We start from the raw sequence: 285,938 nt of genomic DNA on the forward strand, positions 1-285,938 counted from the left end.
TATCTCTTCCTGTTCCAGATTAATGTTATTGATTTCCCCCCTTTTTTGAATTGGCAATGCATCATCGATCGCCGTACATGAACGAAATGAAGAAATCAATCAGTCTTTGGCAACTGCAGTATTGTATCAGCGCAGGCAGGTAATTTACCACTTATTCTTGGCTGCTTTTCCTCCTGAGGAGCAACAATCTAACAGAACACTTGTCCGCTAATGCGGATTTACTCTAACACTTCAGTCTGAAAAGACTTTTTAAGGGTCGGTTTTCCAAGTCTGCATAGCTGATACTTCAAACCGTCTTAATAGGGTCCACAGGGAGGGACCCTGCACCACTGGTCATACCAGTACCACTCTGATGTTCCTTTTTGTTATGTTCCCGCGCTCTTGGTTATCACTGTGGTGGCTAACTCCAGGGAGCCTAAAGAGCTTTCTGCTTTTATTTTATTTAATGGCTGATCTGGAACACGCACTCAGAGGTATGGCTCTTCTTCACTAAGCCTCTCCGAGTAGGGCTGCTGTTACCAGATCAAAAATGCATGTTTGCAGGGCTGTCCATTAGGCCGCACAGACCTCCGAGGAACTTTGGATTTGCCTGTGGGACACGCGAATGAAGTTGGTAATAAAAACAAGTTCATAGGCCGACACAGCCGTCATTAAAGCGGCACTCGGGCCACAACGAAACATCTAATCCTCACAAAATCTTTCGTAAACATGCCAGCTCACCATCTACAGCACCGCTGCAGTACGTCTGTCAAGAGATTTTCCAGCTCAAAGACTAGGAAACCCCCCTTCTGGTGATGCATACTGAAGGTGGGAGGGGCCTCTGAAAAAAAGCTGTGAGATACTGGAGGCTGGATTGCTATCCTGCTATTTAATCAGTGGTGGCTCAGTGGTTAGACTGCTGGATTATTGATCAGAGGGTTCAGAGTTCAGTACCCATATCTGCTAAGCTACCACTGTGTGGACCTTGAGCAAAGCCTTGAGTGAGGCTCTTAACCCTCTCTGGTCCAGGAGTGCTGTAGCGTGGCTGACCCTGCGCTCTGACCCCAGCAGGAAGCCAGATAACTAACATCACTGCTAGGAAGCTGAACATCACATCAGTTTCAGTAGCCTCTACATCCCAATGCTTGTGTAATGTATCAGCATTAGGCAGGCTGGGTCTGGGTCTAGTAGTAAATCATAAATCATAAATATATAAGGCAGAGGCTTCGCTATAAGCAGTTTAATGAAATTATAGGCCAGAATGTCCTGTTTTGAAGTCATTACAATATGAACATTGCTACAGAATATAGCCAAGTAAGCTAATCTGCAACCTTACTGTCATCTGGTGGCTTTGGCCTCGGTATAGCGAGCTACAAAACATCTTCTGAAATCAAGGGTATTAAAAAGAGCTTATCCTGCTTTTGCTGGAGTCTCTACTGTCCAGTGGAAAGACATATTGCTGTGAGGATCTGACTGCATTCAGCAACAAGAATGTTAGTGAGCTCAGGATGTTCAGAATGATCACCACCACTCCTCATCATCCCAAACTCATCCCAAAAGTAGTGGATGGAGCACCAACATCCATCATTCCAGAGAACACAGCTGCTCCACAGCTCAATGCTGGTGGGGGGCTTTATACCCCTCTAGTCCACGCATGGCATTAGGCAGCATGATGCAAATAGGTTCATGCCATTTATCTGCTCCAGAGAGTCCTATTCCACTGGGTAGGACAATTCTAAGGGGCCCAAAAAAATTATTTATTGAGGATTGTGCCAGAAGAGTTGTGGGGTCCAGTGAAATTCTCTCAAAATCCCTGGCAGAGCTCCTGACAATGGATAATAATGGACGGCATCTAGTAGAAAGCCTTCTTCCCTGGACATTAGAGATTTTGCATGTGCATCCATTACTTTGCATGTGTCCCATTACTTTTGTCCATATAGTGTATGGTAACTACAGCACATTAGGAGTCATCTATGCAACGTCTGGAAGCAAAGACATGAAATCCGCCGTCCTTTTTACTGTATTTGTCTGGGGCAGTTCAGGAGCGGGTCTGAAGGCCTCAGCAGGCCTCTACAACAGTGGTGACCGGCTCTGTTCCTGGAGAGCTATCCTGCTGCAGACTTTCACTCCACCCTAATCCACCTCACCTAATCCATCTTATATATCCTTAAGACGTCCCTGATAATGAACTGAATGAGGTGTGTAGTTTGGAGGTCAAAGCTGTAGAAAGGTAGATCTCCAGAGGGAAGGTTGGTGCCCACTGGTCTTAAGGTTCTAGATATGTGACTGAGTGCGAATACGTCAGTGCTGTAACCTAACCAGGTTCCCGTCAGTTAACAGAAATGAAAAATAGCAGCAGCAGCTTTGTGTCAGAACTCATTGGGTTTTCTGAGTAGTGCAGCAAATGACAGGTCATGTTTTGATGATGTTTAGCGTGAAATCCAACCCAAACTACTGTCTGCTTCTGATGAGTCGTATTACATCATAGAAGTCCGTAATTACATATAATAACAACTCAAACCCGGTTGCAAAAAACACAGAATTTCCATGGATATGGATTGCAGAGTCTGAAAAATGCCAACCGTGGGCTGGATTCATAAAAGTGGATTTAAGGAAAACATCTGAAAAAATTATCTTAAGAACTTAAGAACTAAGAACCATCCTAAGATTAAGATTTTCTTAACTTTTCTCTTCTAAAATTTCTAACTATTGGTATTCTTTAAAAATACATATTCCTTAATATTTTATTTATTATATTATATTATATTATATTATATTATGTTTTAATATATTATTATATTTATTATACTTTACCATCACCTTAAGGCCAGAAGGTCAGCTTCTATAATGACCAGTTTAAATGATTAAACAGCTAATTAATGTATAATTTAACACAATTTAACTGGAGATTATTTAGATTTGAAAGATTTTAAGATTCTTCGTAGTTTTTTTGTGACTCTGAACTCTGACACCATACAACTCAATTATTGACAATAGTAATAAATAACAGGGGTGTTTCTACACAGCTTGTTGTTCTGGGGCACACACAGAATTCAGAAGTGCACAGCTTTATCCCTCTGCTTGTCTAATAATATTACTAGCTATTTTTATAGTTCTAACAATAATAATAATAATATTAGTAATAGTTATTATTGTTATTATTAGTAGTACTGGTAACAGTAGTAAAAACAGTAGCAGCAGCAGCAGTAATAATAATAATAATAATAGTAGTAAAGGTTGGCTGATATATCGGGCCGGTATTTGGCATTTTTTAATACATCGGCATCGGCTGATATCCGTGTTTAGTAGTGCTGATTTAGAGCCATGCACGTCTGCAGGCAGCCCTGTGTTATTGGTGAAAGATGGGTAGCGTGAGGAAGACTCAGGGGCTGCAATTGAGTTTAAAGTAAAGCAAATTTCTTCTGTAATGTTTACATCATTTCCTTCACTCAAAAACGAGGGGTTTTCTGCTGTTGATTGCACTGAAGTTTTAGTTACAGTTGGTTACTTGAGGACTTTGTTTTATATAAAATACTAGAATGTTGTGTTTAATTTTCATATATATATATATATATATATATTGTTTCATTGATTTTTATTTATAAAGATGCTTCAAGTCAGTGTGCATGACTGGAACCATCTGCATCGGTTATAGAAAAACGCATATCAGTCTTACTCTAAATAGCAGTAGTAGTAGTAGTAGTAGTAATAATAATAATAATAAAAGTAATAATAATAATAAAAATAATAATAAAAATAAAAATAGCAGTAGTAAAAATAATAGTAATAATAATAATAGTAGTTATAATAATAATAATAATAAAAGTAATAATAATAATAATAATAATAATAATAATAATCATAGTAGTTTTAGTTTCAGGCTTTTTTGTACGGTTATACGGTTATAAAAGACCTTGACCAGCTGTCATGACCACATCTGTTTCATGGCTGACTTTCTATTAAATATCACTAATGTCCCTCACTCTCCAAAACCAGGTAAACTCTGACTGAAAGCATTAGCCGCTCAGGCTACTGGAAAGATGCTAGGGCATTGTGGGAAATGTAGTTCCTACAGTGAAGTTGCTTGGCGTGTCCTGTAGTTCTGCTCAGACTTTTTACTGCCGTGATTTTAGTGTTTAACAGCAACATTTTCCTGGTAAATTGGGCGTAATGACAGCCCTGCTAAATAATGAATGATACGTGAAGATCCTGCAGGCCTGAAACCGCGCCATGTGTGTCGGTACAATGTGTTTCAAACACAAAGCTGGGCGTCTTCAGAGCCACACTGTATAAACAGGCCTTAAACTTCTCACTCAAGAGAGGTCCTCAGAACAAGAGTCCTTGGGGCAAAGAGCCGGCATGAACCTGCATTTATTAAAACTTTCTGGGGCTCATTTGCATACGCAGAAATGGCTTAGTTGGGAATTAATTGAGTTCAGCACAGTGGGAGGTAGAGGGCCTAAGTGCTTCTCTGAATTCTATTCATGCTCAAACTCTCGACTTACGCACTTAATCATAGTCATTTGAACTCGAACGTCTATGTACACACACACACACACACACGTCTCGTTTATGTTCAGGAACAGGAGAGCCCACCTGCGGTCCAGGGGGTCCAGACTGCAGCCTGGTTTTGCCCATTCCGCTGCTCTAACACAGCTGAATTACCTCGTCGGGTAATAACCTTGTTCAGTAGATGTGTTAGAGTCGAGCCCCTTGATTTAAAAGGTTGGCTATAAATATGCTGCAGCCTCTCTTTCTATATTACATCCACGACACGGCCAAATGTTTGTGGACACCTCTTCAAATGAATGCATTCGGCTACTTTAAGTTGAGTTGCACTCATTGCATGTGCAAATTAACACACACACACACACACACACACACGGCTTACTGCTGACCGTAGAATAGGACTCTCTGGAGCAGATAAACATGATCCTATTGGCACAATGCCAGGCCTCATGCCAGGCCTAATGCCAGGCGTGGGCTAGAGGCGTATAAAGACCCCCAGCATTGAGAAGCTGTGGAGCAGTGGGAGAGCTGTGCTCTCTGGAATGATGGATGGTGCTCCATCCAATACCTTTGGGATGAGTCGGGGAGTTGAGGATAATGAGGTGGGGAGGTGATCATCATCCAACATCCTGAGCTCACTAGCGCTCTTGTTGCTGAATCAACAAGAAAACTAGAAAATATAGGCTTAGCTATTCAAGGTCTATGGGCTTTATGTCCCCAATGTCCCGAACTCATCCTACCCGATAGCGTGAAGCTCAGAACTGACTGCATCTGAATGTTCCACTATGCCTCAGTCCATGCATGTGTTTACGAAGGCCAACAAACAAACAGAGATCACTGTGATGCTATATTCGGTGGCGTGAAGGGAGCATAATATTAGCCTAAGGAGATCTCTGCCAAGATATAGTTCGGAGCGCGCAATCTGTGGACGCAGCTTTCCCTCGGATGAACCATATGGCCACTGTGGGACCAACCCCTCACTAGAAAATAGCAGAAAGTGGGTCAGCGAGCAGGAGCACGATGAAGTAACTCAGAGAGCTCAACCAGAATGAATGTACATTTTCACCACTAGCCTGCTGCATAATTCAAAAGCATGCGAGTATAAGGGTGCCTTGCCATTGGCATACTTGCCTTTGCTATAATAATGTGTTGATGCGGGTGTGAACATTGATTCATGTAAACCTGCCAGCTGTCCAGTGGGCAGTACAGTTCAATCTGCCAGAGCTGGAATGTTCGATCTGCACTTCATCATTTTTTCCTTTCAAATAATTCAGCTCATAAAATGAAGAGCAAATATCAACATGACAAAATGATATGTAATATAACATCAAGTTACAAAGGTAAAATAATGTAACATTAGTGTAACAGTTTAATCATGTTACAAAAGTAGTATAATGTAACATCAAGTTAAAAAGATAGGATAATACAACATTAGTGTAACAGTTTAATCATGTTACAATGGTTGGATAATGTAACATTAGTGTAGTAACCACATTGCAAATGTAATATAATGTAACATTGTAGTAGTGTAGTAATCATGTCACAAAGGTAGGATAATGTAACAGCGTGTTACAAAGGTAAGATAATGTAACAACATTAGTGAAACAGTTTAATCATGTTACAAAGGTAGGATAATGTAACATTAGTGTAACCGTTTATTCATGTTACAAATGTAGGATAATGTAACATTATTTTGGCAGTGATAGCTCAGCGGTTAGAGCACTGGGCTATTGATAACGGGGTTGTGGGTTCGATACCCAAGCTGCCACTATTGGGCCCTGGAGCACGACCCTTATGCTTTATGGATATGTTAAAGACGGAGGGCAAATTTCATCTGTGTCCATCACTAATGGTAAATATAGGTGTCTTTGTCAAATGTAGCCTAAAGCAACAGTGTTACAGTTTCGTCTTGTTTCAGATGTAGGAGAGTGTAAATTAGTGTTACACTGGAACTGTGCTGAAGAAGTAGGAGGCGTTTGTATTCAGCAACTCAACCCACCTCTAACTGTTCAACAATGCTTATTGGAACACAGCCTCCACGTTTGATCGCATCCATGGAGCCTCATAATACAGGATGAGTGGGAAGACACACTCAGTGACACAATGACTGATTACAGGGTTGTTAATCATGCTAGTGATGTGCTCTGTATCTTACCCAGGTTAATGGAATCCATATGCTCTCATGCCATTGCAGCCATCAATGTGTGGAGGTGTTTCATGATTCAGTGAGTACAGATTATAAATATCTAGGCTTCACTGAGTGTGAAGCAACAAGGCAGTAATATCAGACGGGTTACAGCACTGCCGGACCACCTGTAGAGCTCGATCCTGACCCTAATCAAGCACTACTTCACCTCATACAGAAAGGACCACTAGTTGGGCCACATTAAAGAACTGCTATTGTTTTATTTGTTTTTTTGTGTGTTAAAGTAAAAAAATAGAATCCATAGATTAAACCACTTGTTGTTTTTTGTTTTGCTGCAGTGCTTTTAAGACTGATTTTGTATGTACATTATATATTATATTATAAATTAACTCTGTATTTGTTTAACTAGATCATAAGATTCATTAAAGATGTTAAGATTTGTTAAATACTTCTTAAGATGTGTTAATTACAGAATATTTCCCAAAAGAACTAAGTTAACGACTAACCCGACCTGTTCGTTATTCACTAAAACTCCAATGACCACATAGTGCTAACTGAGATGGGTTTTTCCTGCAGTTCAGCACCTAAAAGCCAGGGGCCGCCAATTCTTGGGGGAAGGGATCCTAATAGAAATGTAGGAATAATAATAAATTACAATTTTATTATGAAAACAAATATAAAATTAAAAAATATAAAATCATAAAGGAAACTAGATTTATTTTTATTATTTTTTGATTGTTTATTTATATATTTTGTAAATAATATAGATTTTAGTTGATTTGTGTTGATTCCACAACAGCTGAGAACATTCCCTAATCAATCAGATTCAATCAGATTCAATCAGGCCGCTCTTAAGAAGAACATCACTTTATTTAGATGGTCCGTGGTCCATGACATTCAACTAACATTCAACTGAATATGTATTAAATGCAATGCAAGTAGAATGTAAACGACTGTCTATTAAATGTAACCCTAACCCTGATCCTAACCCCAACCCTAATCTCAGATTTAAGGTTTTGGTTAAGGTTTGGGTTACGGTTACGTTTTAGGGTTGATAAGGTCAAGGTTAAGGTCAAGGTTAGGAGAACTGATTGCTAGGTGATTGCTAAGGTTTTGCCAGGTGGTTGCTATGACGCAGCTAAGTGCTTACTAGATGGGTGCTACCGTCTTCCAAAGTGCTGTTTAGTGCTCGCTAAGATGTTAAGGTGGTTGCTAGGCAGTTGCTATGATATCTTAGATGGTTGCTATGGTGTCTCAGGTGGCTGATCAGTAGATGCTGTGATGCCCCATGCAGTTGGTTGGGTGTTACTAGTGTGTTTGCATTGTTGTGACATTAGCCTTTTATTCCTATGTGGAAATGAAGACCACGCCCCAAACCCCTCCTCTCGATCCTCTTTCCCTTTATATACCCCCACTTCCACATCCAGCCATGTGCCGAACGACTTTGCACCCATTTCTTCCTTTCCTTCCCTCATTCACCACACCAACGAGGAGGCTCAGCTTCAGCTACGACTGTGCTGTAGCAAAAATGGGTTTTGACCCCACAACCTGATGAGCAATAACCCAGCGCTCTAACCACTGAGCCACCACTGCCCCTAAAACATCTATACACTTAGTAATACCAATGGGCATTACAATGGAGTCTTCACGCGCTGACCACAGGAGAGCTGATCTGGACTCCAAACCAAAATACTCCTGAGTCCACCTTCCAGTCCTACCTCTGGGCGTGGTCCACACTAGCAAACTGTCATTTATGATTGCAGAATTCAGTCTCTCAGCTTGGAAAGCCAGGGTCAGCTGTGATTCGGTCCCCTAGAGCAGAGAGCATTAAAGGCCCAACAGTGGCAGCTTAGTAGACATGGGTATTGAACCCACAACCTTTACTGCTGCAATTACTGGAGGCAATTAATATCTAATATCTTATATAAACATATAACTGAAATATCTTTATTGTTCATTAAAAAGATTTCAGAGGCTGGGATTTTTAAACAACTTCAGCACTTCAGCTGCAAATATCAGAAAACAATCTTGCATGAGCTATTAATGCCATTGATCCATGTTTACCTGCAGGTGGCGCTGTCTCTATGTGCTAAGCATTGCCTGCCATTGTCTCCCAGACTGGAATACCTGTTGGCTTACCCTGATAAATGATTTAAAACAGAGGGAGCAGCGTCTGTGTGTGTGTGTGTGTGTGTGTTCATGTAAAGCCAGTTGATAAGTCTTGATTTAGCCGATGTGAGTAAGGCCGGTTTCCCCCTAAATGATCCCCTTTTTTTGGGCGGGGGGGGGACTGAAAATGAATATCATGGCCGCTTCATTTAGGCCGCGTTCCCTTCCATTCTGATCGTGTTACAGGCCTCTCTTTTCAGCAGCGCCACTGTGCATGCATGTGTGTGTGTGTGTGTGTGCACAGAATGTAGTGAGTAGGCACTGACACTATTTCAGGCAATCCACTTTTGGTCTATATGAAATCATTTCCTCCGCAGTAAGTGAGATGAGTCATTTAGTAACTCTCTCATTACCGACAAACACGATTCCTGCGCATCCCACAGGCAACAAAAAGGCTTTCACTTTCCTCTCAATTATATCACAGGATTGAGTTTGTTTCCATTGCAAGAATGTAATCAGTGGGGATGAATGGGACACGGCGCTTTGTTTGGAAACTGGATGCTGTGCTGATTTTGGACTTGGTTGCGCGCAATTTACAACTCTAGAGGGTAATGGAATATTCCTTTTGATACTTGATTGGCTTCAAACATTTATCAGAGCTTCACGCAGACAGACGAGTGTGTCAGATCCACTGTCAGAACAGCTGAGGTGTACTGTAAGGCATTATCCACTGAACTGTGTGGGACTCATGTCTGCTTTGTTATACAGGGGGCAGTGGTTCCTGGCTCAGCGGTTAGAGCACCGGGATATCGATAACAGGGTTGTGGGTTCGATTCCCGGGCTCGGCAAGCTGCCACTGTTGGGCCCTGCTCCCCGAGCGCTGGAGTTGGCTGCCCACGTGTGTGTGTGTGTGTGTGTGTGTGTGTGTGTGTGTGTGTGTGTGTGTGTGTGTGTGTGTGTACTCACTGCCCCTAACGCGTGTGTGAGTGTGTGTTCGCTACCAGATGGGTTAAATGCAGAGGACACATTTCGCTGTACAGTGACAAATACGTGCACCTTTACATGCTACTGTATCATCTTTACCAAATGGCAAGCTTCAAACTTGGTCTTTCGACAGTGCTTCCCACCCCTGGTGAACACCCCCTGTCCTGTCCTGTGCATTGCAGTGTTTATCCTGCTCCCAACCCACATGATCCGGCTAATCAGCTAATTATCAAGCTGGAAACCAGTAAAATATGCCTGGGTCTTTCAGGACCAGGGATAGGATCCACTGCCTTAAAGGAATACTCTAGCTTTGGTCAACCCGAACTCTGTTTAACACGTCTGTAACATGTGGTCAGTTATCACAAACAATAACTTTCGTACTGTTAAAAAAGGTGACAAAACCCACTGCCTTAAAAACTCACCTATAATAGAAGTCAATGGGCAGATGCTTTAGGCCGCGAGTCCACAATTTATCCTTTATTTTATTAAGTGCAGGAAACACATCAAAGTTAGAGTCTGTGGCAGTTACTTATATTACAACACATAATTACAGGCTATTTACTTTCAGGTTACTTAATTTCAGGTTATTTACTTACTTACAGGTTAAGTTAGTAAGTAGGCCCAGTGAAATGCAGACGACTCCCAATTCTACCCGATTAAACCTCATGTATTTAAATGCATTTTCACCACAAACGTAAATATTCTGACTGTCCGTTCACTGTGTATTTGTGGCATCTTTAAATGACCAGCCTTTCATAAAGCTATGCTGGAAGAGGGCCACGTAGCAGCTGATGCCCCTGGGCATAGGCCCAGCAGGCCTGGTTGGTACTAGTTGGTAAGTTAAGCACCTTTACTGTCACCGTACTTAGAAAGTACTACTTTTGCTTAGAAGGCAGGAGTCAGAGCGCAGGGTTAGCTAGGGCCCAACAATAGTGTTGAAGCAAAAATGGGTATCGACCCCATAACCTGATGAGCAATAACCCAGTGTTCTAACCACTGAGCCACCACTGCCCCTAAAACATCTATTTATCATGACATTAACACTGACACTCAGACTACATTGGTCACACTCTGTAATACCAATGGACATTACAATGGAGTCTTACTCTAGACCATGTGCCTAAATGTTTGTGGACACCCCTTCTGATGAGTATGAGCTACTTTAAGCTGCACCTATTGCTGACGTGCAGATGTGCAATGCAGATGCAAAGTCAGTGCCATGCCTAATTCATGCCTAATGTGGGCTAGAGGCGTATAAAGCCCCTATTGTTGAGCTGTGGAGCAGTGAAAGAACTGTGCTCCATCCAATACTTTTGGGATAAGTTGATAAGTCCAACATTTAACAACCTCACTAACTCTCACTCTTGTCGCTGAATGCAATTAAATCCTCACAGCTATACTTTTCCAAAATCTAGTAGAAAGCCTTCTCCCCTGGACAGTAGCAACAGTTACTTCAACAAAATCAGGATCAAATCTTTTTTAATATCCTTGATTTCAGAAAGAGCAATGAATGAGCAGGTGTCCCAATACTTTTGTCCAGTGTATCTAAAATCAGAACCCAACAAAAACAGGCTACTTCAGATCAGCCGATACTGAGAAATGATCAACAGACAGGGATCAATAACATTAGAGAATTAAATGGCTCAGAAAATGGCCATCAGGAACACTTGGGTTTACACAAGTCCTAATGAGTCTTCAACAGACCAACAGGTGCGTGATTGAAGAGGCAGAGGTAACAGGGTGGAACTGGTCGGGAATAGGCCAGTGATGCTGATCATTCAGCACTGGAGTATTCTGGAGCAGTTCAGCCTACATACAGTCCTATATCATTTATAAGGTCTCTGGTTCAGCCATACTGCCTGAAGCTTCCCAGATTCAGCAGCTGGGTAAAGTCTGAAGAAACACAGGCGTTCATGTGCATATAAAATCTCCATTAAAAAAGCACTGACCAATCGAACTGGACGCCCTGGAGCAGACACACAAGAGTCTGAGGTTACCAATCCCAATGCCAGGGATCAGCCGGAGGGGTTTAAAGCCCCCAGCATTGGACTTGGAGCAGTGGGACTGTGTTATCTGGAGTGACCAGAGCGGCCTGTTGATGATTTCTCTGGGTACTGGACTGTGCTTTTTGGACTTGGCTTTATGAGAAATGTCTCCTGCACCTGCATCCAGCTTCCTTGGGTATGTATTATAGACTGGGATCACTGTGTTACATATAAGCTTCAGAGTAACTGCATACATACAGGTAAATTCCAGTGATTTTCCAATAATTCCCAATATTAGAGGCGATTCAGAGTGGGTTAGTCAGCTTTCATTTTTTTGCACTGGTGATGATAAGGACCAGTGGTCAATATTTAATATTTTTAAGTATACCTTTTAGGCCAAATCTGTATCTTAAAACTATGGTAACTGTGTGATAACTGTGTCAGGTGCCGTGCAGCAAATTCATAACCACTTGGTCTAGTAGCTTTCTGTGGTGTAGCTTTAAGGCCCTGTCCACATGTTTTTCTCTTACTGAAAATGTAAGTCTTTGAGAACTGTGTTCTTGCTGTGTTTAGGTCTATTTTGGCCATTTAGCTTGATTCCTAAAGAATTTCACATTAGACTTTGGGAGTTGTTAGCACCCTCTGCTGGGCCGGCATGGTCACACAAACATTTTAGCCCACTATTTCTGGTCAGGAGGAGAATAACTTGGAAGAAAGAAACACAGAGAAATAGTATTATGAATTAGATGTTTGGCATATTTTTGCATATGTGGGCCATATTTGAATGGAGCTTAATCCCAGTCCAGTACAGAGTCTTTGTTTTATTTACAAAGTTCAGAGCGCCATCTGGTGGCCTCAAGGCACCATTAACAGACATTATATAAGGTAAATAAAAGAGTTGAGGTTCTGCAGTCTGAAGCTATTTTACAGTGGAACACGAAAACAGACCATAATATCTGACCCTTTATAAAACTCTCACTAAAAAGATCAGTTTTACCAGCGGGAGAACCGGAGAACCGCTCACCTTTCTCACCTTTCTGTTTATAAACTAGCACTGAAGAACCCATTCAGAAGTGAGTGGATGCTAATGCTAATGCTAATAGACACACATACGTTATAGAAACCCCAATCACACACACAGCACAGTTATTACACACCAGTAGACCAGCAACAACCACAGATCTCAGTCCAGAGTGTGTACCACTACACACACACACACACACACACAAACACACACACACCTGACTGCAGTGTTGTAAAGGTGCTGGGAGCTGATTGGTCAGGGAGGAGAGTCAGACTGGATTATAAGATATTAAACACTATAAAACATCATTTTAAGATTTTAAAGTCTCGACTAAACTAAATCAATCAGTCCAGAACGTCTGATTATAGAAACTGATACTGAAAAAAAGGTAATTTACTGATTGGATTAATCAGCAGCTCGTCTGATTGGACTGGTAGCAAAATAACCTGATCATCCCTAGTTTACTCTAATTCTTATCTGGTTCGTCTGTTGAGTCACATTTTTATGGAGTCAGTTAGCACAGAAAATAATTCGGACATGTTTTCCAGCACTTAAACGTAAAAGTCAACCGAAAATCTCATTGACCTAAAGCACACTAGCAGTTGGGGTATATCTTTATTAGGCCCTTTACTTAGATTCAGCACAAACATATATATGGGGCAGTGATGGTTCAGCGGTTAGCGCTCTGGGCTATTGATGACAGGATTGTGGGTTCAATACCTGGGCTCAGCAAGCTGCCACTGTTGAGTCCTTGAGCAAGGCCTGGGCCCTGGAGTTGGCTGCCTACCACTTTGGGGTGTATGTGTGTGTGTGCTCACTGCCTCTAGTTCACTAGTGTGTGTGTGTGTTCACTACCACGGATGGGTCAAATGCAGAGGACAAATTCCACTGTACATAGTACAGTGAGAAATACGTGCACTTTGCCTTTACTGAATCATTTGTTGGCAGACGTTATAACACTCAGTGAGATCGTATATCAGAGGGCAGAGGTTATGGACGCCATTGTTTAGAATGAAAGCCAGTGTACTGGTATAGTCTTCACCGTAAGTGTACATTTGAGAGTGTACTTTTTTGATCGAGGTTATGGACTTCATTGTTCAAGGATCAAACTCAAAGTAAGTCATCATTACATAAATGGACGAGGCACAGCCCCCTGCGTGGGAGTGCACTCAGCAAAGCCCACTCTGACTACAAACCACATGCTGTTTTTACCCTGGGAGCAATTCCAATGATGGACCACGATGAACACGTGTAGCCAGTGGCTTTAAATCAAAGTGCACGGCAAACGGAAGTGCTGTGTGTAGATCAGATTCGCCTCCAGCGCGGTGTGGCAGCGGACCAGCAGCTCTGATCCAGGAACAGCATTCCGGGCCCTTTGAAACGACACGAGCTGTTGGCTGCGTTTCCGCGCGTTCCCTTCGTCTCCCATTATGTGGGGAAGTCGAACACGTTGGTGCAGTCCTTCGCTCTCCTTCTTCATTCTTCTCAGTTCAGCAACAGTCAATAGATTTGTCAGCATTAATAATTTCTAGGGACTCATTTCTTTGACTCATTTGTAACGTCTTCGTAGTGACTGCAGTGAATCAATCACAGTACAGGGCAAAAAATAAAAATCGCAGTTGCCCAGGCAACTCGCATGACATCTGTCAGATTCCAGGCTCTTTTTTTTCCTGGCTGAGAGGCTCATTTGCCATGCTATTCCATCAGACTTCACTCACGCAGACATACAGAGCAGCAGCTAACCATACCAGACATCTGAATGAATTATATATACCAAACCTTATTGCTTAGGAAATAGCATTAAATACATTAGGTCCATAAACGTTCGCCGACTTGACTCTGTTATTCGATGGGAAACTTTGAATCAGTACGTCCTACAATGTTACGCGGTGGTTCTTCGGACTGGCACGTCTCTTGGCGGCTGCTTGGAGTGAAGAACCGAGTAATCAGTAGTCATGTACAGCGCCTGTCAACCAGTTGAGGACATCTAGCGTTTCAAAATGCTGTCAGTTTGCAATAACCTGACATATTAAGGCCTAAGCAGGTTTAACCTGAGGAAAACAAAAGTGCAGGCGGCAATATTTGGAGTAATGTCTATAAATGCAGTCCCACAGACTAAGCCCCAGGCTAGCCAAGGCCTCAAGCTGGCAGAAATTAACCAGATAGCCAGCAAAAGTAAGCTATTTTGCTAAAGTGCTGATGCACATTAACAGATCGTTCACATTAACAGTACGTTAGTAATGTCAAAAATTTGGAGTAACATTTAGCTTCAGTTCCACAGAATTAGCACCAGGCTACAAATTAGCCAAGAATCTAGCAAGCAACCCTAAAGCGTTGTTGCCATAATTTTCATTATTATTACATATTATTAGTTAATATTAGCACAAATACATGGTTTCGGGGGAGGTATGCTGAAGTTACACAACTGTGTTTTTAACTGTGTCTAAGACTTTAAAATCTTTTGTTTGTGTGTGTGTGTGTGTGTGTGTGTGTGTGTGTGTTAGCTACCCAATTAGCTTGCTAACATGAGATACTCTCATTCCTACAGTCTTAGATTTTTTCATTTGAAGCAATGTACACTAGCCAAACATGGTGGCGTAAATAACTGACCATTTCAAACCTTTTGTTTATCAAACATTAATGTGATACATTAATGTTTATTATCTCTAAAACTCTTTAGCTAGCTACAGAGTATACATTCTAAATAGCTATAAAGAAGAGAAAGGTAGCTCACTAGCTAGTTTGCTAATATCCGACCAGCTGAAACAGCTTCTTCAGCTGAAACTAAGGGTTTGTCCAACTGAGGATGGCTTGTTAGTATCTGAAATCGAAATAATTATGGCTGTTTTTGAAAATGTGAAGCTGTACAACACTGTGCAGCATAAAGATCCCCCCAGTGGGATGAAGAAGAAGTGTCTTTTTACTATTTACGATCTGTTGTCTCTTTATTACCGACATGTCAATCAAACATGTCAATGAATGTCTCCTGTTAGTGAAAGTGTTATCTTTGGGAGTTACACAAAGCTTAAGCATTTTATCTCCTTGCACTCCAACCATTAAGTTGTTCGAACCTTTTATTCGGTGCAGTAGTTTGAAAATGATTTAGGAAATGTCTTAATAAAATATAGGCCTAACCCAAAGGATGTGCTTCACAAACAAGTGATAAAATATAATAACAGTCATTTTATAAATTATATACATTTATACCCCTGACAAACACTGAGGCAGTGGTGGCTCAGAGGTTAGAGCACTGGGATATTGATAACAGGGTTGTGGGTTCGATTCCTGGGCTTGGCAAGCTGCCACTGTTGGGCCCTTGAGCAAGGCCCTTTACCCTCTCTGCTCCCTGGGCGCTGGAGTTGGCTGCCCACCACCGCTCTGGCTGTGTTGGCCTAGTTCACTAGTGTGTGTGTGTTCACTACCACAGATGAGTTAAATGCAAAGGACACATTTTGCTGTACAGTGACAAATAGGTGCACCTTTACCTTTGAAGCTCCTGCTACCAGTGAGTGTGTGAGAATGAGACTAGTGGACTCCAGCTGTCTCCACTGACCACAGTCTGGCCTGCCGAAATATCAGTCTGCAAGCATGGCGTGCCATGAGACGGATTGGCATTTGAAACGTTCTGGACAGTTCTGCTCGGCTTCCAGTGGAACTCTTCTCTTGCTTTATTGCCGCAGTCTGTTTTAAGCTATTTGCTGAAGCCTTCACCTTGCCTCACCGAGCCTTGGCAGCGCACTGACCAGTATAACTGCGGACATATAATTACAAGGCCCTTGGAAAATCATCCTACCCTACCAGGGACCTTCCTTTTTTTGGAGAACATTTGGCAGGTACTGACCACTACATAGTGGGAATACCCCTGCCTGATGTTTTGGCGATGTTCTGACCCAGACGTCTAGACATCGCAGTTTCTCAGGTTCTCAGGTTCTCACGTTCTCACGTTTTTAACACCTTTATCACCTTCAAGAACGGACTCTTCCCCTGCTGCCTAATATGTAGATCCCACCCCTTAACCTTTGAGGAGCCTTTGGTACCAGATCAACAGTCAGTGGTTTTAATGATAGAGCTGATCAGTATAAATTAGTGGTCATACAGTGATGTCACATGGTATAGGCTTTTATTTTGGTCTTAATTTTATATTGGGTTGCTAAAATAATAAAGAAATTATAATAGGTAGATTATAATAGAGTTTATACAGTTTATTTTTCTACAGAAGCTGAAATCGAACTCAAAACCACCACAAGAACTTTTCAAAAAGTACTTCCCTACCGAACATCACAGATAAAAAAAAAATCAAGCTAAGTGATCTGCAATTCAAAAAATTGGCTGAAACTGCTCTGAAAATGGCTCCTGTAATTCTTCTTAAATTTCTTCCTCATTTTTCTCTAAGCCATTACCTCCTGAGAGGTGGCACCAATAAGTAACCGTGAGGTTTTTGAAGAGTACCTTAATTTCTTAAAGAGGAGAGCCATTACAGAATCTGGAGTCAATACAGTCGATGGAGCTGCAGCTCGAAGCAGGCGCGCAAACAAAAATTGGAAGAAAGCTTCTCAGCTCCACTTTTTCATCATTATATATTTATTTCTTCAAGGTCTTCTTTCCCCTTCTTTTGCTCCTGCTGATTCATGCTCAGTGTCTCACCTAAAAAGAGCCTGACATTCTCCTGACAGGCTGCAGAGGGACGCCTGCTCTGGTGTCCCGGACGCTTTATCTGCGGCGTGTTCCAGTGAAGAACATCATGCTAAGGTTTTCACACCATAGAGTCTTCCTCACTGATGTGTTCAAAGGTTTCGTAGCTGGGCTGGTTGTGTGGGTGAGAAAGAGAGAGCGAAAGAGAGAGAGAGGGGGGGGGGGTGTATTAAAGCTTTTTGTAAATGGTCAGGGTATGAATGCCAGCTACATATACAGTGCATAGCCATATACATAGTCTTGACTTGGAATTGACCTTGACAATAGCCCTAAAAAACATGTCTAAATATTTGTGGACACTTTAAGTTGCACCCATTGCTGACACATATGTGCAAATACACACACACACACACACATGCAGCTTGTCTAGTACCGCCAATAGAATAGGACTCTCTGGAGCAGATAAACATCATGAACCTATTGGCACCATGCTGCCTAATGTCAGGTGTGGGCCATAGGGGTATAAAGCCCCCCGGCATTGAGCTGTGGAGCAGTGAAAGAACTGTGTTCTCTGGAATGATGGATACTTTTGGGATGGGTCATGGAGTTGGGGATGTTGAGGTGGGGTGGTGATCATCATCCAACATCCTGACCTCACTACTGGGATCAGTGGTCAGTGGTTGTAATCTGAGACACTAAACCAAGGGCTTATTTTTTTTTGTTGGTGGTCGACAGGGTCAGAGCATTGCCAACGTCTTGTGTGATGATCCAGGTATGCAGCTGTTGTGGCGGCATTAAGGGGATCTAGACAATATTAGGCAGGTGGTTTAATCTTATGGCTGATCTAGGGTTACCGTAGAGCTGATGTCACTAGAGCTGGGTAGCAAATGTTAATCTGCTTATTGTACAGAACAAATGACTAACCCCACCAACAATCAGCTGGATTTTTCAGCAGGGGGGTCTATCTATCTATCTATCTATCTATCTATCTATCTATCTATCTATCTGTCTATCTATCTATCTATCTATCTATCTATCTGCCTGCCTGTCTGTCTGTCTGTTCGTCTGTCTGTCTATCTATCCATCTATTTGTCTGTCTATCTATCTATCTATCTATCTATCTATCTATCTATCTATCTATCTTTGTCTGTCTGTCTGTCTGTCTCTCTCTCTCTATATATATATATATATGTGTGTGTGTGTGTGTGTGTGTGTACACACTATAGAACTATAGAACTACAAAAACATGACTACCCTATGCTGATCAAGATCAAAGCTGGCCAACTAGCTTGCCCGGCTTGACCAGCTTGAGCAAAGTTATCATCACACTGTTTTGTAAACGTTTTCTCTATTAGTTTATGAATCATATTTGTTTTCTGTTCGATTTGGACGGTTCTTCAGACTATTCCCCTGAACAGAAACCTCCGACATCATTGAAAAACATTTAGACTGCATCTATTTCAAGAACCTTGTCTCATGATTCATTATGATTCATTAAAACGCACTGCTTGTGAAATCCCGTCAGAGATGCTGATCCTCAGAACCTAGCCACATAAAAGCTTCAGCAAACAGCACAGATCTGTCAGAAAGGCTTGGGTATAAACATGAGTGATAAACAACAACATTTCATTTCTGCACACTGAACTAATTAGACTGGTCAAACTGATTAAGACATGATCTGACTAAATTAGTAATCACTTGGCATAATGAACTTTTTAAGCCTGTTCATCTATGCATGGTGCTGCTCGGAGTAGATAAGGGGCTAACTGCTGTTAGGACAAATTTATATGAAAAAAATACTATACTATTATTTTTATAATGTATCATTATTGCATCAACTCTTGTTTTAGGTCAGAAGATTCATGGCCTGGTGTTAACCTTTTGAACCCTGTGTTTATTATTCTATTAAAAATCCTGCATTTAATGCAGAAACTACTATAAATTCTTTGGTCCCACAGGATTCAATTTTAGGGCCTATAAAACTGATGTTAACTATGAGAGTGATGCAGGCCTACGTTCAGGGTTTAAAGAGTATTCACCTGCATGATTTCATAAGTGGTGTATAAATAAATACAGTGTGGGAGGAGGGGCTTCAGACATGTTCCTGCTCCCAAATTTAGTCAAGACCTGCCTGATGTCGTCTATGCCCAGTCGTCTAGACATCAGAATTAGGTTCTTGTCGCTCGGATTCTTAGGCCTGACCATTTTCCTGCTTTTAACACTTCACCTTCAAGAACTGACGGTTCACTTGCTGCTCCATCATTTTTAAGAGCACACTAAACTAACTGAGTGTAAACGGTCAGTACCTCTCTCCGCCCTTTTTAAGGGTTGGTGAATTTCAGGGAGTCACTGCCCGGCGCTGCAAAATTTAAGCTAATCAAGAGTGAACACACTGGCTGATGGCCCCAGGCTGAAAGGCTTGTTGCCGTAATCCACGAACGATGAAGTTATTGTTAAGATATAGCAGCGAGGCCCGGAAATCTGTACTTAAAAATCAAGGGAGCTTTTTTGGTCACACAGCTGGCGTACCGCAGCTCCTCTTCGGAATTCTATGACGTGCTCTGAGGACACAGCTGCTGTAATGAGCTTCTTTGTCTGGTGGATTTGTTGATGCATTTAACATGAAGTCAGTGTCAAGTGAACAAACAAATACATGCAATTGGGGTCAGTTTTGCAGTTACATAGTAAAGCTGGCATTCAGTGGAGGACCAATCATGTTTAATAGGATAAAACGGATCAATAGGATTGGCCCAAAATGATTAAAGCTTGCTACATTCGAAAGGAACCCAAACAGTGTGTGTGTATCTTCACTGAACTTCAAAACCCTGTAGCTCCAAAATGATCTGCAGCTTTACAGGAGCAGCAGAGAATGTGCTTCATTTTCTACAAGCTCAAGTTCAACAGGTGGCATCGTTTTATTTTCTATAAACTTTTTGCTCCATGTTTCATGAAATTCAGCTGCATTTTTAAGTGATCTGTCTATGTATCTCTCCATCTATCTAGCTGTCTATCTATCTGTCTGTCTGCTCGTCTGTCCATCCGTCCATCTATCTATCTTTTGAGCTGTCTATCTATCTAGCTGTCTATCTATGTATCTGTCTGTCTGTCCAACTGTCTGTCCATCCGTCCATCTGTCTGTCTGTCTGTCTATCTGTCCGTCTGTCTGTCTGTCTGTCTATCTCTCTGACTGTCTGTCTGTCTATCTATCTGTCTGACTGTCTGTCTATCTCTCTGACTGTCTGTCTGTCTATCTATCTGTCTGACTGTCTGTCTGTCTGTCTGTCTGTCTATCTATCTGTCTGCCTGTGTGTCTGTCCGTCCGCCCATCCGTCTGTCCGTCTGTCTATCTATCTATTTATCTATCTGTCTGTCTGTCTGTGTGTCTGTCCGTCTGTCCATCCGTCCATCCGTCTATCTATCTGTCTGTCTCTTTGTCTGTCCGTCCATCCATCCGTCCGTCTGACTGTCTGTCTATCTATCTGTCTGTCTGTCTATCTATCTGTCTGTCTGTGCGTCTGTCCGTCCGTCCGTCCGTTCGTCCATTTATCCGTCCGTCTATCTATCTATCTATCTATCTATCTATCTATCTATCTATCTGTCTATCCCTCTATAATATGCCTGTAACACAGTAGCTTTATTAATGAGTAATATTAATATCAGTAATTGAATAATAATTCAGAGTTATGAGAGGTTAAGATCGTCTTTCCGTCTCTGATCAAGTTACTCTTCTATGGAAATGAGGTTTTCTTACAACAACGACATTTTACTTGAACACTGATTCGACTACTCCACCTCTGGCCACCTGGTCTCAGCTCGAGTCTCCAGCAGACAAAACTATTAGTGTTATCTCACAGCCTCGCTCCAGAGCTGTGGCCTTCATTACTCATCTGCTAGGGAGAATTTTCAGGAACGAGCAGAAATGATTCTCCAGCCCTGCCACTGCTTTCTCTATGATGGATGTACAAGGTCCAGAGAGGAGTGGAGAGACATGCTGACTCTGTTGTTCCTGACTGAAGGTGTGTGATTGGTGGGCACGTCACCAGGGCGTTTCACCAGGGACCCCAACCCCCCACCTCCCTTCCTTTCCCAAACAACCCCCCCCAACCTCCTTTCCTGCTTATTAACAGCAAGTTCTGCCATCTGCACCAATCTCCCCAGTGAAGGCCTGGGCATATGGCGTACAGCGCTGCCACACAAGCGTATTATCACATCAAACTAGCGCGGCCGTCGCTCCGGGGAATTAGCCCCGTCACCCACTGCTTCTTAAACGGACTCCATTACCCCGATCAAACGCCACCGCAGCACCTTGCGCTCCCTCTTGTTCTGCGGAGAGTATGTATGGTTTCATAAATATTTGACAAGCGGCCCTCGTCGCCTCTTTCATCTTGTGTCTCTCTTTGTATGCCATTGAGTGAAATCTTGAACAGCAATGGTGGGTCGAGGAAATTAAAAGGAGAAAGATCTCTTAGTTTAACCACATGATCTTATCAGCTATAATAAGGCCTGCACGTCGTTCCCATATATGCGCTCATTATGTTCAACAGAGATTCTTGTCGGTGATATGGGCTATATTTGGCTTTCCCATATATGCCTATGCATAAGTTAAAAAGAGATGTTTTGCAGCGATTTCAGCTGATCAGCTGATCTGAAATCACTTACAGAGCCAAAATGACCCTGTTTTCAATGAATGTACGGGTCAAACTGTCGGATTTTACAAATAAAGTGGCCAGTTAGTGTACACACAAGATTGGTGTTTATAATAAAGTGGCCAGAGAATGTAAACGCAAGATAAGTGTTTGTAAAGTGGCCAGTGAGTGAAAGCACTGTGTGCTAGGTGTTTCTAATAAAATGGACAGAATATAATCACAAGTTATGTGTTTCTAAAAAAGTGGCCAGAAAGTGAATACCAGGTAGGTGTTTCTAATAAAATGGCCAGAGTGTAAACACAAGGTAGGTATTTCCAAATAAAGTGTTCATAAAATAAAAGCTCAAGGTAGGTGTTTCCAATAAAGTGGCCATAAAAATAGCTGAAGGTAGGTGTTTCCAATAAAGTGTCCAGAGAGTGTAAACAAAAGGTAGGTATTTCCAATAAAGTGGTCATAAAATGGAAGCTGGAGGTAGGTGTTTCCAGTAAAATGGCCAGTGAGTGGAAGCTCAAGGTAGGTGTTTCCAACAGAGTGACCAGTGAATGTAATCGAAAGGTAGGTGGTTCTAATAAAATGGACAGTGGGTATAAGCACATGGTAGGGGGTTCTAATAGGGTGCACTTTCTTCATTATTTTCCTCAGGCTTGTCACAGGCCCTTCTGTTGCTCTGGGAGATCCTGTCTGACAGAATCAGCCACATGTTTTTTTCCACGTGTTTCTGATAGCAGGACATCAGCTGAAGCTCTGTGACCAGGTGCACCCTGGAGGGATCACTCATGAATTTCGTGATAATGGTAACATTTCTCACACGGGAAGCCTTTGCATTTGTACGCCAATCATATCCTCAAAGATCTCTCTCCTGATACAGCCCCCGCTGTCTGTGTTGCATGAAGATGGTGACCATGCATGTGGCGACTATGGTAAGGCTTGGACGGGGTGCGGATTCTGAAGAGAGGACAGTCGATGGCATGTGGTCAGCAGCCCAGGCCATGGCCCACATAAAGCTCCTGGAACTGTGGGCTGTTTTTTTGGCCCCTGGATCACATTTTGTATCTCTGGAGAACAACCCAGCCCTAATCCACATGGACGTAAACCTCATTGTCTGCTACATAAATTGACAGGGCGAGACAGGTTTGTGCTAGCTCCAGATCCTGGTCTGACTCATTCCTCTGTGGAGCGTGGCCCACTTTCTCCTCATCCAGGAACTATTTTTGGGTCAGCTGTGTCAGTGGGCAAGATGTTTCTTTTCATGGGAGTTCCTAAATCACCCAGAGGATCTCTCTGATCGCTCAAAAGTGACATCGATGGGCTAAAGTAGGCCTGGGATGGCTTTAGTAGACTTGCCACCAGGCCACCTGGCATCTTTAATGAACTCAATGAGCTTTGAAAATTATATACTCCAGCCATTAGTATATATTAGAGCCCAAACTTGGTTTAGACATAGATAAACAGATACATAGATAAATGATTACAGCAGTAGTATGCGGCTAGGTTGCTGAGGCTAGGTCAGATAGGTTGCTTAAAGAAGACATCCCCACACATTGCAGTTCCTGAAGGCCACTGGATCCTCTAAAATATTAGGGACATTTTTGTCCACCTCTAAGCAGAGGACACTGGGGACGCACGGGTATCCACTCTAGTTAGGATGTGGTGGCTGGTGGGGTTTTAGGAAGGCCTAGGTTGTAAGACCGTGGCAGTGTGTGTGTCCAAACTTTTGACTGGCACTGTATGTCCAGTCAGATTGTTGTTGATGTTTAATTTAACAGTAGTGTCATATTTAGGATTTAGGAACTAATCTAATTTTAAGATGAACAACCAGTGATCCGGCGGCGGGATACGGGCACCTAAGGCTCATTGAGGTGAACCATGGAGGCCTCACCTCACAACTTACAGGGCTTACAGGATCTGCTGCTTACGTCTTGGTGCCACACACCACAGGACACCTTCAGTTTTTGAAATATATGTTATATAGGGGGACCTAATCATTACTAGTACTAATGGTACTAATGTTATGGCTATACCAAGCACAAGTTTTCTTAGGCGGCATGTTGGTTCACACCCAATTAACTCTAACCCAGCACCCGGCACACCTGTACCAGTATCAGTGCTCTCAACAGGCCTGCTTTGGGCAGTTTGTGAGCTAGGATGAGCAACCACCAAGTATTAAATGGAACTAAAATAGCGTATCTCTCTGCCCTTTTTGGCTTTATTGTTAAGGGTACAAAGCCACCGAAGGCCAAATCCATTCATACACCCCTCATTCACTACCTGAACTGCTCAAGGACTCTCCAATGCGGTCATGCAGGCAGGAAGGCACTGATTTACATGCTTACATTCAAAGCCCAAAATGAGCGTTTGGGAGCTGGGATCCGGTCATTAGTGGGTATTGTCATTCACAGAGCAAATGCTACTGTGCCAAAAATGTGGATAGAGAGAGCTGCTTGGAGACCTGTGCCTCTTCCGCTGCCTTCCACCTTCAGCAGCATGTGTGTTTACGTCCTTAGAGGCTCTCGCCAGCACTCCAGCGCCGCTACAGTGGAACCCTTGCCAAAACAACTCCACCTAAGCATTCGAAAATGAGTTTTTAATCTAGCTCCAAGGCCTCTGGCTCACGTCTGCGAGTGCATTTGAACAAGGGACTGCGTTTTCCTTTGATTTCCGCAAGGTTTTCAGCTTTTGCAAATGTCAGAATATGTATCTCAGATTAGTGCAGTAGCAGGAGGGATAATGTGCTCGCGCTCGCTGGGCTGTGCTGAGATGAATATCAGACAGAACAATAGCCGGACATGTAAATAATGAAATGTCGGCAGTAGCTTAGTGAACTCGCATTTGTTTTTCTTTGGATATGTGAGATAAAAACACTTATCAATGCTGTTGAAACTAATCTTGTAATAGAAACTTTGGGGAAGAAGGAAAAGGCATTGTTTTATTTCACACCATTTAATTCCAAGTAAATCTGGACTTTCTAGGGTCACTTTTTTGTGGTTCCTAATTTTACCTGATTTTCTACCTGGAAGGCCACTACCACTAGCAATGCCCCCCAACACCAAGATAATGAGGACTAGCACTAATGAGTTTCCTTTGACTCATGTGAAGCACCATGCTCAGAGGAAGTGATGTGGGGAGAAAGTGCCATCAGCCCACCACTGAGAGAGCAAGGCCAGTTGTGCTCCCTCTGACTCTGACTGCTGATGGCAAGCAGCATGACCCAGGATGGCAACAACCTAGTCCACATTCTAGGTTTCTAATTTATTTATCATAAATCTAAATTTTCAAACTGAAAAAATGACAAATTAATTTAGATTTACTGTCATGCAAATTTTTTTTTAATTTATTTATAATTTTTTCACTTTTTGACATTAATCCGGCAGTTGTTCTTTATATTGTGTATATACGAATTTTAATGATGAATGGACCAATAGAAGGGCTCCAAAATGATTTGGAATAAAATCTTTGTACATTGACTTCCATTGAAAGCTAAGAATATTTTTAGCTAGGTTGCTAAAGCTAGGTCAGCTAGGTTGCTTAAAGAAAACATCTCCATACATTTCAGTTCCTGAAGGCCACTGGATCCTCTGAATTATTAGGGTCATTTTGTTCGCCACAGGACATGTGGTGACCATATTTTTGTTTTGTAAAAAGAGGACACTGGGGCTTCTAGCAAGAGCCCTTCCAGCTTCAAGTGCGGCTCGGCTCGACCCGCCATCCCTTAAGATCTACGGAAGACGAGCGTCCAGGCTTTTTACTGCCCTGCAACGAAGTTCCATTATAAGCTACAATTTTTTTATTCTACTGTAAAGTTGCTGTATTGCCTGACATCGACAACATGGAGACTTCAGTCTTCAGTCAGCTTCCCTTTACTTCTAATGACATTAACCTTAAAGTGAAGGTATTAAAAAGGTTATTGAGGGGTGATCCCTCAAAGAGAGCGAGGCCAGTTATGCTCCCAGGCCCACAGATGGCAAAATGACTTGATGATTTGGATACTTTTGAATACTATTGAATAACAATCATGTCACTGAGTATTTGAATAGCAGAGTTAAGACTAATGAGTTTGTGGTGCTAAATGTCGTGTATTGTGAACAGCTCATATTGTTCATAGTGGAACACTAAAGCTTAGCTACATGACGAGCAACAACATGCTGACTACAAAATGTGGAGGTTAAAGAAAACATATGGTAGCATCCGGATAGTATGTGGATCTACTTTGACTGGATTTTGTTTACCTCCGGCATCAACATGTGTTTATCATCCGGATAGTATCTGGATCTACTTTGACTGGATTCCGGTTAAACCTGGCATCAACATGTGTTTATCATCCGGATAGTATCTGGATCTACTTTGACTGGATTCTGTTTAAACCCGGCATCAACATGCGTTTAGTATCCGGATAGTATCTGGATCTACTTTGACCAGATTCTGTTTACACCTGGCATCAACATGCATCTTGTATCCGGATAGTATCTGGATCTACTTTGACCAGATTCTGTTTACACCTGCCATCAACATGTGTTTAGTATCCAGATAGTATCTGAATCTACTTTGACCGGATTCTGTTTACACCTGGCATTAACATGCATCTTGTATCCAGATAGTATCTGAATCTACTTTGACCGGATTCTGTTTACACCTGGCATTAACATGCATCTTGTATCCAGACAGTATCTGGATCTACTTTGAACGGATTCTGTTTACACCTGGCATCAACATGCGTTTAGTATCCGGAAAGTAAATCCGGCCAAAAATACTGGACCTATTGTGAACAGGTGCGAGTTATTATTCTGTAGGCCAACTGGTAGTAATTTAAAGGATTAAAGCCTGAAGTACCTCCAGATAATGTAAAGGTCCTATAACTAGGCCTACTACCAGAACTGCAGGTCTTAGCCAAGAATTATCAGGAAGCTTATCTCCTTCTTCTAATGCTAATCAGACAGAGCTGTGAGCTTGTTGGAATCAGATCGGTTTCCACTTGCATTAGCATTCAAATCACTTCCCATAGTTCATATTTTCAATCTGACTTCTCAGCTGTTTGTGTCTGAGAGCTGCTAATTGCATAAATATTGAACATCAAATATCCTCTCGTGACTCTGAAATGCAGCAACAATTAATTACAATAATTTGACGTCTCCCAAATCATGCAAATGCCGGTTCGAGGACTGTGTGTGGTCAGTAAATGTGCTGTTGGTGCCTGCACTTTTAATCTGGACCAGCAGTTCAAAAAGGAGCACCCCAGTCACGCTGTATATTTACATGATACCTTCCCCCATTTTTCACGACTGGTAAACAAATTCACGTAAACTACTTAAAGCATCCTAAGAGTAGCACTGGTTTCACTGTGCACCATTAATACAACACACTACATTCAGAAATGATCTACAGAGAGAGCAACACTGCAACTGCATCCAATTACTGCTGCTAATAATGCTATTTCCCATGAGGCAAAGGCATTACCATTACAGCATATTGTGTGAAACGTGATAAGAGCAGAGGAATTAAAGTGAGTAGTGGCTAGGAAAAGAATTCAGAGTGAGCTACTGAAGCTGTAGAATATGCGTACACACTGGCAGATCCAGGATCAGGACATGTAGTTCACAAACTTGGTTACTGTGTCTTTTCAGGCCTTTGTACACCTGGCATTTAACATTTAGTATCCGGATAGTATCTGGATCTACTTTGACTGGATTCTGTTTACACCTGGCATTAACATTTAGTATCCGGATAGTATCTGGATCTACTTTGACAGGATTCTGTTTACACCTGGCATTAACATTTAGTATCCGGATAGTATCTGGATCTACTTTGACTGGATTCTGTTTACACCTGGCATTAACATGCATCTTGTATCCGGATAGTATCTGGATATATTTTTACCGGATTTTGTTTACACCTGGCATTAACATGTAGTATCCGGATAGTATCTGGATCTACTTTGACTGGATTTTGTGTACACCTGGATTAACATCATATTGTATTCGGATAGTATCTGGATCCACTTTGACTGGATTCTGTTTACACCTGGCATTAACATGCATCTTGTATCCGGATAGTATCTGGATCTACTTTGACTGGGGGGTTAGTAGGCCTAGTATGTGTGTGTGAATGAGGGTGAAATATCTCTTAAACTCAACAAAATGTTAATGTACATTAATACACACATGTATTCATATAGCAACAGACCAATGAATAGCCTTAATAGCCTACATGACCCAATCAGCTTCTTTCAGTCCAACCTACAATTTAGGCCTCTCTGAGCACACATTCAGCCAGGTCCAACTTTTGACTGGTAATGTAGGTTTTTGATGGGGTGTCCTAACTAAATGCAACTTTTCCACCAATGAAGTCGACTGCCCAGCGCAAAAGATTGGTATTCTGTATCAGTTTAACCAGACCCACAAATCTGGACTCCCTCAGGTCCAAAACCTCCTATGAACATTAGTGGCGCTGACTGCTGCAAAAATCTCAGCAGCTGCAAGCCTTCTCGTCCTCCCTGCCTGTAAATCAAAATGCGCTGTTCTCTCTGCAGCTGGTCATGAACTCCAAACATGGAAACTGTGCTCGATTCGAAAGTGCTGCTGTTTGTGATGTCACAAAACTCATTTGCATAAATCCACAGATTTTAATCACAGCAGTTTAACCACATATACTTAAATAAAAAAAAGCAATGGACAAAAGTATTGGGACACCTGAAATTCAGGGAATTAAAAATTTGTCTCTACTGTCCAGGAAAGAAGACTTGGAGGAGAATTGCTGTGAGGATTTAATTATAGTCAATGACAAGAGCGTTAGCGAGGTCAGGATGCTGGGTGTTGATCACCACCCCACCTCATCATCCCCAACCCCTCAACTCATCCAAGAAGTTCTGGATAAAGCACCATACATCATTCCAGAGAACACAGTTCTTCCACTGCTCCACAGCTCAATGCTGGGGGGCTTTATACCCCTCTAGCCCACGCCTGCCTGGCATTAGGCAGCATGGTGCCAATAGGTTTATGGTTATCTGCTCCAGAGGGTCCTAATGTATTGGCAGTACTTCTACTTTCTACAGGGACTAGACAAGTAGTGTTTGTGTGCATTTGCACACCTGTGTCAGCAGCAATATGTGCAACTTAAAGTGGCTGAATGCATTCATTAAAAAGGGGTGTCCACAAACTTTTAGAAATGCGTAAATCCATACAAACATATAAAAAGTGGCTCTTCTATGGCATCAACTTCCTCAAAAAGATTTCTAGGAGTGTATCAACTGCAAATCGGACTCCAGCGCAACTTTCTCCGTTTATACCGGCGGCCAGTTGGACGCTGCGGGCCCTCATTTCACAGTGGTGGGTTCTGCTGTGATTTCGCCTGGCTTGAGAGTGAACCCATAAGAGATATTAATGAGTCCAGTTCATCTCCTGTGGTCACCGTTTCACTTAAACCCACATACTCCACTGTCTGCAGTATCACTGCGTCTAATCAAAATTGTAATTGCCTTCTACTAATGCTCCTTTGAGCGGGCTGAGATATGCCGAGAGCTTAATCATGCCGCCTCTTGTTTGATGGAGCTGATGAGGTGCGGCCCAAAGTGCCACTTTGTTTGAGGAGCTCGGCATTAGAAAAACTTCAACATGAATGCAGCACTCGAATTTCATAGCACGGACTGAAAAGTTGGAGGAAAAACACTCAATTCTCCCACTCATTCCTGCGTCTGGACTGACCGCAGGAAATACAGCCTTTACTGGACTGCTGTGTTCTGCACTTCCGGCAAGCTAAGTATGAAGTACTGTATAGGGGGGTCATAGGTAGAGGCCCATATATTTACCATGCAAAATATTGTGACTGATGATATACAGTGTTAAATACTGCAGTGGTACATATCACATATCACATATTCTATATTTACACTGGATGAAGACTGGATGGATTGAATTCATTGAATTACAATTACGTCTAAATACACCACTCTGATTGGCTGAAATTGTTACATTTGTATTCTGTCTGTTTTCTCAACACACATGTATTATACTGAGCATCATCATCAAACTAATCACAGCAGTTGATTCAATGGTTTAGTAGCTGACTGCTGAATTGCAGCGTTTTTGGTGGAACTACTTTTTTTGGCGGAAGTAATTTCAGTGTCCCAACTAGAAAAAACAGACAAGCCTAATTTTGCCAGACTGGCCACATAAAATCATCAATAGCATTTTAACAAAGGAGAGTTTGGAGCCAAAATATTGCTTTAAAGCTTTTATGGCTTTAAATGACCCCTATTTTTTATGTAGCATTTCATGTGACCCTGCCTGGTAAAGGACTCAAGCCTCGCCCTCAGAGTTAGGCCTAGGACCTCATGAACATGGCTTGTGGCTAACTAAGCGTTATGCGATGCTGGGCAAGGTAGCTAGGTGGTTGCCTCAGTGGCAATGCTAATGCTGCGATAGTGATGCTAACGCCTCAGTAAGGATGTCAGGTCGACATGCTATTGTTACCGACTTTGACACACACTGAATGTCTTTGCACCACTTTGCTTATCGGTAATATTTCAAGCAAGGAGAGCCGACCTCAGCTTACCTAAGAGTACAGCTCCCCTCAGCAGCTCAGATACTTGTTAGCTAGCTTTGCGGCCTTATGTCGTCCTGAGGTCGCCAGCACCAGAAAATGTCTTTTTTTAAAAAGATTAGAGGCCGTTCTTGTGCATGTGCATTTCAACAAGGTCTGTCAGTCAGTCAGTACGTGAAGTTAAATCCTCTAAATTTCAAAACAGCGATTAAAAATTGTTCTGAACCAAATAAGCCTTTTTTCAGGTTTTAATAAAGTGTTAATAAAGTCCATTTAAATGATTTATGTAAAGCATTATGTAATGAAAAACAATCCAGCTTGATTCGTATTAACATTTAAAACATACAATAATGTAAATAATGTCTAACAGTGTTTGCATGCTACATTAAACGCTGTAAGGGGGTGTGGTTTTCTAGGATATGAGCCCTTTAAGTGCCCCTTATAAGCCAATGTACAGAAGACAATGTACAGAAAAGTGGGCATGGTGAAAAGTGTCGAGTAAAAACACAAGACCGTGGTCAATTCTGGGCTTTCAGCCCATGAAAGAATCCCTGGATGACGCTGTTAAGGTGTGGGCCGTGTAGGAGAGGGTGTGTCGACGTCTGAAAGCTAGTTAAATCCAATTAGCATGACACACAAGATCGCTGTAGTTGCTCGCCGCATGCAAACAAGTCATTTTCATCAGTGTTTGCCTCATAAATAATCGAGTTATACATTCTATATATATTTATTTAAGCGAAACATAATTACGCTGCAAATTACTCACACTGTAGTTAAATTTGGTTGACAGCCTAATGTATAAGCCCACACAACCACACACTGTTCCACTGATGAGTAATCAAGGGACCCCTCATGTTTCTGTTCTCTTTAGAATACAATCATGGATTTATGAATCTGTTTGATATATATTAATGTACAGCACTGTGCTAAGGAGCCATAATTATTTTTTTCATTTGTTAATTGATTTCTTTCCTGACTTTTTGCTAAATGTATTAGCAAAAAATGGCAAATACATTAGCAGAACATCGAAATGCATCATAAACTTAAGTGCAAAAATATTGATCATAATTTCAAAATGACTTTGAAAACACTGTAAAAACGTACAAACCTAATTGCACAATTATTGCAAAAATCTCCAAACATACTGGCATAAATATTGCAAATAATTCCAAATGTAATGGCAAATTTATAGCAAATAATTTCTAGCTGAATTGCATATTAGAACGTTATAGAAATAGTTGTAAATGTATTGTATTGTATTGTAAAGTAATAACAAACAGTTATTTCAAATATATTCAAACTTACTAGCATAATTATGGCAAATAATTGAAAGCTAAACTTTAAATTGTATTAGCAAAATATTGCAAGTAATTACAAACTTAATCAAACAATTATTGCAAATACTTCCTAACTTACAAGCATAAATATTGCAAATAATTCCAAAGCTAATAGCAAACAAATAATGCAAATGCAAATAATTACCTAATAGTAAAAAACATTGCAAATAAACCCAAATGTAATACAAATAATTCAAAATACAGCAGAAATATTGTTAATAATTCCATTGTTAATAACTTCCTAAAAATATTACAAATCTTTAGCCAATTAAAGACGGCATACTTTACAATATCTGTCACTTTTTCAAGTTTTATAGGATTTTTACACATTTTCTGCCCCATTTGAATAACCAATTACCCAACACTTACATATTCTCTCCCTATCACATGCAAAACCAGCCCAAGGTCATACTTGAATTACTTGAACATACTTGAACACAGCCACTTAGGGCCCCAACACCACCAGGGGAACCCCATGAGCACCAAGATATCATGATAAAAAAAAATACATATTTAAAAAATAACAGTGAATAATAATATGAAATGGTATTGCACAGGTAAAAGCCATTTTTATATTCATTTATTTTCATAGTTGGCTCATCAATACTAGGTTAATCATCAATTCTGGCTGCTGCCACTGTTGGGCATATGCAGATATGCGCCGCTTGGGTGGTGGATAAAGGCCCACGATACAGAGGCCAGTTAGACTCTCAGGTAGAGCCCTGTTTCTGTCAGGCCCTCGTTATTGCACCCTCCCCCAAAATCCCTCAAAATCCACGGAAGACGAGCGTCCAGACTTTTTACTGTCCTGCCTCGAAGTGGTGGAACGAGCTTCCCCTGGGTGTCCGAACAGCAGAGTCCAACACTCGCTGTCTTCAAACCCAGACTGAAGACCCTCCTCTTCTGAGAGGACTTGGGCGAATAGCAGAGTACTATGGTCACCTTACTGACTTGTGTTTAGTAGAGTCTAAACTCAGAGGATCTTTGAATTATTAGTCTATTCAAACTAGCTGAAGTTTTTCTTGGGTAAATAGCAAAGCACTTTTGAAAGTCGCTCTGGAGAAGAACGTCTGATAAATGCCTTAAATGTAAATGTAAATGCCCCTTATAAGCCAATGTACAGAAGACAATGTACAGAAAAGTGGGCATGGTCAATTTTGGGCTTGAAAGCCCATGAAAGAATCCATGGATGACGCTGTTAAGGTGTGGGCCGTATAGCTTGTTTGCCCCTTTATGTTACCTTGGTTTTTGACAATAAACTAGTTGCTTAGATTCCATCTCTGTGAGTGATCATCCCTCTGTGTCTGGCCTAGCACACCATGACAGTTTCAACAATTTAAAGAGCAAGAAAATACACGTACCACCGGACGACCTGGAAAAGTGGATAATCGTGTTCTATGAGATGTATTTGCGTAATCGCTCACTGTCTTCGCAAAGCAAATTTGAGCTTCAGAACACATAGAAGCAGTCCATCCGCTGAAGCTCAGGAGGACACACTGTCCACAGAACACCGCGTTTGCTTAGGAGTGATGTAATGAAGCAGGAAAAGAGGAAACGCTCTTCAGTTACACAAACTGATGTCATCAATTCTGAGTTTTTATTGATAAGTTCTAATTTCTTCGTTTTGACAGTTATGTTTCAAGCCACCCTGCTGGCTTACAAAGTGCTCATTCGAGCTACAAGGATTTTACAGGCCCGTAAAGTGGTTAAATATATGCAACAAACAGGCCACTAATGCTCCTTGTCCTATGAAAATTTCATTGAAGGCGTCTCAGCTGGCTGTATTGTGCGAGCTGGGAAAGATAAGCTAATGTAGCATTGTGCTAAGAGGCTTTCTCTGCAGCTTCTGGACTGCGCTGTTAGATGACATAACTCAGCTATTACAATCGCAGCCTGGAGGCAGCTGCAGCGAAAGCCACACTGCTGCATCTATTTGACCTTGCCCGCGAGTCAAAAACAAGGCAGAGAAACAAAAAGAAAAAAAAGGGAAAAAAACAAGAGCTGCCCGGTTTCTTTTATTTAGTGCTGGGAGCAGAAATATGACTCTATGAAAGTGGAGGGATCTGGAGAGCTGAGCCTTGCCGAGATGGGCTGAGGCGCTGGGGCCGGCCAGCCTCCGACAGTGACATATTGCGCGAGCCTGAGCCGCTGAAGCCGGGCAGGTGCATGACAAATGGCACAAGCAATCAGGAAACATCTGTTATTCATCATGCCCCCACTGCCCTGGCACTGCCCCCCCAGCTCCACCTGCAGCCGTGGTGTGGCCGGCCGTGCCAGCCGGCCTCAAAGACACCATTAGGGCCCGCAGAGGCGAAGGCCAGCCAGTTTAACAGGGTTGATGTGCCAAAGGAAACACGGGAGTTGCACTGGTGGCGGCTCAGCTATCGGTATACTGGGTTGTACGGTACTGTCACGATCCAGGGTCATCATATTCCTTTTTGGCTGTTTTCTTTGTATGTCTGTGTTGCAGCGTCTGTAATTGACCACCAGGGGGCGTGCTTGGCTATAAAGGAGGCTGAGGAAGCATGACCCAGGAGAGAGGCGTTCAGGGCTGTTCCCCTTTGACATGACCTGGACCAACACCTGTCCAGACAGTGCTAGAACTGCTGAACACAGCAGTCACTAGAGTTCCTCAGACTGGTGTAACAAAGAAAACACATCCAGTGAGCGGCAGTTCTGCAGACAGACACACCTTGTTGATGAGAGAGGTCAACAGAGAACGGCCAGACTGGTTGGAGCAGTCCCATCCTTGAGGAGGATGAGCTAACACAGCAGAAGACCATGTCGGGTTCCACTTCTTTCAGCCAAGCACAGAAAGCTGAGGCTGCAGTGGCCCAGCACAGGCTTACCAACACTGGACAGTTGAAGACAGTTGGTGTGGCGCAACAGATAACCCCACTGCCTGCCAATGAGCTGCCACACCACGTGGGAGACTGGGGTTCGATTCCTGGTCTGGGTGACTATGATGTGCTACACCAATAAGAGTCCTTGGGCAGGACTCCTAACACTACATTGACCCATCTATGTAATATGAGTAACGTTGTAAGTCACTCTGGATAAGAGCGTCAGCTAAATGCCATGAATGTAAACGTAAAGACTGTGGAAGCGTGGTCTGGTGAATACGGATCACTGCTGGTCACTGCAAACATTAAGGCCCTAACCCTAACCAGGAACTGCGGGCTGTGCAGCGAGTGAGTGGAGTTTGCTGCTGGGCTGTAGGAATTGCTGATTTTGGCCTTCGGTCATGTCTGCTTCATGACAGCCGTGCTGTAATTTCACGATAACACACTTCCTCTGTTCTATTGCTTTATTATAACTGATTATTGACATTATGGTTGATTATAGCTGATTTGATGAATTACCAAAAGTAATGCTGGTGCGAACAGCCCAGTGATGAGTTCTGTACGAGAAGTAATCCCACCCAGAACAGGAGACACCTTTCCTTTGATTAGTCTTGAATAAGTGATTTTTTGACTGCCTGACTTATTCTTGTCTACCTCCCAGCAATCAGAACTGGCCTTGATAGACCTCAGACAGACAGTGAAGTGATCTGTGCAGCTTCTGGAGAAACAAGCCTGTTCAGGTTGGTGAGAAAAACATGGCAAGACAAACAAGATATTCAGACTACACCTGTGTCTTTATTTGCTTCAGTGTCTAAACAGATGTCGAGCAGCACTTTGACAGCTTTGACTCTTGTTAGGAAACAGAATTAGGGATTGCACTGGTGCCTCCACATTTGTTTTCACTGGAGACCTCAAAGCACCTGCAGAATTTGGAAAGCCGCTCGGAACTGAGTTCAGTTTCTCACACAGTTTCCTTCCAAACTTTTAACATATGTTGCCTTGCTTGCCTAACAGATTTTAAAGAGCCCATTTCATCAAGAAACCCTTGCTTTTTTAATTATGGAGTGAGACCAGTCGACCAGCCAGAAATATCCAACAGCGAACAGTGTCCTGTGGGCAGCAGCGTCCTGTGAGCACAGATGAACAACTAGAGGATGACCAACACCAACAAACTGTTGGGATAAGGATAAGGTTAGGATAAGGATATGGTTGGAATAAGGACTAGGTAAGGATAAGGATTATTTGGGATAAAGATAAGGTTGGGGTAAGAATGATGTTAGGACAAGGATAAGTTTGGGATTAGGATATGGTTGAGATAAGAATATGTTTGGGATAAGGATAAAGTTGGGATAAGGATAAGGTTGGGATAAAGATAATGTTGGGGTAAGGATATGGTTGGGAAAAAGATAATGTTGGGGTAAGGATATGGTTGGGAAAAAGATAATGTTGGGAGAAGGATAATGTTAGGATAAGGATGAGGTTGGGATAAAGATAATGTTGGAAGAAGGATACGGTAGGAATGAGGATAATGTTGAAATAAGGATAATGTTGGAATCCTTATAAGGTTATGGTTGGGACAAGGATAAGGTTGGGATAATTATAATGTTGGGATAAGAATTAGTTTGGGATAAGGATATGGTTGTAATAAGGATAATGTTGGGATAAGGATAAGGTTGGGACAAAGATAATGTTGGGGTAATGATGAGGTTGGGATAAAGATAATGTTGGGGTAAGGATATGGTTGGGAAAAAGATAATGTTGGGAGAAGGATAATGTTAGGATAAGGATGAGGTTGGGATAAAGATAATGTTGGAAGAAGGATACGGTAGGAATGAGGATAATGTTGGAATAAGGATAATGTTGGAATCCTTATAAGGTTATGGTTGGGACAAGGATATGGTTGGGATAATTATAATGTTGGGATAAGAATTAGTTTGGGATAAGGATATGGTTGTAATAAGGATAATGTTGGGATAAGGATAAGGTTGGGACAAAGATAATATTGGGAGAAGGATATAGTTGGAATAAGGATAAGGTTGGGATAAGGATAAAGTTGGGATAAGGATAAGGTTGGGATAAAGATAATGTTGGGAGAAGGATAAGGTTATGGTTGGGACAAGGATAAAGTTGGGAAAAAGATAATGTTGGGAAAAGAATAAGGTTGGAATAAGGATAATGTTGGAATCCTTATAAGGTTATGATTGGGACAAGGATAAGGTTGGGATAATTATAATGTTGGGATACGAATAAGTTTGGAATAAGGATAATGTTGGGATAAGGATAAGGTTGGAATAAGGATAATGTTGGGATAAGGATAAGGTTGGAATAAGGATAATGTTGGGAGAAGGATAAGATTGGGATAAGGATGATGTTCGGATAAGGTTATGGTTGGGAACTGGTCACATGACTTATGACTCTTTTACACAACATTAGACACACATTTCTAAAGTGGCGCTCAGGGGGAAAGGCAAATGTAGAACATGGGACTTGACATTACAATATGCACCCTGAAGATGTCCTCATATTTACACAGGAAGAGACAGCTAGAAGTGTGAAATTGGACACATCATGAGTGTTTCATCATGTGCAGCTACACATGGTTAGCCACAGTGCAGCCCCTCTGCGTCAGGTGAAGGGTAAAGACCTATCTCGAGTGGGTTCTTTATCTGGAAAATGATATCACTAAGTCAGCAGCTGTCATGGACAGGGCTGAGCACTGCGCCGCTCCAGACTTCCTTAAAAGCGTCGGAGAACAATTGCTCATCATGCATTTCCACCCACATCTCCTCCGAGAGCTCCACTCTCTACTCGTGGATGCACCATAATTAATTGCATCATCATGTCTGATTATCACTAGAATAGTTTGCTCCATAAAGCAGCAAAGCCTCGATTCGAACAAACAACAACCAAGAACCGAGATGAGGAGCAAAACACGTATCTGTAGAAATCCACATGACTCTCCCACATGAATACATGGACAAAAAATTGCCACCTTGTGTGTGTATAAGGTGGTAGTACCTTCAGGGCCATACAATATTAGGCGGGTGGTTTTAATGTTATGGCAGATCAGCGCATATTGCATCCACACAGTGTTATATTTCATGCCACAGTGAACTCAAAGACAACGTTGTGTAGATGCCATGTACACTAAACAGCCATAACATTAAAACACCCTCTATAATACTGTATAGGTCTCCCTCTTACAGCCAAAACAGCCCAGGCATGATTCCACAAGATCTTTAGAGGCCTGCCAGGTTGTAAGGTACGACCTCCATGGAATGCATCAATGAGCCTTGGGCGACCATGACCCAATGATTGCCCCTAATTGGAGCACTTTTGGTAAATACTGACCACTGTATACAGAGAACACCCCCCCAAACCCTCCTCGATGTTTCAAAGATGCATTGACCCTGACCATAATCTGGCCCTTGTCAGAGATCAGACTCCTGATGTAATAAATTACGTCCACTATATCAACCTATGGTCTCCTAGGGCTTCTCTACTTAGAGTGAAATGTCCACAGTGATGCCTTTAGCATGAGGGAAGTAGCCCGCGCTCTTCTACACGGCTAAGATCAGATTCCACTGTTCAGTAATGTCCCGACAGGCCAGACATCCCAGCCATGGTATAGTGTCACTTTGCTCACTTTCGTGCAGAATCCGCCTGCATGTTTCAGGAGCTGGGCTGATGGGTATAGGAGCCGCCTGTCAAACAGGTGACTGGAAACAAGCATGGTTCCGCGTGCCTCAGGCAGCCGTGACTAAGCCAGCCCTAATTGGGGATGTGCATACACCAAATGAGCCATAAGTCGTCCCGGATCGCGCATGAGGAGGCCCACAGCCTGTAACGCACCATCCAGTAGGCCAGTATCCCTAGCATGACTGGGTCCAGCGCTGCCACTTGCAGTGTGAGCTCCAGCGAGAGCAACAGATGTGACAGAGGATTGTGTGTGAGGCCAATTCCGGCAGCGGCATTCAATGTGCAGCAGCATCATCAGTGTATCTGCATCGCTGGGCCTTTCTTACAGTCCTTCATTAGAGGAGACAGCCAGACATCCACTAGGAGCAGAAGATCCAAGCCATATTTCTTTACGTCATTCATCCATGATGCACAAAAAACAGCTAATGGCCACGAATGTCTTAGTGCTCTTGTACACAGAACAAAATGTGCTAAGAGGGAAGTGACAGAGAGGGCACTTTAAAGATAAGTGTGTATATGCATGACCATTTAAATGAACTCCACTGACCCCACTGTCACTATATATATATACTTTACTCCAGACAATATTCCAGGCAAATGGGAGTCAATTAGCATTTTACATTCCTGTAAAATTCTGACATAAATGTTGTAATATTATGAATCATGCAGCAGAACAATCCATCCCAGAAGATTGAGCCAGACTTTGCAGAACCAAAAAAATTAATTGCAACTAGATTGCAAGAGAAGGATGTCTGGGTTAAGTAAAGGCATCTTTAGTACAGCCAATCTATTTAATATATCTAATATTTGCAATATTCACATATACTGGTGGACATACATACACATACACAGATCAGCCATAACATTAATAACACCACCTGCCTAATATTGACTAGGTCCTCCTAGCGCCGCCACAACAAATCTGACCATTTGAGGCATATGCCTGACCAACCTTTTTTTCCTGCTTTTAGCACCTCACCTTCAAAAACTGACCCTTCACTTATATTTTTATTCATTTATTTATTCATAGCATTTTTTTAAACATACTGAATGACGGTCAGCACAACTGCTGGTTTGCAGAAATGTATCAGTTAGTTTGCAAAATGAAACCTACATTAGAGAATATACTGCGGTGTTATGAATGTATTTAGATACATAACAAAAGAATATATCTAAAAATATATTACTACAAAAATATATATTTTTTAGAATTTATATATTTTTACATTTTATATTATACATTTGTTTGGATCAATCTTAAATATTCGCATTCTAATATAAACATTTCTAATATAAAAAAGTTTTCATTTTAATTATACATTATACAAATTTTTCATTTCATAATGAGAAATGTAATATATCACCACTGTCACACAAAAACCTCATATGTCCAAAATGTCAACTTTACAGTGAAAATATGTCTTAACTTTCAATTTAAGAGTCAATGTAAAAAAAATAATATATATATTAAATAAAATAAAATTATATATATATATATATAATATGTCATTTTTGAGCATTTCTATTCGTCCATTCATAATGAAATATGGACATAACATGCAGAACAAGTGTCCGATTTAAACGACGCGAAAGAGTAAACAAAGCAATGAAGAAATGAAATGAAGATCCAATGTTTTTGCATGATGTTTATTGAGCCTAGCTGCTGGAGTTGTCTTTGCTACAGTAGGGAAGCCCTCAAACACAGACAGTATGATGGAATTTCAGTAAATAACACTGACTGGATGACAAACAGACAGGGATAAACAAAAGAAGGGACTCACTCCGTAGCAGATGGCCTCATTATAAAAACATTAAGGACACAGTATGGCTCTTTTGTCCCCAAGTGTCTGACAGCCATGCCAATCAGTCTGGCTGAGTATGATATCTAATATACTGTATTCATTACCATATCTTTATGCTGAAACACAGTATTAACTCAGTACAGGAGGTGATGTACACATGCTGGTGTTGACATGTGTCTAGTGTATTTAGTGGGACTGTTCATAAATCAGCCAGTGTGTTCCAGCTAGCGCTGCTGACATTCAGTCGATTTCGCTACACTAAACACACTAAAGCCTGAGCTCATTTCTGCAGAAGGCCCGGAACATTCTGCAACACTCTGTTCTCGGCCCGGTTCTCCCCGGAATACACTGGGGTTGGCCTCAATTGTTAACTTGTTCACTACATGACACAAACTAGATAAACAGATGTACAGTTTTTTTTTTTGTTTTGAAATCCTCCCTCTTGAACGTTGTTGTTTTCTGGTGTCTCGATGCTGGGTTTTTTTCGTGCCCAGTTGCGAAAGCTGTTTAGGAGGCCGTTACCTGGAGAGCTTTTCCAATTAGGTTCCTCAGGTCAAAGGCAGGTCTGAAGTTCTACCTTTAAATAGGTCAAAACGTCCAAATGTATTCAGGTTCTTCTGCAGCACTGCATAATAAAAGAATACTATTTCCATCCTATTAAGCTCACCGGTCTCAAAAGGTACGGTGTTAGTTTGCTCTTAGCTTGTGAACCCTGAGCAATTCAGCAGGCCTGCTTATTTAAAACCCAGCAAAAAAGAAAATATCTGCTAGTTTTGTTTTCATAGTCTTTGCACATTTCCACTGCTGGGCCGAAAGGTTCTTACCATTCCACGACGGTTCGAACCTGTTAGATCTGTTACGGTAACTTTTTACTATTTGCCGTGGTGCTAAATCAAGACCAGGAGGTGCTCAGACGGCATCTCTCCACAATCATGTGACAGTTTCGCTCTTTAGTCTTGCACCACAACTTCTAGGCTAGCGTTAGCTCACAAAGGCCGCAATTCGTAAATCACACTCGTCTCTGAATAATGCTGGAATCCGCTTAAACAAGCCTGAAAGTCTCGAAACGAACTCAATAAGGGGTTTGATACCAGTGTGTGACACCTTCGCCATGCAGTTAGCCTGCACCAGGCTAACGGATAGCTATGGCTGCCATCCTGGTGTAGAAGATGATGTGCAGTCATAAAATCATGAACATAGTCAGCTTTTAATACAGAAACCCTGCAGATCGCTGTTAAGTGTTTGCCTTTCAAAGGTTTTGCATGGGTCTAGACCAACACTATATGGCCAAAAGTATTGGGACACTTCTTAATCAACTGAATTCAGGTGTTTCATTAACTTTCATTGCTTTAGGTGTATAAAATTAAGAGCCACCGCTGCAACAACAACCACAAGTCAGCTGGTGAAATTTAGACCTTCCCTCCTAGATCTTCCTCCAACAGCTGTGAGTGGTGTTATTATTGAACAGTGGAAGAGTTTAGGAGGAACAGCTCACAGAGAACAGCTCAGCCACCGAGTGTCTGTCAGATCACGTAAAGTTACAGAGCGGGGTCAGGGCCGAGTCTCCAACGCTCCAATGCTGCTGACTCAATAACTGCAGAGCTCCAGACCTGCTACTGCTGTTAGAGCTGAAGGCAAAGGGGGAACAACTCCATATTAATGCCTATGGGTTTAGAATGGGGGTCATAGAAGCTCCTGTAAGTCTATTGTGCAGGTGTCCCAATACTTTTATTCATACATGCATGCATCTTCTCAACATCCCGATACAAAAGCACTACAGAATTGCTCGACTACATATATATTTATTCATATATACACAACAAGAACCAAAAAGAAAGGATCAAAAGTTGCATATTGGTCCTTTAATTGCAGCATATTTCAACCCCAATTGATTGTGTTTTGAGATGTTTTTCATTTGCAGATTTGTAATTTTGGAGGCCCTGTTAGAAATCCTCATTAGCTGCAGCACATATACGATTCAGGGCAGCAGCATCAGTTAAGAACCGAAAGGTTGTTCGTAATTGGACGCAAAAGGCGTGAGGTCAAATGGTGCGTGTACACACACCTCCCAAAAGCTTCCTTTCAAATTAATGAAGGGAAAATGTGTCCTTATAATGATTAAGTATTCCACTGGACAGCCCCAAACAGAGATGGCAGAACATTTCGAGGAGAATATCAAAGGGGAATTAGCGGAAGCTCAGAGCAGACACCAGGAGCCACGGGCTGTGGGCCGGAATACCAACTACTCGATTGTCCTCATTTACGCAGAGTCTCTGATGAGTGCTTGTCACTTGAATTTATTCAGATACAGTCATCACGCTGATGCGGTGACATGCATGGGAGAGACAGTATGGGGCCTTGCTTTTACTTCAACTCCCTTCACAAATAATTTACTCCGGAGAATAGCTCTGACTGCAGGCAGCTTCACTCCGTGATTGACGCTCTCAAAATGGGGTGGAGGGGGTGGAGTTGGGGATGGGGGGGGTTGACATTCCAGATAATGGATATCTTCTGAATGGTAACCAGTGACACTAATTTCATATGATTAAATAAATAACTATCATGAAATCAAGGATGGATAGTGTGACATGTATGGGAAGGAACCGATTGACCGGTACTAAATATAGGAGCAGTCAAAAGTTTGGACACCTGGTTGAATTTTGGCCACCACTTAGGATGTCGTGGACTTAAGTAGGCCTATGTTGTAGGACCGTGTCAGTGTGTGTGTGAGGGTGGAAATACCTCTCAAACCCTGCAGCTACAGGGAATGTTAATGTACACATTGTGTTTTAATGTATTCATGTACAATAAATAGCCTTAATAGCCTAATCCTAATTTCAGACGAAATGGACCAATAGAAATGCACCATGTGATGTTGGTCATGATGCTCAGTCCAAACACATCAGAATTAGCCTTTGAAATATATGGGTTAATCAGCGGAGTGAGCGTTTGCTCACCCACTCAGCTGATTAACACCTGTAACACCTGTCACATCAAACAATTCGTTCATCCTCTTCTCTACTTCTTTCCCGGGTGCAAAGCCTACCCGGAATCAACAGGATACCACGCAGGAATAGCCCTTGAACAGGGAACCAGTTAATCACACACTCACACATAGAGGCAATTTAGCGTAGCCAATTCACTGACCATATGTGGTTTTATTTGGGAGGAAACTGTATGGAAATACCCAGAGGAAAGCCACGTGGGCATGGGAAGAACTCACCAAAATCCTGCACCACTGTGCCAGCCACACCCAGAATCACTGGGCATGTGGGCTGTTGCAAGTCTGAGGCCTTCAGAAAGAAGGCTGTAGATGCATACGACTCTGGGAAAGGGTTTGAACAGATCTCAGAACAATTAGAAATGTAGTTAACAAGTTAACAAGTGGAGAACATCGAAAACAACTGCCAGCAAGGCCAGAATTGGCCGTCCTAGCAGGTTCAGCCCTAGAGCAGACCACAAGATGGGCAAAGAAGTCTCCAACCATCCTAAAATGTCATCACAGGACCTTCAGGTAATTGAAGTACAGCATCTACCATCAGAAAGAGACCAAACGAGTGTGTGAGGAGGAAACCGTTGCCATCAGGGAGCTATTGGTCTTACATTAGGTGTTCTTTGGCAAACCTGAGTCCAGCTAGTTTGGTCTCTTTCTGATGGTAGATGCTGTACGTCTTATGGTCTGCTCGGATGCTAGGCTGGCCTGACCCGATTCATATTAGTCATGGTTCTTGTTCTAATGCTTTGTGGACCTGCCACTAACGCCCCAGCTAATACCCTCACTGGCCACTTTAGAAGCTTGGACAGAGGAACCACCCCTGGACTCTCTGCCCTTAGGCCTGGCTTTCCTCTGACCACTTTCTGCGAGTGCTGTGTTGCGGAAACGGCCAACCACTCAAACAGGGTCTAAAAAAAAACCCCAGCCACAGCTAGAGTGTGTGAAAGTGAGTGGAGCTCGGCTCTGCAGCCCAGTGTGTGTCAGAGAACACAGTGAACTAAGACTCCACTGAGCGCTGCATAAAACACCTGTCACCAATGACAAATCACCCATAATGTCTGGCCGCATTTCCGAAGGGAGGTACGGGCAGAACATTACCTTCATTTCTGGATGTCAGAGAGAGGGGCCGGGGTTTTTATTTTGATGGATCTCGTCAGAGAGATGGCAGGCTAAATGGCAGGCAGGCAGGCGGTTGAAAAACTGACAACATTTTGAACAGAGGAGCCACTTTTTTTCTGGCCTTGAAACTTCAGGTGTTTGTCTTTTAAAAGGAGGTACAAATGCTTTACCTGTGTGCTGTGATAAGTGTTGGCAACCTAGCCAGTTGTGTAAGGACCATCTTATGGGCCCACGACATAAAGTCCTGTTGTAAAGATCACCTTCAGCAACGGACAAAAAGCCCTGCTATTTTCTCCTCTACTTTTTTATCAGGGCCAGTTCTCATGTTTAGGCTCTACTAAACACAAGCTACTATTCGCCCAAGTCCTCTCAGAAGAGGAGGGTCTTCAGTCTGGGTTTGAAGACAGCGAGCATTGGACTCTGCTGTTCGGACACCCAGGGGAAGTTCATTCCACCACTTCGGTGCAGGACAGAAAAAAGTCTGGACACTCGTCTTCCGTGGATCTTAAAGGATGGCGGGTCGAGCCGAGCCGTACTTGAAGCTGGAAGGGCTCTAGGTCTGGATCGGCTTTTGAGCATTGCCATCAAGTACGGAGGGGCTGGCTGGTCCAGTCTTGGCTTTGTAGGCCAGAGTCAGGGGTTTGAATCTGATGACCTGGGCAGCAGCTACAGGAAGCCAGTGAGGAGAGAACACAGCAGTGGAGTGACATGGCTGAATTTAGGAACACTGAAGACGACCTGAGCCACTTCGTTCTGGATAAGTTGCAGGGACCTGATGGTGTGCAGAGGGAGACCAGCCAGAAGAGAGCATTCACTACTTTCACTATGATCATTTAGTCTCATAATTACGCCTCAGCATCAAAACAATAGGTTTTAAATAGAGCCCAGCTTTAAGGGTTTCCACCCTTTAGTAGTGAATGCTGAAAGCTGGCTTTACAGTGCATTTCCTCAACGACAGCAAAGAGCTTTTTTTTCCTTGACAACACAGTTCTGAAGGTTAAGCTTGGTGCGAAGTGTCAGAGTTAATCAGTTCCACTGGCTGCTCCCAGCAAAGGTGACACATCATTATCGTTCTTTAAGATGACACAAATATCCCACAGCACAATACTAATTAGATAAAGGGAACTTTTGCTCTCGCGAGCATCGAGCCAGGCCGAGCAATTAAGCAGCAGGGGGGAGGGAACCCTGTTTTCGCTACTTTGTGAATAAAATTCCTCTGAAAAGCATTACACATAATAATTCATATTCATATTCTTAAGGCTTATATTTGAGAGTTATTTCCTGGGGATTACTTAGTGTGGTTTAAAAACAGGCCGTATTTAGTACACCAGAACAAGGCTGTGTTGTTTTCAAAGACGATTACTTGGAATCAGTAAGCAGCTCCCTTCTTGGCAGACGTTACTGGATGCACACAGTTTACTGATTTTAAAGATTCCATATCATGGGCAACTGAAATGAAGCTTAAAGTTTCAAAGGATTCAGAAAGGGCACGTCATAATCATCATCGTACAATATGTGGGCATGACCTTGATCATTTTCGTTTGACCTCCGTATTGCCCAAATCAATCAAGTGAAATAAACTCACATTTACTGTCACATCACATTACACAGGACACGCTGCATAGTCCCTCACTGTAGTAACACACCACTATATACAAAATACACACACACTATACACACACACACATACACACTATACAGCCACTATTCACCCTCTACACACCCACTATATACACTATACACACACTATACACACACTATATACACATTATACATACACTATACACACACTATAAACACACTATACACACATTATACACTATACACACTATACACCTACTGTACATACACTATACACAAACTATACACACAATAGATACACTGTACAAACACTATTTACACACTATACACACACTATACACACTCTACACACACTATATACACTCTACACACATTATACATACACTATACACACACTATCCACACTATACACACTCTACTCACACACTATACACACTATACAGCTACTATACATACACTATACACACACTATATACACTCTACACACATTATACATACACTATACACACACTATAAACACACTATACACACTATACACACTCTACACATACACTATACACACTATACAGCTACTATACATACACTATACACACACTATACATACGCTATACACACACTATACACACACTATATACACTCTACACACATTATACATACACTATACACACACTATAAACACACTATATACACTCTACACACATTATACATACACTATACACACACTATACACACTCTACACACTCTACACATACACTATACACACTATACAGCTACTATACATACACTATACACACACTATACATACGCTATACACACACTATACACACACTATATACACTCTACACACATTATATATACACTATACACACACTATAAACACACTATCCACACTATAAACACTCTACACACACACTATACAGCTACTATACATACACTAAACACACACTACACATACACTATAAACACACTATCCACACATTACAGATGACACACAGCTCTCAGATGACACACAGCTCTATATATCAGCCAAACCTGACGATAAATTTAGACTACAGAAAATGGAGGACTGTGTAAAGGATATAAAACTCTGGATGTCACATAACTTCCTTCTCCTCAACAGTGACAAAACCGAGGTTCTCCTTTTAGGTCCAAAAGACACTAGAAATAAACTATCAGACTTAATGTTAGACTTGGCTGATTCTTCCATCATTCCTGGTTTAGCAGCTAAATATCTTGGTGTCATATTCGACTCAGATTTATCATTTGAGCTAATATTAGTAGAACAGCCTTTATGCAGCTTAGGAACATCTCCAAACTAAGAAACTCCTTATCTCTACAAGACGTAGAAAAGCTAGTACATGCTTTTATTACCTCAAGGCTGGATTACTGTAATGCACTTTTGTCAGGATGTTTCAGCAGGAACTTCAATAAACTTCAGCTGGTGCAAAATGCTGCAGCCAGGGTCCTTACTAAAACTAGAAAATTTGACCATATCAGTCCAGTTCTATCAGCACTTCATTGGCTCCCAGTTAAATCCCGTATCGAATACAAAATTCTTCTATTAACATATAAGGCCCTACATGGCCTCGCTCCTGAGTACCTGCGGGATCTTATTGTATACTACAAACCATCAAGACTACTTAGATCTCAGGGTGCTGGCCTCTTACTCGTGCCCAAAATTCAGAAAACCTCAGCAGGGGGAAGAGCCCTTTCTTATAAAGCCCCCCAACTCTGGAATAACCTTCCAGATAATGTTCGGGACTCAGACACAGTCTCAATCTTTAAATCTAAGCTGAAAACGCATCTGTTTAGTTTAGCTGTTGGTAATTAATGTTCCTTAGATAAAGGTTGCAGGTCCAGGGGTTTGAGGACACAGGGAATTGTAGTACACTGAGATGCTGGAGCTGTCGTCTCGCTGCTTACACGCGATCACTCAGGTTTGTTGGCGGTGGAGCAGATAGATGCTGGTATTCTCAGGGTGCTCCCGTGTCTGTGTTACCTTCTGGCTCTCTCCTTTTAATTAGGCTGTTATAATCAGACCTGCCGGAGTCATCAGACACACTCTGATGCTGATGCTCAACATTCTCCGCCCTCCATAAAATTCCTCTCAGAACTAACTTTCTCTTTCTCTTTTTACCTTCTCAGAGTAAATGGCCACCCAGCCCGACCTGCTGGAAGATTGCCCGCTGAGGTCCCCTCTACCTGCAACAAACCTGCTGCCACCTACCACCCGCCACCACCCATGGCGGACCGGCGGCTCTCCTGCCTGCCGCTGCTGCCTGTTTGGTGGCCGTGTTGAAACCTAGATGGACTTGTGGCTGTCTGCCACTATTGATATCACCACTATTAACTTTCTGTTGTATCTGGTTTGGTAATTTTTATCATTAATGTTTAAATAGTCTGGCCAGAGGAGGACGGGTCCCCCTTGTGAGTCTTGGATCCTCTCAAGGTTTCTTCCTCCAGCTCTGAGGGAGTTTTTCCTTGCCACTGTCGCTGTTGGCTTGCTCACAGGGGGTCTTTGATCCTTCATGTTATTTCTTTTCTTCTCTGTCTCTGTCCTTTATTAAGTACTAATTATGTAAAGCTGCTTTATGACAACAGTTGTAAAAAGCGCTATACAAATAAATCTGACTTGACTTGACATTATACATAGTATACACACACATAATACACACACTATCCACACTATACACACATTATACACACTCTACACACATTATACATACACTATAAACACACTACACATACACTATAAACACACTATCCACACATTATACATAGTATACACAGACTATATACACACTATCTACACACTGTACACACACATTGTACACACACTATACATACTCTATACCAGACTAAACACACTATACACCTACTATACATACACTATACACATACTACACTATGGAAAGTAAAGACAGTTACTCCAACAAAAGCAGGAGCAGGTGTCCCAATTCTTTTGTCCACATATTTGATATCAAATGATATCAAATGTGCACAGCTTGTGTGATTGAATTGAATAAAGAAAGCTTGGATAATGGTCTGTAAAATGATAACTTACGACTGTTTCTGGCAGATACCCCCCCCCCCTCGAATTTCAAGGAATAAGTGGACTTTAAGGACCAAAATAAATCGCGAGTCAAATTCAGAAGATGAACGTTTTAACACATTGTTCAGCGCAGTTCTGGAGAAATTTAGCTGATTATGTGCAGAAAAGCCAGGCAGCCACAAAAGACCCGAACAATGGGTGAAATTTGGAGCAGTTAGAAATGGTTGTAGGCCTGGTGGGATTGTGTTATTGCGCTAAATTATAGGCCGCAAAACGGCTGTGGTGGAAATTTACAAATCAAGCCTGGCATGTAACACATTTCAAGCATACACTCGAATAAGGTCATGGGGAAGCCTGCTGGCGGTGAGAATCTGGGGTCCGTCCTGGCAGAGACTCGTTTGAGGTGCCAGTGCATGTCACATATACACACTCTATAAACACACACTATCCACACACTCTGCACACACTATGTACTATAAACACTCTACACACACTATAAACACACACTATACACACACTATACATACTCTACACACACTATATACTATAAACACTCTACACACAATATCCACACTCTACACACTCTATAAACACACACTATACACACAATATCCACACTACACACACTACACACTATACACACTCTACACACAATATCCACACTCTACACACTCTATAAACACACACTATACACACACTATCCACACTCTACACACACTATATACTATAAACACTCTACACACAATATCCACACTCTACACACACTACACACTATACACACTCTACACACACTACACACTATACACACTCTACACACAATATCCACACTCTACACACACTATAAACACACACTATACACACACTATCCACACTCTACACACACTATATACTATAAACACTCTACACACAATATCCACACTCTACACACTCTATAAACACACACTACACACACACTATCCACACTCTACACACACTATATACTATAAACACTCTACACACAATATCCACACTCTACACACACTACACACTATACACACTCTACACACAATATCCACACTCTACACACACTACACACTATACACACTCTACACACAATATCCACACTCTACACACTCTATTAACACACACTATACACTAACTACCCACACTCTACACACACTATACACTATACACACTCTACACACACTATAAACACACACTATACACACACTATACACACACTATACACACTCTACACACACTATGCACTATACACACTCTACACACACTATAAACACACACTATACACACTCTACACACACTATACACTATACACACTCTACACACACTATAAACACACACTATACACACACTATACACACTCTACACACACTATACACTATACACACTCTACACACACTATAAACACACACTATACACACACTATACACACTCTACACACACTATATACTATACACACTATACATAGTATACACACAACACACACACTATCCACACTCTACACACACTATGCACACACTACACACTATACACACTCTACACACGCTATCCATACACCATACACACACTATACATACACTATACACACACACTATCCACACTCTACAGTTGTAGGCCTGGTGGGATTGTGTTATTGCACTAAATTATAATCCGCAAAACAGCTGTGGTGGATATTCACAAATCAAGCCTGGCATGTAACACATTTCAAGCGTACATTTGAACGAGGTCATGGGGAAGCCTGCTGGCGGTGAGAATCTGGGGTCCGTCCTGTCAGAGACTCGTTTGAGGTGCCAGTGTATGTCGCCGAAGAGCGCTCAGTCATCCAAAAATCACACGTCACGAAAGAAAAACAGTCCAAAAGCCTCAGACTCTCCAGTACAATTCTAACACGGGCTCTGCTGGCCTTGTGTACTTCTGTAGGCCTGCCCACAGTAACAGAGAATGCTTTATCATTACCAGTGCCTAAGGCAGGCTGAAAGCTCAACCAATGACACACGGTCAAAAGGACAGGTCCAAAAAATAACACCTCCAGCCGCCCAGAAGAGTGCCACAGGGCCGGCTTGAAAATGTATAAAAGATGGTTTCACCGATGCAGGCGCCTCATCAAGCATTTATCTTCCTCAGCATTAGAATGGTACCACCTCAGGCCTGTGCTTTCCAGCCGTTCCAACACTGGGAGAACTTTATCAGTGTCTAACAGCCTTGAACAATCAACCTTATACTACAGCTTACTTTCTCAACTTGTTGAGAAGTTCACCAACTATTTACATTTAACTGTGCTTAATTGTAATCCGATGCCAGACATCACCATCTTTAGAGGTCTTGTGAAGTCCTTGAATGGTCAGATCTGTTATGGCGAAGCGTCTAAGGGGGATCTACTCAAGATTAGGCAGGTGGTGTTAATGGACACTGTGCTACATTGAATGTAAATGCATTAAATACAAGCTCAGGATGGACTGAAATCTCAGCATAGAGTCTAGATAGAGCACATGTATTCATTGCATTGGTGCACACCGATAATAGGTAACAGTCCACAGCAGCTCAGATCACTGTAAGAAAGAGACTAGGCTCTGGCGGTAGTACAAGACATGAAAGTGATGAACAGGGATGAGATAGCCGAGCCTGAATGTGAACGTCAGGGAGATTTGTTCAGCAGTCTGACTGCCTGGGGGAATAAACTGCTCTTGAGCCTGAAGGACCGATTGCTCCACAGCCTGCATCCAGGCAAAAGGGGTGCGAAACAGTTCATGTAAAAGGTGAGGGAGGTTCTTCTGAGAGATCCTTCCAGATGCTGCATGCTTTTCCTTAGTAAATATCCTTAATGGCAGAAAGAGTTAGAAAAAGTAGTCTTCTCCACCAAGTACAGTGTTTTCCATATCTGACAGTGATGCTGGAGGCCAGGATGCTCTCCATCTTGCTTCTGTAGAAGCTGTGTAGGCTGAGCATTGGCGTGTGGAGGCCTATCCTTTTCAGTCTCTGGAAGAAGCAGAGCTGCTGATGAGGACCTTCTTCACTAAGAAGGAGGCCTTCAGGGACAAGGAGAGGTTGTCAGTGATGTGCACTTCCAGGAACTTGAAGCTAGCTGAGCACTGCTCCACTGTCATCCTGCTGATGTGCAGAGGAGTGTGAGGTTCTTGCATCCTTCTGAAGCCCACAGTCATCTTCTTTGTGTTGCTGCCATTCAGAGAGAGATTGTTGTTCTTGGACTAGAACTCAAGCTGCCTCACCTCCTCCAGTCTGTAGGCTGTCTCAGTGCTGTTGGAGATGAGCGCCACAACTGTCGTGTCCCCAGCAAACTTGATGAAGTGGTTGCTGTGATGCCTGGGGACGCAGCCGTGGGTGAGCAGGGCGTACAGCAGAGGGCTCCCGTCCAGTGTTTAGATTGATGAAGAGGGATGTCCTGCTGTGAATCCTGACTGTCTGAGGCTTGTTACTCAGAAAGTCTAGTAGTTCAGGATTCAGGATCATTTTGGTAAAGTATTCGGACACCTGCTCATTCAATTCCCCCTAGAACAAGGGGATTCATTTTTTTCCATGTTTATGTCGGAGTAACTGTCTCTACTGTCCAAGGAATAATGCTTTCTACTAGATTTTGAAGCATTGCTGTGAAGATTTGATTGCATTCAGCGATTAGTGAGGTCAAGGTGTTGGATGATTACCACCCCACCTCATCGTCATCCCCAACTCCTCAACTCATCCCACAAGTACTGGATGTAGCTCCACCATCCATCATTCCAGAGAACACAGTTCTTCCACTGCTCCACAGCTCAATGATGGGGGGGCTTTATAGCCCTCTAGCCCACGCCTGGCATTAGGCATAATGTCATTAGGTTCATGTTTACATGCTCCAGATAGTCCTATTCTATTGGCAGTACTTCTCTACAGGTACTAGACAAGCTAGACAAACATTTGTATATAGTGTATTACATTTACATTTACATTTACGGCATTTAGCAGACGCTCTTATCCAGAGCGACTTACAAAGTGCTTTGCTATTTACCCAAGATTAGCCATGTGTAGCGATGGTCTATCTCAGACATGCAAGTAATGGGTTTCGTTTAGTCTGTGAGTATAGATGATATATCAATAATATAGACAATATAGATAATATATGGATAATATCAAATATAGATGGCATTATTGTCCACCATCAAGTCCCACCTGGAGTGACCCCCTGCTTTATCTGATGTTAGTACGGCTGTTTTAGTGTCTTATTGGTCAGAAAACCTTCACTGCTCACCATATTCCATGTGCTATCTAGAGTACCAAGGGAAACCAAAGGCCTTCAAAAAATAGAATTTGATAAATAAATGAAAGTGCTGCACCACTGAGAATTGTCAAATCTGATTTTCAATTAAATCTTAAATACTGTAAATATTGTAGCACTGTGAAGCAGCTCAGCAGAATTCCTTGTGGTTTCAGTTTGGGTTAACTGTGTTTTTTTTATATCAATTCTTCATTATTCTTGTTCCGCTTTTCAAAAAACAAGGGCATACAACACCACTGACAAATACTTCACTTGGGAGCTTCTGCTTTTGAAGTCATGTTCCTGAAAGGATCATTTGCTTTAAAGTGGAAGTTAAGAACTTAACTAAATGTTGGGAGAATGACCACTCCCTTAACCCCTCCTTCTTAGGTCTTCACCCTCCATATATACCCACACCTCACAGTCTATCCCCATCCCAACAGACTCTGTGCCCAACTCTCCCCCATCTCCTCCCTCTTCTTTGGATTTAAAGAGAAGTTAAATGAGGTTGAGATTGTAGAAGCAAACACTGTCATTTACATTTACGGCATTTAGCAGACGCTTTTATCCAGAGCGACTTGGACTTGGACAAGGTTACTCGTATCACAGAGGTGGGCCAATGTAGTGTCTGGAGGAGTCTGTAGGAGTCTGGCCCAAGTCTGGCCTCTTATAGGTGTAGCGCAGCACAGTGACCCAGACTGGGAATCAAACCCTGGTCTCCCACAGAGTGTTGTAACTCAGTGGCAGGTAGTGGTGTTATCTGTTGCACCGCACCAACCACTGTCGTAAAATCTAAGCAAATTCCTGGACATTCACGGCCAGACGCATTTATCAGATACCAAAAAGAGGATGTGTCCAGGAAAAAGATCACTTCTGATCACCCTTCGGCAAGGTATGAAGCCTTAAACACTACTGGACTCCGTTTACACCTGGTCACTGCACACGGACTTTAAGGACTTTAAACCAGGTACAAATCCAATCTCTCAAACCACTTCAGGAGGTGGTCTGAGCCACATTACAGCAGTGTAAACCCACCCGTCCCTCCAAGACGTATCCGACAACTAAAACCCCTCCCAGTACAACTGAAACACCAGTCATAATTGCTATGCGACGAGCTAATTTGCATAGTCCGTCCCACACAGTGATTGGATTTCAGTCTGATTAACTGGAGATGCATTTGACTACCCAGTGTACCTACATGGGGTTAAAATCGTACCCAGATACTAGTCACAAGAAGTTACCAGGTGTAAACTGGAACAGTCCTGGAACAGCTTGGTCAAGAATGACGTCATATGAATGAACAAAACAAGGCCAACAAAATACGCCACTACTCGCAACTGTACTTTACCGCAGCTGATTTATACCTGACAACCACTACTGGTTAGCGACTATCTACTGAGGAAATACACAAGCAGATATTAAGACTAGCTTGGCTAATAGGGCTGAATGATGCCAGAAGTTCTTCTTGGAGCGTGCTGGCTGAATACTGAATAATTAAACACAGTATCCCTGCAGCTCTACAAAAGTATGTATCGTCCTCTAGGCTGGTTTTCGACTATGAACCTTCCAGCGAAAGGCCAAGCTTACACTTTCAGACATCTCTGAAAGCTGGTCTTTCGCAGCTGCGCCGACCGGCAGCCTTTAGAGAGCGCTCCCACAGACATAACAAACTAATTAACCCGACGTGCTCTAATCCGGCCAGACTGAGCACGGCTAGGGGTGAAAGAGCTGGAGTTATTTTCTGAAGGGGAACTTCACTGGCGCAGCCTCGCATTGCTAAGCTAACCCCTCACTGCTGCACTAATGTTTCCAGGTGTGACACAGAGCTAACGAGACTCTCTGGGACTTATTTCGAAGATTCAGCATGGTGTGAAAACACAGTCTGTTTTGGGCTGCGGCGCTGTCTTTCAGTCTTTTAGTGGAGACTGGAGGAGACCGCTGTGTTTATACTGCTGTTGCCAGACATCGCAAATGTACTCGTGCATAGAGGGTCGTGGCTGTATAATTATACAGTATGAACCTACCTTTTGTATTGAATATTTCTCGTCATTATCTTGCTGTGGAAACCCAGTGATCTGATGCTGATGGGATGATTTACTGGTTAATTATGGTGCAGGTGCTGCATTTTAACTGGAATCGCTTCAATTTGATGGAGATTTAAAAAATAGACAGAGAGAGAGAGGGTGCACTTGTGTATTTATCTTGTAACAGTGTCACGAGGAATCGTTCGTCATAATTCGTTGTGTGTGTGTCCATATACAGTATGTGTGATGGGCAGTTGTGATGTGTTCCCTACTAGAAAAAATCAAGCTCAAGACCAGCTAGGTGGTTAAAAAGCTGGTCATCCAAGCAAAAAAATACCCTATACTGGTAAATCAGCCAGTTAACCAGTAGGACCAGCAGGAGCTGGTGTGTTGCATTTGATTTTGGTCATGCTTGGTCATACTGGGCGACCTGAATGACCAAAATCAAATTGTTGACACTAGTCAAGCAGCTTAGTTATACTCGTCGTACTGGTCGACTAGCTTGGTCATACTGGTCTAGCTTGGTCAGGTTGATCATGCTTGTAGGCCAGCTAAACCATCATGGTTAAATAAAAACATACCCTGTACCGGTCAAGAGCTAAGCTGGTCAATCAGCTTGACCAGCTTGACCAGTTTGAGCTTTAATAATATAGTAATATTGATACTTTTCATTAGAAAACATCATTCTTCATATTTGTGTTGTATTTAGGTCTGTTTTGGCTGTTACCCTTGCTCTTGAGGAATTTGACAAATCTTGTGAGGTGTTTGTGAGGGCTGTTTTTGCGGTCTCGTGTCAAGTGAGAGATGAAGTTTGAGAGAGATGAGTTTCAAAAAATAGCCAGATCAGTGTGGGTGGAGCATAAGACTCCGCCTGGTACACAACGCTGCGAGCTGTGCTGGGATGGTGAAGGCTAACTTGTGCTTCTTCCTTTTTGAACTGAGGCTGATGAATGTTGTAGGACAGCTCAATGCACTTGGAGGAGAACACTCCTGTAAGCTATTTTGCTTTCAGACTGGACTGCAAAGTATGGAACTAGATCACATACTGTGTGGGGCTAGAAGTGCAAACCTCCTACATGTGCCTTCTTTTAAAGAATAGCCATTTGAAACTGAGCAAAAGTTCACTCCAGAGACAAAAGCTTTTCTCAAACTTCCTGTGGTTTGAGGACAGAAGCGAGTCTTTCTGCTCTGAATTATAAATTCAAGTTGAAAAGAAGCTCTGCTTTCTCCGCACCGCAGCCACTTTGGCATAACTTATTGAAGACGCATAACCTGAGGCACCATTAACAGTTTACAATGTGGGCTATTTTTGAATACTTTTATGTTCACACGCACCCCAACACTGTGGCACACGGAGGCTCACTCTAACTGAGTGACACTCACATCCGCAACAGGAAAAAGTAGGACTTTTTCTGTGTCACAGCACAGATTCAGTCGAAATCCTCAACATTCAACAGTTAAAGTCCATTTTTTGTCCCATAGAGAACCTCTCAGGGCCATCTCTCAGGCCTACCTCAAAGCAGAGTTCTCCAACCTCTGACAGGATGGACAAGGTGGTTGAAAAGCTGGTCATCTAAGCGAAAACATAGCCTATACTGGTAAACCAGCTGGTTAACCAGCTCCTGACCAACAGTAGCTGGTGTGTTGCATTAGATTTTGGTCATGCTAGGTCATGCTGGGCGACCAGAATCATCACCAAGCTGGTGGACAAGCATGACTAGCATCAACAATTTGATTGTGGTCAACCAGCTTAGTCATACTCGTTGTACTGGTCGACTAGCTTGGTCATAGTGGTCTAGCTTGGCCAGGTTGATTATGCTTGTAGACCAGCTAAACCATCAAGCTCAAATTAAAACATACCCTGTGGTGGTCAAGAGCTAAGCTGGTCGACCGCATGGCTCCAAGATGAAAGAATGGTCTCCAAAACTAAACCAGTCCAGTGAAAATGCTCTAAGCTGGGTTACAATAATACCAAGTATTAATGCTAGATATTGGTATTATCCAAATCATGAGATTTCATGGTGGCTTTTCCCAAACCAGTGTCCGCAGAAGGGGCGATCAAACTCGAGAGTGAGGAAGCGAAAACTGGAGGGAGCTAATAGGGATCAACGCTAAGCTAAAAGCTTGAATTAACCTTCTTATGATCGTCCACTTCCTCAAAAATTAACTGGACTACCTCGGCGGAACCAAACTGGAGCTAAAAAAACACACCATAAGGGAAAGCATTGACTTGTCTATTTTGCTAGTAGGACATTTACCACAGCCAAATCCGGGGAAGTGAGTGGGGCTACGAAAGGCTAAAAGCTAACTGGCTACAATCTCTTCAGCTTGCTAACAGCAAGCACAACTCGCTAATAGGACCCAACAATTATATACACACCAACAGCACAGTGTTAAAACTACGTTGGATATGAGGGTTCTGGGTAAAAAGGAAACTAGCGTGTTTTATAGCGAGGAGAAATAACAGGATGCTAAGCTAAACAGGCTTGTTGAACAACACCTGAGCATATTTCACCTCAGGTAAAGTCACATACTTCCTTACATACTTATTTATACTTCAGAAACAGCTGGAAATACTAACAACACTATCTTCATGTACTCTGCGCTAGGTTCCATAACCTGCTACTCTTTTGACACTTTTCCGCTTCCGTTCCTTATATATTTAAGGTGGATGTTAGACGCTATGGGTTCTGTAAAGCCTCTCTGACCTATGAAATAATGCATTTGTGGCAGAGCACAGATAGATCAATTTAAAAGAAATATGACTACGTAGCCTCGCCTCTATGGATGCAGAACTACACTGACGATCTCCTGGTGCAGACCTCCAGTTCTACGTATCAACAGGCCATCAGTTCTGTTCCCGTCAGGTCCATCAGCGAGGCCAGTGACAAGGTCACAAAAGGGCAGCTTTAAAGAGCAATGCTCTCAACTGACAGCTCAATAGACCAATGGACTGTGCTTCTCGGGAGCATATGCCTTGTCCAATCGTTCTTCTCTCTATGGGGGTTCTTCGCCCCCGGTCAAACGCTCTCTCGACCGTGGCACAGAAAATGGGATGCTGTTGAAACCTTGGCTCGCTGACAAAAGACCTACATCAGTTCAGACTCACTTCGCTTTAATGCAGTTGCGATTGAAAAGCAGAGGCACAACATTTAACACTTGTTCCTTTCCAGAAAACATGAGATCAGATGGACCCATTTCACCCATTGCTTTCTGGTGAACACCACTGAGATATCTGGTTTTAATGGCATTTGTCAATAATGGGTGGATAGTCAGAAGTTGGTGGGTTGGAAGCAGGAAAAATCAAGACAATTGAGTCAATTTGACTAGACGACTGGGTCAGAACATCTCAGAAACATCAGGCAGGTCTTGTGGGCTGTTTCTAGTATGCTTCTAGTGGTCAGCACCTACCAAAAAATGCTCCAAGGACGGACAATGAGACAACCCAAGGCTCACTAAAGTGATCCATGGAGGGCCCACCTCAACGCCCACTGCTTACATGACTTCTGAAGGATCTGCTGCCAACGTCTTGGTGCCAGATACAACAGGACACCTTCAGAGCTCTCGTGGAGTCCATGCCTCGAATATTCAGATCTGTTGTGACCTTGTTTTTGAAAACCTTAAATATGTAACCTCATATTTTCAAAATATTTTCGTAAAATTTAATGGAAGTTAGAAGATTTCTAGTCATTTTAGAGCATTTTATTGGTCTGTTATTCATGAACGTTTGACACAATGTAAAGAACAACTTCACTTTATGTCAAGAATTGAAAAATAGCAAAAATGGATATGCAAGTTTTTTGAATGACAGCGATATTACGCTTGATATGTGATTTTACATTTAATCTAAGTCTTCCTATGTCTTATGTGTGGCAATACAAACAGTATTTGCGCTGTATTTCAATGGCACCAGCAACAATCTTTATGAAAGCTGGCTGAGTTAAGAGATTCCAGCCTGAGCTCTGATGTATGACAGGATAAAAGCTGGAGCTACAAATATTTTATGCCAAAGTCTGCTGTGCCTTACTGTTATTTTCCTCATTCACATTGTTAGAAATTAGGCCCGGCTCCAAACACTTTTAATCATCCATGCTTGGATAAGATGAGAATTGGATTACAGCTGTCATCGCTACAATGAATAAGGTGTCATGAAGAGGAATGGCGAAGATCTGGTGTATCAGGCTTTTCCTGGCGTTCTCTATTTGAACAGAGTCTTTGAAGTATAGGTAAGCGAATGTGACAGAACTGATTGCAGTCATCAGATAGAGCAAGATGTAATGAGCTATCAGTTTTGGCTGGGAATTCTTTTCTGGCCTGATAGCCTGTTCCTTTTTCTTTATCGATGTCCTCGCTCTTCTCACATTTGGAAATACCACAAATCTTAAAAAAGGCAGAGAGGTACAAAGGTCCAGGAGGTGTCAAATCTACTGTATTTCATCACACGCTTGCCTCAAACTGTGTGGAGTTGCTAATCTGTAGGCTAATCTGAAATGGACACACTGTTGCAGGGTGGCAGCCATCTTTAGCCCATGTTTATAGCTAACAGTGTGTTGTACAGGGTTGCACACCGCATACACAAGAGTATTAGAGATTACTGAACAGCTCCCTGTGCTTTCAGGTAAGCATGTGAAGATTAAGGCATGTAATTTGATTTATGTTCATTGCATAAAGTAGCTCCAGTGTTACAAACTGAAAAAGCAAACATTAGCACCGCTGGAAGGTGAAGTGAAAACTACTGATCATCTTCATCTGATAATCTTGATCTTAGGCAGCAACTCTAACCCTAACCTAACCCCAACCCCAACCCCAACCTAACCCTAACCTAACCTAACCTGACCCTAACCCTAACCCTAACCCAACCCCAACCTAACCTCAACCTAACCTAACCTGACCATAACCATAACCCTAACCCAACCCCAACCTAACCTCAACCTAACCTAACCTGACCCTAACCCTAACCCTAACCCTAACCCAACCCCAACCTAACCTCAACCAAACCTAACCTGACCATAACCCTAACCCTAACCCAACCCTAACCTAACCCTTACCCTAACCTAACATAACCTAACCTAACCTAACCTAACCTAACCCTAACCCTAACCCAACCCTAACCCTTACCCTAACCTAACATAACATAACCTAACCTAACCCTAACCCAACCCTAACCTAACCCTTACCCTAACCTAACTTAACCTAACCTAACCCCAACCCTAACCTAACCCTTACCCTTACCCTAACCTAACTTAACCTAACCTAACCCTAACCTAACCCTTATCCTAACCTAACTTAACCTAACCTAACCCTAACCCTAACCCTTACCCTAACCTAACTTAACCTATCCTAACCTAAACCCAACCCAACCCAACCCTAACCTCACCTAACCTAACCTAAACCCAACGTAACCTAACCTAACCTAACCTAACCTAACCTAACCTAACCCTAACCTTAACCCTAACCCTTACCCTAACCTAACCTAACCTAACCTAACCTAACCCTAACCTTAACCCTTACCCTTACCCTTACCCTAACCTAACCTAACCCTAACCTAACCCTAACCTAACCTAACCCTAACCTAACCTAACCCTAACCTTAACCCTTACCCTAACCTAACCTAACCTAACCTAACCCTAACCTAACCCTAACCTAACCTAACCTAACCCTAACCTTAACCCTTACCCTTACCCTTACCCTTACCCTAACCTAACCTAACCTAACCTAACCCTAACCCTAACCTAACCTAACCTAACCCAAACCCTAGTGTTATTTTAGGCAGCGAGTGAATGGTCAGTTTTTGAAGGTGATTGGCTAACAGCAGGGAAACACTTTGACACTTTGACAAGAACCAAACTGTGATGTAAATTTTAGGCAGGTGGTACTAATGTTATGGCTGATCAGTGTATAATATGCTGCTGCGTTCCAATGCAACTCGGATGTCGGACTTCCAAGTAGGAAATTTCAACTGGAACACACCCTAGAGGTCGGATTTCCTACTCACCAACCCCTAGTTCAAAGTCCAAGATGACCACAGTGCACATCGATAGTAATAACAGCAGTAGTATTATATCTGTGGGGATGTCTCTGTGGTGTTTGGATATGCAAAATACCATAGAATGCTGACCAGGGAAAATGCTGACAACGCTAACCTGGGACATAAAAAGTGGGACATGTTTTGGTTAGATTCACTATAAAACACTGGTGAAGTTGTGGTGAACTCTGAAGTCATTAGCAAACAGTTGTTTTTTTGTTGTTGTTGTTGTTTACCTGGAACGTTTTTAACCCGGGTGCGACGTCATTCCCGGACATCCGTATTAGACTTTTAGAGGAAAGCTGTGTACATCTGATAGCTCTCCAGACTGTTGCTTTCATTCCTGTGGACTTTTCCGAGCGAGCCCTACAGCCCGTGTCCTGTTTAGCACTAACTTTATAAAAAAAGAATCATTTTCGAGAGGTATATTCCTAAACTCGAGAGGGCGAGCGACGTGGTATCTGTAAATTGAATTGTGCAAAACAAAAATCCCACTCTAATTAATCAGCTGCTCATCTCGGTGTGAAATTAGTGGGAAAAGTAATCATTTACAAATCTTCCACAGGTCAATTAGCGCGCTACCTGTAATGCATTAGCGGCCCTCGGTAACAATGAAAGCCGGCTGAGGTGATCGATTGGGTGGGAGCACATGACTGATACTCCTCTTCGAGGTGGGCAAACCCAGACATTCGCCTCAAGTTCTAATTAAGAAAGTCAGTCATGTGTAGTGTGCTAAATACTGATTGCATGGCAATGAAGCCCAGTGTGCCCCCGTTGTCAGAACCTCATATCATTAAAGTCGTCACAATGTAAAGTGTACACTTGGTGAGCGAGGTGCAGGTGAGGTCAACGGGAAAACGAGCTGAGCGTGTTCATGATTGTTTAGGCCTGCCTTAGCCTCTGTAACCTGTACGGTAAAGCCGCTACACATCCTCAGAAGGTAGCTTGACTTTCCAGACTTTTCCGAGCTACCTTGGGCTACTCAATCAGTCATGACGCATTTCCAGCTCCCTGCATTACTATTCATGCCTGGGCCGAAGCAAAAAAATAATAAAAATGCAACATTTTATTAGCAGAAATGAATTTGTGCTGATATCATTTATTCAGGCTTCTGTCAGAGGAAGAACACGGAAAAGTGCTTTAGCCGCAAGCCCAGATTTGAAGAGGCTAAAGGCACACACACACACACACACATACATAGATACACACTACGACAGGCCAATAATGAAAAATGGCTTAGTCTAGCCCACAGTGAGGGCTACTCGTGAGTGGAGGCAGAGATAAAGGACAGAATGGAGAGAGACTGGCTAATGACGAGCCGCCATTTTCCTCAGCTCGCCTGCTGGCCTCCTGCCCTCGCTTTCCAGCCCTACCGATTCTCCCTGGACTGCCTCGATTTTTAGTGACCTCACTTGGTGTTTTTCAGATCAGACAAGATTCATCTTTGTCCCTAATTGACTGTCACTTTAAAGGAAGCGCACTTAGCTCACGGCGAGCATTCTTCCAGACCAGACTCTGAATGTAATCAGTGTAGTAGTGTATACTGGTCAACCACTCAGTCTGAATAGACTCCAACAGACACCAACAGTCTGTGAAAACTGACTGCAGAACAATGAAGCAGAGCAAATATAGGAAAAATTCACAGCAAAAATTTTATGGTGGTTTATGGAGGTTTATGGTGGTGGTTGTTTGAATAAGGTGTGGCCACAAGATAATATATTGAGCCCACAAGATAATATATTGCATCCATGAGATAAATATAAATAAAGATAAATTATATTGTGACCTCAATATATTATCTCATGGCTATGATACATAGTTTCGTTGAATTAGTATACTATTTTGTAGCCTCAATACATTATCTTGTGGCCTCAATATATTATTTTGTATCTTGTGGCCTCAATATATTATTTTGTATCTTGTGGCCTCAATAAATGATCTTGTGGCCTAAATGTATTGTTTTGTAGCCTCAATAAAGTATCCTGTGGCCTGAATATATTATTTTGTGGCCTCAAGAAACTATCATGTAGCCTCAAAATCTTATTTTGTAGGCTTAATATATTATCTTGTGGCCTCACTATATCATCTTGTGGCCTCAATCTAATACTTTATGGACTTAATCAATTATTTTGTGGCCTCAATGTATTATTATGTGGCCTCAGTCTATTGTTCTGTGGCAACAATACATTATTCTGTAGCCTCAAAATATTTATCTCATGGCTACAATACATAATTTATTTTGTGGCCTCAATATAATATCCTGTGGCCACTATATATTATATTGTGGCCTAAATATATTATTCTGTGGCCTTAATACATTATTTTGTAGCCTCAATATATTATGTTATGGCCTAGGTTACAAGATAATATATTGCATCCATGAGATAAATATAAATAAAGATAAATTATGTTGTGGCCTCAATATATTATCTCATGGCTATGATATATTGTCTCGTTGCATCCGTATGTTATTTTGTGGACTCAATAACTTACCTTGTGGCCTCAATATATTATTTTGTGGCTTTAATAAATAATCTTGTGGCCTAAATGTATTTTTTTGTGGCCTGAATATATTATTTTGTGGCTTCAATAAATTATTGTGCAGCCTCGAAATCTTATTTTGTAGGCTTAAATTATCTTGTGGCCTCACTATATTATCTTGTGGCTTCAATCTATAACTTTGTGGTCTTAATCAATTATTTAGTGGCCACAATTTATTATTATGTGGCCTTAAAAAATTTATCTCATGGCTACAATACATAATTTATTTTGTGGCCTCAATATAATATTCTGTGGCCTCAATCTATTATTCTGTGGCCTTAATAAATGATCTTGTAGCCTCAATATATTATGTATATATTAATGTATATATTTATGGCCTTTACATATTATTTCACAATATTTCTAGGTCTTTTCTGACTGTTTGGTGGAATTTTACTGAGGAGTGAGCTATACCCCCAATATCCTTTCATCCTAAATACAACATAGTATATACAACTCTTCTTCTATACAACTTTTTCTACAATTGTGGCCATTTTCTGATCCATGTGGCCTTCGTATACCAGAGACTACAGTCTGGACTTTGAGACACTTTCATCCAGTGTGTTGTCTATTCTGCTAAAACACACTAGAGCTTTACTGATGAAGCTTCTCAGAGTAGGAGTGCTGATGCAGGATTTGTCCTTGTCAGTAAGGTCATCGTAAATAAGAGTGGAATCTGATCCTGCATCAGCACACCTGGCCTGAGAGGCTTCATGAATACGGCTCATGATTCAGCTCCAGAAGGACGTTATCATTAGCTGATGGACAATGATGATGAGTCATGTGACTCCACATGGTGGACGAATGCCTAGAGCTTCACTCTGTCACAAATATCAAATACAGTCTTTAAGACTGATCTATGTAAATGCCCTCTGTTCTGATTGGCTGCAAAGCATTCCAGACTCGGACACTCTTTATCATTTCTGTGTAAATTGAAAAATGGTGCTAGGTTGTCGCCATGTGGTTACTAGTGTTTTTGCTTGGGTGTTCCTATGTGGTTGCTATGGCATTGCTATGCTGTTTCTAGGTGGTTGCTAAATGGGCGCTATAGTGTTGCTGTGGTATTTCAGGTGGTTGACATGGTCTTGCTTAGCAGTGGCCAGGGTATTGCAAGGTGGTTGCTATGATCTTACTATGAAGTGGTTGCTAGATAAGTGCTATAGCATTGCGAGGTGGTTGTTAAGCAGTCATAATGGTGTTGCTAGAAGTTGCTATGGTATCCCTTGTGGTTTCTATGGTCTTGCTTATTAGTGGCTAGGGTTATGCATATGTGGTTACTATGGTATCCAAGGTGCTTGCTATGGTGTTTCTAAGTGGTTGCTAAATAGGCGCTATAGTGTTGCAAGGTGGTTGCTGTGGTATTTTAGGTGGTTGACTGGGTCTTGCTTAGCAGTTGCTAGGGTATTGCTGGGTGGTTACTATGGCATCCAAGGTGGTTGCTATGATGTTACTAAAAAGTGGTTGCTAGATAAGTGCTATAGTGTTGCAAGGTGGTTTTAGCCAGTCATAACTGTTGTTAAAAGTTGCTGTGGTATCCCTGGTGGTTGCTGTGGTCTTGCTTAGTAGTGGGTAGGGTACTGATAGGTGGTTACTATGGTATCCAAGGTGCCTGTTATGGTGTTTCTAAGTGGTTGCTAAATGGGCGCTATAGTGTTGCAAGGCGGTTACTGTGGTATTTTAGGTGGTTGACTGGGTCATGCTTAGCAGTTGCTAGGGTACTGCTAGGTGGTTACTGTGGCATCCAAGGTGGTTGCTATGATGTTACTAAGACGTGGTTGCTAGATAAGTGCTATATTGTTGCAAGGTGGTTGTTAGGCAGTTGCTATGGTGTTGCTAGAAGTTGTAGAAGTTAGGGTATTGCTAGGTGGTTACTTTGGTATCCAAGGTGTTTGCTATGATGTTGCTAAGTGCTATACTGCTAAAAGATGGTTGCTAGGGTACATTCCATAGATAATCTTTTGCTACACTGAAACAAGTTATTTGCACAGACCTAAACTGAACTTTGCTATTTAAATCTGGTTAAAAATATAAATAAATATTTATAATAATAATAATAATAATGATAAACAATGATTACTATAAGTAATAGTAATAATAGTGCTAATTATACCACTACTACTAATAATAATAATAGGAAGAAGAAGAATAAATACTAATAATTATTAGTAATAATAATAATAATAATAGCAATAACAACAATATTAGAGCTAAGATCATAGCAACCACCTTGCAATACCCTGGCCACTGCTAAGCAAGACCATGTCAACCACCTGAAATACCACAGCAACACTATAGCGCCCATTTAGCAACCACCTAGAAACAGCATAGCGATGCCATAGCAACCACATAGGAACACGCAAGCAAAATAACAGAGGGCATTTACATAGATCAGTCTTAAAGACTGTATTTGATATTTGTGACAGAGTGAAGCTCCCAAATTCAGCCAGCAGAGATCACCAAGTTTGAGGAGCGTTAGCTGAATTTGTATGGATGCTCGGCAGGCTGGTTTTTTTCCAGCTCGGAAGGAGGATTTGACCTTCACAGAGAAGCCTGTGATTGACAGTGAACATAAAGGCAGCCCATCTAATTAGATTAGGAAACACAGATCCACAGGGGCTGCAGATGTGACAAGCACGCTGATCAGCCGGCTGAGCGTCTTTGTTAGTGTCTGCAGGTATCTGCGTCTTCCCTGTACCTGCACCGTCACACACACACGAGACCAGAACCGACACTGTACCGACAGCACCCGAATGCAAATGATGAGCTTTCTATGTAGCATGTGCTGCATACAGTACTGTATGTCTGTACGCTAGACTGAAATAGCAAACACGGTGCTGTAACACAACCTGGTGTCTCTGAAGGGACGAGACCTCTGCAGTGTGTGTCTGCACTATGTAAACACAATGCTGTCATATGACACTGATACCTTACTCTATACCCTGTTTATAGTGCAGTACATTCAGCATTGCAGAGTAGCATCATCTCAAACTCAGCATGTTTTTGACTATGCAGCAAGGGCCAATTACCACACATCCTTACCTCATACCACTGAATCCTTGAATTAGCTTTTAGTGGCTGTTAGCGAGCTAAAACTTCAGTATTAACCAACTTTATTGGCATTAGATGCAAAATGTCGTACATAATGCTATAATTGAAGCTTCCTTAGATGAGCCGAGTGCCACTAAGGACAGTTCCATTCCTTATTTCTCAGCAGTTCTTGTTCTTATTATATTCAGGAGTGGAAATATGTAAGTAATTGTATTGTATATTCATGCTCTACACATGCATTTCTGGATAAGCTGAAAGCTACAGATGCAGTAAACACATCCAAAGTGCAGACGTTCTAGCCTGGAGTGGCAATGACAAAGACGCCATTCAGTATTACAGTCAGTGTACCACCCACATGATGCTGAAGCCGTTAGGAGCCACTGTGAGGCCTCAGTGGTTAGAGCATCGGGGTACTGATCTCATGAGGTTGAGGGTTTGATACCCAGGTCCACTACGCTGCCACTGTTGAGCACTTGAGCAAGGTCCATCAAACCCTGGCTTTCTAAGCTGGGACATGCAAACAAATGGTGTTTACAATAAAGGCTTGTCATGCCGCTTTGCCATCAGCAGCCGGAGTCTGAGGGAGCACAATTGGCCATGCTCTCTATGGGTAAGTAGATGACACTCTCTCTATTAATCACTTTATGTTGATGTTGGCCAGCATAGGTGGATGTTAGCTGGTGTGGTGGAGCTGGAGACGAGTGTGCCGACTGCCCGGAGATGCGGTGGCTGGCTTTGCATGTATCACAGGACAGTCCTTACCCTCCTAGTGTAGGAGCACTGCTAGTGCTATGGGGCGCTACGGACAGGTGGGTTAGGTTAGCCCTGCTAAATGTTTATTAAAATTAAAAACAAAGGCATTAATAAATTACATTAATGTGCAAAGAAACCAACCAGGCAAAGACTGTTTCCAACCAAACATCGACCCGCTCTGGGTGGCTAATTGACGCCGAAGCGGACAGTGCGCAGATAGCGACGGAGAGCGGACGCTGAGCTTCGCTTTGATCAAAAGGCCAATTAAGCGATCACAGAGCCATAGTCGGAATTTGTTGGTTGTACAATGCAGCTCTAAAGGGCGCCATGCATCTTCCTGACAACTAATCATTGCGTTGTCAAGCCTGGATCAGGTATCAGAGAGATACTGCAGTGCGGAATAGTGCATACATGAAAAGCTGAGTGAAAGCCACACTTACGGCCCATGCTAGCTTTTTTTTAGTGCTTCGCCTGCAAACACCGAAATAACAAGCTCGTCTCCGAGGCCGGCGCTGAAGCAACTGTGCGGAAACTGTAAGGTTTGCTTCTTGTGCAATTTACCAAATGCGCATATCGCCCTGCGTGACACGTTTGATGACCGTAATCAAATAATCAATAGCAGGAATGGAGCGAAATGGCACCAGCTGCTGCTGCCTCGTCTGCACATTCATCGGTCAGCAGCTGAGAAAAAGAACAGGCCCTGTCCCTTCCATCCCCGGCGGGCATGGCCAAGGGCTAATCACTCAAAGTGCCTCTCCCCAGGAGACCAGGGGGATGGGGGGCGGGGGTTTGGGGGGTGTGTGGGCCGAGGTCAAAGGTGAATGAGATGTCCCGGCAACCCTCCCGTCCCCACTTAGCTGATACACCGCTGGCATTCGTGTGAGTTGCCTCACACACACACACATACACAGGTACAGACAGCCAGCAGAGACCCCCAAGGGTTCTAGCCACCTGTGGGTCTCTCACCTGTGGTGCACTGTGCATTCTAATAAGCTCCCACCAGCCTTCCTCTGCAAACCAAGGTTAGTCTGAGTAGCAGCACTACTGAAGGCCAAAAAAGCCTTAGCTTCACATATTAGATTTCTTTGCTTTTATTTTTTTATTTGTTTGTTTTTGTTGTTGCAGGACAGTTATTTATGTAATGATAACAAATATTGTTTGCCCAAGATAACAAGATACTTCCTATTGTTTTCCTGAGATAAACTAAATGTGCAGATTTCAGAGTTGCCAATTAACTGGCTGCTAATTATTTAAAATTTTAATTAAGCCATTTCCAGTTCAGTTTATCTGACTTACTTCTTAACATGCAAAGAAATGGTGTTTACTTGTGTAAAAATGTGAAAACACGGCCTTGATCTCCTGTACAACACCTGCTGCTAAATACTGTGCAAACCTATCCAGCCTCTCCCACATATTTCCCCTCAGCTATGTAAATTAACTGCATTGTTATTGGCTATCACCCTGAATGTTTGATCTGCTCTCAATGGGGTTGGGTTATATTCTCTTACTGCTCATCTTCGCTGCCAATTCAAAATGAAAGGGTTTCTGGTTTAGTGTTAAAGCCCCAGTCTGTGGACTGGGAAATGGTATTAGGTTTAGGCATCAGATTTAGCCTGCGGTTTAGCCCTCATATTTTGCTGAGATTACCTTTAATTCCTCATTGTTCGGGCTCCCAGAGACCCCAGTGCTGTGTGTGTAAACACGATTATAATTTCAAAATGGACCCCTTCTGTTTTTTGGTTTTTATTATTAAACCCCAGCAGACAGAAAACGACCCTCCGTTCACCCTCCCTGGTGCCCTAAAGTAGGTGTGCAAATTTCTCAACTTTGCTGAATGACCTTGATCGGCCATAACATTAAAACCACCTGCCTAATATTGTATAGGTCCGCCTCGTGCCATCAAATCAGTATGTTCCTACTACTAGTTACTAGTTAAATACTAGTTATTAGCAGCTAGTTTTAATTAGCAGCTATTGGCTTGGTACGCTACCATCTATTGGCTTTATGTGGCTTAAATAAATCATAATAATCGGCATAGGTCTTTTAATAGGTCTAAATACCCATTACTGTGCTTAATTCACCAAGTAATTGCTTAATAATGTAGTAATTAGCAGCCACTAACTAGCAGACAGTTAACATACCATCTACTGGCTAAATACAGTTTATAGGATATAGCATGGATGTTATATATGCTACATACCACAGTCTACCGTATATTACCGTATAGTAATTCAGTGTTATCAAAAATGTGAAAACACGGCCTTGTAGATCTCCTGTACAACACCTGCTAATGATCAGCTCTGAACTCAGGCATGGACCCCACCCAGGCTTCTGAAGGTGTCCTGTGGTAAACATGTGGTGTCTTTTTGTGAGGTTGTGAGGTGGGGCCTCCATGAGCATCCATCAGTGAGCCCTGGGTGCCCATGACCCTGTTGACACTTTGAGCACTTTGGTTAGGTACCAAAAACACTGCTGCCTGATGATGACAAAGTGGTCTAGCCATACAATTTGGTTCTTGTCAAAGTGTCTCAGGTTCTTACGCTTGCTTGCCCATTTGTTCTGTTTCTACACAACACATCACCTTCAAGAACTGGCTGCTCACTTGCTGCCTAATACGTAGCTCCCACCCTTGACAGGTGCCACTGGAACCAGATAATCAATAATCAGACTTGGTGGTTTTAATGTTATGGTCGATTGGTGTGGATTTCTTTTCTTTGCCATTAGGTCATTAAGTATGAAGCTGATTCCTACCATGTTTTTGAGGGTGCTTTTTGAGCTGTGGAAAAGGGGCATTATATCTGCTTGATGAAGTTTGCTGGTCTCCATATGAGACGTATGAGCGATTACAGTTCTATTGTTTGCGTAGCCAGAAATGACCACAGATGATGTAAGACATTACCATTCGTTTCAGTGGCTCTTTTGTCTCGGCTTATGTTTTCCATGCTTGACCTAGTCGCAGCAAATCAAGCAATACCGCTGACCCTTTAGTTTTTTAAATTGCAGACTGTGCCTTCACGAGTCCTTGACCGCAATTGCCTGCATTCAGTGTCTGATTGTGGTGCGACCAAGTGCACTGATGCATACAGCAGCTTCCCGATTTGCTCACAGCCACAATTTTGCATTTGGGGTCACTTATGACTTTTGACATGCCAGTGACGGACGTTAGCCTACATAGTACAGGCCGTAGGTTTGATATGGGCCTCTCTAATGTATTATTTGCACATGTTCACAAAGGCCAGATTCATAAAATAATAATATAATATTTTTTTGCACTAGGACTGCCTCTTGTTTGCCTGAAAAGACTTGTCTCATACTGACTGACATTAGCGGCACGCCGGCCAGTGGGCTTGCACAACACCGCCACCATAGCTTTGCTACCACAGTGTTAGCATGCCAGCCACCAGCCACGCCCAGCATCACTACCGTGGCAACTGCCGGCTTGGCCCAGCATCACTACCGCTGTGTTAGCATTGTTATGATCGCATTAGCAGTACTATGGCAGGGTTTACATCATTATCGCAGAATTAGCATCACTATCACAGCATTAGCATCACTTTGCGTTAGCAGTATCTTTGTTGGCACGCAAAAATCTTTTATCTTCACAATGTCAACTTTACAGGAGAAGATAAAAACCTGCATAACTTTCAATGGAAGTCAATATAAACATATTTTTGGAGCATTTCTATCAGTCCAATCATCATTAAAGTTTGGCCACAATGTGAAGAACGACTGGTAGATTCACATTAGGTCAAAAAAGTGAAAAACAGCAAAAATAGAGATTTTTTCAATATACAGCTTTATTACCTGAATATGTGTGTGTATGTGTGTGTATGCGCATCCAGGCTTGCCTGTGTGACCAAACATGTTTGAAAATATAAATCTAGAAAATAAAACTAAATCCAGATTGACTTCTTAATGGTTAATTTATCATGTGACTTGTTCAAGTGGTATTTTTTTGCAGGATGGTGTTGTGTTATGGTTTAGTAATGGAACATGAAACTAAGGGAGGTACTGGGAGGTAAATCACACTGGTAATGTGGTAATGTGTTTATGAATGAGGTAATGTGTTTAACTGCTCTTTAGGCCCTTTAACACTCAGGACTAGACTCTTTTCTGACATATCTGTATTGCTAATATTCAGGCTTTTATACTATACTGGAACTTTTACTGGGATGCACACATTCACGTTTGCAACTGAAGTCCTGTTAAACACTTCCAAGCGACTTCCATTTCTGAATTATGTATGAAGGTATTTTTTTTTAATCATATGAATGCTGGAAACCCGACTAAAAACACCGTCATTAAAACTCTCGTGGGACCTCTAGTGCTTTATCAGCCATGCATGTATGAAGTAGCAGATTTCTGCGGCATTACTTGAGTGCTGTGCCTCTACAATCACCCAAAAACGCTTCTCATTTTCCACGCTATCCCAAATGCAAAGACTCCGGACGCTTGACAGCAAAAAAAACCCCAAAAAAGCTGATCCTCCCTGGAATTTCCAGGCAATTATTCTAGATCTTGATCAGGTAAAGTGACCCATCTTTCTTGCTGGGTTTTTTGCCCCTGGCTTGTGTAAATGCGTAAGCCCTTCCTGTTTAATCACCATTAAATTTCCATGTAAAAGTGCATGTGTTAGAGAGCCTCTTTGTCTACTGTAATTGCTTAAAATCTGGCCCCTGCATGTGGGTGGGATATATTTAAACTGTCTGTTCCATCACTTTCTAAAAGACGCTTTGTCTTTATTGTTGGATGCGCTGCAGATTTTGTAGCGTGTGGTTTGGGACACAGCCCAGATAGAAGAAGTTACGCCTTTGGTTTGTACTGTACTTTAGAAACGGGCCGAGACTTACCTTGCCTGCTCAGGCGGTCTTGACCCTCTTGTTTGATTGGTGCCAGAGTTGGAAAGGCAGCGTTCACACTTACCCCAACGAACCGCACTAACAAAGCAATGGAATCAGGGTTCGTGTCAATCCAACCAAAGTCTTGCTGGATTTAACACCCTGACCTAGGACCGCATACGATCAGCTAGTGCCGCTGCAGCTGATCTGGTCTTTTTTACGAATTCAATAAAAATCTTCATTAAAAGGCCCAAAAACAAGACAGTTAACAAGACAGTTAATTAGTGCATTAGAGATTTAGCATCATAAAGTAGAATTTGACCTCTATTTTAAAGCCTTCTTCAGTTTTAGAAATCCTTGCCTCTGTTTGCTTGCCCTCAGGCCCTGAAACACCTGAGCCCCGAGAAGTTCCAGAGAAAAAAGGAAAAAAATCTTCCCTTAATGATTAGAACTCAATAGGCTGCAGAACGTCCTCTTTCGCCAGCAGCAATCATTCCCATTTCCCTTTGACTTTTCATGGCCAAACACATAATTCTACATTAAGTGCAACGGGATCAAATGCCGTCATTTAAAGAGCAGGAGGGTCGGATATCACAGGAGCAGGAGGATCTGTGACATTCAAATGAAAAGGAAGGCAGAAAATTAGTTCTGATGGCAAGCTGCTCTTATTTTCATGTAATTCCGGCCCATTTTCGCAAAACGCAACTTCATCCCCCTCATCCTCATTTTTCACACAGGCAGATGGCTGTCAAACACTTGATCTCTCAACCTTTCACAGATTGATATGCCAGAGAAATTTGAAATGAGACCTGCTTGTTTTAAACCTTGAAGGCATTTCTCCCGTCTGAAGCTCTGGATGCTGTAACCGGGGAAATGCTAGGATTACTGATTGTTTTTTTAATCTTAGACATCATTCAGTAGCAAATATTAATAATTCACTGACTTCTGCAACACTAATAGATCTGTGAGGTCGGCATCATGCCCATATTAGGAAGTCTTTGAGAGTCTATGAGAAACACTATGGGCACGTTTACGCCTGCTCACTGCATATGACTGGTATCTGGATCAGATTTGTAGCCGCGTGTTTACACTGGGTAGTCAAATGTGTCTGAAATCCAATCGCTTGGCGTGGGACAGAATATGCAAATTTGCTCATTGCATGGCAATTATTACTGGTGTTTCGGTTGTACCGGGAATGCGTCTTGGAGAGAGGCGGATGTATCGGACATCCGGAGAATTCGACCCTTCCTCTCTAAAGAGTTGGCCAGGTGCTTGCTATGTCTTTGTAAAAGACAAAGACATAGCAAAAAGGTAAAGGACATTTTTGGTTCTTCCTGCAAAATCCAGAAATAACTTTCCATCACATTCAAATCATCATAAAACTTCAAAATTCAGCATCCGACTTTCACCCAGATCTTTCTGCTGGTTTCAGGGTTAAGCCGCACAAATCAGAAGCAGATCATTTTCACAGCTGTAAATAAGAGACAGTGGCATTTGCAGTGAAACCGTTAAACCATTAGTAGAATTTTCCATTTCGCAGGACTTCCAAAGCCTCGATTTCTTTTTGCCAGGAAATTTGAAAGGCTTTTCTTCTGACTGCGGGAAGCCGACAACAAACTCAGTCTGACGGAACAAAGTGATTAACACAAGCCCATCTGGACGAGCACTGTTCATGGCATGTTTAGTTATTTTCGTGTACCGAGGGGCATTTAGGTCATTGTATTCACATGGCTACACACCAGTCCACAGTGTGCAAACAGATATCAGTGCAGATTTGATTTGGCTCCTGAAGCTGCTGAGGGTATCGTCACGTCCAGCCCCACACTTGGAGTTCTGGTGTATTGTCACATGATGTCTTTCTTGGACAATCAGTTTGATCATGTATTAATAGCTGCATAAAATTTACCAACATCAGGAAACCAAAACTTGAACCTTGAACTTAAATTTAATTTATTTTAATAATTTAAGTTAAACCAAGTTGTTGAAAGTTCAATACAGTGATTTCTTGCTGTTGAATATCTTTACCCATGCTCTGCAATTCCCTCCTCACCGTTTGAGTGCAGAAGGCATAAGGCAGTAAATAAAAGCCTTTCCAACTGAGCAGATTTTGGAATATTTATTTAATACATAATCTAAACATCAGCAGATATGTAAACGTGTGCTCAGATACTGCCAAACAAAATTTCTTGCCACATTTGACAGAGTTTGCTGGTTTGTTTGGGGGTGTTTGTTGAGGTCGCTAGTTTTATGGTATCGGTTCAGTTTGCAGAATTTATATTTTGGCTCAGAGGATCCGGTGACATTTGGGAGAAAAGTACATAAGACAAAATGTGCCAGCATTCATTTTTCCCCATAAAATAAACTTAGTAATTGACCAAAACTTTAGAAACTTAACCAACCTTAGGAAAAAAAATATTTAACCAAGTAAAATAAAGTCAGAAACATTATTTAAATTTAACTTTTGCTATTTTTTTTATTTTTTTATCTCCACCATTTTTGAATAATACATATTTTTTCCCATTGAGGAAAACTTGACCATATCATTAATTGAATTTTTGGGCATTTATTTTTACGAAACCTCAATAAATTTGACCACATATTATTAACTGTGTAAAATCAACCAACATTAGGGGGAAAAATTACTTTAACCAAGTAATTTAATGTAAAATACAGTGATTTAAATATGAATATTAGTTCCCCTTCCAATAGCCTAATACAGAAACCTTAGAGCAGTAAATAAAAGCCTTTCCAACTGAGCAGATTTTGGAATATTTATTTAGTATAAAATCTAAATAAATATCACCAAATACGTAAAGTATGTTCAGATACAGTCAAATTCAATTTCTTGCTGGTTTGTTTAGGGGTGTTTTTTTTTTTGTGGTTGCTAGTTTTATGTTATCGGTTTGCAGTTTGCAGAATTTATATTTTGGCTCCTCAACAACCTTGTAATTCAGAGGATCCCGTGATATTTGGGAGAAAAAGTACACAAGACAAAATGTGTGAGCATTCTTTTTTTTAACCCCATAAAGTAAAATACAGTGATTTAAATATGAATATTAGTTTCTTCCCAATCGCTGAATACAGAAGAGGTGTAAATAAAGGCCTTTTCAATTGAGCAGATTAAATAAATATTTAATATATCATCTAAATCAGATACTAAACGTGTGCTCAGATACTGCCATAGAAAAAATCTTGCCACATTTGCTGGTTTGTTTGGGGGGTTGCTAATTTTATGTCATCAGTTCAGTTTGCAGAATTTCATATTTTGGCTCCTTAACAACCTCGTAATAAAGAGAATCCAGAGTTTGGGCGAAAATGTACACAAGACGAAAGCCTTTTGAGATGAAAACACAATCTGGAGATGTTTTTGGGGTTTTGGGGTATTTTCAGACACAACATTTTATAACTACATAAAATAAACCAACATTAGAAAAAACGGAACTTTAACTTTTAACTTTAAGTAATTTACAGTAAAATACAGAGATTTAAATATTGATACTTATATCTCTATCTGCACTCTGCAACCCCCCCCCCCCACATACATAAATTAAATAAAGAAAGCATAAGGCAGTAAATAAAAGCTTTTCCAACAGATCAGATTTTTGAATATTTATTTAATACATAATCTAAACATACATTTGTCGTTTGTCTTCAGCAAACGTTTTTCGGTACTGCAAAGAGGCAAGAGAATCTGAAGTCATCAAAATGGTGACGTTGCGAAAGTTTCGGTGTAAAATAACTACAGACACACCCATTGCAAAAAATAACACAGAATTGTTTCGCTACAGACGACAACACCGTGAGATCGTTAACTTCCGATGCGATGGCACTGATAATATCACATACGTATGAAGGGTTTTGCAAAACATTGCTTCAGATGGGTGTCCGTTTCAGAGCTGTGTCAGGAGGCCTGCAGTTTGTTCTTTTGCCACATTATGTTTTTTTTTTCTTTTTTTTTTTGCAACTTTAAAAAATAAAGCAGTATACCGTTTAATTCTGATTTCGCGGGCAGCTGATGTTTCCTCCACAGCTGTCTTGCAGCAGTTCTTTCCAGAACAGGCTCCATACGGGGAGAGATGAACTGACCGTAAAAGCGTGGGTGGATTAAGTGTTGCACTAGTGGTCACACTGAACAATATTTATGCCCTCTTTATGGTTGAGTGTTTAGAAAGTCTATGCTACCAACCAACCACTGGGTTGAAAGAAGGAACAAAAGGAAAAAAAAAAGACAAAAAAAAAAAAAGACAACCATATAAAGAAAAAGAAAATAAGTTAAGTTGACAAGTATAGAAATTTACAGTATGTACAATCACATACAATTAAAATATACCTATATTTTAGTATTCTAAAGACGCTTCCCACTCAAGAACTCTTCACTGACAAATCAAATGAAATTTCATCATAAAAAAAAAAACAAAAACAAGGAAAATAAAAAGCAAAAAGAAAGTAATGCTAACTAGCTAAGTGGATAAAAGAAGCTAAATATAGTAAGGCTTCTCTGAATAAGTAAAAAAAATTAAAATAAATAAATAAAAAAACATAAAAAAAATATTTTGAAATGAAGATCTACCAACAGCGCTGAACACGACAGGCACCCATACCGTCCAAAATGAAACTAAATAAATAAAAATATATTCATATATGTATATATACGTTTATAAAATGAAACACTGGAAAGCTTTTGTTTTTTTTTCGTTAGACACGTGGTTGCCAAGTCAAAGGCAACAATTTCCTTTTACACAATTTTGCTTGTGTGTGTTTTTTTGTTCATCAGCTTTTAGGAAAATGTTTCTCTTCGTAGAATTCTGTACACTATATACTGTACCGAGTAAACAAAATGTAAAAGTACTTGTTTTTAAATATTTTTTCTTTTTTTTTTCTTTTTTATTCCAGTGTATTGAAAAAAGGTGTTGCAGGCACTTAAGTCCATCCCCAGCGTGTAGGTGATTTTACAGTGGAGTAGTAAGGTTAGGGGCTGTTTGGTTATTCCTGGATTGCGTTGGCCTCTGGCGAGATAGAACCGCGCCGGCGTTAGCCGAGGATGTCCAAGTAGACAGGTGTGGCTTTTCCCAAAGCGTAAAGGACTTTCTGAATGTCTTTGATGTTCAGTCGCTGCTGCGGCTCGCCCTGCCAGCAGCCCAGCATGAGGTCGTAAACTTCCTTCGGACAGAGACGAGGCCGGTCCAAAACCCGGCCCTGTGTAACGTACTCGATGACCTGCAGGGAAAGTCGAGAGTCGAGAATTTGTAAAGGTGAGTTTTTCAGCTTCAGCGCTCTACACGAGACTTTTACAGAAGCAGGGGGACGTTTTCTTTAGGGGGAAGCTGGGGAAATGTTCCTGACATACCTGAATCTGATAAATCAGGATAAAATATTTACACAATTAATTTAACCCTGAATTTTAACCATTTAACCATCGAATTTACATTATTTATCACCTTTTTTTTTTGGAACAGAAGAAGCTAGGCTAATGTTGCTAGCAACCAGTAGACTTAGATCACCACCAATCTCAATCAATATCATTAATACAGAATCTAAATCCTTCCTATCCACTCAAAAAGCATCTAAACTTCATTCGGGTTTGCATAGTTGATTGATGTTTGACTTACTTTAAAATAAATAATAATAAATAAATAAATACATTAATTAATTAATAAAACAGAGGGAAGGTTTGTCCAAAAATGTATTAATATAGCTTTCCAACATTTTTTTTGAGGTAAATATATTCAAATGTAGGGTGTACAGCACATTTTCACAGAGTTGAGATTGGTGACAGTCTAAGACCAGTGTTTGTTAGCAACGTTAGCCGAGTATCTCCTGTTGTAAACGAAGGGAAGCACACGTCGGATCGCAGAAATGTCTTGGCGGATCGACTGTATCTGGGGTCAGTGATCAATCATGTTCATTTGATTTGTTGCCAAATTACTCCTTTAAGTTGTGCCCCACTCTCCACTCTCCACTAAAACAAGAAAAGTACTGTATTTTTAATATTTCATACATTACGTTTAGATCTATTCCAGCAAAATCCAGCAAAATAAACTAATAAGCAGTTTTAAACTGAGGCCAGGTTTGGTTCTGAAGCTACACACATCGTTACATTTTCCCAAAATCACACATTAAATGTCTGAGCGCTCTGAGCAGATGAGGCAGTGCTCTGACAGCCGCTGGCTACCTTCACTGGCTTCCGCCTCGGAGATCACGCTCCGGATCTTAAAAAAAAAACCCAGCTCCCGTACCTCGTTATTGGACAGCTGCAACCACGGCTGTTTCCCGTAGGTGAAGATCTCCCACAAGATGACACCGAAGCTCCACACGTCACTCTCCGTGCTGAACTTCCGGTACATGATGCTCTCGGGAGGCATCCAGCGAATGGGCAGCATGGTGTGGCCGCCCACCTGACGGAGGAGAGATTACACGGCAGAATTAATCAGGGAACACACGTCACACACTCTGTGACAGCCCTCTGTGAGCCCCTAAGTGTGTAAACAGCAAACATGGTCCGAGTGTATATGATTAACACCCAGAGCACGCAGGTTTTGGGTGTTGATATGAATTATTCATTATGGTGGGATTGTGCACGTTCAGTCCATACCATTGGCAGAAATAATTGGCAGATATACGCACAATATGTCCAAATGTTTGTGGACACCCCTTCTAATGAATGCATTCAGCTACTTTACGTTGCACCGAAATCTAGTAGATAGCCTTCTTCCATGTAGGGACAGTTACTCCAACAAAAGCAGGAAAAGGTTTTCTTTTTAAATACCCTTGATTTTGGAAGAAACAATGAATGAGCAGGTGTCCCAATACTTTTGTCCATATAGCATAACCAATCTCATCTCTACAAATGTATGCCTACAAACGTCTCTCAAGCCCTCGATCTTGATTTTATTGTTTGTTGCAGACAAAAAGATGCAGTTTAGACCATGACATGAAATGAAATCTGTAAACGCTAAAATTTACTTCTCCCCATATCTAAATGCTGGACCGGTCATTTTGAGTAGCCGTTCCAATATTAGTCTAAATGTTGAAATAAAGTTTAGACATGCCAGAAACATCTAAACACAGCTTTAAAAAGACCTATCAAATAAATGACTTGTAAAAGGTTGATGATTCATACATGGTCCATACATGGTGGTCTATACCTGGTGGTCTATACATGATTCATACATGGTCCATACATGGTGGTCCATACATGGTGGTCTATACCTGGTGGTCTATACATGATTCATACATGGTCCATACATGGTGGTCTATACATGATTCATACTTGGTGGTCCTTACATGGTGGTCCATACATGATTCACACATGGTCCATACATGGTGGTCCATACATGATTCATACACGGTCCATACATGGTGGTCCATACATGGTGGTCCATACATGATTCATACATGGTCCATACATGGTGGTCCATACATGGTGGTCTATACATGGTGGTCCATACATGGTGGTCCATACATGGTCCATACATGGTGGTCTATACATGGTGGTTCATACATGGTGGTCCATACATGGTGGTCTATACATGATTTATACATGGTGGTCCTTACATGATTCATACATGGTCCATACATGGTGGTCCATACATGGTGGTCTATACATGATTTATACATGGTGGTCTATACATGATTCATACATGGTCTATACATGGTGGTCCATACATGGTGGTCTATACATGATTCATATATGGTCCATACATGGTGGTCCTTACATGATTCATACATGGTGGTCTATGCATGATTCATACATGGTCCATACATGGTGGCCCATGGTCCATTTAGGGCATGTCGGGGTGTCTTTGCTATCGTAACAACGAGAGAAGTACGCCTTGCTCGGCTCGAAACGCCCAAAAGACATGTTGCACGTGGGCTGCACGTGACTGTGTTGACGATTCTCTGCCAAGATAGTAACGAACGTCAGACTGTTGACGTCTGCCTAGGTTGTTTTCGGTCAGTGGGGCACCTGTGTTTTTTCCTGTTGCCATGATATGTAGCAATACACCAGAAATTGAGCTAAACACACCTCATTTCGAGACCACCGGGCCTGTTGGTGTAGATATATTTCCAAGCAACGTTGCTATGCTAACAACGTGAAAATAGGTGGGGTGTTAGAAACTGTTGGCGGGGAGGAAGATCGTGGAGCATCGTGCTCACCTTGAGCAGGGTGTAAGACAGGGCCCTAAGTCTAGTGCTTGTTAGCCCAGTTAGCCTAGCATCTCCCATTCTAAACTAAAGAAGCACAGGTCAGATCCCAGACATGTCTTGACTGATCGGCTTCATCTGGGGTCAGTGATCGGTCATGTTCATTCGATTTTTGTTGGGTTGTGACTACGTTTGAACAACAGCTAAAAAATGAACATGATAACTCTGGGCTGAGGGCTAAAGCTGACACCTCAAGCTCTGATAATGTAAAGTAATGGCTTCCAGCCGTGCAACTGAGAAAATTCATCCCAACTAAACTAAACGTCCTAAACTCCTTTTTACAACCTATTAATGTGTCTGATATAATTTGGATGATAAAACCTAGATTATTGATCAGGTAGTGAATAGAATACATTTTTAAGTCATGAAGCTCGTCTCGCTTGTCTCTCTATCCCGCTTCGCTCTCTCTCTCTCTCTGCCCCTGTAAAATCCTCTGCTCCGAGAGACAAAATTGATTAAACAATAATGTATTAATCATGCTAACACTCTGCTTTCATTAGACTGGATTATTCTCAAATCTATTCCCCATTCATGTCAATTGTACTTCATTTATCATATCTGTGACAGTGTGGAAAAGAGTTGCTTTACAATGGACTGTCGGATGGACCCCGTCCAGCTGGGTACAGCATTTCCGTTCCAGGAACTGGTAACATTAGATCACTGGACGTTGATTCTGAGCTGAATAACAGGAATCTAACATGTTTGTGTTTTAATTTGTTCTGTATGAATTTATACACTCAGATCTGATTATGACTGCATCCACATTACAGAGCTGAGGGCAGGGTTTTACATTTGTGTCTAAATCTGACAAATATCTCATTTTTTTTGAGAAATGTGAACAAATCTATTTAAATCTGATTCATACCCATACAGGGGTCATTCATGATCTTTATGGTCCATGCATGATTCATACATTGCCCATACATGGTGGTCCAGACATGGTGGTCTATACATTATTCATACATGGTCCATACATGGTGGTCCAGACATGATTCATACACTGCCCATACAAGACTCCTGCAAGGTCCATACAAGGTCCATACATAGTTCATACATGGTCCATACATGGTAGTCCATACATGGTGGTCCATACATGGTTCATACATGATTCATATATGGTGGTCCATACATGGTGGTCCATGATGGTACATGATTCATACATTCCCCATACAAGGCTCATACAAGGTCCATACATGGTTCATACATGGTCCATACATGGTGGTCCATACATGGTTCATACATGGTGGTCTATACATGATTCATACATGGTCCATACATGGTGGTCTAGACATGATTAATACACTGCCCATACAAGACTCATGCAAGGTCCATACAAGGTCCATACATAGTTCATACATGGTCCATACATGGTAGTCCATACATTATGGTCCATACATGGTTTATACATGATTCATATATGGTGGTCCATACATGGTGGTCCATGATGGTACATGATTCATACATTGCCCATACAAGACTCATACAAGGTCCATATATGGTTCATACATGGTCCATACATGGTGGTCTATACATGGTCCATACATGGTGGTCCATACATGGTTCATACATGGCCCATACATGGTGGTCCTTACATGATCCATACATTGCCCTTACAAGGCTCATGTATGGTCCATACAGAATTCATACAGGGTGGTCCATATATGGTGGTCCATACTTGGTTCATAAATGGTCGTCCATACATGATTCACACATGGTCAACACATAGTGGTCCATACATGGTTTATACATGTCCGTAATAATGTTGAGCAGTGAGTGAATGTTGACCCACACAGCGAACAGATTTCAGTCTGACTAACCGGAGATGCGTCTGACTACAGAGTGTAAACACATGCAACTAAAATTTTATCAGGACACAATCCAGGTACCAGTCACATACAGTGAGCGGGTGTGAACAGGGTCAAAGAGCTTCTCAGCATGTTCAAACAGCAGTTCTCCAAAACTCAAGAGATCTTCTAGAGAAGGCCACAGCAAATCTGTCTCAATTCATTTTAATGCTTCAGTTTTGTGTAAAACCTAATTACCGTCCTCCTTCAGTGTCTGCAACAGGTTATCAGTGGATTTACAGACTTAATGAATTACAGTAACAGTGGCTGCGGTCAGTAGAGGGGCAGTGAAATCGCTGGTCTTCTCTGTATTTCTCGGAGTCAATCCAGGCAGAGACGATTCACTTAACAGCACAAACCCTGAACAGCTAAAAAACCAAGAGGTGAGCAATAAGGCTTGTAATGTGAAGTGAAGGGAACAGAATAGTCCTGTCTGCTCTTACACACAATAGCGCACTTTTTAAATACGCTAATTTGCTCACCATTACAACGGAACGCAACTTTGCTGTCTCTTGACATTAATAGGTGAATAGCTGCTCCAGCGTTCAGCTTCTCGGCAGATTAAACCAACTAATTGAGTTACGGTGAGTTTAAATGACCTGTCGCTGGCACACATACACACACACACACACACACACAAGCTGGCCCCTCCGCACAGGCAAATGACTCCAAATCCCTCTTTAAGGAGGGCGAATTAAAACTGGTTAAACAGGCGCGCAAATGACACCGCTATCACCTTGGGCTTCGCGGTTGAGGCCAGAGCAATTAGCCGAGCTGGGTGGTAAATTAATAAGCCGGGAGGGGGAAAAAAACCACAGCATATATATTTATAAAGAGTAATAATCATCATCTCGCTGGCAATTACCCGCGCGTTTTGCATTCGCCGTGGCCCTGGTGTGGTTTTCGGGGAGGGAGGAAAATGAGCTTTCTCTTTCACTGGTGTGTAAACTGGATTACAGGCCAGTCAGTGGCTCCATGGTGGAAGGAGAGATTGGATTAGTGGCGTGGAAAGTGGTGCAGCATGGCAGGGGATGGATTACAGCCCCACAAGGACTAACTCGCCAGGCATCCGCGCTTTTAGGAGCCGGAGAAGCAGATTGGACCGGGCCGATAATCTTTTTTTTTTTTACAATGTTTCAAAAACAATTAATAAAGAAAGGTGGGATTATACACTGCAGCTAATGATGCGCCTAATTTACTTGATCTGAGAGTCAATAATTGAGTTGATGTAACTCATAGCAATGCACACCACTATATACAACACTCAGTAAATCCAGTAACAGTAAATCCACTGACAGGTGAAGTGAGTGACATTGATTATCTGGTTCCAGTGACTTCTGTCAAGAGGGGTGGGATACCACAGGACACACTGAGACATTGAGAGGTCTTATGAAGCTGTTTTGGCAGCACTTAAGAACCTTCATAGGATAAGGTTATTGTTATATTATATATTATATAACGTATCTCCAAAATAGGCAAAAATGGTCTTAACTTTCATTGGAAGTCAATGTAAAATAAGAGTCTATTCCCATTTATTTAGAGCATTTCTATTGGTCCATTCATCCAGTCCAATTATTTAAAGAGCAGCGACATTGGACAGCAGCGATATATATATGAATATATATATATATATATATTGTTACTCGCATTTACATCCACTTCACCTCCAAGCTCTACCACCGTGACAGATCAATAAGAAATATTCATTTTGGGACCTTTCTAGCATATACAGATTTGTCTGTGACAGGACCTGACATATGAACATTTATTCTGTTCCAGCATTAATAACATACTGACATGGCACGATATGTGTTTCTCAGATGTTCTCTGAGGAAAGCGGAGTGTACCCGGCTCGGATGCATTGGCCAGCAGACACCAGTGCCGGCCAACATTACACTGTAGTGATGTGGGAAGAAAGTGCCATCTACTCCCCCTGGAGAGAGTGAAGCCAGTTGTGCTCTCTTGGGGCCCTGGATTCAAACTAGCGATCCTCTGGCCCTATTCTGCTAGACCATTGGGAGGGGGGTCCCCTGCATAGTTCACTTTTAACATCAACACCGAGCCGCCCAGAGACTGCAGATGCACATTTTTTTGGTCCTTGATCCTTGTTTCAGAGCACTTGCAATGGAGGTTTGATATGTAGTAACCTGGCAACCGACATGTAGGCATGATTTAGCAGATTTTCTGCAATATGCACAGTGAAAGAACCCGTCTGACATGGCTGACCTGTAAATTTAGCCCGCTTGCAGCTGGTTATCGACTCTTCCAGACAGCAGGGGCAGCCCCGAGCCCCCACAACAATAATCCGGCCGACATTCGCAAAAACTCCTCTCGCGCTGTCGTTTTCTTTGAGGGGTTGCTGAGCTTGTGAATGAATGCAGGCTGTTGGTGAAAACTCATAAGATGTGTTTGTGTGTGTGTGTGTGTGTTTAAAAATGGAAATGTTGTACACCATTTCAGCAGCAGTTAAAGGCTTATCAAAAGATCTCACACACAGGATACTTGACAAGCCATTAGACGATACGGAGTCAATGCGCCACTTTCAATAGGCCGACAAAAGGGTCTGGATTGGCTGCTGGTGAAAAGGCCGCTATCTCTCCCTCTCCTGCTCGCTCACAATGGTGCAGCTCCTGCTGGCCAGACGCTGGAGCCCCAGAGGACGGGCAAACGTCAATATGACTAGCGGCGTGTGGATTGTGTGCTTGGCAGAACCCCTATTTATAATCACTCGACACAGTGAACGTGTCCAATGCGGTTATGATTTCCTAATCTCTCGGCTCTGTCAATATTGCAGCCTGTGCCTGTGTGTATGTGTGTGTGTGCGCGCATGTGTGTGTGTGTGTTTGTGTGTGTGCGGAGGGGAAAGATGCTATCGGGTGATGCAAGACCAGTCTTCCAGTTCCTGCCCTGGCCTAGACAGAGGCATCCTTCACTTTCTTTGGGCTGCAGTTCGCCCGATGCCACTGTCATATCTAAACCTTCCAGCTCTCATTATTTCAGTTTTTAAATGAACCAACAGAACCTTGAACATTATTATCTCTACTATCTAGAACCGTCATTTACTAAGCAGGGTCTATGAGGTAGGTCGCCAGAAGGTCGGCAATGTCCTTCTGGTCTAATATAAACTGTATCTCCATACAAGCCTGAACCCACACATCTCTGCAGGAGAGCTTATGTTCCTACCAAGTGCATATGATGGTACATACACTATATGAAAAAAGTATTTGGACACCTGCTCATTCCACGTTTCTTCTGAAATCAACATCATTAAAAAAAGAGCTGTCTCTGAGTACTGTCCAGAAGAAGAAGAGAAGGCTTTCTACTAGATGTTGGAGGAGCTCTGCTGTGAGGATTTGATAGCATTCAGCAACAAGAGCCTTAGTGAGGTCAGAATGACTCAATGCTGGGGGGCTCTATACGCCTCTATCCCACACGTTTATCTCCTCCAGAGAGTCCTATTCTATTGGCAGTCCTTCTCTACAGGGACTAGACTACAAGCTGTGTGTCTGTATGTGTGTGAGCATTTGCACATCTGTGTCAGCAATGTGTGTAGCTCAAAGTAGCTGAAGGGGTGTCCACAAACATTTGGACATATATTTGTCTAGAATGTGAACAGCTGGATTGTATTAACAAACCTAGATTTCAATTCCCAGGTGGTTGCTTTGGTGTTTCTGGGTGGTTGCTATGCTGTTCCATTTGCCAGTTTGAACAGCTGGGTTGCGAAACGCTTGAGAGGCCTTTCTAGAAGATCTAGAGGAGCATTCATGCAACGTAGATGAAGGTTGATCTTGTTTAAAAAAGCAACATAGCAGATTATAATGCTCACATGCTCAGATGTCATCCAGTGATGTTTAGCAGATGTTGTTGTTGGTGTCTTGGAGGACACCAGATCTATCTCTACGCTTTTGGTGGAGAACCACAAAACATGACTTGGTCTTCCACCAAGAACTACCACTTATCCAGTAGTGCACAGGTTGAAGAGTGAGAAGGTTCAGGTGATGTCAATAGTGGCACAAGCACCGGATTTCGACCCCATTGAGGGCTTTGTGGGACTGTGTTGGGAAAAGGTGTGGAGATAAAGAACCCAACCACTACTACAGGAGGTGTGCAAGAGCAAAACAGCTGATTTTCATCAGGAGAACGTAATGAAAATGTGAAAGTGCTGATGTGAGATGGTCATCAAGGCCAGAGGGAGAGTCCAACACGACACCCTACACCCTCTCAGCTGTCTGTTTAAATTATGTAAATCTGCACTGACTTCCACCCCTGAAAACACAGGCCTATTATTTAATTATTAATCTTAAGGCTTGTTATTCAGTAACTATAATCAATTATTCATGAACTATTACACGACCACTTCGCATGGTGTGCAGTTCTGAGAGTGAGGAACGGACCCACCCTCCCTTAAAATTAAACTGTTGAATAATAACACTCACCCGATAGTAGTCCATGCTGTAGATGTCTCTGGACATGCCGAAGTCGCCAATCTTGACCAGTAGGCTGTTCCCCACCAGGCAGTTACGTGTTGCCAGGTCGCGGTGCACAAAGTGCTGAGAGGAGAGATACACCATCCCAGCTGCAATCTGGGTGGCAATGTGCAACATCTGCGAAAGCCCCAGCTCCCCGCTGCTCTGCATCGGATGGCCGTCCACCAGGATCGTGCCGTCTGGACCGTGGGCCCTGAAGAAGAAGGAGAGTCGAGTGAAAAAAGAATAATTACTAATAATAACACTCCTACAGAAAGTGATGGTGGTGGTTCTCTCTATCACTGTGTTTAGTCATTAGAACATCTCCAAAGTTCTCCTCTCTCATGGAGTCTAGTATTATTTAGAGTTCTCCTCAGATCAACACCTGGTTTGGTGATAAACCAGGGCTTAATGATGGTAAATCAGCTGATATGATTGATGATGGAGTTGAACACATCCTCCACACTGTGCTGGCTGGACTGGACTGGGGGGCGTCCAGGAGAAACCTGGAGGAACCGAGCTCTGTTCTTCAGACTAGCTCACCGACAAGATCTTACTACTTTCTTTCTTCAGAATGAGAAGCTCTTGGGCTAATACTCTACCGCTATGGCCGCTTTGCCATCAGCGATCGGAGTCAGAGAGAGCACAGTTGACCACACAGTGTGTGTTAGATGTGTGTTAGCCGGTGTGGTGAAGCTGGGGAAAGAAGTGGTGGTTGGCTTTGTGAGTCCTTATCCTCCTATTGTCTGGAGCATTGCTAGTGCTAGAGGGGGAGTTACGAACGGGTGGGTTAATTGACGGTACCAAATTAGGTACAATAATTATTATTTTTTTTTTTTATAATTCCTTTCTACTAGATTTATGTTTACCTGCATCTGTTCTAATGAGATCTGGAGTTTCTACAGATTTTAAAACCTCTTACTGCTGAGAGACTTTATGCTTTATAATAATGTGCTTAGGTGCCTAGAACTTCTGCACCGCACTGTATATGATGGCTCTGGCTGGAAGTGTGTAAGAGGCTTGTCCTAGATTGCAGTGAAAGGTCACGCTATGCAAAAAAGCTGCCTTACAGTCACTGGCATTTAATCCGTGAGGCGCATGCAAACGTGCCTTAACTCGGAAGCTCGGAGCCTCGACGGCAAACGAAATCACGAGTTTTGTTGTTTTCCATCTTCACGCCAAACAGAAACCACCTGTTGTTTTGGCTTTGCGACTCTGCTGATTTGCCTGCCCCCTCTTCCATTCTTGCTGAAAATAGCTTTGGGCTGATTGCGGCTGGATTTGCATGAGGCGGCCGCTGCTTAAATTGTGCTTCAACGTAATTTCTGCCTCTCTAATAGTCCTGGCAGGGGAAACGCCCCCTCGCCGACATGTTGGAGAGCTAACAATCAGGCAGTCTTTGAGTTAGAGAAGCTATTTTGCATGTAAAACACACTCACACTTGTCTTGCGAGCTGGAAACCGAGCTGTCTTTAGGCCTGTTTAATTCCACGCACGCTGCATCTGCATACGGCCTAATTGGAGTCAGCGACCAGCATCACGCAATTCTTTGATGCTCATGAAAACCGACCAGCCTCTGCACCGTTGCAGCGTTTTGACGGCGGGTTTCGTCATTTGGTTTCTTCGATTGCTAACTCAGCGAGGCCGAAAAGAAACCCTTCATGTGCGAGAGGCTAAACGCAACCCAGGTCACAATGGAATTACCTAATCTCGTATCACAGCGCTCTGCTGTAATCAGTTTGCGCTAAAGGAGCAGCCTCAGAACTTCTCCCGAGAAGGGCAGCATGTCTGAGTCTGTGACAGGCATATAAAGGCATTTTGGTACTGTGTAAGACTGGATAATTAGGTTGAAGACAAATCCCTGTCCTGCAAAGACTTTATTTTACTGGAATTTGTGGAGGAATAAAGCAGCATACATTCATAATTCTTTAAATTATTTTGGTATGATTCAGAATCATGAAGCACTGGATACACAAAAGGACAGTAGAAAAAAAACACAGTAAAGAAAAATAGGACATCGATTTGTAAAATTCCGAATCGTAACAAAATCTAAAAAATTGCTAATTAATGCTGCATTTATTTGATTTGCATTTATTTTATTTAAAGCAACAACCAGATAATTGACAATTAATAACTGATATACTGTATTTCAATATAAAACCTGAAAAAATACATTATATTATTAAAAAAAAAACTGCCAGAGAATTTTGTCGAAGAATTACTAAGAAATATAGTTCTGTACTGTGATAATCTTATATTAAACTATTTAACCAACTCATTTTTTTTTGCGTTCAAATGGTTCTTTGAGAAAGAAGTTTGAAAGCAGAAGTTTGATTTCCACTTTTGAAAACAGACAAAACATTACATTTTGTCCAAAAAAAATAAATAAGTAACAATGTAACCTAATATTCTATTAAAGTCATAAGATCTTATGAATGCGTTGGATGCATCATTCCTAGAAAAAATATTTAGTGATATTAACATGTACTTTTTGAGGCACTGACTTTAAGATACTAACTTAAGAATAAAACAAACTTCAAAATCAAACAAACTTCAAACTTCAAAATCAAACAAACTTCAAAGTCAAACAAACGTCAAAATGACAAAATTAACATAGTTGAATTGCATTTGCATTTTTACAAAAAAAGGTTTCTATGTAGTACTTTGTACTTAAAGGGTTTGTAGATCTTAATATTGTAATAATGTCCCAGTATTGTAAGAACGGCTAAAATGTAACACACTTATGCACTTAATTAGGGTCAAAAATGTAATAATACCTAATAATGTAAAAACTTGCCTAATAACTTAATAATGGGTCTTCATTATTTTAACCAATAATATAACACCTATTTGAATATGATACCTATTGATTGCGTCCTTAAGAATTGATTACACTTTCAGGCTGAATATTTGTAATACCTAGTTACATTATTAAGTTTTATTAAATTTTTTGAGTTTTATTATAACATTAAGTGCTACAGGGTTGTTTTACTTTCTTTGATAGTGGAACCCCTTTTGATGTTACATAAAAGTAAATTTACAGTTTTCTGATATGATTTTATATTGTTTACTAACACAATCTGTTCTTTAATTTTTTACGATGAACAAACCAAAAGAAATAAATCAAAATGGCTTTAACTTTTGTTAAAATAATGCTTTTCATTTCGGAGATACAAGGTTGTGTTCCAAAAATGATGGTTTCTCACCACTGAGTAGAAATATTTAACCCATGAAATACATTTTCAGCCTTCAACTCTTTGCGTAAGCATGTTTCTACTGTGTATAGAACCACTGCCTTTACTTAAGAACCCTTGAAGAGTGGGGCAGTGGTGGCTCAGCGGTTAGAGCGTCAGGTTATTGATAACAGGGTTGTGGGTTCGATTCCCGGGCTCGGCAAGCTGCCACTGTTGGGCCCTTGAGCAAGGCCCTTTACCCTCTCTGCTCCCCAGGCACTGGAGTTGTGTGTGTGTGCCACAGATGGGTTAAATGTGGGGGACAAATTTTGCTGTACAGTGACAAATACGTGCACCCTTACCTTTAAGAGCCCAATTTTTAAGGTTTTACACCATTACCATTTCCTCACAGCTGGAACGGCTACATATGAAGGACCCAAGAATCATGTTTTATAGCATCACTCGAGTGACTAACCCGAAAGTGAGACAGTTAGAGTACATCTTCCCTACACGTGATTTACAGCTTGGTGAGCTGTCTACCTGCTGAATCACTCACGACAGAGACAATCATCAAAATGCATGTCTGGCACAAGGGGCGACACTGAAGCGAAGTTCAGCAGTGCTGAAAGTTTCACAGTCGCACTGGCACCCAGACGAATCCCAGGGTGGGCTGGCCTCTCACCTCAGAAACTTGTTGAGATCTCCATGCTTCATGTACTCAAACACCATGATGAGGGGGTCACTATCCACACACACGCCATAAAACTTGACGATGTGATCGTGCTGGAGGTTAGTAAGCAGCTCGGCCTCTCTCTGGAAGTCCTTCCTTGCGGCTAGAGTTGGATCTTTCAGAGTCTGCGAAAGCGAGAACACAGGACAGTCAGTTTCTGGAGTCTGGATGGGAGAGCGTTCTCTCTTAGTTTAATCAGCACTTCCATTAAAAAAAAAAAAATTCAAATTGAGCTTCTCAGTGAATCGGCAGTGATTAGCTTTGTCATCAATTTGCATGATGATAATGCATATTTTAAACTCTTATTCTCTTGCAGGGAGAAACAGCCTGATGAATATGCACTAGGTTGCATTAAGTTGCAGCTGTGGAAGTAACCATTCTTCCCTAATAACCAAAACACCATCTTCCAGTAGCTTCCAAAGCTTTAGAAATACTCCTCAATAAAGACTCCTCTAAGCTTGGCCCAACAATCAGCGGTCCTGAGATCCTCTAAGCAGCTGCCAAGCACTCTGAACACTTGTATAACTGATGCCCACAATCAGGATACGGCTATAGAATAGAGTATAGAGTAAACCGTTTTCAGGTAGTTGCTTCCTCAGTTTGTGAAGCCACTGAGAAGCAGCAGTAATGGTGGAGGTCAAGCTTGTGGGACTGCTATACGGGAACTCCATTTGCCTGCATAAGACCTTTTATCAGAAAATTTATCAGACTGTGGTGCACTGTTCTACTGTGCAGTGACACCTGCACATATATGACCTTCATGGAGGCTTCCTGTAAGCTCACCACAAAATTCAACAGAACATCTGATGGAAATATGACCTGTAGGCCTGTGGAAGGTGTAGGCTGCAGTGAGAACATGCAGTGATGTTTGAGAGACGATTGTGCTCTCTCCGGCTCCGGCTGCTGATGCCTGCAGCAAAACTCGGGATTGGAACCAGCAAGCCTCTGGTCATAGGGAGGATATTTTTACTGCTTGTTTTGCAGAAGGTAAAAGGCGTTGGAATCCTTACTGAAAAACTGGCATGGTGCTTTCAGACAGTACTTCAATCACTGAGAAACTCTGGCTGTAATTCCATTAGCCAACCTCCCTATATTAAAACCGATCATGTCCAAACAGGGCTCTAACCATCCACAGTAACAGATATTTTGTCCAGGGGTGCCTAAACCTTTGCACACCACTGAGTATACAAAGTCCCGACAGCTCCAGATAAGAGAATGCTCATTTCCTCAGTGTTCCCTGTAACTTCTCCCACGCTCCATTACTCCGGCACACCAGACAGTTCTTTCTGAAATATAATCTAATCAATTACAGCGTAATTACAAAATAACTCAACCTCAGCAGCACACGGTGTAATCTGACCGCCATTACCAAACTCCGAAGCGAATCTATCTGACACCAAGTTAAGGAATGTTCAGATGGAGCGTGGTGTGAATGCCACAGATGGCCCTCCCGCCCCCCTGTCAAGGGATCTGTTCGTGTCCTGTTGCTCGATGCCACATTCCTAACAGTTCCTTACGGCCTGGACTAGCAGACGCCCCGTCAAGTGCAGTGTGTTGTCTATGTCTGGTGTAATGTTCCTGACCGCTCCATTTTTCTGCGTCCAGACTCTATTGGTATTCTTATAGTAAGCAGTGCAGCGCAGAGTGCAGATTGCAGCTGATCAGGTTTTGGTTTTTAAAAAATGAAAGAACTGCCTGAGCAGGTGAACTGCACATATCTGCTATAAATGAACATGTAAGCGTAGTTTCCAGCACCAAATGTTAGCCGAAGGTACAGTGAGTGACCACTAATTGATGCAAACCACAGTTAATTCAGTACAATCTGAATCAGAAAAGTGTTTCTTCAACCCAAAAAATACATTAAAATATCACATATAATAAGCTTACCATTCAGCACTGACTACTTTTAACCCCTTAAAAAGCCAACAATCTGTCATATGACCCAAAAGTGTTATTACAAACTTCTATTGCCAGATAATAGCTCCACTAGTTTGTACAGAAGTCCCTGTAGTTACTGAGTATTACACCTTAGTTTGTAAAAGACCTTGGAGTGTTAAGAGGTTAATGATGTTTGCATGGGGATGGACTGTGCACTGCAAAAAAACTGATACTTAAACTGATGAGGTAACCGATTACAGAGCATTTTTTAAGTCAACTAAACTTAGTTTAGTCAAAAGTTCTCTAAAGTACATTTTTTCTTTTGTACTTTTTACTTATCTCACCAAAACAACATTACAAAGTGAGCTGCACTTGCAATTAATACATATTTTGTACTATTAACTTAATCATTATTCTGACCATCCCTGCTATGACTATATTAAGTTATACTACACCATGATTATTATTATATTAGGATTATGAATATGTTGCACATCTAAGCTGAGCAACAGTTTAGATGGTTTGGTGACTTTTATCAATAATTTGTAAATAGTTCTGATCAGAGGAGGATGGGTCAGGTCCCCCTTGTGAGCCTTGGTTCCTCCCAAGGTTTCTTCCTCCAGCTCTGAGGGAGTTTTTTCCTTGCCACTTGCCACTTGTCTTTGGCTGCTCACTGGGGGTCTTAGGTTTTTCATGTCTTTTTATGATTAGATTTTTTGTATTTTTACTAATTACTGATTGTGTAAAGCTGCTTTGTGGCAACAGAAGCTGTAATAAGTGCCATACAAATACATTTTTTACTGTTTATTTCCATCTGTAGGCTCATTTCAATATGTGTTGTTGACCAAACATTGATGCAGAAGTATAAAATGTGAGTTAGGAGAACTTTCGACCAAACTAAGTTGAATTACCCCAAAAAACTCAGGGTTTTTAAAAGTTGGCCTTTTTTTTTTTTACAGCGTACTGCTGTTTTTTTTACCATAATTATCAATCACACTTTTTATAATCTTTACCCAATTACCTTGTACCCCCCCTACCCCCCTCTCTCTGGCTCTGGCTCCGGCTCCTGATGGCCAACATACAGCATAACCTGGGACTCAAACCAGCGATCCTCGGGTCATAGTGACAGCGTCTTAGTCCACTGGACCACATGAAGCCCAAGACTCCCTTTTTTAACTCGCCGTGGCCCTCAGCCGTGCTCGAATGCTTCCGACTAGCGTGATTAATTAGCGTTAATTAGAATGGGAGCTTTGTTGTTGACATAAATGTGTAAATGTTTACAATAACTGTAGAGTCAGATTAAGCCATATTAAGGTTATGTTAAATTAACCCTTTAGCACTCTAAGGTTAATTACACACTAAAGAGCATTGTTTAGTAACTACAGGCGGCCGTCGGGCCACTGACCGTTTAAGAGGCAAATCGATGACTGCTTGGCCTTCCTACACATTCTGTACTTCATGTATTGATTACAGCATTATCACCTTATTTTAAAAATGTCAGACAAAAACTTTATATCTCCATTTTTGTTGTTTTTGACTTTTTGACATAACAGGAATATGTCAGTGGTTCTTTACATAGTGTCACTTAATAATGGACCAATAGAAATGCACCAAAAGATGCTTCAAAATCTTTTACATTGACTTCCATATAATATATATATATGCTTTTGGGTCCTTATCCTTTCGAGATGGCCTCCAGAGAGCATATTACCCCTGGTTATGACGAGCTCTCCGACTGAAGTGCAATTTTAACACTAAACGTCAGTATGAGACCTAAAAAGCAGCTCCAAACTATATTATTGCTGGTAGAGCAAAACATTACAGTCAATAAAACAAGATGTCTGGTTATATCACTTGGTAATAGAGAGAATCTGCCCTGGAGGCTTCTTTTTGGCATTTATTTAAATTCCCTGTCTGCTCTACATTGCGCAGCAGTGATGCTTGAAAAGACACTGTAGACTTGGAGAAAGATATACGGCCCCTAAAACATACAAAAATCAATATTACTAGAGGTCCTGTCTGCCTTCTATAAAACAAAGGCTAATGAACAAGGTTACAAGAGGGAGAAAAGGAGCCAGGAATAAAAGTTGCAGTGATGTCAGCCATAGATATCAACGATATATTTTAAGATGAGCCTCAAAAACATTAGTAAATGAGCTGCAGCTGAAATTGATTAAATACTATGTAAGATGTTTGGTCTTATAGCTCCTCCCCCTCCATCTCTTTACTGCTTATACCCATCCGTAAGGTTAGAACTCCCCCATCACAGAGAGAGAGGCCTTCCAATTCTCAGACTACTGACCATGGAGGGCTGTCAGTGGTGTTCAGTGGGATTCAAACTAATGACGTCCTCCCTGCCTCTTCAGAGAGACAGGCAGTTAGACCGTTGCGCCACCTTAGCGCTGTAAAGCCATGTACATATCTGTGTCTGAGACAGAAGAAGGGAAAGGTAAATTTACTTAGAGCTGCGTTTGTATGCAGTGTAATTTCACAGCTCTGGGCCGGCCCTACAGTCTAACTGCTGCTCATTATCAACTGTGAGAAGATCATCAGTTCAAATCCCAGCAAAGCCTCAGTTTCTCCATTGTCAAAAGCCTCCTAGTCTGGGGATGTCATTGTAGTAGATGGAGTTCTAACCTACAGATGGGAAAAAACAGTAAACAGATAAAGGGGGCGGAATCTTCTTTCAGCTGCAGCTCGTTCACAAGTGCAACTGTGAGTTAGGAGAACTTTTGGCTAAACTATGACTCAAGAAACTGCATCATGATACAGTGGGTTCAGGCATCGCACACAGTTTACTGCAGCGAAAAGAAGCTACTAGAAATGCTGCCTGTAAGTAACTCTCCCGCAACCTTTAACAATCCCAAATGGAGGGCAAAATGGCATCGCCTGCCTGACTATGGCATTAGCTGGAAAGGATGTGCGCGAGTAAAGCCCACATGAGGCCCGGCCTGTAGCACTAAAGCCAGCAGGCGGTGCCTTTAATTGAAAAATCATTCCGTACCTTGACAGCTACCAGCATCTTATCCTTGGTAGGGCTGAGGTTGTAACACTCTGCCAGGAAAACCTTTCCGAAAGCCCCCTCGCCCAGTTCACGCTTCAGCACGATGTCTCGCCGGTTCATGTGCTGGACGTCTGGGAGAGAGAGATAAATAGATAGAGAGAGAAAGAAGTAAGGGGGTTGTCTTCGTCAGGCCCGCAAACTAACAAACAACAAAACAAGCATTTTAACAAGAACGAGACATCCTCAAAAATAGACCATAATGCCCAGAAAACATGTAGTATTCCAGCAGCTCTGACATCATTACCCTTTCTCTGTCCTCGCTAGGAACATTTTAAAGCCTACACCTCATGGTTCACAGCACTTCATTTGAAAATGTGAAGTGTGTATAATTGCTGTTACGCAAGACTTCAGGGCAGTTAGGTTTTGTCTTTTCTTTTTTAAGGAACGGTTCTATAGCTCCCTTGTTCAAGAAAACACCCCGACGCCACTCTCATAAATGCTAATCAGCCTTATAAAAGCGGAATGATGCTGAAAGAAGCTGGCATTCAGACCAATTAGCCAGATAATCTGGTGATGAAAGAAATTCACCTAGGGATAGAATTAAAAAAATGAGAGCTGCCAGTTTAAGTGTGTGTATGCATGTGTGTGTGTGCGAATGTGTGTGGCAATGTATTTAGTTGTTCGCTATCATTAGTCCCCGCAAGGAGCTCTGATTCTGTTTGATATGTTTTTTTTCTGCTTTTTAATCTGTTTTAGGAAGCTAACGACCAAAAAGAGTAGGCATTTATTTATTTATTTTTTTAGCTTTGGAACTTTTCGCAATATCAGAACTAGTTACCAGAGTTAAAGATCACAGAGTAACTTTCTCTAAATTACACTGGTGCAGTTTTATTAAATTTAATATCAAGTGAGTCTGCTGTTTAAGGTAAATGGGAAAACGGGCAAGCTCAAGGGTCAAACTGTGATGACTAGATGACTGGGTCAGAACATCTTCCAAACGTCAGGCAGGTCTTGTGGGTGTTTTCCGGTATGCAGATACCACAGGACGCCTTCAAAGGTCTTGAGGAGTGCATGCCTCAAATGGTCAGATTTGTTGTGGCGGCACATGGGGGATCTACTCAGTATTAGTGGTGCTAATGTTATGGCTAGTCGGTGTACACCAGGCAGCTAAACATCCCTTAATGACTCTTCCATTAAGGTTGTATTTGTGCAAGCAATGCTGCACAGTGCAACAGTGCACCACCACTTTCGGCTCAGCTATTTTTGTGTCTCAGAATTTCTTGATTAATTTAAATTTAGAAGGTTATATATATATATGTATTTATACTTCTAAATTTAAATTAATCAAGAAATTATGACACACGGCTGTCAATGGTGTTGATAGACTGCATCGGATATATCACAGCTCTAAGGTGGTGCAACGGTCTAACTGCCTACTTTTAAAGAGGCAGGGAGGAGATCATAAGTGTATTTATAAAGAAATGTTGACTCAAAAGAGGCAAAAATGGAGAAGCAAATTTTGGATGCCTTGATTTTGGAGCATGATTTGAATGTTTGAATGTTATGACAGGCATACCTTGGGCTTGATGTGCTGAAATAAAAAATAAATAGTAAAAAAAAAGTGGACATCCAAACTATTCTATGCTCAGGCAACGATGGGAATGGTTGTGTGGTACAGGGGTCAACAAGAGTTAAATCCATTGTTTATATAGAGACCAAGCTGAGGACCGTAGTTGCATTTTTGCTACAATTCTTAGCATTTTGGACACAGATATTCATCTTAAATGCATCTGTCATAATTATGTCATCACTTAGCATGTCAGCAGTCACTCCCGGGTCAAGTATTTACTGGTGAGATTGCCAAAATGCCAAATAAGCAAGACTCTGAAATTCAGAATATTAAATGTCCTTTAAACCACAAATGATGCTATGTTTCAGTGTAGAGCGTAGACTGCTGGGATTTGTAGTTTAATGAGTTTATTTAGTATGATCTGAAGCAACTGTCCCTGAGGAATAAACACTACACACAGCTTTTATTAGAAAAGGGTTCAATTAAAGCCACAGATTATATTTTGCTTTGTGAGATTAAGATACATCTAGCTACAGACATACACAAGGACACAAACCCCCTCCAAATAAACAGGAATACAAGCTCATGTATGTGTATGTATGTGTGTGTGTGTATGTGTGTGTGTGTGCATTTATGTGTGTATTTCAGGGTGAAAGGTCAGCTCCGGTGCAGATGGTGCTCCAGAGTTGTCGTTCCCTGTTTACAGCTGGATGTGTTTCCCGTATCCCAGCTCATTCTGAGCCGCCTCTTTCACAACAGACCCAAACAAGCAGCCAGGCTATAATGCAAATGAGCGTCAATTGTATACCAAAAAAAAAGCCATCTGGGGGAAAGTCACCTGGGGCTGTTAATATTTTGGCATCAGTACTCACTGTCATTTTCATTATTTGTGTGGATATTAGCGAGTCTCAAATAACAGAACACTCCCAACACATTCCCCCGGAAGCCTGCGGATATAAATACACTCTGGATACAGTCTCACTTATGGATGATAAATGTACACAGAACAAATCCATAAGGTCTCTGCTTGTGTCCCAAAGGTCTCTTCAAACTGCTCCACCAAAGGCCTAAATATTAGAAACAGCCTGATTGTCATTGATCTTAATAAATAAGATTATAATTATTATTATTATTAAATTCTGCATTACTAAACTGTTGTGATGTAATAAAACCCATTCATCGTGGATTTAAGGGTGATGCTTTGTTCTGGAGAAACTTAGTCCAAGTCAGAACCTGAATCAGAAACTGAGGCAAGATTATTCACAAGAGTGAATGGAGTCAGCTGTCCTCAGAGCTGAATGCCTCTAAAAGGGGGGGGGGGGGGGGGGGGGGGGGGCAAATGAAAATCTGCTTTGGGGGGGCCCTGACTCTCACACTGTAATACTGGTGTATTTACACAGTACTGGAGTACAGATGATAACAATAACGCCAGCATCTGAAGTACCGACGTACCTGAGCAAACAGCCCACACTACACATATACAGGTAAGATGCTTCGCTGAATATTACTGCAGCTGACTGAAAGATGGCAAAAATCAACGGCGTCAAACCGGCAGCATTTTTGCACCCCTTGCCGCTCTCATCGTTCAAACACAGAGGGGTCAAGTCTCTGCTTCTGCCTCAAACAGCTCATTTATATTCACTTATTCCATCATTAAGTGGTCTGCTGGGTTTGTCCCATCCTCTGAGAGAGCCATTACATGTGCACCTGTCGGCAGAGAGCTGGATGGGTTGCTTTAACCTTCAGCTTTCTCTCCGCGCCGCTTCCTCCTGCTGCCACACACACACACACACACACACACACACACACACACACACACACACACATATATATACACACTGCAGCCTAGTTACCCTCAGCCTGTTGTGGAACACCTCTGGATTAAAAGGCAATATTCCCGGGATCACACTAATGCTGTTAATGCCTGTGCTCAGAAACAGTCTCAGGTGGCTCCATTGAGAAGTTAAAGATGATATAGTGTGTGTGTGTGTGTGTGTGTGTGATCGTACTTGTACAAACAACATTCTGACTTAAAATTTAGATATGGTCTGTATCAATATGTGGATATCAAAATATAGATGTATAATAATTGTGTGACAATATATTATTTATATTATATAATTGTGGGACTATTATATTATACATGTGAAATTACATGTATATGATTGCATATGGGGCATTATTATTATATATAGGTATTTACAAATATGTAATACATAAAAGATATGTCATTATATGTAGGTAGCTACATATATGGAATACATTTGGGACATTATCAGTTAGGTATTCACTGATATGTAATACATAAGGGATGTAATAATACATGTAGTTAGTAAAACTATTATACGGGACACTATTATACATGAGATATGGAATGCATAAGGTATATATTATTACTATCTATCGTATTTTCATATAGTTTGTTGCATATACATGACATATGTACATAACTATATGTAATAATAGCATTTTGCATATATGTGTTATACATATTGGATATTATTATGACATATAGACAGTTACATATATGTAATACATATAGGACATTGTTATAGCAGTGAGGTATTTACAACCACTACTACCACTTGACGTTAACCCCAGACCAGCGGTTTCAGGAAGACCAAAGGTCTGTGCTCTACTGGGCTTGAAAACTGATTTACTGCTAGGTGGTGGCTATTGTGTCCCAGATGGTTGCCATGGTGTCCCAGGTGGTTGCTATGGTGTTCCTAAGATGTTGCTAGGTGTTTGCTATGGTGTCACAGGTGGTTGCTATGTGGTTGTTATTGTGTTGCTATGGTGTTTTAGGTTGTTGCTATGGTGTCCCAGGTGGTTGCTATGAAGTTGCTATGTAGTGTTCCAAATAGTCGCTTTAACATCCCAGGTGGTTGCTTATGGGTTGCTGGGTGGACGCTTAGGTCTGTCAAGTGGTTGCTATGGGGTTGCTAGGTGGTTGCTATGGCATTCTAGGAGGTTGCTATGGTGCTGCTATGCAGTTGCTGTGGTGTCCTAAGTGATTACTGTGAGGTTGCTAGGTGGTTGTTATGGTCCCAGGTGCTTTTTAAGCACTGTATAATAAACACTGGACATATTAGCATTACATGTAGGTGTTTATAATATATAATATATAAATGTATATATTACAATATGATATTTCTACATAGAGGTGATATATATAAACACATATATAGGAGATATCTATGACTCCAAGTCACGTAAAATAACGTGCACCAGTTCAATTCAGTGTGTGTGTGTGTGTGTGTGTGTGTGTGTGTGTATGTGTGTGTGTGTGTGTTTACGTGTAGGCTGTTTACCTCTAGCTGAAGTGCAGGCCATGTTATTGACGAGACGCTATCAATCTCTTACTCGGTTCTAGTCTTTTTTGTGTAACTGAAATGGGGTCAAGTGCACTCTAGATTAGAAGGGTTGTACTATTATAATTTGGGACAATAGAAGCTCTTCAATCTAGACGTCCACATTCGACCTGCTCATCACTCTCCACACCGATGTCTTCGTTCTGCTGCTTTCAAGACCAAGAGATAAACTCCTCTTGCCATCAGATGTTACCTTGAAAGCACATGGGGGCACGCAGGAAGGTCCTACACAGATCACGTTGGAGCACTATCTTCACCAAAATAATTACTGTTCATAATAACTGAGGTTCAATACACATAAATCCAGCTGGTGGGAGGTGATAAACCCAGCGCTCTTATTCTATCACAGTCAGTTCTTCTAAACCAAACACACACATGTGGAAACAAGACAATGAAATCTAACTCGTTGAGTTCGGCCTTGTTCTCCTGGTTTGCTTTAAAAAAATACATTAAAAGTATAAATACACAGTCACATTAGAATATTATAACCACCCTTGGTTTGGAATAAACTCGGACCATTAGATCAGCCCCACTTCCCATATCTGAGCACAGTGTAGTTCTGTAATTCCAGACTGCTCAGGACCCCACAGGACTGACCACCATAAAGCAGGTGTTATTTTGGGTGGTGGGTCAGCATTCTCAGCACTGCAGTGACTGCACTGACTGACATGGTGGTGGTGGTGTGTTTTAGTAGTGTGTATTGCGCTGGTGGTACGAGTGGTTCAGACACAGCAGTGCTGCTGGAGTGTTTAAACATTGTGTCTGTCCACTCACTGTCCACTCTCTATTAGACACTACTACCTAGCTGGTCCACTTTGTAGATATGAAGTCAGAGACAGAAGCTCTGTATCTGCTGCTGCCCAGTTTGTTGGTGTTGGTCATTCTCTAGTCCTTCATCAGTGCTCACAGGATGCTGTTGGCTGGATGTTTATGGTTGGTGGACTATTCTCAGTCCAGCAGTGATGTTGAAGGTGTTTAAGCACTCCAGCAGCACTGCTGTGTCTGATCCACTACTCGTACCACCAGCGCAGCACACATTACTAACACACCACCACCACCATGTCGGTCAGTGCCACTGCAGTGCTGATAATGACATATATGTATAATGATATATATAAATATATAATATTTATAATATATATATGATATAATATAATATTATATATATATATACACTAGTAATGTAACATTTGCCATCTATATGTAATTACTCATAAATAATATGTGCCTATATGTAAAATCCACCATATATATATATATATATATATATATATATATATGTGTGTGTGTGTGTGTGTGTGTAATAAATGAGATATGTTATAACATACAATTACATATGATTACAATTCATATGTAATAATATATGAATAATAATGAAATCTTTATGTTTCTCCTCGCTCTCCAGGATGAAGCATGTTCCTGAATTAGATATTTGCCTCTGGGAGGAAAAAAAAAGAGATCAATTAAAAGTAAATTACTGTAGTTGTCTTTCACATGTACTGTAAGGCTCCCTTTTCTGTCTCTTGGGCTACAATTAAGCTTTTCTCCAAAGGTACAAATGTATCCCGTATTGGAAAAAGAATAACTGCAGTGTAATTTAGTGTCTCTTTCTTATAAACTTCTTTCAAATAACGAATGAGTAAATTATAGACTGGAGTTAATGTCAAGAATTAACAATTCAGCAGTAGCTCCATTACAAAACCGTCACATGGAACCCAGAAAGGAGAAGACTCATGGTGACAGCCAGCTAGAGGATAGCAGGCTGTCGGACAGCTCCTCTGGGGGTGTTCGTGCCCTTGGGGGCTGCCCCCAGGCAAAGCACAGGGAATGATCCTTCAGACTGATAGAGGGAAGCAAACCAACCGCTCTGGCGCCTATTCCCAGGCAAAACGGACACAGCGGGATCTAGGGCCGTACATGCTGAGACAAACTCCAGACAAACACAGGACTACGCCAAGATCTGATACGCATCTTGTTTTAAAACGTCTGGCTAATCAAAAATTAACAAATAATAAAATCAGCCAATCGCGTGGCAGCAGTGCAATGCTTTGAAAAATCATGCAGATACAGGCCAGCAGCGTCAGGTGCTCACTTTAACCATCAGAAATGAGGAAAAACGTGATCTTAGAATGCACAGCATGTCCAACCTTGAGGAGGATGGGCTACAACAGCAGAAGACCATGTTGGGTTCAACTTCTGTCTGCCAAGAACAGAAAGCTGAGGCTGCAGTCATCACGGACTCACCAGCACTGGACAGTTGTAGACCGGCGAAAAACATAGACTGGTCTGATGAATCCAAATATCTGCTGGTTGGGTCAGAATGTGAAGACAACAGCACAAATCCATGGACCCAACCTAGCCATCATGGAGCCAATCAATCATTGCATGAGTTGCTTGCCCTCATCTTCTTATGGTCACTTCCAGCATGGTAATGCACCATCTCATGAAGCACATCTTTAATAAATGTGGTCTGCTACTCTGCTCATCCCTAGTTTAGACTAGGGACCTATGATCAAGGTTTTCCACCATAGCAAAGGACCACTTAATCATTCTAATGGTCATTTGAGTTGAGGTGGTTCTTCATTAAAGAACCCTTGAAGAACCACTCTTTTTCGAAAGTGTTCCTCAGTGCCGTTTTGGCTAAAGAGCATCATGGGAGGCTTTCCAGACAATGTGATTAGGCCTAAATTAAAGGATTTTCAATGGAGAGTCACTATTGATTAAGCGATTAGGTGAAAAGTAGGCCTGAAGTCTACAGAACTGTGGGAAATGCACAGATTATTACACAGCGAAGTTGTCACGGTTCTTCACTAAAGAACTCTTGAAGATAATGCACTTTAGCATGACCTGGAATAGACGGTGAAGTGTGATTTGAGCTAAATTGGTCTCAAACCAGCATTTGCAAAAAATGAAATGAAAAAATACATAAGCCGGCCTCAAAAAGCAGACATGTAAATATCACACCTTCACCAGATCAGGGTGGGTATAGATGCAACGTTCACGCGTCCGCGGCCATAAAGGTTTTATACCATTCATAATGAATAGCTTTTTAATTTATTCATGAGAGCTAAATGTGAATTTCCCTTCCCTCTCGCTGAGATCTCTTCACGGCCGTCAGCGCTCGGAGTGAACAGACCGCCGCAGTGTGCTGGGAATATCAATGCAGTGTGTGTGTGTATGTGTGTGTACGCTGTAATCTTTTGCAGGAAAAAGGAATCCAACTTTCAATCCAATCCAATCTTGAAGTTGAATGAATCAGGTCTCTTTCAACTGCGGCCTGTGTTTCGTGACTGCAATAAAACAAACATCAGAAAAAGGAGGACAGTGATCTGATTTATTTGAAAGGGTCTAAATTAAGAGGTGCCATTAGCATCAGGTTTGCAAATGTCCACGCGAGAGCGGATGCCACCGCCGCTCCTCAGAACAACCAAATAAATCTTACCGGGAGCAATGACGGAAAGAGCGGCCAAGAACTCCTTTTGGACAACAATGGGGTGGCATTTGTGCCAGTTCAATTTGCAATGAGAGCAGGCCTGTGCTATCCATGAGTCATCTATTTTTAGCGGGAGAGACTTCAACTTATTCAGACTGCTTTCCCTCCATGTCCTACATACTATAGTTAGTGCCCAAGTCATAGTGTGGCATGTCGAGTAGGGCAGAATCGCTTGACCACTTCACACAAATGTCTGGCTTCCAGAAATCTCCTCACGGCAGAGTGTAGCTCCGAATGGAGATGTATAGCATTGGGGGGAAGGAAGAGCAAATGTAGTGATGGAAAACTCTCCAATCAAAAGCTCACAGCTATGGTCATTTAAGCAACAAGGAGCGCCCCATACATATTCTTAGGATAATTTTTTATATTGGTCACATTTTTCTCTCAAATTGGTACTGCCAATTAACCCACCCGTCCATAGCCCCCCCCTTAGCATCGGCAATGCTCCCCACACTAGAAGGTTAAGGACAAGGGCCAGTCATCGCCCGATTTTTCAGACAATGTGAAAGGAGGCTGATAACAGAGTATACAGAGAATCAGATACAGTGGAATTATCGAACTGCACAGTGCTCAGATATGGGAAGTGGAGCTGATCCAATGGGCCGAGCTCATTCCAAACCAGGGGTGGTCGTAATGTTCTGATATGACTGTGAATATCTATGTTATACAAACAGCTATTTTTGTTGACCCCTATTACACTCAATGTGCACCAGAAAAAAGCAAGGTAAGGGAAGTTCGGTCCACTCACGGGTGGCGGGCTTGTTACAGGTGTGTCCATGCCGGAAGTACTGCGAGTTCTCCACCACAGGAATACGGCTCATTCCAATGACCACGGCGTCCGGTCCGGCGTCCAGCGTGCAGGGAGTGATGATGCCGTGGTTGACGTGATGGAGAGGACTGGCTGAGTCTTCCTCCCCACTGATCACTGCTACTGGACCTGTGACAGGAGACAAAACAGGGCCGTTTAGAGTGATTTAGCCATTTTAAGCGTCTCATAGGAGGCCCTGAACACAATGCCAATTAAGCGCCCGGATTCCTGGAAAGTGTCGGCCTGTAGGTGAGCTGCCTGTTCTGCTCAACAGCGCACAAATATACCCTCACTTTCTTGCTCCCTCAGTCATCTTTGATTGACTATCTTTTCACAGGCCGCACAAATTCAAAGACTTCGCTTGACTTTAAAACGAAAATTCTCCTCGCGCCGGGCCTCATTCATTTTCAGACCTTCGGAGCGCTGAAAGCAGCCTTTTCGAACCGTTTGAAGATTTCCATGTGATCAGTAGCCAAGAGGCACATTCGGAATTCTGCAAACACACCGGTTCCCATCAGCATTGCGGCTAAAACACAGCTGCTTTCTGAAATTGCAGTTTCTTCATGTGCACACTCAGGGGGAGGACGATATGAACGCGGTCATATCAAACAAATCAGTTACGGACAAAAAGTGACAAAACACCTTTTTTAGATCCCAGTTTGCCCGTCTGGCTACGTCTCTCTGTGTCCCTTTGTTCCCCCTGACCAGAGATTTGTGAGCTAAAACGAGATTAACGGATTTACACTGTCATTTTGTTCTGATTTAAGACAGTGAAGCAATGGTCAGAAGATGGAGAAATAATCATAATCTGAATAATCGACAGATTTACTATCAAAAATTCACTATCAAAATTGTCAAATCCCTAACAGATACCCATAAGGCACAACTCTAAAGACAAATTATTATGAAATAAATCAATTCAATCAATAAGCAGACCCTCTGTAATGGTGCTTTCAGCCAGTGGTATAATGTACTGCCCAGACAGGCCACTACAGCAGCTGGGAGGAGATGGAAATTTGGTCACTTGCTTGACTAAAACTACAGTATTGGGGGGGGGGGGCACCTCTGTGAATGGTGTGGCTCGCTGTCTCCGATAAGGGCTGGCCCATCTGTGCTGTGTATGGTGCTGTCTGTGCAGGTATGCACGTGCAGCTGGAGATGTGTCTGCATGTCTATGCCTGTTTTCGTTTTTCACATGGACATTTCATGGACAAAATAATAATAATAATAATAATAATAATAATAATAATAATAATGAAATTTCTATATATCAAATTTTATGTTTCACAGAAAAAGGGTTCTCTGATTGGAACCATCAACTCAAGGACTTCAACCATAAGCATTCAAATGGTTCTTTGGGTTGTGGTGGTTCTTCACTAAATGACCCTGGAAGAACCGCCTTTTTCAAGACTGGAATTGCAGGGGGGACGATATGACCGCGGTCAAACAAATCAAACAAGTCTTTCTGTGTCCCCTTATTTGTGTGATGAGCGAAAACGAGATTAACAGATTTGTACTCGATGGCAATGGTCAAAAGCCGATCTGCACCAAGAGATCGGCTTGGATGGAGTCGGGGGTTGTCAATTATCCAACATCCTGACCTCACTAACGCTCTTGTAGCTGAGTGCAGAGCCCTTCCAGCTTCAAGTACGGCTTGGCTCGACCCGCCATCCCTCAAAATCCATGGAAGACGAGCGTCCAGACTTCTTTCTGTCCTGCACCGAAGTGGTGGAACAAACTTCCCCTGGGTGTCTGAACAGCAAAGTCCAACACTCGCTGTCCTCAAACCCAGACTGAAGACCCACCTCTTCTGAGAGTACTTGGGTGAATAGCAGAGTACTATGGTCTCCTTATTGACTTGTGTTTAGTAGAGTCTAAACTTAGAGGATCTTTGAATTATTAGTCTATTCAAACTAGCTGAGGTTTTTCCTGGGTAAATAGCAAAGCTCTAGAGAAGAGTGTCTGCTAAATGCCTTAAATGTAAATTTACACTGTCATTTTGTTCTGATATAAGCCAGTGAAGCAATGGTCAGAAGATGGAGAAATAATGGGTGAAAATAATGAACAGATTCACAAACAGATGAATCCATCCACCTCCTGAGATTGAACACGTCAGCGAAAGGTTATTAAAGTGGCTATCACAAACACTTTTAATAGCTTGTCTCTGCAAAGCCTTTAGCTCATATATCCTCAAACAGCAGGCAGACACTGACCAGCCCTCTGAAGATGACTCCATCTCTCCATGCAACCTCACACGAGGTCAGAACCATCTCTATTTCCATCTGGACTGCTTTCATGACCACAGCCCTTCATTTACCTACACTTTACCTACACCCCCATTTTCAAGACTGTACCCCCATGCTGTCTTGCCTCAGAGCATCATGGGATGCTTTCCAGACACTGTTGTTAGCCCTAAACTAGAGGACTTTCCATTTCTATTCCATCTGGACTGTTTTCTCCTCCTTAAATGTCTGAGCGAATACTCCAGCATTCTTAGAAAGCTGAGAGGAAATGACAGGCTTCATATTTCCAGTCTTCTCTGGATTCTCTACGATGGCGGCGAGCTGCTGCCTAGTAACTCTGCAGTCCACTGGCTCGGTCCCAGGTCAGCACTACGGGACGCTGACTGCTGACCTTGTTCAGACAGTTGTAGGCTCAACAGTTCCTGCCCTGCAACGGAGCCCTGCCGCCGTGCCCTCCAGCAAAGCACTTAACCCCAGTTGCTCCAACATGGTCCGCCATTAGGGGCGGCTTCGGGAACGGCTCCTTAAAGCGACAGTTCTGAGAAAAAGAAAATTGCCTGAATGAGCTGTTACACTGTTTGTCCAAATGTCTGTGGACACCCCTTCTAATGAAGGCATTAATCTGCTTTAAGCTGCACCCATTGTTGACACAGATACACACACACAGCTTATTAACCCCCTGTAGAGAAACACTGCCAATAGAATAGGACTCTCTGTAGCAGGTAGTAATGCCAGGCGTGGGCTAGAGGGCTATAATGCCCCCCAGCATTGAGTTTTGGAGCAGTGGAAGAGCTCTGGAATGATGGATGGAGTCGGGGGTTGTCAATTATCCAACATCCTGACCTCACTAACGCTCTTGTAGCTGAGTGCAATCAACTCAAATTCTCACAGCAATGCTCCAAAATCGAATAGAGACAGTTACTCCAACCAAATGAATTATGGGTATTACATGTTCGTTTGCGGTGCATTATGGGATTGTTGCAGTGCCACGAAAATTCAGCACCAATACAATATGCCGGAACCCAAAACTAGTGCACTACATAGTGAGTAGGGCACAGTGTCAGACACAGCTTTTCTTTCATTTACATTCAACTAAATATCAATCAAATTCGCTTTCATTTCCCCTCTGAACTCTGAACCTCTAAACCTTTACCCTGTTCCTAAACCTAGCCCTGGTCCTGATCCTAACCCGAACACTGCCAAAAATCTAATTTCACCTCTAGACTAGAATACGGGTTGCTCGAATTCCAGGCCCCATAATTGCGAGATCCTGAGGTGTGATCCAGGCAAGCGAGCAGGTATCTGTGCTAGGCTAAGGCTAGGAGCTAACCCTAGCCGACTGGCTTTACCATCTCTTTAGCTGGTAAAACTGCGCAGCACGAAACAGGATATCAGCTCTACCCAGTAAGACTCTTACAAACAAAACCAGCCAGTCAGATCAGAGCTCATTAAATTATTCACGAGCCAACGGCGGAAAATCAGCATGTTCCAATCTGAGGCAAAATAACAGGGTGGTAAACAGGCTCGTAAAGAACACATCCAAGCATTTCTCGCCCCAATTAAAGTCACATACTTCTTCTTTAGTACTGTTCGGGGACTAGATCAGGACATCCTTATTTGACCTAAACAGAGTAGCTGTGTTTTTACAGCGGTAACGGCTGATCCTCTGCGTTACCATTCTAGGATTGCAGTGGATCCAAAAAATCTGGATCTGAGAGCCGCTAATCAGAGGTGAACCATAAGCGAACGTCTGTTTCACTGTTTGTCCCAACTGCCTGTCTTGTGTTGTTTTAAATGCAGTGCAAATGCAGCAGACTTCTCCGAAGACCTCCGAAGAGTCCTTGGTAGCTGGCAGGGACAGTGCAGCTGAGTGTCATTTCTCACAAGGACAGTAAATGTCCTCCAGAAAGTAAATCCTGGGGTTAGATATTACTAACGCCTCAGTTTACTGTTATACTAACCGCTCCTTTGTGTTTTCAGTTAAACATTACTGGAGGAGAGACTGGAGTGGAGAAAGCCGTCAATATTTATGGTCCTTCACAAAGTAGGCCACGGGAAATTTATGGCTTCTCCATCAGCCCTATTGTTCATTTTGTTTATGGCGGTATGAAAAAAAAAGGAGCAGAGATGAAGGGTAGGAGAAGAAACATATCTCTGCTCACGTGAATCCAAATATAATCAGTGTTTTGTTTTTTATCCCGTGGTAATATTTTGTCTGAGGAATATTGTAGTCATACAATAATGAATGATATGTGTTCATAAGAGAAGCTACGGAAGACAGAGGAATGAATCCGGATGAATAACCAAACGGCTACAATATACAGAGGACCACTAAAGAGCTTTTGAGAGCATGATCATTACTACACTTCATTTTAATGAATATCCTGCGCAATGGAGTAGAAGAAAGTTCAACGTCAGCATCAAGGTACCAGGAAAAGAAAGCACCTCCCTAGTGGTACCGCATTTCCTTTCCAAAGCAGAAGATGGCTATCTAAATTAAAGTTGCCCTAGAATGTCAAACTCTATTTCTCTAGGCTTGGTTCAATAATGAGACTGCAGTACATGGAAGTGACAAACCGTGAAGCTCAAATCCTGCTGCTCCTCTTTTAAAAGAACATCCAGCAGAGCCAAAACAGAGCTGGAAAACAGGCCAATTCCGAAACCCCAAAACTGTTACATCACAGTCTTGACTTGTTATATTTACATCCCTAAAATGTACATAAGCCACGCCCACTAGAGATAGATCTTATCAAAGCTAAAATGGCGAAAGAGTAAAAAGCAACAACTACAACGAATATACGATGTTGTTGACACTGGAGAGCAGCTCATCACCTCCAGACTCGCTAGTTATGGGGGATATGGGTTGCTATGAACATTTTCATTTACATTTAAGGGTTTTAGCAGACGCTCTTCTCCAGAGCGACTTACAAAAGTGCTTTGCTATTTACCCATGAAAAAACTCAGCTAGTTTGAATAGACTAATAATTCAAAGATCCTCGAAGTTTAGACTCTACTAAACACAAGTCAGTAAGGTGACCACTCTGCTATTCGCCCAAGTACTCTCAGAAGAGGAGGGTCTTCAGTCTGGGTTTGAAGACAGCGAGCGTTGGACTCTGCTGTTCGGACACCCAGGAGAAGTTCGTTCCACCACTTCGGTGCAGGACAGAAAAAAGTCTGGACGCTCGTCTTCCATGGATCTTAAAGGATGGCGGGTCGAGCCGAGCTGTACTTGAAGCTTGAAGGGCTCTTGGTGCGAATTGGCTTTTGACCATTGCCATCATGTACAGCTATGACAACCAGGCCTTGAAACACACATCAGACATGTGACACACATAATTTTTTTACCAGTAAGACTCGAGACCCGGGTAAGCAAGTGAGGGTAAGGCTAAAAGCTAACCTGGCTATTCTTAAATTCTGCACATTGCACTGAGAGGACACAGCGAGAGGACAGCAGCACTATCCGGGAAGCCTCTGGAATAATTACAGTGTTATGCTAGGATTTCAGGGTTATGGAGAGAGTCAATGATGCTGTAAACCAGCCCTAAAAGGTCAAAATAAAGTCCTCCGTAAAGGAACAATCAGTAATAACAGGGTGGTAAACAGGCTTGTTAAACCACGTCGAGGATTTTTCGCTGACATACGTGCTGTTTATACAACTTAAAATACTCAATAAATGTATCGTTTGGCACATTTTAACATCCTGTGCACTTAAACTAAAAAAAATGATCAAAAACTTTGGGTTCCAAAAATGCATTCCATGGGTTCTTCTCGTCAAACGGCATATATAAGAACCGCAGATCTTAAAACAGGAGTCTAGCACAGAGTCCCATGCAATATAAATGCCTCTCAGGAGTATACAGCCACTCTGAGACTAGCAGGTTTTCTACCGTCAGAAACAGAAGCAAACCCCCAAGTGATGGAGGTTATATCCAGGTCTCATCTGTCAGTTCCCAGCCAGTTAAACAGAAGGTGCTAGAAAGCTGATAATACGGCATCATTCGAGGCACTTGGGTGGTGTACGGCGATTGAGCTCAGGCCATTAAACATTTACCTTTTATTACCGGCTCAGAGGGAAGGAGCGGAAAAAATGAGATCGTTCTGATGCCCACTGTAAAGCTGCCATCGATCAGGCCCTGGAAGTGCCCTGAGACGCCGCCGCTCCAGCAGAGCAGAGCAAACTCCCTCCACTGAATCACATTCAGAGCTCGCAGCGCCACGTCCCCGACAGCACAAAAACACATTCAGCCCATTGTGTGCTTAAACCGGAGGAGAATCTGCTGCTTAAGGAGCTATTTCCACAGATAGAAGAGAGGTAAACACATATATGAGGATTGTACACATCCCGCTAGCAAGGCCATGGGCATCCGCCCAATCAGAAGGCTTGTTTTCCACGGCGATAATATGAGAATGCATATAGGTGCTTGTGGAGCGATGTGCTGGAAAGGCTGGCTTTTTATTTGAGTGAGTTCTCTATGAAAATAATGAGAATTTGAAATTTCTTTAAGTGGCAGAACAGAATTCTGCAAAGGATGATGTGCTTCAAGGGTCGCAACCTCATACGGTCAGCGTGTTGTTGGTTTCCAACTGTGAGAAAAAGGGCATGCAATATGCTCAGACGTGGAATGCAAAACAAAGCATGCTTTCTTTTTGTGCGATTTAGCTGAATCCGATCTAATATGCTTGCTGTTCTGTTATTCCACGACCTTGCAGTAAATTAGGTTAAGCATTTAGACGTTGCATATTAGAAACACTGAACTGATCTAACCAGCATGCCAAACATGCTGAAATACACATCATCATATTGTGAGGGGCTATAAAAGCTTGAGAATATTCTACATCATATTTTATCTATAAATATTTTCTCACAGACTCCTTGTGGCTCTTGCTAAATTAAGTATCTTGTCTTCTGAGGCTCGAAACCTGAATAGTGCGCCCCCAAGAGAGGACTTTCCCACTGTTACGTAGAGGCCGGTAGGGACTTTCTGAGTGTTAATGCTCTCCCCAGCTAACATGCTGATGTGGGGCTCACATGGGTGGAACGTGGGCTAGGTGGGTTCCAGGGGGGGGCATGGGCTCTGAGTGAGGCCGCTTCATTACAGCCCACCTTAATCTAATGTGGGTCCCATCTAGGTCCCATGTGCATTGTACAGACTAGCTAGGGCCCATGTTTAACCCCTCCTGGTCGCATCACTGACCTCGGTGGGCATCCTTATGTGGGGGCGACATGGAACCCGTAGACAAGACTTGAACTACCCACAGAGGCTTCACATGGGCGTGTTATCTGGGTCACTGGTTGCTGCGGCAACATACGAAGCACAAGAGCATCTGAACGAGGTGTGGTTGGTCGTTGGTGGTTGAAATTGGGCGGGACTATACTGACAACACTGCACCTCACACACTACAGCCCCACCCACAAAAAACAAAGCCCTAACACTGAAAGTCACTCCCAATTGAATACTTACTTTGAATTAGGGCTGGGCGATATTGTCATGATAAATATCACGATATTTAAAGAACATTTTCACGATACATGTTACATGTAATCACAGACTAAAAACATTTGTAGCGACAGATTCTCATAAACTACTATTCAGATCCTCTCCCGTACTGAATACAGTGATTTATACTCTATAACACCTGCTGCTCTTCATCTAATTAACCCAGTCTAATTACACTGTTAGTAATGAAACCTGCAGCTGATCAGTGTTTATTAAGCACTAACAATATCCTCAATATGCATAGAAAAACATGTTGTGTATCACCATAACAAAATTTAACCCGATACGATTAAATATCGTCATATCGCGCAGCTCTACTTTTAATGTCTAACTTCTGCCAGAAAATAAAAGCTTTCAAAAACAGGGAAAGTTCTGCGGTCACTACCATGCCTACACCACACACACCCTGTCATTTTTAGTTCATATTTATTTAGGATATTCAAATATGACTCTTCTAAAGTTATTCATCCTATCTGCAGAAGAAAAAGAAAAGGCCTGCTGCCACAGGGCTGTTTGCATTTCCATGCCTTCACTGCTGTCAATTCCCATGCTATCTGAGGCCCCGTCCACACGTATCTGGATATTTTTTAGAAGGAGGTTCTTGTCTGTGTTTTAGCCTCTTGTCCACATGAAAATGCCATTTTTTTCAGCCACTAAAGACAAAGCTTTTTAAAAACATTAGCCTGCTCATGCAAGGGTTTTCATCTCTATGTGGATGGAAATATTTTCAAAAACCGTCTTTAAAATATCCGGATACGTGCGGACGAGGCTGAAATTCCCAGCATAGCCCTGATCAGACGTAGATGTCTCACTTCATTTGAAATCTAATTATTTCAACCTAAAATATTGGAATGTGACTCTTCTTAAATCATTCAGCCTTATTCAATGAGACCATTCAAATTCTATTTGTGCGTTCTATTGGTTTACAGCTCTGAGCATGAATTTTGGAAATGCAAAGTATTTCCAAATCTCCGCCTCCAGTGTTTTAGCAACTTCAGTGCCAGGAGCTGCTACTTTGTTGTTGTGAAATCCCCTGATTGTGGCTTTAAACCTAAGCAACCTCTTTTCTTCAGCAGGCTTATAGCTTAAGGCACTGTTTTTCATTCCTAATGTAGCACTTATTTGGCATGAAATAGGTCTGATTGCTGTGCCAATCAAAATGTTTTTTTCCCCTTAGTTTTTAAGATTGTCACGATGCTGCTGAACCAGGACACGTCTAATGAGTGAATCTGCTGCTGTGTGTTGTAACTTATTGCTTAACGCTTCATCTGAACCAGCAGGATGCTATGATACAGTATTTTGCACATTTTATGCTGCAGTTTCACTACAAACACTGAAACTCGCAGGTAGTGCACAGGCTTCCTGTGCTTTACTAATGGTGCTGTTTGGCTTTTGCTGCTAATCAGGCAGAGGTGAAGTTTCCAAAGTTAGAGAGCCTAACAGCTGTGATCATCCACCTCCTCGCACAATCAGTACTGACGCATGCATTTACAGTTCATATGGCGTATGACTGTACTGATACTTCACGTTTCACATGAGCTAGATGCTTGAATGTGACTAAGAAGCTGGAAAAGCACATGAACTTTACTTATTTTACTATAAGGTTCTTTGTAAAGCCATAGTTTTGATGCCTGAAGTGTGTTTTACTCCACCCCTCAAACCCTATTAATCCACCCCCATCTTCTCAATCACCCATTACTCCACCAATCATCCATTACTCCTCAAAGGCCAATTACTCCATCTCCTTAAACCCCATTAATCCATCCCCATCTCCTTAAACCCCATTAATCCACCCCAGCTCCTGAAACCCTATTAATCCATCCCCATCTCCTCAAACCCCATTAATCCACCCCATCTCCTCAAACCCCATTAGTCCACCCCATCTCCTCAAACTCCATGAATCCATCCCCATCTCCTCAAACCCCATTAATCCATCCCGAGCTCCTGAAACCCCATTAATCCATCCCCATCTCCTCAAACTCCATGAATCCATCCCTATCTCCTGAAACCCCATTAATCCACCCCCAGCTATTGAAACCCCATTAATCCATCCCCATCTCCTGAAACCCCATTAATCCATCCCACCTCCTCAAACCCCATTAATCCACCCCAGGTCCTGAAACCCCATTAAATCACACCCATCTCCTAAAACCCCATTAATCCAGCCCTATCACCTTACTGCTCCATACCTAACTCGTCAACACCCCATTTCCCCTTACCTTCTTCCTATTACTCCACCCCATCTCCTCATCGCCCTTTTATTGTACTGCCATCTCCTCAACAACCCATTTACTCCACCCAATCCCCTCAACACCTCATTACTTCACCCAATCTCCTCATCACCCTTTTATTGTACCACCATCTCCTCAACACCCCATTTACTCCACCCCATCTCAACACCCCATTTACTCCACCCCATCTCTTCAACAACCCATTTACTCCATCCCCATTTATTCAATGCCCCATTATATCATCATCATCTCCTTGACTAATACACCTTTAAGGTTGATGTTTTCTGAATAAATAAATAAACAGAAAATCTTTACTACATGAAATCATATTTCATATTTAAAATCATTTTCAGCCGTGTCATCCCAGGCATCTCCCAGGTGGTGTTGTGTGAAGCCCTTGGGATGACATCAGCTGTACAACATGTAGTATAATATTGACGGTGATGTTCTATTCAGGAAAACACTGAACAGCAACTTGTTCTTTCCAGCAGTCCATTTTCCACAGAGTTGAACGTCTCTGACCTTTATTGTCCTGCCAATGTCAGACGGTCTCGTACTCCACCGCCAATTAAATCTCTGACTTTGTTGTTCTTACTGAGCGCTGGTTCACCTCATTCAATTAATCAAGGGCTTGACGAATGGTTGATTAATTGAATCAGGTACACCATTGTCTGACAAACAAAAGTGCTCCAGGCGGGGGGGCCTCGAGGAGAAAGAAAGCTGTGCTACACTTGGGTAGAGTAATCTAAATGCATTTAAGAAATGTGTATAAGCCCTGCTGGCTAATTACTCCTTCTTGTTGATGACCGGGGAGAAGAACTACTAATTCAAACATTTAAGTGTTGATTAAGAAACAGAACGCTGTTCCCAGACTTAAATGTACAGCATTCAATGGACCAACACACCCTCTTCAGTTTGGCCCCGGGGTAGCAAACTCACAATTACGCTAAGCTCACACTACATTATTTTAGCCCTGATTTTCCACTTGCCGGCAGTTTTTGGAGATCGCAGACAAACAGATCTGCGTTTGCTTGGCACTGGATCAATCGCTACTCATGAACTGTTCAAAGACTAGATCCGAGACCTCAAAGAGAGTTTGATGATGCCTCGCAGACACCTGAGAGATATCTAGCAGCCTAAACATCTGGACCAGTCGGAGTCCAAATTAAGTGGTGTAAAAATGTTGTTGTTGTTTCCTGGTTGAACACAAAATACCAATTCTGGCATAATTCTGCGTTCTATTTGAACTGGGAACTGTCCAAGTAGAAGTTTTCTGGAACTGGAACGCCCCCCACAAGTGGGGTTTCCTACTCAGACAGTCGGGAGAACCTCACCAACCCTGATTTCAAAATCCAAGATGGCCGTACCACACATCAAGCATAATAAAGGAGTAGTGTTATACAGTTTATCAGCACTTCTGTCTATTTGTGTCTTGTTAAATCTGTCATACACTACCAACTTCTATCTGTGGACGTGTTTTCATGATGTTTGGCTGCGTATAACGCAGAACGTATAACATGTTGTTATCAACTGGTCTCGCTAACAATGCTAACCTGGGATAAAGCAAAAAATGCTGATGTGGAACATAAAAAGTGGTTAGGTTCACCATAAAACACTGCTAAAGAGTCATCAAACCAGATGTGGTAAACTCTGTAATCTTTAGGGTGATAGATACGATCCAATCCATATGTTCCCATACATACAAATGCCAGTTATCTGATGATTATTTGATGGTTAAAGAGCCACCCGACCAAAGTGATGCTCCGATCTGCTCATGCGCAGCACATAATTAGGTCAAGGATATTCAATCATTTGTTACCCAAATTTTATTTAACACTCTCTCACTCAACAGCCAATCACTTTCCAGAAGTAGGGCATTTCACAATAGCCTAATATCATACGGGGGGGAGACCCACGAAATCCCTGGGCACAAGGAAAGGGGGAAGGAATGTAGGTCTTCCCGTACCGGGGTTTCACCGTATCTGCAGGGCACACAAGGAAGGGAAATTGCAATGAAGACATTTTTTTTGTAACCCGAATAGAACCCTTACTGCACCCCCAAGCCATGCTGCTGTTATGGGTCCAATCACCACTTAGAAAGGCCTAAAAATACAGCTGCAGACGCTGCAAGGGACAGAGAGCCGAGTGTGCACGGCTGGCTGGCTGATCGAAGGCACGCAGGAGAAGCAATTGCGGAGGTGAGCCAATGTCACTCCGAATCTGGGTTAGGATAATGGGCTCAATCAGTCGCGGAGCTGAACGCAAATGTAATTATTGTCTGAGTCCGCTCAAGTAGCAGCGCAGGTGGCTGTGGAATGTATTGTCTCAGCACATTCTGCCCCCGAGGATGCTACTGTAGTAAGAGAGGTTTTCTACAGCTAGAACAATGACAGCCTATAAGCAGGGTTACTCTAAGACCACCGGAAGCACACACACACACACACACACACACACACACACACACACATACAGTCCATGTAAGAGAATTTGCATACTATACCACATGCATTTAAAGGCAGACTCCAGTATATGAAAACCACTCTCAGTCTACCATACACATTCAATACCATCCAGTCTCATGCACTGGACAGACGCACCAAATTCTATTATTTCAGGTATAAAAACTCTTGGGCACTGAAAAATGGGCTCTGGTGGCACTGTTCCCTTAAAGTTAGTGTTTTATTTATAATGTTTCACCATTTTTAATCATCTTAACCTAAAAAAATTCCAGCACATTCAGGTGCACAGGGATATTTGCTGCAGAATTATTTACTTAATTGAGTTCAACAACTATACAGATTCAAGTCATGTCCAAAAACCACATCTACACTATCTATTATACATAAAGCCAGTCCAAAAACACTGCCCATCATTTATGCTCTACTGGCTAGTAAACTGACCTTCGGTGCTTGGGCCCCTGTTGATTGCCATTGCAATGCAATTTGAGGAGCGATGCTCTACTCTCACAGCAGTGAGTAAGTATTAGCTGGATGTTCTGGTTGCTAATTATGATTGTTTACAGGAATTAACCCCTTCTGGTCCCCTGTTAGAAAGATACTGAGGAAATCGTGTGTGTGTGTGTGTGTGCATATATTTGAAACAGTAGCCAACAGCAGCTTTGTTTATTAGGTGTAGGACTACTTTTCCAGGAGTATGGGGCCAATGTAGTGGTGTAGCTGGATTTCACATTTTCTTTAGCCAGAAAACCTTGGCTGCCAGTCCAGTGCAGGGTAAGGTGGTTTATGTTATGTAATAATTGAAATGGCACTCGTTCCAGAAGGACTCGGGATGGACTTGAGTAAAAAAGGCTGGGTGATACCTAAAATAATCACAGTAACGTCCATCAAATCACCGGCAGAATACTGCATGAAAAAGGCCTATTTGAACCCCCCCCCCCAAGCCACGACATCCTAACTACACTAGATACCCATGTGTTCCCAGTGTCTTCTTCGCTTTAAGAACAAAAATATGACAGTTTTTAAGATGACGGTCAGCACACATTCAACCAGGTGTGTCCAAACCTCCGGTGACCGGTACAGTACATCATCCCAAATGAGCTTAAGATCATTGATCATTTTTCAATGCAAATATCAGCCAGTAAATATTACCTTCAGCGCTTCAGCCTGGACCTACAATACCGATCAGCAATCAGCAATGGCCGAGCTGAGGACCAGCCCTGCATCTGAATAAGGGCCGTCGCATATGTGTCTGAATCACTCCCACAGCGTCCTGCACGCAAAATATTCACACCTTACACTCTTTCAGATGAAATATAAATATTCAATGAGGGGGCTACAGAACACTGCCTCAGGCTTATCGGCATTTGAGAGAAAGCAAACAGTTCTGGTTTGGATTTTCAATAAACCCTGACCATCATCCTTTTCAGGTTCTTATTTTGCATGAGGCTGTTCTGCGCTGCACGCTACGCCGCCACAATCCCTGCACCACCGTTCTGAGATGCCCCTATGGTCTATTTTGAGACGCCTGAATCAAGACAAATAACTTCCTCTTATGCTCAGAGGAGCCTCCCACCCACCGGGGCTTCAGTCCAGACTGCTGAGGCAAGTTTCTGATCCGCAGACAAATTATATATATGGTCGCTGACATAAAAAACCTTGTATCTGTGAATCTGGCAGTTGTTCCATACATTGTGTTGGAATACCCTGATGAATGGACCAATAGGAACGCTCCAAAATGACCTGGAATCAAATCATTCTGCATTGACTTCCATTGAAAATTTTCCAAGGTTTGTCCTTCTCCTGTAAAGCTGCTAATTTGGAGATCCAAGGTTGTTGGGTGAGGCAATCGACTTCTGCTGCCCAGGCTGCATTCCAATACTGAATAACGCTTTTACCAAGAGCAGTTAAAGTTCCTGGATGTGTTCTTTCTCCACCCTGAAAACCACAGATGCATCAGTTGGTGACTCCCAGATGAGAAAGAACAGAAGTACCCACCATTCAATGCAAATTCAGCACTGACGCAATGGCAGAAAACACAATGCTGCTCAGTAGGTGGAAGTAATGCACCTATTGTTGGTCTGCCAACCGCCATTAGCCCAAAACCAGGTGCGTCTGGGTCTCCTTTGAAAAATTAGGTGAGAAATGGGTTGTAAAGGTTGTAAATTTTACTTTATTTGATAAAAACAACAGGTGTTGGCTCTAATCGTGTCATGAGGCTCTTGCGGTAGCTAAGCTGGTTAGCTGTGGATAACAGCAACCAACAGCTGGGCTCATTGTATTGCACAACAGCAAGTTCACTGCATATCTCAATAGGTGCCCTCCATCCATGTGCTCCTGCGAGTTCATTCTTCAATTCAACTGTAGATTCTAAGTGTCCTCCACCAATTCTGTCCTACACTGTTAAACATATAAGAACCTTAAGGAACTTTGGGGGTTTCTTCAGTTTGAAACTGTGGAGAAACTTTAAAGAACCTTTTTCTTCTAAAACCTTTTCTTGAAGGTTCCTTGAAGTACCTTAAGAGGTTCCACCACAGTTTCAAATCAAATAACCTTCAAAAGTTCCTCAAGGATCTCATACTTTACGTCATTTTGGAGGTTCTTTAGTTTAAAACTGTGGAGGAACCTCTTAATGTGCTTTAAGGAACCTTCAAGGAACTCTTTTCTTCTAAAAACCTTTTCTACAAGGTTCCTCAAGGCACCATAAGAGGCTCCTGCACTGTTTCAAATTGAATAACCTCCAAAAGCTTCTCAAGGATCTCATCCTTTTAAGAGTTTTGGAGGTTCTTCAGTTTGAAACTGTAGCAGAACTACTTAATGCACTTTAAGGAACCTTCAAGGAACCCTTTTCTTCTAAAATCTTTTCTTGAAGGTTCCTCAAAGTACCTTAAGAGGTTCCACCACAGTTTTAAATCGAATAACCTTTAAAAGTTCTTCAAGGATCTCATCCTTTTTTAAGAGTTTTGGAGGTTCTTCAGTTTAAAATGGTGGAGGAACCTCTTAATGCGCTTTAAGGAACCTTCAAGGAACCTTTTTCTTCTAAAAACCTTTTCTTAAAGGTTCCTCGAAGTACCTTAAGAGGTTCCTCCCCTGTTTCAAATCGAATAACCTCCAAAAGTTCCTCAAGGATCTTCTACTTTTAACAGTGAAGCCTTTCCCACATCTAGCCTTCAGAGAAGCCGGAGAAGTCAGGTGACATCCCTCTTGTGGCGATGTTCTCCTCCACACCAGGAAACACTAATGGATTTCTTAGAGATGATCTGCATGATTTATACACAACACGTTTCCTGAGCGGCTCTTAAATGCCTCTAAATGTCATAAACGTTGCAGGAATGAGAAACACTGTGCTGGGTATGTCTTCAATTCTCCCTTATAAATCTTACCAATCAGTAAATACTACCGTTCAAAAGTTTGGAATAATTTATTCTATTAATTTATCTATTTATCAGTTTTTGTGGAGTCTGGCCTCTTTCCATTGCTCCCATTATACCAAACAATGACCCACAAACACTAGAGGGCGCTCCAAATGAGTCCTTAATAAATCATTTAAAAAAAACGTTTAATAATCTTTTATTTTATACAAAATCCGACGGTGCCCCTGTGGTTGCTTAGTGGGACTGGGTATCAACCCCACAACCTCACCAACCCAGTGCTCTATCGAGAGCCAACTCCACAGCTGAAATTAAGTGAGATATGGTTGAGTTAGTCATTTTGGTCAAGGCTTCAAAAAAAGGCTAAAATTCAATGATCACCATTTAAAATTATGAGACATTCTGAATATGATTAGCACCTAATAGAAGCAGAGCATTTTCAGTCATTTTAAAAACCCTACAAAAGTAATTCATAGGTATAAAGAACTTTAAAGATCCCATATCTTGGAAAAGCTCACCTTTCTCACTTCTTTGAAAGATGAATAGCTGTAGTATGTAATGTAGGATAGGCAATATGATAATATTTTATTGTATTAAAAAAGCATTAAACACTGATCAGCTACAGGTTTCCTTACAAACATAAATTAAAACATAAAATAGTTCTGGGAGAGTATTCGAATAACAGTTTTTAAGAATCTGTCGCTACTGATGCCTTTAGTCTGTGTCCACGTGTATCTTCATAAATATTGCGTAATGTAAAAATGTATTTAACCCCTTAATGCAGCAAAGTTTCTTAAAGAGGGCAGTGGTGGCTAGCAGTTAGGGCTCCGGGCTATTGATGACAGGGTTGTGGGTTCAATACCCGGGCTCGGCAAGCTGCCACTGTTAAGGCCTTGAGCAAGGCCCTTAACCCTCTCTGCTACCCGGTTGCTGGAGTTGGCTGCCCACTGCTCTGGGTGTGTGTGTGTGTGTGTGTGTGTGCGTATGTGTTTCCTGGTTATACGTGTTTGTGTCGGTTTGCGGTTGGTCAGTTTGGTCTAGTTCATGTTTCTTTGTATCCTGTCGTGCCTTGTTTCACTTTCAAACTTTTATGACCAAAGAATAGAACAGCCCCATCAGTTTGTACAGGAGTCCCTGTCTTAGTGTGTAATAAGCGGTTAAATTTCGTGGGGGTTAAATATTACGATACAGTATTTTTACCATATCACCCACCCCTAGTACATTTTCGGATGAATAATTCCAGCTGCCGAATTTCCGGTGCATTCCTAGCAGCCACATTCTTCACAATCTCTGAACGGGACACTGCCTGACTGCCCTGCGTTCTTGAATGGGCCCGGTCTTCAGAGGGGCCACAGCATTTCACCAGACCCTCTTCCACATCTCTGTCATTTTATGAACCCAATGAACAGGGGAAGCGTCCTTTATGGGATTTAGAGAGAGACAGAAAGACGGAGGGAACAATAAGGCAGTTTTACTACGAGCGTCGCCGCTTTACTGTCCGTTTTAAAAGCGATGACCCGGCTCCTGTTTGCCGTGCGGGCAGTGTTTTCTGTTTCCCACCTCTCATCCTTCACTTCACTGTGTGATGCGCATTATTATTCAAACCCATGGATCAAAAGGAGGCAAATGAAAGTGCTTAGACATGAAAAGTGGCATTTTCCGTCGCACTATTCCGTCTTGTTTATGCTGATACGACTGAAGAGGAAAGGGGCCAATGAAGACAGAGGAAGAAGAAAAAACGGGGGACTAGCAATCGGTACAGTCCCTTTGTTTGATCCTCAAGGGGAGGGGAGGAGGGGAGGTGGGTGGTTGGGGAGGTAAGACAGGCGCTGCTTCCAGCCCTCACACACATTCACATGCAGTGTGTGTCGAAGGTTTTACCCCCCCCCCCATCCCCCGCCCCCCACCCTCTTTTTTCCAGGGTAAACTGTGATATTAAAAAAGGAAGCGAGACTCCCTCCCACATCTGGGATTAAAACGATTATATACTATTTTCAGAGAGCGTTCGTGGCGCTGAAAGCACATCCAGCACAAACGCTCCTCAACAAACACTACAGCAGTTGCAGTTAAATAACACCACTGATTTGCATCCGCCCATGCGCCAGTGTGGTGTGCTCTCTCTCAGGATCGCTGCCTGCGCTCCAGAACATGGCAGATTTGTAATTTGTGTTTGCAGACGTACAGTATTACTGGGCCACTTGAGCTTCTCCTGAAGAATAAAAGTCAATATAATATTAATGCGACACAACCTTGGCACCTGAAACCAGGGGGGAGGCACAATCCCCAAGACTGGATTAGTCGAACACTGCCGGCGTGAGAGAGAATGGAACACTCAGGATTTGGCTGTGTGGGCTGGTGTTCGGTAAATGTATCAGTAATAAAATCTAAACAGGCGTTTGAGAAAAATCTTTCATCTGAAGCATTTCAGAATCTCAAGCCAGCTCAGGAATTTCACTCGTTTAGAAAGGAAAGGGAAAAGTTCACCCAGTATCACGTTTACTGGGTGACTTCTAGTTGCACCCTGTGATGGACTGGGGCTGAGTCCGTAGGGGGGCTATTGATGACAGGTTCAATACCCGGGCGCGACAAGCTGCCACTGTTGGGCCCTTGAGCAAGGCCCTTCACCCTCCCTGCTCCCTCCAGGCTCCACAGCAATGGCTTGCCATTCACTGCTCACTGCGATCACTAGAGTGTATGTGTGTGTCCACTGCACGCATGGGGTCTTGGAATTCCTGCCTTGCTTTGCCCAAGAATTCAGAGTAGGCCAAGGATCCAGCCCGTCCCCCTGAGAGCAGATCAGAAGACGTACAGATGGATGGATGGACTAGTCACCGCAGAATTGTTCTCTCATCCCAGCTCGGAAATGCTGCAGCACTCCTGGATCAGACAGGGTTAATCACCCTGCTCAAGGCCCAACAGTAGCAGCTTAGTGGATGCGGGTGTCAAACCTACAACCATATAAGATATACAACAACCCAGAACCTTAAAACTGGTAAATATAAACCTTCAGAAGGTCCTTTACACATATACACTATATGGACAAAAGTATTGGGACACCTGCTCTTCTAGTAGAGAGTACAACATTAGGGCTAGAAGGTAGCTGCCCAGAAGCCCATGAGCTCAGGTTGGAGACCACTGCTGCATTGTCTTGGTGCTAGACACTTCTGTAAACCTGTGAGCTGTGAGCTGTTGTGGTGGGATGCATGGCCTGCTCATCACAATGGATAGATCTTGTAAAATACATGGCTTAGGCCAAAGATTTCTCAGACTAACAGACAATGTTGAGAATCTCAAGATTTGACCAAGCAGATTTGCAACCTTTTTGTGTGCAATCACTTTCTACAATGTTACTTTGAGAGGCATTAAGCTCTGAACATCTGGAAGACGTCTCTTTTTCCACTGCTGGGAACAGTTCTGGTCTCTGGAACGAAGCATTAGGACAAAGCAGTTAGCAGCAAACCACTCGGAAAGGCTCTGAAAGACTCTGAAAGACTCTGAAGGGCAGCCTAATTGTGGACACGTTTTGAATCATGAGTGGAATTCTTCTTAAAGACATTTCTGGGGAACCTAGCTCCACAGGCCTGCCAGCTTTGACTGACGTCTCAATTGACCTCGACTTTGTCACATTTCCCAGTCATATTAGCGTCTTCAACTAATTGGCATCATTTGCAAGGTTGCTTGAGCTGGTTAATTACTTTTACCATTGTTGCTAATTATCATGCTAAGTGAGTAAAAAAAAAAAGTCCAATTCATTCCTAGTGGAGCAGAAAAGCTGAGCAGGGACCAAGGCTGCATTATCAGAGCTGTGACATGGAGGCAATAAACGTGCACTGAAATTACACTGACCGTTAAAAAAAAGAAAAGCCTTCAGCCTCATGTTCTACAAGTCGGTAAGTGAAGCTCAAGCCCAAGCATGCACCAATCCATAAGGAAATCGAAGCACACTTCATCCCTGTATGTATATGTATCAGGAAACATCACTGCGAACAGGCATTGTGATTTAAATAAAGAGGCTACACAGCAGCCAAAAAAAGAACGTGTGAAAAACATGGAAAAAAAAGTGTGAATGCATATCTCTGATTTTCATCGACTGTGCCAGAGCACTGATAAACGGGGCTTGTAGTGGTTCCATTAAATCAAGTGGCCAGTCCGTGACTGGCGGCCAGGAGTGAGTGAGAGAGTCCTGATGTAGCGTGGAAATAAAAGAATTTCTCACTCCCTCTAGCACTCTCACCAAGCGCATCCACATCTCCTGTGACAACCGTGACAACACACCATGACGATCACAGAAATTGCCTATTATAGATGACAGTTCCGCTAAAGCTAGCGCATGCAACATCAACCCCCCCCCCAACACCCCCAACCCCCCCACCCTGATTTTTTTTTTTATAATGTATTGTGCAGGTATTGGTGGCACGCTCTGGAAGACTGTGAGCTGGAGACACACACACACACACACACACTGATCTATCACTTTGTCTCGGAATGAGACAAAAATGGGATAGTGTGCTATAAAAGATTTTTTCGCCCTGTGTCGAAACTTCACAATACAGACTACAGCTCATCAGACTATAGCAGCACTGGTCAACATGTTAGTTTAGGAGGGTCGCCTAGGCAACGGGCAACAGTGATCAGATCAGTAACGTTCGGATATGACCTGATCTGGCATGAAAAGCCAGGACCGGTTCTTAACGGCTGGTTAAGTTCGATGACCAGCATGAATAACCTGTCCAAGCTAGTCATCTAGCATGACCAAACCAGTATCCGCCAGTATGATGCCAGCTTGACCAAACTATTCACCCTGTAGGACCAACTTGACAATCAACTTGGTCAAGCGCCTCCGTCCTGCTGACCCGGCCCATGTAAGTAGATTCCATGGGGTGGTTTTGCTACACCTTAATTACCTAAAACTGAACCGTGAACGCCCTGACCTTGCTTAAAAAGAGTCATTTGAATATTTTATTAATATTATAAGCCTCATTTTTAAGATATGGTATGAATTTGTGTCATTGTGAGCTAGACGATAAGGGGGGTAATTCCAATATGCCATACAACATCTAAAAAATGCACTCGTGATTCAATAATGTGCTATGGCTACAGTCTGGCCTACACTACTTCACCTGTATATGGAATATTAGTATTTGTATACAGTACAAGGTCGGCAATACAGCAATACTGTATTCAGCTCTACTGTTAACAAACATGCAGCTAGAATGTTCCATAGCCAATTTCCCATAACAGGCTCAACATCAGCCTACGTCCATTCATTTACTTTTCCATCGCTCCAATCTGTCAGCTTGTTCCTCCGGAACGCAAAAGGCATCATCCTGAAGGTCATGCTACTTTTGGACTAAATGGACTTTTTAAGTCTTGTAGGCCCAGCTCCCTTATTCCCAAAGTTCTGTTTAGGTTTGCTGGCTTTTTGGAAATGAACACTGCTGGAGCTCCAGCGGCTCTACGCTCAGATACACATGAGTTACTGATGCATCTAGCATTTTGTAGTATCCATACCCAGGCGAATTCATGCTGTTTATGCTGATGCAACACGCTACTAGATACAAACTTGAGTTAGCTTACATTACAAGGAGGTTCTTTAAACTTTTAAAAGGTCTACGAAAAATGGTTCCTTAGCTTCATTCCCTGTTTTACATCCAATTTTAGGATTCAGTAATTACACAGAAATGGATGTTGTTTGGAACTATAAGGAGTATAATTCTGCTGCAGTAGCCCGCAGAAGTCAAGTGGAGTTTAAGAGGTTAAACGGACAGCTGTTAATGGTTCTTGTTGGTTTAGAGAAGAGAGGTGTATAGATACTTGAGAATGTGGCTAACAGTTTAGGGCAGTGGTTCTTAATCCTAGACCTGGAGTATTTAACAAGCCCTTCCTAGGTTCAAGGTGGTGTGGTAGAGCAGGAAACACAGCCGGAGGGTCCTCAAGGGCCGGGGTTTGGAACGTCGGGTTTAAGATGCCAATAGCTGAATACTTAAAATTGTACTTGGCTGAAAAATGTGATGGTTTTGCTCATATTAGTGAAAATAGAATGTAAAGAATATATACAACACTTTGCTACTCCCAAATACCAATGCCTTAATATACAGTACAAAGAGTTCTTTGAGTGATGCCTTAGAAGAACCATTTTTGAACCAATAATGGTCCTCATATGGCATCACTAACAAAAACCCTTTGTAGCACTTTATTTCTAAGAGTCCATGTTGGCAATGACGCACTGTTAAGGCAGTGTTAACGCAGGTGGGACTAGGCTAACAGCCATAGCTGTATTATCTAGATGTTAGCTACTCTAGCTTTTATTGAGTTCATAAATACTGAACATACATTTCTCTGACAAACTAACATGTCAGCACATGACAAAGCCGGTTGACCAGCATAACCAGCATGACCAAGTTGGTTGACCAGCATAACCAGCATGACCAACAGAACCAAGGTGCTCAACCAGTATGGCCAGAATCAAATGCAACATATACTACACTGGTCAAGAGATGGTTAACCAGCCTGCTTACCAGTATAGGGTAAGCATGTTTTTTACTTTTTACTACGAGTTTGATGGTGTAGCTGCTGTACAAGCATCACCAACCTGAAGCTTGGCCATACTGGTTGCCTAGCATGACAAAGCTGGTTGATCAGCATAACCAACAGGACCAAGCTGGTTGACCAGCATAACCATCAGGACCAAAGTGGTTGACCAGCATGACCAGAATCAAATGTAACATTCCCTATGCTGGTCAAGAGGTGGTTAACCTGCTAGCTTACCAGCATAGGGTATGTTTTCATGTGGATGACCAGCTTTTTAACCATCTTGACCATCAAAGACCACCAGCTTAAACCAGTTTGCAGCAAAAGCTAGTCTTGTTGTGTTGGCACATCGTCCACTGAGGGGAAAACACCTCATGTAGAATCACCCAGCGCTGCACTTTGTTAGTTATGTCATCTTATTAGCTCATCTGAAGAGGCAGCCTCAATTAACTCACTGATTATCTCAAATCTGACGTGTAAACATGCTGATTTCCCTCAACGATTGTTGAATAATCAAACACATTGTCAGATATTGGCTACTGAATGTTGTTTTGGCATCGTAACATCAGTACCAACAACTACAAGTAATCCCATAGCCTCACTTTAGTCCCACATTAACTCTAACGCTTTCATGAATATCAATATAAGACAGTAGTCCCAATATAAGACATAAGAGTCCCCAAATCACTGGCACCTTTACATTTAGGAGCATAGTTACTAAACTGGTGCACAGACTGAAAGTGTACACTTACTATGTAGGCTAGCTGGAAGTGGAAAATACACCCCAGCTGCTGTGGAAGAGCGGGGCTTCACATCTATCACACTGTGTGGCCTTGTTTTTCACTAGTGCTGTCTGCTAGCATGTTTGTTCATCTCTCATCAAATCTCCCATGGGCGAGCTCTCCCCTCTCCCTTAGTCACTTACCCAGGCAACGAACACAAAAATAAAACAAACGTGCTAGTGCAGATCTTGAATCTTAACCGCAAGATTAACTTTGCAAAAGGGGTAGACAAAATGCTGGTAAAAAAAAAAAATCCTGACAAACTCATTCTCAGCATCTGTCAGCGAGGCGTAACTCCTCAGAAGGTGGCGTTAAGGAATCTGCATATCATCACCCCTATCATTATCAAAGCACGCACAGATTACGCCATTTTAAATCAAGTTTAATGGTGTTGTGGCAGCAGAGATCGGCCCGTTTTACAGTCGTTAAATTGATTTAGTGTGCTTTCTTTGAAACGGCCAATAATGACCCCTCGTCTCTGCGTGACACACACCTCCATCTCCATTTCACACGCATTTAAAAGAGGGAGAGGACGGCCTTGACACCCTTTGCAGAGGCCGTTTTCCAAGAGTCCCCCGTTCGCTCATAATGAGGGTCAGCTGCAAGGCACCCTTCAGACGGATCAGCAAGGAAACAGTGAAGCATCATTAAGGGACACTGCATGTGTTGGTGAAGGCGTTCGTATCGGCTACACCAGAAGTAAGGACTACTCATACTTTCTGTGCAAAGCTGACACACTTAGCCTCCACTAGCTCTAGCACAAGTGTTTTGATTGGAAGGCAAACCCCCCGTAACAACACTTCCAACATCACTACATGTAGATGGAATGAACTGATTGGTGATACATGAAGCCAAAAAAAACAAACAAATATAATAATAATGTCTGGATCTGCAGATTGTGGCTTGAAGTTTGGGCATGTCTGGTGTGATTTAGGGGTGGGCGATATGTTAAAAACATTATATCTCAATATTTAAAGACAATTTTGAGATATGTGATATTTATCGTGGTGTTTTGACATGTAGTCAAACTGCATCAGTAGCGACAGATTCTTCCTCATATGGGGACATCACATTTCTACTTATCTGCACCATGATACTTAATTTTGTAAAATGTTGACCCTTTGGCCCATATAGGACATTGTGTTTTTGCAAAAACGACTAAGTTTAGTTTTTATACTTGTTAGGTCCTACTAATCCCAAAGTCCAGGTCTCAGGAGGTTAAACACTGCTGTTCAGATACTCCCCTGCACTAAGTACAATTATTTATATTCAAAATCTGATTCACTTCATCTAAATAAACAGCACTAATTACATTTTCTGTGATGAAATGTGTAGTTGGTCACTGCCGATCTTCACGATACACTTGCTTGAATCACAATTTTGATAAAATGTTGGCATACTGGCCATCCTTACTATGAATAACTAAGTCAGTAGAAGATCCAAGATCTCCAAAAGTATTATTAAAAAAAAAAAAAAAAAGACAGGAAAAGCATGCAAAGGTTTGTGGACACAAGAGATTTGAGCTCCTCGGATAACTTTTACCAAGGTCTCATACCTTAGTGCTATAGTTTGTTCACATTCAGGTGGCCAAGTAAGTAAGACTTAGTAAGTATGACTAAGTAAAGCTTCGGAACGAGTCATAACTGTGACTTAGTAAGGCTTCAGAACGAGATAATTATCTGCTGACCACCACTTAGTATGGCGTTTGAACAAGATCTCATCATACTACATTATGACCACGACTTAATTATATCGTTTCCACGCCCCGATTACTAAGACATGGCCTAAAAGAAGATAGCAAAGCTGTTTCTTCAGTTCTTTGTAATTTCATTGGGAAATGGCAGTTAACAAGAACAGTGGAGGTCAAGTTAAAGTCTGGGAAATCAAGACAACCTTCAGAGAGAACTGTATGTTGGAGGCCAGAAGATAAAAACCCTCGTTTGACCACGAAAAACTTTCAGGACGACTGAGCAGACTCTGGACTGGTAGAGCACTATTCTACTGTGCAGTGACACCTGCACAAACATGTGTACTAGGGCTTCATCATTGCAATGAGCATCACCATCGCAAGGAGGTTTAATGTCAGGTGCACTGTGCTCATTTTCAGTATATATATATATATATATATATATATATATATAGACATATATAGCCACACTATATCCAGCAACCGGACTAAGTACTCCAACCAGGTTATACTCTCATGGCTGTGCCCCTAGGCAAAGCACCTACCAGTCTGTGCTGGGGGCATAGTTAGGCAGCAACATGGCACATTTCCTTGGATGTGAATGAATGAAACATGACTAACATAACATAACTTGAAGTCTACTGGGACAGAACCATGACAGCTGAGCCCATTCGTGTGGTACCAGAGAATGTTCTGGCTGATGGCTTGTCAACTTGCCAACTTAGGTAACACTGAACCTGGCATTCTGTCAAAATGCAGTCAAACCGAAGCCATAATTAACAAAATGCTGCATTATTTGAGAGCATATGCAGCAGTTCTTTTGTGAAAATGAGCGAGTGAGTGTCTTGAGGACAAGAATGGGCCAATTTTCAGATTCTTTTAGATTACTGGAAAGAAAACGGCCAGCATACACATTTAGGTCTTTACCTCCACTCCAGTAGCAATTACATACACCAAATAGTCCATGTTTTATCATTATCGGTAATCTGAAGGGTTTTACAAAGGGGTTTGTCCATATATCATTTATTGCCTGAGTTACATAACATTTGGCAGGGGGCTCTAGGTGGTCCAGTAGAAGTCACTTTATGGTGATCCATATTAGTTAAAAAGACCCTGTTCACCTGTAGTGTCCTGCCTGAAGTAACCAGCACCCATTCTGTCCACGTTTAGGTAAGTAGACGACTAGGACGCTGTACCCACCCAGTAGAAACTGCATGACGTCTTGCCAACATTGATAAATGATGAAAGTGTAGAAAAAGACGTCTTTCCATTCTACATTTGGTTGCAGAAAGTGAAAGTTGAGAAGATGTTGTATTCAGCAACTTCAACCCAACCCTAAACTTACTGTGCCGTCCCTCAATCGACCACCCCCACTACACCCCACCCTGCAGCAGCAGAGATTATGTTCAGAAAGACTGGTTTGGGTTTGTACACGACGTTTTCAGCAAATTATATTCATGGCTATATTAGGGCCAGCTGTGGTCCGAAAAGACGTCCCCTTTGGGCTAATTTGGCCAACCAGATTCAGCCAACCTAGTGCTGGGTGGGTATTTACATTTACATTTAAGGCATTTAGCAGACACTCACTTACAAAAGTGCTTTGCTATTTACTCAAGAAAAACCTCAGCTAGTTTAAATAGACTAATAATTCAAAGATCCTCTGAGTTTAGACTCTACTAAACACAAGTCAGTAAGGAGACCATAGTACTCTGCTATTCGCCCAAGTACTCTCTGAAGAGGAGGGTCTTCAGTCTGGGTTTGAGGACAGCGAGTGTTGGACTCTGCTGTTCGGACACTCAGGGGAAGCTCGTTCCACCACTTCGGTGCAGGACAGAAAAAAGTCTGGACGCTCGTCTTCCGTGGATTTTGAGGGATGGCGGGTCGAGCCGAGCCGTACTTGAAGCTGGAAGGGCTCTTGGTGCAGATCGGCTTTTCACCATTGCCATCAAGTACGGAGGGGCTGGCTGGTCTGTTCTTGGCTTTGTAGGCCAGAGTCAGGGGTTTGAATCTGATGTGGGTTACAGTAGCTACAGGAAGCTAGTAAAGCGAGAACACAGCAGTGGAGTTGAACATGGCTGAATTTAGGAACAGGGAAGACGACCCAATAAGCTGCAGGGGCCTGATGGTGTGCAGAGGGAGACCAGCCAGAAGAGAGCTGCAGTAGTCAAGTCTGGAAGTGACGAGAGACTGAACAAGCACCTGGGCGACTCTCTAGTCAGGAAGGGGCGAATTGCCTTCTCATATGCAAAAAGGGGACTTCACATGTGAGCGTGAGTCCATCAAAATTCAGAGAAGACAGGGAATCTATTGACAGGAAAGTGAGGCACTTATCTTTTCAGGCGTCTGAGCCATAGACTTCCAGCAAACAGAAAACTGCATTTACTCAGTTCAATTGGCGACACAGTAAATGCAAAGCGGCTTCTTTATCCAGGCCCGCAGTCGGTTTATTTCTGTTTCTATGTGCCTGCCCATCTGTTGTTGAAACTATGTGTCACGTTAGTTTCTAAAGCACACCGTCATTTGTCACTGCGAGCGGCGGCTTCTTTTTTTTTTGCGTCCGTTCCGCGTGCACTGTATCACTAGCTGAAGCTAAACCAGTCAGTCAGCCATGAAATGCTTTGGTTAACTGGTGTGTGCAAAACAGCCCAGGGCTTATTTGCTGTAATACAGTGGAGGGTAGGTCAGCCTCGCCTGACAGCGCTGATAAAAAGCTGACGGGCAGGTGGAGCCAGGCGCTGAAACACGTGGGGAGAGGAAGAGGAAAGTTTTGGCCGGATATTCCTCATGGCACAGTTCGCATCGCAAGATTTTGCCAAGGAGAGGCACTGTTTGCGCTAGCGTGGGCAGTCAAACAAGCCCAGTTCCAGGATCCGACTCCTCCGCTACAGTTCTCTCTCCCCTCCCTGCGAGATATAGCCTGTAATTTCACATCGCAACAGTGGTCATACTTGACCATCCTAACGAGAAAACACAGACTCGTCAGAACATAGTGGCCGCATCGGGTCAGAACAGCCATCCTCGGGGTGTCTCTCACCCACTTACATTAACATAAAAAGGCAACATGCTCCCAGAGCTGGGAAAAAAGCATTCCTGTCACAGTTCCTAAAGCTCGGGCCATGAGTCATCACTAGATAGTTTCTGCTTGTGCTGTTATTGGGCTAAAAAGCTCCTAATCTTCCTAAGACAGTTTAAGATATTGCTCCAGGTCTGAGATATAATCTAGCAGATAGAAAGGAACACCCACCATCTCTCTGTGATCAACTTCTACAAAAGCATGCACTGGTCAAGCGCTGAAATTCAATTAAAGAGCTGAAGCAGGACTCTAATTCGATCAGAACAATGGCACAAACTTCCTCAACTATGAGGAAGACGTAAGGACCTCAGGATCTATGAGGGGCGAGGGGGAAAATGCTTAATATCCTGAATGAATTCTAAGGAAACTATTCCACCAAAACGTCCTATTTGGGAGGAAATCAGTGTAATGTCCTGAAGGGGATGTGCATTAAGTTAATTAGCCTGTGTCCTCTTCAAGTTTGTTTTTCTGCTTTATCTTCTCTCTGGATTTTGTAAACAGAATGTTCCACAAATCCCCGGCATCACATAGATTGCCCAAGACAAAAAAACTACGGATGCACCCGTCAGGATGTTCTGAGGCTGAGTCCAGAGCAGATTTCTCTAAACTAAATTGGTGGATTTTTCTAAAAGCACATAAACACAGCTGTGTATTTGCATTGCTGAATATTAGGGCTGCAACAAATGGCTATTGTGATAGTTAAATATTCCATTGATTATTGAAATGATTAATCGATTATTCGGATCATGAATCTCTTAATGACCAAATATCTTTCATATCTTTCAGCTTTTAAATTTGGCTTGAGGCAGTGGAGGCTCAGCGGTTGATGATGAAAGAAACAATGAAAGAACAGGTGTCTCAATACTTTTGTCCATATAGTGAATATGCAATCGATCTATCTGTCTGTCCGTCTATCTATCTATCTATCTATCTATCTATCTATCTATCTATCTATCTGTCTGTCTGTCTGTCCGTCTATCTCTCTATCTGTCTGTCCGTCTATCTCTCTATCTATCTGTCTGTCTGTCAGTCTATCTATCTGTGCCTGCCTGCCTGCCTGCCTGTCTGTCTGTCTGTCTGTCTGTCTGTCTGTCTATCTATCTATATGTCTGTCTGTCTGCCTGCCTGTCTGTCTGTCTGTCTGTCTGTCTGTCTATCTATATGTCTATCTGTCTGTCTGTTTGTCCGTCTATCTGTCTGTCTGTCTGTTTGCCTATCTATCTATCTGTAATTAAAAGATGTCCAATATCTAGTATATATGTAAATATAAGTAATAACAGTATATTCCACATTTCTGTTTTTATCTAAATGTAATAATAATATATCTGTGTGTGTGTATACAGTATACAATTTATGACAAGACAGCGATTTTTGAACTGCAGTATCCCAGTGTCAACAACTCTGATCTTCTGAAGTACAATACATCAAAGCCTAAGCAATCACCTGCCAATACCAATATGATTCCAATATCATCATGCATCCTTATGGAAGGATAAAGATAATAAGCCCTAGAGGCGGCGTTCTGTCGCAGCGCCTGAGCATATTTGAACTTCATCGGCAGGTGGAATATTAAATCAATATCATCTCAGCAATCGGTGTGAAAACTTCTCCCCTCACCCATTTTCCTGCACTTAGGTTTCTACAGATGATCTGAATGGGCAGACAGTTATTGATCAGAGGTTGATTGTCTCGCTTGCCCTCTATCCTGTCTCTCTCTCTCCTCTCTACTGCGTATGACACTCACCCAGAACCTGCTATAAGAACCAAACCCCCCAAGGACCTGAAATAAATCAAGCCCTCGGTGCAGGAGTGTTTGTTAGCAACTGCAGAGGCTAAACAGCAGCCAGGCTGGAACGGCAGGTAAATCAATCGCAGGTAGTGCTGCACACCATCCTTGCAGTGATTTAATCGCAATCCAGTGGTCCTAACAGGAAGGGAAAAACTGTCATACACCCTGTGTACAAACTGTGATTTTGTTGGATGTCCAAGAATAGGCTGTGATCAAACTCCAACTGCCAAAAAAAGGAGCCCCAGAGCGATTGAGCGAGGCATAAATCCAATATAGCTGGGGCCTCAGGCAGCCTCAGGTAATGGCTGCCTGAGACCCCCAGCTGATCTGAAGAGAAAAACAGGACAAGTGGCCTATTATGGACGTGTGGGGATGCTGAAAGAAGCCCTATGCTGACGTCACAGTCTGAGCGCGACTCTTTTATGGCTCTTTAACCTCGTCCAGTGTGGCGAAGTACGGTATAATGAGCTGCTTCACGCCAAGCCAATGGAGCTCATGTAATCCAGCCTAAACTGGGAATGTGTCACGAGTGAAACAAAGGTATCTGATGATGCAATGAAATAACAAAAGGTGGTGGTGGTGGTGGTGGTGGTGGGGCGGCGGCGGTGGTGGTTGGGTATCAAAATTTAATTTACTACAATCTTTAAAGAGATGAAAGAAAAAGATGGATGTGTGCTTTCCAAAGATAAGGCCAAGCAACAACTTTCACACTTTGCTCAAGTTTCCTTTCATATTTTCCCGTCTTTTTTCCCCCTTTTGCTGGTTTAATAAACAGCTCTGATATCATCAACACCGACTCGTCATAAAGGCAACATAATAATGAGACCTGAAAAATCAAGGAACAACAGCAGTAAACAAACTTGAGTGCTAGTTCACATGGGATAGAATAAATCCCTTGTCGAGAATCATTTTCACCACACAGAACTGTTCTCACCATCTCCTCCTGCAGGAATGCTGATGTTTCCCTAAAGGCCTGCATGAAGGCCCACCCTTCAATCCCTCAAGCCAATAAACACCATAATCTACACCATAATCGACACCACTACTGAATTAATTATTGTAACTACTGAATCATTTCTGTTAGAGACTGAATAATTTATTGTAGATGATGAGTCATTTATAGCAGCAACTGAATAGCATGCATAGTAGATACTGAATCCTTAATAGTAAATACTCATTTATATAAAAATAATTTATAGCATGTGACTGAATCTTTTATAGCAGCTAACAAATAATTTCTATTAGACACAAAATCATTTATAGCAGTTAATGATTACAGTTTATTTATAGTAGAATCTGAACCATGTATAGTAGATACTCAATCATTAATTGTAGATGATGAGTCATTTATAGCAGTTACTCAATCTTTTATAGCGGTTACCCAATAATTTATATTAGATACAGTATCATTTATAGCAGTTAATGATCACAGTAAATTTATAGTAGAATCTTAGCAATGTATAGTAGATACTGAATCATTAATTGTAGATGATGAATCATGTATAGCAATAAGTAAATCATGCATAGTTGGTACTGAATCTTTTATAGTAAATTCTTAATTATTTATAGTAGTTACTGAATCTTTTATAGCAGCTACTGAATTATTTATATTAGATACGGAATCATTTATAGCAGTTAATGATCACAGTTGATTTAGAGTAGAATCTGAAGCATGTATGGTAGATACTGAATCGTTTTAAATGTTACAGAATCATTTATATTAGATACTGAATCATTTATAGTAGATGCTTAATTATTTATAGCAGTTATAGTTATTGAAACTTTTACAGCAGTTACTGAATAATTTATATTAGATACTGAATCAGTTGTAGTACATGATGAGTCATTTACAGCAGTAACTGAATCATGCATAGTAGATACTGAATCCTTTATAGTAAAAACTCAATAATTTAGAACAGTTACTGGATCTTTTAAAGCAGCTATCAAATCATTTATATTAGATACTGAATCATTTATAGCATTTATAGCAGTTACTGGTCATGGTTTATTTATAGCAGAATCTTAACCATGTACAGTAGATACTGAATCTTTTATAGCAGTTACTGAATCATTTATATGAGCTACTGAGTCATTTATAGTAGACAATGAGTCATTTATAGCTGTAACTTAATCATGCACAGTAGGGACTGAATCATTTATAACAGTTATAGTTACTGAATCATTTATATTAGATACTGAATCATTATAGCAGTTACTGACTACAGTTTATTTATAGTGCAGTAGATACTATACCTTTATATATATTTACATAAGATTTTGTATAATTTTACATAAGATCTTTTATAGCAGATACTGAATCATTGGTATTATATACTGAATTATTTAAAGTAGCCACTGAATAATTTATAGTAGCAGCTAAACCACTCTTGATTCTGAATCTATTATAACGGTTACTGAATCAAAATTCGAGAGCAGGGACACGCCCACTTTTAATGTACGTTAGCTCAGGGCTAATATATTAGCTTGCAGCTCATTTTTAAAACATTTTGTACATTTTTTTATGGTGTTAATGTAAGGTACATTTTCAGTCACTGCTTATTATAACTGTATGGGTATATGGTACAAAAATGTACCATACTGAAACACCACTGTATCAAATCTAATTATGAATTCTATTAATAAACATGTCTACATAATTGTATTATATAGCAAAAGAAGAGAACGTAAAGCTTCTAGTCCAGCAGCCGCTCAGCAAACAACCACTTCCACCTGGTTACAAGCGGCAATATTATCACAAGCTCTAAGGTAAACTGAAGGGAAGATGGGCACACAGACAGCACTGCCAACTGCTTCCCCCAGAGACTCAGGCCTGGAGACGCATGCTGCTGCTGCTGCTACTGCGGCTCCAAACTAACCCACCAAAGCAAAAGCCCACCAGACTCGATGATGTGCCATGCTGCTGATAAAATACAGCGTCTAAACCCAGTCCAATTATCACACAGCAAAATCCACATTTATCATCCCCACAATGAACACTGTAAACACTGCTAGGGAAGGGCTGAAACCCTCCAGTCTGCATCTCCACCCTTTTTCTAATGAAAAGCTGGGAATATCCACTGTGTCCTCTGGTGATGCCCTCTAGGAACTCTGTTAAGCTCTGGGGGGTTAAAAAATGACTGTAAACACATGAACATGTCATGACTACTAAACCACAGTGGAATGGCCTGAGTGTTGCTGTTGTTTTGGCAAAGGCTTTCGTGTGACAGCACCAATTAATTAGCCTTCCCACCGGAATCACTTTACAATTGTACCGAACGTGTTGCACCAACACAACAGGAAGAAATAGCACCTGCTTCTCGACACGCCAAGGACCCGACTTAGTTTCACGCCATTGAAGTTGAACCACATTCTTCTTACCTTTCATTCCAAATTTATTGCGTCTGCCATACTTGTTGATTAGCACAAACATCACGATGAGAAACACGCAGCCAAAACCAGCCAATCCCACAGCGATGGACATCTACAACAGAAACAATGAAACAGTGATTAAAAAAGGGGTGGAGTGTGCAAGTAAAGGAAAGGTCATAACAGCATTGTGAAGACATAATCAATATCCAGCATACCGGCATGTCAAGTTTTACCCTATTAAATATAATGTTTTACCAGCAAAATAACCAGTGTGTCCATAGTACAACGGATCACCATTTATAAACATTATTTTATATTATACTGTTATATATTTTGTATAAGATTATTTTGTATTTATACATAATTTTATATATTGCTTTAAAATTCCATGAGAAATGGACCAATAGAAATGGTCTGAAATGGAATCAAATGTTTTACACGGACTTCCATTAAAAGTTAAGACGTTATTAATATGTAATATATACAAGACCAGTAATAACACACCAGGCTGAATGTGTGCTGATCATCACCTTTAAAACATTTAAAAAATGTCTACAACAAAAATAAAATAAATTCCCCCAAGTATTTGAATCAATGTTTTGATGATGATGATCAGCACACTGCGTCCAAACTTTTGACTGGTACTTTATATATTAGGGATGTCTCGATCTAATCTAACAAATCTGGCCCAATCAGGGCATATTTTAATGGACTGGGCATCAGCTAATTTAGGCTTAATCCACTTCCGATCCTTTGTTTTTACCGCTGTGGTCCTGCAGAGTGCTCTCTAGGCACCATTAATGGACAGTACTCCCATCCACTGCAGCAGTGCAGACGTTCTCTGAAGGTTACAGAAAAGATGGGAGTCTGCAGTGTGGAGCTATTTGGCAGAGCAACATGAAGATTTGAAGTAATATCTGTGGTGCTAATGTTTTGACTGCGTTGGAGCTGCTTTTGCTCCAGGTGTTTGTCCATTTCCTGCCTTTCTTGCCAAAATTACATGATGAATGGAACAATAGAAATCCTCTTGGAATAAAATTTTTTGACATTGACTTTCATTGAAAGTTAGGATGTTTTTTCTCCTTTCCGTAAAGTTGCTATTTGCAATGATTAGCACCACAGATATTGCAATGTGGTGCAAAACATTAGCACCACAGATATTACTTAATGTTCATGTTGCTCTGCAAAATAGCTCCACACTGCAGACTCCCAAATTTTCTGTAACCTTCAGAGGTGCAGAGGGTGGGAGTACTGTCCGTTAATGGTGCCTAGAGAGTACTCTGCAGCACCACAGCGGTAAAAACTAAGGATCGGAAGTGGATTGAGCCTAAATTAGCTGATGCCCAGTCCATTAAATAAGCCCTGATTGGGCCAGATCTGTTAGATTAGATCGAGACATCCCTAATATATACAGTACCAGTCAAAAAAGTTGGACACAGTGTGTTGATTTGCTCCATATATATATATATATATATATATATATATATATATATATATATATATATATATATATATATATATATATTCTAGTATATCTTACCCCGAATGAGTCCTCATCCGGTCTGTTAGCATCATTACCAGGCGTAGGGTCTGTTAGAAAGAAGAGATTCCAATTTAGATTTGATCTTTTCTCGATGCCGCATCACCTGACAAGAAATACTGTTTTTAATGTGATGGTACTACAGGAATCTGAATGCACCACATTTTTATGCACTTCTGACTTTGTCCGGGCTGGTCCACTGGTCTCTGCTGGAATGAATAAACCAATCCCCTTTCGCACAAAGTAGCAAAAGTACAATACATTCACCGCCCGGAACCTTGCCTCGCTCTTGACTCGAGAAAAATACAGTGTGTAGTCTGACGACTTGGCACTTGAGATCAAAGAGTAATTTCCAGCCAATTAATTGACCCACAATGGAATAGCCACTGTGGGCTAAAGCGGTATCACTGCAGCTATCACCACAAGCACAGACCACCCTCCTCTGGGCTCAATAACAATTAGACTTAGATCTTCCACTTCTGAAATTCTCTCCGCAGTCCACCAGGGATAAGACAATCGAGGTCTAAGCCGGCCTCCACGGTCACATTCTGACCCAACTATTCGTTCTATTTCGCTCTCCTCCCTCATTATATTTTGTGCTGGACTTAAGTTGAGATGTTCTTACGAAATGCTTCATTCCGACTTTGAGAACTTGTGTGTGAGCCTTCTGTCCATGGACGCTTGGGAAGATTTAAGGCGTAGAACTGTCTTCAGTGTAAGTAGACTAAAAAATGGAGCTGCTCTTATTCCACTCTTGGTGAACCAAGATAATGATCACTCTTTCTCACTGGATCACCTCGCTCACAACTTCTGCGACAGCACATGACTTATTATAACAAACCTTGACGTAGGGGCTGGACCAGCTGAGATAAAAACCTGAGGATGTTTTACACTGTAAAACGTGTAAAAACAGGCCAAATTAAAGTGAATTTCTTAGTAAATGAGCTGCAGCACGTGTTTATTCCCATCTGCAGGATATTTTTAGGCTCCTGACCTTGGAGGGCGGTGGTGTCGATGTGATTTGAACTACAAATCTCCTGACAAGCAGGTAGTTAGACAGTTCTGCCACCCTATAGCAGTGATGGCACATACATTTCTGTAAGAAAATTTGCTCAGAGCTGGGTTTGTATGTAATTTGTATGTGCAATTTCACAGCTCTAGACCGGCCCTACGGTCTAACTGCTGCTCAGCAAGTGTGGGGAGATCATCATTTGTATGTGCAATTTCACAGCTCTAGACCGGCCCTACGGTCTAACTGCTGCTCAGAAAGTGTGGGGAGATTATCATTTGTTCAAAACCCAGCATTGATTGGATGTTAATGCCATTTTACTTGGAAAATAACTTTTATTTTATGAATCTAATGTTTAAAACCTCATAACATATTTTTTTTTTTTATCATAAATGGATTTCAGAAATATCCATGATGTCCTTAAAAGCTCTGATATTTATCATCATAAATCAAAGCATATTTTATTAATCAATTCTTAAGAATATCAAATTTATTTCTGCTTAGTGTCAAAGGAACACTCACCATACTCCAGAATTCCTTTTGTGGCACAAAAAAATGAGGAAAAAAAATGTTTGTTAAAGAAAATAATACTTTTAAGCAAAACCAAAATATAAATCATCATTATATTGTGTAGACTGGATTACAATGAAAACACCGTAAAAAAAATAAGCCCCCTGGACAAAAAAGAAAAATTGTCACCTTGTTTGTTTAAGGTGGCTGTAACTTCAGGGTTCTATAGATGGCGCTGCACAAGAATGATCAGGCTGCTGAGGAGAATTCTGAGGAGAATGTCCTGTAGACTGGGATTTCTGCCACTGCTGGTAGACCTGTACGACCGTATGCTTCCATACACCTGCAGATTCAGCTCCTTCCTTCACACTATGGTCTTTGGCCACGCCCAAATGCAGTCACTCCTTTTAGCCAATAATTAACTGTATCTGCTTTGGTACCCATTTCCCACACATCCAACAAAACACTCACTGCACTGTTCCACCTCTTCTCAAGCAAGAGTCCTGTCACACACCCCACAGGTATTTATAGCCCCATCATTCTTGTGCAGCGCCATCTGCAGGAACCTGAAGTTACTACCATCATATATAAATGTAATGTGGCTATTTTTTTGTTCAGGGAAGTTACATTGCTGTTACATTACTGACAATATTGGACGATAATAGTGGTCCGAACATCTAGTCACTGAGATTAGATTACAAAAAAAAAGCCTCCTACCCTCCTCATCCATAAATGGCGGCGCCTCCAGGAAATGTCCAAAGACAGTTTTGGTGACCATGCCGAGCGGGTTAGTGGCCACCAGTGTGTAGTTTCCATTGTCGTAGTGTGTAGGATTCTCGAAGGTCAGGCAGCCCTCCAGGTAGTCCTGAAAGAGGTCCATTTCGGTGTGGATGTACGGGCTTTGGAGCTCCCGGCCTTTATACAACCAGCGCAGTGTCGGATGCGGAAATCCCCGCACTGTGAACTCGATGCAGGTGTGGTGTCGGCGCTCGGGCTCTTTCAGCTTCAGGATAACTGGAGGAACTGTCAGAAGACAAGAGAGAGACTGAATGGTCAGCTATCTGTCCTGTTCAGGATTATAAGCTGGACAATAAAAGGTGTTTACAGGTGTTTGTCCTGCTCAACGTTTAAATGCAGATGCAGTTGCAGATGCAGTTGATGAGGAAAAACTATAATGCCTGGTATCCGACGTGTGCTTCGGCAGATGCTAGGATAACTTTGCTAACAAACATTGGACACAGATTATCACCAATCGTATCTCCGTACGAAACACATCCAGTAGTGACCGCAGATGCTTCAAATGGTAAACACACAAACACCACAAGTAAACCAAAGAAGTGGATTTAGAGGATTTAAAAAATTGCGTAAAATTTAATTAACTGTATTTATATTAATTGATTAATTGAACTATTTTTAGATTGGTAAACCTGGTTCAACACGGGTCAGTTTGACCTGGGAATATTATTACTGTTTCTTAGAGTTGAACATAACAGGAGGGTTAAACAGCAGCTCGTACACCCCTTCACGCTTTACACCACTGAAATAGCAACCCGCCAAAGTCAGTCAGACCGCGCCTGGCTCTTAAAGGGAACGGCGAGAGACACGCTGATTGGTTTATTACTGAACGTTATACTCCCAAAAAACACACCCATGATTAATTAAGAGACTTAGTACATGACTTTTGGGTGTTTTGAGCCGAGCAGAGTGAAATTTTTCATCGTTACGATAGCGAAGACACACCCAGGCCCTAAATCAAGCTGCTTGATTTTACACGCTATTTGTGGAGCCAAAAGGTCACTAAAATAGGGTCCTCCCCATTCCTGTTCGCAGATACCAGCCACATCATGGTTTCTGTTTCATCCAGTTTGACAAATAAACAAGCCTCATCATTGTAACCTGGTCATTACAATTTCTTACCACATTATTTTTCACTCAGTCCTTCATTTCTGCTCCTTTATTGCATTGCTCTTGTTCTATTAGGGCAAAGCCAATCTTCAGAACTTTTCGAAATCTAAGAAGGCATGCGAACGCCGCAAGATGATTCATTCATTTAATTATGAATCTGGGTGGAAGCTGGAGCAACGTTCATCTCAAATGAATTTTGCATAACCTAATCAGATATCAGATGCAGGAGAGTTTCTATACCTTTTAATGCAGATATGTCAGGATAGCGCTTTAATTTAAAGAGGGCGCACCCAATTTTCTTTCACTTTTTTCACATTTTTTACCCCTCAGATCCGCCTGCCATGTCTTTGTGGGTTTATGGACCAAAAGCATTTGGATTTCCATTTCATACCACCACTTTCCAACCAGGAAATATATCCCCTAAGATTAAACAGGCTGGTTATGTTATGTTGGTTATATTGTGCCTGTTATTAAGACCTGAACTATATGGACAAAAGTATTGGGACACCTGTTTAATGATTGTTTCTTCTGAAATCAATGGGATTAAAAAAGTAGTAACTGACTCTACTGTCCAGGGTAGAAAGCTTTCTGCTAGTTTTTGGAGGAGCATTGCTGTGAGGATTTGATTGCATTCAGCGATGAGAGCGTTAGTAAGGTCAGGATGTTAGATGTTAGACATCTGCTGATATTGAATGTGTTCCAGTTGTGTTTAACCAGCACAATGTGTCCATGGGAAACATGCAGGAACAGAGGGTGCTTAGTTTTTAGGTAGAAGCTCATCATCTCTGGCTTCATCATTAAGCAGACTGGTTCATCCAGGTTTACTTGCTCCTGGACTGGAGCAGTGGCTAGGCAGTTACTTCCAGTCGCACAAGACCAGGCTCTTGTCTCTATTAATGGGGAAAGACCATAATACTCAAAGCTGAAGACCAAATTACCAGTAAATTACAAAACCCTGATTATTTAGCTTGTTTTAGCTACTGCACTTGCGCAGAACTCCACATTGAGGGCTTTCCCCACTACATTGCCAACCCTCCTCCTCCACTCACACTGTAACCAGCAAGCTGATTGTCTCTTTTTGTTGAAGGGCGGGACTTTATCCACAAACAGACGCCATGTCGAGCGTTACGAGAACTCCCATTCATGTTTTAACTAGTGATCGTATTTAACATCTGTGAGCTCCCACAGCGCCCCCATCCTGAGTCTCTTAATGATTTTTTAGCCTTGTACTAGATAGACACATATCATACATGTCATAATTTCAAAATACTGCCCTCACTTCAAGATCGCGTCATTTTAAATACAGCAGTATACCGTAGTACCATTATACCGCCCAGCCCTATTTCATAATATGGGCCCTAGCATAAGAAATGCACTGCTAAATATTTCACGAGCACAGACAAGTACAAACGAGTCGAAGCAACCCCTAAAGGACAAACAGTTTACAGACATGACTGGATATTAAAAAAATAAAAATAAATAAAAAGATGCACAGTCTAGTGAGATACAAAAAACAAAGCTTTTACAAATTTAAAGCCCTTTAAAACTGAGCATGCACCAGTGCACATTCCCAAATTAGGTCTCCTATGAAAAGCGGTTATTAAATATAAGAATAAGAGCAAATCTTGTAATCTGGCTGTCAGGGCCTCTACATTATTGTCCATCCTTCAGACGAAAGCGGTGCGTGAGCTCTCTGCATGAGAGTGCGCATTTGTGTGTCATCCAAATGAGAGTGCGTCATAACTGTCAGCCGCCCTCTCTCCCTCAAGTGATTTGTGCTCGCTCTGACTGATGAGCGCTGATGATAGATACGTCCCTCCCATCGCGCTGGAGCTGCACAGCCCCCGACCAAACAGATGACGTGTGTTTAGGAATCAGCATGCTACAGCACCCTTCTCTTGCCCTGCGCGCCCCGTGACTATTCGAGGCCTGTTATTTACCTCTGTAGCTTCCAAAACAGAGAGAGAGAGAGAGAGAGAGAGAGAGATATGGCTGCTGCTCACTTTTATGCATTTCTACATCAAATCTCATCCCAGAAACTTTCTCTGTTTCAAGAGATAAAAAGGAGCAGACTTTTGGTTTGCTGCAATTAACGGAAAGACACACTCCTTCTACATCCCGTAAGGGGGCAGCTGTGGCCTAAGATTAGAGAAGCAAGTTTGGGACTGGATGGATTCTGCTTCAGTCCCCTGATGCACATTTCTTGCAGTGATCTGGCTTCCAGAAGTGGTTTGGAACTACCATTGAGGGGTTCAGCTCTGCAAGTTTGAGTGATCTGTGCTGCCTGGTGGGTTCAACACTTACGGTTGTCTGGGGCAGCTCTAGCCAGGCAGATATTTCACAAATTGACTTGTAAACAAAGGTGTTGTCTTATAACAGTGCCGAATTTAAGGTCGCTGAGCTTGCCAGTTTGACCCGTTCCAGTGGCAGAGATTGTCTGTGGTGTCTGCGTGGCTATAAGCTTGATTCTATACACCTGTTAGCAAAAAGCGTGGAGGAAACACCTAAACTTATGGTCTTTTGAAACTTACTAGCTTAATTATTCCAGGACCTCAACCCTATCCACCAAATATCATCATGTAATGTATCGTCATAACAATGACACACAATCTTCACATTGCCCAACCCTATCAACCATATATGCTGATTAGCGTGAAGATCACAGTGTAAGAAAGTGCAGGCAACCCCCAGAAATCTCTCGATTCTTCTTCTTCTTCTTCTTCTTCTTCTTCTCCGTCACCTAGCCTCATTCACAATACTACAGGAGCGAATCTGCTCCCATGGGAAAGGTCCTAATTAGGCGAGTCACACTGATACCTTTGGGGATCAAAGCTGTACAGCCTTGCAGCGTGTTACATAATGGCACATTTCAAGCAAACTTATCCACCGCTGTGCACGATCGTTCCTTAATGAGGAAAACAACAGCACCCTGTGCATTTCGCTGTCAAATCCGAACGTGCCAAACACCCCTCTTCAGGCTGGAGCTGTCATCTCTTTTTACCGTCAGCGCCGCTCGTCAGAGTGGCGATTAAACTCTATGGCTTCCTCTACCCACCGGCTTAAATTCATGAGCTATTTAATGAACATAATGTCTCCTGAGCGTCAGGCCATTCCAAGGGCCCGAAACATCTTCAGCAGTGAGAGACACCAACTGCCATTAAACCTGCAGCCAGACCGGCCACTCAATAGGGTATCATCCTGGGCTCGGCCCTCTGGCAGGCAGCCATGCTCCTATACGCACACACACACACACACACCTTTTCCTGTTACAGCTAACCCTCTAAGTTGGAGCATAAGGGAAGGTCTATTCCTGTAATTAATTTCACACTGGTGTCTTTCTTTTCACCTTCTGAGCCTACTGAGTGTTTCCGATTACACTTATATAAGAGCTTCAGGGTGTTTTCTTGTTAATTGGCTTATCAGATCATTTACCACTCTGTTGCATTTTAAATCTGGTGACGTTTTGGACTTTCTGAGGCGAGAGAGAGCTTTCTCTGTGTACAGTGGAGTCGCAAACTTTCCTTCTGTCCCCAGAAGTCCAGAGGTACTGTCTTCACCTCGCTATACTATTCAAATGTAATTATTTAATTAATAAACTTCATTATTATATTATATTTTAGCTACATTTACATGTGTTTTTTCATTCTGTATCCTTTAAAGCAGCACTGACAGATTTTAGAGATGTAGGCTCAGTGTTTTTGGGGCCGATCGGACTGAAGGGGCAGGGCCTGATGCCACATTAACCTTTCCTTAAGGGATGTCCCTATTTGACCAACTGACTCAGGATCGGAGGATGGTCAAGGCATTTTTAATGGATCGGGTATGCATTATTTAAGATAGAATGGAAAGTTTGGGGACTAGGAAAACTTTAGCTTAGCGTTAGCGCAGAGCCTCGCTGTAAATGCTGTGATGCAGCAACCGAAAGCGGTTCCTAGAGAGTTAATTCATCTGTCAGAAGAGGAGGATCTGAACTCTTCATTCATTTAAAAACACCCAGTTCGCTGGTAGCTGTGCAACGACAACAATATTTTTTTTTCCCATTATCTCCATTTGGGAATATGGGAACGTTCCTCCTATCCCATCTTTACTCTGGAATTCTGCCTGGTTAGAAATCAAACTATGGTGGAAATGCTGAAACAGAGACATTTCGGCCAAACGCCGGATAGCTGGATATGATACATAGCCGATCAATTTTTCAATCTAACCATGCCACCAGTAAAACCATCCATATGACCATCTCAAACATATGACAGAGTGGGAGATGACTGTACTCTTCACATATTGACTGGCTTCCTCCCCTGATTTTTTTTTTTACTGTTTATTCCCATTTGCAGGTTAGACCTCCCCCTATCACATGACATCCCCAGACTTGCAATAAAGCGATGAATCCTTGCTGGGATTTGAACGGATGATCGCCTCACACTTGATGAGCATCAGTTAGACCGTAGGGCCGGTCTAGAGCTGGATAATTACACTATAATTACACTATAATTACCTTTCCCTCCTTTTTATGGACACAGAAATAAATATGTCCTCACAGTCCTAGGGTGGAGTAACTGTCTAACTGCCTGCTCGTCAAGAGACTCAGAAGATCAGAAGTTTAAAAGCTTCCAACACCTCAGCTTTCAATGGTCAGGAGTCTGAGAATGGGAAGGCCCAGTGACAGGGGCAGTTCTAACCTACAGATGGGTCTACACAGTAATAAAGAGTAAACAGTTTGAGGGGGAGGAGCCACAGACTAAACCTTTTACATAATATTTAATCATGTATTGTTGACCAAACTAAGACGCAGAAGTAAATTTTTACATGTCGGCACCGCTTGCAATATGGTGTGTTGAGTTTAAATTGGAATAACCAATCATAGGCTTTAAAATGTTTCAATTAGAATATTCAGAGAGCCAATACACAGACCAATAATTGATCCATTACTCATGTGAATAAGCTTTTAAAATAAATGCCAGCGAGAAGAGATGACTTCCTTAGCTAAACAGCTGCCGAGAATGATGGGTTAAGCATGTACTCAGTGTTAGTAACAGTACAAGAACCGCTCCCCTGCACAAGGTGAAGTAAGGCCCGACCCGGTACACAACTAACAGCAATCCCTGCCTCGCAATGACTCAAATGTCTTGGCGTAAACACCTCTGTTGGAGCTAAAACGTTGACTTCCAATACTTCCTGAAGAAGCTTCTGTGTAATACTGTTGATTCCCTTCATGAAGGAAATCATTATAACCATGTTGCATCATAGCAGTTTGAAGACCGGATCCCTACAGAGGCCATTCGATCAAGGTTCCTCTGCAGCACTTTGCCACTGCTCTTGGTAGGCCACTGGCTGGGATGACTCAATAGCCCCCAAATGTATGTAATTATGCAGCTGCCTGTCACAACAACTGACTCCTGTGTCTATGCTATAATCTCAAAAGGCAGCCAGCAGCTTCAAAGCCATCCTCAGTGGCGAGCTGATGTGTGTGAGTAAAGCATGTCTCATTCCGGGGAATGAAACCATCACCCTGAGTTAATCGATAGCTTGGGTTGCTCTAGGTTTCAGGGCTCGTTCTTCACGATCACCGTGCACCGTTGCAGTGATACTGCAAAAATATTGAAGATTCAATACATTACGATACAGTATGATATGATATGATACACATCATAATATTTCGACACAGATAAAATGTACCTGTGGTGCCATATTTTAAGAACTGCTACACTCTTAAAAATAAAGGTGCGGCCAAGGGTTTTTTGAGTATGAGCAGGCCGAAAGTGTTATTACACACTTCTATTACCGAAGAATAGCCCCAACACTTTGCACAGAAGCCCCTGTAGTTACTGAGTAATACACCTTAGTGTGTGCAATAAGCCTTGAAGTGTTAAGGGGTTAAATTATTCAATTAAAATTTATATTTTAAAAAATTACAACCTTTACAATGTTCTTCACACCCACTGTGAATGTTCTCCTTCACAAACGCTGTCCTTTAGGGCAATGGCTTTCAACCCTGGTCCTGGAGGACCCCCTGCCCTGCGCATTTAGAGTTTACCCAGCTCCCAACCCACCTGATCCAGCCTGTCAGCTAATTAACAAGGCCTTCCAGAGTTGAAGGTAGTGTGTTAAGAGTGCAGGGCGGAGGGTCCGCCAGTACCAGGGTTGAAAACCACTGATATCACTGCTTTAGGGAAACACATTCTTCTAAACTATATGTCCAAATGTATGTGGACACCCTATTGATGAATGCATTCAACAACTCACACAAACACAGCTTGTCTAGTCCCTGTAGAGAAGTACTGCCAACAGAATAGGACTCCCTGGAGCAGATCCACACCATGGCACCACCACAAACTACACATAGGTGTAAGCTAGAGGGGTATAAAGCCCCTCAGCCAAGCATTGAGCTGTAGACCAGTGGAACTGTGTTCCTTACCTGGACAGCAGAGACAGTTACTTCAACAAAAGCAGGATTAGCTCTTTAGCCTCTAATAGCCTTGAGCTCAGAAGAAACGATGAATCAGCAAGTGTCCCAATATTTTTGTCCATAGAAATAACTTCACTATATGGACATAAACTATATGCTGAAAAAACTCATGCTGCATCATACAGTGGGATGGGGAAGAGGGAGGGCCATTCTACCCTCTCAGAGAGATGGAGGCCAAACGTGCTCTCTGGGACAATCTGCTACAGAGGGTTGTGGGATCACCAGGAATTGAAGTGGTGATATTAAATATGATCAATAATGTATAATTTAGTAATATGTAATCTTATATCTTAAATCTTATAATTATATAATCTATGAATGAAAAGGGACTTACATTGCACGGCCAGCTGAAGAGACATATTGGTCATCCCGACCACGTTCTCCGAGATGCAGCTCAGCAAATAGCCGTTGTCGTCCCGACTCACGTTGACGAGTGTGAGGTTGATGGAGTGAATGTTCGGCCAATAGACGTTTGACTAGAAGAAAACGGAACAGGATAACGCAACAAAACGCAACGGACACGTATACAGGCTTTCAGAGGCGTGTAGCGAGTGACTGCCATTCACCTGATGCGTGTTGATAGAGTGAAGCCCGGTCACGTCCCAGTCCACATCAGGTAACGGAGATCCCGAACCGTTGCAGGTAACTGTGATGTTGTCTCCCTCCATCACCGTCATGTTACTGCGAGTCACACTGATATCCGGTAGATCTACACCAGAGAGAGGAAAAGCTCAAGCTCAGTGTCAGACTCTTAAAGAAAATAGGAAGAGAAGAAGAGTACACCCCTCAGGCTGGAGGGAGAGATATGTCACCTGAAGTTTGGAGGCATCAGACGCTCTTTCAGTGAAACGTGGAGCTCTGCACAGTGAGATGTGTACAAATGCCTTTACTCCGCCCACTTTCTCAGCCTTCTGTTTTACAGCCTTGCCCTCACTCACTTCCCCAAGTCGACTAATGTGTACTTTCCCTTCTGATGTATGTTTAGCTCCAGTTGGTTTAGCTGAGCTAGTCCAGATTGTTACAATGATGCTAAAAGCTGGTGGTTGTTGTGGCGCAACAGATAACACCACTACCTGCCACTGAGCTACTACACCTTGTGGGAGATGGGGGTTCGATTCCCGGTCTGGGTGACGTGGCTGCGCTACACCAATCAGAGTTCTTGGACCAGACTCCTAACACTACATTGGCCCTCCTCTGTAATAAGAGTAACCTTGTAAGTTGCTCTGGATAAGTGCCGTAAATGTAAAAGCTAGCATCGGCTAGCATTAGCTTTTAGCCTAGCGAGCACCAACAACACCACATTCTCCAGAAGTCGCTGTGATGTTTTACTGTTTTACCAGCTTTGACTAGAGCTTTTTCTAGTGGGCAGGGGTGTATGTAAATTTTGGGGGTGTAAATATAGCGAGTCCAGACTGTGATGTAACAGTTTTGAGGTTCTGGAATTGGGCCGTTTTCAAGCTCTGTTTTGGTTCTGCTGGTTTGTCACTTCCGTGTACTGAGCTCTTATGATTTAGCTATGCCTTAACCCTATAAACTTTAGTCTATACTAGGCAGCTTGTTACCCAAACTTTTATTATTAAAATAAATATTATTAATTACTAATAATTCACTCTAAAGCTACATAATTTCCTCATTTACTCTGTACCACTGAAATCACTGCTTTATGGAAACACATTCTTCTACACTATATGTCCAAATGTATGTGGACATCCTCTTGATGAATGCATTCAGCGACCCATGTGCGAGTGCACACAAGCACAGCTTGTCTAGTCCCTGTAGAGAAGAACAGCCACCAGAATAGGACTCTCTGGAGCAGATCAACACCATGGCACCACCACAAATTACAAATAGGTGTATAAAGCCTATTTGTAATTATAGGCGTAGGTGTATTTATGGCGAGTCCAGACTGTGTTGTAACAGTTTTGAGGTTCTGGAATTGGGCCGTTTTCCAGCTCTGTTTCGGTTCTGCTGGTTTGTCACTTCCGTGTACTGAACTCTTATGATTTAGCTATGCCTTAACCCTATAAACTTTAGTCTATACTAAGCAGCTTGTTGCCACACACTTTAAATGTTAAAATAAATATTATTAATTACTAATAATTCACTCTTAATCTACGTAATTCCCTCATTTCATTGAATATGGCTTCTGACAGTGTTCTGTAAAGCTAGTCCATGCTCTAAAAAAATGCTTTTGTCTGTGGGTCACGGAAAGGTCCAGGTTCAATACTACAATCAGTTCATTCGCCAGATCAAATCCTTGGTAAATCTATATTTCTTCACATATATCCAGCCACCAGCTGAGCACTACAGGTTGGCTTATTGTCACTGCTGATATTACGTTTACACTGGTATTAAGAAGCACGTTAAGGGAACCCCTGCACTGAAGGATCAGCTGGATATTAGAAGTGTTCATAAAGAGTTTATACCACAGTGAGCGATGCTCATGACCCGCAGGCGGATCTTGTAGGCTCCGTTCTTGCAGTAGAGCTGCTGAGTCTGTAAGCCTGCTTCTCCTCTCTGCTGCCACAGCTGGATCCAGCGAATTTCACAGCCACAGTCAAACACAATCCCCTCCAGCCTCCTGTACACAGCCACACAAGGCAGAGGACAGAGAGAATATACAGTTAAATCAATTTCAGATTAGTGTGAATGTTCAGTGGTTCAATAACCCTTAACCCAGTAAACGTCAGCATTAGCTAGTGCAGGGTTTAGATTATGGGTTAAACTTAGCCAAAGATTCCGATGAATTTTGAAGATTTACTTGGGACAAGGTTTAAAAACTAAAAACAACAACCCACAAACCCATAAACAAAAAGTATTTGGACACAACCATACCTTCATTTTGGAGACATTTCATACAATTCTGTGTGTTAGAGTGTGTTTATGAGAGCATCAGGCACACAGGCTTTAAAAGGAAGACCCGGCTCCCAAAGGAGTTCAATAGGATTGATTTCAGGCTACTGGAGTTTTGCCAATAAGGTTGAACACATAGGCTCACTTACTTTTTCTAGCCTGAACTGTGAAAAGTGGATATTTTCATAACAATCTCCTAAATAAATGAAGAGTACAATTATATATATATATATATATATATATATATATATATATATATATATATGTACATGGATGACCGGGCTATAAATACCAGCAGGGTGTTAATGATGTTAATGATTGGCTAAATGGAGGGATTGTATTTTGGCGTGGCCACCCTAGCATCATCATCAGGTATTTATAGCCCGATCATCTTGTGCAGCACCATCTGCAGGAGTCTGAAGTTAATATCACCTTAAAGGTGAAACATTCACTGTTTGGGGAGCTTATATATATATATATATATATATATATATATATATATATATATATATATATATATGATTCATTATTGAATAATAATAATTAGTTCTTACCTATAGTTCATATTTCAATCCACACTACAAGTTATTATTCAACAAAATAACAAGTCTTCATATAACAATGTATCAAGGTATTCTGATGAGCTTTATCTCATTTCACCCAATTTTCAACATGAAACGGGGAGGCTTTGAGGTCCGTCAGCTTGAGGTGAATTGTGATTCTCTCAATTTGCCTCCACCTGGGGCTTACGGATTCGGGTGGGATTTGACCGTGCCTCATTAATTCCTTTTGTTTGCCTGCTTGTTTGGTTTGATCCCGTAGGTCCGTGTTTGAGCATTTTTTTTGCTCATGGATTCCACATTGTTTTCTGGCACTTACCCACACTCTTCACTAAACTGTGCTTTTTCCAAAGCTACACAAACCTCCAACAGTCCCTGTCCTCAGCAAAACAGCCTGTGCTTAAGCAGCAGCACAGCGGACAAAACTGATAGAGGACAAACCCATTTCATTAGCCCAGGTTGTTTAGAGGTTGGCAAAACAAATGTGAAGAGCAGGAAGTGGGGAACGGCATGAAGGGAAGGGTCTGGTGTTCTATCATTAATTCAGTACCCTATTATATAATTACTATATTACATTACAGACAACAGGTCTGCAAACATAAATATTTCCATAATTGCCTGACAAGTAAATTACATGGTAAATGCACTAAGCCGCATGATAATGTGCAGCACGCTGTTGTCCGTATGACGGCGCTGTCCCAATTTCTCTGGTACAGCAAATAAGAGTTATTTCCTGAAGAGCCCATCGCACAAACAAACAAGTATTGGAGACTCATTATACGACAGCTCTTACTGACCTAGTAATGATTAGTGTCACAATAGCGGGCTTTGCCTATTGAAATACGCCCGCCGTATTCATAGCATCAATTCGCAGAATCCAGTCGAAACGAAAAGCTTATAAGAACGGGAAGGAACGGGAAGGTACTATACTGTACATCATTATTCAGTGTTTTTCATCTCAGCGTGAGACGTCCTTCCAGTAATCTGAACACTTGGGACAGAAACACGGTACATTACTGTATGTTTTCAAACCCTTCATCAGTTTGCAAATCCTCTCCTGCAATCTCCAGGAATCTGTAGAGTCCCATTTGCTTGATTTAGCCCACTGTCGCTGCCTGAAGTAATCAGTCTTTACGGCAGACGCTTCGGTTCCGGTGTATTTCTACTTCTTTCCAAAGCAACTAGGCCAACTGACTGAAGTTCAGTCAGTCGAAACGTCAGGAATGACATCTTGTTAACATTCTCAGAATGACGCTTTTGTCACGTTGGTAAACGGCCCAGGCTCTGGCAGACAGCTTCATCCAGCAGGACGAAGGTTAGAGATATATTATTTGGGTAAGTGGCTTATTTGGACATTATGATCACTGCTCTAGTTGGAATACACCTTTAATCATGTCTATAAAGGCTCATGTCTGTGTCATAAAAGGCTTATAGAGGCATGGTACAGCCTTACTAATGCTGCTCTTTGTTTGGTTTCCTGGCACAGACCCCATCTTTAAGCACAGTTCACTTTTTTTTTTAATAGGTCAGGCAGACTTTGGAAAGGTCATTCCAAAAGCTTACCCAGCTGCCATGTCCATGTGGGGTCTGTATGGGTCCTACAAGGGTCAGTGATGGGACCAGAAGGAGTTAAATATATGGGCCCCATCTTGGTTGTACACTGCATACAGGGCTGAAATGGGACGCGTGTTACAGTAATGTGGGCTATAATGATAAGTTCTCTTTGGGAAGCCCAACTGAGTCTCAGTAAAAATTCATGCAACCCACCTGGAACCCACCTGGAACCCAAGTTCCACCCATGTGAGCCCCACATGAGCATGTTGGCAAGGTAAAAGCCAAAGAGTTTATCCTGCTTTTGTTCATTCAGTGACAAAAGCATTAATAAGGTCAGGGTGTTAAACTAAGATCACCACCCCACCTCTTCATTCCCAACTCATCCCAAAAGTACTGGATGGAGCTCCACCATCCATCATTCCAGAGAACACAGTTCTTTCACTGCTCCACAGCTCAATGCTGGGGGGCTTTATACTCATCTAGCCCACACATAGCATTAGGCAGAATGGTGCCAATAGGCTCATGTTTATGAGCCATTGAATAGAACCCCCTATTTTCTTGGCAATACGTCTTTACAGGACGTAGGCAAGCTGTGTGTGTGCATTTGCACATCTGTTATATATGTTATGTATATAGTATTCAGAAGGCTATGCATGGTTTTATTGTTTTCACACTGTTTTCCACCTCCCAATTCTGACCATTTACTTATTCAGTTATCTAATTATTTAATTAGTAAATAATCAAGAGACAATTATGATTATTACAACTGATTATTTGCCAGCTTGAGTGCTAACAACCCTTGCCAGACCGGTCATTTTGAAGTAAGGGAGCATCCAGAGAAATCTTGGCTTTTGGCATAATTCATAGAACACAGTAGTAAGCTGAAACAATGGAATAGTCTATAGAGAAGAATGAAGGGTGTGCTACAACTGAGAGCCTTATACACACTGCCTTCAATAAAGACAAGGTCCTCTAAGGACAACAGGATGTCACGCCTTGGACCCAAGAATAGAATAACTGCAGTAAATGATATGTTGCGGTGGGCAAGCCTTATTTTTCTCTGGACCACTTTGGCAGCGTTCCCAAGAATAGCAAGAGCCGTACTGAGGAATGACATCTGTGGCGATGGCTCATGCTGCATGTTAGTAGTTCTGACCAGTAGGGTGACCATAATTTCACAATATTATTCAAATAAACTGGCAGTAAAAAAACAGAACTGCATGAAATCTGTTTTTGTGATGATCACTGATACACTGCAAACAAGCTAACGAGTCTCAAAAACCCCAAAAATTAAGAAGATCACACAGATTACATTGCCATGTGGGGCCTGTATGGGTAGCCCAACTGAACACCAGAATGCATTGTCCACATATCCCATGTTGGCCCCATATATGGATGCCCATCAGGGTCAATGATGGGACCAGTAAGGGTTTAACATGGTCCAATCTTGGTTGTACACTGCATATGGGGCCTAGATCAGATCCATGTGAGATTAAGGTGGACTGTAATGATAATGAGGGGGGCAAAAGGGTCCCATTAAATGCCTACCGGGAACCCACCGGGAACCCACCTAGCCCACGTTTCACCCATGTGAGCCCCACATGAGCATATTGGCTGGAAAGACTATCACCCAGATAACACGTCCACGTGGAACCTGTATGGTTTGGACCTGTATGGGCTAAGAAAGGGCCCAATTTGAGGATGCCCACTAGAGTCAGTGATGGGACTAGTAAGAGTTGAACATGGTCCCATCTGGGTTGTACACTGCATATGGGGCCTAGATCGGATCCATGTCAGATAAGGATGGTCTGTGTCGATGGGGCCCATTTGGGAAACTCAACCTTGTCCCAGTAAAAATGCATGCACAAACCCACTAAGAGCACATGTCCACCAGGAACCCACTAGCCCATGTTCCACCCATGTGAGCTCCACATGAGCATGTTGGTACTCCTCAGGCCTTGATGACCGCCTCACACCACTTTGTCAAATTTTCATTACACATAGCTGCTGTCCACAGACCTCCTATAGTGGTTGGGTTTTTCGTCTACACATATTTCCCAACACACTCCCACAAGCTCTCAACGGGGTTCTGGTGATTGCCTTGCTGTGATATTAGCTGACCTTCCTCACTCCTCAATCCACTCCATTATTTGATGACTGGTCTTGTTGGCTCCCAGAACAGCTTCATGATATAGATTCAGTAACATGTTGGATACATACCCCTAAGATTCTGGTCCATGTTGACATGATTGCTTTATCAGGAGAACTTTCAAGATGCAACTCTCTCGCGCTCTACCACTTCCCAATGGTGTTCTCCAGTCTGAGGCTATGAAGGGATGCACATGGTCACCAAAGACTGGACCTCATCCATTGCTTCATGATGTTGATGCCAAATTCTGACCATCCTACTATCTGTAGTGAGCTTTAGCAGAAATCCAAGTTCATCAGACCAGGCTACGTTTTTTTGGACAGTCTTCAACTGTCCAAATTTTGGTGAGCCTGTGTCCACTGCAGCCTCAGTTTTCTGTTCTTGGCTGACATTCGAGGGACCTGACGTGGTCTCTTGCTGTTGAAGCTCAATCACCTCAAGGTTGGGCAAGTTGTGTTCATTCTCAGATGCTTTTCTGCTCAGCACAATTGTCCAGAGTGGCTATCTGAGTTACTGTAGCCTACTTTAGCCAGTATGGCCAATTTCTGTTGACCTCTTTCATCAACAAGGTGTTTCCATCTGCAGAACTGAAGCTCTCTGGATGGTGTTTCTTCATTCCACCACTCTGAGTAAACTCTACAGACTTCTAGTTCTAGAAATATGCAAAATTCACATTGTGAGATCCACATTCTGATGGTTGCTTTGAACATTACCGGAAGCTGGTGGCCTGTATCTGCATGATTTAATGCACTTCACTGCTGCTACACGATTGGCTGATTAGATAACTGCATGAATGAGTAGGTGTACAGGTCTTACTAACACAGTGCTCGGTGAGTGTGTACACGTTTAGCTATTTATGTTTATTTCCTTCTGACTCACGATTTTCATATTTCCGTATTTATTCTGTTGCATATTTACTTCAATAATTTCATCATGTATATTTACAAGTGCATGAACACATTATCTCCTCCTGTTTGGAGGATTCTGACTCAGTCGTTGGACTGATTAGAGTGAGCCTGAATATTTTGGTGACAGTTTAAGCCATTATGTAACATCATCAAATCTGTTAACGTGCACATGGCCCAGGAGAGCTAAGCAGCGACAGGGCCTCTTCTGTCAGAGAAGATAAAGCAGAGGGTGCTGGGCTCAGGCGGGCCAGAGAGTGCAGGTGGGCACTTTATCAGCGATTCTCATGCTGAGCTTCAATGAAATAATTACAAACAAACTGCAACACCCACCTGGTAAATAAGCCTAATTCAGCGTGACTGGAGACATTTTCATTTTAGCAAAAGAACGGAACAGCTACTTTCAACATTCGTACACTTTCCAAAGGAGGAAAATTCCAGCCTGCCAAGCATTTTCTGCAAGATATGCAGAGATCTGTTAACAATGGACTGAGAGAATTTTCATACATTATATGACAAAAGTATTCAGACGCCCACTTTTCCCAACCAAAAACAAGAATATTAATAGAGAGTTCTTCTCTGTTTTCTCTTTGCTGCAGTAATATCTTCTACTCAAGGCTGGGAAGGCTTTGCTCAAAACAGAAAACTGCTGTGAGGATTTGATTGCATTCAATCACAAGAGCATTTCTGAGGTCAGAACTAAAACGGCCGATTAGGTCAGTATTACAAATGCCTTCACCACTTTAGCTAATCTCACAGATGTTCAATGAAGTTTCCCAGCCAAAACGTTCATGTTGGGCTCACATGAACGTGGGTTCCAGGTGAGCATGGGCTTGGTTTGTACACATGTCGTTACTGGGCTTCCCAATTGGGCTTCATCGTTACAGCCCACCTTAACCTCACATGGATTCCATCTAGGCTCCATGTGCAGTGTACAACACAAACGGGGACCTCCTGGTCCCATCACTGACGCTGGTGTGTGCACATCCATATGTGGGGCCAAAATGGTTACAGGTTGGACGACCTATTTAGGCCCCACATAGGCATGTTATTAAAGTTACTCCCTCCAATTCATCTCATTAAGGTTTTCAGTGGAGCTTCGTCCCTCCAACGTATCCCAAGGGTGTTCACTAGAGCTTCATTACATCAAGTCATTCCAAAAAAGGTTCAATGGAGCTTCAACTTATCCAAGGTGTTCAGTGGACACTCCAACGTATTCAAATGGAGCTTCATCCTTCCAGCTATACAATAGAGGAGGTGTTCACTGGAGCTTCATCATTTCTGTTCTTTTCAAATGTGTTCAACTGGGCTTCAAATTACCCAAAGGTGTTCAGTGGAGCTTCTTCGATCTAATGAATCCCAAAGGCGTAGAGCTGAACTTTATCACTTCATCCCTCATCTCAGCATTGGTCCGTGGTGCTTCCTCATTCCAATTCATCCCAAAGGTGCTAATTTAGAGTGACATTTTAGGATGTCCCAGAGGTTCACACAAATGTAGGATTTATGAGTCTTAACCAAGGGTGGGGATTCAAATCCTAGACTGCTGTGATGTTAGCCACTATGCTTTTCCACCAATGGAGCTCCATCACTTCAACTCAACCTCTAAAAGGATCTCAACTGATAGAAAGGTATCTACTAGAGCTGCTGCAGCAGCTCATTCCAAAGATGTTAAATGGAGCTTCAGCACTCCAATATAGCTTCATTATTTCAGTTCGTTAAAATAAATGGTCTTAAATCCTAACATCCTAAAGTTCTTCTCAAAGCACTCCAATATATGGTCCTAAATCCTAACATCCTAATGTTCTTCTCAAAGCACTCCAATATATCTCATATAATATGCTTTACTATTTCAGTTCATTTAAAAAATGGTCTTAAATCCTAACATCCTAAAATTCTTCTCAAAGGTGTTCAACTGGGCTTCAATTCACCCAGTGGTGCTCAAAGGAACTTTAGCAACCTTACTCGTCTCACAGTTGTCGAAGTGATGTTTCTACATTCTGGAGAACATATCTCCATTGCTCTACAGTTAACTAGCAAGAGCTTTACACACTTCTAGAAGACAATTTTGCTTGTGGTGATCCTAAGCTTGTGTGCAGCTGATCCAGAGTCTGCTGTTCAATTAGTAAATCACTAATTCAACAGAGAAGCTATGAAGGCATATCAGAAATATGGTTCCTTCAAGTGATTAATACCACAAATTCAAAGGCATGTCTCTGCATTTTTGGACATTTTATGAAGGACAATTTAAGAAGAACCAATCATGAAATCATGTTTACCAATTCTGGCCAATTCTACAGAATTAACCCATCATCGCTCTACTCAAAGATCTCGGAAAGCTGCCACGATTGTTTTGACTGGGAGGCACACGAGTTAGAAGGATTGGAAGTGTCAAATCATCAGGAGCTGAGTTGTTTTACTAATTCCAGCATGGTATGATGACAGCAGTGCCTCCCTCGATGATCAATGAACTAACTCATCACTTTATGTACACACAGACTGCTCAAATATTCATGACAAACAAGAAAATGAGGTCAGGCTCCCAGCAGACAAAACCAATACATTTCACTGCCATGTCTTAATTAACCAGCACAAATGAGTCGGCTGCTTACGTCCGTGTAGCAAAGACCCAATGTTCAATCTCTAGGAGTGTTGCTTTGACACAAACGCAGATTTATATTGTGGGGGGGTGGTGGTGGTGGTGCTGGAGATGGTGTTGCATGTACAACTAACAAATTACCTGTGTTGCAATGATGCAGAAAATATTCTTAATCAGTGAGAAGCATTGTAATTGAGTACTGCTGGAGTAGGGTAAACGCTACTGCAGTCCAGTACTGCTCAGGATTGCTCAGGATAAGAGAATAATAACAGACTGTAGCAATGCCTCTGTCTGTAAAATTAATCACAGATTAGTCGAAACTACAGTTAGTTAATGGAGAGATTTCACTTCGACATATGCCTGTTGCTTCACTGTCGAGCATTTCAAATTAAAAACAGCGCTATCTGTCAAACCAAAGAAATCACAGCAACAGCAATTTGTGCCACATTAGTCTGAGCATCCTGACCTCAGATAATCCTGTCAATGTTCCCTGAGACCTTATGACAAACCGTAGGTTGACAGAGCCTGACGAATCAGAGGCTTTTCCATGTACTGCATGGTGACTGTGAATTGAGATGAGCTAATCACTGCTAATCCTTCAAACCATTTCTACTAATCGCTATGAATTGGTACCACTAATATAATGGTGCGTCCCCAGTGTGTAAGTGAGGTTTGGATTCTTTGAATGCATTAACGTGAACCCAGTGAAATATGAAATTCAATTTTTAAAAAGTAGGAGAGGTAACTTACAGTTCGAGCAGTTGCAGGTGATGGAAGAGCTGCCAGGAGAGAGTGGTGATTGGATTCCTGGACAGATTTCTGGAAGACAAGACCAAAACAAAGGATTAGGCGCATCACGTCGTAAAATGTTGACCCTGTCAATGCAATGGTGTTATACACCCCCCAGCCCCTCCTCCAGGGTCACTGCAGGGTCGCACGCTTTCACACCTTCAGGAATTTAACATTGGAAGGACGAGGTTTAGTTCCCCCAACTATTTAGTATAATTCCAGCCATAATTCCTGACAATTACCTACACTCTTTAAAATAAATGTGCTATAAAGTGTTGCCAAGAAGAACCAGGTTAAATGAAGCTAAAATAAAGGTTCTTTACTAATTAAGTTCAAATTCCAATCTCTCAGAAATGGTTCTTTATGGAACCAGAAAGCGTTCTTCTATGGCATCGCTCATAGAACCCTTTGTACCACTGGTCTGTTTAATGGTGCGGAGGGCTCATGCTGAACAGTGCATTACAGAGAAATGCAGTTTTGGAGGTCTGGATTAAAGCTGGCAAACTGGAACGCCACATCCCGTTTACTGGGAATCCTGGTAAAACACTTAATCCTGGTTTAAGGACTAAATGTGTGAATGACACTAAGCTAGTAACGCCCCAGGTTTTCAGTGGCAGCTTCACTAGACTCTTCAGTTATTGTTATACTACATATATATAGATTATATAGATGTACAGTTATACTCTATGGTCTATAGTGTATAGTTTTGTAGATGTACAATTAGACTCTATACTCTGTAGTATACTCTACAGATATATAGTTATTCTCTATACACTATAATATACTCTATAGATGTAGTTATACGCTTAATTCTATAGTATACTCTGTAGATGTAGTTACACTCTATACAGCTCTACAGATGTATGGATATACTCTATAATCTAGGATATACTCTCCTGTATGCTAAATTCTATAGATGTACAGTTATACTCAATACTCTAAGGTGTACTCTACAGATATACAGTTATTCTCTATACACTATAGTATACTCTATAAGTGTAGTTATACACGATACTCTGTTGTATACTCTATAGATGTAGTTATACTCTATATTCTATTAAATACTTAAAGACGTATAGTTACGCTCTGTTCTCTTTAGCACACGTCTACATATGTATGGTTATACTCTATATTTAAAAAAATAGATGTATATATATATATATATATATATATATATATATACACTCTATAGTATACCTTATAGATGTAGAGTTGTACTCTATGTTCTATAGTACACTCTTCAGATGTACAGTTAAACTCTATACTCTATAATATACTGTATACTTTATGCGATACATAGATGTAGATGTAGTACTCTACGTTATGGTATATAAATGTACAGATATGCTCTATACTCCTCGGTATACTCTACAGATGCACAGGTAGACACATCTGTATACATGCACACTTTGTGTTAGTCATCCTCTAGCCCTGTCACCAATGGTCAGGACCTCTGCAGGCAACATATTTCTGTTTGGCTGACTTTTCTCAACCTAGCAGTGACACTGATGTGTGTAACAAGCCCTGCAACACCTCTGTGCCTGACACACTCATACTAGAGCAGCACACAGGAACATCCACAGTAACTACCATGTCAGTGCCCCTGCTGTGCGGAGAATGCTTCACCACCCAAATAATATCCAGTCAGCTGTGGTTCTATGGTGGCCTTTATGTTTCCTTCTGTTGATTGCAGGTGCAGCAGCTGAAAACCTATAAATTGCACCTACGCTCTTAAAAAATAAAGGTGCTACAAAAGGGTTTGAGGGATAACACAGAAGAAAAGTTTGAAGAACATTTAGGAGGTTTAGAGAAATCAACCTTTTTCTTTATAGTTCTTTATATTACCTCTTTTATGGATGAGGTTCATTGGCATTTCTCAAACAACCCTGTGTAGCACCTTTATTTGTAAGAGAGTACATGGCAGGTGGCTTGATAAAGCAGCTGAGGAACACAGGTACAAGGTAGGTCCAGAAACTCTAGTGTAGAACTGAGTGTAGAACTGTGAAAGCCATCAAGTACCACTAATAAAGATCATTAGGTTGGGTGAGGACGCCAAAGTCTAAGCCATAGGCCGTATTTTATCCTCAGTCATTTGTTAAAGTCCATGCGTGACAGAGTTAGCCAGAGCATTGCTGAAGGAGTTAACAAGAGCCAGGCAGGCTTTATGCAACAGGAAATCAGGGACAGCCTCCATCGCTGCCAGGAAGAGCTGAGAGAAAGGGAGCAGCTGCGAGGGACGGGGGTCGCTCCGCCAACTCAATAAGGAGAACTCGAGCGCCTCGGAGTCGACAAATTCAAGAGGCATTGAAAGACTCGAGGTTATAAAAGCCAGACAAAGAGCTGGCCTGGGACTCGTAAATGGCTTCTAACCAGCAACACTGGGGGTCATGCTTTGTGTAAGGGGGCATTAGAATCAATCTAGGAGTTCCAAAGAAAGATGGACATTCGTGGAGAGAGACCTTGCACAGAAGATGTTACGTGTACACTCACTGAGCACTTTATGAGGAAGACCAGTACACCTACTCACTCATGCAATTATCTAATCAGCCAATCGTGCAGCAGCAGTAAAACACAAAAATCATGCAGATAATGACCAGCAGCTTCAGGTCATGTTCACATCAACCGCCAGAATGGGGGAAAAGTGTGATCCCTGTGTTTTTGAGCGTGGCATGAGCTTTGGTGGTTAGTTTTGAGTATATCTAGAACTGCATCTTCTGGGATTTTCAGCACAATAGTCTAGTTTCCTCCGGTTAGTGGCTCAGATAACCACTGTGTACAATTAGGGTGAGGTGAATGGGCTACAACTGCCAACACTGGACAGCTGAAGACTGAAGAAACGCAGCCAGGTCCCGTGAATCTTGATTTATAAGGAGGCACAAAGAAGGTGGAGTCAGAATTTGGCGTATGAAGCCATGGACCCAACCTGCTTTGTGTGAACAGTCCAGGCCGGGGGGGGGGGGATAATGTTGGGGGTGTTTTCTGGTCAGACCTTGGGTCATTAACACCAATCAATCATAGCTTGAATGCCACAGACTTTTTGGCTATTGCTGCTGACCATATGCATCCCTTCATCGTCCACATACTTTTCACAAAACAGCATAACAGCCACATTCACTTTCAGCACTGCAAAATACGCCGATCATCCATAACATTAGCACCACCTGCCTAAAACTGAGTAGGTCCCATCTTGTGCTGCCAGAACTGAGCTGACCATTCGAGGCATGGACTCTACGAGACCTCTGAAGGTGTCCTGTTGTATCTGGCACCAAGTCATTGGCAGCAGATCCTTCAGTTGTCATGTAAGTTGTCAGCCTTGTGTGCCATCATGACCCTGTTGCCGGCTGTCTGATGTTTTGGAGATGTTCTGACCCAGCTGGGTTCTGGGCAAAGTGGCTCAGGTTCTTATGCTTGCTCATTTTTCCTGCCTTTAACAACAACATCGCCTTCAAGAACTTCAAGACCTTGTTCACCTGCTGCCTAATATGTGAATCCCACCCCCTGACAGATGCCTCTGTAGATGCAGACAGGCCTTTCATGTCCCGGGTGAATACAGCAAGGCGCTGTGATCTGAGTTAACGTATTCCTGCGTAGCATAAATCAGGAGTCGGCTCGCAGAAGACGCAAATAAAACCCGAACAGATACGATCAATTAATCCCATTAAACCCAGCACACAAAGCTAGGTGTTCCTCGTCGTGCTGCACAAGAGCACCGCAGGCTTCTGACCTGTGCTTACAAAAGGCACATTCAAATGTGACCTTTCCGCTGAACTTCACACTGCAACGCGCTGCTGACGGTAAATTCTGTGCTGATGCAGCAAGGTTGAGCGAACAAACAATGCTTACTACAAGTCAAGCGGGAGCCTCGGTGCCTGGAATTAGGCTCTGGCGTGTTGAAGAGAGCGCGGACGCTATCGATTTATCATGTTTGGAAAGCCTTTCTATAGAGGCGGCAAGAAAGAGAGAGAGCAAGAGAGCGAGAGAGAGAGGCTGAGGGAGGATGTCTTTGGAGAAGCTATTTTGACTACATGACCAGCTCGTTCTCAGGGTCGTTAGGAACTCTTATGAGTTTTATAACAAGCGCAGCTCGCAGCTCGCAGCTCAGGCCTGTCGCCATGGCAACAGGCTCTCTGATGCTAGTTGATGCAGTGGGAGGAGTTTTGCTGGCTCTGCGTGGTCTCTGGTGTCATCGCCTACCCCCCCCCCCTTCCCTTCACCATCCTTACCCTACACCTTATTCTCACTCTCAGACACACACAGGCATACAGTCCTCATCTGGATTTTGCACATTGTCTGTATTCAGTTGTTCTCACAGTCATTACAGACTTCATTGCCGATGGATATTATTAAACCGAGTTACATAAATCCCTTCATTCCATCGATTTTTAGGCTCTTTCCTTCGTTGGAGCCACTGTAGAGCCTCATTCAAGCCCTTATAGAGTGCTCACCTGAATCGAGAACAGGTCATTAGCAAGCGTCCGGTCACTCTTGTGTGAGCGCTGATCGACTATATCAGACACTAGAATGACACCTAAAGCTTCCCAGTCACAAAATGCTACACATCACTTGTGGTCCTATATGGTCGCATTAACGAGCTGTAGTGCTGGGCCATAATACTTAAATACAGACATAATATAATTAGGATAATTAAGATGATATAATTAGGACACCCCTGAAAACAATCTTACAACTAAAAACCAGGTGCAGAGCATCAGCTGCAGATGATCGGAACATGCTTAGAGAGGGTTTAGAAGGTTATGGTAAGTTCTGCTGTAAAATACACCAATTAGCCGTAACATTAACACCACCTGCCTAGTAGAGTTGGTCCCCTTTGTGCTGCCTGACTGATCTGACCATTCGAGGCATGGACTCCTCAAGACTTCTGAAGGTGTGATCAGGCACCAAGATTATTGTCTTAGTAGATACTTACAGTAGTAAGTGAGCTCTGGATCAGTCTGATCTCAATCCACTGGATCAGATCGTGACATCCCTACCAATAATATGAACTAGACATGAACCCACTTTATGCATTTTAAACATTACCCTGAAGCTACATTTTAACCGTGATGTGCCACACAAAGCCCAGACCAGTACTATACCAGTACACCAGTAAAGATAATCCATCTCCCAGCACTGCTGAGCTGCATGCAATACTGAGCGATTTCTCCCAGCAGACGCTTCGGGATGTCAGATTGTCTTCTTCCTGTCACGTCCTCACGCCCACACGTTGTGAGCGTGTTCGGCTCCTCTTTTTTCCCAGACCAGCCGATACAGTACTTTTGAACTGTAGGTTCATTGAATCAGCGCTTTCTAGAGATCAAGGCCAGTCTATCAGAGAAAAGAGGGTGACTAAGCTTTCCTGAACCTCAGAGCAGAAGCTCTTCCAAGCATGGGAAACAGCACCTTAAGCACTATTCAGGCTCAGAGAATCGCGCTGATAGAAATCAGTGTCATAATATTTAATAAATACAGTACATCATGGGATCAGGCAATATTTACATTTGCATTAATGAACTGGTAATGAACCAATGACAGAATGTCTTACAAATCTGATACGGCTTGATTTGATTGGACTGTTCTGTTCTCTTTTCGTCTCTTAGAATTACACCAAAGGGGGATCTTATACAGTGTCTTTCTAATTTCCTATTGTCTAAATAAACATGCTGCCATGTACACAATACATGGCATAACAGAACTACTAAGGTTGGTGTAGTGGTAACAACACTGATTTACTCCTGAAGCTGGGGTTCAGTTCCCCGGCAGGACAAGCCCACCACTCCACCCCAATAATAACCCTTAGGCAAGATTCCTAACTGTATATTCTCCTACCTGTATAACATGATGAGGGGCAGCTGTGACCTAAAGGTTAGAGAAGTGGGCTTGGGACCAGGAGGTCGCTGGTCTGATCCCCTTGGACCAGCAGTGAAACAATGCCTTCTCCTCCCTTAATACTTACAGCTACCCCCCATTTGCATATGCCTGCACCCTACATGAGCGCTTGCAGACGAGGCTCATACACCACATGACCCGTGACGTGGGAAGTGTCCATCGCCTGCTAAACTGGAGCTGAGGAATCAGCTAATTTATGAAGAGAAAGAAAGTCTGTCCTTCATTTTCAAACAGGGATTGATGTTCGTTCCAACCCTTCAGCCCCAGAACAGAGGAGAAGGCTGCCAGGAATATTCAGTCAGAGACTCCAAACCCAAACATAGCAGTGGTGAGCGGCGGCCTCGGTCAATATTCACTAATCTTTTCTCCAAAAACCCTCTCCACCCCCTTTTATTGTTTTAGTCCTTAGCATCCCGCTCCCTAGAGGTTTCGCCTCGTTCTCGGATTGGCTGCTGCCCTTAGTTGCACCTGCTGTGTGTTGTAGAGGAGCTCTCACTACAAAACTACAAACACACTACAAAAATAATATTGGTGTGGCTGCAAGGGCCAGCAGTGATCTAAGATAAGGCCAAGATAAGGGGGCTTAGTCGAAGATTGCAAAAAAAAAAAACCTTGAAAATTATAAAGCCATTATTTCAGTAGCCTATCACAGAATTGGAACATGACTATTATTACTCAGGGAGCTCAGGGTTTTAGCCAATTACAGAAGAGCATTCACTGCACAATTACTACTGTCAGATAGCAAGAACTACACACTACAAATTCATACTGGGATAAAATCACTCCATAGTCAAGACAAAATGGACATTCATACTGGATTCAAAGAGAGCCACCGTTATTGTTGTTAGACTCCAAATGCCTATCACTGCAGATTCATACTGGGCTAAAATCATTCCATTGTTATTATTGTCAGACTGTAAAACAACATGAACACTCATATTCATGCAAATTCATACTGGACCAAAATCACACTTCAACCATTACTGGAAGATTATAAAACACACACATACAGTAGGTTCGCAATGGATTAAAGTCAACCTATTTGTAAACTGACTGTAAAAACTACATACACTGCAGATTCATACTGGATTAAAATCACTCTGTTGTTACTGCTGTCAGACTGTAAACACATGCACACACTGTAAAACCATGCTGTAGATTCATACTGGGTAAAAATCACTTTACAACTATTACTGTCAGAATGTAAAATCTATGAACACTGTAGATTCATACTGGGTTAAAAGCATTGTAGAATTTTTATTTTTTAGGTTCGCAGTGGAAAAAGACAAGGTCAGCCTATTTTTGTTGGTGTGAGACTGCAAAAAAATATGCACATGCTGTAGATTCATACTGGGTTGAAATCACTCCACAATTCTTACTGTCAGACTGTATAAACTCTACTGCGGATTCATACTGGATTAAATCACTTTGTTATTATTGCCATCAGACTGTGAAAAACATGCACACACTGCAGATTCATACTGGATTAAAATCACTACAGTAATTATTACTGTAGGTTGTAGAAACTACTCTGCAGATTCATACTGGATTAAAATCACGTTGTCATTGCTGTGAAACTGCAAAAAGCATGCACACACTGTAAATCCATGCTGTAGATTCACACTGTAGATTCATACTGGACCCAAATTACTCTACAACTAGATTCATACTGGATTCAAACAGCTTTACAGTTATTACTGTAAAACAATTTAATCATGGATCAAGGCTTCAATTACACCACCGTCCCAGGTGAAATGAATTCAGCTTTAATCAGTAAGTCGCGAGTGATGAGCGTTTCTCCACAGGACAGAGACGAAGCATGGCTGCTGTTGCAGGTGACGGATATGAACCCCATGGTATTTAGAAAATTCCATCCGTCCAAGCATGAAGATAATGACAAACCTTTGAATTCCCCGGCAGAGGACCTCCACTCTTTATCTCCTTTTAGGTTCATTTGTGTAAGCCACCTGCATATTTAAAGGCCTGCTTTTTCAAAAGGTCACTACTCTTCAGCTCTTGGTGTACTCTGCCAGCCACAAAAAAGGGAAAAAAAGAATAAATATTCTATAAATAAATAAATAAATAAATAAATAAATCATTTGGTGGATAGAAGGTAATGAATCGGCAAATAAATTCATTTGGCATCCGACGTGAAGAGCCATCCGGTATTTAGGGGCCCACTGAATATTGAAATTGAAAAACTGAGAGTGTAGCCGAGGGATGATGGGATAATCAGGCCGGAAGAGTTGGAGTCTAAACGGTAACAACCTGTTTCCAATGCTGTCGGATTCCCAGCTGAGATATTTAGGCTCCGAGAGTTTAAGGGAATTGGCCTCGTAGCAGCAGATCACACAATGCTTCGCAGTAACATGGAAAGAAGCTGTTTGAAATGGATTTATTAGGCCACAAATTTATGTTAAATAAGTCGTTTCAACACAAACTGTACAGCAGACTCTGTGAATGGTAATTTGCCTCAGCTATATAAACATTCAAGGAAAACAGTGTTAATATGCAGCTCGAGTAGCCAAGACATCACAAAAATATGGTCCGGTCTTGCGATCACTGCCTCATTATAGATCAGTGGTGTGTAGAGGAAGAGTACGAACCATCGGTAGCATGCACTATGGTGAGACTTTGATCACAGGCCCATTGACTCCATGCATGAAAGCCGCCATTCGTTTTACTGACTCTAGAGTCAAGAGAGCCGCAGCTTCGGCTTTAATAGCAAGGCCAGGAATGTTGCTTGAATCAATGCTAATTATAGGAATAAATACACCACTGGGGGACGACATTATTGGATGTGGTTGTGTGTTACTGAATCCTGACTGGGCTCTGGATGTGAAATTATTATGGTTGGCTCAAATATAAAGAGTAAACAAGATGAAAATATGAGAAGTGCTTTAGTAATTCACAGAATCCTGTCTCCAATTTGCCCAAATGTATATAGTGTGATTGAATCACTGCAAATTTGCATTGCACAAACATCTCTACAGGGATCTACCAGAGTAGTTTTCAACAGGCCTCTGCAGTAAATAGCCCATTTTGATCAATTTTATTAGAGTACTATAAAAAAAAACACTAAATGCTGCACCACATTGCACTGGTACCACATATATGATGAAATGTACAGGTAAAACAGCCTCATAGATACAGAAGTAGATATCAGGCTCTTTTCTTTTAACGTAAAAACAAAAGCACGACCGGGTCACGTCGTTTCACACCGACTGGATTAATAAAGGCCCACGTCTTCATCATAAGGTGCCTTATTTACCAGCTATTGGTCAAATAAATAGACATTAGATGTGGTTAGTTCTAATAGTGCTTAATAATTATTTATTCACCCAAGCATGCTAATAAGGTCTTAGATTAAAGTGTTACCTAAGAAGTCCCTTTGATCCTTGTTAAGGACAATTGCTACCCCCGCATCTGCATGCAAAACAGGGAGAAAAAGAATAGAGACCCAATTTTGCCACATTAAGAGCTGCAGAGGCTGGAGAGGCGCGATGTTGTAGAAACCTGACGCTACACCACTGCATACTGGGATTTAGTGATGCTATACCACTGCATACTGGGATATAGTGATGCTATACCACTGCATACTGGGATTTAGTAATGCTATACCACTGTATACTGGGCTTTAGTGATGCTGTACCACTGCATACTGGGATTTAGTGATGCTATACCACTGCATACTGGGATATAGTGATGCTATACCACTGCATACTGGGATATAGTGATGCTATACCACTGGATACTGGGCTTTAGTGATGCTATACCACTGCATACTGGGATATAGTGATGCTGTACCACTGCATACTGGGATATAGTGATGCTATACCACTGCATACTGGGATATAGTAATGCTATACGACTTCATACTGGGATATAGTGATGCTATACCACTGCATACTGGGATATAGTGATGCTATACCACTGCATACTGGGATTTAGTGACACAATACCACTGCATACTGGGATATAGTGATGCTATACCTCTGCATACTGGGATATAGTGATGCTATACCACTGGATACTGGTATTTAGTGACACAATACCACTGCATACTGGGATATAGTGATGCTATACCACTGTATACTGGGCTTTAGTGATGCTGTACCACTGCATACTGGGATATAGTGACGCTATACCACTGGATACTGGTATTTAGTGGTGCTGTACCACTGCATACTGGGATATAGTGATGCTATACCACTGCATACTGGGATATAGTGATGCTATACCACTGCATACTGGGATATAGTGATGCTGTACCACTGCATACTGGGCTTTAGTGATGCTATACCACTGTATACTGGGATATAGTGACGCAATACCACGGGATACTGGGATTTAGTGATGCTATACCACTGCACAGCGGTTATATACCATTAGCATTATAGAATAGAATATATTGCTCAGTACTGTTCACCAGAGTCAACATTTCATGATATTATGATTTGACAGTGACAACGGGTAAAGAGTGGTAGCATCTTGGAAAACACCGGAGAATGTCGCCATAGTGAAGGTGTGCCGAGAATGGACTCCCAACGGCACAATGAGGAAAAACATTTATTCAAACACAAAGATCAGATCGGACCGGTATCGGCTGATACTCAGGGTTAAGAGACTCGGAGTAAAAGGGGTAAAATAACCTGGTCAGGACTAATCTCTAATCCCAAAAGAAAATCAGTAAGTATTCAATACATGCACTGGTGTTACAAACCACACAGGTTAGCCCTTTAGTGGCAAAGCTACTAACACCAAGTATTTAACAGTGCCTGCACAGGTTCACAGGTTTAATAGTGGCTCATATTAAAAGTGCTCGGCTTCATCTTAAGAAGGTAATTCACCTGGAAATGCTCTCTTTGATCCCAGCCCTTCAAGCAACTATTCTGAATGGCCATTCAGATTCTCACACGCCTCCCAACAAGCCTAAAAAAGAAAAAAGAAAAAAAGCATCCTTTTGCCATTCAAACTCATCAGGCAAAGAATCTGGCGAGCATTCAGCCATTTCAAATCAGCCTACAAAGCCCTCAAAACCAATTCTCAAATTTATGAAGCTGTGCAGTGAGTCAGTCCAAAGTTAAACTGCCCACACTGAATGACTGACTTCTGTTTACCATTAGAAAAAGAACAAAAAAAAAAAACGAAACTGAAAAAACGAATAACCTCCATGAAGGAAAACACAAAACAGGAGCTTAATTGCCTAGCCCTGGTTCAAGGGCTGAGGTGGAGCTCCACCGGGAGATTTCTTTAGCTCGGCCAAAGCTAACTTTTAAAAGCCGCCTCGCCACAGATGCGGCGCACCACCCACTCCGCTGATGCTCCTCTGCCTCTCAATGCGCTGAGGTTGAGTCATACAGCTGTCTATTATTCATAGCTGCAGATACCTGCTTTAAATTTAAAAACAGGACTGAAAGTCCTAAAAGGTTTGCCATCGTGTTCCAGCGGAAGGGTGGTGGTGATGGGGGGGTGCTATTTTGATGTACAGCACAGTTTAATCTGCACTGATGGTTTATTAAGAGCAGTTGTCCTATTTTTAAGGTGCATCCATGGGACAAACAGTACTCTCTCCATTACTCTCCATCTCTTTCACTTCCTTTTTTTAACCTCTCTTCCTCTGCCTTTTCCTCTCTGATTCTACTGCAGGTTAATAATAAAAAGCAGATAACTACCCTACATGCCTATCCTATGACAGAAGACTACCAGGAGCAACAACAGTACTATTTGGTGAGTGTCAAAAAGCAGAAAAGCCAAGGAGACGAATGATCGCAGCCTCCAAAAGGCTCCAAAAGTAATTGTATTAGAAAGCTGCAATACAATTATCCAAATTGATGGAACTCTCCTGCCTTGTAATAATGCTATAAAACTCATAGCAGCGGACTCGAAAGGTTGCCGAGCACATATTTATTGCTGATGAGCGACAAGAGGGGGTCAAGGGCAAGAGGCAAGATCTCCAAGATCTCCCCAGACACAACAGGGCTTCACTAAGTAAATCTGTGTGTGGTTTTGCCGTCAACAAGTTCATAATAATTACCAGACTGGGCCTTAAAACCAGAGCGAGGACGTGGATGATGAGCACAGTTCCAGTGCAGTCCGACCAAGTTACTGTGGTGAAAGAGTCACCTTGTCTTGTTGAACCTCTTGTCAATTAGGTCAAGTGAGGACACGTTCTCAGAACTCTCCAAAAAACGTCCCTTGGGGATAATACTGCGTGTGACGTACTTAAGGATGTGCTTAAGGATTTTTTGCTGAATTGTGCTTTTCGCCACAGCCAGGGTTAGGGTGAGTGCCCAGCAGCGTCTCTACTTTCTTCCGGAAGCTGAGAAAGGCTATAGAGGGACCATAGAGAGCATCCTGAGCAGCTGCATCACTGCCTGGTTTGGGACCTGCACAGCCTCTGACCGCAAGACCCTCCAACGCATTGTGAGGACAGCTGAGAGGATCATCGGAGTCTCTCTCCCCTCCGTCATGGACATTTACACCGCCCGCTGCATTGTGGATGACTCCACCAACCCTTCACACAGTCTGTTCTGACGTATTAGTCATAGATGATGTAGATAGGTCTGAGCTTTCTGCTGTGAATCGAGGCGCAACAGTTGACTGCAATCATGGAGAGGACTTCGGAAGGCAGGACGTCACGCTTTACGTTGGAAATCCCGACGAGGAAGGTTTAAGAAGATGGTAGGGTGGTGTGGCAGGGAGTAAAGGAACCCTTGGAAGGGGGGTCTAGGAATAAAACCACTCGAGACATAAAAGATGCGCAACCTTCAAAGGCTCAGCAAAGGAAGGATGTCCTGGGTTCTTGTTGCTCCAGCTGGTGGCGCCCAGTGGTCGCTCTGCTACCGTCTCCGGATTAAACCCAAGCGACAGTCCATCCTGTCATCGGCTAGCATCCCCGCACCGACCCCACCCCTCTGCGATCTGACTTGCGAGGGGCCAGGGTCCAAGGTCGGCCGTCGAATTGCTATTCCGCCGCAAAACTTTTTGACTCTGCACCTTCAAAGACATCGATCGCAAGAACAAAGCTGGTGGAGATTGACACCAGAGAGCCTCGCGAGCGACGGTGGCGTGAGAGGGCAGTAATGAACGGAAAGCTGTCACTGTGCGCTCGGGCCTGGCAGAAGGCCAGCACCTCGCAGCAGCTCGAAGCTGTCATCTGCCGAGCTGCCATGCCCTGGCACCTGGGCCTGCCATCTTGAGCTGTTCTGATGAGCTGGAAGAGGAGGGCAGATGGCAGCAGGAACTGGAAGGATGCTGGGACGCTTCAGGGAGAAAAGCATCACGCCTGTTGTGAAACCCGAAACTGGCGGGTTACCTTTACCCAAGGGATCTCGCTCTCAATTCTTGATAGTCTGGTCCAAGTAGAGGAGATGGGCAGGGATCTAAGGGTTGCTGAAGATACGTACCTTCACCCTTTAAAAGCAATGATCCTCGTAATGGTAGTCTGGAGAGGATTTCGCTCCTCCGAGCAAAGTACTCTCTCTCATCTCTCCGAAGATGTGAAACGCTGTTCATTTGATGATGGACAAAATTTCACACTCTATTAAGTGCTGTGTTTCTTTACGTTCAGGCCGAGCTGTGGATTACAGCTCTTGGCTTAAAAAAAGAACTCCCTTGGGAAAGGAGAATACAGGAAGCTGCCAGCGTAAGTGCAGCATGTGCTTAGGATATCACACAGGGCAAAGATCTGCCTCCACAGAGTCTCTGGCATCAGCCCGGTCATGCTGACTGGAATGGAAAACAAAGAGCTCATCAGAGTCTCCACAAGCCCAGCAGAACTGGGTACATGTCATTCTGAGGTTCTTCTAATATCACCCAAAGGAAAGTGTACAGGTCTGCATAATTAGATTAGTAACAGAGCAAATTTTATTATGGGATGATATACACAGAATGCGCTCAGTCACCTATATCGTAAAGTATTGGGACACCTGCTCACATTGGGACATCAAGGATATTGAGGTTGGAGTGACTGTCTCTACTGTCCAGGGAAGACTCTCCATAAGATTTTGGAGGAACATTGCTACCAGGATATGCTTGCATTCAGCGACAAGTGCATTAGTGAGGTCAGGATGTTAGATGATGATGATCATCACCCCACCTCATCATCCCCAACTCTCCAACTCATCCCAGAAGTATTGGATGGAGCACCACCAGCCTTCATCATCACACTTCCACTGCTCCACAGCTCAATGCTGGGGGGCTTTATACCCCTCTAGCCCACACCCAGCATTTGGCATGATGCCAATAGGTTCATTGTTATTCTACTCCAGTCCTGCTCCATTGCCAGTATTTCTCTACAGGGCAATAAAAAAAGCATGCAGATGAATCCGTTTTAGTGGGTGCTGGGTGATACCAGGTTCAACACACCACATACAGTATAGCCTTGTTCATTAGAAGCGACAAGACAGTCTGATGGCTCTTCAAGTTCTCATTCAAAGCACGGAGACATCAACCAAGCCCTTCCTTTACAGCTCAACAGCACTCAGCACCAGAGCAATTTCGCCGTTGATCTGAAATCTGTAATTGTGGCTTTAATGGAAACTGATTTTTAGAAACTGATTTTGCCCCAAAAGCTACTCTCCTAGAACAACAGGTTACTCTCCTGGAGCTGTGGAGCTCCAATGGAAATGAAACCTACAAAAGAACACCTTGAGCAAGGATGATTGCAAAAACCAATCTGCAGCATGGCGCCGGTCATGTAAACAACTTAGATAATTTCTTTAAACACAACAAACACAATAGAGCAGAGTTCCCTGAGAGGTGCTCGCAGTGACTGAGATTTGAATCAGATTTGAATGAGGTTCAGATTTGTTGCATGTGCCCTCCAAGGGAGTCTGCAAGGAAGCAAATGGTTTGGTGTGTTTCCACAGTGAGGACTTTCATGAGCCTGAGCGTGATTGACAATGCAGCATGGCTTGTCTTAATACACTCCAGAGGAAACGTGCTCGATTTCATCTCAGTTGGTTTGATGTTGCAAGATTGGGGACAGATGTACCATGCTGGGAAACTGGCTAGCAACAAAGTGAGGCGAAAAAAAAGGATCAACAAAAGCTGTGTGTGCATCCAAATCCATGCCAGTGTGCAGTCACCCTAATTACGCTCGGACCTGGGAGTTTTGTTCCGTGGGAGTGCTCAAAAGTTCCTGTCCATAAATCTAAGAAGACTTGAGGGGATGTGTAATGCTAACAACCTGCCGATACGATACATATCATGATACAGGGGTTACGATTTAATATCCTCAATATACCGTATTCAATATTTATCATTAATTACATAAAATCTGAGTAAAAAAAAACAAGGTTTTTTTTATCCAATCAGAACAGCTGGATCTGATGACAGAGACACACAATGAACCATTAGGGGTTGATCTGCCATCAGGCTTTACATGTAAACTATTCATGTCCCACGCCCTTGAAGACTGGAACGGGAGGTGGACTTAGAGGCCTTTTGGGCCTTTTTAGATGCGTGAAGCTGAAGCCCCCCTTCCACCAGGCAATATGCCAGGAGGAAAGTGCCAGGTCCCCAGCTCCACCTGCACCATCTAACAGATCCCTGTGCTGGCCAACATCAGTTTTTTAAGAGCGATGAAGCGAGAGAGAGCGCCATCTACCCACCCGGAGGAAGCACGGCTAGTTGTGCTGTCTCAGACTCTGGCTGCTGATCTCAAAGCGACGTGGCTCAGGATTGAAACTCGTGACCCCCAGGGACAGGTGAACCACTCGGACTCAGTACAGTTTGGCAAAACACAGTATTGCGATATTTTCTTACACCCCTAAAACACATGTCCATTGTTGAGAACAAGGCAAGCAGGAGGGAGAAGACAGGAGACACTCCACACCTACGAAGCAAAAACGACAATCCGCCATCGTCCTACAAGCGGGACGGTACAAGGCTGGCCCCGGCGGTGATCGAACAAGGTGCGAATGGAAGACATCCTCGCTTGCAGCTCCCCAGGCTCCAAGCAGATCGGGGTGAACCCATCTTCCAGAGACAGTCTGAGGGAGGTTTGGACGGGGATCGGGCCGCGGCTCTCTTGCCAGCGTTCCCTCCGAGCTGTGTACACAGAGTGTCAGGTGCAGCTGCCTGTCAAAGAGTGGAGCCGAGACAGAGAGGCCCGCCTTCGTCTCATCTAGACCATCAAACGGCGCATTGTTATTTCACCCAACGCCGCCACCGGCAGAAAGAGATCTGGAGGGATTGACTCGTCTGTCAAATACTCGTCTGGCTCACTCGCAAGCGCCGAGCGCTGTTCGTTCAGCGGCAATTCGTGCTGAAAGCTCGCAGCACGGGAAGACAAAGAAAAAAAAAAGAAAGAAAGGTAGCGTCTCAATATGTCAGAGAGGGAGCGACGAATCTCGCAGGAGATTCCCCCTGTGCAGGCGTCTTAGTATTTATCAGCTATGGGGAATAAGGTTGTCCCCAGAACCTCTTGCAAGGTTCAGTGAGAGGGTGTAACACTTGTAAGAGCTGCTATTGATCCAGGCACGGTGTCACCATGGTATACACAAGCCTCCTGTGGGAGAGCGGTCACTGTATCCTGCTCCGATGAGCAGCTGCAGCTATTAGCCCATCACCCTGCAGTGGCTAAACACAGACTGGATGTCACAACACATTGGGATCTTCGGAGAGGACCCAGAACACCCTTGTCCGGGCTGCACACTTAAACCAGCTGAAATAGCACTAATGTGAATTGACCAGCACTTAATAGTTTGTGTTGAGCATTCAACACCCAGTACAGACTCATAAGTAGGGTTTAGGTAATAAACAGATCCTGACCATTCAAAAGTCATCTACTCTGGAATTTTTCAAAATGATCAAATTTTCATGTCTATTTTCAGAGCATTTTTTCACCAGAACAAAATAAAGGTCAAATTTGATTAAACTGGTTCTGTGGATCATATCTAAATTGGATACGCTGAAAACACAAAGTTCTAGCCTCCGTTCTTATCTAATTGAACAATATACAGATCCTTGTGGACGGAGTCTGGAGTCTGTCTTACTTACAGTCAGAACAAAATGGTTAAAAAGGGTTAGAGAAAGACTAAAGTGAGCCAAGCTGAAGAAAGCTCCTAGGCACATTTTTAAGGAGCACTGCTGTGAGGATTGGACTAGTCAAGCTGTGTGTGTGTATGTGTGCATTTGCACATCTGTGTCAGCAATGGGTGCAACTTAAAGTGTCTGAATGCATTCATTAGAAGGGGTATCCACAAACATTTGGACATAATTTGTTGCTGTGCACCACCAGTCCAGAGGGTCTTCTTCCAGAAAATCTTCTTGGTCTTCCAAACCTCCACTAGACCTCCACCAGTCCAGAGGGTCTTCTTCCAGAAACTCTTCTTGGTCCAGACCTCCACTATTCCTGAGGAAACATCTACCTGAAAAGCTATCTTCTTATTGCTTTCTCCTGCTTTGTGGGCACCAGTTATTGTCATTTTTCAGAGTGCTAGGCAGCTGCTTAGACGAGCCCATGGCTTTAGGAGTCAAAGTATTGATAAAGCTTTGGAATTTGCATCCCCTGACCTTTCCTAACGATGACCATGAGCAAACCGTAGCCCTAACAAGCCTAATAAGGCCTGAGAAGTTGATGAAAGTCATCGAGATCAAATATCTTGGGGTGCCCAAACTTTTGCATGGTACACCCCTCCCTAAAATATTGCTAAAGAATGTTTAATCTTTAACTTTCCTTTTGGAGATCAGTTCGTCCTCTGCTCGCTGCTCAGTCTAATAAAATGAATACAAAGAGTATTTATTTATATACACGCATAACAAATCCTGCTCAGGTTGATGGGAAATAAAAACACAGCAACTGCAGCTATTTCACAGGTATTATTAGTATTAGTATTTAGATTGAAGTGGTTGGAATACCATCAGTGCAGTGGCTTAATAGCTGTCCCTGTGAGTTCATTTATTTTATGACCAATGCTCTAAAACGATCCCATTTACTTTGACGCGTTAACACACAAATATCACGAAAAATAATCGCATACAATAGGCATGCTGACTCATTGCCACACACCATCATGAACAACCCAAACACCCAAATGCACTTTTGTGGTGAGGCTGAATCTGACATTACCTCTGAAGTACCTCTAAAGTAGGGCTGGGCGGTATTAGAGCTGGGCAATATGATGATATTTTATCGTATCGTGATAAATTTTGTTATCTTGCTACAAAAGATGTTATTCTAAGAATTCTGTCACTACTGATGTATTTACATGTATCGTGATAGATATTGTGTATTCTGAAAATGTTTTTAAATATTGTGATGTAGTATTTTGACCATATCGCCCAGCCTTAGGCGGTATGCACTTTTTAATGTCACTATATCTTAAAATAGTACCGTGGTATACATTATTACCAGGGGTAGGGGCTGGGGTAGGGGTGTTACTTCTACATGCTTTCTGTACAATCTCATCCTGCCTTATTTTAAAACTAAAAAATAATCAAACAATGTTCAGTTTGCTCACATGGTGTTAAACCATCAATTTGACCATTGCAACGGTTAAACTGAAGCTGAATGAGGAGAAAGAAGCTTAGTTGGCAGCATAACAGCTCAAATTCAAGCCCACTTCTAAACGATTAGACAAGAATGACTTGAGCGACTGATGACTAATGATCTAGCGACTGCTGTTGAAAGGGCAGAAGCTGAATTTAAAGGTTTGTTTCCCATGGTTTTGGATCTGTGGCCCAGTCACTTAGCTAGCCTTTGCTCAGCTAGCTCAGCTGCAACTCCAGACAGCCCAGTGCAGCTGCTGTTGACTGACTCCTGAGCTACCGACACAAGTGTTACTGTAAAAAAATCATGTCGAGCGACTGGTGTTCAGAGTAACAGAAAGGAGAAATGCTTGGAGAATTTAGCTAGGAGGCTAAACACCACAGCGTAGGCCATGTTCCAGCTAACTGAGGCTCAAATCACACACGTTTACGGGATAAAGCCTCATATCTGAGAGCTGAGAGGCGAGTTGATGGTTTTCCACTGTTTTCAGACTCATTTAGTCGACTGGCTCATCCAGGTTTGCTTGCTCTGTCTTTCAGTCCAACTCTGCGTAGCTAAACTTGCATCTACAGGCCTTGATTCAAAACATGACCTTCTCAATCAGCTCCCTCACCATGTGGCTCTCTTAAATGGACATGGGGGAATGAGCTTATTTGGTTATGTAACGATGCAGCGTACAGTAAAAATATTAAACTCATCCAAAATATGGAGTGAAGTAAAAGGGGAAGCAGGAGAAAATTATTTGAAAAGTATTTAAGTACTTAAGTACAGTAGTGAGGTACTTCCCTACTATACATCTCTGCTCTTAATGATCTGGTCCTACACCATGGTCACTTACAAACAACTCTGTTGCTTTCTAAAGTCTACGCCCTAAGCCCCAAATCTTTCTATGGCAGGTGGTGTCACACCGTATTAAACACACTGCTATGTATCAGTCCAATAGCAACGATGCCAGACCTCATTTCTTCCTTTTTTTGTTTCCATAGCAGATATCAACAGAGCTTCACAACTGAATCTAAATTCTGTGAAATCGCTCCAAATAAGCTTGCCACGAGGGACATTCCCAAGCCAAAGCAGGCCAGTCAATCAAGTGAGGGTAAACACTTCATAATGTGCCTCGACTGAACGAGGTAACATTGGAAGGAGTTTTGCTAAAGTGACATTTTAGAAAGTAGCATTACGTAGGCTAGGACAGGCTTAATGAGGAACAGAATTTCAGGCCTCCCAGCAGGACCTGACCTTTCCTCCTCCCTTATGACAATGGGTCCTCCAGATTTATAGTGCCTTAATGTGCAGGGGAAAGGGGGCCGGGGGGGGGCAAGAAGCAGTGGCTAACCTCCCAGACTGCACCTCCTCAGCAGGACGCAGTGAAAGCTTAGCAGAGCCAGAGAAAGAGCCAGAAGATCAAAAACACTGACGTGACCGAAGGACAACTACCAGGTTACTTGTGAACCATGGAGCTGAAAGACAACAGCAATCTTCTGAGGCATGTTAACCAACGAACGCATTAAAAATGACACATTAAAAAATGATCGATTGATCCACTGATCCATAAAAGCTGTGCATGTGTCTGCTGGGTTAAAAACCAACGATTGTTGGATTGATTGCAAGTTTGATGAACCAGCTGTGGGACTTTGAAGATTCAATCATTACAGTTTAAAGCTAAACTACCAGTAAATGAACTGGTGTTGTCATACCCAGCTCGATACGCACATCGATAAAAATGCCCAATGCAATAAAAATGGAGATCAGTCATTTCCATGTCTGACGCGTGATCGTGATGTTACGGCTGTGTCAATTCAAGTAGTTCAGAAAGTAATCGACCAGTCCCAGTGTATTAACCATAACTTTAACACCTCCAAGCTTCTTTAGTATCTACTACGATTGCTACACACGTTAAAACGCCTTAACACTACTGAGTATTACCGATCTGCACCAAGAGCCCTTCGAGCTTCAAGTACGGCTCGGCTCGACCCGCCATCCCTCAAAATCCACAAAAGACGAGCGGCCAGGTTTTTTTCTGTCCTGCACCAAAGTGGTGGAACGAGCTTCCCCTGTGTGTCCAAATGGCAGAGTCCAACGCTCGCTGTCTTCAAACCCAGACTGAAGACCCTCCTCTTCTGAGAGTACTTGGGCGAATAGTAGAGTGGTCTCCTTATTGACTTGTGTTTAGTAGAGTCTCAGATTAGAGAATCTTTGAATTATTAGTCTATTCAAACTAGCTGAGGTTTTTCTTGGGTAAATAGCAAAGCACTTTTGTAAGTCGCTCTGGATAAGAGCGTCTGCTAAATGCCTTAAATGTAAATGTACTTAGTAACTACAGGGACGTCTGTAGAAACTGGTGCGGCTATTCGCTGGTAATGGATTTTTGTAATAACCTAATAAGCCTGCCGGTAGACCGTAGGCTTTTTAGGGGGCTAATTTGAATCTTTTACACTTTCAAAAAAAGAAAGAAAAGGAAAACCACCTCTGCAAAACCACCTTTGGCGAGCATCACAGCTCGTAACACTCTTTTATAGCCAATCTGAAGTCCTGTTTTGAGGGATTGTCACCCATTCTTCCTGCAAAATAACTCCACCTTGGAGTTAACCACCTTGCTGCTCTGCTGTTTTGAGGTTTATCCACAGACTGTCGCCAACCCCTTTTTCTCCAAACATGCCCTTTTGTCCATTGCAGCCAAAAAGTTTAATTTCAACTTCATCAGTCCACAGGACTCGTTTCCAAAATGCATCAGGCCTCACACTCTCATGTTCATTAATGTGGAAGCGTGAATACTTAGAATAATAGTGTTACACGGCTTCTAGTCGCTTTGTAATCAATGGCTGAGGCTACTGCCCTTTCCTAAACACACCCATAAGTCAACCAAACACACTGACCAGAGATTCCCCTCCATCCAGTTTAACTATGTTCAGCTCCATCCAACTTGTCCACCATGATAATTAACTAGGGGTACAAGACACCTTTTTGTCGCTATAGCGTCCCTTTCAACAGCATTTACCTTTCAGCAGCATTTCAACAGCAGGATGTAACGCTGCATTATTTAAGGTGGAACGGAAAGTCCGGAGAAGAAGAAGAATAGCAATCCTCTCATCCAGTCTTTACTCTTAAATCCGGCTGGTTAGAAACCAAACTATGGTGAAAATGCTCTAATGTTCTACCAGCGAGAGAACCATGCTTTTTTCTTTGATTTTAAGCCAGCTCAGTACGGCACATTCAGAACCAAGAAGGAGGCGAATGCTAATGAATTAGAGGTGCAACAGATAACACCACTACCTGTCAGTGAGCTATTACACCATGTAGGATTCCCACCAGGGTTCGATTCCCAGTCTGGGTGGCTATGCTGCGCTACACCACTACGAGTCCTTGGGCAAGACTCCTAACACTACATTGGCCCACCTCTGTAATACGAGTAACCCTGTAAGTCGCTCTGGATAAGAGCGTCAGCTAAATGCCATAAATGTAAATGTAATGCTAATGTACTAAGTGATGCTGAATGATCTGACTGCATAGTTGTAAAGGAACTGGGAGCTGAATGGTCTGGTAGGTCAGTCAGACTGAACTGTTAGATATTAAACACTATAGAGTTTGAAACAAAGTAAATCAGATTAGAATTTAGTCTGATTTTAGAAACTGGTGCTAAAATAGTGATTTTACTGCGGTTTACTGTTGTAAATCTTACCTACTATCTCACCTTAGTTCTGTGGCTGTATTATTCATAGAAACACAAAGATCAGATTTCAGAACTGGACGATTAAGAGAATTAAGAGACTCGGATCAGATTGGATTGGATCAGATTTGTGGGGGGGTAAAAAACCTGGATAGTAGGACCTTTACATTTCCATTTCAAGCGGTTATGAAATGTGAAATCAAGACCACCCATGCTTCTTTGGAATGAATGGGGATCAATTAGAGTTGCTCTGATTTTTAGAGTTGCTCCAATTGACTCTCTGGCTCCGAGACTACTTGTCCACCTTCATCGTGCAACTCCAGTCGCTGGCATTTCAATCCTTTTAAAGCTGCGCTCTCAAATAAGACATAAGCAATCATCGGCTCTGTCGGTGAAGCTCCCATCCACGTCCTTAATGACTCCACAATTAGCATGTCCATCTGCTCCATTTGTGACTCAAGTGAAGGCAGCCTCTTAATGACTTTTATCCCATTCATTAAATGCTGATGAGCTACTCCAGCTCAGCCTGTCTGTTTGCCCGTAATGGAGACTGTTACCGCCCACTTGGAGTGCTCATGCATAGGCATGAACCGAAGAGCCAGTGAGGAACCCTCGAAGATGTGGCGGCCCAATGGGATCGCTGCAAAGTCCAAGCAAACTGGGGATGGTTTGAATGGATAACCAAAATTAGAGCACTATGCAGTGAGAACGCCGACAAATCAGGCGAGCAACACACTCAGCATCTGAAAGGTAAACTGATTTAGCTTTAGGATTATACTCACATGTATCGTAGATGGGGGTTTTGTGAAAATGCACGAGCTTGAATGGATCGAAGATCACAGTTTGTGATAGTCCTACGAGAAAAGATGATTGATTAGCATTAGAGAATAAAACGAGTCAAAAGTCACATTAAATGAAGGGTGGGAACTGGTTTCAATCAGATTACCAAAGCTCCAATGATGTTCTTGTTGTGTTTTCCCCAACTGTCCATCTACTCAGCTCGCCCCAGGGCCTCTTTTATTGATCATTTGCAAAGGGTACTGCAAGTTAAACATTCAAACACGCGAATGCTAACAGCTAACAGTTCATTAAGGCCTGCCAGGATGATTTTCAGACAATCGTTAGAATAATGGTACCATCAGAAGCTACAATTTCACCTTGATGGTTTTATGCAGCAGCTGGAATGAACAGTGTGGCCCAAACAGGCCTAAATTGGCAGTTGTTGTAGTGTATTCATTATGCGAAGGTGTTGCAAAAAGTGACTATGCTAATCAGGCGAATGGTAATTATTACAGAATTACCTTCATTATGATGGCTTTAATGACTTATAACATTTCATAATCTGTCAGTGTTCTTGGACTTGTAGGAAAGGACAAAAGAAAATGCTCATCATAACTCATTCAGGATTCTTAACAGCCAGGCCTTAACGCTGAGTAGAGCTGCACAAAGAATGAAAAGTTCCATTTTATTTCAAAACTGCAATTAAAACCATGTAACTTTCAATACGTCCCATTATTTATTTAAATAGGCTAGGAGAGTTTTATATTGATAAAATGAGAGAGAATAAAAAAAACAGACATGAATAAAGATGTTAATTAAGCTGTAAAAATGTGAATATTTCTCTTGAATTTTCTAACAGCGATTCGCTTTTCACGATGCAATTCACTAGGTTTTATGAACGTCCAGAAAATCAGACCTTTGTGTTCAGACAAAAATGAGTGTTTCCATTTTTCTGTCATTTCTGTCATGATTATGATCATACATGGTCTCGGCATCAAAATCAAAGAATAGTGTCGTGACAACCATAATGCTTTGGCAAAATCAAAGATGCCCCTACATGCCCCTTTAACCTCTGTTTGTAAGTCCACACTTCATTACCAACATAATTTACATCAGTTTCATAGGCCCTAAAATGGAGCCCTGTGGGACTCTACAAAATCTGGTAAACTGAAAAGGCAATAATGTACAGGTTATACAATAGTTTTTGCTTCAGGAATAATGACTACATCATTAAACAAGGGTTTAAGGGATTAACAGTGTGATTTCCCAAAGCTGTACTTGCATTTATTTTAATACATCAAGAACATGATCTCAGAGACATAAGAATATTTATTTTTTGGTCTGGTTTGAGTGATTAGGGTTTAGTGGTTGATCTGGTTTGAGTGTTTAATGTTTTATGTTTGAGCTAGTTTGAGTATTTAGGTTTAAAAATAAAAGGCTTGTTTTTAAGGTTTCATACTTATCAACAAGTGTTTAGAGCTGGCTAATTGGCCTGTTTGAGCATTTAAGGGTTTAGTATTTGGTTTGATTGAGTGTTTCGTGTTTAATGTTTGATCTGGTTTGAGAGTTTAATGTTTGATCTGGTTTGAATGTTTAATGTTTGATCAGATTTTAGTGTTTATTGTTTGGTCAGTTTTAAATTAATTAGGGTTTCATATTTAACATTTGTATGTTTATAATTTGCTAGTAGGCTTGTTTGAGCATTTAAGCATTTAAGCATTTAAGCATTTTACCCCGAATTAGTGTTTAGTTTTTTGTTTGATCAGGTTTAAGCATTTAAAGTTTTATATTCTGGCTTGTTTGGGCATATAGAATTTGATATTTGGTCTGATTGCGTGTTTAATGTTTGATGTTTGATCTGGTTTAATTGTCCAGTGTTTGATGTTTGATCTGGTTTGAGAGTTGAATGTTTGTTCTGGTTTTAGTGTTTATTGTTTGGTGTCTGACCTGGTTTGAGTGTTTGTTGTTCAGAGGTTTGGTCAGTTTTAAATGAATTAGGGTTTCATATTTAACATTTGTATGTTTACAATTTGCTAGTAGGCTTTTTACCTGACTGAGTGTTTGGTTTTTGATGTTCGATTTAAGTTTAAAGTTTAAAGGTTAAAGTTTCATTCATTTTTCGGCCTGTTTTAGGAATTTAGAATTTAATATTTGGTCTGATTTGAGTGTTTAGTGTGTGTTGTTTGATCTGATTTGAGTAATAAGGGTTTAATATTTGGTCTGGTTGGAGTGTTTAGGGTTTAAATATGTAGTCTGTTTGATCTAAGATCTAAGAGATTTAAAAACCCATGGATCTTTGATCTTTGGATCTGAAACTTCCTGGAAGAAGATCGTTGTATCTTCTTTCTGCCACAATCCACCATCTGCAGGAGCACATGTTTCCATAGCAATGTATAGAATTCCACTCTGAATGTTTGCAGATACTCATTCAGAAACTTTATTCATGAATTTTACAATAAATGCGGCATGGTGCTTATTGTGAAGCTCTTTTTTGAGGGAGCAAACATTTCAAGAGATTAGCACAAATGTACTGCTCAAGGCTAAACCCAGCTAGCCCTGACTAGACTGTTCCTTCAAACTAAGCTGGTCCGCCATCAAAGATTATTCTCACTAATGTTCTCTGACTCCCCCCTAATTCAGAAAGAATCTGTATTTATTGTGTGGGTAACACTTCCTGTCTTGCTGGTATCTGGTATCTAATGAGATGCATCTAATCAGATGCTGGAGCTAACCTTGAGCAGACTCAGTGATTGACTCGGATACCCTAGGGGTGTGAGGCAGCCCCCAACGTGGGAAGCACCAGGAGAGCCCACCAGTGGCATAGGGGGGAGAGCATGATGTTAATGAGAAAAATGCTAATCGGAGTGGGGGGTAGTGCTCTAGGTCTCCCTGATGAGGGATCAAGAGGAAAGGAAAGACTGTTCTGTCTTTAGGGTATAGAGAAGAAGAGAGAGAAAAAGGAGGAAATGAGGATCAGACAGAACAGAAGGAAAGTGTGGGGGTGGGGTCAATGAGAGGGAAGGCAGAGCTCTGCAGGAGGTCTGCAGAAGGAGGAGGTAGATCTGGTTTCACAGTGTAAGGTGGCCTGTCAGTGTTAGGGCTTGATGTTTCAGTGTTTATTGTTTGACACGGTTTAAGTGTTTAGGGTGTTTGGATGTTTAGGGTTTGATGTGGTCTGTTTGATCATTTAGGGTTTGATATATGATAGGTTTGAGTGATTATTCTTTGATGTTTGATCTGGTTTAAATGTTTGAGGTTTACTATTTGATCTGTTAGAAAGCTTAGGGATTTGGTCAGTTTTTAGTGTTTAGGGTTTAATATTTGGTATACTTGAGTGTTTTAGGTTTACTGTGCCCTGTTTGATCATTTAAGGCCTGTTGTTTGATCTGGCTGGAATGTTTAGCGTATGATATTTGGTCTGTTTGATTATTTCTTTGATTTATTTATCTGTTTGAGTGCTTATTCTTTGATGTTTAATCTGGTTTGAGTGTTTAAAGTATATTATATTAGGTCTGCTAGAATTTAGGCTTAGTTTTAGGCTTAGTTTTTTTAAGTGTATAGGATGTACAGTGTAATTCTATTTTGAGTCTGTGTGAGTATTTACTGTGTGATTCTGGGTCAGGTTTTAGTGTTTAGGTTTTGATATTTAGCCAGTATAAGCACTTGATATTTGGCCTGTTTGATCTGGTCTGTTGTTTGATCTGGTTTAAGCATTTAGGGCTTGCTATTTGGTCTGTTTGAATTTTTAGGGTTTGATAATTGGTCTGTTTGATTATTTAGGGTTTCTGTATGATATGTTTGATTGATTATTCTTTGATGTTTGATCTGGTTTGAGTGTTTAAAGTTTACTATTTGATCTGTTAGAAGGCTTAGGGGAGATTTGGTCAGTTTTTAGTGTTTATGGCTTAATATTTGGTATATTTGAGTGTTGTGGGTTTAATCTTTGCCCTGTTTGATCATTTAGGGCCTGTTGTTTGATCTGGTTGGAGGGTTATGGTTTGATATTTGGTCTGTTTGAGTGATTATCCTTTGATGTTTAATCTGATACAACTGAATCCAGATGTTATTATACTCACAGACGCTGTAGTCCAGTGTACAGCTCCATGTCAACATCCCTTAGAATCTGCAGTCCTGTCCAGTTCTCTATGTGTCTGCAGGAGAAATAAGGAAAAAGAATGAAACAGACTTCATCGCCACCAATTTATTCAGCTAGGGGATGGGTGGAATGGGTATTTCGTGCAAGTTCTATCAATGCTCACTGCAGTTATCCAATGCAAGGTCCAGGGAGTTTTCTATAATGTACAAAATAAAAATCCTCAGCAAACACTTGCAAAATATTTACAGAAAAGCAAGCAACAGCTCTGAGCAGCTGCAATCCATTCTAGGTGAAGTAGATGACCCAAGGGTCTGATTGCTTGCAAACAACACAGTGAAGTAATTAGAGCAACAATACATCACTGTTTCACACAAAGACCTTAAGACGTATGGTCAACCTCAAATACAAGAAGCAAAAACAAAACAATTACCCCATGAACTGAAAGACATTCCAGTAAAAAAACAAGATTTACAAGGTTTGATTCTGAAAAACTACATGAGTTAATTCAATTGCAGTTCGCAGACTCTCCAAAGAGTTAAATAATGTGTGAGATGTTTAGTCTGTGGCTCCTCCCCCTCAATATGTTTACTGTTCATTCCTATGTACAGATTAGAGCATCCCTAACACATGACATTCCTTTGAATTTGATTTGAACTGACGATCTCCTCAGACTTGCTGAGCAGCAGTTAGACCGTAGGGCCGGTCTAGAGCACCAAATTACACTACATACAAACAGAGCTCAGATTAAATTTACCTTACTGTACCTTTCTTTACCGGGCATAGAGGAAATGTACATGGCTTCACAGCTCTAGGGTGGCACAACTGCCTAACTGCCTGCTTGTCAAGAGACTCAGAAGATCATTAGCTCGAATCCCATCAACACCACAGCCCTCAGGAGGGCCTTCCCTTGTGAGGTAGTGGGAGTTCTACATCTTACAGAGTATTTAATCAGTTTCAGCTGCAGCTCCTTTACTAAGGTTTTTGAGGCTTAACTCAATACACACTGTTGACCAAACTGAGATGCAGAAGTATAAAATGTGAGTTAGGAGAACCTTCAACTAAACTAAAGTAAATGTAAAAAAAAATGCTACATCTGTCTAAAGATGTTTCACAAGGCCGAATCAGCTCTAAGCAACATGGACTCTTGCTATCAGCCAAAGCAAACCTGGACCGTGGTGAAAGCTGCTCCTACAGAGAAATCAGACACGCTGCTGACAGACAAGTCTCGCATGCCAACGAAAATAAAAACACACAATCACACACACACACACTTGTACATGCATACATGTGCAGGCCTGCACTCGTTCTCTCCCTGGCAACCTCATGAGCCCCTAAAAGCAGAGCAGTCCAGTGCAGTAGATCTTGTAGATTTAATGTTTCTGTTTACGGCCGGGGAGAGGGTGACACTTTACAAATGAGCTGCGCTGCGGTTAATGTAATACAGGGGAGGCCGCAGTGCTTTACTGGCCCTTGGTTTCAGACAGCATCCTTAGGCCTGTAATTTCCCTCAAAAGCCTTGACAGTGGACTCTCTCTCCAACATGAGCTCAGCATTACACTAAGCTGCTGCCTGACCTAAACCAAATTGCAGTTGATTTCCAGGCCCTTTCTAACCACACACCTTGCATATGCGGTATATGTGGTTCATCTGAGAAGCTGGGGAGATTACGGCCAGGCAGATAGGGTCTTTCAACTGGGATGCAGAAATATCATGACAAATATTTGGCCATTCCTGAAAATGTGATTTGCATGCGCTTGACTTCGTATGTGTCAACCCCCTCAAACAGACAGTGCAGAATAGCTGTCAAACTGTATTTCTCCTGGTGTGGTTGAGTAATGAGAGCTTGGTACATGGAAGTGACAAACCGTGAACCTCAAACCTGCTGTTTCTCCTTCAGAAGAACCTCCAGCAGAAGCAAAACAGAGCTGGAAAACAGGCCAATTCCAAAACCCCAAAACTGTTACATCACAGTCTTGACTCCTTATATTTCTTTCCTTAAATTTTACATAAACCCCACCCACTCTAGAAAGCTCTAGTCACGTGACGGCCACTTCAGGTGAATATGATGCTGTTGATACTGGAGAGCAGCTCATTACCTCCAGACTCTGCTAGTTTTGGGAACACAGGTTGCTACGGGAACCAGGGCTCATGACCTCGGCTTTTCCTGTGCCAGTGTTCGCAGAAGGGGAGCTCACACTCAGCACACAACAAAGTGAAATTGGGGGAGGGGCAACGAGGATATGCACTTGGCTAAACACTAATGCTAGCCAATGCTAGCTTTTGCCATCTTTTCTTTGAAACTAGACCACCCCAGATGAACCAAACTGGGCCTAAACCCAAGGATAGCTAGCATATTTCATTCAGAGGCAAAATAACAGGGTTGTAAATAGGCTTACAACCCCGTAACAACCCACTACATGCATTCTTTGGCACCTATAACCTCAATTTCTATTACAAGCTTGCCATAACCTTGACATCCACAACTGCCTTTCAAATGTTTTGCCTCCAACCGGACTCAAATGAACCAAACAAGTAAAAAAAAACATGTCCAGACTCAAAATCCCAGAGTCTGTAAATCATCCAAATCAGATTCAAAGCCCCATCTCTTCCTCCATCTCAGCTTGTGGTGAAGAGCCTCTCCTAGCGTATGCTAAGCTTTGCAGCTGCCTTTGTCTTCCATAATCTCCACTCAGGTCCTTCCAACGTCTCCCAATATCCGTGCTCGCGCATGATTAACGACTTTGTTTAAATGATCTACGGCTCAGGTACACGTGGCTTGATGGGAGAACATTTAATGAAAACACACTGTCTCGGGAGCGCTCTCCAGGCATTGATCTATGTTCTTTTATTTTTGAAACGGCTGGCGTCGTGCAGCGCTTTCCGCCTTGTTTTTTTTTTCCTTTTCCAGAGAGAAGGAAATGGCCGGATGCTTTGAGGACAGGGTGAATTCTGTATGGAAACATCAGAGTCAATCAGCTGATGGGTACTGTGAAGCACTGCAAGTCTTTTCTTTTAGTTCTGCTACTGTGATAAGACAGGAGAGCTTTGAAGTGCGCGATGATGACGTGGGTCAATACACAATGGACACGGCACTGAATAAAAAAAAAGAAAAAAAAATCAAGACGGGACTCGGCACCTGTTCCCGATAGCACACTTTACAATTTTGGAAGGTTTTTAACACATTTTCCACCATTCCGTTAACCACGGTCAGGACCGGTCAGAACGTCAGTTTCTCCTTGAGCTTGAGGCACCACCTTTTCACTGCTAGGCCTGAACCATTTCATGCTTAATCCTTATACACTGCAAACCCGCATGACCTTCATTTAACCCCATCTACTGAATTCCACCTCTAGCCAGACTGAACATACTGGACTCTGGAGCTCTGTTTCGCTATCAACGGAACCGTCTTTCTTCTCCAACCTGAAAGCGAATGCCTGAACCCACGCTGAAACCGAAACAGGTGTAACACATGCATAATTTCCAGTGGATTAGTTGATGAAATTACATCTGCCCTCCATCTGTTCATGGATTCACGTTTGGAGCCAAGCTTTACATTTTCATGCATAAATACAACATGTTTCTTTTGAGCAGCAACAGCACAGAAGCTAGACATGATATTTATGCATCTGCGTTTGGAAGCAGGGTACAGCACAGCAAGGGTACGTACGTTCAAGGGCACTGGTGTGAGCACAGATCGTACTAATGTACATATCTATGCGCTACAGCTACACACACTCCAAACATGAATGAAATGATTACAGAAAAGTACAAACATGACTGAACCCAACATTTTTTTTGTGCTCTTTAGACTTGTGATTGCTGTTTGCAAAATACACTGTCATTTCAGAGTACATTTACATTTACATTTAAGGCATCTAGCAAATGCTCTTCTCTAGAGTGATTTACAAAAGTGCTTTGCTATTTACCCAAGAAAAACTTCAGCTAGTTTGAATAGACTAATAATTCAAAGATCCTCTGAGTTTAGACTCTACTAAACACAAGTCAGTAAGGAGACCACTCTACTATTCGCCCAAGTCCTCTCAGAAGAGGAGGGTCTTCAGTCTGGGTTTGAGGACAGCAAGCGTTGGACTCTGCTGTTCGGACACCCAGGGGAAGCTCGTTCCACCACTTTGGTGCAGGGCAGAAAAAAGTCTGGACGCTTGTCTTCCGTGGATTTTGAGGGATGGCGGGTCGAACCGAGCCGTACTTGAAGCTCGAAGGGCTCTTGGTGCAGGTCGGCTTTTGACCATTGCCATCAAGTACGGAAGGGCTGGCTGGTCCATTCTTGGCTTTGTAGGCCAGAGTCAGGGCTTTGAATCTGATGACCTGGGCAGCAGCTACGGGAAGCCAGTGAAGAGAAAATGAATTCTCTGGATGTTGTACAGGAGAAATCTTCATTACCGAGTTACGTTTGCGACATGACTTGAAAACGATAAGTGTCGGTATTATGACCACCTACCTAATAGTGGGAATAATCACCCTTGGTTTGAATGACACTGACCAGTCAGTTTTTGAAGGTAACGTGTTGGAAATGTAAGAACCTTCCAGAATCTGAGCTACTTTGCTGAGAACCAAACTGTAAAGGCTGGACGACTGGGTCAGAGCATCTCCAAAACATCAGGCAGTTTCTTGTGGGGCGTGGAGGTGTCCTTCAACTGGTAAATTAGCAACAGGATCATGGGTGCCCATGGCTTTATTGATACTCATGGAGAACCCACCACATCTTAAATGACCTGCTGCAAGCATTGTCTTGGTGCCAGCCCCTCCAGGACACCTTCAGAGGCTTTATGTCTCAGAGGGTCAGAGCTGTTTTGGTGATATGAGGGTTAGCTATATAATATCAGGAAGGTGTACTACTCCTGAGTGTTATGACTACCTATCTAATAGTGGGAATAACCATCCCAGAATGACACTAGAGAGACGTTGTGGCATGTATAGTATAGAGGGTAGCTGCTCCACAGTGTTGCACCTGTGATTGCTCTGTACCACTCGCCGGAGTTGTCGTTCCCCTCTGGCATCAATGGCCCATGGGGCACTACTGTTATCTCTGTGTCATCCCACAGAGTTAGTGGTTTTCGAGATGCTGCCACCCTTCCTTTGATCCAGCACCCTATTATCATGCCCTTTTGAACATCAGTCAAATCTCGACTATCGTTCTGCACTCTGCTACAACTGACTGGTGTGCTTGCTTATTTATTATCCATTCATTTCCAGCAAACCCGGTTATGTGGCGTCTAGGATGTCTCAGGCAAGGGTTAATTCCAAATCAGGGGTGGTCATAATATTCTGATATGACTGTGTATGAAAGCATTACTTTCGCTTTCCTCTGTGTTAATCAGATTAACTTTATAAACAAATGCAGAAATTTGGTTGAACAGATTCTAAACCTTTAATTTATAATGTCTAATTGGTTTTGTTTTACAGTTTGTTTTACTGCCATGTGTTTGACATTAGCTATCATTAACACAAACTTTTAAACAAAGATTTAAACCCATTAATACTGAACTTGCAAATTTACTTGTTATAACATTATGAATTGTGTAATTAATCAGATAATTGTGTAATAACATTTAAATTGTACCAAAACTAATAGTAGAGATAACAGTTAAACAGTAGATGTCACAGTAAATGTTGGCCAATGGTCAAATTAAATGTTTTAGATTTTCTAGTCACACTTCTGCACATTTTGAAGCATAATTAATGTTTATTTATGACATTTTACAGATTGAAAACAAAAAAAACACATAAATGTATGTTGCTGTGTTCTCTTTGTAGTCTGTTTGCTTTGTTTTGTTTTCCTTGTCTTAATAAAATATCTGCGTTTACGTCCACCTCCGTCTCCGCCTCCAAGCTCAACACACTGTAACAGCAGGAGTGCAGCTGATCCGAAATTCCCGCTGATCCGAAAGTTACCTTGATAAACTTTCTTTGGAATTTATTGAGAATTCTATTTGGACCAGTCCATATCTGACCAGCATATCCTCCAAGCATCGTCAACACGTCTTCCAAGAACTGTCCCCAGTCCTTCCACTACCTTCAACATAAGCAACCACAGCAGGTCCAGACCAGACAGGCCTCTAGTGAAATCTGGTTGTAGTAAGCGTTCTGCAAGATGAAGAAAAGCACCACATACCAACCCTCATGTTTTGTGAGATGACAACAGATGTGTACTCCGCGCCTCGGGTCAAACTGGAGCTGTCCAATGTGAAATCACAAACCCAAGGGGAATCATAACTGGCCATGTTCCCAGGGTCACTCACTATCCTTTGTGGAGAAAGCGATCCAATAGGCTGTCTACGGAGTCAGTCTGAATTTCAGCTGCATACTTTACAGGCTTCTGAACCTATTTGAGTCACGTCAGCCCTAATAGTACTATGGGTGGAGAATCACAGAGAGCGAACGTCAAAGCTTGGGAGCTGGAGACAACTAAATTGTGTCAAGGTAAAGTCTAAAAAAAGCAAAAACACATAGCACTGAGATGCAGCTGCCTGCCAGCACCTGCAGCAGTAAGGAGATGCACCAATCAGCCATAACATTAAAACCACAGCCAGGTTAAGTGAATTGCATTGATTGGCGACCTCCAATGGCACATGTAAAGAGGTGTGGATATATGTGGCAGCAGGTGGACGTAACCTTGATCATTTTCCTGACCTCAATATTGCTCATAGTGCTTACTTGCATATGTCTTAGCAGAGACAGAGGCTGCTGATGGCAATGTGTGTGGAATTTAGCTGTTCTTCCGAGCAGGATTACTTGCTGATAGTTGATGATGGGTGGAAGGCACCGTGCTGGTTAGATAGAGTAGGTCCTGCTGTTTGCTAGGATATGTGTATGATGTCTGCAGGTTTCACTGATTTTTGAAGTATTAAGCCTCCGGTGGTGCAGGAATCAGGTTCAGTGAATGGATTACATATATATATATATATATATATATATATATATATATATATATATATAAATTCAGTGATCTTTAAAATGTATTCTATATATTATTTCTGTTTGTGTCTTTTCAGTTTAAGCCCCTCATATTCATCAGTGTTCCCACATGTGTCTCCTCTGTAGCCACGCCCCTTTGTTAGTCCAAGGTGTTTCTCGTTTGTCCCTTGTTAGTCTGTGTATAAGTACCCCTTTGTTTCAGCCTTTCTTTGTCTGGTCTTGTGCGTGTTTGGAAACATGTTTTTCCATGTTGGTTCACGGTTTGTTAGCTTGTCCTGTTTGCGTTCATTGTTAGTTTTAGTGCTCTGTGAGTTTGTTGGGTTGGTTGGTAGATATTCAGTGATCTTTAAAAGGATGTAACTGCACTGTTATGATATTATATTCTATATATTATTTCAGCAGCATTAAATGTCATAAAGTCTTTAAATGGCAACAATTATGTTGTGTACTGCAGTTATTACTGGAAAAGCATAGCATCCAAAAACAGCAGTTTTTCATGACAGGCCTATTTACAAGCCCTGTTCTACAGTAAAGTGCACAGAAAAGTGGCTAAGGCAATCTGTCACTCAAACCAGCAGGCTAGACTATAATATTTGCCAGACACTCCGTAGTTGACTCACTTGAAAAAGTGGCCACATGACTCGTAAGGTCTATGTTTAGTACACAACAGACGCCAAGAACTGAAATCTAAACATTTGTAAGCATTTGTACAGCCTGCTACAAAGCCAGCAGCGCTATAACTAGAAACATCAGATCCTAAACCTGGCTTAGTGACTTCCACTCTGCCTGGGAAATGAGTTCCCTGAGAAAAAGCTCATTTGGTCTCACTTCCCTAAAGTTTCACAGTCAGTTAAACGATGTCCCACAACAGCCTGAAGTGATACGACTTTATGTGGTGCAGTGCTTTTGGGAGGCAAAATCCATCGTTGTTAAGTGCCTCCTGACCCTCGATCTGCCAAAGCAGCCATGCGACTTGCAAATAAGTCAATGCTGGCTTGTTACGTCCAACCACAGAGCGGCTTGGAGATGTTGAGGGAATTTCAACGGAACTCGACAGAAAATAATCACATCTAATATAATGGACTCTGTGTGCCGCGCTCCTTCAATATGTGGTTAGGGGCGCGCTGACGTGACCATGTGCGATCAATATTTCCATTGATCTTCTGTTGGATCATAGATATGTCCCTAATGTCTTAAAGCAAACCATTCTGCTCCCATTTCCAGATTACAAGATCACAATTTCACCTCTGCAATTACAATTACTGAATTGCACTCTTAAAAAGGCAGGTTGGTTCGGTATGGAACCATGAAACCTCGAAAATTCATTTGGATGCTTAAATGATTCTCCGCCTGGTAAAATGGCTCCTCCAAGAAAAACTTTTGGTGCAAGTCCTCTGCAAAAGCATCTATGTTGCAAAATGTATGTATTTTTTATGCTAAAAGTATGTGAATTTGTTTTAAATGTCAAAAGTATGTATTATTTAATGCCAATTATTTTATGCTAAAAGTATGTATTTTATATATATAAGTATTTATTTTTAAATGACAAAAATATGTTTATATGCCAAAAGTATGTACTTTTCTAATGCCAAAAGTATGTATTTGTAATACCAAAATATGTATTTTTAATTCCAAAAGTATGTATTGTTTAATGCTTAAAGTATGTCATTTGTAATGCTAAAAGTATGTCATTTTTTAAAATGCCAAATGTATGTATATTTGTTAATGCTAAAACTATGTACATTTTTATTGCCAAAAGTATGTATTTGTTAATGCTAAAAGTATGTATTTTTTATGCCAAAAGTGTGTGTTTTTAATGTTAATAGTATGCACATTTTTATCGGCAGAAGTATGTATTTTAAATGCTAAATGTATGTATGTTTTTTAATGCCAAAATTATGTATTTTTTATGCCAAACGTATCATTTTCTTAATGCAAAAATTATGTATTTTTAATGCCAAAAAAGTGTATGTTTTTAATGCCAACAGTGCGTATGTTTGTTATGCCAAAATTATGTATTTTTAATGCCAAAATTATGTATTTTTTTTATGCTAAAAGTATGTAATTGTTTTAAATGCCAAATGTACGTATTTTCTATTGCCAAATGAAGGTATTTTTGTTAATGCTAAAAGTATGTACATTTTTATTGCCAAAAGTATGTATTTTTTAATGCTGAAAGTATGTTTTTTATGCCACAAGTATGCATTTCTTTTTACCAAATGTAAGCCTTTCTGACTCGTTTCTTTGTTGTTGTGTTGTTGTGTTGTGGTGGTTGTAGTGTAGGTTGTCTGGTGTGGCACCGTTTGTACTGCACAAAGCAGGCCCATTTCCATCATGCTTGACAACATGAACACACCCAGGAAAACACGTCCATAACATAAAAGGTTAAATAACAAATGAGAGAAAAATGGGAAGAAGTCGATGCTGTAATACAGTGAAAACCTTAGTGGAAGGAGTGAGTAAGATCTGTATTGACTAGCGAATCGAAAAGAAAACTGACTGAGAAGATCAATCGGCTCATGTACAAAACCTTAATTACAAACACATTCTAGTGCAGTTATTCAGTTACTCAGACTGCGCGCTTAGCTAGGTAACACATTACTGTAAATAATACATTCTCATATTGCCTGTGTTCGTCTGCAAATCTGCAAATGAACACATTTGTACACTTACGTGGTCTGAAAGCTTCCCCTGTGGCCAGACAAATAACAAACCAAGCAAATCCAATTTCAGTTCCCACCAGCGTTTCTTCACTTTCTCTGAGCACAGAGGTTTATTTGAGTAGTTTGTCTCATGGAGATCAAGACAATGTGTCATTATTATAAACCCACTGTCCCAATTAAATACACGCCTCATCCGGCGCTCTAGACTGAGTACGCTTTCATTTCCTTTACCAACGCCTCATCTTCTACACACCTGAGGCCCGGAGCTGGCCTTATACGCACATGAATATGTACTGACTATATGAATATGACTATAGAGCACTTCATGTGGCTCTTACTGTACATACAGTATATGCATCATGAACTGCACAATACGTAACACCCGATTGCTACATGATAATGAAAACACTTTCAACTTTTGTGTGTGTGTGTGTGTGTGTGTGTGTCTGGGTGCATGTGTGTGTGTGTATTGAGCAATGGGTAATATATCTTAGCTGACAGTTCTATCATGTATGGTGTCATAGCAAATCACAGTGTATCGTATCACAGCACCGCATCTGAGTGAAAATGAATACATCGCTTCATTGGTCAGACGCACTCTAGTTCCTCCTCTGCCATGTTTATCTCTCTCGGTAACACAGATAATATGAGCCGAGCCTCAGATTTACTAGTGAAGCTCAATTAGACATACTGTGGAATTATGTGCATTTAAGATTTCTGGTGTAAAAATAGTAAACGTCACTACAGTTACTTTGGTTGGGCCGAAAAAATGCTCAGATGTGGCTTAAAAAGCTTATTTACCACCCTGTTATTTTGACTCCCACTGAATCAGGCTGTTAGCAAGCTGAAGAGGTTAAGAGTAGCTGGTTAGCTTTTAGCCCTGTCCATAATCGCTTCCCTGGGTTTGTCTTTCTCAGGTCTTGCTGTTAAAAAAATAAGCCGGTACTTTTTCGCTTCAGATGTGAGTTTAGCCACAGTTTGGTTCAGCTGGGGTGGTCCAGTTCGTTTTTGAGGGAGGGGGTGATAAGGGAGAGACGAGGTGGTAGAAGATAGAGTTGGCTAGCGGTAGCTTATAGCCTAGCGTGGATCCCTGTTTAAGCTCCCCTTCTGGGGACACTTGCACAGGGAAAGGCTGCGGTCATGTAGTCTGAAGTCAATGTTGCATTTTACTGTTTCACCAAGTAGGTGGGGTTTATGTCAGTTTTGGGGGTGTAGCTATAACGAGTCAAGACTGTGATGTAACAGTTTTGGGGGTTGGCAGTTTTGGAATTGGCCCGTTTTTCAGCTCTGTTTTGGTTCTGCTGGATTTCCTTTTGAAGGAGAAACAGCAGTGTTTGAGGTTCACGGTTTGGTTTAAGGTTCACTCCCATGTACCTAACTCTAGTTTTCCATTCAAGGTGCTTTAGAGAGAAGGGTAGCTGTAGCTGTAGCCGTAGCCGTAGTGGCCAAAGCTAACCTCCACCTCTCCAGGAGATGCTAATGACGATAAAACATCCGTAAATTGACTTATTTATGTAAAGCTAAAGCATTCCAAAGCACAGAGAGCATAAATGATGACCCTGGCTGCCCACACCATCTCGCCATGCTCGCTGGAAAGAGCTTTTCTCAGCATGGAGTATTTGGAACCTGAGCCACTGCTGGCACAATCATCAAAGCCAACATATGCATGCGCTATACCTCGCACTCCTATGGCCTGGCTAAGGGGTACGCACTCATATGCATTTTTGGGGGGTTTTTTGGCTGTGGAACAATGATCTGCAGATCAGCCGTGGTAGTAAAGCGTTGGTGGTGTCGGCGATGGAGGGTGGGGGGTGTTGGGGTTGCAGGGAATCAACTCTAAGCCTCGGCTGTGCACCGTGACCGCTCTGTGGCTCTTGCTTGAACCGTCAGATTAAATGTAAGCGCGCCGGAAGCCCATTCTGAAGCGTATCAGCATTCTGCACATCTCTGTCCTCCATCCGTGGCCACCTTCCATCCGAAATGAAAATGAGCATAATTAGCTCCCACGAGCCAGGCAGCGTCAGAGCGAGAGGCAGCGCAGGCATGGACAGCCGGTAGCCTTCTGGTGCAGGGCCACCGATGTGACTCCACATGCCAGAGGCAAAGACAAGTCCCTGTATTTTTTTTTTCCAGCAAGAGGCCTGAAAAGAAACTGCTCTTAGAGGTAAGTTAAACGTCAGATTCCGGATCGTCCAGGGAGAATTCACCCTCCGTCAAAGTTATGGCCCATAATTGTCCTTTCTATTAGAGAGACAAAGTAAAACAGGCTGATAGGCTTCCCGTAATAGGCGTCAGTGCCTTCTGGGGGGTCAACTGACTCTAGCGGCCCGCCTGGAACACCAGGCGCGTTGGTGCCAGCGTGCCTGCCCCGTATCAGGAATAGCTTATTTTCCAGTTTGTTTTCCTGCGCTGTTGACAGCTAGCAGAGTCTGCCGTGCCAGAAATCACCAACTGAGCATTCGAGGCATGTGCGCTTGTCAATCCCATCCCTTTTGATATCATGTCATGTAGTGCTCTTGTCTATCATGCCGGATGTGCCTCGCTTCTCAATTGAGCGTTGCACGGAGACCGTTCCTCTGAAGGCTTTCTAGCGGGTCAGCAGATTTCCCATTTTTACCTATGTAAACAAGAGATAACAGGAAGGCTCGCTACGTTTTAAACGGGTCAATAGGAGTATGGTTGCCTAATCTGCATTCCTGTCATGTTCCAAAAGGTTGCGCGATACATCGCTGGTATCACAATATTAAATTGTGCAATTCTGATATTATTTACAAATAATTTGCAAACGTTGCTTCTTACCAATCTGACATTTTTAAAAAGAGACATTTTTAGGCATGTATTTGCAGAGCTGACACTGGTGACAGTCTAAGTCCAGTGTTTGTTAGCAACATTGGCCTAGCATAGCCTAACAGACTCCAGATCTCAACGCGTCTTGGTTGATCAACTGCATCTGGGGTCAGTGATGATTCAGATGATTGTGTTGGAAACACGAACGAATTCGAACACTAGCTTATCGAGTTGAAAACTCCATGCAGAGCTGAGCTGTTTGTAGATTAATGTTGGACCGTTATGTTGCTTAGAAACATCCGCCTCCCATTAACGGACTACTTAGGAAAATCTGAATTGCTCGGCGTCCGGCGGCTCATAACTATCACTTACTTATATGAGCAAACGTCATCGAATCCATTTCGTTTCACTGTCTGTTGCTTAGTAACAAGAGACTCGCAATGCATTTTGGGCCACATTCAGCTGATCTGAATTACTAGCAAGCTACCAGAGTTCTCCGGAGCTACACTGTTTACTATACATTATGAGAGCACTGTGGGAGATTATAGTGCCCTCAAAATGACTGATGTACTATGTATTATTGCCCTAATGTTAAAGGGATCTATTTTGGTCATAGCCCTAGTTTTCCAGTCATCATCTAGTATTAAACACGGTTATCTCCAAACGGAAGTCAATGTATGATATTTTTTGGAGCATTTCTATTGGTCCGTTCATCATGAAATTGGAAAAAGGACACCTTATACAACAGCAATTCAAATATTTCTCCTTGCTTCCCTCCTTGTGTTCTGCAAAGATCTCCTGCATACCAGGCTCGAAGTGTTGAACAGTCAACATCAACCATGCTCATGAGAATATTATGACCCCCCCCCCCCCCCCCAACAGCTTTTAAGCATTTTATTTTTTATATCCAAGCTTTGGTAAATGTTTAATACAGCACTGTATTTTGCACTGCGTCCCAATTTTATTGTATTATTATTCACTGTATTTTCCTTTTTGACATTTTCCTCTTTCAGATGCCATGGAAATCTGGCAGCTGATGATAAATGGACCAATAGAAATGCTCCAAAATTACTTGGTAAAGCCAAGCTAGAAGAGGCCAGTTAGCATTGTGTGCACATCCTAAATTCCATGATAAATATGATAATATATATATAAATAATATAAAAAATATATATTTTTACAAATTGAAATCAAAAATTTATTTTTTTCCTTCTTCTGTTTGGATGAGCATGGAAGTCATGCTGGTCTAAGCTGTTTGTTTCAGCCAGATGTTTGAACATTTTATGATGTATGGACCCAAAATATCGTCCTATTGTTATTTATTATTATCTTTGAATATTTAAGATCTTTGCTTTCCCTCCGAAGTTCAGTTTTTGGAGATACTGGAGTTTTGCTCCAGTTGTAAAGGACGGTTAGGTATTTGGTGTAGACACACAGGACAGTTTTATTTGTACGTTTTAGTTGCTATTCTAGACATATAAGGATTTTGCATAACCGTGATGAAATAGCGATAGCGATTGTATTTTTGGAAATTGAGCTTTCCAGAGATAAGGTCAAGCTAGAAGGGGGTCAGTTAGCATTAGGTAAGTATGCACATTCTACATTCCATGATAAATCGACCAATCAAAATGCAAAAAAAAAAAATTCATTGACTTCCATTGAAAGTTCCATTGTTTTTTGCTTCTTCTGTAAGTGTAAACATATGAGGATTTTGCATAACCATGACAAAATAGCAATAGCGATTTCTAGTAATTGAACCCCAACACTGTATTGTGGGCCCTTGCTGTACATCTCAACAGCTCCGCTGTTATTAGCTGATCTGACCATATGAAGAACTCCTGCCCAGACAGCCCGGGTGCCGGTGCAGTATGCTCTTTCATTGTCTTTCTCTGGCAAGAATTCAATTCATACAGGACAGGAGCTGTGTACAGCCTTTCTGTACCGTACATGACAAGCAATGGGACTCAACCCCCGTTACCCAGCCCTCTGTCGCGCGGCGCACTTTCGTGTCGTATCTCCTTCAAAACCAGCCCGGCGCAGTGTTGGAAGTTTTTAATTAAATAAATGATCATATTGCGCTGGCGCACGGCCAAAAGTTCCATACAGCATGCAAATCTGTGAAACCTTTGGCTGAGGGAATAGAGTGTGTTTAAAGCACTTCCCATCTGGAGGCCTTGTGCAAACACGCAGTTGCTCATAATTTGCACACCAGTGGCTACTCGGAGAGGAGCTGCTATACGGTGGGTGCAGCACAAGCTGCTTGCCGAATGCTCCTTGTCCTCAAATCAAAAGTTCTTTACAAATACAGCGAGACGAAACATCATGTTGCCTCGTGTGCTAACGGAAACAGAGACGTTTAATTAGCACTGCCTTCAGACTTCAAAAACGAGACACGCTGACCCTTTAAACGGCTTCTGAGTCTCATTAGTCCTGTACACTAACTCTCATAACTACACAACCCACATGATGATAGTTAAAGGAGAGGTCTGGGAAAAATCCAATTCACAGAACTGATCACTGACCCCAGATGCAGTCAAACAGACTAGACAAGTTTGCTATCTGATGTGTGCTTCTTTAGTTAATAATGGGAGATGCTAGGCTAACCTCGCTAACAAACACTGGACTTAGACTGTCACCAATCTTGTTGCAGTAAACATGTGCCAAGATCTTCATTTATTTCCCTAAAAAATGGACTGAAAATGGTACAAAAACAGCTTCTTATTTAAATATTTAAGCTAAAATTGGAATCCGGCTGCTGTGAGGAAGTTTATTTTTTATTTATTTTATTTTATCTGTACTAAAAATGAAGATCTGGACATGTTTTGAGCAAGGTGAGAGACATTTTTGGGCCTGTATTTACAAAGTCAGGACACCTTACAGACAGGTGTACAGCTATACATACATACATATATGTATATGTAACTTTCCTTCTGGGAATAATAGTGTTGTATCAATCTATCTATACGACTGGTGACAGTCTACGTCCAGTGTTTGGTAGCAACTCTAGCCTAGCATCTCCCATTTTTAACTAAAGAAGCACACATCAGATAGCGAACATGTCCCGGCTGATCGGCTGCATCTGGGGTCAGGGATCAAGCAGGTTAATTGGATTCTTCACCAAACTATTCCTTTTGGACTAATAATTAAGCGAATACGTGTCTTCAGTTCAAGCAATTAAAGAAAAAACTCAGTCAGAAATCGAGCTTTCCAGAGATAAGGCCAAGCTAGAAGGGGCCAGTTAGCATTAGGTAAGTGTGCACATCCTAACCAGTCCCTAGTGGTCTTTATTCAGTGTCAGCTTCATTAGCATTCCGAGGTGAGGTATTCTTTTAGCTACAGTGAACATAAGCTGATATCCACAGGGATTTTCCATTGGGATGAGTTTTAAACTGCCAACAGAAGAGAGGAGAATCTTACTAGTAATGATCAGTATCACTTTTCGGCCTCCAGCTACCAGTGAATGCTGAATGCCACTGCTATACATAAATATACAGTCTTATGCCCAAGTCTGACACCCCTGCCCTGGTCATATACTGGTCAAAAAGTCATAGTTTACATAAAGACACACTAATTTGAACACATTAACGCATAATTACTGTTTATTTGCAATAAAATAAGAATTTAATGTGCTGTGTGCAAAAGAATTGACAAACGCTATAAAATAAATACGATAAATATAGTAAATAAATATGAAAAATGCTCTAAAATGTGCTGAAAATGTCAAGTTTGCTTACGTTCATTTAAAAAATCTGCTAAATCTGTAATTTGACCAGTTGCACCCAAACATTTGCATAAGACTGTAGTACTATATGTATATGTATATTAATATTGTGTATATTAGTATATAATCTGTTTACATCGACTCATTTCTGAAACTCCCCAAGTTCTCCGAATTCTCTGTATGCTTGGACAGCAAAAAGAGTGTTATTCACATATTCAGTGACATTCAAATGTGTGAGGGAAAAACAGCCTAGCTTTAAAAACTTCATCTGGCCAGCAGAGAGTTTGCCTGGGGGAAATAAATGAAAGGTTGAAGAGAGTTCTCCGTGCGTCGCTGCAGCACCTGAGCACTCGGGCCGGGAGTGAAGGCAATAATGGATTAGCATATTTATATCATCCAAGAGAAGTTTGGAGACGGCGTTTTGCACAAGCTGTGCAGGGTTACTGGGATGGTTGGTGGCAGCAGGGCTGTGTGAGAAAACCTGTGTACTGTACGTCCAAATGTTTGTGGACACCCCTTGATAACGAACGCATTGAGCTACTTGAAGTTGCACCTATTGCTGACACAGATGTGCAAATGCCCACACAGACACACACATAGCTTGTAGTCTAGTCCCTGTAGAGACGTACTTCCAATAGTAAACACGAACCCTTTGGCACCATGCCAGGCCTAATGCCAAGCAGGGGTGGGCTAGAGGGGTATAAAGCCCCCCTAGCATTGAGCTGAGGAGCAGTGGAAGAACTGTGTTCTCTGTGTTCCCATCCATTCCTCCCGACGGGGAGGGGAGTTGAGGGGATGAGGAGGTGGAGTGGTGACCATCATCCTGAACATCCCGACCTCACTAATGCTCTTGCCCCTGAATGCGCTGAAAGCCTTCTTCTCCGGACAGTAGAGAGACAGTCACTCCAACAAAAGCAGGATCAACTCTTTTTAATATCCTTGATAAAAAAAAAATGTTAAAACACAGTGAACGAGTAGGTGTCTAAATACCTTTGTCCCAGTAGTGTATATTAAAAAAACATTACCAATTTAACACCACCACTGTCCCAATATGTCAACGCCTGCATCCGCTAAACCCACAGTATACAGTACTCTCCTTCTAACAGACTGATATTCCGTTTCACGACACGCGCCCACGCAGCCGCACGGCGTGGGCCGCTACTGTAGCCGACCGATTCATGCAAGCGCACAATTACCCAGCAGGTAGGAGCGCGGCCCGCTCTGGGCGTGTTTCATAATAGAGGACTGACTACATTCTTAATATCGCAGCCTCTTGTCTTTCAGCGGCTTGTTCAAAAAAAAAAAAAAAATTCATTGGCAGGCACTGTGCGGCACAAATTAGGCTTTGAAATTAGAGAAAATATTAATTAAAGTGGATCTAATTATAAATGTGTTGGGGTAAGGAATTCGTGGCACACGGGCTTTTACATGACCTAGAAAAGGGAGATCAAAGGAATTTTGTTCGTGGATTGGAAGTGTTCAATATTTCATGGCGGAATAAAGTTATCTTGAAAGTCGAGGCTGCAGTGGCACACAGAAGTGGTGCAGTCTCATCCACCTGGAGAAAAGCAAGCACAAAAAAGAAAAAGCCCAACAAGCTGCATCATTACGGCTCTATTTTTGGCTGGGTTGTTGCTGCTGCATGTAAGTTAAACATACACATGGCAGTGCCTTTGTGCTCGTGTACAACTGAAAGACCCACAGACAACAATGAAACCCCTGGAGAACAGTGGAATATGGACGTCCTCACGCTGCCTCTCTACTTTCTCTCCGCGCATAAACAATTAAGAGATGATTATTTCATGATGTGACCTTTTTATGAGATGTTTTGCCCACTTAATTTCATTTTCTAACTGTCAAAGCATAACGCCGGCCCCCCGCCACCGCCACCGCCCGTCCCCTGCCTCTACTCATACCGGCTTTGCTCTAGTCAGTTGTATCGGCTTATTCAGGAGCTGCACAACCAGAAGAACAATGAAATCAATACCCAAGAGTGTTGCTCTACACACCAGGCAGTTGCTCCTAATTACACTGAGAGAAATGTGCGTGTCACGTGCGATTAGTGCCAATATCCCACCTTCCGGGTTGTCCTCATTTCGCTTAGCTCAGCCTGTAGGGCTGCAAAACTGAGAATTTGATGGTCTATTAAACTGGGGTTTCTCACCAGTATAGCTAAGGAATAACACAGTTAACCAGTTTTAAACTGGGTTTTTTTGTGTAATTATTTAATAATCATACTTAGGATGGTATAAAAGGATATAATACACCAGCAATCACCAACCGTATTGTGCACTGGATGTGTTCCAAATGAGTTTCTGTGGGTTCTTCTGATTAATCAAGGCGTTCACATTTTCCAAAGAAAATAATTTTTCATTGTAACTAATTGTTCAGAGTAATGCAAGAAAGTCTGATATCATCACTTAAGTGCTCACTAATGGGATTTGAATATTTAGTTACATTGCACTTGGAGGTTGAACGATGCGGCACAAATGATAATATCACAATATTTCACAATACTTATTTATATATACCATTTTTAGACACATCAAACTGAATTTCATCGTGCTTCACATGTGATTTATAAATCATTAAATTAGGTTAAAAAACTAGAATTTCCAACTTGAAAAGACGGAGATGGTCGGCAAATAATGAAAGAAACTTTAGATGATACTATACAAATAATTAAAAATAAGATACAAAATGGAGCATTATATTAAATAAAAAGATAAAATGCAACACAAATAAAATGGAATGAAAAGTTAAATAGAAATATTTTAGAAATAGTAGTAAAATACACAGATAATCAAATATTTTAATAAAAAAATTACACTGTATATATATATTATATATTTGCTAGGCATATTTCAAAAGGTAATGGAAGTTCATCATTTATACTGTTTTATTATCAGTAATAATGTAAAAAATATTCTGTTCTCCAATTCTTCATTTAATTACTATTATTTATAACTATAATATTATTTATATATATTTATTTATATATATAATATTTATTACTATAATAGTAATATTTGTGACCAGTGTTTTAATGCACTGTAGTTTATTTATTGTAATTTTAGTTTAGTTTGGTTTAAATTTAGATCTTAGATGTTTTGCCCAGCAGAAAATTGTGTTGGGTAAGAGAGGTTCTAATAACGATGTGATGAGAACCACCAAACATCACACATTTTCACATTTTCTGGAAATGTTTCAGAAACATTATTACAGTAACGTTACAGGCTAACCTTTCCAGAGCCTTTTAAAAATTGCTAGCATTTCCTGCTGGCTGATCCAGGCAGATTTAGTCACCAGTTCCATGTATGTAAATATATGGAAAAATCAGCATTAGCAGATAAGTGCATTAACAAATATCAGATATAGGCATGGGCCAAAAATTCCCATACGGATGCATCCTGAATCACAACGTTGTGTTTTTTTAAGGTTTTACAAGCCTCAGATTGCAGCACAGTGATGCCAAATCTCCAAAATACCACTAAAACCCTTGAGTAGAACGAGTACATGTGCTGCTGCACTACATCCAATTAAGCAGGACTAATGATGCTGTCTTCCTAATGAAACCTGCATCTGGCCAGTGCCCTTTAAGTAATGACGGTACTAGAGGTGGGCAATATAATGATATTTTATTATTTCGGGATAAATTTTGAAATCATGATACACAATATGCCTTTCTTAGTTTATTGTGAATATCGTCAGCACATAAAGTACAATCAACAAAAGTGGATTTCATTACAAAGAGGCCTGTTAAGTTGATGTAGGGCAGAGTTGTTTGTGTCAAAATATCATCCTGCTTCGCCATCAGCAGCCAGAGCCTGAGAGAGCACTACCGGCCATGCTCTTTGTGGGTGGATAGATGGAGCTTTTAGCCCTTATCACTTGGATTGGACTTGCCGGCACTGGCCTCTGTTAGCTGATATATTAGAGCTGGAGACCTAGTTGAGTTGACTAGTGATGCTGCATTGGAGGCAGTTTGAAAAGAGGCGGTGGGCGACTTCATATTTGTCGGAGGAGGCGTGTGCTTGTCCTCACCCTCTTAGTCTAGGGAGCATTGCAAGTGATAGGGGGAGTCCTAGTAAGTGGGTGTGTTAATTGGCTCAGCTAAAATTGGGGAAAGCTAAAAAAATAATAAAAAATATTGTGATACATATCATTAATGGTAAAAGTATTACAACAAAACATTTGTACTGTATCACCCATCCCGAGACGATACCTGTCTATTAAACTGGGGTTTCTCACCAGTATAGCTAAGAAATAACACAGTTAACCAGTTTTAAACTGGGTTTTTTTGGTGTAATTATTTAATAATCATACCTAGGATGGTATAAAAGGATATAATACACCAGCAATCACCAACTGTATTGTGCACTGGATGTGTTCCAAATGAGGCGTGTGCTTGTCCTCACCCTCTTGGTCTAGGGAGCATTGCAAGTGATAGGGGGAGTCCTTGTAAGTGGGTGTGTTAATTGGCTCAGCTAAAATTGGAGAAAGCTAAAAAAAAAAAATAATAAAAAATATTGTGATACATATCATTAATGGTAAAAGTATCACAACAACCCGAGATCACCCATCCCGAGACGATACCTGTAAAATACCCAGAAAAGCATTTGGTGGCCTATTTCACCACAATAACCAAAAAATGTCCTACCGACTGCAAAATGTACCAATATAATCATATTATGTTGTCCATATGATTCAGCTCTCCAGCATTCACATTCCCACTGCATTCATATGACATTATTATGCACATGCTGTCTGGCTGACAGTGACTGCACCTCTCTCTGAAACCAACTATAAGCATAACTGGACAGAAGATGCTCCGCTATAAAGTATTTAGTTTGACCTTTCCGTATCTCACTGAAGTCCTCACGCTAAAAAGCCGCGCTGACCGCTGTATGACTTTTTATGAGTGCTCCCTTTGCTTTCACCAGTGTGACCTCCTGTGGCAACCAATCCTCCAATATGAATTATCACAAGCGATGTGTTTACAACCAATTACATCAGTGTTGCAAAAATGCCCCGGAATTGCTGCCTTACAGTCGTGGGAATTCCGAGGAAGTCTGTTCACTGTTCCTTCCGAGTTGTGAGAAAAGGTAACGTTGCAGATTTGGATTAAGGCTTACACACTAATCCAAATCTGGTATTTATTTGAGAGAGACTTAACAATATTAAATGTGTAGGCTGTACACTGTAGCAAAATGGCCAGTGCTAAATGAACAGCTCCGGACAAAAGTGAATACCGTACGAGGATTTTGACGTGTACTGTAATTACACATGTCCTAAAAGAGGCAGTAACTGAATGCATTAGTGGAGTGAACCTCATTGTGAGGTAAATCTACTACAGCAGTACACTGTTAAAAGCATTAACGGGATGCATTTAATTAAACATGATCTTTGAACTGGTCTTTCAGAGCTGCAACGTTACTGGAGTATCAAAAAGCACAAGGTGTGCGATACTCAGGGACATGGCCAAGGTAAGGAAGGCTGAAAAACGACCACCTTTGAACAAGAAACATAAGATAAAACGTCAAGACTGGGTCAAGAAATATCTTAAGACTGATTTTTCTAAGGTTTTATGGACTGATGAAATGCGAGTGACTCTTGATGGGCCAGATGGATGGGCCCTAGGCTGGATCAGTAAAGGGCAGAGAGCTCCACTCCGACTCAGACGCCAGCAAGGTGGAGGTGGGCTACTGGTATGGGCTGGTATTATCAAAGATAAACTTGTGGGACCTTTTCGGGTTGATGATGGAGTGAAGCTCAACTCCCAGACCTACTGCCAGTTTCTGGAAGACACCTTCTTCAAGCAGTGGTACAGAAAGAAGTCGGTATCGTTCAAGAAAAACATGATTTTGATGCAGGACAATGCTCCATCACATGCATCCAAATACTCCACAGCGTGGCTGGCCAGTAAGGGTGACATGGCCCCCGTGTTCACCTGATCTGAACCTCATAGAGAACCTGTGGTCCCTCATAAAATGTGAGATCTACAGGGAGGGAAAACCTCTCTGAACAGTGTCTGGGTAAACAGATCAAGCAACTGACCGAATGTATGGATGGAAGGCTTTTGAGTGTCATGGTAAAGAAAGAAAAATGGTAATGGTGGCTATATTGGTCACTGATTTGTTTGTGGTTTTGTTTTTGAATGTCAGAAATGTTTCTTTCTAGATTTTGTGTTGTTATATTGGTTTACCTGGTGAAAATAAACAAGTGAGATGGGTAGATATTTGTTTTTTATTAAGTTGCCTAATAATTCTGCACAGTAATAGTTACCTGCACAAACAGATACCCTCCTAAGATAGCCAAATCTAAAAAAAAAAAACACTCCAACTTCCAAAAATATTAAACTTTGATATTTATGAGTCTTTTGGGTTGATTGAGAACATAGTTGTTGTTCAATAATAAAAAGAATCCTCTCAAATACAACTTGCCTAATAATTCTGCACACACTGTAGTGGTTTGGTCTGAAATGCTATGTTCTAGATAAACTTGCCTAGGCAGAACTGTTCACAGAAAGATGCTGCTTTTAGGCCTAAACATAGCTGTGAAAGGGCCCATATCATAGGAACTCATAGGAGGTTGATGTAAACTGCTTTATATAGAAATATTACCTTTAAATATCAGCTTCAGAATCACGTCTCTGTCTTTCCCGCTCCAGGCCGAATCAACAGTCAGTCCCATAACAGCTTCTTCTTGTTTTTGTGCTAGGAGCATTCAGTCTGAACGCTAACGCTGCCACTCAGTCAGTCTTTTTGCCACTCAGCGGCCGTGGCAAAACACTACAAACAGATTCAGCAGGAATGCAGAGCTCTCCTTCTACAGACTGCTGAAAGCTAAAGAGTGCTGCAATTTTTAGAAACTACTGGAATCCAGGCACCGAAACGTGTGGGAGCTCAGTGAGAGGTGAATTCACGCTCTGAAAACAGCTGGGGAAAAAACAAGGCCGAATTTAGCGAGGTACTAAGTTCAAGTAAGAGGGATAGCTAGCAAACCTAGATGAGCCAGTCTACTAAATGAAAAAACTCCTAAGATCATTCCCTCGACTCTCAGCTCTCAGATATGAGGCTTTATCCTCTAACGGGTGTGATTTGAGCCTCAGTTAGCTGGACGTTTCTGGCTACACGTCGCTGTCAATGGGCCAGTGGTGCTTTAGTAATTTGGATGGGTCGCTGACGAATCCAGCTGAGGTAAGCAGCACTGTGTTGAATGTCTTGTCAGTTGGTTTAATTTTTCTTATTGAAATTGAAAATAAAAAGTTTAAATAATAATTGAAATTATTATTTTTTGTACTATTAAAATAATTTTACTTTAAAATATTTTCACAAATATTGAATTCCACTGTTGGTGTGGCCTTGGGCGGTGGGGGGTAGTGGTGGGGGTGGGCCCAGTGTAATATCTTTTCATGGGGTCCAAAATCCCTGGCAGCAGCCCTGCCTAGAGGAACAAATAATATATAAAGAACAATATGATATATGAGCCCTTTTAAAGCCAGCGGCAAGATACATACTGGGAACACGTAGCACTCAGAAGACCTGTGTAAGACCAATAAAATGGCACTATCTGTCTTGTAGTCATTGTGACCTCTGATTCCATTCACCACCACTGTAAAGAAATCTGGTAGGCTTTTCTAAAATGAACTAATTCAGACCAAACCCCACTCTGAAGGACTCTGTTTACACCCCAGCTAGATAAAATGGAATAGTGGAATTCCCAGCTGGAATTTCTGGAACACAAATATTAACTGACAGTTTTATGGTTCATGGTGTTCAAGCACACATGCCTCCCTACACCTGTCCCTATGGCTCACAATAGCACCTATTAATAACTCCAACTCATCAACTGGATGTCACCTTGAGGTGGCTTTGAAGCATCAACACTAGCTTAACAAGCACCTCTAATTAAACAGGGCACCGATGTTAATTAACCTCACCCCTCCATGGTCAACAATGGCTAATGTCCCTACATCTTATATGGTGTGGGAAGCCCTCCAAGCTTCTTGCCCTTGATTGAATCTTTAGTTCTGAAGCATTTCTCTCACGTCTACATCCCTGTGTTATTTCAGTTTAATCTCTATCTGCACATCTGCGGTTCAGGATTGATTATGACAGGCCACATCTCTCTGCAGTTAAAAAAGAGCAGGAAACCCGTTCACATGGAAAACACTCACAGCAGAAGCCAACAGAACGTCCTCAGACTTGCATTGTTAGAGTTAAACAGTTGTTTTATAGGGGCTCCAGTATGGCAAACTGCATTTATCTTGGTATATTGGAACAATCGGAGTCAGGTACATGAACATGACGAACCGCGAACCTTCCTCCTTCAAAAGAACCTCCAGCAGAACCAAAACAGAGCTGGAAAACAGGCCAATTTGGAAACCCCCAAACTGTTACATCACAGTCTTCACTCGTTATATGTACACCCCCAACATCTGCACAACCCCAACTAAATAAACAAGGCTTTCGGTTCATTGCGCGCTGAGTGTGAGCTCCCCTTCTGCGGACACTGGCACAGCAAAAGCCGCGATCACTAGGCCTGGTCTCCGTAGCAACCTGTGTTCCCATAACTAGCAGAATCTGGAGGTGATGAGCTGCTCTCCAGTATCAACACCACCACATCCTCTCAGGTTCTTTTATCTAGTAATGTAATGCAAATGTTGGGGATGTAAATATAACAAGTAAAGACAGTTTTAGGGATCCATGCTAGGCTAAAAGCTGACTCTAGCCGACTCTAGCTCTAGCTTAACAGCTTATCTCTCCAGCGTCCACTCACAGCTGGACCAAACTGGAGCTAAACACACATTATAATATAAAAAACAGCTTATTGTTTTACTTACTTTTAAGCCAAATCCAAACCCAGGGGAGTGAGTGGAGGCCAGGCTAAAAGCTAGCCGGCTACTGTTAATCTCTTCAGTTTGCTAAAAGCACACTGCGCTGAGAGGACACAACAAGAGGACAGCAGCACTGTCCGGTAAGACTTGGGAATAATTACAGTGTTTTTATTGCAGTGTTAAAACTGTGTTATAATATGTGGGTTCTGTGAGCTGTCGCTGGTGCCGTAAACCAGCCAATCAGAGCCGAGCTCAGCATCTTTTTTTTATGAGTCTTTACAAAAAAAAGGAAAGCAGCATCGGTTTCATTCTGAGGCAAAATAACAGGGTGGTAAATAGACTATTTCTGAATGAGGCAATAACTTAAATACTTAATAAATGAATTCCACCACACCTTTAATCTCTTATCCCTCTATTTAGTCGACATGCCCAATCAAATTCAGGGAGAAAGCCCCAACACGTCCACAGTCAACCCTGACTTTTGCACCTAAAAGTATGTTTTGTGTGTTTTAGAAGCACATCATCAAGTTTGTATGAGGCTGTCTTTGTGTTAACTAGGTCAGGGCCGCCATCTGAGAATTAGGAGGAGCATCGGGGCTCGACTCGGGCGAGCAGAGCTGCAGAGAAAAGGGGGACTGCCCATGTGACTGACCCTGCTTCTCCCACGCACCACCACACAAGCACACACACACACACACATACACTCACACACACAATCGCACACACATCTGCAGAGCGTTACTAGAAGTTGCCTCTTTCTCGCAGACGTGAGATCAGCCATGCACCAGTTTCTTTTAGAATGGTCGAAATGACGCTGGTTCTAGGTCAGCATGAAAGACCTTCTATGAGCCATCTGCAGAGGCTCCACTGTTACTCAGGAATATAAATGAAGCACCTTCTTAGCCAACAATCAAAAGACACATTGATAACCTGTGTGGAGGGGAGAAAAGACACGGTTTGATGAGGAATGATCAGAGAACCCGGCTCGGGATGCTCTGCTGGAACTTTTGAAGTCAAGATTTTTTTTTCTTCTTTTTTTCCGTACGGCTAATTATGAATCATCTGGCACGATAAATGCCCATGCAGGGGAGGAGGCTGGAGAATTACAACAGCAAAGGCTGGTAATCTGGTAGCCTCAATGTTCTTTGAAGTTGTATTTGTGGGTTTTATACTGTGGGTTTATACGTTTGTGCGTTGGTGGCAACATCTCAAAAACAAAGACAACAAGAAAACCTCAGGAAGTTCCTGAAAGGAATACGGCCGGATTTTCACGGCTTTCGCTTCATCGCGTGCTGAGTTAAATCTTCCTTTTTTTTGCGAACACTGGACCAGGAAAGGCTGAGGTTCCTGTAGCAGTCTGTATTCCCAAAACTAGCACAGTCTGGAGGTGATAAGCTGCTCTCTAGTATCAACAACACCATATTTTCCTGAATTCCGTCATTTTACCGTTTCGCTGTTTCAGACTTGTATTGTTAGAGTGAAACATTGTTGTGTTTTATAGGGGCCCCAGAATGCCAAACTGCATTTATCTTGGTATAGTTGAACAATCAGAGTCAAGTACATGAACATGACGAACCGTGAACGTCAAACACTGCGGTTCCTCCTTCAAAAGAACCTCCAGCAGGACCAAAACAGAGCTAGAAAACAGGCCAATTTGAAAACCCCCAAACTGTTACATCACAGTCTTCACTCGTTATATGTACACCCCCAACATCTGCACAACCCCAACTAAATAAACAAGGCTTTCGGTTCATTGTGCGCTGAGTGTGAGCCCCCCTTCTGTGGACAGTGGCACAGGAAAAGCCGCGGTCACTAGGCCTGGTCCCCATAGCAACCTGTATTCCCATAACTAGCACAGTCTGGAGGTGATAAGCTGCTCTCCAGTATCAACAACACCATATTCTCCTGAAGTCGTCGTTGCGTTTTACTGTTTCACTATTTCAGCTTTGATGAGAGCGTTCTCTAGTGGGCGGGGTTTATCTAAATTTCATTGGTGTAAATATAACAAGTCAAGACTATGATGTAACAATTTTGGGGTTTTGGAATTCACCCACTATAAACCAGCTATTACACACCAGTAGACCAACAACCACAGATATTAGGAAGTGATCAGACTGCAGTGTTGTAAAGGAGCTGGGAGCTGATTGGTAAGGGAGGAGAGTCAGATTGGATTATAAGATATTAAACACTATAAAACAGTAATTTTAAGAAAAGTCTTAACTAAACTAAATCAGTCAGTCCAGAAAGTCTCAGTATAGATAAAGGGATTTTACTGAACCGATTAATCTGCAGCTCGTCTGATCTAAACTGTGAGGCTGGATTATGTATAAACACACAGATCGGATCGGATCAGTATCGGCTGATACTCAGCTTTGGAGGGAGTAGTTTTTTATGCTAGTTTTGGACCAGATAGGAAGCAGACTCTTGACGAAGAGAGCAGAGAGTGTGTGGTTGCACAGACTGTTAACCACAAACCACAACGCGGAGGATGTTGCGACAGGGCAGACAACGGAAGATCATTTATAATTGAAGAAATGGCAGAAATTAATGATCTACTAAAATATTCAGAGGTTCTTTTCTTTACACATTTCAGCGTCTAACGAGGACCAAAAATTAATTAACACATAAATTAGCAAACCCCTAGACATCTGAGGATCTCAACGTATCAGATATTTCCGGGTTGTTTCGTAACCCACCTGCTGTTGTGTACAATTTCACGCAGACGTGCCAAAATGACAGCCTCTAAAATTCTAACAGACCCCTGTCTTCTCTTTCCTCAAATCCGGGACAACAGCCCAAGTACACTGTCTTCACAGGAACATTCGGTGTTGAGATGAAATACTGTACAGCATCCCACCATGCAGACACACAGTCGGCTAGATATATAGATTTAGATATAGACAGATAAATTGGACATAAATATTGGGACACCTGCTTATTTATTGTTTCCTCCAGCATTTGTTGGACTTACTGTCTCTACTGTCCAGTGAAGGCTTTCTTTTTTTTTTTTTTAGAGGAGCACTGCTGTGAGGATTTGATTGCATTCGGCACCAAGTGAGTTAGTGAGGTCAGGATGTTGGAGGATCACCACACCGCCTCATCCTCAATTCTACAACTCATTCCAAAAGAATTGGATGGAGCACCATCCATCTTTCCAGAGAACAAAGTTCCCCTGCTCCACAGCTAGGGGCTTTATACCCCTCTAACCCACGCCTAACATTAGGCATGATGCCATAGGTTCATGTTCATCACATATTCTATTGGCAGTACTTCTCTACAAGGACTGCTAAACCAGCTTAATGTACTCATTAGAAGGGGTGTCCACAAACATTTGGACATACAGTGTACATAGATAGATAGATAGATAGATAGATAAATAGATAGATAGATAGATACTGGGTCCCGGGATTTGATTAATATACATTGATGGTTTATATAGATTTTAATTTAATTACATATATTGAGCTTCTTTTAAACCACACTGAAGCACACTGTAAATTACATACTGCCAGGTCCCAGTTACCATTATTAGAGCATACAAAATAGACTTACAAACCACTGTCGCACTGCCGTTTTACAGGCCTTATACAGTATAATGAATGAATGAATACTCATTATCTGACAAATACAACACTATTCTTACAATAGAATGGGGCTCCAATATCAGCACTAACACTGCTCTAACATACCTTAAACAATTCATCAGTAAAGCTGCTCAAAACATTACTAAATAAATACTTTTAATCTTTCAATTAATTAAATGTATGTTGGAAATGTAGTCTTGTCTACATTTTAAGGCCTTTGTATTAATAAAAGAAAGACTTTTAAACTGTAATTCGAATATAGTAAATATTTGTCCGTGTTCAATCTGAAAAATCTGTCGTTCAGACAATGTTAGGTGTTATTTTTATTATATTTTATTAAATGGTATTGTGCACTGTGATACCAGGGCTGAGCAATATGAAAAAAACTATATCATGAAATTCAAAGACATTTTTATGATACACAGAACAGTTTTTGAGATATTTAATAATACAAAATACACCAGTCGTATTCAAATACTATCCCATATGTAGCACTCCATCCAATTAAACAGGAATAACATCACTAGTTTTAATGAAAAGTGCAGCTGATCATTGCTCTTTTTAGGGTGGGGCAATATCTCTGAAATGCTCAGAAAAAACATAGTGTATCACGATAATTTAATACTATACAATAAAACACTGTCATATTGCTCACCTCTATGTAATACTATATAAAAAACAACATCCCGGTACAGTGACAACCCTACCCATCAGTTAGCTAGCATTAGCACTTTGTTGGTGTGTTAAAACAACTGTGCGCTACAAGACCGGACATCGCTGTATGACCCCTGATGTATGTGGTTCTCTACAGTGTCATTCTTGGCGCTGTCCAATGTGCTGAACTCAAACAAGCCTTTTTCTCCCTCTGATCTCTCAGTGGCATTTTTCAACACAGCAGACTGTGGCCACTTTTTAGTCTTTTAGTGTTTTTCAAAGCTGTCCTGTAAATTTCCCATGTTTCTTTGAAATGTTTCTAGTAAAAAACATAAATTATTCACTGCTGTAACCGTTTGATGATCTCCAGTCAAAATTCTCCACCTGAACGGAAGCCAGCAGTGGTGTTGGTTCTGAAAACGTTCGTTTGGAACTAAGCGAACGCATCTGTTTCCTGAAAGGTGAATTAGCTTTAGATTTGCCACTCTTGGCCTTCGAATGGCAGACAAACTCCAGGAGCGGTTTGTCAGCAATCTAAACACACTGCGGTGGCTTTGATGATAAATACATTACTGTTGCTTTGATAATAATTTACCCTGATGAATCAAGCACATTAGCAGATCACAGGGGGGCACCCAGATTAATTAAACGGCTACAAAGCTGCAGCTTCCAACATCAGTCTTGATTCAATGCCTGGAGAGTTCGGTTGTAAGCTCAAGTCGCAACACAAGGTCACTTGACCTGTTTGGATTGTCAGTCAAAGCTGGCAGGAAGCCCGAAAGTGGTATCATATCCTGAAAATGAAATGAATCAGGCTGCTTTTGTTTCTGTGCCTTCAAGACTTTGATATGTTCTGATTGGCTGCCCAATACTGGGCAGCCTTTTTCGAACAGCAGTCCATATGGAAACCTTCCTTATGGTTTTAATTTGAATGGGCGGGGCTAAACTGTTGTGGACTGAACATGCTTATATGTAATTGCTTTGATTTATGTGACATCATAAAACTTGTTTATATACTGCATAAAGGAAACTGAGAGAAAATTGTGTTTTCTATTATACAGGCCTTTAAAATAATAATCCAGTAAATTACATATGGCAGTTAATTGCATTTTCTGACTCTAAAAATTCATTTTATGTGACACCAATAATGACCCAATAATCAATAACCAATATAATCCAGCACTATATGCATCCTGATCCGTACCCATCTTTCCTCCACACATACTGGGCCACTTTATCCAACTTTATCCAATTAAGATGGACCTAACACTGATGGCCCTCTGTTGTCCACACACTTCCATACCTTACCTTGTCAGCTAGTTTGCATTGTGGTCACTGTAGTTACTGAATTAGCCTTAGGTTGCAGTCATTCGAAGCATTTGCAGTTCACTCCTTCTTGAGAAATAGGCTGGACCGAAATGGGCTGGACTCCTTCATTATGGTGCTGTTAACTTAGCTAGCGATTAACATGTTAGCTAACTTGGTTCTCACAAACAATGGAATACAAAAGTGAGCAGAATTACACATTTGCTAAAGTACAGTGCTACACATTGTGTAGCTGCATATATACCTGCTGTGGTTGGGGGCTGTGTGTGATTTGCATACCAGCTCCTCTCAGCTGAGAAGGTTACTTAGCAATCAGCATGCTGATTAACTAATTACAGGGAGCGCCATGACTGCGTACTAATCAGTACTGCTAACTAGTCTTTGAATATGGAGTGAATATAATATAGTTAAAAGTGTCAAAGTTGAGCACAATCAAATATTCACCGGTCATTCTGCCTGCCATCAGCAGCCAGAGCCTGAGAGAGCACAATCGGCCTTGGTCTTTCTCAGTGGGATTGTGGCTGGCAGGTGGTCTGCTAGCCTCTGCATCTGCAAACTTAACCGAACACATGGTGGCAGATTGAAAAGAGCCGGTGGCTGGTTATGCATGTGACGGAGGAGGCATGAGTTGTAAGTGGAGAGTACAAACAAGTGGGTTAGGTAATTGTCCAGCTAAAATTTTTTTGATTTTAAAAAATCAACAAAGCATATCTTTTTGAGTTTGGCATCAACTGACCCACAATGCAGTGCAAAATTGAATGGGGGAAAAATAGGAAAAAGGTGTGATTGGCTGCGTGTGCAGTGTCTTTAATTTGTTTATTAAGAATTAGTGTAAAGAGGTCATTAGCTATTTTTAGCATTAGCATTAGCATTTCCTCAAGTTTGGGCTTTCAGACCTTCACCAAAGTCAAATCTGAACCAGGTTTTGCAAGTGAAAGTTATAGTTATAGAGGAAATCGCTCATTGCGGCAAATTCCATTAAATGAATGTAATTTCGCACATATTCTAAAATATAGGATGTAATAAACCTGGGATATTAATGGGTTAAATTCACAGCTATCCCACCTGGGAGACTTTTCTAATTTTTCCTAAGAAAATTCCAGCTAATCAGTGTCTCGGAAAATACTGACGACGCCCATGATACACTCCAAAATGCATACCGTGTCCTAAAGTATCACGATACTAATAACACATCATCATATCGCCCACCCCTACAGGCAAAGCCCTCTCCTTCGCCCCTTCCTTGCGTGCCAAGGATGCTCCTATTTCGCAGACTGCTTTCAGCTCCTAACAAGTCCCCTGCACCGAGCTGCAGGAGCGACAGGTGGACCTCTGTCACACTGCTGAGGCTCGGCAGACGGCAGTTGAAGGCAACTGCACATCCGCCTCCCTCGGTACAGTAATTGGTTTTGTACTCTCCCTCCCAGCTCCACCAACAACGTGAGGGACTCCTTAGTGACAACTTAGCAGGCAGGTCTGCTGCGAGGGAGCACTGCTCTCTGATCAGCCTTGTATCAAATTGGGAGCTATTTTCTCATTTCTCTGCCCTCCCTATTATCTGCCAAGGGCTGTGAGAGCGTGAGGTGCGCTCGGAATGGGAAGAAAGCAGCCGGCAGCCCTGGAGAAGACACAGGCAGACAACCTCAACTGCTGCTTCTGCCCACCTACGATTGAGACTTGTTGCTGAGTGTGTGTGTGTGGGGGACGGGGACGGGGACGGGGACAAGACATTTCTCATGGATGCTCCTGAGCGTTATATAACATGGGGCTCATACTGATTCTTCTGTCTGAGTGGGGAGAGGGGGAGGGTGGGTGGGGGGGCTTATAGCTTTGTCTAATTTGTGTGGGAACTGTGTGGGAACTCGATCTCAATCTACCCCAAAAATAGAAAGCACTGCCGTTGAGGCTCATTACTGTATGGAGCTCACAATCCTTATGGAGACCAGAGCAGGCAACATCAGCACCGTTAGCACCCTCGGTGAAGAACATCCCATCCTCTGCCTTCTATAATAAGAAGCATCCCATCAAATAAACGCTCCACAGATGGAAATAAGGCATGTGGCACCATCCTGTGTTGGGTTTTGTCGCATTGGAAGTTCAGCCAGCTTCTAGCTTCTGTTGGGAATATCGTACAACATTATCTTGTGGGCTCCAAATGAGGCTCAACTTGTGCTAGCCAGCTCGTGGAGCCCATTATATAGAGAAACAGCTCTTACCATCTATTGCTGCCTTATTTAGGGATGAGTGCCTTAGTGTGTGGAAGCACATAGAGCTTATTTTTTAGAGGTTCCTGACAGTAGGAGGCTGCCAGAGCTTCTAAAGTCTCTCCACGTCGTGTGCTCATCTCTGCGTAACGATACTGGGGGCATTTTTCCAAGCCCAAGAGAAACGCGGAGGTGATCTATCTATCCCTGGGATTGGAGTGGAAGGATGGGGGAGATGGGAAAGGTGGAAGGGAGGCTGAAGCCGCACTTACATGGACGAGATGTTCTTGAACAGGTCCTCGATGTCGCCGCTGCCGCTGCCGTTGTTGCCCCCGGTGTCGTGCAGGGCGAGCAGGGGGAAGAAGCTGCCGCTGTCCGACTTATTGCAGTGGATTTCGGTGGGCGAGCAGCTGCAGGTCGGCGGGCAGTCGAGCATGGAGCCCAGGGACGCGGCTGGGAAGGCGGCGGAGAGGAGCCACAAAGCCCTGAAAATCCTCAAACCACACAGCCGTGATACATCCATTCTGACTTCTGAGGGGGGGGAAAGTTGGCGAAGACGCTGGCTGGCTGCTGGCTGCGTCCTCAGACGACCAAAGCGAGGATGTAAAGGTAAAAAAAAAAAAAAATAGAAAAATAATAATAATAAGGCAAAAAAATCAAAGACTGGAAAGCGCCCCGGCTGCGTAAGAACGCGTAGACACTGTGGACATTGTGCGCGCGTGCGTGTGAGCGTGTGTGTGTGTCTGTGTGTGTGTGTGTGTGCGTGAGTGTTTGTATGGATAGGGGGTTGGTTTATTAAAAAAATAAAAATAAAAATCCCCCGTTTTAGAAAGTATTCCGTTATAAAAACGAGTCCTTCAGGCAGCGCCGTTCCCCTCGCCTCATTCCACAGCCCATGTCCGGACGAGCTCCAAAAAAACCCCAAAAACGAGGAGGAAAAACCCGGAGCTGTAGTTGGAGGAGGACGGACGAAGCCGTTAAGACCCACCTACCGGGCAGAATGAAGAGTGACACCTGCAAGACAAGATTGGGGGTGGTTGGGGGTGGTTTTGGAGGAGGGAGGGAGGGAGGGAGGGGAAGGGAAAGGATGCTGGTGGTGGGGTGAGGGGGGGGGTATCATGCTTGGGAACTGACGTCGTGAGGATCTAAAGTCAGACAGCACAGGAAGAAGAAAAAGGAGGAGGAGGAGGATGAGGAGGAGGAGGATGAGGAGGAGGAGGATGGAGGAGAAGAAAAGCCAGATTATCTCAGCAGGCTTTTGATATCAAGCGCTTTTCAGTGTGAACACAGACACGCCAACCCGTCCACCGGACCCCGGAGACGTGAGGCGACGGCAGGCGTTCTCCATCACCTTTCCATTTCTCACTTTGTTCGGGGTTGCTAAATTAGGCCGGTTGGATTGTCCTTCATGTTTTCATGCCTGGATCTGCATCTCCAGTTCTGTCCACTAGGTGGCCCACTAGCTGATGTTAGTGCGGTACTCTAAGGCTACGTTCACACAGCAAGTGAAACGGCCCGAATCCGATTTTCTCACCAAATGTACCGACCAAATGTTTTTCAGGCTGTTCCCACTTTTTAATGTTGTGAATCTGATCTGTATCCAGCTTCGTCCGAAAAGTTCACGCACCTAAACTGAAGTTCCGGTTTTATCTACGCCAGCATCATAGGAGGCCGAAAGCTCGGCTTATCAGGGCACCTTATTCGGCCACGCCCACTTATTTGAGTCGTGTCTTTTTTTTTGCTTAGTTTCTAGGCTTTTTATTTCCTCTGGCGCTTCAGCAGCGCCCTCTTGTGGCCGCGTTCGCCCTTTTCTTTAGAAATATACGGAGCGGCTGCGATATTAGGCTTCTAACTTAATTAAGAAGTTTAGTAGGGATGTTCCGATCGAATGGATTCGAATTCGAGTCTCTTAATGCAGAGTATCATCCAGTACCAATCCGATCTTGCTCCAGCTCCACAGTTTAGATCAGATGAGCTGCTGAATAATCAGTTCATTAAAATCCCTTTATTTTCAGCATCAGTTTCTATAATCTGACGTTCTGGACTGACTGATTCAGTTTAGTCAAGACTTTTCTTAAATTTACTGTTTTATAGTGTTTAATATCTTATAATCCAGTCTGACTCTCCTCCCTCCTGACCAATCAGCTCCCAGCTCCTTTACAACAATGCAGTCAGGTCACATCCTGTGTGTGTGTGCGTGTGTACATAGTCCTCCACCTAGTGTGTAGGCTTTACACCCCTTTAGCCCACATCTGGCATTAGCTGGCATGGTGCCAATTGGTTTATGTTTATCTGCTCCAGAGAGTCCTATTGTACTGGGCTAGACAAGCTGTGTGTGAGTGCACATCTGTGTCAGCAGCAATGGGTGCGACTTAAAGCAGCTGAATGCATTCATTAGAAGGGGTGTCCACAAACATTTGGACATGTAGTGTAGTGGACAACGCAGCTTTACGATGACACGTCAATAGCTTCAGAAAGAAACGTGGCAGTGCTGCATGCCGTGCGTTCACGCTTGGGGACAGTTCTGGTTGCTTTGCTGAACTGACCTGGAGCTGCTGGTATCTCCTGATGCCTGTCAGTGCCAGGCTGGGAGCACTGCGGGGAAAAGAGAGAGGTGAGATGAGATTTCCAGAGCACACACACATCAAACACATACCTACACACACATCAAAACCTCAAAAACAAAAGCATACCCTTTTAAGCTGCTGCTTACATAGTATAAAAAATGACCGTCAGATGGTCCTGGGTCGGGATGTACTGGGAATGCGTATCAGAATACAGATATCATTATTTCCTAATATTTAGTCCACGGTGCCTTTCTTTTTTTATGTATTTTTTCCAAATAAAGGTAAATCTTACATTTTTAGATGATTTATGAAAATATGTATCCAGTAAATTAAAATAAATAAATACAGTCTTTAAAAGAAACACCTTGTCAAGCCCTCCTCCTTCTTCCTTGTTCTGGCGAGTGTCAGTCCATGATGTATTTCTGGCCTCTTGGATCCTTTGTTGTTAATTGATCCAAGCAGGCAGATGCTGTTCACCGCTTCTACATCTTCACCGCTGATAGTGAAGGCAGCAGTCTTTACAATTCACATAAGCATTGTTTGTTGTATATTGAACTGAAGTCCCATCTGTTCTCTCTATTCTCTAATTTTCCTCATAAGGACCTTCAGATGTTCCAGATAAGTGCAGTGCCATCCACATACCAAAGGTTATTGCTGTGTGTTCCATCAGTCTCCAATTCCTGAGCATCTTCCTTAAGTCCTGCTTTTCTCATCTTATATTTGGACTGAATTCATTAAGGACACTGTATGCATCCAGCGTTCAGACATCACTTCTTTTTTGGGTGTTGCCCCGGCCTCTAGGGGGTTAAACCAAGTGAACCGATACGTCGCACATTTTTCCCCCCATAGGAATGAATGGGATGTTCAGAAAGGTCACACTGATGATGTCACTGTCCCACGCACCTGTTTCTTAGCAACACCTTAGCAACCAACACCTAAACCATAACAACACCTTAGCAACAACCTCTATTCCATAGCAATGTCATAGCAACCACCTGCCAGTGAAAACCACTTTAGCTGCAGCTGCACTTTAGCTGTGTTTCCTTTATTTACATTTTTTTATTATAAATGAAATTTTATTGTTTCCCTAATATTTTAATTATTTTTTATGAGGTCTCCCCGGAGTCTCCTTCATGTCTCACCTACCCACCAGAGATGCTTCCTGTTTGCTGCTGGAGAGAGCTCACCGATTGCTTATTGGTCACAGTTTAGATCACATCCCAATTTGCCTAAACCAAGACCAGATATTATTATCAGAATGTGGGGATAAGAAAAAGACACAGATGAGGATTGAGATGCTGGGACAGTGCTGCAACTCTAGCAACTCTAGCATATTATTCCGACATTGCAAATTTGTCTGCCACACTGAAAGTATTACAGAACTTAAAGGATCTGCTGTTCAAGTTTTAGTGCCTTCTGTACATCTGTAGAGTCCATGCCTTGATAAGTCAGTGCTGTTTTGGGAGCAAATTTAGGCCCGACATCATATTAGACACTCTTAATAATCCAAAAAAGCCTTTATTGCAGTCATATCAGAGAAGATCCTAAAACCCTGCCGTTGCTAGTTCTGTAAAGTAAACGAGGTGTAAGATTTAAGGTAAAACAACCTCCAAACACAACAAAATGTCCACATAAAAGATTCTACATCAGTTAAAAGTTTTAGATACGAAGCAGAGACCCATTTGGGAACCCTTATTGTTAAAACCTCTGTTCTCACTGCGTTTTTTTTTACTAAAGCATGCGTAGCTTCAGGTTGACTTTGTTACCCAACAGCCTGCGACGCAGGAATGCCGTCTGGTGAACACCTGGATTTCGGAATGCCGATCACAGACCACAGCAGTTGGGCTGATGAAATCTGGAGATAAGAACATGGAAACAGTGTGAACTGTATCAGTCAGCGGGGCTGGCCTCCTGAGGGTGAGATTGCACTTGTAGAGAGTGCGGTAAGAGTGCTATTACAGGGGGAATGTTCCTGGAAGGTCACTTCCTAAAACATAAAGCTGCTTTTCAGTCTTCTTAATGCTGGTCTTAAAAAAATGAGGTCAGGACCAGGATCTACACAATGATTATTGATTTGTTATTGATGTCCTTTTCATTGTTCGGAGATACTTGGTATCCAGAGCACTGTTTGTTTCCTTTGGTTAGGTTTTAGTAATGACCATTGTAAAATAAGCAGGACTCTCAGTGTTGACTGTATTTGTAATTGTCTATAGATTATTCTGACCCTTGATGAAGCAGATTCTACAGAGGACAAATCAAAAGCTTTAAGGATGTTCAAAATTAATTATTAGAAAACAGTAGACTTAAACAAAGGGCATATTTTACATTTAGTGGAATAAAAGTAATCTGAATTAGCATTTAAACACAGGTGTTTTTATTCCTCTAAATGTGAAATATGCCCTTTGTTCAAGTCTTTTGTTTTCTAATAATTAATTTTTAGTGTTTCAAAAATACCATCCATCTCCCAATCCCCCATACAGCCCATAAACTGACCAATTTTTGTATTTATATTACATATATCCAGATTACAGCAGTTTAACACCACTCATCCTCTAACATTATAAGCAGTGTTTTATATGTTTTATATAAGCAGTGTTTTATATGAGTATCTGACCTCGTTTACAACTGGCCTTCAAGCCACATGTTATAGTAGTGCAAGCCCATCTGTCTCTTCAATACCCAAGACTCATTTGACAACCAAAACTCCTCCCAGCACAACTGAGCAAATCACAATGCGCAAATTTGCATATTATATTGCATATTATATTATTATTATATTATGCACAGCGATCAGATTTCAGTCTGACTGACCGGAGAAGCACAACAACTGTGGCTAAAATCGTATCAGGATACAATCCAGCTTCTAGTCCCATAAAGAAGACCAGGTGTAAACGGGGTCTCTGACTCTTTTCTCAATGAAGCATAATACAGGGCTCAGTTCAGCATTCAGTGCTCATTTTCAAACCTTTGGTCTGGTCAGCAGCTTGTCTGCCTAACCTGCTGACCAAACACAGAAAAGCTGCAAACCAACAACAAATTGGTCCTTTTCTTAATGATGTTGTTAATATGTCCAAAAAGTCTTTTGCACGTCTATTCACAAATGCTCGCAAACAGTTGCTGTAGTGGTTTCCCTATCATGATAACTTCAGATGTGTAAAATCAGGGGAAAAGGTGAAAAGGGTCTACAGTACGGGGTAAAGTGAGGTTGGAAAATGTAAAAGTGGGGGACAGGATTTGCTAAATAAACACATATTTTGTGAATTGACCTGAAATTAAATACAACTACAAGGACACACAGTGTCAGTGATGCGAAGCACCAAAAACATCAGAATTATTTGTAAATTAATAGCGCCCTCTTGTCAGAATCAGAATCAGAATCTCTTTATTTCACCAAGTATGTTACACATACAAGGAATTTGTCTTGGTGAGAGCAACACGTATGACAAGTAACAAAAAAACACAGAACACAGTCTTAAACTAAAGGAAAATGACACTAAACAATAAATAGGGTAGGGGATAAATTAAAAAAGTAAAAAGTACTAAGGTAATAAAGAGCTGAAAATATATTTACAGAATCTTTATCCTGCTATCCTAAATAACTGTGTCAAAAGGATCTAATGTAAGGCATAAAAAAAGCTTGGATAATGGCAAATGGGGGGCTGGCATTGGTGTGTAAATGTAATAGCGCCCTCTTGTGGAGAATCTTTAAATCTTTATCCTGCTAAACATGAGTGAGTGGGCAAATGAGAATCACAAAAATCAAATCAAATCAAATCAAATCAAATTTTATTTGTCACATACATAGTAATACACAGTATAACTTGCAGTGAAATGCCTTTTTGACAGTCTGCCCACATCAAAGCTATACAATAAAGATCTAAATTTAAACTTAACTAAACCTTAACTTAATGAAGTAAAGTGCAAAAGTGCAAAATAAAAATAAAATAAAAATAAAAATAGAATAAGTTACATTTAAGTTAAATTTAAGTAAAAAAAAATATATAAAAATATGAAAATATAGAAATATAGAAATATAAGCAAAAAAAAAAAAAAAAAAAAAATAAAAAAATAAATAAAATATATATATATATATATATATATATATATATATATATATATATATATATATATATACAGATGAAAAGACAAGACAGGTCCATGAGGTGCTTTGTGTCTGAAAATGTATCGAATGTATCGAAAAATATTTAATCAAGCTCTGTGCTCTAAGATTTGCATTCTCATCATACTCACTGAAGATTCCCCAAGAATCATAATTTCTTTCAATCGAAAAAGCAACTTTAGCTGAGGAACCATGACAGCCTGGGAAATATTCTGAATTTCTTCTTCAGTCACGCCTCTAGGCTCACTGTGATAGTATATATGTGCTTGTGTGTGTGTGTGTGTGTGTGTGTGAGAGAGAGAGAGAGAGAGAGAGAGAGAGTGTTGACTGGCCCTCTTTCTGCACTATGTCACACCTGCCAAGCACAGGCACTGTGCTACACACACATGACATGGCAGTTGCTAACACCATGGCCTGGAGGCATAGTTCACCCATCCAAGAATTCCATGCTGCTTATTTGCCACCTGCTTTTAACGTGACGGACGTTTTTCTATTTCTCTCAATATTGACAAGACCCCTTAAACTCCAAGGAATTGTGCAATTGTGTTTAATTCCAGACAGCTATTCCCTACCCATGATTACATAACTCCCATTGTTACTGAACCCTAGGCCTAAATATTAATAACTAAATAAAAAGGATGAAAGGATTCACCAACAAATTGGCATTTTCCATGTTAAATGTGATGTAAAAAAATGTTCTGCACTTAAACGGGAGGTGAACAAAAGGGACTCAATACAGCTCTTCAATAAGCTGAATATTCCTATATGATAGTATAATATTAATATTGTTAAAATCATAATAAGGAAGTCAAAAAGGAAGTCGTGTCAAAGAACATGTCCACTGAAAACTCTTAAGGGACCCAAAAGTTCTTCTGTGGCAGTGGCTTTTAAGTGAGTCCTCAGGGCTCCCAGATGGTCCACGTTTTTTTTCTTAATCCCAACTCCCAAAACAAAACTGTGGGCTGTCTGAAGGGGGGGAGGGCGGTTTGGGGCCCTTGAGGACTGATTTGTAAGAGCACATAAGAACAAGATAAACAAGGAGGCCTTGCTAAAGGTTTAACACGTCACTAAGTCCTCAGACCACCCAGTCCATTTATATAGAAACTAGGAATTTGGATGGAATATATGCTGCATTGCCTGTCAACTACACCACCAAAACGCTAGTCTGGCAATGGGGCCTCTGTGCCACTGTAGTGACTTCTACGGCGTACTACAAACGATGGATGCTGAAACTGAGCTGGATTATATGTCAGAGGTGGGATAATAGCTGCTGTACCTTTACTTTAGAGAGAAGACGTTGGAGGTGATGGTCCATTCAGCCGTTGACTGAGACCCGACTGAGGCAGAAGGAGGGTGAATTTTCTGCGTTCGGCCACTCAGATACATGGACGAGGAAATGCTGGTAGATTCGATGGCTTAGATCATCATGTGCAACCATTTATCTCACATCACCGTATGCACAACCCGCGTTCGCCCAACTGAATTTACAAGTGGAGAGCCCCCCTTTCAGCTCAGCTCTAGTTTGCATGGGCATATTTAACAGAATTGGCAGCTAGTGCTCTCCTACAAGCGTGTTGAGCTGTTTAATGACATAAGTAAATGAACAGGCCTGAATGCATTGTACTTTCAACAGTGCTGTCAGGTTGTGGACTGGGAGAACTGGGACATGAACTTAACTGGGCCCTGGTAGAAGAGCTTGCAACGGCCTGAGGCGCCGCATCTACGAGGTACCACGTCGCCAAGGCTGGATTGCAGCTTAGGTTTGAAAGCCAAAGAAACTGTGTCAGCAGCAGGGAGAGTGGCTACAAGGCCAAAAGCTATGCTAAGCTAGGCTACGCCAATTGTCACATAAATCAGCCCATAAAAGCAGAGCACATTATTATTTTTTTCACAAGCCCACTGTGTAGGAGATAACAGCATCTTTCATTCTGAGGCGCAATAACAGGGTGGTAAATAGGTTTGTTAAACCAAATATGAGCATTTTCCACCCCAGTCAAAGTCATATACTTAGTATTCATGCATATATAAATAGTATATTGCATAAAATGCTGAAAAAAATGCATTCTATAGCACGTTTAAGTGCACAGACTCAGATCCCAAACACTGAATACAACCACATGTTCATATTCTCCGTACTGGCTGTAAACGCATTTGCGCTGTATTTACCATTAGTCCATATCTAGCCAGTAAACAGATGATTAGTGTTACTATTATAATCACATTATCAGGCCTACATGAGTAGCAAGGTTAATGTGAAAAAGTGTTAGTCCTCTGGCAAACAGCTTTTTTTCTTCTGGCATTGTATCTGTTACATCTGTGCTTCATTAGAAAGCACTTTGCGTAGGTTGTGCGATTCTTGGCATTTATCATATTACATATAGGTTTCTCCAGCCCACTAAGCTGTACAGGGTCCGGCCGCTTATTACCTCCTCCTGCCTCTGTCAACAAGGCCGGAAAAACAGGCCGCAGATGTTTTGTGCAAAACTCGTGTTCCGTTTGATCTGCCAGGATTTGGGTGTCGTTGGTACGATAAGCAGAGGACGGTATTAGGACGTATTAGACAGGTTTTTTTTTCTCTCCACACCTGAGGCGACAGCATGCCTCGGGGTAATTATGGAAAACTGTCAAAACATCCGCGGAAAACTTTTAGCTCAGGCTTGAGTCCTGTCAGCATAGCGCTACGGTCGCATACCAGGAATAGGCCCGAATAGGCTGCACGAGACAACAGGGTCAAATAGTCAGCGGAGATACCCCTCAGCGCGATGTGCTGTTAGCAAGCTGAAGAGATTAAGAGTAGTCGGTTAGCTTTCAGCCTTGCCCTTACTCGCTTCCTCAGGTTTGACTATCTTGAGTCTAACCAGTAAAAGAAAAAATAAGCTAGTAGGAGCAGAAAAAAGAGAGATAAGAGCTGGTAAAAGCAAGTGTTGGCTAGTGTTAACTTTTAGCCTAGCACAGATCTCTGTTGGCCTCTGTTGGCCAGGTTTGAGCTCCCCTTCTGCAGACATTGGCCCTGTTTTCCGAAGCAACCCATATTCCCAGAACTAGCAGGGTCTGGTGGTGATGAGCTGCTCAATAAATGATCAATAAATCACACAAATGATATTACATCAGCAAAAACCTGCAAACATGAAGTAAAAAAAAAAAAACTGAAAGACAAACAAAGACAGACCTGCGTTTGTGTGGAAGTAATGTAGATTATACTGAATTACCTGCATTCACTGTTACATCACTTTAAAGCTGGACGTTTGTTCAAAGTGTTTATGTCAGTGCAGCCAATCCAAATTCCATTTAGTATTTATTCTCTTTCCAGTCGCCTGCAAGGTGCTGTTGAAGCACTTTACTGCTTTTTTTATTGTTCAGTCAAATATGATGCAAGATGCAACCTTTACTGTTAAAACTGCTTATAGCAAAATACGCAAAGGCCACAACATTTCACTGAACTTCTTCCTGGAAGTTTTTTTTTAAAGCAGATCTTTCTCATGCCTTATTAGATCTGTACAAACAATCCTATTTTAACCCTTTAAAAAGCCTACGGACCACCGGTAGGCTCAAAGTGTTATTACAAACGTCTATTAACAAATAATAGCCCCACCAGTTTATACAGAAGTCCCTGTAGTTAATGAGTAATACACCTTGCTGCGTTAAGGGGTTAGTCTTGATCATCCTAAGCAAACTGAATAGAACTGACTAATGGATAAATGCCAGTCTTAATGTTGCAGTGAACATAATGTAAAAGCCATGACTGTGTAGACGTGAATCCTTTCTATTTGGTTGAATACGTCAACTGTTCTTTTTTTTAAGACTGCCTTATGACTGGCTGCTCTGTGTACATGCAATATTGGAGGGTTTTTTTTGGAAGAGGGGTTCAAATTGAGGGTGTAATGTCTGAGTGCTTGAGCATGATAGCCTGGTTTTAAGGCAAAATGTACCCTCCGCATTTTACCCATCTGTGGTAGTGAACACACACACACTAGCGAACAAGGGGCAGTGAGCACACACACCCCCAGAGTGGTGGGCAGCCAACTCCAGCACCCAGGGAGCAGAGAGGGTGAAGAGTTTTGCTCAAGCCTGGGTATCAAACCCACAACCCTGTTATCAATAGCCCAAAGCTTTAACCGCTGAGCCACCACTGCCCTCAGTGTAAGTGAAGAATTTGAAAGCACCACGTTGTTAAAGAATAAATATCGGATTGGATTGATATCGGCCGATACTCAAGATTTCATGATCGGTATCTAACCCAGTCATCTGTTCTTACAGCTACAACCACGGACGCTACACGGTATGCAGCATATGCAAGCGTACGAACATCCGAATCAAGATTCTCTGGCTCTCTTCTGATGCAAAATATTTCGGAAAGTAAAGAAGCGACTTTACACAGAATTTGGTCTTTGAGCATAAGCCAAAGGAACATTTGACTCGTTCCTCAGGCGCTGATTCTCTTTTGATATCATTTTGAAGTCACGATACATGCCCAAATCTTTCATTTATAAAGCCTGAAAACGATGTTATCTACTAAATCACTGGCTGCCATCTTGAAAGGGAATGCGGATGGAGGAAAGAGTGCTCGGAATATCTTATTCTTTTGGCTTTTTTTTTTTTGAGTGTGCTTAAATGAGCCTTTCATACAGTCCTCAGCCACCTGTCAATCCCACATATAAATCCTGACTATATAGAAGGCATGCAATGCATTGCAATATGGGTTTTTCCCCCCATCAAGTGCTTGAAACAGTGCTCATCTTTTTCATAATCACTTGGATGGGATCTGTCCATCTCTCTGCCACTTCACACTGGTGTTCTCTTGGATCTTCCTGAGAGCTTCAACCATGATCTGAATGATTTACTGCTGCGGCAGAAAGTCTATAGTCTATAGTACCCCAAAAAAATGGAATACAGTGCTGTGAGTCCTCCCTTTCCAGTCAGAGTGGCCATGAGCTACATTCATTTTTCAGGGGATATTTCTGAGGAGATCTGTAAATGGTAAAGTCAAACCCATTTACCACCCTGTTATTTTATCTCAGAATGAAATATGCTGATTTTCCTTTACGGAGGGCTTGTGAAGAAAAAAAAGCAATAAACTCTGCTCTGATTGGCTGGTTTATGGCACCGGCGACAGCTCACCAAACTCACATATTCTAGCACAGTTTTAATACTGTAACAACAACACTCTAATTATTCCAGAGTCATACTGGATAATGTTGCTGTCCTCTCTCTGTGTCCTCTCAGTGCAATGTGCTCTCCTGCTGCGGACACTGGCACAGGAAAATCTGCGGTCATGAGGCCTGGTTCCCATAGCAACCTGTATTTCCATAACCAGCATCATTTGGAGGTGATGAGCTGCTCTTCAGTATCAACAACAACAGCTTTTATTAGAGCTTCTCTCCAGTGGACAGGGTTTATGTACATTTGAATGGTGGTACTACTATAACCAGTCAAGACTGTGATGTAACAGTTTTGGGGTTTTGGAATTGGCCCATTTTCCAGCTCAGTTGCTATTATTTCCTGTAGTACACTGTACTATATTGTACTTTCCCATACTATACTTCACTATACCATACTTTTCTGTACTGCACTATACTCTCCTGTACCACTATAACCAGTCTACTACTGGTACTACTATAACCAGTCAAGACTGTGATGTAACAGTTTTGGGGTTTTGGAATTGACCCATTTTCCAGCTCAGTTGCTATTATTTCCTGTAGTACACTGTACTATATTGTACTTTCCCATACTATACTTCACTACACCATACCTTTCTATACTGCACTATACTCTCCTGTACCACACTGTACCTTCCTGTGCCATATCATATGGTGGTTGGTGTGGCGCAACAGATAACACCACTACCTGCCACTGAGCTACCACACCACGTGGGAGACTGGGGTTTGATTCCCGGTCTGGGTGACTATGCTGCGCTACACCAATAAGAGTCCTTGGGCAAGACTCCTAACACTACATTGGCCCTCCTCTGTAATATGAGTTACCTTGTAAGTCGCTCTGGATAAGAGCGTCTGCTAAATGCCATAAATGTAAATGCCATAAATATCGTACATTCTGGTACTATACTTTCTTGTACCACACTGTGCTTTCCTGTGCCATACTGTACTGTACTATACTTTTCTGTAAAATGCTAAATATTCCCGCACTATATGTACTATAATATATATATATAATTCCCTGTAGTATACTGTACTTTCCTGTCATGTATTGCACTACACCATTTTTCCTGTACTTTGCTGTTCTTTCCTTAGATTTCCAGCTCTGTTTTGGTTCTGCTGGATTTTCTTCTGAAGGAGGAACAACTTTCATGTTTCATGTTTCACTTCCATGTAGTGAACTTTTATTATTCCACTGGAAAGTCATGGAAAGTTTGCCGTTCTAGAGCTCCTTTAATGGCCATTGTGACTGTAAATTCAATTATTAAAAGATGTTTTTGGACTTTCACACAATATAATAGTGCAGCGTAGCAGTTCTCAGCTAATTAATTATGAAGAGAGAGAGAACACTGGAGTAATGGAATAAACCATGTGATGCATTGAATGAACTTATCATGATGCAGTGTTGATGTACTGAGTTTTCTTAATGTGGAAACAATGCGCTCATTTGAATGAAGTAATTTCAGAGTGGTATTGTGTTCAATGCAGGCCTTTTTCATGAGCGGCATTAAACAGCACTGCTGATCCATCATATTGTGTTAATGGCGGCACACAACTCATAAATGGCAGCAAAAATAACACGTTTAATTGCCGCCACGCGCTCAAAAAAGGTTTCGCCGATTGTGCGCCGCTCTATTATCTGTAGTTCTCCCAAAGCGGCTTTTGAGGCTGGAGCACTATTTGCGCAGATATCAACATCGGCGCAAAATGTGCTGAGAAGAACAATCCCATTTGGCAGGGCGGCTCTTACGTGAACGTTTATCACCTCACGCTGAATTCAGAAAGAAAAGAGGCAGAAGTGGTTGTTGGTGGTGGATGTGTGTTGGGTTCTTCTGATCTTCGCCGCTCGCTGTCTGAACCGTACTGTTCATAATTCAGGAACAGTGACGATCGTTATCAGCGCCAATAAGGGAGCAGGGCTTTGACAGAAGGTTCTGGAAGTGTGTCTGATGTTACATCAAAAGTTTTGGGGAGACAGGTGGTGTTCTGTATCTGAAATCTGTGAGAAGGTGGTGGTGGTGTTTTTTTTTTGATGGGGGTTTTCTGGCTTTTTGGAGGCAGCTGGCTCAGTATTGACGGAGCTCCGCAACCCAGCAGCTCATCAAACATTTTTTCCCAGCAGGGCTCCCTGGGGAGCCGTGCCTGAGTCATGCTGCTAGACACCTGATGAACTGAGTACAATACACACACGCAACAGCTCCGAAGACACCGGCTGCTGGAGATCTCAGGCCAGATATTACACTCCACTCTTCAGCGGCTACTTATAGCCTTGCTGAGGGCTGTATGCCATTTCCTGTACTATACATTGCCATACTACACTTTCCTATATTATTCCATGCTATACTGTACTTTCCTGTACTATACATTGCCATGCTACACTTTCCTATACTATATCGTGCTATACTGTACTTTCCTGTACTATACATTGCCATGCTACACTTTCCTATACTATATCGTGCTATACTGTACTTTCCTGTACTATACATTGCCATGCTACACTTTCCTATATTATACCATGCTATACTGTACTTTCCTGTACTATACATTGCCATTCTACACTTTCCTATATTATACTGTGCTTTACTGTACTTTGCTGTACTGTACTGTGCTGCACCATACTTTCATGTACTACAATGTACTTTTAATGTACTACATTGTACATTCATGTGTCATATCTGACCTTCCTGTACTTTTTAATATGACACTGTGCATTCTGTACCATGCTGTACTATGCTATGCTTTTCTGAACTCCATTGCACTTTCATGTACCAGACTGTTTTTCCCTGCACTATACATACTACAGTACTAAACTGCATTATACTGTTTCCTGTAGTATACTGTACTATACCATACTTTCCTGTACTATAATGTAATCTAATGCACTTTACTACCCTTTTCTGTATTATAGAACACTTTCTTGTACTGTACTGTGACTATACTGCATTGTACTACAATTATACTGTACTTGCATGTACTTTACTTTACTGTACTATACAGTGCTACAATATACTCTACTACACTTTCCTGTAATATACTGTGTATTCTTGTGCCAAATTGGACTATACCATGCTTTTCTATACTTTCCGGTACTATGATGTACTAGACTGTAATCTACTGCACTATACTATACTTTCTTTACTGTGCTTCGACTATACTGTAGAGTACTACAATTATACTGTACTTTCATGTACTATGTACTATAGCACACTGCACTATAGTACACGTTCTGGATTATACTGTACTTTTACCGTACTATAATGCACTATACTGTACTGCACTGCGCAATACTATACTTTCCTTTAATATACTGTGCTTTGCCACACTTGTGTGTTTTAGAAACATTGTGCCAAAGACCTGCCAATAAAGCTCCTTAAATTTGTATTAGAGAGAAGGAGGGAAGAGAGAGAGGGGTGGGGGGGGGGGGTACAGAGCTAGAGAGAAAGTGACATGTGAATGAAGCAGGAGAGAGAGAGAGAGAGAGAGAGAGAGAGAGAGAGAGGGATGAAGAGAGGGGCAGTGGGGGTCCTGAGAGAGAGAGAGGAAGAAAGAGGATAAAAGGAGAGGAAGAGAATTGGAGAAGGAGAATGACAGATAGAGAGGGATAAAGAGAGCAACGGGAGGTACAGAGAGAGGGAAAGAATGAGAGAGAGACAGGGGGATGCACTGAGGGATAAAGAGAGAGGGGAGTGAGAGGGAAGAGAGAGAAGCAGAGAAGGAGATGAAAGTGAGAGAGAGAGAGATGGTGGGGTCTGAAGAGAAAGACAGAGAATGAGGAACGTCGGCTGAAACATCAGGACCTTCAGTGTGTCATCCTTAATTAAAAATGGATTAATCAGACCTGGAGGGTGGGGCGGCGACGGGGACAGAGGAGTGGAGATTTTCAATTCATCACACCAGCCTGTCTGATAAGTAATTATGTAACAGCTCTCTCGTTCACCCAGAGGTCCGGGACTTCATAGAATTGGAATGAGCTCCCGAGTGAGGCACAGCTCCGAGTTCATATCCTGGAGTATCGCTGCGATGCGTTTCCACAAAAGTTCACGCTGCAAAAAAAGGGACACAGTTAATGCACTTAATTCACCTGCTGTAAAACTCAGTAAATGCAAAGATTTTTAAAATGGGGAGAACGGCGTCTCTGTCGACGCTGCTGCTGCACTATGGAGCTTCATTAGAGCTGCATGAGAACCTCTCTCCAGAAATCTTTAAAGCTAATCTTTAAAGATTAGTGTAAAATCCCCTGATATCACTCTAACGCCTCAGTCCACATGCTTCTCTATCTTTTAATGCTGCTGCTGGATTTCTTAGCTTGTCCACAAATGCACTTTTACAGCCGCCCATGAAGGGGGTGCTCAAGGCTCAAGTTTGCGGCATTTTTAAATCAAGCGTGGGGGCTTTGCTCTGTGCTTCCATCGTAAAAGCTCAAGATGACCTCCCCAAGATGGCGGCATCGTTGACATTGCTGGCAGGAGCCAACACAGCATCTAGGTATGTATATCTTTGCTCTCATCCATACATATAGCCCTATGTTTAGCCCCGCCCACTCACATTCAAGTTATAAGGAGTGTTTCAGCACAGACTGCTTTTTGAGTAAGATACAATACAAGGCTGCCAATCAGAACAGAGCTCATTTACATATATCATACATCAATAAAAAACAGCCTAAAGACAGGATGGAAAGTTGTCATATATAATTGATTTTTAGTGCAGTCTAAACAAACAGTTTCTCAGGTTCTATGTATTTCTGAAAAGGGGTTATTTGGCTTGTAACAGTAGTGGAACCCTCTATAATAGTGGAACCATCTACAAAGAGGTTTTTGACTAATGTGAAGAATGGTTTACCCTGGCTAAGTTGGAGTTAAGCATCCAAATGGTTCTTGAAGTCATTATGGCTTCATCTAGAACTACTCCATTTCCAAAAGAACCCTTGAGGAACCCTGTTTTAGAGCTAAAAGCAGGCCTAACTCACTACTGGAGGTCCAATTAACTCAAATTACTCACATTCTTACACCTAAAAACTGTTGCTGTACTTTCTTTCAGTCCTGTGGAAAATATCCACACATTTAAAAGCATTCCAATGCAGCGTTCTTCAATAAGAGAGGGTGTACCTTTAATACGTCTTCTCAAAACCTATGTTTCCTCCATTCAGAGCTTCAGAGCACCACGAATTCTCAGAACACTCTGATTTAAAAATATGGCCTTTTCACTAAACTCAGCAAAGGTTTTTTTTTTTCTTCTTTTTTTTCATATCCATTATTTTAATAAAAGCACTGCAGGGTGGCCTGGCAGCGAATCCTGAGCAGCTCACCACCAGACTCACACATCAGCTCCCACACACAGTGGTTTAGAGAGCGGTGCATTCTGGGAGTGGGCGAAGGGATCGCTGCCGGAGGCTTCTGAATTGGGGGCCAGAGCACTCAGGGTGAGCTCGCTGCTCAGTTATAGAAGCTCTCAGGCTTAGGTCTTGTTCATGAGGACGCTTTGGTATTCGTCAAAAATGTACTTTTTACCATTGATTTCAATGAGAACAACATGCTGACGGACAGCTGACACCAACACATGGCATTGCACAAAAATTCAACTCAATTCAACTGTCAAAAAAGTTCACTAGAGAAAAGATCACTAAAGTTCACTTTTCGTGGAACATGCTGTGACACAATCATGTAACAAGAGAAGATGGTCGGGAGAGGAGCTAAGGTCAGTAATGTAGAAGTGAAGGGAAGATGGAAGACAAGCTAATCACTGATGTTAGTTTACACCCAAAGCAGTTCAGTCTGTGAGTCTCTGAAGTTATATGAGAACATCTCACATCCAGAGCAGTCCAGTCCAACTCTGAAGATCTTAAAGAACAGTTCACATTCTGGGCAGACTTGTCAAGCTCTAAGAGCTATAAAAACAATTTACATCCAGATCAGCCTAGTCCAACTCTGAAGATCTTTAAGATCAGTTCATATGCAGAATAGTTCAGTCCAAATCTGAAGATCTTTAAGTCAGTTTATACCCAGAACAGTTCAGTTCAACTCTAAAGATGTATGAAATCAGTTCTCATTCAGAACAGTTCAGTCCAACTCTAAAGATCTATGAAATCAGTTCTCATTCAGAACAGTTCAGTTCAACTCTAAAGATGTATGAAATCAGTTCTCATTCAGAACAGTTCAGTTCAACTCTAAAGATGTATGAAATCAGTTCTCATTCAGAACAGTTCAGTCCAACTTTGAAAATCTTTAAGATCAGTTCACATCCTGAGCAATCCAGTCCAACTCTAAAGATCTTTAAGATCAGTTCATATCCAGAATAGTTCAGTCCAACCCCATAGATCTATGAAACCAGTTCACATCCAAAGAAATGCAGTCCAACAGCTTTAAAGATCGGTAGGAACAGCTTACACCCTGAAAAGCTAAATTTAGATCTGTTAGGATAGCCTTTTCCTCTGTGAAGAAGAACAGTGATCTCCTGCAATTATTATTATGATTCCTGGTCATGTGAGGGGAATGTCTGCCTACCAACAAGCCTACAGCAAATCAGTGCTGTGTACTGGTGAATGTCTGAAACTAATAAACTCTGGCTACACCTTCGACAATACTCGAAGAACCCTTTCCCCAGTTGTATTTTCTAGAGTGTATTCTTGAATATTATGACAAAAAATATGTGGGGTGTAAATCTCATCCACCTTCAAAGCCGTTGCTACGAAAGAACGCATTTGTGGGTGGAGCATGAAGAGGTCAGTCCTAGTAATTGCAGTCCTGCAGTGATCAGGGGTTTTAATTAAACGGTGGAAGTAGTCAAGGGCAGAGAATTGTTAGAAGAGTGAGGGGCTGTGTGCGCTTGCCAGGACTGTGGACAGCGACACTGCAGCACATCAGCACCTGGAACCATCAGTGACAGCCAAAGGTCACCTAGAGTGCTTCTCACAAGGGAGAAAGCCAGACTTCATTTGTTACATCTCTTTCATACTGTGCAATGTGGAAAAACAAGGTGGGAAAACAACAGAATCTGAACAAGTCTGCTTGGAGAAGTGCTGGGTCAAACAAGCAAGTTATTCAGTCAGGATATTTGCCTGGTATCTAGTTAGATAGAGCCCTTTAAGCTTTCCCATTGGTTAGGCCTTTAAGAGCTGCACAGAAGGCTGTAAGCCAACCACTAGCAAAATTAAGCCCTATTTGGACGGCATTAGGGGGTAATGTAAGTTATTACCAGTGATTTTGGTCCCAGAAAAATAACCTCAGGGTAGCCGTTAAAATGTGGCCATAAAAACAACTTCACATGCGGGTAAATATTCAATCATATCCTGTGGAAACTGAGTTTTTTGCATTTTTCTCCAGAAAATATGTCAGTGTGCATGGCACAGATACCTCGGATACCACAGATATTGTGTGAAGTGTGTGGCAAACCTCCACATTTAGAAGACAAGCTGGTTGGCACGGGCCCCTTCTAGCTGATGCATCAGAGCTGGGTACCCGGCACTTTCCTCAGAGTGAGTTGGTTGCCCAGTTCAAAAAGAGGCGAAGGCTGGTTGCGCATGTGTCAGTCCTCACCCTCCAAGTGTTGAAAGCTTTACATGTGATCTAAAATTAGAGGAGGAACACTGGGTAAAAATTGCCTTTGTAGGTAATAGAACCCTAGTATGGTTCTAAAACACAAGCCAAACCCACATGACATCTAACAACCAAATTTGCAAGAAGTAAACATCCCATTTTCTCAATTGCTGCGTCGACCAGTTTTCTTCTTTTCTTCAGTAGAAACCATTGAAGAGTTCAAAATGTTAATGTGATTCCCAAATAAAGATGCTTTTAGTCTTTTCAGGTATAATAAAGCTCGGCTACGCTCTTTAAAAAGCATCCTCAGCGGTTTCAACGTTCTCCAGCTTGTCATTGTTGGAGAATGAACCCTGTTACTCTGGGGGCTTTTTCGGCAGAAGGAATTCTTTCAAAAGGGTTTCGCTGAAAATCATCAGGTGCATCTGTATTAGACGGGAGGCCGCATGCGAATGGTATTTTCCATCACTCTTTTTTAACATGTGCTTTTACTCTGGGGCAGGCAGACTAGATGAAAGTGGATCATAGTCTGGAAGCTTCACAGGCCTTATACTCTCACTGTTACAGGTCAGAGTCAGAGAGCACTGTGGCCCACCCAAGGATCTATATAACTAATGATGTAACTACTGATGTAATTACGTAGTGAATGTGAATTCAGATTATGTCGATCAAAGTAGATGCAACACTTCTACAATCAAAGGTTTTGAGCGGCTGCTGGTTTTACATCAAGAAAATATGTTGCCATGAAACATCAAGAGTATTTTTAAACCCAAATAAATGAGCTGTTCATGATGCTATTAATATTTCTTGTTGACACGCTGTAATCCACACACAAGGTACATTCTGACATGGCCATGCCCACAACTAATTTCCTTGGTCACTGTGGGTTAGGGGCTTAAGGGTGCATTTCCGGGGTTGGAGATGAATTTACTTGCCATATGTTTGGGCAGTGCAACCTTGATTTGTAAAACTTACACCTTACTCCTGGCACCATCTATTTACATACTGGGAGTGCCTTTCTCCCCTTGCGCACCATTAGTGTGTAGTCATTCCTCCCAGGCTACATTATCTTCTATATGCAGCCATTTTTTGTATAATGGCTGGCTGCCTGGCCTCGGTGTTGAAGGCTGTAAAAGCAAGTCACAGCTTTTTTGCCGCCGCTTGTCACTGTATGTTGGCTGAATGCTACAGTGACTCCCATTAGCATTTGTCAAGATGGTAGTTTATGCCGGCCATGAAAAGTCTAACATATAAACTAATTCATATTACAGGTATATTATATTATATATTATATTGCTTCTTTATTTGGGAATCCCATCAACATGTTTAACCCTTGAAAATAATAATATTCTATTACTTACAAAGGCATTTTTTACCCAATTTACCTCCTCTAATTTTAGATAGCCAACTACCCAACCCACTCGTTAGCACTATCCCCCAATCACATGCCTTCTCCAATACATTTTAAAGTGTGAATCCTGGATCAGTTGTTGGTTATATAATTGGGTTCATTTGGGTGTAAAATGTAAGTACTGGTTCTTGAACAGCGATAACTGTGATAAATCTGGGCCTTTCATGAACCGTATCCATCCCAGTCAAGTTAAGATTCTGATTAAGTTCTTAAGCCAGTCCTCCTCTAGTGTCAGAGATTTTTGAGGTATTTGAATCAGTTCTCACTGGCGGCCTTTGTGCCGGCACCGCAGGGCTCTTTTTAATCAAACGCGATATCAAACCAAGATTACGAAGAATCCGAGCTTTCAGTTAATTGTTTTCTTCCGCTCTTCAATGAAGTTTTCACTTTCCAGTCGGGTGGAAATTGCAGGAGCGCGCCTGTGCGCTGTAAGAATGGGGTGAAAATTGTTTCTAATGTCAGACAGTTTAGGTGTGAAGCGCACTGCTGACACTTCATTAGCAGCACATTCAGAAACACATCCATGTGGGGTTATTGATCCAGTCATTTGTGCAGCATTATGGGAAAGGTTAAGCTTATTGGAATATTGAGTTCGGAGTACAATGCGCAGCTGCGAAATGCCACATTCCTCGAATTCATTTCCTTCTGCCAAGGAAGTTTTTGAAGTGTATGTTTGAGGGTTCAATCTACATCACACTTCTAACTTATTGGCAGATGCGGGCTAGAGGGATATAAAGCCCCCCAGCATTGAGCTGTGCAGCGCTGGAAGGACTGATGGACGGTGCTCCATCCAATACTTTTGACTGGAATGAGTTAGGAAGTTGGGGATGAGGTAGAGTGGTAACATCCTGACCTCACTAACACTCTTGAATGCAATCAAATTCTCACAGCACTGCTCTTCCAAAATCTAATAGAAAGCCTTGTTCCCTGGACAAAAGATACATCTACTCCAACAAAAGCAAAAGTTTTTATTCAATGAATGAACAGATGTCCAAATACTTTTGTCCATATAGTGTATATGAGGTGTTCTCAAATTGACCTCTATTGCATGGAAGATGAATTTGCTTTGACAAATATTTCTGCATGGTTCTAGGTTTGGACACATGGCTCTTTCATTATACAGAGGTCCTTTGGACTTTAAAAAAGTTCTTCCCGTTTGCACATCTGAAGAGTCACCCATTAAAAAGTTATTTTGCGAAGCAAAAGTGTTTTTTGCAGAACATTATTAAGTGGTTCTTGGCTTGGATATATAATTCCTGGAAATAAGCTCTAATTGGTGTTGAACTTTGACATCATGTAGAGGTTCTTCAGACGTTCAAAAGGGTCTTCAAATTTCACATCTCAAGGGACATCCATTAAAAGGTTCTTTAAGAAAGCAAAAGCAGAGGTTCTTTACACGTCACACATCTCAAGAATCATCTATCCAAAGGTTCTTCAGGGAAGTGCGAGTGGTCCTTCCATGCCATGGCTCCAAAGCATCCTCTTTAAATCTGTTCTTAAGGCCAAGTTTGACTCCTCCTGCATGGAGACCCATCTATCTTCAGCATCCTTCAGTGCTCTGTGTTGCGTAACTACAGATGAGTCAGAGGCCCAAAGCTGGTGTTTGATTCCTCTCTCAGGCTGATCTCTCTCTGGATCTCTGAGTCAAGCTGCAGCCGAAAGCTTTCTCTCTCACACAGGTGGCAGGTAAAGCCGTCCAAGGCTGAATTTCCCCCTCGCATTCACTCCAGGCCTTTCAGCCTAGACAGCGCCAAGGACAGCAGCCAACTCCGCCACGTTTACTGCGTCAAATGAGAGAAATCAGGCATTGTGGCGTTTCCGCTGGGGCAGGTCACGGCTGTGAAAGCAGAATGTTCAGTCTTTTGATTTGCGGAAGGCCTGTGAGATAGTAAGCGAATGGATAAAATTGAAAGAAGGAGGAAGTAAACACTCTGGGTTTCGCCTAGAGAACTTGTTTCAGTTGGGATGGAAAGCGTTTTTTTTTATTTACCTCCAGGAAGGTGAGGTAGATCATGTGGACTTTTGCAACTAGATGACTAACTTCTGTAAGACAAAACTGGCGATTTTGGTGCAGACTTCATCCTTGAACATTTATTTATTATATAACTAAAGCTGTGGGGGGAAAAACAGAAGTGGTGCATTCAGTGGAATTGACACCAGGCACTGTCCGTGGTGCTGAAAGTTTGACCAAGGGCTTTCCTACTGTGAACTGAGCTGTCCATGGTGCTAAACCTTTTATACCGACATACTGACAACAGGATGTCCTGAATCATGTACAAAATCTTCTTCTGTGGTGTTTTCTCTAGCTAAACCAAACTAAATAAGCCCCTAATATATTACCTCCTATATTTCAACCTGCCATAACGACTACTCTGCAACTTGTACCGGTCACCTGTGGAGAACATCCTGACCAGCTGGTCTGGTATGGCAGCACCACTGCTGCTGAAAACTGCCCAGTACATCATGGCATCTACCTTCCTCCCACCCATACAGGACCTGTTCGACAAGAGATGTCGGAGGAAAGCCATCAGCATCTCCTCAGGCCTCACTCACGTGAGCCACTTCCTGTTCCAACCCTTGCCATCCAGAAAGAGGTATAGGAACATTAGTTTCATTTCTTCCTGCATGATTTTGGAGGAGCATTACTGTGAGTAACATGACCACCACACCACTTCATCCAAACTCCCCACCTTATCCATTCAGAGGCATTGGCTGGATCACCATCATCAATCCAGAGTACTCCACAGGTCAATGCTGGGGGGCCTCATGCTATTTAGCCCATCACTATCTAGGATCACTATTCTATTGGCAATACTTCTCTACAGGGACTGTTTTTTTTTGGGGGGGGGGGGGGGATGAGACACAATACAGGGCACTCAATTAGAACAGAGCCGGTTTACACTTCAGTGCTAAAGGCACAGTAACAGAAATCCATGAAGAAATTCATTATATTGATTAATTTAGGTACAGAAGCCCATGCAGATGTAATAGGTGGACCTTATAATGAATACAAACCAAAGAAAAAAAAAGCAGTTATGGGCTATTTTAAGCAGTGAAGATAGGTTAACACACGCTCAGCACCAGTGCCAGTGGACAGTGCCGTGAAAAAGTAAGCAAAAGCAAACTGCTGTCGCATCTCTCAGACTCTCAGCCGTTTGTCTATACTTTGTTTATCGCATGATTTATGGCAGGTTGTCGGCAAGCGAGTATTTCAGAAAATTATTAAAACGTCAGCTGATAGCCTGTAGAAAGGTAAAGGGAGAAGAGCAAAGGCCCATGGAAATGGAGCTATAAAGTTATGGGTGATTTTGTGGGAGGCTGTGGGAAATGAAATGATCACTGTCATTTGCCATTGGCACTATGGCCAGTTGGGGTGCCTTTGTAGTTTTTCACTTTTACAGGGTAACTGTTGACATTATCGCCTGGTCTGCAGTTGGTTCTCGCTCCACTCCCTCCTCTCCCCTGTTATAGTGTGAGGCGTACCTCCAGAGGGCATCGAGGAGAAGATCTCCTTCACGGCGGCCTACGCACACCTCAATTAGAGCCCGCAATCAGGAGTCTCGGACCATATGCAAGTGAGGTCAGAGTCCTGGCACAGATTAGCACAGGCATGCAAACCGCAGTCCGTCAGTGTCAAGGTAGGGAAAGGGATTACGGCGGGGAAGTGCTGATTTGACAGAAGCAAATCTCTGTCACTTAGATGTCAGAGAGCAACGCGTTTTAGATACATCATGAGCTCGGGGAGATATTAAAGGGCCCAGGTGCCGAGCCGGCCAGGAGACGATTATCATATTTCCGCATTAAGAGCAGCACTCTACTTTACTAAATATCTAATGTGACCCCCTTCAGTGTATCTTTCTCTGAAGGCACTTAAAGAGCCCATATCCTCCATTTTCTGGTGTTTTCTGGAGTTTCCCTTGATGTGCATCATGTGACTTTGGTGCATGAGTTTGTACAAACAATATATACACTACATGTCCAAAAGTTTGTGGACAGTGAATGCATTCAGCTAGAATAGGACAGAGCCTGGAGCAGATAAACTTGAAACTATTGGCACCATGCTGCCTAATGCCTGGCGTGGGCTAGCGGGGCATAAAGTCCCCCAGTACTGAGCTGTGGAGCAGTGCGACTGTGTTCACTGGAATGTTGGTGGTGCTCTGTCCAATACTTTTGTTTTGGGGGAGCTGCAAACTCAAAATGCTAATTTGTTCATGCATGTGACGTCACAGGTGGCAGGAGTCTCTGCAGCTGACTGACTGAGTTCAGTGTGAATGCCGCTAACACACACAGGCGGTTAAGAGCTGTTGTGAGACTGACTGTACTGTACAGCAGGAATTCAAAGCTCTCCTTTTACAGAAGAGAAACTGAGGGATTCACTGCAATTCACAAAAACAGCTGTAATCCAGGCACTGAAACATGTGGGAGCTCACTGAGTGGTGAACAGAGACTAAAATGGACAAAAGTGCCTCATTGAGAATTTGGGCGTGGCTTATACAGATGAATATCAATGTGTTGGGTTTTGTGACATCACAAAAACGAATTCAAAACAGGCTGTTTTTGCTAACGACCCTATAAACTGGGAGGCGAATGGTCATACAAGCTCGGGGATAGTACTTTTCCATTTCGAGACTCTGTCTTGGCTGAAGAATGTGTTGTTGTTAGTGAGGTGTGTGATGGACTCAGGTTTTGTATGTGTTAGATGAGAGGTCAGGCAGTGGGTTGAGGGCAGCTGAGGCGCACAGGTGCAGTACCGCAGCACTGCTGAGGGCTTCTGACACTGCAGAGCGCTGCAGGCATGGGTCAAAGATAAACACACACAAACAGGTCTACTTTACCATCTGTGTGTTTTATTTGGAGCACTGAATCTCTGAACTGGGAAAAGCGTTTGCTCCAGAAAGCTCAGGTGTGTGTGGACCGGTCCAGTGTGCATTCAGAATAAACATCTGATAATGTTGAAATGAAGAAATTCATGGGCAAGGTATCAATGAGGCCTGTCAGACACCGTTCAGGTAGTTTGACATGCCTTAACATTTTAAATATTTAACTAACAGGTGTTTTCACACCTGCAATCTTTAGTCCGGTTAAATCGGACCCTGGTTTGTTTTCACTAAGGATGTCAGACCCGATTCAGGCATATTTTAATAGATCTGATATTTGCAATCATAATCCTGATCCAATTCCAAGTCTTTATGTTAATCACAGTGTTCAGAGCGCCATCTGGTGGCATCAAAGCACCATTAACGGACGTTATTCCCAGACGGCTGCTGTAGCAGCAGTGCGGATGTTCTCAGAAGGTAAACAAAGGAGTCAAACCCCTCTGAATTACTTTGTTTACGTCTTTGCTTGGATTTGAAATACGTTTAACATGTAATACATTACATTTCTTCAAATGAACTGAATAATATAGCATGTTTGCGCCTGGCTGGGGCAGTGGTGGCTCAGCCCAGCAGGTTGTGGGTTTGATACCCAGGCTCAGCAAGCTGCCACTGATAGGCCCTTGAACAAGGCTCCCCAGGCGCCACAGTGATGGCTGCCCACCGCCCTAGGCATGTGTTCTTATTGTCACTGTGTGTGTTTGATCACTGGTGTGTGTATGTATGTGTGTGGATTCACTGCGCGGATGGGTTAAAGGCGGAGGCCGAACTCCATCAGTGTCAAACACTAATGGTGAATATGGCTGCCTTTGTCTTTGTTTTGAATATTGTTTGAGGGGAGATTGGACACAGCACACTGCTTGTCTGACACGGTACACTCTGCTATGGTCGATGTTATGGCACTAAATGAGCACATTTGCATTTTACATGAGTATAAGCAGGTTTTTTTATTGTGGAAGTACAATACATTATGATAATTGCTAATGTCACTGTGTCCTACAGGAGGGGCATAAAACCCAAACTGCTCTCTGTGGACTTTCCCTCCAGCTGTTTAATGTTTGTTGCTTGGGGCAAAAGCATCCCCTCATGTATAATCCACAACTAGTGATTTCAGTGCACCACACTCCTTACATACTGACAGAGTTATTATGTAGTTAATAATAATAATAATAATGTGGTAATCTAAACAACACACAGTCGATATATGGTTAATATACACAGTGTTGTATATTAGTATTGTTGTTGTCAGAACAAAACACTTACCTAAATCTTACTTCTTTATGAGGTCATTGTGGAGCATTTCTATTGGTCATAATCATCATGACACAAAGTAATGGACAGCCAAATTCCAATTATGTGAATACATGCCAGGTTTGTATTAGACTTTCCACTTTGGTTTTTTGGAACAGTCAGGTTCTCTTTTTATTATTATTATTATTATTATTATTAATATTATTATTATTATTATTATTATTATTATTATTATTATTATTGTTGTTGTTGTTGTTGTTTATGTATTTACAAGTATAGATCAACATGTTTACAAAGTCTGTTATTCTAATGCTAACAACAACACTAATAGTACTATCAATAATATACAATTAATTAACTACAATTGTTATATTTATTATACTTATATGAATCATTCTTTTTGTAATTCCATTATAATAGTAATAATAGTACTAACATTGTAGTAGTAGATGTTTTAGTAGTATTTGTAGTAGCAGTAGTTAAGTAGTAGTAAATAAATAGATAAATAGATAGTTGTTGCAGTAATAGCTGTAGAAGTAATAGTAGTAACAGTAATGGTAGTAGTTAATGTAGCAATAGTAGAAGTAGCCATATTAGCAGCAGTCGTTGCAGTTGCAGAGGTAATAGTTGTAGTAGTAGGTGTTGCAGAAGTAGTAATAGTAGTAGTAGTAATAGTAGTAGTAGTAATAGTAGTAGTAGTTGTTGCAGTTGCAGTTATAGTAGTAGTTACAGTAGTAGTAGTAATAGTGGTAGTAGTTGTTGCAGTAGTAGTTACAGTAGTAGTAGTAGTAGTAGTAGTAGTTGTTGTTGCAGTTGTAGTTACAGTAGTAGTTACAGTAGTAGTAGTAGTTGCAGTTGTAGTTGCAGTAGTAGTTACAGTAGTAGTTACAGTAGTAGTTACAGTAGTAGTAGTTGTTGTTGTTGCAGTTGCAGTTACAGTAGTAGTTGCAGTAGTAGTAGTAATAGTAGTAGTAGTTGTTGCAGTTGCAGTTACAGTAGTAGTATACAGTAGTAGTAGTAATAGTGGTAGTAGTTGTTGCAGTAGTAGTTACAGTAGTAGTTACAGTAGTAGTAGTAGTAGTAGTAGTAGTAGTAGTTGTTGTTGCAGTTGTATTTACAGTAGTAGTTACAGTAGTAGTAGTAGTAGTAGTAGTAGTTGCAGTTGTAGTTGCAGTAGTAGTTACAGTAGTAGTTACAGTAGTAGTAGTAATAGTAGTAGTAGTTGTTGCAGTTGCAGTTACAGTAGTAGTTACAGTAGTAGTTGCAGTAGTAGTAGTAATAGTAGTAGTAGTTGTTGCAGTTGCAGTTACAGTAGTAGTTACAGTAGTAGTAGTAATAGTGGTAGTAGTTGTTGCAGTAGTAGTTACAGTAGTAGTTACAGTAGTAGTAGTAGTAGTAGTAGTTGCAGTTGTAGTTGCAGTAGTAGTTACAGTAGTAGTTACAGTAGTAGTAGTAGTTGTTGTTGTTGTTGTTGCAGTTGCAGTTACAGTAGTAGTTACAGTAGTAGTAGTAGTAGTAGTTGTTGTTGCAGTTGCAGTTACAGTAGTAGTTACAGTAGTAGTAGTAGTAGTTGTTGTTGTTGTTGCAGTTGCAGTTACAGTAGTAGTTACAGTAGTAGTTGCAGTAGTAGTAGTAATAGTAGTAGTAGTTGTTGCAGTAGTAGTTACAGTAGTAGTTACAGTAGTAGTAATAATAGTGGTAGTAGTTGCTGCAGTTGTAGTTACAGTAGTAGTAGTAATAGTAGTAATAGTAGTAGCAGTTGTTGCAGTTGCAGTTACAGTAGTAGTTACAGTAGTAGTTATAGTAGTAGTAGTAATAGTAGTAGTAGTTGTTGTAGTTACAGTAGTAGTTACAGTAGTAGAAATAGTAGTAGTAGTTGTTGCAGTTGTAGTTGCAGTAGTAGTAGTAGTAGTAGTAGTAGTAGTATTTGGATGCTTGGATGTGGGTTGCCAGTAGCAGAGTTCACTGAGAGAAACAGCATCCACACAGACTTAGATCAAGACTTCAGAATAGAAATGACTGAAGGATTCAGTACAGCGCTGAGAAACAAATAGAAGAGTTGTGACACACTCATTAACTTTGATCCATAAACAAAGCTGTGCAATTTTCAAAGCTGTTCATTATCTAAATGCACTACCTGGCCTTTTAAAACCAGACAAGGACATCTTCTGCTGCTCATCGAAGAACAATAGTTACTGCCGCTAATTGCAAAGCGCACAGGGATCAAAGCCCTGCAAAAGTAATTATGAGACAACACAATACACAGCATACGCAGCAGCCGAGCGCCTGAGTCTGAGTGCAGCGTAATGACAACCGTCTGCACTCCGACAGCCTCGCTGTGTGCTCCAGTGAGTGGACAGTAAGGCCACACTGAGGCTAAACACGTCCAAGCTTAGTACTGCCATAAACCAGCTGTGTTTGGCCTGAGGTGTGACTTCCATGTGTTCATTTGATCCTGCTCTCTCTCTCACACACACACACACTCTCTCACTCTCTCTCATAGCTCAATGTGGTTTATAATATCATGGCTGTATCATTTACAAGCATAACAACAGTAAACAAACAATAACAGTAAACAAACAACAACAGTAAACATACAACAACAGTAAACATACAACAACAACAGTAACAAATCATAATAACTAGCAAATTAGCAAAAACAGCAATTGCCACAACAGTGAGATTTATGTAACATATTTGGAGAGTGAATGGTGAGTCTTGGTAGTGGTCAGGAGGGCCAAGATAGGGTACAGAGGGGTGAGTGGTGGTATGGGTCAGTAGGGTTGGGGTATGGAGCATACTGGTGGGGTCAGCAAAGTTGGGGTATGTAGAGTATTGATGGGATCAGCATGATTGGGATACGTAGAGTACTGGTGGGGTCAGCAGGGTTGGGGTATGTAGAGTATTGATGGGATCAGCATGATTGGGATACGTAGAGTACTGGTGGGGTCAGCAGGGTTGGGGTATGTAGAGTATTGATGGAGTCAGCAGGGTTGGGGTATGTAGAGTACTGATGGAGTCAGCAGGGTTGGGGTATGGACATTACTAGTAGAGGTAAATCGGGCAGTAGTATATAGAGAGCCGGTGGGGTCAGCCTAGTTAGATTACCCTTGGCTTCTGCCCAGCTGCGCTCTTTAGTGGTTGTAACAGTGTTTGACAGGAAAAGAGTAAAAACGTATTAATGGAACATTAATTACACATACCAAAATTAAATATGGCAGCCCTTAAAGCTCCACCGCTGAATCACACACAGCATTCAATTAATAAAGCATTAACCAAACACACAGACACACACATGTTAAAGCAACAAACCATCGCCCAAACGGCTTATTGCTGTGACTCGTGTAGATATAACACATTTGGACATGTCAAAGAACATAACACTCTAAATGTGACATGTTTTCATTATAATGCAGCGAAGTGAACATTATTGCGCGGCACAAACGAAGATATCAGATATTTAACATTTTCTTAAGCAAGACACTATTTTTAAAGGTCATTAATGACACACCCTGAGGTTTGAATAGGCCGTCAGTTTTACCCCATTAAATCACAGGCTGCAATTATAGTAACACAACCTTGTGTTATTGCTATATACAGTATGTATATACTGACCAACCAACATTAAAACCACTGACAAGAGACGTGAATTACATAAACTGGGCCAGATCATCTCCAAATCATCAGGCAGGTGATGTTGTTGTACAACAATGGAGATACATGGCTTTTACGGGACAGCAGCGATATTCACACACACAAACAACACAGGCAAAGACAAAAACCAACAGCAAATCCAGTCATTTTTTCAAAACTTTTACTGGCTAACAGTTCCTCTTAGTTGCTGTTGTCCATTTTCATGAACAGCATGATTTATGTAAGAGGCCGCTACTTCATTTACCAGTGCTATAACTCTGATGAACACTCTCTGTAGGGTCAACCACTGCCAGAAGTTAGCTACAGTCAGCAGAGGTGTTGTAAAAGAGACTGATTCAACCCCTAAATAACTCCAAATATAGATAAGTATAGATTGTGATGTGATGGTTAGTATGTGTGGTCTTGTGTTTATATGTGTGGGATCAGATGTTAGCTAATGGTAACTGGCCCAAAACGTTAACAGCCCACTGGGAATTCTCCAGACTCTCCCTATTACCCACTCTAGCATTGTATATGTAGGTCATACTCAGAGTCGTGACAACTAAAAGAGCTGCTCGGATGGTTCTTTGCATGGTTAGATAGGTAGGGTTTAAAGAACTATATATATATATATATATATATATATATATATATATATATATATATATATATATATATACACACTCTAGCACTACAACAGCTACCACGTTTGTTCTGAGTTATAGAATCGTCTAGTTTTCTACCTTTGTTTAGCTAAAAAGTGTATTTAATGAATATTTGAATCATTTTCAATCAAGCCAATTCATTGCATTAGTCATTACATGCATGAAGGAATACAATGGTGTGAAGGGGTTTTTATAAATTTCAGGAAAATAAACGTTGAACCTGTTTAAATGGGTCGCTGGAGGTACATGAATGTGAGTACAATCACAGGGGAATAAAAAATGTGAGCATCGCTAAGCGCCAGTTCTGCTTCTGACAGTGCCTACAGTCTCTCACAACCTGCATCCGTGGGCCACTACAGGAGAAACACACAAAGAGCGTGTGAGGGTGAGACGTGTGGGCAGTAGTACATTAATGAGACATCACATGGCATGGATGCCTGAGGGGAGAAATTACACTGCAAGGGTGTACAGCACTGCTATAAATACAGCCCCCTGCTTCCACATCCTGGAGCCTTGTTGGAGACGGAACATTTTTTCTTCCGAAGCTGAGTCATCTCTGCTGCTGTGATCCGGAGAATAATACCTTGTTAAAGCCATTTAAAAACTGGAATATAATAATGTGTATTAAAGCAATAAGCCCCCGCGCTACGTCGTGATTAACAGCCCCCTTAAACCGTGGTAAAATCACTGACCTCAAGTAGCTTATTGCTGTCATGAACCAGCAACAATAGAAAGTATGATTAAAAAAAACACCACTGTCCAAAAAATAAACTACATTTTTTCTTAATAAAGAAATTCTTTGCCAAGCAGTAGAGGTTGCTACCAGTAGTCTATGGTTGCAGAACAACTATGAATCCAAAAAACTATATAATATTTAACTTTTGCAGCGTTAAAAGCTGACATACAGAGACATGTTAACTTATTAACTATTCATTTTTAAAACACCTTTGTTAACGTGAGTGGAACTGACCACACATGACCTTTGCATCTGTTGTCTTGAAGTAGCAGATCATTGAAAAAAATACACACCTCACACACAACCTGGTGTCATGCTACCAGGGGCGCCATATTGGGGGGAGGGACGTGGGTTAGTTGTGGGACCTAAATGACTTAATATGCTACTCTACTGGATTTCCAAGTGTTGGCCTTATCATGAGTGAGATTGATCCCTGTTGATGCCACAGACTTTCATGAGTGGAAGTCCAAGATAGTCAGTTCTCGGCATCTGTTGGCTGGTATAACAGCATTGGTTGTTAATGTTCTCCTCCAAGTGCGCTGAGCCAGACAGACAGATAGACAGACAGACAGACAAACAGACAGACACAGACAGACAGACAGACAAATAGAGAGACAGACAGACAGACAGAGAGATAGATAGACAGACAGACAGACAGACACATACAGACAGACAAATAGACAGACAGACAGAAAGAGAGATAGATAGATAGCCAGACAGACAGACACATACAGACAGACAGACAAATAGACAGAAAGAAAGAGAGATAGATAGACAGACAGACAGACAGACAGATAGATAGATAGACAGACAGACAAATAGACACAGACAGACAGACAGACACATACAGACAGACAAAAAATAGACAGACAGACAGACAGACATATACAGACAGACAGACAAATAGACAGACAGAAAGAGAGATAGATAGACAGACAGATAGACAGATAGATAGATAGATAGATAGATAGATAGATAGATAGATAGATAGATAGATAGACACATACAGACAGACAGACAAATAGACAGACATACAGATAGATAGATAGACAGACAGACACATACAGACAGACAGACAAATAGACACAGACAGACAGATAGATGGACAGACAGACAGACAGACACATACAGACAGACAGAAAAATAGACAGACAGACAGACATATACAGACAGACAGACAAATAGACAGACAGAAAGAGAGATAGATAGACAGACAGACAGACAGATAGACAGATAGATAGACAGACAGACACATACAGACAGACAGACAAATAGACAGACAGACAGACAGATAGATGGACAGACAGATAGACACATACAGACAGACAGAAAAATAGACAGACAGACAGACAAATAGACAGACAGACAGACTGACAGATAGATAGATAGATGGACAGATAGACAGACACATACAGACAGACAGATAGATAGACAGACAGACAGACAAACAGACACATACAGACAGATAGACAGATGGACATACAGCCATACAGACCAACAGATAGACAGACAGACAGACAGGCAGACAGATTGATAGATAGATAGATAGACAGACAGACAGGCAGACAGACAGACATTTGGAAATAGCAACACATTTCCCACCATGCTGCACAAGAAAATAACTACACCTCTACATCCATCCCATGTGACCTTTCACACACTTTCACACACATTCAAAAGAACATCGTTTGAGATGACAAAGATACTCTAAATGCCCGCCGCTCTGAACAGAGTTCAGCACTGAGATTTCTCGTTGGGATGAATGGGATTTCTGCCAGTGTTCAGTAAGCTTATACAAACTAAACAGCAGCTATTTGTAGTAACACATTTGTAGGCAGACCATGCTTAGGTTCTCACCACTGTGCCAATTTGCTCCCAATCACAGATATTGACCTCTGAAGTTGTGCTGTCATTCTGTAGTGGGCAACATGCCCATATTAGGAACTCCTTGTTTAAGTAGTTTCTCTACGGGAAAAATAAATGACATTCTCAAAAAGCTCCAGCCTGTGGTTCTGAAAACCAGCAAATTTTGTCCTGGGTACATTTTATCTAAAGTGTCACTTGATTTTTTTTAGAATCCATAAGGAGTCAAAATATGAAGGTTTATCACACAGTGAGGTGTATTACTCAGCAAATACAGGGACGTCTGTACAAACTGGTGGGGCTATGTTTGGTAATAGAAGTTTGTAATAACACAAAAGGGCTCTGGTTTTTGGAAACACACTGGGGCATTATGGGAAATGTAGTGCCTGTAGTAAATTTCTTTGCAATGTCTTTTAGTTCTGCTCAACAATCCAGGACTTTTGCTGCCGTGACATTAGGGGGGTACAGCACATGCCCCAGGAAATTGGGTCTAATGACGCCCCTGCTCTATAGTTAAACTTTAAAACCATTACATGCTGGTTAATGTGGAGTTCCGTTTTGGCAAAGTTAGCAATCGTATGATCAGAATTAGCATTGACCAGTATGTACATGCAAAATACTGGATATTGGCATCAGCCAGCAATTCCCATATTTTGGAGCATCCCTACCAAATGTGCAGTGTATCCATTCCCAACATACAACTCCTAGGGGAGATAAAATGGTGCGAGGATTTGGAATTATGTCAGAATGACGGTAATACCCGGGTCAGGCCTTGGCCGTTAGTCAAGAAAAAGAGAGAAAAGGAGGGGAGAATGGCGCAGTGCATAATTAATGCTGAATTGCCTTGTCAGAATGTGACCCAAGGGGTCCACCACACGAGGTAGCTGAAAAACACCCGACAGAGCACTAAATCTGCGCTGCTGAGAGCCAGGAGACGAATCAGGAGAGTTAGCATATGCTCACCACCGCAGCGGTCAGCAAGGAATGGAAACCAAGCCCCTGTTTAAACTCGATTAGAAGATGAATCATGGTACTAATTTCTTTACCTCGCAAGAAACGCTCTGTGGTGGTCGCACCAAACTGCTAATGGGTTTCCACCAGCAAAACAGTTGCCATCAGCACTTTTTTAGGCCTAATCAAATGCATTATTTTGAGCGTTTTGCATGATTTATCGAGTGTGCCAGGACGCTCCAGACTTTCATCAGGTTATCCAGCAAAATCGGTTTGCTGGGAGTTTATTTGTTCCCATGTAATGCAGGACGGGCACATTAATGCTCTTCAGAGTGCTGAGTCATTGTTTCCAGGTTTTAAGAGGACCCTTAAACAGATTACAAGTGTATTTTCCTGCCATGTAACAATTAGTGGCCGTTTGAATAAGAAACACAGCATCTGATGACTGGAACAGTCATGGCAAATGTGGATATCGGAGCAAAAACACACGTCCAACAAGTCTAACCAGAAATGCTCTGGTTTAATGTCACGTATAAGCCAATATTAAAGTATGATCGTATGATTTGGTGCGGGCTATGTTTAATGCAATTGACTAAGTGCACCTCGTCTAGAATGAGAAGTGATTCTGATAACAGCTTGGCAGCCTGGCGTGTTTGTTACGGTAACGTAATAAAATGCTGAGTCGTCAGCATTGTGATATCAATCTAATCAACTCGACGATGACAATACCACACACACACACACACACCTCGGACAAGAGAGTCCCAAAACGAGAGACTTTGTGAAGTCTTTAAAAAAAATCCATATTGCTTCTCTGGCAAGTCCATAAGTGCATCATTTTCAGAGCTTCAGAGTAATTTGCTCATAATAAGAGAAATGGTCCAATTCTGTGGGTTTGGGTTATTAGAAGTGTGAGTGATTCAGAATTGCACATTCACATCAGGCACTCCCTTCCAGCCGCCAAGACTCAATCTACCACAGGAGGACAAAACTGGAGCTCAGAATATCACTCTATATTGCTCTCTGATTGATATCCCTTTAATGTGTTCTTCTACACGTTTGCTCCAGATAACAGGACCACCCCATACCCAGATCTCTGCCTTAATCGTTAGTCTTAACAGCAAAAGTGCAGCTCATACTCGTAGAGTGACAGGGAGGCCAGGGCAGCCAGGGCGGCCAGGGGTGCCATACGGAGCGGAAAGGTTAGGATGTAGGGGTTAGGCCCTAAAAATGTATTAATTAAGTGTTCTGGCAGAACTGTTTGAGTAGTAGGGCCCAGAATTCCTGGCACTGCCCCTGAGGCCGGCTAAAGGTCCACTAAAATCTATCCAAGTGTGTACCAGTAACAAGTATTACTGTCCGGTACAGAACAATGCAATAACTGTAGAAATTATTGGCAGCGCAACATCTCTCAAAAGAGAAGCAACCACAGCACCTGTGTGATGTGTAGCTCCGCCCATGCCCATATACAGGCTATTTTCCATCTCATTTTTCTCCTACTCATCTCCAGCGTCTAATTTCATCAGTTAGCGCAATTAATCACTTTGCATATCCTGGCATAGAAAACCAGGGACTGAGCACAAGGTCAGCCATGCTACAGGATTCCTGGAGCAGACCCAAGTATCAAACCCACAACCCACAACCTCAAACCCACAACACTGCGGTCAATAACCCAGCACTCAAACCAGTGAGCCACCACTACAAGAACATGTAATCAAATAATAGCATGCCTGCTATAAGCGAGAGGAAGCTATTCTATAAACTAAGATTGTCTTAGTTTATAAAAACTTAAAAATACATCTATCAAATTGAACTTTTCCTTAATTCTAAAGCCAGAAATGCCAGAAAACACCAGAAATGGAAGGCATAAAAATAGACTGTTGGTGGGGTGGAAGATAGCAATGAGAACCTTTAATCTTTAAAGAGTGTGTACAGTACAATTTTTCTTGGGCTGGCGTTTCAGCATTAGGTCAGCCAGGGACATATCTGTCAGTCATTCCGTCAGTGACTCAGAGACTCTCGTGGGCTGGCCTGCTAGGAGGTCCAGCAAAAAATTATTATCATCTCCCACCACATCTTAGACCTCAATTTGTTGCTACCTTTAGCTCAAATCCCCATTGAGAATTAACTAATTAACTGAAACTCACATATTAAATAACTCCTACAGCTGTACTGACAATGCTTACATACAGTACTTTGTATGCCGTCTGGGCCTACAGAAATGGCACTGGTTGTGTTTCTCACTATGTAGTTAAGTGTACACCTGCATAATAGAATAATAGCAATAGCATAGCTAAGCTAATCACTCTTAATCATTTACATTTACATTTAAGGCATTTAGAAGACGCTCTTATCCAGAGCGACTTACAAAAGTGCTTTGTTGTTTACCCAAGAAAAACCTCAGCTAGTTAGAATAGACTAATAGTTCAAAGATACCTCTAAGCTTAGACTCTACTAAACACAAGTCAATAAGGTGACCATAGTACTCTTCTCTTCATCTGAGTACTCTTGGAAGAGGAGGGTCTTCAGTCTGGGTTTGAAGACAGTGAGTGTTGGACTCTGCTGTTCGGACACCCAGGGGAAGCTCGTTCCACCACTTTTGTGCAGGACAGTAAAAAGTCTGGATGCTCGTCTTCTGTGGATTTTGAGGGATGGCGGGTCGAGCCGAGCCGTACTTGAAGTCACCACCTCAAACCAAGACCTAAACCTGATCTTTACTCTGAAACAGTAGCGGTAGAGTTTCACCAGATGGTCTGTTAATAGTTTGAGATTTGGAGATTTGGAGGTGCTAATTGGAGTTGATTGTTCCCCGCTAACCTTTAGCTATATCAGTTTAGTGGTCTGAGGGTCCCTTTAACTGTGGTGAATCAGGTATTTGCATCACCACACAGACGGTACCTCTCTCACAGACTCTATATTGTATTGGCTTTAGTGTAATACATTGCCTAAGAAAATAAACTTGCTATCTCCATTTTGCCATTTTTCATTTTTTGACATAATGTGAATCTGACAGCTGTTCTTTATATTGCATTGGACTTTCATGATGAACGGACCAATAGGAATGTTCCAAAATGACTTGGAACACAATCTTTTTACATTGACTTTCATTAAAAGTTAAGAAGATTTTCTCTTCTCCTGTAAAGTTGCAGTTTCTGAGGTTTTCGCGTGACATAATTGCTATAAAACTGGGACAAAAGTGCTACGAATCTTTGTTTTAAAGAAATGCCATAGAAGAACCAACGGAAGAACCTTCACATCAACTTCTCTAAACCTCTAAAAGTTTATTTGCACATATCTGTACATGTATTTTACAACAAAAATGGATCTTGATGAATCCAAAAGAGGTTCTTCAATAGCATCACCCAGGAAACCCTTTGGAGCACCTATATTTTAAAGAGTGAACAACGTGATATATGGACAGAGGGTGTCTAATAATGCTTGTTGGGTTCTTTTACTTGTACTTACTGCATTTGATATATGTAGAAGACCCAGCCTGAGTCCCTGTAAGCTTCCCTCCTGGGTGTAATCACTTTCCTGCACGTGTAAATAACAGGTCTGTGGGCTTCTGGATCTCTGCCTCTTAAGGGGCTCCTTCAGATCCAACCAGAATGATTTTTTTGTGCAATCTAAAGAAACATTCCAGCCCAGCAACAAGACAGTATAGAAATAACAATAATATTCAGCAGTTATGAAGGACGTCTGCAGAGCCTTTCCAGCCATAACAGCAAGGTCACTGGTGCTCATCCTTGCAAGGTGCATCAAATAAATAAGATTAAATGCCAGAGATCCATAGGTTGTAATATTCCCGTCCTTTCGCTGTACCCTGTAATTGCATGCTTGAACGAAACATCAGTTTCTGAGCTGTGATGGAGGAAGAAGTTGTTCCTTTGCAAGGACAAGCCAGAGAACTCAGAGTCCAGAGGCCTACATCCGGTATCCTTCTTGTATTTTCTCCGTTTATAAAATGTGGGTCCATTTATGATGTTTATGTGGGTTTATGCACTAAAACCAGTCCTAATTCATTCATCGTGAATTTTTTCTACAATTAAAAAGCATATCCACCCTCAGTATCAGCAGGTTTCACGCCCTCTTAGCACATTTGCAAAAGTGTATGTAGGCGGAGCTCAGTGAAGAGTAAGCGGGGTAGAACGGAGCCAGTTGAGATTTACGAGATTTACCAGTCGAGAACGTCTTCTGGGTTTCTCGTACACTAGAGGGCGCTCCCGAGCGAGTCCAAAATGGATGGCTTATTATGGAGCATTTGAGCCGCCGTGAGCAGACAGACGAGAATCCACTGATGTAATAAATCTATATTTTGTATTGGAATTATGACCAGGTTTAACGTTGCAAAGGTAGCCGCAATAAATACATTAACTGACAGCTATAGTTACCTAGTAACTCCAGCTCCAGCTCTCCAACCACTGTCCACATTGAAAGGAAGATCCTGGACAAGTGTTTGGACACTATTTCAACTTTAACTGAGTTTTTAGATGTTTAGCTCAATTTATGCCCAATTATCGACGACTCGCTCACAGGCTCTCTCTGGCGTGGTCATTTTTGGAGAAAATGAGGAAAATAGGAAGTGGTCAGGCTCTTCATAAACTGGCTCTGCTTTTCTGTTGAAACCACCACCGCCTCAACCAATGGGAGCATCAGTATTCGGAAGGTCTCTGCCCACTTCTGGATAATAGAGGGAAATATCCTCTCTATTTCATCATCAATGGAGGCAAATGGAGTTACAGACACAGCTCAACTGAATTTTCAGCCACTTGGGGCGCTCTAGCCAACTTTAAAACAGCAAAAATGTATTTTATCAAATCAAATCCTCTCAGCATTGCTCCAAATGAAATAAGCAGGTGTCCCAATACTTTTGTCCGTGTAGTGTATATGGACCAAATGGACTGTGAGAGTGGAGTTGTGAGGAAAACTCACTATTCAATGACACGGGCCCTTTAAATATACACACCCTAGTCCTGTAGAGACACAGCAGAGACCAGGAAAAAGGGGGAAAACAATGTATTCCCTACATTCACGGCAACCTCCTCTTTTCATAATTCAGCTGACAGTCCTTCTTATGAAATATAGATCAGTCATTTGGATTCACGTGGATCACTCGCTCCCCCTGCAATAACGCGATTATGTCCAAAAAAGCGTCAGCAGGGGTGCAAACCGGCAATGACACTCAACAATGACATGCTTCAGTTATGGGAGTTTAGCATTTGCATAATGTCCTCCAGCATGGAGCACTGGTGTCAGTTCAGTCATCAGAAAGGGACAGAGGCGCTGGAGGGGGGGTAACGTTAAGCTCCCACTCAGCAAGGGCTTTAGAGTGTCCGACTAGGCTGTTGCAAGCTCCAGATGAAGTCAAGCAAGCTCTGACATTTAAAGGAAGCTCTTGAACAAGTGGGGGGAAAAAACAACGACGCAGAACAGGAGGTAAAAATAGCACAGCTAGAACGCAAAGACAATAATTATTTGGCCGGCTCTGTACAGAAGAGCCAGAGGGGCAGAATGGGCACCTTTGACACCTTCATTAACTGCTTCGTTAATTATTAGGCAGTACAGGACAGTGATGTGCTTAGCCTTAGTTTGATCATACAGTACTGTGTCTTAATGAGTCTTAGGGAGCCACGAAATAATTTTTTCATTGTTTTATATCAGCAGTCCACAAAGTGTGCTTTTGTCTGTATTATAACTTATTATATATGTAGAAATGCCGAAAAAACTAAAGTGCCCAAAAAAAAAACACAAGCAGTAAAAAAACTGTTGAGTAAAAATGTCTGTGTGTATGTGTGTGTGTACTTATTATTATCTTAACATACTGTATATACTGTAACATACTGTAACACTCAAAGCACAGCTTAATGGATTTACATGTCATTATCTCAGTACTGTATATTCTGATAGAACATTGACATGACCAAATATACATATATATATATATATATATATATATATATATATATATATATATATATATATATATCCCTCTCTCTCTCTATTTATCTATCTCTCTCTCTCTCTCTCTCTCTCTATCTCTCTCTCTCTCTATCTATTATTCACATATGTTTCACCTAAAAAAAGGTGTAAAAGGCAGCAAAACAGTTTTTTAAATGTTTATTGGAAAGGAAAGTGGCTCAGCGGTTAGAGCTCCGGGCTGTCGATAACAGGGTTGTGGGTTCGATTCCCGGGCTCGGCAAGCTGCTACTGTTGGGCCCTTGAGCAAGGCCCTTTACTCTCTCTGCTCCCCGGGTGCTGGAGTTGGCTGCCCACCGCTCTGGGTGTGTGTGTGTACTCACTGCCCCTAACACATGTGTGTGAGTGTAAAAGGATAAAGGTGCACGTATTCGTCACTGTACAGTGTGGACTGTACAGCGAAATGTGTCCTCTGCATTTAACCCACCTGGTAGTGAACACACACTCACACACACACATGTTAGGGGCAGTGAGTACACACACACACCCAGAGCGGTGGGCAGCCAACTCCAGCGCCCAGGGAGCAGAGAGGGTAAAGGGCCTTGCTCAAGGGCCCAACAGTGGCAGCTTGCCGAGCCCGGGAATCGAACCCACAACCCTGTTATCGATATCCCGGCGCTCTAACCGCTGAGCCACCACTGCCCCTGCCCACTGTGTGTTCACTACCAGATGGGTTAAATGCGGAGGACACATTTCGCTGTACAGTGTACAGTGACAAATACGTGTACCTTTACCTTTATAGGCTATTAAGGCTGTCAATTTGTTGTTGGTAACGTAACTGTATGATCCTGTCCCCACACACATACCTACTGCCACGCTCCTACAACGTAGGCCTACATGAGGCCCCCAGCCACAATATCTTGACCACAACAGCCGTCTGTGTGTCCCCAGTGTCCACTTAAAAAAAAAAAAAAAAACGAAATTATGGGCATTCTCCTTAATGGGAGAACATGCATGTACTGGAAAGCTTGAACCTCAGCACAGAATGAAAGAACACACACACACGTGAGCGGAGTCTGATCAGGTCAGTTGCGTACTACTGTAGGCTATTTTCTTTTTTAACTATAAGCGACTACAAGCAACCCCTTGTCCAGGTCTTTTTTCCACATCTGCTGTATGTTATGTTTAAAAAGCATTAATGAACATCTCCTGAGTCACCCTCTGCAGGAAAGATGTGTCACAGATTGAAATGGCGCTCTGGACAGCTCGGAACCAAGATGTAGCCTTTGGAGAGGGTTTGATGGAGCAGTGGTCGTGGGGGACTTGTGTAGCACCTAGCTCTACAGCAATCCCTCAGATCTACAGCGATCTATCGATCCGCGACACCCGTCTAATCAATACAAGAATGGGGGGTGGAGGGGGGGGCAAGAGGAAACAAAATTACTGAAGAAAATGGGCAATTTCAGGAGGCAACAAGGAGAACAGAAAAATCAGCGATTATGTTCTTACAGGCCGACATTGCCCTTGTGGTGAATTTACTCAGGATGGAGCCAATTACGTGAGCAGCTCACACAGGAAAGGATCTTCCAAGGACTTGGTGTGAGCATAAGCGAGCATACAGGGGAGGCCGAAGCAGGTCAATGGACTAATGGATGCCTGAGGTACCATGCTGGTTTTGTTAGCGCATTAGTTCATAATAATATTAATGCACGGCAAAGCCCAAAGACGCTTCCACTGGTCTTAATCCATCCCTGAGAACGATCTCACCTACACCATGTCACAATATATGCATAGGGGCAATAATGCAGCACAATCCACACCCCCACAATATACCTCCAGAGAAGCAAAGTTCAATTTAGCCATCTCCCCCCTTTACGCCCCACACACCCTCCAGTTCGGCATCATTAAAATGAATCCTCTCCCATGAAATATTGCAATATTGCAGAGCTTAAGGTTAGAAATATTATGTGCTTTGATGTCTAATGATCCATAAAGTGCCTGTAATATCACCCTGCCCAGCAAAATGCATTAACATTTGAAAGCACATGAGAGCTTAAATAAAAAAAAAGCCAATTACTTTTATTAATACACGCTGTCACAATGCTGATTATATGATATCTTTGTTAATAGCATAGTGAAGGGAAGGGAGAATTAAAGCATTATTTGCTTCCATTTCTGAGGTCGCGAGAGATCACCAAATGGCATGAGATGATTATATTTCTTCTTTCTTTACCAAATATGATCAAAAATAAACGTCAATAGCCGGTTTCCAAAAGAGAATACATACTGTAGATGCAGGTGACGAACGCAGGCCTACTAAAAGCTGGGGAACTGGAAGAAGATATGGGGAAATAGAGGTGTGCTGTAGGCCTGCGGTCCATCACTTTAGATTAGGGCTGTCCCCATTCCTCTGTTAGGCTCAGCTCAGCGGCCTAGTATGGCCTGAGGGTTGTGAGTTTGAATCCCGAGCCATGCCGCTTTGCCACCAGCGACCAGAGACACAATAGGCCTTGCTCATTCTGGGAGGTTGGGTGGGTAGGTGGTGTACTCTCCCATCATCATTCTTAAAATGACGTTTGCCAGCACGGGTATCTGGTAGTTGGTGCGGAGGAGCTTGAGAACTGCGCTTTCCTCAAAGCGTGCCGGCTGTCCGACATCAGCGGTGGATGGCTGTGCCTGTATTGGAGGAGACGTGTGTTAACCCCTAAACGCAGAAGGGCTTATCACACACTAAGGCATATTAGTCAGTAACTACAGGGACTGCTGTACAAACTGGTGAGGCTATTCTTTGCTACTAGAAGTATTATAATAACATTTTCGGCCCATCGGCGGTCCACACACTGTGTTAAGGGGTTAAATGTGATTGCACAATTTAATCAGCCATTAAGGGGGTTGAACTACAGTTAAAAACAAGTTCCAAAAAGTCTCTGAAATGTTTAATATCCCGAGCATCTCTCATCACCATCATAGAAACCACTCTCCATGATCAGAACTAGGCACCTGGGTGCGGCCTATGATGTTAAAGTGGGTGAAGAAGGGGCGGGGCTTAAACGTTGCTTCTCACACAGGTGAATGTCTATTTATCAGGACCAAATGTCCGTAGTGATGACATGACTATGAATTCAGAGGTAGGCCTGAAAGATGGGAAATGTAGTCACATGCTGACTGACTCACGATTCGACTCAGGTTTAAATGACTCGCGACTCAATTCAGACTTGAGGCTTGAGAAAGCAGCGTAATGCGAGAATTACATAGAGCAATAGCAGCTTTCCAGCTTGGAGTGGGAATGACAGACACTGCTCTCCGTATTACAGTCAGTGGCGCATCAACAAGATTCTGAAGCTGCTGTTTTAAGGTATATTTACTACATTATGTTGCTTTGAAACTATTTAATAATCCAAACAAAACTATTCAATAAGGAATTCTGACAATAGTGGAGAGACTGGTGCTAGGGGGAGCTACGAACAGGTGTTTCATTGGCAGAACCAAATTAGGAGAAAAAAAATGAAATTTCAAATATGCTTTTTTGGGGTAGTTGGTAAACCTTTGCAGGTCCTATCATGCCTCTGCTGTAGAAACATAAGATTTTTTAGCGATTCTATTATTAAATAACACTTGTTGAGCCCAGAAGTCCTTAAATATACAAGGGTGGGCCATTTATATGGATACACCTAAATAAAATGGGAATGGTTGGTGATATTAACTTCCTGTTTGAGGCACATTAGTATATGGGAGGTGGAAAATTTTTCAAGATGGATCCAACTTTAGTTTTTTCAATGGGGTCAAGAGGGTCATGTGACACATCAAACGTATTAAGAATTTCACAAGAAAAACAATGGTGTGCTTGGTTTTAACGTAACTTTATTCTTTCATGAGTTATTTACAAGTTTCTAACCACTAATAAAATGTGTTCAAAGTGCTGCCCATTGCATTGGATTGTCAATGCAACCCTCTTCTCCCACTCTTCACACACTGACAGCAACACCGCAGAAGAAATGCTAGCAAGTTGGATCCAAAATGGCAGACTTGAAAATGGCCGCCATGGTTACCACCCATCTTGAAAAGTTTTCCACAAACAGGAAGTTAATATCACCAACCATTCCCATTTTATTTAGGTGTATCCATCCTGTAGTATATATATATATATATATATATATATATATATATATGTTCATCAACTAGAGATCAGACAGCATATATATATAAATATATATATATATATATATATATATATATATATATATATATATATATATATATGCTGTCTGATCTCTAGTTGATGAACAATAAAAAATATGTGTATTGGAATTTGCATGAAAATTGAACCCTTCAATTAAATCCATTTGTGTTGCCTGGCCGTTCTTCAAAATAATCACCGCCCTACTTCAGGTAGATGCTACTGGATATAATCCGTCTTCCATTCAGACCCCAGAGATGGGCCTAACATGTACAGCAGTAAAATGATGGAACGCTGATGTGTGCCCTAAACACACCAGCAGCAGATAAACTATTTTGAGAAAGTAGGCTGTTTTGAATCAAGTCTTGTGATCCAATTTCAAGCCGCTGGCCCTTAGCCTAGCCTAGCGAAAGCCTTTGTTCTCATCAATCATATTCACACAGTAGTGCTCTCCAGCTGTCAGCCTGATGATTGATGCCTCGATTGCCATCTCCCGGTGTTCACCAATAAAAATCGGCCCTCTGAACACAGCTTCGTCCTGGGGAATGAGCCACACCAGTTCTGCCGCCGCACCGGAGCCATCGCAAACCAGGTGTGGATTTCACACGCTATTTCATCTCCATGTTTTCTAGCGCAGTCCGCTGGTCATCATTAATAATAACCGTCTCCATGGGTGTTTGGCACCCCTCGGTTGGCGCGGCAGTGGGTGATGGGGTAGTACAGATGGCAGCAGGTGAAGAGGCCATGGATCATGAGGGATTCATGGCGCAATGCAGACGACTACATCAGTCCACTGAGGGTGCTTTCTTGTGGTCTTTAGTAAACTAATTGGTCTTCTGTGTTCACCAGTGGATTGGCTGGAGTATTATTATTGTAGGGAGGACCAGATCACACACTGAAGGAAACCAGTTGGAAAGCATTATGTCCAACCAACAACTAGCCAACTACACATGCTGCAAACGGTTGTTGAAATCTAAGAAATTCTGGATATTAATTGTATTAATTAGAACTTAACTAATAACGTTCTGCGTTTTGGTCGGTTTAACATAGCAGATAACATTAAAAACCTAATCTATAACTGAACTGACCTTCTAAATTTCACTGAACCAGACTGGATTTACTGATACATAACATTTGCAGTATGATTATTTGTATTGATTTTTTTTGTAAATGTTTATATTATATCGATATATAATAGTAGTAGTAATAATAGTAGTTATAGTATTTTTTACAGCTCTTTATTAATTGTTTAGTGTATTTTTTTCTCTTAGTCTGTATGTTTGTTTGTTACATGTCATACTGATGTTGCTCATGCCAAGTAAAATTCCTTGTATGCGTACTATACTTGGCGGAATAAAGAAATTCTAATTCTGATTCTGATTATTGCCCTCTACAGGGAAGACTGGGACTTGATTCCCTGCCCAGGCATAGGTGGGAAATGCTGGATGAATGGCACTTTCTTACTATACTTAAGCGCTCTACTTTGTTAGGGGTATTGGTGCATTGACCGATGCAGTGAAAGTAGTGAAAACTTGCTTACTTTTGTAGCACACACAAGGGGGCAGTGGTGGCTCTGCGGTTAGAGCGCCTGGCAATGGATAACAGGGTTGTGGGTTCAATACCCGGGTTTGGCCAGCTGCCACTGTTGGGCACTGTTGCCACTTTCTCTACTCCCTGGAGTTGGCTGCCCACCGCCCTGTGTGTGTGAATGTTCACTACCACAGATGGGTTAAATGCAGAGGACACATTTCACTGTACATAGTACAGTGACAAATATGTGCACCTTTAATATTTGGGAGCCTTAAAAGCAATACAACTGGAGAAGCAGAAGATAACATGAAATAATGAAAGAATATCATATCGGGACAAACTCAGCAATGATGACTCTTTGGATAAACTGTGATCTTTTAACAACACTGATTCAAACCACCTGACCGCTGAAAGTTGGAACGCTCCCATTGCTGCTTTTACCCTTGTGGATATTACAACCTGTGAACAGTTCGGAAGCTATAAATCCCTGAAGTTCATGGACATTTAATGGGTGCAAGCTGGTTTTATTTCTATCGAAGAACAGCGACAACGCAGTCCTAAAAGTAAGCTGTTAACGCAGTCCTAACAGGAGGTGCTTAGCATAGCATAACAGACTTCATCATGACATTTGCATTCAGTTTTCTTCACATTAAAGCAAATGTCATTATCATGGAAAAACGTCAAGCAAAAAAAAGGACAAAATTTAGCCCAATTTCTGCTGCCCTGCTTGGATATCGGTTATTAGGGTGGCTAATCCAAACAAGGTATGGATATAACATTAGGATTAGCTACTTTAGAAGACAGAAGAAAACAGCACAGCAGACAACAGACTCGTGAAGTAAATTAGAAACTGGACTACAGCACATTTTTACACTCTTCACAAAACCAGATTGGCCCATTTCTACTGCCCTGCCTGGGTGTCACAGCAGTGTCCCAAAACCTAGTAGAAAACCCTTCCTGCACAGTAGAGACAGTTACTGCAACAAAATCAGGATAGACTCTTTTATAAAAGCCTTGAAACAGTCAGATAAACAGGCGTCCCAATACTTTTGTCCACACAACACACAACAAAAAGAAACAAGTAATAAAGCAATTGTAACCTACTGAATACCTCGCCACTAAACAGTGACTCGCGCAAACACACCTAATCCCAATGCCTTGTCTCCATGCTGCCCTGAGATTTCACTTCAATTTCATCCTCCCCGTCCACCAAACAGCGCCGGGTCAGCCGCAAGGGCTCGGCCCCTGGCCCCTCACAGCTACCCACAATGGGAGTAATTATGATGGATGGGGCAATTTCTGCTGGCCCTATTTTGCCAAGAGGGTCTTACCCATCCTGCCTCCTCGCAGTCGTAATGACTTTTTAATAGACTTTTAACTCACAAAAGAACGGCAACACCACAGCGCCTGTGAGCGGACCTGTGGAGCCGCTATTGTAACAGGTAATAGCTATCCCTGACACCTTTTGCTATTTGTTTGTATTTTATTTATTAACTTGTTGAAAAAGATAGCAGACTTAGGCTTGTGACACTGACGCAGTCTTGTGTCAGACTGTGATGTGTCTCGTGACATTATGGCATGTGTGATACTAAAGCAATAAAGCTTAAAGCATGGGAATCTTAAAGGAAACTATCCTTTCATCTGCCATGACAGTTACTGGTAACAGTAACATGACACTGATAGTACCAGCCATGTTCTGTTATGACAGCATATGACATCTGTCATAACATGTTTATGGCATAGTTACATCAATGTCATTGTAGCAGGGTTCAACCACAGTACTTCCGGGGGCCTCTGTCTTTAATCCTTTCTCACTGCACCCCTCCCCACTCTGCACACTGCAAGGCCAGACAGTTCCACACACTGCAGGTCCAAGATACTGACCAAGCCAGAGTGCTGCGAGGCCAAGCTTGCCAACTCCCCGCTTCTCTCTCCTCTGAAAGATCAAACGAGCCACGTCCTTTTTGGCATGGTTGCGAAAAAAGGCCAGTGATGCTGGACTGAGTCAGTATTCTGTCAAATACACAGTGCAACTCATTTGTCATTTGGCAGATTTGATCCTTCTTTTATTAAAAAAAAAAAACAACATTAGATTTTATGCCTTTTTTTATTTCTTATCCAATAGTGGTGTTTACTCTTGTGTCTTGCTCCAATGTTACACTCTATGACCAGTTATAATCTGCAAGCCAGTTTTGCTTGTCAGCATTCATTCAAAAGGACAAGGATTCATTTACAAAAAGCTGGAGAAATTCCCAGAAAAAGATCTAGTAATGCCACAGTGAGTAGAATTTTGACAGGATTCTTGTCTTCTTGCAGAGTGCAGTCCTGGGATTGGCCACCAGGGGGACTACTATTAAGGAGCATTGAGAAAGCATGTTCAGCGGACATTCAGGGCTCTTGCCCTTTGACATGACCTGGAACAACACCTGTCCAGACCATCCCGGCATGCCACACGCTGGCTGCGTCCCAATTGCGTACTACACACTAATGCTATAAGGTATAGACTTTTTTATGGTGCTTTTACAGTTTTCCATATTTGTTTCTGCATTTTGAGCACACTCATTTGCATAAAATAACAAAAGCACAATGACAATGCTAAATATCACCAAATCAAAGCAAAAAAAGCAACAGTCCTGTACTGCTTAGTAACTGCAGGTCCAAGATACTGACCAAGCCAGAGAGCCGCAAGCCCAGGTAAACAGTCCTCGAAAAATACAACAAGCAAAGGATCCAAGGCGCATGAATATGAAATAGTCAACAGCTAAGTGTGTAATCTGCTTCGCATAACTTCAGTTCAGATTCAGGCATTTGTTTCGTTTGTTTGTCTAGTGCTTTTCACAGCGGAAGTCGTCACAAAGCAGCTTTGCAGAAATCCGGGATCAGGCCCCTACTGAGCAAGCCGGCGTCGAAGAAAAACTCCCTAAAAGTGTGAGGGTCTTGAGAGGATCTGAGGGTCTGATATTATTTGAAAGTCACACTAAGTCTAACTTAAGCCTGGCTTTGCAAGATGAGGCGTTCGCAGCTTGTTGAACTAGACGATGTGACTTCAAAAACAAAGAGACGTCGTCGTCATCACCATCGATGCCCAGCAAAATAAACCTCCAGATCTCCAGAGGCAAAAAATTTCACCCCCTCCACCAGCCTGGACCGTTGACTCAAGGCCGGTTGGATCCATGGGCTGTGTCTGAAACATAATAAATGCTGCCTACTCAGGAAGGATTCAAAGGAAGGAAGGTACCAGATCAAACGTACCTGCTGAGGTACCTGTGAGAAGGTAGCGGTAGTTGTACCCCTCACTGCCTTACATATCCCATAATTCTCTCGGTTAGCCTCAGCTTGTCTCGAGAGAAAAAGCAATATGGCGGAAGCAAGATACAGTATCCGTGTAAGACCCAGATTTTGGCCTTTAATTAGTTATGCCACCAGCTGACAGTAGTTTTTGGTATCCTGGCAACATCCTGGCATCTCAAACAGCATAGGCAGCAAGGCATCGAGGAAGCTGCCTCCCATATAGGACACAGCCATGAATTCATGCTATTGGCACCAAATTCTGACCTATAATCTCTCTAAATCTGATTCTGAGCTGGAATCAGCAATCATCAGATCTCAGGCTACATTTCAGGGGCAGTGGTGGCTCAGTGGTTAGAGCTCCGGGCTATTGATGATGGGGTTGTGGGTTCGATACCCAGGCTTGGTGAGCTTCCACTTTTGGGCCTCTGAGCAAGGCCATTTACACTCTCTGCTTCCTGGGCTCAGTAAGCTCACTGCCCCTAGTTCACTAGTGTGTGTGTATTCACCACCATGGATGGGTCAAATGCAGAAGACACATCAGCTTTCTTGGCTGATGAGTAGAACCTGACATGGTCTTCTGCTGCTGTAGCCCATCCTCCTCAAGGCTGGACATGCTGTTGTGCATTCTGAGTTACTGTCACCTTTCTGTCAGCTCCAACCAGTCTGGCCATTCTCTGTTGACCTCTCTCGCCAACATGGAATTGTATGCAATATAATTCCCAAAGCAATTAAAAATAACAACGTTCTGGTATCAGCAGCTTTAACCATAACAGCTTCAGACCTGGCCTGAACACCCTGGTTTAATTTACTAGTACTATCAGGATCCACTGCTCTTCAAATGGCCTCCTTTCAGAGCTCGGTTGAGAATGAATGGAACAGCAGGTATGGCTAATTTTCTTAAGTGGTGGCACTGGAGACAGTCATTAATGTGCCTTAAAGCTGCATGCTTAGCCGTTCGCACCACAGGAGGAAGTTTGAAAATTTTCATTATGCAAAAAAACAGCTCCATTAACCGTGGTGCTTGTTACGCCTAGACGTCTAGACCGGACACGTGATTACCTGCTCCATAGGCCAACAGAGGTCTGCAGGGTGGCCAGAAGAAAAGGGCCTGTTCAACCTAATGTGATTAAGCTGTGAGTGATTCTTGAGTTTCATGCCATGCAGGACAGCCAATCAGAACAGAGCTGTTTTATATTCTATCAGTCATAACGGTACAAAGCAGGTTGGATCCATGAGTTCATGCTGCTGGTGGCAAATTCTGACCAACCATCCGAGAGCCTTTGAGAAGTTTGGGACTCTCCAGACCAGGCTACGTTTCTCCTGTCGCTACGTCTTCAGCTGTCCAGTGTTGGTGAGCCTGAGCCTGTCCACTGCAGCCTCAGCTTTCTGTTCTTGGCTGACAGAAGTGGAACCCGACATGGTCTCCTGCTTTTGTGGACCATCCGCCTCAAGGTTGGACGTGTTGAGTGCTTTTCTGAGTTACTTTTCAGAATCAGAATCAGAATCAGAATCTCTTTATTTCACCAAGTATGTTACACATACAAGGAATTTGTCTTGGTGAGAGCAACACGTATGACAAGTAACAAAAAACACAGAACACAGTCTTAAACTAAAGGAAAATGACACTAAACAATAAATAGGGTAGGGGATAAATTAAAAAAGTAAAAAGTACTAAAGGTACTAAAGGTACTAAAGAGAGGCTGGAAACTGGTAACGTACAAATGTAGTATGACTACATTTTAAGACTAATCTTAAAGGTACAGTAAGAACAACACCCTGTTAACTTCTACGGGAGGAAGAGAGGCTGGAAACTGGTAACGTACAAATGTAGTATGACTGATTTTGGACCATAAAACCACTTAAATGGTTACTCCTTTACAGCTAAAGGCTTATTTATGCTTAAATGCAATAGTTCAAGTGAGACACGATGACAAAGAAACTCTGGCAGAACAAATTATGGTGATTTTCTTATTTTTTTTCTTAGTTTTTACACCCTTTACGGACGTTTACAGTATAAATAAGCCATAAGACCCCCAAAAGTAAACAATGAGACCCTTATATGACAGTTTGTATGTATTTTGGGGAATTATTTAATAATTTAATATTTAATTTACCATAAATATTTAGGCCCATTACAACTAGCCCCTCAGCCTGTTACATTGAACCCTGCCTATAAGGAAAGTTGTGAAATGTGCACTAGCTGTACTTTTAGCTGAATTGCCCGGTAAACAGAACTATATTAAAAAGGTACTTAATTTCAGTCGATGCCAAAATGTTTGATGCCAAATTTTTTTTTTTACAAGTGTCCTGTGTCCTGTGTGCATACACTCAAAATGCTCTGTCCATGGCACTAACGCAATAAACTATTAATTTGTTATAAGATAAAAAAAAAAGATGATAAGCAAACCCAACATGTCAGATCATATAGTATTAAGTGACCCAGGTGTAACATAAGGGTGACCCTTCACTACCGCGTTATGATATTTACTCATCATGCATTGGTCTGTAAGAGAGATTTAAATGAATAAGCGCTGCTGTGTCAGGCTCATTTAGAAAGAACAAGCTCTCTGGAACTATCAACACCAATATTGGGGAAAAGGTGCGCGGTTCCTCAACACAACCGCGAAAAGCACGAGGACGAGAGAGCGGATTGGCCTGAGGTTGTTGGTCAGCTAATTGCTGAAGCCTCTCAACAGCCCCACCTGATCTCATGCTGCTGATTTCAGCACTTGCGGTATCTAAAGGGGAGAGAGGTGCATCTTCACGACCCATTTATTACATTCTTGGACCCATTTACACGCCTCCTAAGACCTGCGTGGCCCTGGTTTAGCTCTCAATTATAAATTAAGCTGTCGGGCTTTACCGTGTTTATGAGTGGAGGCCGTCGTTGAATTTAATTTAAAATGGGATTCAGGTGGAAGTGTCTGTTCAGCAAACACACACAGTGCTCACTCTTCCACAGTAATTAGCATCTCTGACAAAGACGACTGGGGTGGGTTTAGCAAGACCCTATATACGCTGATGCTGCACATACACTCCTAACAATCATGGCTCTGATAGAAATGGTTCTTAGCTTTGTGGTACAGTTCTAAGAGACTAGGACTTTTTGTTGTTGTCCAGCCTTCACTGTATAAAGACAGCTCTTTTAAGAATTTCATAGAGTCTAAGAAGTTCTTAGAGGCTTGGTGCCGTTTGGTATGGACATATACACAGTCATATCAGAGTATTATGACCACCTTCCATAGTAATTGGAATAACCACTCTTGGCTCGGATGATACTACCCAGATGTTGCGGTATAGACTGTATTAGATGATGGAAGGTGTTAGTTATACAGGTTAGATAATATAGATAAGATAAGATAATCCTTTATTTGTCCCACAGTGGTGAAATTCTCAGTGTCACAGCAGAAAAGGAATAGCAAGATAATCAGATGCAAAAACGTAAATAAATTACCAATATATACACAATATAAATAATAGAAGTAAAAAATAAAACAATAACAATATTATTTACAGATTATTTACAGATAATTGCAAATTTACTCTTAATTGCACATAGGGGGGTATTGCACATTGTATTTTTACATTGAGGAATCTGGGAGCAGTGCTGGGAGCACTAGCTGGACATTAGTGGCACGTGGATTGCCCTGTACCACTTGCTGGAGCTGTTGTTCCCCTCTGGCATCAATGGCTCGTGGGGCACCACTGTTAAGCCATTTTCCAAGACGCTACCACTCTATTATCATGCCCTTTTGGACATCAGTCAAATTGCATCCTTTGCCCATGATGATTGTTTTGCACTCTGCTACAACTGACTGGTGTGCTCGCTTATTTATACATGCAGCAACCCAGCAAACCTATTGTTTTGGTGGCCAACGTTGAAATGCATTATGTACTAAGTACGAAGATATAGGACATGATCTGTGCTCAGAAAATGAATAATGGAACAGGATTGGAATTTTGGAAAGGTGGCAAAAGGTAGTCTTACGACCAAGAGGCAATGTTATCTAATGATGAGGTTCTGACAACGTTGTTGAGAAAACGTCAATGGTGCAGTGTTGTAAGTAAGTAGACAACGTAGTGAGTTTGCTGGGAAATCCTGTCACATGGCACCTGTCCACCTGTCCCGGTCCAAGTTCATCCCAAAGCAGTGGTGATCATAATGTTCTGATATGCCTGTGGCTATGCTGTAATACTACTGCAGCACAAAAGCCATCTTTATGGTATGGTTTACATTTCAGGACATCCTCATGTCACAGTTTCAGGTCGCAGACATCAGACTAAACAGTTTCAGGTGAGTAGAGGTCTCTGACCCTGCAAAATATGGGGTTTTACTCCAGGTTTGGGCTGTTTTACATGTATAGCATCAGAATTGGGTTCATTTTTAAGGGAGTGATTTTTTATGTAGTCTTTAGGGTTCAGGTTTTTTTTTATTGACCACTACAGAAGACCTCAAGTTTATTGTGTTCTTTTGTTTGACCAAGAGCTGCAGATCACTGCCTGTGTTTTGCTCCTGTGGACCAGGAGCAAAACACAGGCACAAAATATACTATTAATGTAATAAATTTACTATTAATTATGGTTATTTAATTATTAAATAATTTAATTATGGTAATTATTTATTAATGATAAAAGTAACAGTATCTGTTGAAGTGCATCAGCCATTGCTTCTGGTTACATGCTTCTGGGGACACATTAGCAGGTATATGTACTGTACTTCCTGAGATAATAGTCTGAGTTGGAGTTTGGTCATTGTCATGTAAAAGGTGAAGCAAGGGTAAAAAAATATATTAAAAAAAGGTTCGAACTTTGGGATGATTTATGCTGCATTCATGGCAACTGGGAACTGTGATTTTTCAAACTCTGAGCTTCCTACTTTGCACCTTAAAGCATTTGCGCAACTCCAGCTGTGTGAGGTCAGACAAGAATGGATACTCACAATGATCTAGCTCTTGTTTGGCAGTATGGGCACATAAAAAGCTCTTAAAAGCTCCTAAAAGCTTCTAAAAGCTCTTACGCTGGCACTAATAGGGTTGATTGGTTAGCGATTGCTTTATTTAAACATTGTTGTTACCATTAATGTAATGGTAAAAAATAACAGGAAAGCACACTTTTATATAAAAGTCCTGTAAAGGGTTGCCATCGGCAGCTAGAGCCAGAGAGAGCACAATTGGCCTTGCTCTCTGCACACATTGGTTCAGTGTGATGCTGGCTGGCACCGGCATCTGCAAGGTGATGCATTAGAGCCGGGTACCTGGCGCTTTCCTCCGAGAGCGCTGGTTGTCCCGTGATGTCGCATTGGCGGCAGTTCGAAAAGAGGCCGTGGCTGGTTGTGTATGTGTCAGTCGTCACCCTTCCAGTGTCTGGAGCATTATGTGATAGGGGTGGAGTACTAACATGTGGGTAATAAATCTAAAATTGGGGGGTTTGAATGGAATGGGATGGGATGTCATGGAATAACACCACGGAGAAGATGTAGCTCGGTTGGTTGGCCGTTCAGATGTATTTCTTAAATGGATTTTCCTACTTGGAATTCAAAGAAACCTCTCAGTTCATGAATGTAGCATTAGACATCCAGTTAGCACCATGCTAATGTGTTGTTACAATAGTGACCGCATTTTGGTTTTCAAAAAAGAGAACACTGGGGACACACAGGCGCCTGTCCTGGTTAGGATGTTCCGTCTGGGGGCTTCAATAAGGCCTGCATTGTAGGATTGTGGCAGTGTGTATGCAAGTGTGTGTGTCTGTGAAGGTACGAGGGACTTAAATCTCTCTGAAATCAGGCAACTATTTTGTATTAATGATTTTTAATACGTAAACATTTACGCTGGCGTAAAATCGGGATGCCCATCTCAACATGTTACATAATTCCGAATTCAGAAATCCCAGCCGGGCACAATTAGATTTTTCACGTGGCAAAAAATGGCCACCAGCCACACCACTTTGGTGTTCCCGCTTGTCGACCCGGCTGTCAAGGTCATTTTTTTACCAATCAAACAGAGGAGCTGTCTGGACAAAGCCAGACGCATGTTAAGACACTGGCTGGCTTCCCAGATAACCCAAACACGCACACAGCTGTGCTGGCTTGGCGCAGAAGCTAAACAGCTTCTGCTGCAGGTTTGACTGGCATGATCGGACTCGGGAGAAAGAGGAGATGATCTCTGAACTGCAGCGCAGGGGTGTGGAAGCCATCCAGAGGAGGATAAACCCAAACAAAGCACCTGCTCTTCAAAGGATCTACCCCCCCTCCAAAGAGAGGTCACAGACGAGTGTGAGGCACTGTCATTCTCCAAAGCTCTTTTGCGACTTCTCAGAGCCTTCCATCGCCCGTGGTCCTCTGGAATCTTCTGTCATATGGACGATATCCAGAAAACTAGCAGGCCCATCTGTCACAGGCTTCTCTTCTCCAGCTTTACCGAGACGCCTTTCTTTCTTGCTTAACAGGAATCTGTTGGAGTTGAACTGATAACTGTATCCTGTCTTCACTACTGCTGTGATCTCTCCTGAGATACCCAAAGCCTGAGAGCTTAGGAGCTTAATGGTTCCAACTAGAGAAGTGAGGGTGCTGAAGTGAACCCCCTTCCCTCTCTTTACTTTTATCATTGTCCTGCAATGACCAAAAAATTATAATAATAAGGCCTTATCAGACTTGCAGCTGTTAATGAAATGCCTCCCCATTAATACTTTATTAAGCAATAACTAAAGGAAATTAAGCAATTTTCAGAGCATCTTTGCACATCATTTATTGATGTAGGATGTCCAATGCTCTGCTGTGCATTGTTATGACAATCTGATGACACTGATGAGATTGTAACAGGGAAGGCAAATATTAAAAGCAATATTAATATGCACGGTTCATTCAGACCCCATATTCGAATAAAGTCCATACCTTAGAGAAGGGTCAGGGGTCCTTATTTCAAGCAAAGGGAAAAAAAAACAGAAGGGGGGGTGTGTTGATGGCTCGATCTCCCCATATGACTTCAGCATGATGCCAGCCAGCATAGGCGTCTGCTAGACGAAGCATCGGTGCTGGGTACCTGGTGCTTTCCTCTGAGCGTGTTGGTTGCATCGGCGTCAGTTCTGGGGCATCACATGATGGAGGGAGAGCACTAAAAAGTGGGTTGGGTAATTGCTGTGTGACAATGGGAAGGAAAATTGGGTTTAAAAAGATAAGTATGACTCTTATTACTGCTTAATGAGGTAGTAATAAGCACCCAGTTAATTAGCAGTAATTGGGTTGATATGACTGCATATGAGCATTATAAGAGCATTATAATGACATCCAATTGTCACAGAAGGACTGAGGTAGACAGTGCATGTGCTGAATGGCTTTATTCTGGGGGTTTTTTAAACCCCAGCATTGTAGCTGAACCCATAAACCAACAGCCAATCCAGACATGAGGAACATGGCTTAGAACCTAAGTAGGAACACACAGAAGGTGCGTTCCAGTCCCTAATCTAGTAGTAATCCAACTTCCAACCACATGCTCAGTGAGTAGGAAATATTAGGGTACGGCCTAGGAAGGTACTCCTTCCTAATCAGTCTTAGGTAGGCTACAGGTGTGTAAGGTGGTGTAACTGGAAGAAGGAAAAATGGGCAAGCGTAAGAATCGGAGACCAAGTTGTGATGGTTAGACAATTGGAGGGTCAGAACATCTCCAAAACATCAGGCAGGTCTTGTGGGGTTTTTAATCTGGTAAGCAATGGTGGTCTGTACCTACCAAAAGTGCTCCAAGGAAGGACGACCGGTGAACCAGCAACAGGCTCAATGATGCAATGATGATACAGGACCTAAAGGATCTGCTGCTAACGTCTTGCTGTGCCAGATACCACAGGACACCTTCTGAGGCCTTGTGGTATCCATGTCTCAAAGGGTCAGAGAATTCTATATTCTGGTCCTTGGGCAAGACCCCTAATTCTACCTTCTCCTTCAGACTGATTCCATGAGTGTCAGTCGAGAGGTGTAAAACCAAGACCCCTAAACACACACACACACCTTTTTTCCTGACTGGCAAGGTCTTTCCCAGGAGAGCGAGCTCATCTCTGAACCTCAGCCCAGGGACGGGGAATCCGGTCAGAAGAGGATAAGCCCAAACAAAGCATCAAAGCCTCGCACCTTCCGAGCTTAGAGACACGGGTTTCTAATATCTGGGACGTAGAGTACCTTCTGAAGTTCAGTTCTGATCACTTGAACGGGTCTAGACTGGAGTTCTATTGACTGAGACTTGGAATGTAAGCCTGAACTGACCCAGTTAGTTCTCCAGTATGACCGCATTTAAGCTGAACCCAGAGATCCCTGCATGTTTGCCTGCTGTCAGCCGGCGTCTCCGCTGTGTACACTGCAGCAGCTTGGGAAGCTTATGAATATGAAAACCCGCTGTGGGAAACAGAGATACTGGAGGTTGAATTAATACATTCACAAACACACACACACACACACACACACACACACACATACACAGGTCCCAGATCAAGCCTGCCTGTCATACACACATATAAGCGCTGTCACGAGTCATCACTCGTTCCCTAGTGCTGCGTCTAACTGTGAAACGGTTGAAAAATGGGTAGACGATGTAGACGCTGGGACAGGACGGCCTGTCCCCAAAGACCTCCCCCTCCCCCTCCCCCAAAATGCAGCTATGTCAACTTCCAATTTTCAGAGACCTACACAATCTAGTTGTCTAAATAATTCACACTTTGGCTAATCCCAGTTTGTGCTCATTCAGCACAAAAACACATTGACTGTTTGACGCTTGAGTGAGAGAAAGAAAGAGAGAGAAAGAGAGAGAGGGGGGTCGAGAGAGAGGCCTAGAAAAAGTGCAGAGGCCAGTATTCCTCGCCATTTAAGTTTGACAAGAGAAGAATTTGCTGTCTCTGTAGTAAAGCATAAAAGAACATCACTCCTATTCAGATTTCTCCCAGACACCTCCTCTCAATTCTGCATCTAACTACTGCCCCCTAGTGGCCATGCACAGAGGAGCATGTACAGAACACGCTCCACAAATTGGCATCGTTAACAGTTTTCAGGACTGGGCATTACAGCTCGTGCCGTTCATACTGGTACATCCTGGTTCATCCTGGTACGGACATGTTGTGATGCTGTTTTCAGTAATCAGCCTAGTGTTGAGTAGCATCCATTATGCTGCCACCACAAGGCATGGACTCCATGAGACCGCTAAAGGTGACCTGTGGTATCCGGCACATTAGCAGCAGATACCTTAAGTTGTGACACATATATATATACACACATATATATATATATATATATATATATATATATATATATATATATGCACGCACTGGAGCAATGTGGGTAGAGAGCAAGGCTGGGCTCTCCCCGCCTGCCAATTGCTAACAGCATGACCGGGATTCAAACCGGCAACCCTCTGGTCATAGTGACTGCGCCTTATTCTGCTGGACCACTCAGGGCCTCAATTTATGCATCTGCACTATTCATTAAAAATCAATATGTTTTGAGAATCAATACTTCAATATAAAACACATTGATATGACCCATGGAGGACAGCGTCTCACAACTTATGTGTGTGTGTGTTTGTGTGTGTGAGATGTTGCATCGGAGGCAAAAAAAGGCATTGGCTGGCTGCATACATGTCATAGAGTGTTGGCCCTCACTAGCATTGGGAGCATTGCATGCAATAGGGGGAGGATACATACGGGCTGGGTAATTGCCGATTAGAATTGGGGAGAAAATTAATAAAAAATATATTTATAATAAAAAAACTTCGGTATCGGACAGTGGTTCAGGTTCAGTGGTGTTGTCTTCAGATCCCAATTTTTCACATTTAATGCAAATCGTGTATTTTTCCTAAAATTTCATTAAAAAAATAGAACACAATCTTGCTTACAGTATCGCAATATAATGCAATACATTAAACCATAATCCCTGTGTTGTGTGTACCGTATCGCCACAATCTTGCTAATTCACAGCCCTAGTTTTTCCAGATATGCTGGCAGCTACAAACCTGTGTTTTCTTAAGAAACCTAAGAACCTGGCTATGTGCAAATAGTGCAACTCTCAAGTCGTGAATGGGTTAAATATGCTGAAACTATAAATGCTGGCCTATAAATAAACTCTCATTTCCTCAGACGCACCATCAGATTTAAATTATCCTTCGCTATGAAACAGCAACACAAAAAACACTTCAGGCAGAGCAGAAAAGAGCAAGTTATTATCTTTAATATTGCATAATAGGCAAGTTCAGGCTCTGATGGAACGGTGGGAAAGTCGGGTCAAGCCGATTTCATTTATAAACTGAATTCAATCCAGCCCAAGATTTACCTCCTCCTTTATTACTCAGACACACTCCGTCCAGCACACCTGATTCACTCAATCAGCTAATCAACTCACAACGGACTTATTTAATCAGCTGCGTCACGGTTGGTCACGGCTCCATAACTGATTAGGACAAGGGGAGAGCGCCCGAGAATCGGACGGGGACATTGTATTCCAAATCGCGAGAGATGAGGTACACTTATTCGATTTGTCCCACTGCGAGGAGCGAGCGAGTGTCCAGGTCTGAATGACTTTTCCACATGTGAGTCCAGCTGCTTGGCAAGCTTCCAGCATTACTCAATCATAATGAAGCGCTTGACCTGTTTCAGGTATTCCGGTGGGAGATAATCCTGAAGCTCATCCTTCCTCACCCACGCAAAAGAGTCCTTCTGTAGCGGCAAGTGGCCGCCGCCGGACAGCACGGCTTTAAAGAAAAAAACCTTGGCTCCAACTTGGCTCCCCGTCTGAACGCTTTTGGGGAATTTGTATTTGTAGAATCCGCAAGGGGTGTTGCCTAAAAACGTCCCCTTCAGATCTGCACCTAGATCAGGAGGAGGAAAAGACAGTGGCATTAAGGCATTATCTTTATATTTGCGATGACATGACCTAATACACTCTTCAGGAACACAGATTATAGATGTTTATTAAGGTCTAAATTAGACATTTCTAAAGGATTTATGACCTGTATCACCATATAATTACATGCTTTTAGAGTGATGAGGGGAGAGCGCGCCATCTGAGGCAGTGGTGGCTAGCAGTTAGAGCTCCGGGCTATTGATGACAGGGTTGTGGGTTCGATACCCCGGGCTCTGCAAGCTGCCGCTGTTGGGCCCTTAAGCAAGGTTCTTCACCCTCTTTGCTCCCCAGGTGCTTGAGTCGGCTGCCCACCACTCTGGGGTGGTGTGTGTGTGTGTGTGTGTGTGCTCACTGCCCCTAGTTCACTAGTGGGTGTGCGTGTGTGTGGGTGTTCACTACCACAGATGGGTCAAATGCGGAGGACACATTTCGCTGTACATAGTACAGTGACAAATACTTGCATCTTTACCTTTTCACCCTTTATTTACCCACCCGGAGAGAGAGCGGCCAACTGTGCCCTCTCTGAATCCGGCTGCTGATGACAAAGCAGCATAGCTTGGGATTTAGTGGTAGTGCATTAGGCCACTGACTGACTCTGAGCACCTGACATGGCAGTATTAACCCAAATATTCTTATTTTTGATTACAGTGAAGGATATATAGTCAAATACACAGGATATAGGATATACATATCAAAACTATGAATTCAGAATTGTGTGAACTTCATAAGGAGACTAATAAAAATGATCCAAAAGTTGAATGAAATCTAAAAGTTGAGAAACATTTGTGTTATGACAACAACAGTATACAGTATGAAGGGAAGGGAAAGGAAGGAAACGGGGAGCGTTACCTGGCAGACTAGCGAGGGCGCGTTCTGCTGTCTGTCTCAGCGTCTCTCCTGCTTCCCACGGCTGCTGAGGCAGAAGCCAGAGCTTCTGACTGCCAACATCCTGCTTCACCAGCAGCACCAAGCTGTTTCCCAGGCAGCGCTCCGACAAGCTCACATCTGTGGTGTCAGAAGCTACGAGATGTTCAGAGATCACTGACTCAGTATGAGGCACTTAGCAAGTTTGGGTAGCGTGCTGTCGTGCATGCTAATATTTACTGGCTAAATGGTTCCAGAGTGGGAGGACGAAGCAACTTGTTTGAACTTGGCGACATTGCCGCTGCCACTGGAAAACTTTTAGGCACACTGGCCGTCCACACAAATGCAAATCAAAGTAAGGGAACGGTCGAGTCAAAAGTCCTTTTACAGTGTAGAAACCAGTGGAATGGTTTCCAGCAGTCTCAGAACCCACATAAACAAGTCTACTTGACCATACTCAAGACCAGTGGTTGCCAACCCAGCTCCTGGAAAGGTACGCTATATAGACAAAAGTATTTGGACACCTGCTCATTCATTTCTTCTGATATTAAGAGTATTAAAGGGTCATTAATACTGTTTTTGTTGGAGTAACTGTCTCTACTGTCCAGGGAAGAAGGCATTTAGTGGCATTAGTGAGGTCAGAATGTTGGATAATGCCCAACTCCCCAAATCATCTCAAAAATATTGGATGGAGCACCAACCATCATCCCAGAGAACACAGTTCCACTGCTTCACAGCTTAATGCTGGGGGCTTTATACCCCTCTAGACCACACCTGGCCAATAGGTTCATGTTTATCTGCTCCAGAGAGGTCAATTTATTCTATTGGCAGTACTTCTCTACGGGGACTAGGCAAGCTGTTGTGCATCCGCACATTCGTGTCAGCAATGAGTGCTGAACTTAAAGTAGCTGAATGCATTTATTAGAAGGGCTGTCCACAAACATTTGGACATATAGTGCATCTTTCAGCAGACTTTGTATCCAAGATTTGGGTTGGAGTAAAAAGCTACAGAAGGGTGGCTCTCCAGGGGGTGGCATGAAGACCCCTGCTCAAGGCAGATGCTAAAGAAAGATACATAACTTCCATTATGTGTTAGCCACATTAGCCTTAACGTGCAAAACTACTGTACAAAATACAGACGATGGATTGGATACATAAACAGTTCAGACTGACTGTCGTCAAACAGAACAATAGGTCATAACTTTAATATCAATATAAATTGATCAGCTAAGACATGTTTGCTATCATAAGTTTGCTTCTTTCATTTAGAACAGGAGATTCCAGGCTAACGTTGCTAACACACACTGGACTGAGATCGTCACTAATCTTCTCTCTGCAAAAACACAGCCAAAACCTCTCTCAACCCACACAAAAAGCATCCGGATCTTCATGTGTTTCAACTGTTCAAGCGGACTAAGGCGCTGCCACCAAGGCAGCAAGACCCTAGGATCTCTGTATCGGGTCATGCTGCCTGCCATCAGCAGCCAGAGCCAGAGAGAGCACAACTGGCCTTGATCTTGCTCTCTCCGGGTGGGTAGACGGCTCATTCTTGTCCCACATCACCTCAGTGTGATGCTGGCCGGCACAGGCATCTGATAGCCGACGTATCAGAGCTGGGTACCTGGCGCTTTGGCAGGTTGCACAAGTGTCGGAGGAGGCCTCCCAAATGTCGGAAGTATTACATGTGATAGGAGGCAAGTACTCTGACAAGTGGGTTGGCTAATTGGCTAATCCTAAATTGAATGGGAAAAATGGAGTGTTTGTTTAGCCCAGAATCTCCCAATGGAAACTAAAGAAGCACACATCAGATACCAAACACGGCTAATCAGCGGCATGTGGGCTCAGTGATGAATCATGTTCGTTTGATTCTGAAGAGCTTACTTCCTAGAATAACTTCCTGTTTATTTCAGTATAGCAAATATGGCCACCAACTACTCACCGCCCGTCCTCGAAGCAGGTTTGAACTGCTTCAGTTTCTGCTCCCATGCATCCTCCAGATCTTGTGCTGTGATGATCTCCTGGCCTCCGAAGTCCTCCTCATCATCATCAGAGTCATAATCATCCTCCTGTTTGCGACTCAAGCGGTCAGCTTCCCTCAGGAGCCTCAGCTCGTGGTCTGACAGCAGGCTTTTCTCCAGCTCCATCTACAACACAACAACATGAGCCGCAACATCAAGGTCATAATGTTCAGTAAAAGTTATTAATATGCTGCACATCACTTAAAACAGAGGCAAGGAGTACTGATGGACGCTGGATGTACTAAAAGGTTCCACTACAGTCATTATTATGTACATATCTGCCTCCATTAATAAAAACTTTATATAACCCTTTCAACAGATGACCTCGTAATTATTTGACTGTTTAAGCTGAATGGACTTTCACATGAACACTGAGCATGTGTCCTACACCCACTCTCACACCCAGTACTGGATGGCTTACTGTGGCATTAGCCATAGGTCTTCATCAGTTCACATTAATTTTAACTTAACACCATCACCCTTGGCTTGCTCAGAAGAATCAGACCCTCTGTGAAGCCACTTTGTGACAACATTGGTTTTATGGAAAGTGCAGAATTTATTTATATTGTCCCAAAACTTATAATGAATGGAATTCCTTCCCCTGAAATGCTACTATTTTGGAGATGCAAGGTTTAATCTGACAGCAACTCTATTTAACCTGTCTGTTATATAACTATAGCAGCAAATTGTACAATATATAGTGTCAATGTCCAATAAAAAAAACATGTATCTCCAATATTGTGACTTTAGAGGAGAAGGCAAAAAAGCAGCGACAGAGTTCAAACCACAGAGACACGTGGGTTTCACTGCAAAACATCACAGACATGTACAGCATCCTTTTCTGTAGGGTTATAAAAGCAGTACAATTTATTAACTGTCTGCCGTAGTATCCCATCATCACCCATTTAGATCGATAAATGATTGTCAATAAAATTTCAGTTTAAAATATCGGTCAAATCTAACCACTGTCCGATGCTGCCTGATATCATGCATTTATTTATTTATTTTTTTATTTATTATTTGGTTTTTTTGTGTACTAGGGATACACAATGATATTAGCATTGGAATTGAATTTTTTGAGCTGATATTTAATTCTATGCTTATTTAATTCCAGAAGGGCAGAATATGTCAATATGTGGTGCTGGATTTATATGAGTATTTTGCTCATTTAACTTTAATTTTTTACCCGTCAGAAATACAGGCGCTCTCAGCATTACTAACCCAGACAGATATAGTACCAAATGGAACATCTGCTGAATGTTTTATATATATCAGATTGGCATTGGCCCATAACTTCCATATTAATGCATCTATGACAATGGCTGCAGTTCACCTGAGTATGGGATTAGGCTCCTCTATACTGTACTCTACATTGTCTATTTCAATACATCAGTGCTGATGGCCCCATCCCTAAGTCCAGGAGGCCATCAACACTGTAGGGTCAACTCTACTCTACTGGTAACTAAAACTGAGTGTTGTCATGATCTGGATGCTTGGCATGAATGTGCAACCAGCTCTATGCTATTTAGATACCCGCCAGCAGCGCCAGCAGCTCACTCCGCGATGCCTGCACTGCCTCTCTGAAGGTTACCTGGTGCATCATGTCCATGAACTGCTCCTCAATCAGGCTCTTGTCCTGAGAGACGACCGGCAGCCTCTGGAGGCACACAGCTCCATGCAGAGCCCAGGGAGACGCAGCGTTAGCGTGGCTGAGCTTCTGTGCGCTCCTGAGCTGAGGACTGCAGGAGACATTACGCACATTACGCACATTACGCGCGTTACACACAGCAGACTTTACAGACCCCGAGATCGCCACTGAGCCCGAGATCTTCAGCCACAGAGGTCGACCAGCAAACCTCCAGCAGGGCGCCGCCATCCTGGACTCCTACACGTGTTTCCCACAATGCAGCGGGCGGGAGACAGCGAAGAGGGCGAGACCATTCGGGCAGTAGGAGGGGTGTTGTGTTGTGCGGTGGTCTGGGGGTGGGAAAGGGGGTGTAAAAAGGGGTTAGGGTGGA

The 285,938-nt window shown here is 42.1% G+C and overlaps 2 protein-coding genes across 4 annotated transcripts; both read right to left on the minus strand.

Moving 5' to 3' along the window:
• Positions 1 to 76,043: 76,043 nt before the first annotated feature.
• Positions 76,044 to 221,521, minus strand: ntrk3b (neurotrophic tyrosine kinase, receptor, type 3b). 2 transcript variants are annotated; one of them, XM_072660084.1, is made up of 17 exons: positions 220,771 to 221,519; positions 187,765 to 187,839; positions 183,691 to 183,762; positions 160,818 to 160,886; positions 151,877 to 152,031; positions 150,017 to 150,159; positions 149,785 to 149,926; positions 141,797 to 142,102; positions 141,092 to 141,106; positions 139,561 to 139,610; positions 138,030 to 138,132; positions 104,931 to 105,119; positions 95,749 to 95,879; positions 90,819 to 90,991; positions 86,935 to 87,178; positions 78,686 to 78,844; positions 76,044 to 77,666 (listed from the first exon to the last, which is right to left on the minus strand). In XM_072660084.1, exons 1-17 carry the CDS (start codon positions 221,019 to 221,021, stop codon positions 77,481 to 77,483), a joined length of 2,463 nt encoding a protein of 820 aa, XP_072516185.1. In that variant the 5' UTR covers positions 221,022 to 221,519; the 3' UTR covers positions 76,044 to 77,480. The 2 variants fall into 2 exon arrangements, with proteins under 2 accessions (XP_072516185.1, XP_072516186.1); XM_072660085.1 differs by lacking the exons at positions 76,044 to 77,666; positions 78,686 to 78,844 and adding an exon at positions 82,669 to 82,866 and having other exon boundaries at positions 220,771 to 221,521.
• Positions 221,522 to 280,341: 58,820 nt separating this feature from the next.
• On the minus strand, positions 280,342 to 285,826 carry mrpl46 (mitochondrial ribosomal protein L46). Of its 2 annotated transcripts, none has more exons than XM_072660250.1 (4): positions 285,512 to 285,826; positions 283,842 to 284,046; positions 281,888 to 282,043; positions 280,342 to 281,003 (listed from the first exon to the last, which is right to left on the minus strand). In XM_072660250.1, exons 1-4 carry the CDS (start codon positions 285,794 to 285,796, stop codon positions 280,756 to 280,758), a joined length of 894 nt encoding a protein of 297 aa, XP_072516351.1. In that variant the 5' UTR covers positions 285,797 to 285,826; the 3' UTR covers positions 280,342 to 280,755. The 2 variants fall into 2 exon arrangements, with proteins under 2 accessions (XP_072516351.1, XP_072516350.1); XM_072660249.1 differs by having other exon boundaries at positions 281,888 to 282,058.
• Between the last annotated feature and the right edge of the window lie 112 nt (positions 285,827 to 285,938).

This window comes from Salminus brasiliensis, chromosome 17, assembly GCF_030463535.1.
Source record: "Salminus brasiliensis chromosome 17, fSalBra1.hap2, whole genome shotgun sequence".
Taxonomy (NCBI): domain Eukaryota; kingdom Metazoa; phylum Chordata; class Actinopteri; order Characiformes; family Bryconidae; genus Salminus; species Salminus brasiliensis.

What these genes read in the sequence shown, in the direction of transcription:
- ntrk3b (XM_072660084.1), bottom strand. Translation starts at nt 221,021, where the DNA reads ATGGATGTATCACGGCTGTGTGGTTTGAGGATTTTCAGGGCTTTGTGG. An exon ending in TTCAAGAACATCTCGTCCAT is followed by an intron (nt 187,840 to 220,770) that starts GTAAGTGCGGCT and finishes TTTCTCCTGCAG; the next exon opens with ACACATAGAGAACTGGACAG. An exon ending in CATGAGCATCGCTCACTGTG is followed by an intron (nt 150,160 to 151,876) that starts GTATAAACTCTT and finishes TCTCTGGTGTAG; the next exon opens with ATCTACCGGATATCAGTGTG.
- mrpl46 (XM_072660249.1), bottom strand. Translation starts at nt 285,796, where the DNA reads ATGGCGGCGCCCTGCTGGAGGTTTGCTGGTCGACCTCTGTGGCTGAAG. An exon ending in TCATGGACATGATGCACCAG is followed by an intron (nt 284,047 to 285,511) that starts GTAACCTTCAGA and finishes GTTGTGTTGTAG; the next exon opens with ATGGAGCTGGAGAAAAGCCT. An exon ending in ACCTGCTTCGAGGACGGGCG is followed by an intron (nt 282,059 to 283,841) that starts GTGAGTAGTTGG and finishes AACATCTCGTAG; the next exon opens with CTTCTGACACCACAGATGTG.